This window comes from Notamacropus eugenii, chromosome 4, assembly GCF_028372415.1.
Source record: "Notamacropus eugenii isolate mMacEug1 chromosome 4, mMacEug1.pri_v2, whole genome shotgun sequence".
Classification (NCBI taxonomy): Eukaryota; Metazoa; Chordata; class Mammalia; order Diprotodontia; family Macropodidae; genus Notamacropus; species Notamacropus eugenii.
Window position 1 is genome coordinate 106,326,971 of NC_092875.1, and position 288,358 is coordinate 106,615,328.

General features: G+C 39.9%; 1 protein-coding gene and 1 long non-coding RNA gene across 4 annotated transcripts; one reads left to right on the plus strand and one right to left on the minus strand.

Annotated features, from left to right (window-relative positions):
• The first annotated feature begins 9,219 nt into the window (after positions 1 to 9,219).
• Positions 9,220 to 140,271, plus strand: ST3GAL1 (ST3 beta-galactoside alpha-2,3-sialyltransferase 1). 3 transcript variants are annotated; one of them, XM_072603004.1, is made up of 9 exons: positions 9,220 to 9,357; positions 59,065 to 59,139; positions 77,094 to 77,278; positions 108,829 to 109,693; positions 120,277 to 120,473; positions 123,251 to 123,430; positions 130,526 to 130,571; positions 133,655 to 133,774; positions 135,559 to 140,271. In XM_072603004.1, exons 4-9 carry the CDS (start codon positions 109,397 to 109,399, stop codon positions 135,730 to 135,732), a joined length of 1,014 nt encoding a protein of 337 aa, XP_072459105.1. In that variant the 5' UTR covers positions 9,220 to 9,357; positions 59,065 to 59,139; positions 77,094 to 77,278; positions 108,829 to 109,396; the 3' UTR covers positions 135,733 to 140,271. The 3 variants fall into 3 exon arrangements, with proteins under 3 accessions (XP_072459105.1, XP_072459104.1, XP_072459106.1); XM_072603003.1 differs by lacking the exon at positions 77,094 to 77,278; XM_072603005.1 differs by lacking the exons at positions 9,220 to 9,357; positions 77,094 to 77,278 and adding an exon at positions 42,298 to 43,515.
• A 69,366-nt stretch (positions 140,272 to 209,637) lies between these two features.
• Positions 209,638 to 225,072, minus strand: LOC140500434 (uncharacterized). The gene is made up of 2 exons (XR_011965737.1): positions 224,567 to 225,072; positions 209,638 to 214,869 (listed from the first exon to the last, which is right to left on the minus strand). It is a non-coding gene; the product is annotated as an uncharacterized lncRNA (long non-coding RNA).
• Positions 225,073 to 288,358: the final 63,286 nt, after the last annotated feature.

A 288,358-nucleotide genomic window follows, 5' to 3' on the forward strand; every position in this document is an offset into this window, starting at 1 on the left:
GCACTTAATTGTTGATTAATTTATTGGTCAAATCTTAAGAGGGAATACCTACATAGATGACATCATTGATGGATAGCAGATCCATCAGAAGATTAGAGAATAACATTGGGCTCAATTCTTTCATGTTCATCCCTTCATTCAATCCTTTATCTCTGTCAGTATTGGCCTCTTAAAGGTGCTGATCTTTAAATGTCAGAAAAGCAAGGTTCAGAACTTATGATTCCTGAAGAGCCCCCAGTGCAATTTCTTTTTGAGAATGGAAATACCAACCTTGGTGAATTGGCTGGAATCCAACTCAGGTAATTGAATTCTTCTCACCCTGCCTTTACTCAGAAGTGACTGGTCCCTTTCTGCTCCTGCTCTAAACATGAGTCTAAAACACAGCTGAGTGCTATCAATGAGTGACAACCTGCTCTTCCTTAGAGGAAGCTGACTGAGTCTCCTAGGTATGCTTCTTATTCTGAAAAGATTTTTTTTACAGTCTCAGGAGATTAAAGAAATTACCCTAGGAAGGAAGCAAGTGTCCATATTTAAACCAGGTTAATCTGAGGGAAGCAAAACATTATCAGATCAAAGGAATTGGGAACTGGAAGGAAGCTGAGAGATCATCCAGTGCAATCTTAGTTTAAGTTGGGGGTAAAGTGAGACTCAGGAAAGAAAGCAACTCACCTATCAAAAAGTAGTTAGTGGAAAGTGGCAGCACCAGAGTTAGAACTCAAGTCTATAGACTCTGTAGAAGGCTCATACCATTATAACACACCACAGTGGTCAAGGGCCGATGACAGCCATAAACAGAGAGGGATGAGACTCTAGGGTCTTTGTCACAGGGCCCTTTAAAGAGAAGAACGAAAGCTACTACAAGTGTGGATGACAATGAGGACTTCGCTAACTTGAGTGTGCTTCCTTTCTACCTGAGATTGCTTCCTTACATAAGTAAGAAAAGACTTTTTCCCTTGTTTGCATCATATGTATTTGGTTTAGTCAAATCTTTATGTACATCTTCGTTATCAGTGAGAAAAATTTTATGGATGAAGCTGAAAAGTTTTATTTCTCCCAAATTTCCCCAATCCATTTTTGATGCTAATTATATCCACAAAAATACATGAAAATGTTCATGAAAATCCATGAATACATGAAAAAAAATCCATGAAGGACTTTCCTACCTTTGAATTGGGATCCAAGGCATATGTAAAACTTTTGTAAAAATAAGTCCCTAATTCAGTTCATGGAAGCAGAACTGGATCGTTCTGTACGGTGGAATGAGCACCAGATTTGGAGAAGGGCTTAGTTCAGTTCCTTTCTAACCACATCACCACAGGAAATTTCCTTTATCCCCCAGGATCTTAGTTTCCTCATTTGTAAAAAGAGGAGAATGATGATCCACGAACGCTCACATACATTTCAACTTTAAAGCCTGTGATCACCTCTTTAAAAAAAATCACATAATATCAGCTAGAAGAGACCATAGAGATCACCACTTCTGATTTCATTGATTTACAGATTAGGAAACTGAGGTTCGTAGAGGAGAAGTAGCCCAAAGTTTCAGGATGAGAAATTAATTAATAGATTAAATTAATTTTTAAAAAAACACTTCCATACCTGCTATGTGCAGGGTATATAATGTGCAATTATGAAATTAAAAAGTTATAAGACCTGGTTCCAGTTCTCCCAGAGTTTTAGTCTGAAATAGTAAACAGATAACTATAATATAAATATATGTATATAAATAGAATGATATATAAATATTATTCATATTTATAATATATAATATAAAAATAAATATAAATACTATATATGAATATAATAATAAATATAATATAAATAAAAATTAAAAATACATTAGAGTGTTACAAATAAAATTCTTTATGAGAAAAGGGTCATTTATTACTTTATTATGAGAAAAGGGTCATTTATTACTTTATCAACTAGAGTCTATCAAAATGATAAGTCATGAAGATCTGGGTTCAAACCCTACCTCAGATACTTACTAGATGTATGAGCTTGGGCAAATCAGCCCTGCGTGTCAGTTACTCTTCTCAAAATGGGAGGTTTGACTTGAAAGTCTCTTTCCAGCTCTAACCCAAATCCTTCACCTTGTCCCCTCCTTCCCAGGACCCATGAGTGTAAAACAACTTTTAAATTTGGTTCAACTACACCGTCTCCAAGTATGGAAGGAAGGGAATACATTCTTTGTCCACTGGATCCAGATTTCCCTTCCTCATACCCCAATTTATTTTGTTGGGTCTTCTTTCCATACCCCAAATTCTGAAGCCATTTGGTAAAAGTTCATGTGCCACCTGAGCCTAAGCAAAGAAATATAAAACATGAATGAATGAACAAATGAATAATTGCACAGCTGAACAAAAGCAAAAAAAAAAAAAATCTGATGGCCATCAGATAATCTCTGGGATCATCTATTATCCCATAAATAAGCATTTATGAAGCATATTCATTCATACAATAAGCATTCATTCTGTGTATGTAGGGATAATAAAAATAAACAAAATTCTGTTCCAGACCTCAAGTAGCTTACAATCCAGTAGACTATAACATCCACTGTTTGTTGTTCCATGTTTCTCTACTAACTAGCAGAAGACAATGCCCAATTGAGACCCTGGGTGTTCCCAATTGTCCTAGTGTAGGTATGACTTTGAATAGGTTATTGTATCTTCTGGAGTCCATTATTAAAAGTCTATCCAATATTGCATAGACACGGACCATCAAATAGAGGTGATGTGTGGGTTGGTTTTGGCTCATATAGCCTGTTTTCTCTTTATTTTAAAAACTTTTTGCAAAGGAGGGCTCCATGGGTAGAGAAGGGGGATATAAATGCAAATGAATGTTGTATAAAAGTATACCATCAATAAAAATAAAAATAAATGTGAAAATCAATTCAATTGTATTAAGCCCTTACTGGGGGAGCTCCACACTAAGACACATTCATGATTTCACAATCTCCCCTGGTGCAGTTTACATTATGTTCTTGCTTTCTCATCCCTCTATGGTTCTTGTTTATGGGTCTTTAAATTCTTCACAGAGAATTCACCCAACATGTTGGTGACCTTACTATATGACTCATTTACTACTTTGGCCATATGAGTACCACACTTTATCTACTATCCTTTAATGTTACTTCATGATTGGCTCAGTTACTCCCTGAAATCTTTTCCACCTCTTGTCAAAAACAAACCATTATGGATAATATGAAGCAGATCAGGACATGTAGGGGACTTGTAATTTCTCCGTTCTAATCTCTCTCAGTTTTCAGATGAGAGGAAACTCCTAGATGGGTGAGGAAATCTACTTCACCAATTCACTCACACTTTCTCTTCAACTTATTGCTTTAAGGCAGTTGCCTAGAGCAGTAGTGTCAAACAAGACCACTAAACTCTATGTAGGATGGGCCATATATTCATTTAGAAAACCACATGTTAACATTTTCTATATTCCATTGTAGTTTTTTTTTATTTTGTTAAATATTTCCCAATTATAGCTTAATCTCATTGGGGAAGTTCTTGGGCCAAATGTTTGACACCTCTGGCTTAGGGAACCGAAAGATTTTGTGACTTGTCTGCTTTACAAAACATGTAGGGATCAGTGGCAGTATTGAAACTCAGACCTTCCTGACCCTGGAACCAACCCTCTATCCATTACACAAAAAGAAGATGCAAGAACAAACAAAGAAACTGTACCTGGTCTCATTAGGCTTGCCATTTATGGTGAGGATCCAATTGAACCATAAGTGACTATACTCACTTTGATGGTTTGGCAATTTCATTCTTGCAGAAACATACAACCCCTCATAATTCCAATGATCTTTCCATCCTGTATAATTTTTATACATACATTTGTCTAATTCATGCATACAGGACCTACTGAGTACACAGGAGGCTTTCTTCTGGTTATTTTAATACCTTAGGGAAGTAACTATAATGCAAAATCCAATGCAAATCCACTTAAAAGGAGTAACCTTCAACTGCAATCAGCTACTTTTTAGCCTGGATTCCAAGCATCTTCTGAAAGAATAATGGGAGTTGGTGTATTTCTTCTCAGTTTGCAAGGAAAAGATACTAAGGTAGTTAATCCTGGTCAGTCAGAGAAAAAGTTTGAGGTTTACAAGTCATCATGAGAAAAAAGAGCTTCGGAAAAGGGGGTAAGAAATAGAGAAGACAGTTGCCATGGATAAAGTGCTGAATGTGGATTCAGGAAGATATGGGTTTGAATCTTGTCTGACATTTACCTGGGTAGCCTTTATTACCCATGACTGAATCATCACTGAATCCTCTGTTCAGTGTTCAAAGCCCTTTATAACCTAGTGTTGCCTGCCCTACCCTTCCAGTCTTCTTATACCTTACCCACCCCCCCATCCCTACATAGGTACTCTTTGATCCAATGACACTGGCCTCCTGATTATGATTATTAAAGGGGCCTGATTGGCCCCTTTAGGCCAAGGTCTAATCAGGTACTCATTTAGGGTGAGGTAACACCTATTCATTGAATAGGCCTGTTTAAGAAGCAGCCAGAGGATAGCCTGGCTCTGGCCAAGGTCTCCCAGTGTATCCTGGGTCATCTCCATTCATCCTGATGTATATCTGGTCACTGGATTTGGATGGCTCTGGAGAAGAAGTGAGGCTGGTGACCTTGTACAGCCCTCCCTCACTCAAAACAAAGTCATGTCATCATTTCTCTGATGGCATGGCCTTCTTCAGCAACGAAGGATGAACACAACAACAACAATTTTCCAGTTCATCCCATATTGTTCTCATGTAGTCTCTCTCTCTCTCTCTCTCTCTCTCTCTCTCTCTCTCTCTCTCTCTCTCTCTCTCTCACACACACACACACACACACACACACACACACACACACACACACACACCCTTCTTCCCCCCTCCCACCCACAATTGTGATTGTCCAGGGCAGGGAATGTCTTTTGCCTTTGTATCCCCAGTGTTGAGAACAATGTCTGGTATATGGGAGGCTCTCTCTCTCTCTTTTTTTTCTGCAACAGTTCATTTTTTTTTCCATTTATTTATTTTATTTTTAATTTATGGAATAAAGCAAATATTTCCATAACATAATAAAAATAATATTTTACATGAAACAGCAAATGTATTACATACAACTCACGATTCCTTTTAAATACATAATAAAGTTATCCTGTAAATTTCTTACCCCCTTCCTCATAAAAGATAGCTACCATTAGACACAAATAGGTATGTATATGTAAAATCATCCTGTACAAACTTCTATCTATCAGGTCCTGGTATGCAGATAGCATCTTTCTTCATATATCTTTTATAGTTAATTTAGATATTTAAAAGTCAAAACGATTTACTCATTGTTCTTAAAACAATATTACTGCTACAATATACAATGTTTTCTTGCTTCTGTTCATTTTGTTTTTCATTCTTTTGTGCAAGTCTTTCTATGTTTTTCTAAGATCATTCAAGCTCATGGGAAGCTCTTAAATGCTTATTGACTGATAGAATCTCTCTGAGCCTTGAGTTTCATGTGCAAAATCAGGGTAATAACAGCTGTGCCACCTACCTCACAGAGATGTTGTGAGACTTAACTGAAATAACTTACATGAAGTGGTTTTGCACACTCTAAAGGGTGAGGCTAATATCAGCCATTGTTCTTAAGAAGTTCCAAATCAAGGATCCTGACTCATGGGGCACTGCCATCATGTACGGGTATCACAAACACCAAAGACCCATTCAGTTACAATGTGCTTACTTGCGACAGCTAAGAAATGAATGCTCTCCTTGCTTTTTCTGCTCTATCAAAAATATGGGATTACAGCCCATTAGGACCTTTCCATTTTTGTAAGTGCCAAGAAAGGGGGTGGGGAGAGGAGAAAGATGGTATTTGTGATAGGAATAAATTAATTTTTAAAAACTATTATTACTGAGAGTTCTTATTTCTCTGAATATGTGGGGAAAGTGAACACAATCAATTACAGGAATTTAAGGGAACTCTGTGTGCAGACAATCCCAGTAATAAGTATTACCAGTTGTTCCCTGGAAGTGTGCATTCTGAGGTATGTCCAGAAGGAACTCTATAATTAGAACCAAACATATATAATATATAACATTTTATACATATATTTAATAAACTTGCTGCCTGGAAAGGATCCATGTTCTTACTGCATCAGAACTCTTCCCTTCCTGGAATATTACAGACCAATCAAGAAGAAAGAAAGAGGATCACCCAGCAATAGAATGAAAATACCATTTTTATTAGAAATGTACTGGAATAAATAAAGACTGGTTATACTAATATACAAAGGAAGTCATATAGATTTAAAGGGAAATACTGCATGAAACTTTAATCACCTACTTAGAGGGTAATGCCAAGGTCAGAGTTACATAGTATCCAGGAGCCTTGGATTTAGAGTACATAGTCCTGGATTCTAATGCTGCCCCTCATACTTTACTACTTCTGTTACCTTAGTAAAGTCATTTCAGTTTTTTGGATCTCAATTTCCTTACCTATAAAATGAAAAGTTTGGGTCAGATGATCTTTAAGGTGCTTTATAGTATTAAGTCCAGTGATCCCTAAGATCAGAAGTAAGGTCTGGGTCAAATCCTGGTTCTGCTACTTAATCATTTGTGATTTACAAGCAAGTCATTTAAGCTCTTTTAGACTCAATTTCCTCAACAGTAAAAAGGGGTAAGAGCTGTGATACTCCTACTCCATAAGTTTGTTGTGATCAATGAGACAATGGATGTCAAGTGCTGTAGATACACCTTACTATTTAAGAGAAAGCAAATGTTTTCATGTCCTACAGCTAACGTATATAGCATATGCTGGACACACTTTACAAATATCGTCTCTCATGTGATCTTCACAACAACTCTAGTAGGTAAGTGCAAGTACTGGTAAACAGGAGTTAAATGATTTGCTCATGGTCCCACAGCTAGTAAGTGTCTGATGCCTGTATTTTGAAGTCCTATCTTCCTCATTTCTGGTCAAGCACTCTATCCACCGGACCAGTCTTTTAGAGGGATTTCCCTGAGTCTAAAAAACAAACAAAACAAACAAAAAAATTTGACCCGTCTGGAAGTCGCTGAAGGGTGAGGCTCAGAAGTGCAATATAGTCCTTGTTCCTACCAGTAACTCTCCTTAACTCATCACCCAACTACCCCATCCCCCTCTCCAAACACAATTTGGAGAGGAAGTTCTGGGAAGGGTGAAGTTAGCTTAGTCATTGGTGAAAAACCTCTCGTAACTACCCAGGAAGTTTGGAAGACTGGAAGAGGGCGCTTGGTTTTTAATCTAGCCCCTGATAAAGTAATTTCCTTGTTTTTAGGAGAAAGAATGACTTATTCAGGTCGTATCCAAGGGAGGAGCCTTAAAAGGCAAAAAAAATAAAAAAATAAAAATACTACCACTACCACAACACAAAATTCTCGGAGCTCCGAGGAGAGCTTAGTCATCGCAGAGCCACACCATTCCAGGTCTGGCTATTCAGGGAAAATGCGGTCCTACCGATTCCGGTTCTCCCCTTGGATCCATGGTCTTCTCTCCCCCTTCTCTGTTCCCGAGCTTCTATCCTTATCCTTCGCAATTCCTCCTTGCTGACACCCACCCCCATTACTGTCTTTGCGTCTCTCCACCTCGGTCTTCCTCTCCTTTCCCAGTTTTCATTACTCTCTCTTTCTCCCTCCTTCCCTCCCTCTGTCTGTCTCTCCCTTTGCCACAGAGAGGATTTTTTAAAAATTGATTTACTGAAGCAATTAAAGTCAGAAGAATTTATTACTAGCCCTGTCCTCCTCCCACCCCACCCCCACCTCCCACCCCCATCTTCACCGCACTGCTCATGCAAGGAGTGTGATCTGGAAAAGTGATGCAGCCCATCGCATAAGAGCTGGACAGGACAGGATTTTTTTTACCTTTAAATTGTTCATTTTTTAACTCATAAAGGGTTTCATAATATTTCGTAAATGAATCCTATTCTCCCCCCCTCCCCCAATACCCACCCCAACGGCCGCTTTCGGGGGTACGTCTAGAGCACCCAGGGGTGACCGTGGAAAAGACCTCGGTGCCTCAGGGCTGAGACTGGAGCGGCGGCTAGACGCTTCGGCTCCGGACAGCCCTTCAGCCTCGTCCCTTCTCCCCTTTCTCCCCGGGCCGCGCACCCTCAGCCTCTGCGCCTTCTTCGCTGTCTGGCTCTTCGTAGTGCGGGTCTGGTCCGGATACTTCCAGGAACAACTGTTTGCCTCTGCGATGTCTCCGTTCTGTCGTCTGGGTTCACGGTCCTTGGCTTCCGAATTTGTCTTTTTATTTTCTGTCCCCTGCTCTCTCTCCTTCCTTCCCTTGCTCCCTTTTCCCCTTTTCTCTCTGACCTCCGCCTCCACCCGCGGTATGTCCCCGATCTCTCTAGTCTCCCTGTCTGTCTACTTCTCAGAGGGTACTGCTATGGGCACCCTCCCTGGCATCTCCGCTCCCGGGTGGTCGGGCGCTTCTAGCCGCCTGCTCTTATCTTCGGAGGCCAACCTCAGACCCGGGCCCTCACCTCTGTCTCTGCAGGGGCCGTGTGTGTGTGTGTGTGTGGGTGTGGGTGTGGGTGTGGGTGTGGGTGTGTGGTGTGTGGTGTGTGTGTGTGATGTGTGTGCGTGCGTGCCAGTCCTGACTCCAGTCCACCTTGGCTCCTCCCGTGATGTTGTATGCGTGTGTGTGCACGCGTGTGTGCTCGTGTGTCCGTGAGTGTGCGCCCGCGTCTGCCGCCGAGGAGGAGCCGAGGGGTTCGGCTCTCTCCCTCCCATCCACGTGGCTCCGAGAGTGCTATATTAGGTTCGCAGGAAGCCGGCCCGGAGAGAAAGCCGAGCCGGGGTTCGGGGGGCGGGGGAGCGAAGCCCTGCGGACGCCGAGAGGGCGGAGAGGAAGGAGGAGGAGGAGGAGGCCTCAGCGTGTCGGTTGCACACGAGCGGCGAGCTCTAGCTCCGTCTCCCTCACTCCACTCGCCCCAGGGAGCCGGCTCCTCCCCTCCCCGCTCCTCCCCCCATGCCCCCAATCCACGAAAACCTCCTCCCCTCTCCCACTCATAGCCCAGGGAAGGTGTTCCGGGGACCCAGCCCCGCCCCTGCCTCCGCCCCCTGGCTCCCCGGGCTCCCCCACTATGCCTGACAGTTTCGACACTTGGCAAAGACAAAGAGCGAGAGACGGCGGGCAGGAGAACGAGGAGGGAGAGATGGAAGGGGTCGTGTGAAACCCGAGTGCCCAGGACCCCACTCCCCTCTGTCCGTCTCAGAGCCTCCCCCACCCCTGCCCCCCACCCCCGGCCCGGCCCGGTCCACACGCCCGTTTACCCACCCAGCGGACCAGTCCACGAAACTCTGCACGCCTCCGACCACGGTGAGTGTCGGCGCTGGGTCTGCACTGCCTGCGTCTAGGAGCGGAACGAACTGAGGGGCGGGGAGAGGGGTTCCACGGCGCAGCTGGCGGGGGCTCAGGAGAGAGGGATGGAAGAGGGGAGTGGAGGGACTCCCCCTGTGTGCAGTCCCCAGTGTTTTCTTCTCTGGGACGAGCTGGGACAGGGGGGCGCTGGGGATTCGAGGAAAGGCCAGGGGAAGTAGAGATGGCATGGGTACCGATGGGCGCAGAGAGGCGTGGGGAAGTGGAGAGAGAAGCGCTCTGGAGGGGAGCTCCCAGAAAATAGAACGGGGGGACAAGGACAGGGGGCGTGGGCCAGGGCAAAGTCCCAGAGCTGGCGAGGAGCGGACCACCAGATACCACCGTCTCTACCCACACTCTGCCCTCCTCTTGAAATAGATCCTTGAGAGAGCAGAGAAGCAGCGCCTCCTTCTTCCCGGGGTACGTGGGGGTAGAGGGAAGGCGGGGGTCACCTAGGGCCCCAAGATTCTAGATCCCGGGGTCTCTGGGACAGGACTGGAGGGAGCAAGGCGGAGAAAGCAGGGACGCCTGGGTTAATTCTGCAAAAACCAAAACAAGCAAAACCTCTTGGACGAAACAGAGTGAAAGGTCCCGGCTCCGCTCCCACTCCACTTGGGCAGAAGTGACGAGTTGCTGGAGGTGGGGGAGTGGGAGCAAGAGGGATGAGGGGTCCGTGGGTGCCCCGACCTTGGAAGGGGAAGGAGGAGAGGGAAAACGGGACGGGGGCTTCGCCCGGAGCGCTCCTTAAGCCTCTCGCGTTCAGCATCGCCTACCCTGTCACCGTTAGGTGAAGCGTCTGCTCAGAAAAGCCAGGAAAGCTTAGTAACTTAGCAACTTTCTCCGTCCTTTCTTTTTATCTGCCTTTCCCTCCCTCCCAACTCCCTCCACCTCCTTTTTCACTTTTGCCCTGGAGTTTGACTTTCTGGGGGGGGGGGGGGGGGGGGCAGGACGGGGGGTAGAATTCTCTTATCTCAGTTGGGTTGCCAGTGGACTAGATGGGACCCAGTAAAAGCAGGGGTTGGGAGCGCCCAGGAGTGGTGCAACTTTTGGAGCCTGACTCCTCTAGTCTGGCAAGACCTAGGGAGCTAGGCTAGGGGGTTGGGACTCCCTGAACTAGAAATGGGGCAGATTTTTTTTTTCCTGTTAGTGGAAAGTTGAGGGTGGACCTTGCTCAGCACAGGTAACAGCTCTGCGGTCTCTTTACCCAACTCCTCCATCTCGATCCCTGGGGAAAGAATATTTGACTCCTAAAGTCTCATTTCATCCTTGCTTTTCCCTGGCCCTTTCTTCAAGCAGTTAATCAGGGGTACCCTCTTTCCCAGCCCTGTTTTTTTTTTAAAGGAAAGCAAAGGAAAGGGAAGAAGGGAAGGAAGGAAGGAAGGAAGAGAGGGAGGGAGGAAGATAGGAAGATTACTAGAATTTATCCACCTCTTTCTCAGCACTATTTTTTAAAAGGAAAGAAAAAGAAAGAAAAAGATTACTAGAGCTAATCCAGCTCTTTCCTAGAACCATTTTTAAAAAAAGGAAGAAAGAACAGAAGAAAGCGAGAAAGGAAGGAAGAAAGAAAGAAAAGGAAGCTAATTATTGTGTTAGGAGAAGGAGCTAACTGGATGTAGACATCTCATCTCCCAGCTGAGTTAGCGCCTTGTTTGGGTGGCCTTTTTTAGGAAGACAGAGGGGAACTTCTTAAGGAAAAGAAAATTCTATGGATGTAGGTTTAAATCAAGTTTATTTGGTCTAGTTCTAGGTTCAAGTGCCAGCTGAGATGACCTTGAACAAATCACTTCTCTCTGATCTTAGTTTTTTCATCAGTAAAGGAATAGGGTGAGACTATATGACCTCTGAAGTCCCTTCCAGCTCTGAATCTCTAATCCTTCAGGGTTGCTTGACTACGTGCTTAATCTTAATCTCTCTCCTTCACAGTTTACTCTTCTGTGAAGCCCTTATAATTGCTCCCTAATGCTATCTACGTCCAAGAGTTGTTTTGAGGAAAGTGTTTTGTTTTGCTTTGCAAACATGTTTGCTTTGCAAACATGAATTACTCTTATTGGACTTTGGTAGAAATGGAATTTATTGCATCCGCCATTTCCCCAGAAATGTTTGGTCTCCAGGGCAAAAAGAATTTGGAAACATGGGTTTTGGAAAACAAGGAAACACTGAAAGAGTTTCTCCAAAGAGGTCAGTAGTAGTCCTAGATGAGAACACTTCCTTTTGACAGGTGAGAAGAGAGAAGCCCAGGAAAGTGAGAAGTGACTTGACCAAGGTTACGTTTTCATTTATTAGCCTCTTCCAATTTAGAAAATTAGGTTGTGTTGAACAGTTTTCCTATTGGCTCTTTACTTCTCTGGACTCCAGCTCCCAGCTCCCTTTCTGGAGGGACTAGTGTCTTCCCTGTCCTGGTCTGATAACCCAAGCCCGTTAGCATGCTTAGCTCCGTGGGGTCTATGATATTGGAAAGGTGCATTCCTGGGTGTGGTGTTTAATCCAAGAGAGTTCTAGCCTTTAGATTGTATAGAACTCTCTCCTTTTTCAGATCTATGGAGATATAGGAAAAGGCATGTGTGATTCCCAAGGTATGCCTGGACTGACGTGTGGAGAAGAGATGGAAAGTTGAAGAAATGTAGAAATGTCTGGATAGAGGACAGATGTGAAAGGGTTTTTATTCTGCACTTGAACCTTGACTAAAGGAAAAACTAGAATTCTGTATCCCCCTCGCCCAGTTGTACCTCTACCACACAAACATGCACACACACACACATGCACACACATGCACACACACAGACATGCGCTCGCGCACGCACACAAGCTCAGCTTGGACCTTTGGACTCACTTTGCATCCCCTGAAGTAGCAGTCTTGTACCAGACTAAGGAAAGGAGGAGAGAATGATCTGTTTGACTAAAGTGGACTGCCCCTCTGAGGTTCTTCTGGGTATTACTTTCTTTGGTATCTTCCTGTGTGTATTGACTTGAGGTGGTGGTGACATCCACTGGGTTGCAAAGCTGGAGCTGGGATGATATGAAGCAGGGCAGGAATTTTGGAGAGAGTTTGGAGAGAAGTCTGGGACAGTTTCCTAATCTCTTAATCTGTTCGGGTAGTAACTGAAATTATCTAGTTTAATCTTTCTACAAGGCAGGACCACAGCTAACAGATTAGGAGGCATAATATATTGTGATCTAGCAATTCTGGGGTGGGGGTAGGGGTACTTTGTCTGGGGTAGAACTTTGCTGGAAAAAAGCCCAAATCATACAAACCCAAAGCACATCTCTTCCTATATTTATTCCTTTGATAGATTTCAGACCCTGATCTGCCTTTTTCCTTTGGTCAGGCTGATGACTTTAACCCCTCCCCTCCCCCTCCTTCAGTTGAAATAAACAGGAAACAACTAAAAGGTAGAAAAAGGAGTTTTTTCAAAGGGGTGCTGGAAATCAGGAGGACACAATGTGATCTGTTCTTTGTTGTACATCCCCCTCCCCATTTTGGTCTACCAATAGAAATGAAGTTTTTGTTGATAAATGCAGAATTGACAGTGTTGAACCTTGTGACTGACATGACTGCTCTTTACAATGAAACCAAATTGTTCATGCTCCCTAGTCTTTTCCTTTAGCTCAGAAGAGTTTCAAAGACTTTACCCAAGATAGTAGCAGTAGTCTGCCCCCTTTTGGATGTGAAGAGATGTAACAAAGATTTTTTAGGTCCTGAGAGTTTTAGCCACTATCTCTGCTAAGTTCCACATCTTTGAGTCTCTCAGTTTTCTGGGTATATATTATTCCAGGTACACACTCTCACATACACACACACACACACACACACACACACACACACACACACACACACACGAGCGCACTCCCCTCCTACCCACACCTACAAATGCAGAAGTCTTCTGGTTAGCCCTGTTGTTAAACTAAGCTAAGTAAATTCCTAGGTCTTATAGAAAGGGTTCTGGATTTGGAATCAGAATGCCTGAATTCAGATTCCAATTCTGCTATTTACTTACATATGGGATCTCAGGCAAACTACTTCAAATCTGTGGGAATCCATTCTTCAGTAAAAAAAAAAAAAAAAAAGAGTTTGGACTATATAGTCCCTAAAGTACCTTCAAGCTCTGGATCCTGTGACTTTTTATTTACAGAATGCTAGAGAGAAACTCACACTGATCTGGGTATCTGGAGATCTGGATTCCATTCCTAGGTCTCCACTGACTAGCAATGAAATGGTGTGTTGGGCTAGAATTCAAAGATTCTTAACCTGGAGTCCATGAACTTTTAAAAATATTTTGATAACTATATTTCAATATAATTGATTTCCTTTTTTAATCCTTTGTATTTCATTTGGTGCACTTAAAAACGTGATTCTGAGAGTCCAGAGGCTTCACTAGACTGCCCAAGAAAAGTTAAAAACCTCCAAGGGGGATGATCTAGGAGTTTTTCCCAGCTGTAACAATCGTTCATCTACAACAGATTCAACAAGGAATCCAACAAGGCAGTTATCAGTCTCTCCTGTCGTCCTTGTGTTCAAAAGGGGCAATTGCAGGCTGCAGGATAATGTAGAGCTCTGTTTGAATACAACTAGTGTTAGGATTAGTAGTAAATGAATGTGCCTAGTGGAGTACCCCTATGCTTTTATCCTGCACTCTGTGCTTTTCAACATTTTTTTTATCAAGGATACATACATGAAGTCCAATGACTAGCTGTGAACCGTTAAGTCTCATTTCTGACACATGCTAGCTATTCAAGCATGGAGAGGTCACTTAACCTCTTAGGGCCCCAGGCAAATTTCTAAGACCATATGTCTAGCTCTCAATATCTTTTTTCTTCCAGATAATCTCTAAGATCTTCTCCAGTGCTAAAAGTCTATGATTTTACTTAATAGTTGTTATCCCTCAAGGGATTTGAACCTTCCCCCACCACTATGCCACAAAATTAGTCACCAGAATTATGAAATAATGGAATTAGTCAGGCCCTCAAATCCATTACATAAGTAATCTTTCCTACCTCATGACTCTCATAGCCCTTTGTATCTGTCTAACGTGCATAATGTGTTTTATTTTCTGTTGTGGTTATTTGTTGTACCTTTCTTTGATCCAATAAGATTTTAATTTCCTTGAGTATATATGGCCGACATTATTGCTATTTTATTGCTTTTATTGCAATAGGATGTTCCCTTACATAAAGCAGTACTTTTTTTTCTCTAAGATAATAATGCTATTTTTTTCACAATTCCAAACTTGACAAAGATTAAGAAACAGGAACATTTCTATAACCAAAAAGAAAAAAATTAACAATAGAGGATTACGTATGAAACCATGAATCTCTATTCTGTATATAGGTTGTCTTTTTTTTTAACAACATATATATATAATAACATATAACAAATTCAACACGTTAGCTCCAAAGCAGTTCTGTTTTGTCTTTTTCTTTCTCTGGACTTCATTATGTTCTATTTTATTCATTAAAAAATGTTTCATTCTTATTCTTAATTTCTTTATCCTTTTTTTGAGTCACTGACGTTAACTATTCCTTTTTCATACCTCAAACAAAAAGTCCTTCTTTGTAACAAACAGATATGATCAAACAAAACAAGTCAACACATTGATCGTGTCTCCAAATGAATATATCAGTCTATACTTCTCTGCCAAGAGGTAGGAAACATGGGTTCAGCACCAGTCTTCTGAAATTGAGGTTGGCGGTTGTTTTGATGAGAGTTCTTAAGCCTTTCAAGGCTATTTGGTTTTACAGCATTGTAGTCATTATATAAAGTGTTTTATTGGTTTTGTTTATTTCCCTCTGTTTGAGTTCATACTTGGCTTCCTAGGTTTGTATTTCCATTCATAAGCCATAATTTGTTCAATTATTTTCTAATTATTATTATACCCTCTTAGTTTTCACTTCTTCATTACAACAAAAAGGGCTGTTTAATATTTTTGTATACATGGGATCTTTCCATCTTTCTGTGCTCTGTTTGGGGATAGATGCATAGTAGTAGTAGTAGTAGTAGTAGTAGTAGTAGTAGTAGTAGTACTAGTAGTACTAGTACCAGTACTAGTACTAGTACTAGTACTAGTAAGTAGTACTAGTAAGTAGTACTAGTAGTAGTATCACCAGGTCAGGGTATATACGCAGTTTAGTGACTTCAGGGCATAATTCCAAATTGCTTTCCAGAATGACTGGGTCACTGCCACCAACGATAGGTTAATGTGTCCTCCAACAATTGTTATTGCCCCTTTTTGTCATCTTTGCCAATCTGATGGATACAAAGTAGGTCAGTAATAGCTTCTTAATAAAGGTGTGTTGGAAGCTGTTGAATCAATAATAGATTCTCCTACTGCCAATTTGGACCACACCTTCCTTTGTGGGGCTGGAAATCTTCCCCATTTCCGGGATGGGGATTACTATCTTGTTAGGTTTAGGGAAAGTTGTGTAATCCAGTAATCACAGTATTAATCTCATACCCTGGGTGTTCTCTTTTGGAATTAAGACCCTAGGAAATTTCTCTTGTTTTAGTGTGAGAAGCAGCTTTTGTAGTTGCTGCTGTTCAGTCTTTTCAGTCATGTCCTCACTTGGGATTTTCTTGGCACAGATAGTGGAGTGGCTGCAGCTCATTTTATAGATGAAAAACTGAGGCAAACAGGTTTAAATGACTTACTCAGGGTCACACAGCCAGTAAGTGTGTGAGGCGAGATTTGAACTCAGGAAGATAAGTCTTTGTGATATCAAGCCCGATGCTTTATCCACTGTATCACCTAGAAAAGCAGCTGGTAGAATAAAAAGATTGCTGAAGCTGGGGCCAAAAGATCTGCATTTAAATTCAGAGCAAATCACATCACTTTCCATTCCTCATCTGTAAAATGATATTAATAATCCTTGCACTACTTATATTACAGAACAGTTGTAAGGAAAGTGATTTTTATATATTCAGACATTTTTTGTGTAGTCATTTTTCAATTGTGTCTGACTATTTGTGACCCCTTTTGGAGTTTTCTTGGCAAAGATACTGGAGTGGTCTGCCATTTCCTTCTCCAGTTTGTTTTACAGATGAAGAACTGAGGCAAACACAATTAAGTGACTTGTCCAGGGTTATACAGCCAGTGTGTGAGACTGGATTTGAATTCAGGTCTTCTTGACTCCAGGCCCAGCACTCTATCCACTGTGCCACCTACCTGCTTTTATAGTACTTACTATGTGCCTGGTACCATGCTAAGATTTACAAATTTTATCTCATCTGATCCTCACAACCCTAGGAGGTAGGTGTTATTATTAACCCCTTTTTACAGTTGAGAAACTGAGGCAGATAGAAGTTAAGGGACTTATCTAGGGTCACACAGCTAGTAAGTAACTGAGGCAGAATTTTAACTCAGATCTTCCTGACTAGAGGCCCAATGCTCCATCCTCTGTACCCCCTAGTCATCACCCCCCCCCAAAAAAATAGCCCCTGCAATCAAAGAGCATACATTCTATAGTGGCTAGAAAATGTAAAAAAAAAAAAAAGCAAAAATTAAAAAATTTAGAAAGTAATGCAAATTCATTTCAAGAAGGAAAGAGTCACTGAGGGTGTGGGGTAGGAAGAGATCAGCCCACAACATGGCACCTGAGTTGTACTTTGGAGGAAGCAAGGGATTCCAGAGGTTGGAAGGGTATGCATTCCAGGCGCAGGTAGGGTGGCAGGCTGACAGAATATCACTTATGGGGAACAGTTTGCAATACAGTTTGACTGGCCCTAGAAGCATGGAGGGAAATAAGACTGGATTACCAAGATTTCTTGAAATCACCAATATTCATTGGACAACAAATTCTTAAAGCATAATTATTTGTTGTCCAGATTCTGAGAGGTCAGACTGAAGCCTCAAACCTGGAGATGTAAAGTCGCCTACTTAATTTATACCTATACTGGGAAAATTAATATGGAGATGTGAACTAAGTCATCTTAGGAGTCTATTCCCTTTACTCTGCTCCAACCTGTGTAGGATAACAAGAACAAGGATTTAGAACTAGAGAGGGCATTAGAGAAAATTTAGTCAGTATAACACACTCATTTTTCAGATGGAGAAATTGAGGCCCAGAGAAGGGGAAGTATGATTAAGATGGCTCCTGAGTCAGAGGTCCTGGGTTTGAATCTCAGCTCTCTCACCACCTATGTGGTCATGTGATCCTGCTGGGCCCCTGTTTCCTCTGTAAAATAAGGATGTTAGACATATCATCCATAAGGAAAGTAGTATTTATATACTGGCTGCTATATGCAAGGCACTGTTCTAAGGAATTTACAAATAGTACGAGGCTCACAACAAACCTGGGAGGTAGGTACTATTTTCATCTTCGTTAAGATTCTTTCCAGTTTTAAATCTGTGATTCTGTGAGCCTATGAAGTGACCTACTTCCTTGAACTGGATAGTTCATAACTGAGCCTTGGGATTAGAACTCAGGTCCTCCTGCTCCAAATAGAGTGATTTTTTTTTCCCCATGTGCATCACTGTATAAACTCACTGTGTGTTTTTTTAATTAAAATCAAAGTGGATGGCTTGAATACTACCACTGATGAAAATCTCACTACCTCATGAGGATACTCATCAGATTTTCAGACAGCTCTCTCTTATGGTTCTGAATGTGAAATCACACAGCAGGATGGCAATGACATTTTATTATGGCCATTTGTTAGGTCTTTTAGCAAGATGGCACATGGCCCAAGTGCCAGGCCCCATTTGGATTTAATTTAACTCTGTTCCTAATCAGTGGAAATATTCAACTTTGCATTTTTCTCCAGGGTATTAAAACAGTTTTGCTTAGTGCCTAGAGATCTGGCTCCTGAATTAGGAAAACCTGGCTTCCAATTCCATCTCTGACATATACTGGCTACGCAAGTCATTTGAACCAAGGCAGCCAAAATTAGAAAGACAGAAGAAAATGAGGGAGGGGGTAATTTTACAACAAACTTCTCTGATAAAGGCCTTATTTCTTAAATATAGAGGAAAATAAGTCAAACTTATAAAATAATAACCATTCCCCAATTGATATGTGGTCAAAGGATACAAACAGGCAGTTTTCAAATAGAGAAACCATAGCTATCTATAGTTATATGAAAAAATGTTCTGTCACTAGTGATTAGAAAAATGCAAATTAATACAACTTTAGGTGCCACCTTACACCTATCAGAAATGAAAAATGGTGGATGGGATATGGGAAAACATGTACATTAATAATCTGCTGGTGGAATTGTGAACTGATCCAGTCATTCTGAAGAACAACTTGAAAAATGCCCAAAGGGCTGTAAAACTATGTATACTCTTTGATCTACAGTGACCAGGTCTGTATCCCAGAGACATGAAAGAAAAAGGAAGAGGACCTATATGCACGAAATATTTATAGAAACTCTTTTTATGGTGGCAAAGAACTGCAAATTGAGGGGATACCCATTAACTAGGGAATGGCTGAACAAATTGTAGAATATGATTGTGATGGAGTATTATTGTGCTATAAGAAATGATAAGAAACATAAAAAAAGAAAGAAATCACTTCCATCAGCAATATGGGCCAGTGGATTAGAAAAGTATGCCCCACCAAAAAAAAAATAATGATGGGGGTAGGGTGAGGGTTGGTTTCAGAAAACCCTGGAAAAACCTATATGAATTGATGCATAGTGAAGTGAGCAGAACCAGGAGATCATTGTACACGAGAGCAACATTGTAATAATGAAAACATTATAACAATGAACAACTGTGAAAGACTTAAGTACTCTGATCAGTACAATGAGCCAAGTCAATTCTTAACGGCTTATGATGAAAAATACTATCTCTACCTTCAGAGAGAGAACTGATGAACTCTTAAGTATAGATGAAGAATACTTTTTCATTTTATTTTTCTTGCTTTTTTTGCAACATTGCTAATATAGAAATCTATTTTGTATGACATTCCATGTATAATTGACATATTGCTTACCATCTTAAGGGCGGGGAAAGAGGCTGGAGGGAGGGAAAGAATTTGGAAATCAATTTTTTTAAATGTTAAAAATAAACAACAGTTTTTAAAAAATCTTTCAGTGTACCAGGTCCCTTTCTAAGACTTGAAGAAAATAAGAGGTAGAGGGAGTTACTCAATGGGAGCCCCCTAGACAGATGGAATATAGGTCTGATCAAATCTATCTATCTATCTCTCCATCTCTTTATAAATCATGTGTGTTTGTTCATCCTTCATTGCTGAAGAAGACCATGCCATCAGAGAAATAATGACATGACTTGCACTTGACTTTGTTTTGAGTGAGGGAGGGCTGTGCAGGTCATCAGCCTCACTTCTCCTCCAGAGCCACCTGAATCCAATGACCAGATATTCATCAGGATAACTGGAGATGACCCAGGATGAGGCAATTGGGGTTAAGTGACTTGCCCAAGATCACACAGCTAGTGAGTGTCAAGTGTCTGAAGTGAGATTTGAACTCAGGTCCTCCTGACTCCTGCACTGGTGCTCTATCCACTGCACCCTCTCTATAAATATATATGTATAAAGATATATAAACAGATTTATAGAATATGTGTATATGTTTCTCTGTTAAATATCTGTCTTCTCAGATAGAGTCTCATTAAAAAGGACAGGGTAGTGCTTTGGTAAGAGCAGTGAGTCAGAATACCTGGATCTCAGTCCTACTTGTACAAGACTTTGAGCAAGTCATTTTCCTCCCCTGGACCTCCATTTTCTCATTTGTAAAAAGAAGGAGTTGGAGAAGATAATCTCTAAAGTTTCTCCCAATCCAGACCTTCAGTCTCTGATTTTAATTTTCAGTGTTTTAGGAAGAAAGAAAAAGTGAACATGAACCCTGAGACACTAATTGGAAATTTACTATCCTAATCTCAATGCTGCTTAAATACAGTCAGTTTGAACACATATTCAACAATTTGACCACAGTTGCCCAAATTTACTTTCAAACACATTTACTTAGAAGGAAGCAATTGAGTAGGACAAAGAATTCTGACTGCTGATACACTGGATTCAGTGGAATGGTGCCAAAGAATCATTTCTATCTGGATTGCATGAAACCGCTCTACAATAAAAATCAAACCTGTCTAATTAAACATTTACCTTCTGGGAAATTCAAGCATATTTAAAAACAACAACAAAACAGGTTTCTTTTTTATTCAGTAGACTGGACCAAAGGAAAAAAGCCTACTTTTGAATGTATAGTAATAAAGGTATCTCTTCTATAAATTGCTATTGAATCTTTGAACTAGAAGAGTCGTCCAAGGCAACTTAGTACAACTCATCTGATAGATTATTGATTCATTCATTCTTCAAGCATTTATGTACTAGGGGCTGTGCTGGCTTTCTAGTCGTCTCTATGGCATCTTCAACAAATGGTTATCCAGCCTCTGTTTTATCTCCAGTGATAGGTCCTCACTAGCTCCTGAGGTAGTATCTGTATGGATGATTCTCCAATCACTTTGTCTAGACTTAATCTCTCTCCTGACTCCCAGTCTCACATCTCCAAATGCCTATTGAACATCTCGAACTGGATGTCTCATGGGCATCTTAAATTGAACGTATACAAAACTGAACTGCCTCATCTTCCTTATATTGGTCTCTTGGCTTCCCTGACTTATTTCCTGTTTCAGCTAGCATAGATAGATAGATAGATAGATAGATAGATAGATAGATAGATAGATAGATAGATAGATAGATATAGATAGATACAGATATGTGTATATATATCTATATATACACACATACATATATATGTATGTGTGTATATACATATATATGTAAATATATGTGTGTGTATATATATGCAAGAAGCCTTCCTGAACTGTGGCACATTCCCTCTGAAACTACTCTCAGTTTACCCCTTCTGTGTCGTATTTGTACATAGTTATTTGCATGTTGTCTGCATGAGTCCATGAGCTCCTTGAGAGCAAGGACTGTTTTTTCACCTTTCTTGGGGTCCCACTTAGTGCAATGCTTGGCAGAGTACTTGGTCACTTGCTTGTTAACATTTTCTTTCAACTTTTAGATGGCTCCAATTCCTAGAATTTAATAATAAATTTAATAGATGAGAAAACTGAGGCTCAGAGATTAAGTGACTTATCCAAGATTATCTAACTAATGAGTCTTAGAGCCTGGATTCCAACCCATCTTTCTGCTGAATTCAAGTTTACCATACTTTTTAAGTTCAACTGACTGAGTTACAGGTTTTTGTTCAATTGATTTGAATTTTGGCTCTCAGGGAGGAAGATTTCAGTTCAGTGTCAGGACAAAACCACAAAAGGGCAAGTCACAGGCTTCCTAAGGAAAGGTTAGCCCTACCTCATTTACACACACACACACACACACACACACACACACACACACACACACACGCACACACACACACTCACACACATGCACCAGGATACTTCTAAAACATCGGTGAACAGGAGCTACTTCCTCCTCCATCCCATAATGCTTTCTCCCTAAATCAATCAGCATCCAGAGTAATCACTACAATCATCTCTACATTTTGATGATGGTTTCAGATGGTGGAGATACAATTGAAGGAAGGGTGGTATTGTACATTGATGTCAATGAGGACAACCGTCAGAATGAGAACAGTTTGTTCCAAAGTTTGTTCCATGGATAACCATGAGGCTGAAGAAGGTGCTGTGGAACGTTTAGAGCTTGGTCAGATGTAGAAGATGCCAAGTTATTCACTCTACCCTGGGTTGTCACCAATCAACCTGACTTTTGTCTTACCACTGAACTTCGATGATGGCAAGAGAGAGTGAAGCTGACTGTGCAGCTCTGCCTCACTTAAATCTAATTCAGGAGAAAGTCAAGACATCACCTTTATAATGTCATTGGTCATCTTGAAAATCAAATAACAATTTAGAGAACTAATGTTGACTTTGAAAACTACAAATTAACATTATCTCTGTTGTACTGCATTTTTACCTATTTTTGTTAAACACTTCACAAATACAGTTTAATTTGGTGTGACTGAGAATTTGACACCTCTGATAATGTTCACTGGAAAGGGCTTTGCAGAAGACAGGATCTAAGCTCAACTCTGTGAAATCCAGGAGAAAGACTAGACAAATCACTTCCCTGCAATGGATCTTCCTCAGTTTTTTCATATGTAAAATGGAAGTTATAGGATTGTAACCTACTAAACTAACTTAAATTACTACCAATGTCCCAGCTTTAAAGTTATTACCATTCTAATATGATAGAAATAACAATAGTAAACATTTTAAGATTTCTGAAGTATTTTAGAAATACGGTCTCATTTGATTCTCACAGCTACTCTCAGAGGTAGGTCCTATTATTATCCCCAATTTACAAATTAGCACACTGAGGCAAACAGAGGTTAAGTGACTTGCCCAGCCAGGATCACACAGCAATTAAATGTCTCAGGCTATATTCGAACTCAGGTCTGGCTCTCTACTGTGACTGAAAATGGTGTATTATTCACTCCATCAACATTTTTATTAAAAGAATTTAATCAGTATCAGTCTTGGTCCTGAAAGAGACAAAAAGTAAACAGAAATTGGTCTTCGCTGCTCCAGGATTTTTTTAAAATGCTGTTAATTCTACCACCTGGTGGAGAATTGGATGAATGCGAACTATTGCTTGGGAAAGATTTCAGTAGTAACAATGAGAATATATTTGTCTTTATGGAAAATATTTTTGGTTATTTCTAATGCATAATTCTGTGTTTCAAAATCCAACCCTTAAGGGAGAAGAAATCACCGTGTGTCAGAAACTCTATACATTGTAATATACCTTTGCTTGCTTTAGTTAATCCTTACATAAATTACCATGCAAATTAAGCCAAACATATGACCTTTGCCAGAGAGAAACTTAATGTGCTATGCATCTGGATATCAATTAGAAAATTCATCAGGTCCAGCAGGTATGCAGTCTGAAGATTTAGCTGTTCGTGAATGGGAACATTGGGCCTGCTGGCTACAGTTTTCACCTTCCTCTGGATAATTGCTATTGCATGCTCACAGACAGTGTCAGAGCCCAGGGATATTGACTTCATGCAGTGTTCACTCTAATTGGTTGATTGAGGAGAAAGGCAGGGCAACTTCTTGTTTAGATAGGCAGGACCAGGAGGAATTGTAGAATCTCAGTCAGAAGGGTGCCCTGGAGGAGACCTTCGAGGAAGAATGGTTCCAAGAAATTATTCTTTAGAGATCCTAATATATATTAAAATGCTCCAATCTTGCCCCCTCCTTTCTCTTCTCTTCCCTACTTTCCCTCCCTCCATTTTCTGCTAGTTTTACTTCCCTCTTTCTCATTAAAGGATCAGATAATTTGGCCTAGGACATTCAAAATGCTTTTATAAATTAATATAGAAACGAAGAAGAGTATTCTACTACCAAAGTTTTTTAGTGAAATTTCTCAAGATTATTGATAAATAACGACTTTTTAAAAAAATCTACAGTGAATAAGGAAATATTGGTCTTCATCCAAATCCCAGATTCCACCGTCTGGGTCTATATTCTTTGCCTCTGTTAAGAGCAGAGAACATAATGGAGTACAAAATGATCTCTAAAACTTATTCTCATTCTATCCTTCTAGGCTTTGGTCGTACAAAATGCTAGATTATACAATAAGCTTTCAGGCATGCCATTTTTTTCTATTCTAAAAAAAGTGATTGATTAAAAATCCACTTCTGCATTGTTAAGAGTCCAATGATACTGAGTAGAGAAAATGTGAGCAGGAGGTAGTAAGAAATTCATAAGTGCCTTCTGAATCGTCAAAGAACTAAAATATATTTAGAATATTTCCAGGGCTGAGAACATTTTGTGGTATTCCAATATAGTAATTTCTGATGGTTATTTGAATATGGAATAAATGGCAACTTTTGCATGATTAGAATATCCGACTAAGTGAAATGTGCTATTTCCCTTGATCATACTCCATAACAGATAAGTTACTATGTCAAGTGAACAAGCATTTATTAAACACCTACTATATTCCAGCATTGTGAAAGTGCTGGAGACACAAAGAAAGGTAAAACAGGTCCTATTTTCAAGGAACTCATGGTCCAATGGGTGAGGCAACATCCAGACAACTAGACACAAACAAGCCTTATATCCTATAGCACCACCAACATTGTGTGTAGACATACACACATACATACTACATTCTGGTGACATGGGTCTCATTGCTGTCTCTTAAAGAAGACTCTCTTTATCCAGACTCCCGGCATTTTCACTGCCTTCTTCTAATGATTACTTACAATTTATTCTCTATATAGCTTTTTTGTACAAAGTTTTCATGTTATCTCCCCCATCAGACTGTGAACTCCTTGAGAGTAAGGCTTTTCCTGTACTTTTCTTCATTTGATATAGTGCTTTGCATATCGTAGGAGCTTAATAAATGTTTGTTGACTGACTCGCTGACTAAATTGGAGTTAATCTTGGGGGGAAGACATTAGCATTAAGGGAAATCAGAAGAGGCTTCTTTCAGAAGATGGGGTTTAACTGGGACTTGAAGGAAGCCAAAGATGCCAGGAGGCAGAGAGGAGGAAAAACAGTCGCAGAAATTAGAAGCAGTCAGTGAAAATTCCTATGATTGGGAGATGAAGTATCTTGTATAAGGATCAGTAGGAAGGGCACTGTCACTGGAGCAGTATGGGGGGCCAGTAAGGAAGGTATAAGAAGACTGGAAAGGTGGAGGGGGGATAAGTCATGGAGGGCTTTCAAAGCCAAACTGTCTCTGGATTTATTTAATGAGAGTTTTGTATTCTAAGTCTCAGATTCACCAGATCATAGAACATGAGACATGGAAGGGACTTGAAAGCAGAATGGTAGGGCTGGAAGTGACTTACAGATGAGGAAACTGAGGCACAGAAAAAGTGAAGTAACTTAGAGGCAGAGCCTAGATAAGTATCCTGTCTCCTAATGCCCTTTCTCACGTACTTTTCACCTCCACCTCTACCCTACTGCTTTAGAGGGAAGATATGAATAAGGATTGAAAAATGGAAAAGAACATTAAAACACAATTTGAGGGGAAGTTTGGACTATGAAGCGTTCTTAACCTGGAGTCTGTGAACTTGTTGATAACTATTTTGATAGAATTGGTTTCCTTTGTAAGCCTATGTATTTTCTGCATTTAAAAAGATGATTGTGAACAGGGTTCCCTAGGTTTCACCAGACTTCCAAAAGTGTCCAAAAACCTTGAATGGGTAAAGGAGGGAAGGTGTTAAGAATCTCTTAACTAAATGTGCCAAAGTTCTGTCAGCCTTGGTATTTTGTGTTCTAAAGTTTCAAGTCCTAAGGCCCCTTCTAGATCCAATATTCTGTGATTAATCACGAGTAGGCCTAGCCAGTACTGATCTTTCAAGGTCTATTTCTCATTCCTTCCTTCCCTGATGTGCCCATTCTCTGTCTGATTCTAGTAGAGGGCTAAGGCACTTGCTGATATATACCTTTTAGGAAGATTTGTAGTTTAGTAGAGGACACTGGCTCGGAAGTTAGAAGACCTAGATTTCTCAGTTCTAATATTTGCTATCTGTGTGATGCTGGACAACACTTAATGTTCCTCATCCTTAGTTTTCTCAGCTGTAAAATAAGGAGATTTGTACTAAATGATGGTCTTGGAGGTCCCTTCCACCTCAGAGCTTATGATCCTGTGATCATGAAGACCCAGTAGAGTAGATCTTAAGTGATGGGATTTCAGATACATTAACAACTTAGCAGAGGAAAACTCCTTGTGTCAAGTTCCTTGCTCTTTACCGCCTCCCACTTATACCTCATAACTCTGTGAGGAAAATACTTTTATTAGTTCTATTTTATAGATGAGGAAATGATTTGATTTTTTTAGCTATTTCCCAATTTCATGTAAAATTTTTTTAGCAATCATTTTACAAAAATTTGAAGTCCAAATGATCTTTCTCTCTCCTGCCTCTCCTCCCTTCAATTTCAGTTATACATGTGAGTTTGAGCAGTTAGGTGGTGCAGTAGATAGAGGACCAGTGCAGGAGTCAGGAGGAACTGAGTTTAAATCTCACCTCAGACACTTGACACTCACTAGCTGTGTGACCTTGGGAAAGTCACTTAACCCCAACTGCATCATCTTCAGTCATTCTGATGACTATCTAGTCACTAGATTCAGATGGCTCTGGAGGAGAAGTGAGGCTGGTGACCTGCACAGCCCTCCCTTACTCAAAAACAAAGTCAAGTGCAAGTCATGTCATTATTTCTCTGATGGCATGGTCTTCTTCAGCAATGAAGGACAAACTCTCCTGATTCTCCTTACATCAAGGATGGAGATGCCCAAAGGCCATAGCAGACTATGCATGAAAGTCATCAGAGAATATGCATGTTAGGAAGGAATATTTTGAATGGAACAAGATAAAAATTATAGTTATTTGAAATATTACATGTCATAATTGGGCTCATATGTCTAAGATTTAAAACTGGAAAGAACTCATGAGGTCATATAATACAACACCTTCATCTTAGAGATGAGACAACTGAGTAACAGATGATCACCCAACCAGTACACCGCAGAGTTTAGATTTGGACACAGGTCTTCTTATTGCAAATCTGGCCTTTCCATTGTATCACACTGATGGCAGTAAGCAAGGGCAAGCTACCTGACTTCCTTTCTCATATGAGTACATTTTAGAACAAGTGGTCATCTTGACCACCATGATTCAATATGTCTATCCACATGCATCCCATTAACCATATAGTTGCCAAATTCCTACTTTATTTTGCTTTCTAGAGACTCAGATGTAGGAAGACTGATAAAATCCTCATGGGAACAAAATGAGATTCTACTTTCAGAAAGCTAAAAATAAGGGTGAATATTGGCATTCAGTGTCAAATTCTGGGCAGTACATGGTTTTATGATTGCTATTATGGTTTATAGTTCCTGCCTTCCTACTTCCTGGTTCATGATCTGTGTGCATATCAGAAAGGACCTGTTTTTCTATTTCTTTTCTCTTTTCATCCATGCTAGCTTTATATATGCATAAATATGTGTGTATAAGATGTATATACATGTATGCAATGTTTATATATACAACCACAGCTATGTATGTATGTGTATATATTTTGTTGTTCAGCAGTCTTCAGTCATGGATTAGTTTGCCATTTCCTTCTCTATGAAAGAGTGTGTGTGTACATACATATGTACATATATACATATGTACATATTATGCATATATGCATGTATTTGTAGTATGCATATGTGCATGTGTATATATACACACAGATTAATCAAATGCTTGGGCTTTGCTAAAAGAGAAATCTGAGGCCTATTCCAAGCGAAAAATCAGTCAAGTGAACTTAATTGTGAGAAGGTTTTGCAGGAAACAGAAAGGAGCTGAGAACAATATATATCTGGCCAGAAAGGAGATCTGAATATAGAATGTGTTTCTGTGACATTAAGCTCAGCTTTAAAGGCTGAGCAATTCAAACTTTGAAATACGGTAAACTCTCAGATATCCCTTGTATATTGGAAAACAGATCATATGGACTGTTAGTTTGAAAAATACTTATAATTCAATCCCTTCATTTTATAGTGGAAGAAAGGGAGAAGTAAAGAATCAGAAGAGAGCCTATTGGCTCAAGATCACTCAGGTAGATATGTAGGGAAGTGGGAATAAGCCTGTCCTTAGTGCTGAGGCACTATACTAAATTTTTTTTAGTTTTTTGTTTGCTTTAAAAATATTACTTCCTTTGCACAACAACTTTATGAGGTGTATGTTACTATCTTTATTTTACAATGAAGGAAACTGAGGCTGAGAGAGAAGTTAATTAATTAATTTCGTAAGGGTCATACAGCTAGGAAGTATCTGAAACCAGATTTGAACTCAGGTCCTCCTTACTGTAGATCCAGGGTGTTACCCATTATATCACCTAGCTGCCTCGACAGAACCAGAATTAAGACCCAAATCCAACACTCTGCCCACTATAACTTGCTACCTTACTAAGTACAGTAGCATTTTTGTTGTGCTATGCTGTATGTTTTAATTTTTTAATAGACAAGTTCATTTCTGGCTTTGAGGAAAAAAGTTATGATTTTCAAAAATTATTTATTTCATTAAATATTTCTCAATCATATGTAAAAATTTTTAACATCATTTTTTAAATTCTGTCTTCCAAATACTCTCCTCTCTCCTGTTTCTCCTCCTTCTTTGAGAAAGTGAGTAATTTTATATCGATTACATATGTGAATTCATGCAAAATATATTTCCACATTAACCATGTTACAAAAGAAAATACAAACAAAATAAAATAATAAAAGTAAAGAAAGTTTTTTAAGTATGCTTCAATCTGCAATCAAAATTCAGCAGTTCTCTTTCTGGAGGTGGATAGCAACTTTTTTATCATGGATCACTTGGAATTGCCTTGGATCAATGTCTTGATCCAAGTCAAGTCTTTCACAGTTGATAGTCTTTTACAGTATTGCTATTGCTGTGTAGTGTTCTCCTGGTTCTGATCACTTCACTCCACATCAGTTCATATAAGTTTTCCTAGGTTTCTCTGAAAGCATCCTGCTCATTGTTTCTTATAGCACAATACTATTCCATCACAATTTTGTATCACAACTTATCTTGCCATCCGTCAATTGATGGACATCCTCTTAATTTCTAATTCTTTGCCACCACAAAAAAGAGCTGCTATAAATATTTTTGTACAAATAGATCCAAAAGATTATGATATATTGAAGAGGTTATAGGAGTGGAGGCAAAGTTTTGCTTCCTAATTTTTCCCCAAAAGAAGAGAAAATTGAGATGACACATTCCCTTATTAGACTTATTGTATAACATCACAGAAAGGTGAGTCCAATACTATGACTTAGATGCATTAATAGCTAAAAAGATCTAGAATGTGATTTATAGTGTTTTAACTCTGCAAATATATAATAAATTACTATCTGTTCTACTATATTTAAAAACAACAACAGTACCTACTGTATTTTCAGTAATGTTATTGGAAAATACTTATATATACAAGACTTAGGATAATAAAATTTTCAAGCCGGAAGAGTTTGCAAAGATGGAATATTATCATTTTCCAGATGATGCAGCTGAGGTGAAGGGGTTTACCCATTGTCATGAAGGGAGTGGAAGACTGAGGATGGAGGATTGGGGGTAGGCAATGCTTCTAATGCTAAATCCGGTGTTCATTCCACTGAAAACTCCATGGTGCTTTTACTCACCATATATTAGTAATCAGTATTGTTTTGGTCCTAGATTTCTGTATCTTAATTAATACTGGTGGTAAATGCCTTTGCAGAAGGCTTCGAATCATTGAATGAAGACCTGAAAGGACCCTTACATGGCATCTAATCTAGCTCTGTTATTCAACAAAAGAGGAAGCAGAGGCTTAGTTAGAGATGAGAAGTGATCATCCTGAAGTCACTCATTGAGTTAGAAGTCAAACTTGGCTTACTAGTTAAAGTTGGGGGGGTTAAAGAGGGGTGGGTCAGAAAAGGGCAACTGGAACATTGGTGGGATGTCGACTTCTTTTTCTTCTTTTTTTTTTTAGACCTATCTCCAGAGGCTAAATTGGATGCTATTTTCAAGGGCTTAAAAAAAAAAAAAGCAGGGGAAATCGCAGTAGCTAATTAGTCTGTTCCCTGGGATCAGTAATGTAAAGACAGCAGTATAATTACTGCTCTGCATACTTAGCTCTCTAGTGCATCGGCAAAGAAACTGAGGCTGTTGTATATAAATAACATTTAAGATATTCTTTCTCCCAAACCATGGTTACATTTGGAAGACACACTTTGTGCGAACGTGCTGGAGTGCGATTGCGTGGTTCTCCATAAAACACAATTACCAATTATATCTTCTTAAAAGCCAATTCAGAGCTATTTAACCCAATAATTGAAGTTTGTTCAAAGTTGTAATTTGCTTCTATGATAATAATAATGATGATGATAGCTACCCTTTATATAGGGCTTACTATGTGCCAGGCACTGTGCTAAGCAGTTTATAATTATTATCTCATTTGGTCTTCACAATAACCCTGGAAAAGAGTTATGAGCATCTTGTTCCTCAACTTAGTAGCATTGATTGCCTTGTAATTTGAAGTAATAATAGGAATAGCTAGCATTTATACAGCACATTAGAGTTTGCAAAGCACTTTACAAATATCTCATTTGATTCTCACAACAACCAAGGGAGGTAGGAGCTATTATTAGCCCCACTTTACAGATGAGGAAACTGAGGCAGACAGAGACAGAGTGACTTGTCCAGGGTCCTCCGACAGCTAGTAAGTGTCTAGAGCCAAATTTAAATTCCCGTCCTCCTGCCTCCAGACCCAGTACTCTATCCATTGTGTGCCACCTAGATGCCTCTACTGAAGAAACTTAGAATTACTCATTAGTAAATAGAGGTAAGGTTTTTATTTAAATTAAACTCTGACTCCTTGGTGTTTGCACAGTGGCATTGCTGTATCAAATAGTTTTACTAGGTTGGTGATTGAAAATACACACCAAAGTCTTCCTTCCTCTGAATGTTCATAGAGGAATGGAGGTGACTCCCAGTTTCCTCAAGACTATGTTGGTTGAACATAAGCTTTGGCAGATATGCCCAGACTAGAAAGACTTTGAAAATGGGCACAGTGATATATTAGCTAGGTGCTTCTCTTCTAAGGTTCACCTTAGCTAAAGCTTGGAGATACTCATCACTCCATTGAATCCAGAGGGATGGATTTGGGAAGCCACAGCAACTCCCCAAGATTATCCAATAAGTCCCAGAGGGAGTCACCATACTGTTGGAGTCACATGCTAGAAGTATGGTAGTACTGATGTCATAATTAATGATAATAATAGCCAGAATTTATATAGCACTTTAAAATTTGCCAAGTGCTTTACAGATATCTTCTCATTTGAGCTTCACAAAGACCCTAGGGGGAAGGTTCTAGTATTATCCCCATTTTATAGATGAGGAAGCAGAGGCAAACAGGGGTTAAATGACTTGCCCAGGGTCACAGAGCTAAGTGTCTTCGTGATACCATGGCCCGGAACTCTATGCAATGTATCACTTAGTTGCCTCTAATATATTGACTGTAGAATATAGACGAGAGGAGAGATAGAATGTAATGGGATGAACACTGGATTGGGAATCAGATCTGGGTTCAAGTTCAATTTCTTCTTCTAACTTACTATGTGAACTTGGACAAATCACAAAACAGAAGAATAGTTTCAAGAATCTAAATCCTGAGCAGCCCCCTTCTACTTCCACAACTGAGTTGGTAGAGTGGTCAAAAAGGCAGCACAGGGGAAAACTACAGAGAGAGAGAGAGAGAGAGAGTATTTTTAGACCATTTACAAACATTAATTTAACAGATCACATGCATATATTAATACAGGCAATAATTATAAAAAGGAATTCATCCTCCACAGCAGTGTAACACAATAGGCAGGCAGTGGATTTAGAGCCAAATGGCCCTGAGTTTGAATATCACTTAATAGCTATATGACTTTAGCCAAGTCATTCACCCTCTCTGAGCCTCAGTTTTCTCATCTGTAAAATGAAGCATACCAGATGATCTCTAAGAAGAATCCTTCTAGTTCTGAGTTCTAAGATTCTCTCTTCCCTACCTTCTACCCCCATAATCAATGCTTTTGCAAGAAACCAGCTTTCCACTAACATTTATTAAGCACCAACTATCTAGCTACTGAGATAGAGAAACAAAAATTAAATAGTTCCTAACATTTGAGGAGCTTACAGTCTCATTAGGAAAAACAGCATATACAAACAAACAAACAAATAAATAAGGATATGTAGTATGACAAACGTAGGTGACTAAGAATGCCCTCATCTCTGTTCCCAAGTCGATCAGTCACCTGGGCTGATAAGACTTCATCATTTCCAACCTCTGATTATTTTGTAAATGTCCCAAACTCTCCCCCCAGGGATTCCTGAACTTTCTTTATGGATTTGTTATGTCCAACAACTTACCTGGTGAAACTGTGGGATACCTCCCACCTCCCACCTGCAGCTTGGCCATTCCCCCTGCTCTAGTACCTGTTCCCAGCCCCCTCCTGGGGTACTCCAGCACTTGCTGTGTGGCACCCCAAGCTGCAACTCACTCGCCCTGATTCAAGACCTCCATTTTGTTGTATTGACTGTTTGCATTTGAAATTCATGTAGACAGGTATATATACACAAAACAAGCAGTTAATATTTTGGGGGAGGGTCCTAACAGCTGAAGGAACCAGGAAAGGCTTCCTGTAGAAGGTGTCTCTTGTGATTTGAAGTAAATAAAAAAGGTAGTAACTGTGAGGTGGGAGTACATCCTAGACTTGGGGAGTTTTAGTTGTTCAGTCATTTCAGTCATGTCTTACTCTTCGTGACCTCATTGGGAGTTTTTTTGGCAAAGATACTGGAGCAGTTTGCCATTTCCTTCTCCAGCTCATTTTACAGATGAGGAAACCCAGGCATACAGGGTGAAGTGACTTGCTCAGGGTCACATAACTAGTAAGTATCTGGGATCAAATTTGAAAAACAGGAAGATGAGTCATCCTGACTCCAAGCCAGTGTCTTTATGCACTGTGGCACCACTTGGCAGGCCCAATAAGATAGTGCAAATTCACTAGAGATGGATACTTCATATATGAAGAACAGTGAAAACAACAATTCAGCTGGACCATCAAGTGTGGGAAGGAGAATAATACTCCATAAAGCTGGAAAGATAGATTGGTAACAGGCTGTGAAAGGCTTTCAAAACTAAGGTATCTTATATTTGAACCTAGAGGCCAAAGGGAGTCAGTGAAGTTATTTGAATGATGGTGTGGACAGACCTGGGCTTTAGGAAAATCACTTTGGCACCTGTGTGTAGGATGGATTGGAGCGGGGAGAAACTTGAGGCAGGAAGGCTAGTTCAGAGCCTAAGACAGTAACCTAGACAAGAGGTGATAAGGGCTGAAATGAGAATTGTGACTGTTTGAATAGAGAAAGGGGCGGGGGGGGGGGGGGGGGGGAGGGGGAGGATGGATGCCAGACTTAGAAGTATAGATGTAAAGCTGAAAGGAACCTCAGAGGTTGTCAAATCCCAGTGCCTCAATTTTACAGATGATGGAACTGAAGGTCATCACCAGAACCTCCTGAGCACAAAAGGCTCCATTAAAAAGGGCAGGGGATCTTATGTCCAGTCTCCCTCTGACTCCTCAGAGGAGCCTAATTTAGTGACCCATATCAGGGACAGAAGAAAAGGAACTCACAGTCTCGAACAAATTTATTGAGACACTGACTTCATTTTCCTGACATCAGAATCATGGAATTTTTGAGTTGGAAGAACATCTAGTCCAAGTCTTAATTAGACAAAGGAGGCAGCTAAAGAACAAAAAGAAATTAAGTGACTTGGAACAGAGTGGGCACTTGATTTCAGATACCCTGCCTTCCTCCTAAACCAGGGGTAGGGAACCTGTGGCTTCAAGGCCACATGTGGCTCCCTAGGTCCTCAAGTGCAGCTCTTTCAAAGGACCAAGGGAGCCACATGTGGCCTTGAGGCCGCAGGTTCTCCACCCCTATCTTAAACCATGTTGCAAGTTCTTATCATTCCAATTGCATTTTACAAGGGCCTGTGTGTATGCAAAGATACAGGTCTGCCTATGAGGCCTCTCTGTCTTAGTGCAGAGAATTTAGCTCCATACAGCAACTAGAGACACAACTCTACTGGGTGAGTTCCCCGGGCTTTTGTCAGTATTGCCTGTGTTAATTTATGTGTGTGTTCTGTTAAACTAATGTTTGTAAATGGTAAAAAATAAAAAAAAATTTAAAAAAAGTCGACTGTCTCTATTAGGGAATCATAGGGTAGTAAGACATCAAACCCCTACACTCTACACCTGCTATGTGCTGACTACCAGGAGAGATCTAGGGTTTAGCTGCCCTCCTGGAGCTTATACTCCAGCAGGAAAGCTGCCTTTCTCTCCCTCTTTCTGATATCTGAGTTTGTGCTTATATGGGCATTTTCCAACCATTTCGTAGTTCGGAGATGAAGTTCAGACTTCAAGAGTCCCATATCCTAAGTAATTAGTAGCTCCTTTTGGAACTTAAGCATTTCAGGTATTCAAAAACAAAACACAACACAATTAACTTTAGAACTCAGCATAATAAGGGAGGAAGGCTGGGGGAGGCAAGTGCTGTTAGAATGGTATTTCCTTCCGACAGAATTCCCACAGAAAATGAAGTCTCTTATCTAGTGAGAACAGTCACCATACACTGGGCAGGGCAGGGCTGGGAGCCTGCCTAATTAAGGGCCAACGCTGACTCCCCACAAGTTAAAAAAAGAAAGATCAAATGTGACTGTTGTTGGTGGTGCCCTGCTGAACTTCCTCTCCCCCCCGACCCTCTTCTTCCCCTTCCTTGCACAACCCTGGGAAACCTACCGTAGGAAAAAAGGTCCTCTCACTCAGAAGATGACAGGAATCTAGCGATCTCAAAGACTTTGAGAAACTAGGCCACAGACCCCTATGAAGAGATTTGGTTCTCACTTTTCCTGTGCCTAAAGGGAGAAGGGGAACTGGAAAGTTTTTACCTTTTTTTTGTTTTTAGTGTAAGAGGACTCCTTTTTAAAATCAAAGAATTTTGCCAAAATTCACATGTTGATTCTTGTACTTATTAGTTGCCACTGATTAAGAAAACATATCAAGAAAAGCATACTATAAATTTTATATAAATTTTAAAGGATTCTTTAAAAATATCATTGACCACAGCAGCATGTTTATGCTAATACGTATATTGTCATCAAGAGGCATATTTGTTTATTATATTGAATCTGCCTGAATCTTTTGTTTGAACTAAAATGAGGATAAAAAGTATAATGTTTGGTGTGTTTGTGGATTATTACAGCCTTTAAAATTTACAGGAGTCACTGACCTACAGGTGGAGAATCACCTGATTAGGTACTAGCTAAGATCTCTTCCAGTTGCAACAAGCTCTGATTCCTATATTCTACTTTTTGTAAATCCCTCATAACTCTAACATTTTCCCATTATTGTAAGCCTCTGTCTGACTATATCCTGTGTTCAAAAACTCCATCTTCTGAGAGCCTTTCTAGCTCTTAATTTATATGTTCTACATTCTTTCATTCTACATTCCAAGGTGCTATGCAGATCTAACATTCGATATTTTATGTACTGACGGTCTTATGTTCTAAGGCACCTTCCCATCTTACTATTATATGGTTCTATGACTATTGATGAGGGATCCCTTCATTACTGAGAGAAATTCAAAAGTACTTTTAAGACATTTGGTTTTTATTTTATCATCTTCATTTCCCCAGTATGTCCATTCTCTCACCCCCTTCCGTACCTTCACTCGGTCAATAAGCATTTAAGAGCCATCCCTTATAACGTTATCTGTAGCAAAAAAGAAATATCAGTTTAGCCAATCTAACCAATGGTTCAACCAAGTCTGACATTTATCTAGCATTCCACACCCATAATACCTACCTTTCTACCCTCCTCACCCAAAAATATAACAATAAAAGAGGGAGGTACATTTTCATTTCTTCTTTGGGATCAAGTTAGGTCATTATAATATCAGTCAAGTTTTCATTTTCTAATAAAATAAGCATTTTCAAGAAAGACAGTGTTTTATGTAGCAAGTCTCTCACTGTAGACATTAATCTCTTTAAGAGAGTTGAGGGTGCTAGAGGCTGGACCATGGAATCAATGCTTGTGTAAGGTCCTTGCTCCCATCCATCTGTAGACTGGGACTTGGAAAGACAATTGGCTGTGGAATCAGGAGACCTGAGTTCAGAGCTGAGGTCTGATACTTACCTCGACAGGTGATGTATTGTTGTAAAACATAGTCCCTGCTTTCACGAAGCTTATAGTCAAGTAAAGGCATACCTTGCTTGCTGGAAATCCAGGGACAGGAAATGATATGAAGAAAATAGGGAAAGTATCAGTATGCTAAGGGATGGATAGGCAAACAACCCATTTGGACAGAAATGGAGAACATGTGAATGGAGAGTAGATTGATATAAAGAGGGAAAGGTAGAGGGATTGGAGGACCAGTTTATAGGGGACCTTGAAGATCAGGCTAAGGTATTTGATTCCATTTGATAAGAAATAGGGAGCTTCTAAAGGGTTTTGGGCAAAGTCCCTCTGATTCTGTGTTCCCTTTGCCAAGCACAAGGTGGCATGTTGCTGTCCTCCTTCCCAGGTGTCAGATGTCTCCACTCAGCCTACCCTTCTTTTTGGTTCAGTCATTTTCAGTCACATTGGACTCTTCATGATCCCATTTGGAGCTTTCTTGGCAAAGATACTGGAGGGGACTGCTGTTTCTTTCTTCAGCTCATTTTACAGATGAGGAAACTGAAACAAACAGGGTTAAGTGACTTGCCCAGGGTCACATAGCCAGTAAGTGTCCATAGTCAGATTTGTACTGAGGAAGATGAGTCTTCCTGACTCCAGACCCAGCACTCTATCCATTGTGCCACCTAGTGCTACTGAGCCACACCTATCTCATTCCCTAGTCTTCTGTGTTTCTCAGAAACCTTCTGCATGACTGAAGATAATTCAATAAACTAATTCCTAATAAATGCCAGTGGATAATAATCTATCATCAACCAACAGCATAGTTGGAAGGAGGACAGATGGTGAGGCAAGAGACCTGGTTTCCAGAGGCAATGTATTTTAGTATAAAATGTTACTGGAGTCAATGTCAGGACACTTAGATTAGGATCCCAGCTCTGTGAATAATTTGCTGTGTGTCTAAGACAAAAAAATTTTCCCTCTCTTTGCCTCAATTTACATAATAATAATGGCATTTATTAGCTTTTTGGAAATTGAGGAGTTGCCCGTCAACTGGGAAATGGCTGAACAAATTGTGCTTTCAAGTTTGCCAAACAGCCTACATCCATTGCATCATTTGAACCTGACAAGAATTTTGTGAGGTCAGTACTCCAGGTATCATTCTCTCCATTAAATTAAGTGATCCCTAAGGTTCCTATCCCATTCTTCCATCCTGCTTCTTTGGATCTCTAACTCTCTCTTAATGCACCATTATTGTTCAGTCACTTCTAAATATATCTAAGCCTTTTTTGAACAACTTGTTCCTGTTCTTTCTCCTTCTTCTTTATCCTCCCTTTCTCTGAAGAAAGCACTTTGTGAACTGAAACTCTTTTAGAAATATGAGGCTTAATTTGGAGTATTTCATCTTGAATTTTATTAGGATGCAAATTGGAGGGTGTCCTTTGGAATTCTACAGCTTTCAGGAAGGTTGTATCTTGTAGGCAAAGATGAATGTCTTTTGCCCAAAGTCCCAATCATTGACCCCTTAACTCCATTCTCAGGAATTGAATGATAGATTTTTTTTCCTACCTCTTCTGGAAGATATTCAATCTCAATGAAAGTTGGTTAGACCTAATTTTCATTTTAAAAAAGTTTGAACAAAATTATTCGGTAAATGGATAACTTGCCCTGATTCTTATGACTCTAAGTCAATTTGTGTAATACAAGAGATAGGACATGGTGGACCTAAAATAAAAGTAACATTTTCCCCACAGCTATCTCATTTTCTGGCCAATCCCTAGAGCTGTCTCCTGAAACCTCTTGGAAGTCTGGAGTTTCATGTCACCCTGGAATTCCGTAAAACTCTGGTATTACATGAAAGCTTGGAGAGTACCAGAGTGTTCCAAGAACCATAATTTGGAAACTACGTGATTGAGCAAGGCATTCACCTCTTTGGGTCTGTTTCGTTCTCTATAACATTAGGAGGTTGGATGAAATTATCTCTAAGGTCCCTTCCAGATCTAAAATCCCATGATGTTAAGTGATATTCCTCAGCATCTTTCAGCCCTAGGATTTCATGCTTTGGGGTCTTTCCCTGCCTCTCCCTACAACGTGCGCCAATTGCACATGGACCCAAGATGATGCAATGCTGAGACTGTTCTGTTCACCAACCAATCCAACCACAGCTGCCAAAGGAAACGTTGTTTTCATAATCAAACATACCTCCCCCCATCCCCAAACACACACACACACACACACACACACACACACACACACACAATTCAGTTATTCTTTATAGCACACGTCTGCATGGACTTCAAAGACTGTAGTCAGCTACCTTAATTGTCATTGTTTTCCAGCACTCTGAAATCTAGAAAATCTACTGATCACATATAACTTTTTTTCACCATTTAAATAGTATTTTTCCAATTACATGCAAACACAATTTTAACATGTTTTTTAAATAAAATTTTGAATTTCAAATTTTTTCCCTCCCTTTCACTTCCTCCCCTCCCTCCTCCCTGAGACAGTAAACAATTTGATATAGGTTATATATATATGCAATCACGTAACATATTTCTAACATATAACTTCCTTATTCTATCTCCTCTGCCGTTTTGCACATACTATCCATATAAGTATATTCCATATACTTTCCATATACTATCACCGCTAGTGACATTTTCTTTCATCTTCTCACCTAAGTTTTATCCTTTCTCTTGAAAGAGGGAAGAAAGACAGAAAGAAGGGAGAGAAAATACAGAACACAAGAGAGACAGAGAGAAGCATCCAGCAGTCTAAGCAGACTATCAACAGGTTGCATTTCCTATAATTCAGAGGAGATTGTGTTAGAAAGAGAGCAATATGAAAGATTCAAGGAAAAAAAGGAAAATAAAACCAAATCATGTACAGAGGCATAGACTGGCATACAGACAGGCTGGGACTTCTACAATAATGACCAGTTCCTCATTGGTACTTGAAGTGTCCCTGGCTCATCCCCTCCCTCCACTCTGGTCTGCTTGCCTTTCAAAAGGAATGTTCTGTGGTGTAAGTGCTAATGGGCAATCCCTGGGTCAAGAAGGACATCTGTGCCCTTTTCGACGGATATATGAAAATGGTAGCCAGCCTGGCAGACAGACCTCTAATAGGGTCTACCTTCATGGAGATGAAAAGAGAAAAAAATTGGAACAAAGCCTTTTCTTTTCAGAAGTTATACAGTAGGAAATAACAAAAAGAACACTGGCTTGGGAGTAATGAGACCTGTGTATCTGTCCCTTACTTGATCACGCTCTATCTCACTATATGCCTTTGAGAAATAGCATGGCATAGTGGTTAAGAGAGATATATTTGTTGTCAGTAAAGATCTGTATTTAAATCTTAACCTTGAACACTCACTATCTCGGTGTGGTTTCTCTGAGCTTCAGTTGCATCATCTGTAAATTGTGTATAATAATACCTAGGTACTTACCTCATAGGGCTGCTAAGGTGGCATAGTAGATAGACCGCTGGGTATAGAGTCAGAAAGATTCATCTTCCTCAGTTCAAATATGACCTCAGACACTTAATAACTGTGTGACCCTGGTCAAGTCACTTAACCCTGTTTGCCTCAGTTTCCTCATCTATAAAAGGAGCTGAAGAAGGACATGGCAAACCACTCTTTGTATCTTTGCTAAGAAAACCCCAAATGGGATCACACAGAGTCAGACACAACTGAAAAATGACTCAATAAAAACCTTTTCAGATTATATTACACAGGATAATATATTAGAATATACTACATAGAATGTTAGAGTTAGAAGGGACCTTAGACCTAGGATATTAGAACATATAAGACAAAATGTTAGAGCTGAAAGGAATCTTAGGCCACAGAATGCTAGAACCATAGAATGTAAGTACTAAAAAGGAACTTAGAACATGGTATTAAAGCTGATAGAAATCTTAGAATGTAGAATATTGGAACATGGATTTTAGATTAGCTTGTTAAGGTTGTTGGCAGGTTTGGCCATCTTACTACACTCTCCATTTCAGATGTTTTGTCAAATATATTAACCACAAAAGTGTGTAGAAAAATGAGCAGGGCATGCTATCAGACTCTGATGCTCACCTCTTTCAACTTTCCCAACCAAATACCTCATCAAATAGTGGCAGGTTGAGTTTTGTTTTACTAAATAAAATTCATTCTCCTGGGGCCTGACCACAAACACTGGTGGTAGGCGTTGGAAGACAGGGGATAAAGCGTATGATTATTTTTGGAAAGGGCTAAGATTTGGGGTAGAAACTAGGATTGAGAAAATATAAGCAAACATTCTATATTGTATGTTCTATGAATCTTTCTAACCCTAACATTCTAGGTTCTCATCCTAACATTCAGTCTTCCAAAAATCTCTTACAGCTTCAATATTCCATGACCTCTGAGCCTGCCACTGGACTCTTTGCCAGGGCCCGTCTTCCAGGTTCTACCTGCTATGGGGCAGAAAAACAGTCTTCTTTATGCTGAGGTTTTTTCTTTTCCTTGAACCAGGACAATGATCTCCAGTGATCTGGAAATACTCAAATGCCCCCAGGCTAGATGAACCATCATTAAAATTAGCCTTTTGAAAAGAGTTCAATCTGTGGGTTTAGATTTGGGGAGATTAAAAGGAAGCTGCCATCTCTCTCTGATACTCTAATTTTGGGGCTCTTTAAACATAGTGACAAATAAAAACCAGAGTATATGGCTTCCCTTTTCTAAGGAAAGGTGATATCAGTTGAAAGCAATCACTGAGTGCCTGTGCCAAGTGTGCCCCCAGGAGGGGGCAAGGAGTGTAGGAGGAAGGGAGGGAGAAAAGATTCTTGTATAATCAGGAGTTTTGGAAATACTACAAATCTGTCACTTTGGAAGCTTCAGTTTCCTCATCTGATAAATGAAGTTTTGAGCTATGCAATTTCTCAATTTTCTAATTCTGAAATTCTGTGAACCTGTTTTGGCTCTTCCTTTTGACAGAATCTCAGCATTTGCTCCCTAACCTTTTTGCTACAAAGCCCTTTCAAGCTGAGGGCAGAATAATATGGTGAAAATAGCCTTGGACTAGCAGTGGAGAGAAGACTCGGGCTGTTTCTATGACCGCTGCTTATTCTCTTTGTGACTTTAGGGAACCCATGGACCTCTGAGAACCTCAGTTCAGAAAATCTATCTTAACTTTCTTTAATCCTCCCTTAAAACAATCGCACAGCTATTGATCAAATAAAATAAGGGAAGACACTTTATGAATCTGAATCTCTGCCCATGGGCTCAGTTATTAGCACTGTCATGGGACATGAGTCTAGTTAAAAGGAAAGGATGTACATATGAAAAACCAAACCAAACCACAAAGTAATCCTTTCCACACCATGGGGGTTAAGGGCATGGTGCCCCCACAATCTGGAAAATCAATGTTATATTTTTGGCCCTCGTTTTGTACCAGAGAAGAAGTCTGAATTCTTTTCTTTTTCTTTTATGGGGTGTTTACAGTACCTTATTGTAAAATCTGAGTTAATTATTTGACTCTATGTCATCCGCTGGCCTTTGCATGTCATCATCAGCTTCTGCAAAACTCCCAAAATATTCCCATATAATTTCTTATGCCAACCCACAATATATTATGATGCAGAAGGGATAACTGTATATGTATTAAACATAACTAAATAGTAAGCCAGTAACAGAGGGTATTTTCAGGAGCATTATCTATCCATAAATATCACTGGGTTGGTACTGCGTGCACCACCTTGAACTAGACATTGTCTGGATAAAGCATGTCCATAGGAGTGAATCCAGAGTGGGCAGAGGACTAGAAACCATGTTATTTGAGGCTTGATGGAAATGGGAATGATTATCTTAGAGGGGAAAGCTGGGAGGTGGGGGGGAGATTGGGAAAGGGAGGGACTTAATAGTTATTTTCAAGTATTTGAAAAGCTGTTGTGTGGGAAAAGGGATTATTAAACTTGTTCTGCTTGGCCCTGGAGGGCAGAATTAAGAGCATTTCTGAAAGCTGCACCAAAGCAGACCTCAGCTCAATATAACAAAGAACATCTGGACAGGGATTGCTGCATGAAAGAGGAATGGGGTACCTTGGGAGGTAATGAGCCTTGCCATCTCTTGGTGGTTGTGGTGGTGGTGGTGGTGGTGGTATTGGAGTGTTGTTGGTTTGTTGTGGATGTTCAGTCGTTCCCGACTTTCATAACCCCATTTGGGGTTTGCTTCCCAAAGACAGTTCTTCAAGTATTAAGCTGTAGGAATGTATCTCAAAGTTTTTGATTGCAGAGAAGAGTCAATGTCTGGTTCATTTTGGACTAGTATAATCTGACAATCGGGAAATATTTGCATGGGTTGATTATGAAATAAAGGGAACTTTGGAGTAAACATTCATAGTCAATAAACATTTATGAAGCACCTACTGTGTGCCAGGCACTGTGCAAAGACTGGGTATACAAAAGATTCAGACAAAAGATTCCCTGCTTTCAAGAAGCTTACCATCAAATGAAGTAGATAGCAAATAAACTAATATGCACAAAGAAGTGACATAAAGGATAAATAGGAATAATGAAAGTGGGAGGGCACTAGAATTTAGAGGCGTTGGGAGAGGCTTCCTGTAGAAGATGGAATTTTCATTGGAACTTGAAGCCAAGGAAGCCTGTAGGCTGAGATGAAGAAAGAGAGAGAGAGACAGACAGATAGACAGACTGACAGACACACAGACAGAGACACAGAAAAAGACAGAAAGAGGAGACAGAGAGACTGACATGGAGAGAGAGTATTCCTGGCCTGGGAAACAGCCGAATGACCAGAGCCAGAGATAAGTATCTAGATTGTGGAAGAGATAAGTTAATTCATTTCATCAGAAGCACTCATTTTTCCAGGTATCCTGATTCATGGAGATTTCCATGTGTTATTCTTTGGGTGTTTCTAATGTGCCAAAGCCTTTAAAAACCAGCTCCACCCAGCAAACAGAACAGGAACACCAAAAGGACAGGCAGTTAAGAGAAAGTAGTCCCTGCTGCTATCTGTGCATTCAAGCAGTCAGTCAGAAATGAACTTATTTTTTATACTGGCTTAAAGATCACAAAGGCTTTCACTTACATGATCGCTTTGGAGTCCTAATTTGCTCAACTGTCAAATGGGAATAATAATTCAGCCATTATCATTTATTAGGTATATTAGAAATTAAATGCTGTGGTATTTTCGATTTTAACCTTCATCTAACCTACAAACTCCTTGAGAGCGGAGACTTGAGTTTTATGTATCTTAATAAGTTTGCCAAGCAATACTTACCCTACCAAACTCATACTGTAAGTGAGTTATTGTATGGAAAAGTGCTTTGAAAATCCCAAGATATTCCAGAATATGAAGGCTCTATGATTTCCTCAGGGTGTGAACACCCATCATGGGAACGCGCTGCCATTTAAGGATTGCCGCCTTTGAATGAGGAGGTAAGTGACATAGTGGATAGGGTGCTGGATCTGGAGTTAGAGAGGCCTGAGTTCAAATTCAGCTTCAGACCATAACTAGCTCTGTGACACTGGGCAAACCTATTAACTTCTGCCTGAACATCCCCATCTGTGAAATGGGGTTGTTGAGGATCAAATGATACATTATTTGTAAAATGCTTTGTAAACATTAAAGTGCTTTATAATGGCTAGCTAGTATTTGTAGTTAGTGTGTATTAGTGAGCTGCTGGAAGTTTAGAAAGGATAATTGATTTGCTAGTAAGCAGGTCCAGGATTTGGATCAACCTAAGTCCTTCTGATGTCAAGTCCAGTCTTCTAAATGCTATACAAGAAACTCAGAAGTCAAGTAACTGGCTGGGAAAATGCCCAGAAAGGAGGGAAAAAATAAGACCATAGAAGGTTACTTTCTTGGGGAACAGATATCTCCTCCCATCTTTTCAGGTGAGGAAGAACAATGCTTACCATCAGGGAAAGACATAGAAGTCGAGACTTCTGTATCCTAAACATCCAAAATAAATATTCAGTGGGCTCGGGGCCATGGAAGAGCTCAAAAAGGATTTTGAAAATCAAGTTAGAGAAGTGGAGGAAAAACTGGGAAGAGAAATGAGAGAGATGCAAGAAAAGTATGAAAAGCAGGTCAACACCTTGCTAAAGGAGACCCAACAAAATGCTGAAGAAAATAACACCTTGAAAAATAGGATAACTCAGTTGGCAAAAGAGGCTCAAAAAACCAATGAGGAGAAGAATGCTTTCAAAAGCAGAATTAGCCAAATGGAAAAGGAGGTTCAAAAGCTCACTGAAGAAAATAGTTCTTTCAAAATTAGAATGGAACAGATGGAGGCTAATGACTTTATGAGAAACCAAGAAATCACAAAACAAAACCAAAAGAATGAAAAAAAATGGAAGATAATATGAAATATCTCATTGGAAAAACAACTGACCTGGAAAATAGATCCAGGAGAGACAATTTAAAAATTATGGGACTACCTGAAAGCTATGATCAAGAAAAGAGCCTAGACATCATCTTTCATGAAATTATCAAGGAAAACTGCCCTGAGATTCTAGAACCAGAGGGCAAAATAAGTATTCAAGGAACCCACCGATCACTGCCTGAAAGAGATCCAAAAAGAGAAACTCCTAGGAACATTGTGACCAAATTCCAGAGTTCCTTGGTCAAGGAGAAAATATTGCAAGCAGCTAGAAAGAAACAATTCAAGTATTGTGGAAATACAATCAGGATAACACAAGATCTAGCAGCTTCCACATTAAGGGATCGAAGGGCATGGAATAGGATATTCTAGAAGTCAAAGGAACTAAGACTAAAACCAAGAATCACCTACCCAGCAAAACTGAGTATAATACTTCAGGGGAAAATTTGGTCTTTCAATGAAATAGAGGACTTTCAAGCATTCTTGATGAAAAGACCAGAGCTGAAAAGAAAATTCTACTTTCAAACACAAGAATGAAGAGAAGCATGAAAAGGTAAACAGCAAAGAGAAGTCATAAGCGACTTTAGTAAAGTTGAACTATTTACATTCCTACATGGAAAAACAATATTTGTAACTCTTGAAACTTTTCAGTATCTGGGTAGTTGGTGGGATTACACACACACACACACACACACACACACACACACACACACACACACAGCACAGAGTGAATTGAATAGGATGGGATCATATCTTTAAAAAATGAAATTAAGCAGTGAGAGAGAAATATATTGGGAGGAGAAAGGGAGAGATGGAAAGGAGCAAATTATCTCTCATAAAAGAGGCAAGCAAGAGACTTTTTAGTGGAGGGAAAAAGAGGGGAGGTGAGAGAAAAACATGAAGTTTACTCTCATCACATTCGACTACAGGAAGGAATAAAATGCACATTCATTTTGGTTTGAAAACCTATCTTACAATACAGGAAAGTGGGGGAGAAGGGGATAATCAGGGTGGGGGGAGGATGGAAGGGAGGGCAGTGGGAGGAGGGAGCAATTTGAAGTCAACACTCTTGGGGAGGGACAGGATCAAAAGAGAGAATAAAAGCAATGGGGGGCAGGATAGGATGGAGGGAAATATAGTTAGTCTTACACAACACGACTATTATGGAAGTCATTTGCAAAACTACACAGATATGGCCTATATTGAATTGTTTACCTTCCCAAAGGAAATGGGTGGGGAGGGAGGGATAAAGACAAGTTGGAAGTCAAAGTTTTAGGAACAACTGTCGAGTACTGTTCTTGCTACTAGGAAATAAGAAATACAGCTAATGGGGTATAGAAAGTTATCTGGCCCTACAGGACAAAAGAGAAGATGGGGACAAGGGAAGGGAGGGATGATAAAAGAAAGGGCAGATTAGTGATAGGGGCAATTAGAATTCTCGGTGTTTTGGGGTGGGGGGAGGGGACAAAAGGGGAGAAAATTTGGAACCCAAAATTTTGTGAAAATGAATGTTAAAAGTTAAACAAATAAATTTTTTTTAAAAAGTAAAAAAATAAATAAATAAATGCTATACAAGTCTCTGCTACAATGCATGATAACATTATTATTATTAAAGGAAAAGTTGACTTGAGGTTTGAAATTCAAATTCATCCCACTGCTGGACCTCTTGTTTTCTGCTCCTATAAAATGAAGATAATAATCTATGGCATTCCTCATTTCTCAAGATACACTTACATGGATAAACAATGTCTTCATTACTATACACAATGTTCATGGACTCCTTGGAAGAAAATTGCAGAGGGAATTTACAAGATGTGAGATATGCCTGGAATGCTCTGAAACTGGGGGAAAAAAAACAGCTTTCACATTTTTTTTATTTTTGAGAGGAAGCTAGAATCAAAGGAAAAAGATTAGGGGTTCTCTTTTTCCATCTGCCACTAACTCACTTGGGCAATCCCTTTTAACTGGCCTTAGTTTCTCAGTCTATAAATTTCAATTCTACAAACATGTGTTAAATGTCTCTTATATGTTAGGTTCTGGTTATTGGACTAAATGACCTCTAAGGTCCTACCAGATATATTATTCAGTGAGTTTACCATTTTGGTGAATGGCTTTGATAAATACCCAGATTTACATGTGGTCTGTAATTATGGGAAAAAATTAAAAATAGGTTTAATAAAAATAAAAACCCAGATTAATATCAAATTTTCAAATAACAACATAGAGAAAGAACTATAAGGTAGAGGAAGGCAGAATTGCTATCAAAAAGTTTTAATTCTAATCGATGAAAAGTCTTATGCTTGGGCTCAACCATCAACTTAGCACATTCAAAAGGGGGAAGGCACAGTTCTAAAGCATTTTGTCTGAATGAGATCTGGGGATCTAATGGGCTGAAGTACAGTATCCACTTAGAAAGCAAAGCAGCTAATGTGAAACCGCGCTATGTTGATCTAATCTTCCTGTGTCTGCCCTGGTGAACACTCCTCTGGAGGTGTTCTGTTCAGTTCTGGTCATCATATTCATGGAAGGGATGTTGATTACTGGGATAGTATTCAGAGTGGGGCAACCAGTATGATTAGGTGACTTAAATTCATGGACTATAAGGGTTGATTGAAAGAATTGGGGATGTTGTACCTGATACAGAAAAGACTGGAAGAGAGGGGAGAGCTTTTATAACTTTCTTCATGTATTTAAAAGCTTCTTCTATGAAAAAGAGATGAGGCTCTTTCTGTTTGGCCACAGAGGACAAAGCTAGGTACAGTGGTTGCAGAAAGTAAAATTTAGGCTTGATGAAGGCATACGTGACTAACCGGGCATCTGTGAACTTAAATTTTTTTTTAACTATTTCAATACAATTGACTTCTTTTGTAAGTCTATATATGTTGTTTTATGCATTTAAAAAACATTATTTTGAGAAGGGATCTGTAGGCTTCATCAAACTGGCAAAGGGTCCATATTGCAAAAAGAATTACTGATAATGAAAAGGTTCCCAAAGATTAGAACTATCCAAAAGTAGAATGGGCTGCCTTGAGAAGGGATGTTCCCCCTTATTAGAGATCTTCAAGCACAAGCTGGATTGATGACTTGTCAGGCCATTTGTGGTGGGGTAGGAGGGGTGCGGTTTCTTTTTCACAAGCATTAGACTAGATGGTCCTGGAGGCCCCTTCCAACTGAAATTCTGTGATTCTGAGTCTATGGAATCCATATCTATAACTCTGCTCCCCCAACTTTCCATGTCTGTCTTTGGAAACAGTAATCAAATCAACATTACCAATTTCTTTATCAAAGGGCATGTCAGTTGGTTTTTTCTATGATACCAGTCACTCTATCTGTGAATTCTTATACCAAAACATTCTTCCCCGGCCACCATTCCCCTATATGCCCTCCTCCTATTAGAATGTAAACTTCTGGATCATAGTAAGCACTTGAATGTTGCTTCGTTCGTTCACCTGAATCCTCTGCCTTCTTCATGATGAAATAGGGATTTTAACTCAGTACAGTTAGCAGACTTGAACTATTTTCCAAGCTTTACCATTGACAGTACATATCCCTGGTCAAGTAGTTTTTTTTTTTTTCTGTAAACCTCAGTTTCCTCAGTAAAAACTCGGGTGTTAGATTAGGTGAACTCCATAGTCCTTCTCAGTATAAAAATTCTGTGATTCTGCCTGTGTTTTGATCTCTGGAGAGAGAGAATAAGAGTGAACTGGAGGGTACTGGTGAATTATAAAGAAAATTCAACAGAAACAGACTCAGGAGACACATAAGATCACAGTTTCATGGGATGTTAGAAGCCTTAGAACATAGAATATTAGAGCTGGAAGACCTTAGAATACAGAATGTTAAGGCTGGAAGAGATGTTAGAATCTAGAATGTTTGAACCCAGAATGTTTTAAGAGATCTTAAAGCATATGACTGCCAGAGTTGGAAGAGGCCTTAATGATTCCCTAATCTAATCCTCTCATTTTTATTGTCTCATCTTCCATAATGCAACGCAGAACCAGGCAGACCAGTTGGTATGAGCTGGAGCAAGTAGGTTTTATTGAGTGTGTTGAGTTGTGACTTAAGCCAGGCACAGACCCTTGAGGTTCATAGAATCAAACATAATAGGCTCTGCTAATGCTCAGTCACTTACCAAATGTTATTAATGAGTTCCCAAGTCATGGGCAGGGGACCAAAGCATATCATCCTGCCATCACACTGTGGTAATTCAATACGTCCCAGTGGCTTGTGGGTGTCCTACAATATGCTGTTTCTATGCAGGGCATTCTCCTGGGAAGAGTTAACAGCTTTCTGATTAGCTAAGCCTCACTGACACACTCAGAATTACAAAATCACAATATTGCAGAGTTAGAAGGGATTTTAGAGGCCAGCCAGGCCAACCTGTATCTGAACAGGAATCTCATCTATAAGCAAGTGACTGGCAAGTTGTCATCCATCTTCTGCTGAAGAAAGCAGACCATTCTTTTGTAGGATGGCTAAGATTGTTAAAAAAAAAAAAAAAAAAAAAACCAGTTTCCTCATAGCCACCTAAGTCAGTACTGTTGGCAGTCTAATTGGAAAGTCCCTCCTAATTCCCTGGAAATAAGTCCCTTTAACATTCTGTGTAAGAAAATAGGTGATAGAGATAGGGTGTTACACTTGGCCAAAACAAAGAAACAACTTTAGTTCCAAAAGAATTGGGTAGAGAAAGGAATAGACAGACAGATAGAGGGAGAGAGACAGATAAACATAGAGTATGCCTTTGCTTTCTTCTCTTGTGCATTCAAGAAAGAACAGAATGGTCAGGTGTGGTGGGGCACACCTGGAATCCCTGCTGTAAGGGGAGGCTGAGACTGATGTAGCCCCTGAATTCAGCTATGGGACGACTAAAGCTGATTGTGTGTGTGTGTGTGTGTGTGTGTGTGTGTGTGTGTGTGTGTGTGTGTGTGTGTGTGTGTGTGTGCGCTCAAAATCTGGGGGAGGTTGCCTAAAGAGGATTGAACTGGAACATGTAAATAATGCAGGTTAAAACTTAATGCTCATCTGCAGAGAGGCAGAACAATGAGTATTCACTGCCCTACCAGTCTGGATGAGGTAGGGAGACCCATTCTCACAAAAAGGGGTGGGATGGGGAACAACAGGCTAGGTTTGGGTTTTTCAGGGTTCAAAATCTCCATTTTTCCAGCAGCTGGAGAGGTTCAGAGAGGTTTCTGTATTGACCAAAAGCTATATTATACTCTCTACTTCTCTTTGACATCTAATTGTATCTCCCAGAACATGCAGCAATTAGTCCCCTGGACCACTGTGGTTTCCTTTCTTCTATCCAGACACACGTCTGGAAGGAAAGGAAATAGTGAGCTAAAGCAGTCTATTTGATTAAAGGAGCCAGGAACCTTAATGAGTCCGATCCTTCCCCTCTCCCCCAAGGATTTAGATGTTCCCATTGACTGAGAGAGCCTTAAAATTATTGATCAATGCTGCTTCCCTATGCTTTCCATAGAGCTGTGTCAGCCAGATGCTTTTACTTCCTACGTAAAACAATGCAGGTTTTGTTTTTTAAAGAATCTAACTGCTGGACCAGACAGTGAAGAGACAGAGAGACACACAGAGAGAGAAAGACAGACAGAGAGAGTTCCAAGTGGGCAGTTTCCTCCTGCTTATTAACAATCTCTCTTAAGCCATGTCTACAATTTATAATGTCAAGAAATAAAGACAAAAATCTACATAAAACAAGGGAACATGGTTTAGGTCAGGGTTTATGATTTACTTAAACAGAACAATACTACATTAAAATATTAGAATGCACAACCTAAAGAATAATTTTCTTATAATCATTTCATCTGATTGAAGGGAGAGAAAAAAGTACTGCTGCTAGGTGGGTGAATCCAAGGACTTTTCTGCTCTTAATATAGTTACTACTTTAATTAATTTCATAGAATATGAGTTGATCTGGCCTCTTTTCTTTTTTTTGTTGTTAGTCATTTTTTAATTGTGTCCAACTCTTCATGACCACATTTGGGATTTTCTTGGCAAAGATCCTGGAGTGGGTTGCCATTCCCTTTGCTAGCTCTTTTTACAGATGAGGAAACTGAGACAAACAGGGTTAAGTGACTTGCCCAGGGTCACACAGCTTGTAAGTGTCTGAGGCTGGATTTGAACTGCAGTCTTCTTGACTCCAGGCCTGGCCCTCTATCCATTGGCCATTTAGCTGCTCCCCACACACACACATTTTAGAAAGTAGCAAAAATATTTCAGTGCAGGGGATTATTTCCTTAGAGTTTGATGGAAGTATTGATAAGATTTTTCTATTCAGATGAGATCAAGGGTTTGAGACTAATATACTATACTAATATTATTTCTTAATATTTTAAAAGAAATAGGAGACCTTAAAGGATATGTTTCCTCACCAGTTTGACTGGGGTGTAGAGTCTGTGGTTTGGGAGGAATGTGTGATGTCTGGACCACCTTGAATACCATGGTGAAAAGTTTGCATATTATTTGATAGGCAATAGGAAAAAAAAGTTTAGACTTTATTTGGGTGACATCTATGCATAGTACATTAATTATCATGTATCATAATTCATGCATTTTAATTAAATATTTGATATTCCAAAAGTCTTAGTGCTTAGCTTAAAATTTCACGAAGAATTTTGAGAAATCCTGTATTTTAAGTTTAAAACTGCAGTAAAACTATTGGGACACCTTGTATGTCTGTGAAAAATTAAAAGCTACCTTTCTTATTGACTTCTCATATCTATATGACCATTTGATATAGTGGAAAGACTACTAAATACAGAATTAAGATATTTGGATTCTAGTACCAGCTCCGTGAATGACCTGTGTTATTGTGTCACTGCCCCAGGCCTCACTTTCCCTTACTGTAAAATCGGGGTTGAGGGGAAAGGAGAGGAGAGATGGATGAGATACGCTGTAACATATCTTCCAGTTCCAATGGGGTGTGTTCTAACATTCTTTGTTCTAAGATTCCTTCTAACTCTAACACCCTAGGATTCTTGACATTGTTCTAAGCTCATATCCAGAGGGAACATTGAGAGCCATGATACGTGTGGCATAAATAAAATGTTCTGTCCCATCTGTGAGACAGTGCAGACTTTGATAATTGACATGGAAACTTTTTAAACTTGGTTCAGCCTTTAGAAGAATTTAAACCAGAAGCTCATCCAGCCTTCAGCCCAACTGTGAATGTGGGAAAATTGTGTTTTCTCCCAAATCACATTCATATCCTTTTATTTTCAGTTCTGCCAATTAACTTTGAGGGCTCAACAAGGAATATAAATTTAAACATAGCTTTAAAACATGTTATCACATAACCAAAAATGTCAACTTGAATGAACAGCGTTAAGTCCCACTCTGTGCTGGGGGAGGTACACAGATTAAATCAGACATAACCCAGTCCTCAAAACATGGAATAGAATCTGGCATCACAGACTCTCAGTGCTGGGAAAACCTCAGGGTCATCTAGTCCAGTGTGAACTGAACCAGAAATTCTTTCGCTGCCATGCCAGACAAGTAGTCACTCCATCACCTCTTCCTGTGGGTTTGCTTTTGCTAAACCAGTCACTCAGGACTCATACTCTTGATTGCCTTGAGACCTCCCTGGAGCACTGGGTTCTATTATCCTATCATACCACTATTGAGCTGTGTGCCCTTTAGCTGTCTAAGCCTTAATTTCCTCATCTGTGAAATGAGGGGATTGGACTAGATCATATCCTAGGTTCCTATGAGCTGTAACATGGAGTATATATATATACAGAAAGAAAATTCTGTTCCAAAGTCTTCTTGACCCTGTATATGTCATATACATATACACACATATCGCTTATGTATATGGGCATATATATGTGTGTATAGGTGTATTTATGTGTGTATGTATATATGCATGTATGTATATATGTAGTATTTATTATGTGTGTACATATATGTATGCGTGTGTCTCTGTGTGTATATATACATCTCCTTGAGATCAGGAACTATGTTTTTCCCTCTCTTTGTATCCCCAGTCCTTAGTACAGGGCCTGGCACATAGTAGGCACTTAATATATACCAGTTGACTGCTTTTAGAATGCACTAATTGTACCTTTAAAGAAAATAATCTGAGATCATTTCCAGGTCACAGAGTGAGCCTTGGATTAGGAATTAGAAGATAACATAATACACTGAACACTTATTATGCACTTACTGTGTGCAAAATACAGTAGTTCTTGGTTCTGGCCCTGGTTATACCATCAACTCACCCACCGTATGATCCTTAGCAATTCTTTTCTACTCTCTAAGACTCAGCTTCCTTATCTGTAAAATGAAAGGGTGGGGTAGATGAACTCTGAAGTCCTTTCCAGCTCTAACATTCTGTACCCTAAAATTCTCTTACAGAATTTTCTTACACACACACACACACACACACACACACACACGGTATCCAACTCAGGTCTCATGATTGCAAGTTCGGCTTTCTTTCCATCATATCCTGTGAAAAGGGACTTCAAATTGTTCTGTTTGGTTCAGAAGACCAGAACACAACTTGGAGAAAAAGGACAGACAGGAGGCAAATTTAGGCTTGATATCTGAGAAAATATCTTAACAATTAGAGGAATCCAAGGGTGGAAATGGGCAGCCTTTCCTCACAGTTGGAGGTCTTCCAGCAGAGCCTGCATGGTCACTTGTCAAGTGGGGATTCCTGTCAATTATAGGTTGGACTGGATGGCTGCTAAGGTCCCTTTCAATTCTAAATTCTCTGATTCTGTCACCCTGCAAGGTAGGTAGTATATCAATTTTCCCATTTCACAGATGTGCCAGCAGTGCCTTGAACATACAAGGTGCTGAATAAACTTGCTGAATAGCAGTACAGAAGACTAATACATGTCCATAGTCATCCAGTTTGCAAATATGAGATAGAATTTTTCAACTTAATAGGAAAACCTAGATTTGAACCCTGCTGCAGAAACCAGGTGTGTGACCCTGAGACAGTTATTTAGTTTCTCTAAGCATGTTCCTTTATCTGCAAAATGTGGATAATAACCACATCTACTTCCATGGGGTAGTTTCTGAGGACCAAGCACCCAAAGTATTTTACAAACGCTAGCATGTTCCTTAAATGTGAGCTATTACTGTTACTGCCAAATCATAGTCTTTCCTAATCATTGTTCCTGTTGATGGAGAATTTAAAGGTCCAGTTCAGTGGGAGAAGAACAGAAAATGTCAGAAGCGGCCCAGGGCTGTAGTTGAGGATCTGTGAGAGAAGTGGTAGGAGACGCAGCAGGTTGCAATGATACCTTCCTTTTGGTGGCTTCGGGCTGGGGCTTAATGTTCTCGGCAGCTCCCACCTCTGGGGCCAGTCTTGGAAAGTACACACAGACACTAATGAGTTGAATGCTCCCCAGATCTCAATATTGTGGTCCTACAGCAGCCTTGTCAGAGTCAATACCGTGACTAATACACTGCCAGAATCCAATAAATCAAATCCCCCCCGAAGACAGAGAAAGTAGTAGCAATGCCTTCTTTTAGCATCCCTGCATGAATTACCATCAAGTTCCCAACTCGTAGTGCTCTCAATTTTAATTGGACAAACTTAACTGAACTTTGCTGTCTCCCTGTAAATGAGGTGATAGATGACATGGAAGGGAAGTACACCACTTGCCCCTCAGGAACAAAGTTGAGCTCTCTCAAGTAGATAGAAAGTCTGTCTCTACAGATCTTGTCAGGTCAAGAGAAAACATGATATTCTGACCCTGGAGTGAGAAGATGGCCCTTTCAGATATATGTTAGTTTGATGACCCTACTCAAGTAACTTCACTGTTCTGAGACTTAGTCAGTAAAATGGGAATGATATTGGTGCTGCCCGTGTCACAGATCTGTTCTTAGAAAAGTGTGTGATGAACCTTAAGTAGCTGGAAAAATGGAAATTGATGTCACTACTGTCTCTCCTTTACTCAGAACCCTCCAGTGGCTTCACATTGCCTGCCAAATAAAGTCCCAGTTGTTTAGCCTGGCATTCGAGGCTACCAGCCTACTTTTGAAGCTGTATTTCACATCACTCCCTTACTTCCTATATTGATCATATCCAAAAAAATTGTGTCTCATACTGTATCTTCATCACTGACCCTCTAGAATCACAGATGGTCCTTGTATTGATAAGAGTTCTTAAGTTTTTAAAAGTTAATTATTTTTGCAACATTATTATATAAATAGTATTATACAATATTATACTATTTTGCAATAGTATTATACAAATTATTCTCCTGAATCTGCCCACATCACTCTGTATCAGTTCATTCAAATCTTCCCCATGTTTCTCTGAAACTATGTCTTTTATCATTTCTTACAGCACAATAGTATTCAGTTCATTCAATTCATTCAGTCATTCTCCCAAATAATGGGAAATAATGGGCACCTCTTTAGTATTCAGGGGTGTTTTGCTATTAGAAAAAGAACTGCTGTAAATGTTTTTGCAGCTACAGGTCCTTTTCCTCTTTCTTTGATCTCTTTAGGGGTATAGACCTAGATCAATTTGAACTAATAAAAATTGAGAGGCCACCATTACACTCATTTTTAATTACATCTTTCTACAATAATAATTATTATTATCATGGCTAATAAAATAGTAATTTGTTCAGACAGTACTTTATAGGAAGCATAGACATTTCCTATAGCAACCTTGGGAGTTAGGGCAAATAAGAATTATTAATCACCATTTTGCTGATAAGCTTTACAAATGGTTAAGAGTCAAAATCAGAATTTCTTGGGGAAAACACCTCTGAAAGGCGTAATTTTGGACAATAAGCAAGGAACTGAAAAATCTTGCTTTTTCCTTCCTGACCTCCCCTTTATTATCTGTGTGACAACCCTCTGCGTTTCTCCTTCTAGTCTATAAAATGGGGCTCTTAGCTGACCTGAATTTCTTCCAGAGCTTTGAGACTCAGATAAGAAACTTGATATGAAAATACTTTAAACTTTGAAAGAGGTGGAGGTTGGGGAGGAAGGTCACAGTGTGGGGGAATTCTCACTTGTTTGTTTCTTTTCCTGAGATAGCTGTAGGTTGGCCTGATGTGCTTTTTATCAGGGGTAGCAGATGGAAACCCTTTCACTCCTCTGAACTGACTCTATTTTCAAAGGAGCTGAAAAGAGTCATCTAGACATGTTTCTCTGTTGTTAAAAAAAAAAAAAGGAAATAGAAGTTCCTCCAGTATGTAGTTCTGCAAAGCAAGCTGGGAGGAGGAAGACCGTCTTCTCCCACATGAAGTATTTGTGACTGATAAGGTACAATTAAACATTGACTCGACATTGCCATCAGGCATTTGAGCAGCACCTAAAAGCCCTCCTCCCCTGAGCATACGGAAATACATATTGGCATCCTCATTCCTGTGTTTGAACCCAGGAAGACCCAAGGTTAAAATAAATAGATGGTTGTTGACCTTCCTTCTCAAACAGGACCAAAATGACCCTACTGTCTTGGGGTCAAGGTACGGTGTGTCCAACTGGCTGATCAGACTAATAGCAGCTCCGAAGGCTCTTCCGAAGGTGGGATACAAATATTCAAGACAAATATTACCTTGGAGAAGAGCACATGGGTTTGGTTCCTCTCTCTCTGTCACTATCTATATGACCATGAGCAATTGCTTTATCAGTCTCTTCCTCAGCTCCCTCATCTACAAAACGATGAAGTTTGAGCAGGGTTCTCTTCCAGCTCTAAATCTTATGATCCTTCTTGGGAGAGGGTACCAATTGGAGTACATTAGAAATCATAAGATCATAGAGTATGACATACTACAAGGGGTGTTCTATCCCCCACATGTTATATATGAGAGAATAAGGCAAAGTGAGGAATAATTTTGCCCAGGACTATATGGCTAATAAATATAAAAGGGTCCTGAGATCTAAACATTTGGGTTAGAGTCTGTGTTACAGTTTGCTTTGGCTTCTTCTGTCACCCTATTTCCTCCCATCCCCATCCTCCACCCCAGTTCCTAGTTCCCATTTTCCTGTTCTTTCTTCCTTTCTTTTGTATTTGTCCCTGGGCCTCAGGAAATGAAATGTGGAAACCTGGGCTCATGCCATCCACAGTGTCACTCATTCAGATGCAGCTATCAGGAAATTAAAGGGAAAAAATGCTCCCCTCCTCAGCACTTTGGACTACTGGGGGTGTTTCTAAATGTGGCCTTCATTACAGGGTTTAAACAATTGCAGGAGGTGGCTGTAAAAGAATGCCACTTGGCATCATTGCTGGTTTTGTCATTTTAGAGATAGTCATTTTCCCACTGACCAGAAGATCCTAAGCCATCAAGCTCTGCTCTAAGCCAAGAGGAATGAATATCATTGGACTGGATTGGGACTTATCCTTTACCAGCCTTCTGCATAAGACTGGGCACCATCTGGTGTACATTTTTCCCTTGACTCAAGTAAAATTAGGCAGGCCAGAGGCGGAAAGGGATCTTTAGAGGTCATCTAGTCCAATGCTAGAAGCATTTAGATTGTGCAGTGGATAGGATGCTGGAAGACCTGAGTTCAAATCTGGTCTCAGACAATTAACTAGCTGTGTGACCCTGGGTAAATCACTTAACCCTGTTTGCCTCAGTTTCTCATCTGTAAAATGAGCAGGAGAAAGAAATAGCAAACCACTTCAGTATCTTTGCCAAGAAACATACTTAGTGTGCGTTTTGTATATACTTATGTATGTACTTCTCAAAAGTAGGGATCATTTGACTTTTGTCATTTTATCCCCAGCATTTATATGTAGTAGAATGCTGGTAGACCTAGTAGGTGCTTAATAAATGCTGTTTGATTAAAATAATTTTCAGTTATACAGTGTTTCCAAAGTTTGCAGTTTTGTATATCCATTATCTAAGTCTCACAATAACCCTGTCAGACAGCAGAATCAGAATTTGAACTCTGGTCATTTGGCTCAGTCCAGTGCTGTGTCTACACTACTACAGATTGCTTTTAGCCTCTAGTTGAATGTCAGAACCAATGTAGCAGACCAGTAGTATTGGGGAACCACTGACATTACATTAGTATTTGCCTGTCCAGCCTACATTTAAGGTCACCTTTGTTAGGGGTGCAGTGCTATGAATATCGACCACTGCTGATCACATTTTTAATTTCTATAGATAATAATTTATTACTCTTCTAAAGTCACCTGCTTGCTGTGGGATCTTGGACAAATTACATAACATCTCTAAAATTTAGTTTCCTTATCTGTAAAATAAAAGAGGGAAGCCTGGAAAGTTTAAATTGTCTCTTCTCGCCTGCCCATTTTTTGATTTTATCTGGCACTCTATATTTCCAAAGCCATTTCATTTATACAATGCATCATCAGTAAACAGTCTTCTGGGGCAGGGAGAACAGGTATTGCTACCCCTATTTTATAGCTGGGAAAACTTCATCTCACAGAACTGAAGTGATTAGTCCAACATCACAGAGTTATTGATTCCAGAAGGTCCAGTGACATGAACTAAAGGGAACCAAGGATAAATAATATAGTCCTGGAGGCACAGTCTAGTAGGAGGTTGAGAGACAAATAACAATAATACAGATGAGCTTTTTGTGTTTTACACAAATAACTGTAATATAAATGTTCTATGGGAAAAGTAGGAACCAAACATCATGGAAATATAACGGAGGGAAGGCTCACTTATGACTGAAGAGGATGAGGGAAGGTATAATGAGGAGGTTGTGTTTAAGCTGGGTCTTGAGTAATGAATAAGATGGTGAAAAGGAGGAATTCAGGAGATGAGGGTGTGTCCAGGTATAACCAACCACATCAGTTTAGTGGTGCTCAGTTATAAGCTTCACTGATAGGAGCATAGTGTCCAGACCATCTGTCTACTTTCTGTCCTGCATCACTATTATTACTTACAGTTTTAGATGCCACAGTTTAGAAAGGATGTTGAGAAGCTAAGAGCCCTATGAAAAACATTTAAAAGAATTGGGAATATTTAGCCTACAGAAGGGAAGATTGGGTAAGGAGGTTAGGGAGATCCAAAATAGCCATCTTCAGATATTTGAAGGAATGTCCTATACAAGATGCATTAGTCTTTTATTTCTTGGCTGCAGAGAGCAGAGCAATAGACAGAAGTTATAAGGACTCAGACTTTGACTTGATATAAAAAAATAACTGCCCTGATGATTAAGATTGTGCAAAAATCAAATGGACCACCTTAGGAATTATTGAGTTCCCTTTCAGTGTGTGTCATCAAGCAGAGGCTTGATGACTTTGTCAAGACTGCTTTGGGAGGGATTACTGCATTAGAGGGTAGGCTGGAATAGATGATCTCTGAAGTCCCTTCCAGTCAGTGGAGTACTGAGAAATGTTTAACCACCAGCTTTCCAGGAGAAAAATAATATACATAAAGCACACTTTTAAACTTAATCCACAGTAACATTTTCTTCATTATTTTCTAAAGTCTAGATAACCAACAAAATAATAAATCAATCCTTGATTTGTAGCATTCGCAGATTTCCAAATGTAAATTCTCATGTTGAAAATTTCACAATTAGCTTGTATCTGTGATAGGAGCTGGCTTCAGCACACTCCTGCTTCCAATTATAAGATTCCTTATGATTCTAAGGCCTCATTAACCTTTAACTTCTTTTTCTTCTTTATTTACAGTGGGGAAAGTGCCAAGCATGGAATCATGAGATCTGAATTTGAGTCCTGTCCCTATTCGCTGTCTTGTGGTCTTAAGTAAGTCACGTTAAATCTCTGGGACACAGTTTCTTTCCCTTGCAAGTGAGAGGGGTTGGATAAAATTACTTCTGATGCCTTTTTCTAGATTAAAAATTCTAAGTCCCCCTTTTTAATTTCTTTCGGTTCTCCAAGACTGACAGTTACCTTCATGTACATTCCCCAGATCTCTTTCTCTCTTGTTCAAGTTATTGAATTACTCAAGACAAACCCGACCTCTTCTTATCACTTTCCTTAATGAGGTGCCTGGCAGAGCCCGAAGCAGGACTGATCCATTACCTTTATTAAAGAGGCTTATTTTGAAGTCTGTCATAGCTAGAGCCAAGTGGGAGCTACCCTGCCATTGGCCAGTCACATTTCTGGATGGCTGAGCCTGATTCTTCATGAAAAGCAAGCCAAGAGTCATTTATGATCCTCAACCTCTGTTTCAGTGATAATGTTGTTGCTACTGTTAACCAATTCCAGTGAAAATTTGTTCTTCTTATTAGGCGGGACAGCGGCAGTAAGAGTTAAATATCCCCTTTCTGTCATTCAAAACCCCTCTGTAATCTATTCCCTTCCCTTCATCTATCCAATTTTAGCTAGCACAAGGAAATAAGAAAAGTCTGTTTCAGTAGAAAGGGCATTGGGACTTGGGAATCTGGACTCCTCGGTTCCAGGTCCAGCCCTGTTACGAACTTACTATGTGACCCTTGGCAAATCACTTCCCATCTATGGACTTCAATTACCTCACCTATAAAATGAAAAAAAGTTGTATTAGACAATCTTTACTGTCTCTAAGACAGTAAAAAGAACATGCATTTGAAGAGAGAAAACAAACTTCTCCCTTCCGAAGACCTTGGCACTGTCAAATGGTTCAACATCAGAAACAGAGTTTTGTTAGTGGAAATTATATATATTTTTAAATAACTATCTACTGGAGCAGTGTAACACCAATCACGGCAGTACACCTGAGGACTGCTGCTGTGAAGGATTTCAAGCGTCTAATTGCATAGAATAATGAACTCTGTTTATTCAGCAACAAACTAAGCATTGTTCAATAAAGCAAAGCATGACACTCATAGCAACATCCTTAAGTAAAACACATCTTTCAGTCAGTATATATCTCATAACAGTAGCAACGTAATTAAGTAAAACATATCATTCAACCAATAGCAAATATCCAAGTAAAGTCCTTTTTCAAAGTACCACACCAAACACCCCTAGGTCACTGCAAGAACAGTCTTTTTAATCATTATCAAGTGTCCAAGTAAAGTCCTCTTTCACCTTAACTGGAGGTTGGTTTTCAAGTCCCATGGCTCTTCCTCTGTGGGCTGACCACTCCCAACTCTCACTTGGATTCACATGTAGGCAGCTCTCTGCTCCTGCCCCATGTCTCAGCTCTTGGAGACTACTCCACTCTGCACCTTCAGCCTCTGGGAAAACCAAGCTCATCATGGCAACAATACTAACACACATACCATCACCATCATCTCAATTCACTCATAAAGACCAACAGACAGGACTTCTGTCTGAGAAGTCAACACAGATCAACAGACCGGACTTCTGTCTGAGAAATCAACACAGATCAACAGACAGGGCTTCCTCTAGCTATCAGAAGTCTTTCTCTCCACCCTCAGAAGTCTTCCTCTCTGCTATCAGAGGTCTCCTCTCAGATCTCTTCTTCTCAATGCTGGCTCACCCCCTTCAATGCTGACTCTCTTCATGTCAGTTTCTCTCAACCCTGACCCTCTTTATATACAGTTCTACTCAACATCTGATTGGCTAGAGCCCACATGTATCTGATTGGTTAGAGCCCACTTGCACGTATCTGATTGGTTAAAACTCTCTCTACTATATATACACTGTTTCTAGTTAAATACTCTTGATTAATCAAAGGCAAGATTCAACCAGAGGCACTTGATTGTCTCAAACAAAAACAACAAAAGACCCTACTTTGCTTGCTATTATAGGCAGCTATGTGGCACAGTGAGTAGAACACCAGCCCTGGAGTCAGGAGGACTGGAGTTCAAATTTGGCTTCAGGCCCTTGACACACTAGCTTGTGACCTTAGGCAAATCACTTAACCCCTTGCCATCTCCTTCTACATTAAAAAAAAAAATTCTACCTACTTGTTGATTTTCCTAAAGATCCCTTGGGGCCTTTCCATCTCTTGGCTGTGGCATTTTCTCTGGCTGGTCCTCATACTTGGAATGTTTTTCCTCTTCTTGGCTTCCCTGCCTTCCTTCAAGTCCCAACTAAAATCTCATCTTTCCCAACATTTCTTAATTCTAGCACCTTCCCTCTCTTCATTATTTCCTATTTTTCTGTTCTGTGCCTCATTTGTATATAGTTGGTTGTTGTCTCCTCTATTAAATTCTGAGATTCTTGAGGGCAGTGACTGCCTTTTGCCTCTTTTTAAATCTTGGCCCCTGGCCTAGTGCCTGGCATTAATAGATGTTTAGTGAATATTTTTTGACAGACTGACTTTCCCTCTGCCTTGCAGCTGAAACCTGTATACTTTCGAGGGTATAAAGAGTCTAAGACTTTTGGGATAGCCCTTTATGCATTGACTCTTCATTTTATACTGTGAAGTCCTTGAGATTTGAGACTGGTTTTTCTATGAATGTCTCCAATACGTAGCATATAGCAAGTACTCAATAGATACTTTTTTTTAATTCATTGATTCCTTTATTTACCCTATGTCTTCCAAGGAATCTCAATATATCTACTTTCCTTCATAGTACAACCAGTCTGAAGGAACAAACTTTCACTTAGGTTAAATAGCCCTTACTTTCACATGGTTCTTTTCCAGTATTCAAGACTCTTAAGCTTTATCTTTATGTAAAGCAAGCAGCTTGGTACATTTATCCTCACTATTCCCATTCCAGTCTTTTCCTAGCTCTCCAACATATTCTTCCTCTCCTCCCAGAATACCCTTATGTATTGCTTTCATCATATTCTAAGCCTTCCCCATCCGTGGCTCCCCCATTGCCTAGCCCACCAAGTCATAGACACTGAAGACAGAAATAAAGAGGCAGGAAGTCATAAGACTTTGGAACCTTTGAAATCATGTACACCAACCCCTTCATTTTAGAGATGCCAAGTAAAGGAAACAGAACCAGTAAAAATAATATACGTAAACAAAAAGGATCATACCATGAAATAGAACATTGTGTATTTAATGACCAGTCTTGGCCTTATTGAAGAGGTAAGTCCCCTTTGTTGGAGAAGTGAGAATAAGGGTATAAAAATGTTATGTACTTTTCCAGATATGGTTGATGCATCTACTGTAGTTCTGTTATTTTTTTTTTCTTTGTAAAAAGGAAGGCTTTACAGAAGGTTAAGGTTGTGTTGGACATGGAGAGGGATTTTTCTGGAAATGACTATGGCATAAAAAGAAAGAGCATCAATAGAATTCCTTAGATGATGAAAATAAAAATTCAGAGTAGGAGAACGTTTCTATGAACTCTTGCAGAATGAAGAAAGAGGAACCAAGACATGAAAACATGAAAACAGCACTAAAATTCGGGTGACTTTAGTTCAATTCAGTGGGCAGTATTGGCTGCAGAGGACACATGAGGACGTGTGCTCCCTCTTCTTGGTAGATGCGGAGGACCATAGCTGTGCAGTGTCCCATGGGCTGTCCTATGTGGAGGCTAGTTGGTTGGTTTTACTTAAACTGTTTTCCCTTGTGACAAGAGCTCATTTAGTGCTTGGAATAGGGAGGGACTTTAAAAAAAACCAAGAAGCATCTGGAAATACATAAAAATACAGTGAGTCATGGCATTATTTATTTTCTCTGATGCCAGAAGATCATGGAACCATCACGCTTTAGAACTGTAGCTGCTTTTGAGAACTTGCATTCTAATTGGAGGGATAAAATGTGTAGAAACAGAAATGCAATGTGAAGAAAAGGATGATAGGCCTACAGGAGCAGTACAGAGAGGGATGGACAGAAGAAGAAAGGAAGAAGGAAAGAGGGAGGGAGGGAAGGAAGGAAAGAAAAAGAAAGAAAAGAGGAAGGAAGGGAGGGAAAGGGAAGGAAAGAAAGAAAGGAGGTAGGAAGGAAAAAATGAAGGAAGAAAAAGAAAGGAAGAAAGAAGGAAGGAAGGGAAGGAAAAATGAAAAAGAAAGAAAAGAGTAAGGGAGGAAGGAAGGAAGAGAAGAAAGGAAGGAAGGAAGGAAGGAAGGAAGGAAGGAAGGAAGGAAGGAAGGAAGGAAGGAAGGAAGGAAGCAAGGAAGCAAGGAAGGAAGGGAGGCAGGTAGGTGAGCCAGGCAAAGTGCCTTACAAATATTACCTCATTTGGTCCTCTCAGCAATGCTGGGAGGTAGCTGCTATTATTATACTTTTTTTCCTTTTTTTTTTTTTTACTGTTGAGTAACCTTTGGTTTTCATGGACTTTATAAACAGCCTCTAAGCAGATGGTGCCCAACTGAGGCTGAGAGAGATTAAATGACTTGGCCAGAGTCTCTCGGCTAGGAAATGCCTGAGGCCAGATTTCATTTAGGCCTGCCTCCAGACCCCGAGCTCACCTGCTGCTCTGTCTCACAGCAGTAGAGTAAATCTTGGCAAGTCAGAATGTCTGAGTCCAAATTCTCCTGGCACTTCTACTTCGGTTTAAGTCAGCAAATATTTATGAAATCTACACTGTGCCCAAGACACTCTGTTAGGTAGCAGGAATGTAAAAATTCAAATGAATAGTTGCGTGGCCTTGGATAAGTCATTTACCTTCTCTGTGCCTCAGTTTCCTTAACTGCAAGATAGAAATAATATTTGCACTATCTGCCCAGAGTAAGTGTGGGAACTATACTTTGCAAACCTTAAAGTCTCTAGAAATGTGAATTGTTATTATGACTCATTGTTTTTTTGCTTATTAAGCAAAGCTGTGTTTTTCTTAGCCTTTGCAAACAACTGCCTCTGCACAGATGATGCCAGTTAAAATGACTCTAGACTTTATTTCCTTCCCTCTTTAAAAAAAACGAAACTACTGGACATCTCAAGGACCCACTTCCTGGCTTCATTTTTTTCAAAACTCTGTTTTTGCTGTCTGGAGTGGCTTCGCCCTTTCCATCCCTCATACCCTACCTCTAGGCATTGTGTATCTATCTTCAAGACCCATCGCAGATGCCCCCTAATCCATGAAACCCTTTGTGATTCTCTGGCTGAAAGTGCTGTCTTCCCGTTTTGATTGCATTACTTTGGATTGCATCATGTTCTAATTTATTTTTGTTTTACTTTTACATATATTTTTTCTCTTCTCCACTGGATTAGAAGCCCCTTGAGGGCAAGTACAAAACCTTATTAATCTCTGTATCTCTCCCTAGCACCTCCTGAAAGTGTTCTGCACATAGTAGGTGTTTTGGGTACGTTTTTGGAGAATGTTGAACAAATGAGTGCCCGTAAACCCAAATAATCTTGATACACTGTGCCCAGGATTTTAAAACTTGTTTGTAGATTTCTGAAAAACCCTTGAGAGAAGTATTTGTTGGTCCAATCCTTGAACCTATCAAAAGAATTTAACTCAGTTGATCAGTAGTAATATAATAGCTTTAGGGGGGGAAAAGTATTGTTTTCACTTCTTTGCCCTCTATCTTCTATAGCCATGAACACTTCTGTTTACTACTTAGAATTCTGTTTGTAAAGGTCACTTATTGTTTACCTGCATCATACAGTTTTAGTCACTTAGGAAAGAAAAAATGAGAAAAAGTCTCTCCTTGGACTTTCATGCCTCTCTCTCTTTCTTACATAAGTAGCCATGATTTCTAGTCTGACTGCAGCTTAGAAAAGAAAACCCTGAAGCAGGGAAATCACTGGGTCCAATCCTGTTATTCCATGCCTGTGTAGGGCTGACCTGGGACAAAAACTGTAAAGTTAGGGAAGCTTGTCTGCAGCACCCTTAGGGGAGTAGAAGGCATGAAGGACCAGGATTTGGGCCTGGCTTCATGGGAGCATAAACAGAGATGTGGAACAAGCTTTGCAGGCTGTTCAGGCGAACACTCAATTTTACAGAAGAGGAAACTGAGTCCCAAAAAGGAAAAGTAAATTGTCCAAGGTAACATAGCAAGAAAGTGGCAGAACCAGAACATGAAACTCCAGGACTAGGCGTCTTCTATTACTCTATACTGCTGCCATCTTGCTGGAAGAACCCTTTGCAATTCACACACACACACACACACACACACACACACACACACACACACACACACACACACACCACACACCCTCCTATGCCCATTCTCTTATATATCTTTCTCGGATAAACTGGTCCTTTAGTCCGATAATAATAGTAGCTTTGTGACTCTTCTGAAAGAACATTATTGCTGTTCTCTTGGTGCAAGAATCCTCTGCAATCCTCCCCGGCAAAAAATGCGCATATTACCTAACCTTCTGGAAAACAACTGTTGGTATGTCTCACTATGCACATTCGCACACACAAACTTCTTTGCACATTCTCTTACATATCTTCCTCTGATAAACTGGCACTGTAGTCCAGTAAGCCAAAGAAAGCAGAAATTTAAGAGACATTAATAATTAATAAAAATAAGAATAACTTAATGAGTTACCTTTCCCAAGGAACTTGAATTTAGTAGGGCCCTGCTGATGCTTAAATCCAGAATACTAAGCATTTTGATGATTTAGGCAACCTGGAAGGGAAGATTTTGTGTTGGGAGAGATGGTACTTTAGGGATTCCCTCAAACCACACATAATCCACCTCTGTGTGGAGGTTCTTAGCCTATTTGAGGAAATGTAGGCCCAGATGTGTGAATGGACACAGCAGATCATTGGCCTTCAGTATCCTCCCCAGAAATAAAGTACAGGGCAGATCTTTCCAGAGATTGAAATCTCAAATCCTGCCAGAGCTCAGCCCTAATTACATCCAGCGTGCTTTTTTCCTATGCCGTATTTGATGTGAGATGAAATAGATGGACGATAAAATATTTATTGGTCTTGGATTTGACTGGCGCCTTCACATTAAAGCTGCAAGAAACAACACCCAGTCTGGATCCTACATTGAAAAGGCCATTGATGGGGCCTTAATGAAATAGTCTTCAGGTTCGAAAAGGCAAAAGTAAGAGCTTAGCCTTCTTTGCCTTTCTCTCTTTCTCCTAAGCCTACCAGCCAGGGCCCCTTGAGGAAATTAACCTTTAATGATCTGAATAACTGATCTTGAGCACCTGAGTACTTTCTACAAGTTTAGCTCTTTCTGTGATGTGTTGATGAGATTTTGTGAATTTCAGACTTCTTCTAGCCTATCAGTCATATTAATGGCAAGATCATAAAGAAATAGGTGTTAGAGATGGAAAGGACCCTAGAGATCTTATAACCAGAGATTAAGAGTTGGAAGGAAATTTAGAAACTATCTGTTCCAAGTTCTTCATTTTATAGATGAGTAACTGAGAGTTAGAGAGGGGAAGGATCATTCCCAAAGTCACAAACCCACCTTTTCTTGCTCTACAACCAACACTCTTTCTTCTGCACCAGGATTTCAAAGAAAAGGAGTGAATTGCTCAGGATCATTCTGTGACTTAGTAGCAGGAACTTGAATTTTGGTCTCCCAACTTTCAAGCTAGTATGCTTTCCATGATATTGCAATGCTCAGTTGAAATTGGAGCAGAAGAAGTCAGAAACTCACTTTGACCCAGACCATATCCATTCCATTCTGGGTCATGCTTGGTATGAGAAGCAGGCTAAGTGTGGTAATAGGGACAGGTCTGAGAGATGCGGCTTCCTGTTTAGTCTAATTTGGCTATGCTACTGTGCAAAAATGTCTCCCTTCCCATCTGATGGAGAGCCTGAAGTGATCATCTCTAGAGTCATTCATTTGGAGTGTCATCATGTCTCCAGAAGGTCCCTGCTAAAGATACTTGGGTTAGATAGACAGAGCAAACAAGGAAGGGAGAACGCTGTCAGTAAAGAAGGCTGCCTAAAGTTTTGTCAGATTCTATTTCTTTAGGGCTTGTCCCTGCCCAAAGAGACTAAATCCTACTATTCCCATTCATTCTATTCCACCCAGTGATATCTCATGTGGGCAGGGATAAGGTCAGACTGACCCCAGAGAACGAAATTAACCCTTGAAATCTACCCCCTGCTGAAACTGTGCTTAACGTCACCCCGTGTAATTTGCTACCTCTGGAAAGTCTAGCGTCTCTCAGTTATCCAACTGCCACTTAGGGCTCTCATATTTCCAATATTTTCTTGTGACTAATGGGTAGAAACATGGCTTTCAAAAGAATAATTTCCTGATATAGTGAAAAAACACCTCTGAATACCTAGGTTCAGTTTCCAGGGATGCTTCTCACCGTGACGTGACTCGTAGCAAGTTCATTTATTTATTTATATTGTCATATAATGTCTTATATTAATTTATCTGAACCTCAGTTTCTTCGGCTGCACATGGAGATAACAGCCCTACTTTTCTTAGAGGACTGATGCATATGTCCAATAAGATTGTATTTATAAAGCATCTAAAAAGCCATGAGGCTATATAGATAGGTATAAGCTATTGTTATTACTTGAGATGGAAAGGAAAAAGGAATGAGAATGTTCCCTTTTTTCCTTCCCCTCACCTCATCCCCTTACACAGTGAAGTTTAAGGACACAGAAAGTAAAGCAGAGAGGAAACCAAGTCTTTCTCCCTACGTGTTAAATTGAATTAAAACTCTTCAAAGAAGAATAGGAACCTGTTCCCTCTTGTTATATGCTCCCATTCCCTGCTCCAAAGGCCCAGTCAACTGGATTCCACTTCATGGCATCTGCCTGTTCAATAATTTTATGTTATTTATATTAACTTCCATCGCTTTTCAAATAATTTAATTCAATGGACATTTATTATGTACCTACTATGTTCAAGGGACCAGACTTGGCACCAAGGGATATTTTTTTAAAGGTGAATAAGCCACTGCCTCTGTTCTCAAAAAGGTGAAAATATTGTAGGATCAGGAAAATCCCAACATTTGAGGACTCCTCAGCACAATGCCTTGCACAAAGTAGTCACTTAATAAGTGTTAGTTGAACTAAATATTAACCATTGTTCTACCCTACCATTCTGGTCATGGGAAAACATTCATTGGCATCTCTGCCCTAAATTGTGGAGAGAAATAAAATTCTACAAACTTTAATTCAGTAGCCAGGCTATACTCAATGATGGGGAAAGAGACATGAAAAAAGTCATAATCCCCCCCTTCGAGTAGTTTATAGTTACTGTATATGTGTGTGTGGTGGAGGGCATATAATATGTAGAAAAATAATAACAGTGCAAAGGAGAGAGTGGTAGAGGTAAAGGAGAAATCAAGATCAAATTTTCAAGGGAATCTGAGGAAGGAGAAATTCGTTTGGGAGAGGGATGGAGAATGGAAGGACCCAACAAAAACTGTGGTTAAACTCATTTGAATCAAGGTGATAGGTAACTGCTATTGCCTTTCAAAGTCACCTTGAAAAGTTGGCTATTGACTATTAAATAACCTTACTACTCTGGGGTGATGGTAGGGATGAGGAGACAAATGTCCGTGCAACAGATTCATAGATTCCCTGAGAATTAAGAACCTGAAATCATAGGATATTGGTACTGGAAGGGAACACAGAGATCATTTAGTCCAATCTTCCTCCTTTTTCAGGTGCAGATGAATTTATTTGTCTGCAGTCATACGGTGCCAAGTGTCTGCAGACAGTGGCAAGAGCTGAACCCATATCTCCTCATCCTCAGTCTCATAGTCTTTCCTGCTACAGCATGTTTAGAGAGGAGATAGATTTCTGATATCTTACCTTGGCCCAGGGAAGAAGGAAAATGAGCACCAGGACAAAAGTGTGGCTAAGGAATGATCCGATTATTAATGACTTTTCCTCTTAAATTTCTTCTCTTTGTCCACTCATTTTAATCAAGAACAAGGCACAAACTGGAGCAGGAATGTCTCTTCTGGATTGCATGAGGTGGAGCTTAGTTCAGATCTGAGCTCTGACATTGGGCATATCTCTTTTCCTCTCTCTCTGGGCCTCAATTTCTCCATCTGTAAAATGAGAGAATTGGCCTACACATTTTGCTCAATTCTCTTATAGCTCTCAAACTTATGATTCCTTGTTTTCTGGTCTGTAAATATAATTTATACTCACTCAAGGCAGAATGTCTATTTATAATTAACAACCTTGGCGGCTGGGTCATATCAATTATTAATTTTTTAGAAGTGAGTACATTCAGGTTGCTTCCCCCCCTCAACTCATACAAAGCACAGGGTGGAAACCCAAAAAGAAAATTCAAAGAAGAGCAAAGAGAGAAAAGGTGAAGGAGGTATTGATACCTCAGTGAAAATCTTTCTTTTTTTTTTTCTTCTTAACAGGCCTTTTGGGTGATAAGCCAGAGTATTCCAAGCTGTCCCCCAGGCCCTTTATGTTTGGCAGTCGATTCAACAAGCTGATAATCATCTCTCTCTCTCATAGCAACTGAGTCAGTGTTGGTAGCAGCTGTTAGGCACCTTAGTGGTGTGGCTCCTGTTCTCTCAGTCATGCCAAAATGACCGTCTGGGGTTTGGCTTGGCAGGGAGGGAAGCGCAAGTAAGAGAGAGCCTCTAGCTGGTTGTGTTTGCCAAGCCAGCCTCTGCCCCAGAGTTGAATGTCTCTGCTGAAGCTGCTTATAATATTCATGGCTTGTCATGAGAATAATAGAATGCAAAATTTCCATTTACCCCCAGATGTCTGGGCAATGATAAGTACAGGAATCTTCATTCATTCTTTCATCCTTTCAACAAACACGGTCAGTCCCTACTATGTGCTAGAGAAAGATAGAAGGATAAATAATAAATAAATAATAATTCTGTTGGACCAAGTCTGGGAAGACCCAATCCCTGTCCTCAGAGAGTATGGTGTGGAAGAGAATGTTCTAGTTGATCATAGAATTAAGTAGTCATAGACTATCAAGGCTGGAAGGGACCACGGAAGCCATCTGGTCCTATCTCTACATGAAGCATGAATCCCCTCTATCGCACCACCCAACAAATAGTCAAGCTGATGGAACAGAAGTTACTTGAGGACAGGGATTGTTTCATTTTCTTTCCTTGTACCCCCTTGTGCCAGAATAGTGCCTGGCACAAAGTAGGTGCTTAACCAATGCATGTTTGATTTATGGCGTGATCCAATCTCTGTTTGAAATTCTTGAGTGACAGGAAGTTTCACCTAAAGTGGTTTAAGGTTGCAGAGCAAGTTCCTAGAAGACTTATCACCGAGAATCAGATTTGCCTATATTAACTCATTGTTGTCTGTGCTGTACATAAAGAAAAAAGCAAAAAAAAAACATTGGAATTGGGGTCAACAGACCTTATCCTAGCTTGGGGTCCTCTGCTAACAAGTTGTGTGCTCTTCAGCCAAATACTTCAATTCTTTGGACCCACGTACCCTTGACAAATTCAATTACATTCAGTAAATAGTTATTAGAGCACATACTATATGCATGGAGAGAGACAGCATGACATAGTAGATAGAAGATTGGACTTGGAATTAGAAATGCCTAGTGTCAATCTGTCTCTAATATATATTTTCTTTATGATCACCGATAATTTATTTAATTTATCAGTGCCCTGGGCAACTCTCTAAAACAAGCTAGGTGCACATTTGCATTGTGGAGAGAGTTTCTGCAATGGGGGTTTTCCAGTTCTATGAACTTATAGGTCTGGGACCTTCTAAAAAATATGCAAAGTACTGTGCCTTCTTGGAAACAAGCATACAGAAATGAATAGTGCCTTAAAGAACTTATAATCAAGAGATGTGCATAAGTACTGTAATAAATAATGAAACAGATACATAGAAAATGCTGTGAGAGATCTGAACAAGAATTGATTGTTTCTAGCTGGTGGATTAAGGAATTAGGCTCCAAGGAGAATGTAGCTTTGGAAATGGGACATTAAGGATATGTAGTTTGCCAACAGGCCAGTTAACAGGATTGAGAGTTCCAGGTATAAACAAACACATGAAGGTGGGCAAAGGGCAGGATGACTTTACAAAACAATGGGTGGAGAGGATTCTGGGAAGATGGCAGAGTAGGTCAGAAAATTCCAAATTCTCCAGATTTCTCCCACAAACAAGACAAAACAGCATTTTGGGGTAAATATAGAGTGGTAAAAACAAATAAGAACTGGGGCAGAACAGTGGTCCTGTTGGGACAATCCAAAGAAAATTCCTAGGACAAAAGTTTTGTCCCTATGAAGCGTAAACACCTCTAAGCTAGTTCTACAGAAACAGGAAGCAATGAACCCTGGGACTAGCTGGGTCAGGAGGTAACCTGGCCCCAGCTGCAGGAATTTTCACCAATGTTAGGACTTGGGCATCTGGGGAAGCTGAGTGGGAAGACTGAGGACCTCTCTGCTGATAAGGGACACCAGGCCCAGCAGGGCTGCTCAAATGCTGCCCTGGGGTAGAAGGAACCAGCACTTGGCCAGTGAGTGCAGAAGCAGTGGGGCAGGGACACTACTGACTGTGGGCACTTACAGGAGGGCAGAGCTCTTGGATTTTCTCAGAGGTTACTGCTGAGAACTGAAGGAGGATCTGAGGACATCCCCCATGCCTCAGGACTAGAGGTGATTACAATAACAAATTCCTATTAAAAAAAAAAAAAGAGCAGGTGAAGAAAGAACCCAACCATAGAAAGTTACCATGAGAATAGAGAAGTCTGAGTTTTGGCTTCAGAGAAGAATACTGAAGCAAAAAAAAAAAAGCCTCTCCAACCCCAAAGAGTAACATCAAAGGGTCACTTACCCAAAAAGAATGCATTAAACTTATAAAAGACTTTAAAAATCAAATTAGTGAGACTGAGGAAAACTTAAAAAGAAAAATTAGAACAATCCAGGAAAAACAAGATTATGAAAAGAAAATCAACCAATTAGAAAAGGAGATCCAGAATCTTAAGGAAGCAAACAACTCTTGGAAAATTAGAATTGGGCAAGGGGAAGCCAACAAAGTTATAAGAGACCAAGAAATAGCAAAACAAAATATAAAGAATGAAAAAATAGAAGAGAAAATGAAACATCTCATAAGAAAAACAACTGATCTGGAGAATGGATCAAGAAGAGAAAACAAGAATAAACAGGCTACCTGAAAGCTACAATCAAAAAAAGAATCTTGATACAGTAATACAAGAAATAATTAAAGAAAATTGTCCTGAGGAGTTAGAACAAGAGAGGAAGGTAGAAAAAAGAAAAAAAAAATCCATTCATCGCCACCTGAAAGAAATCCTACAAGGAAAACCTGTAGTAATATGATAGCTAGATTCCAAAGCCAACACCTCAAGGAGAAAATATTACAAGTAACAAAATAAACCACAATTCAAATATGGCAGAGCCATAGTTAGAATCGCACAAGACCTAGCAGTGGTTATATTCAAAGACTGCAGGTTTAGAACACTACATATCAAAAATCAAAACTGGAGTTGTGGCTGAAAATATACACAGCAAAGTTAAGTATGATCCTGAACAACAGCAAAAACAGATATTCAATGAATTGTCAGACTTTCAGGATTTTTGTTGCAAAAACACCTGAAATCAATGGGAATTTGATATACAAGATCTAACAGAAATATAAAGTAAACATCAAAGACTAATTACAAGGGACTCTATAAGGATAGACTGTTCACTTTTTATAACAGAAATGTAAATTATATGTCTAAGATTGCTGTTAGTAGTTGGGTAGTTTGAAAGAAAATTTGGGGTAGAATTGAATATAATGTGATACTAAAAAGCAAACAGTCTAGGAAAAGATAAAAAGAGTAATTATCATACAAATGAGGGTGCTAGAGGAAGAATTAGATACATAGGAATTAGATGAGGGAGGAGGGCTGGTAGTTCTGGAACCCTACTCTCATCAGGAATGAGTTAAAGACAGAACAATACATATACATATATATATATATATACACATATATATATATATACATATATATGGGAATAAATTTTTTCTAAATTCAGAAAGAAATAAAAGACTAAGGGGACAGGGAAGGTGGAGAGGATAAAGGAGAGATTTTAGGATGGGAGGGAAAGGATGAAGGAGGGATCTTTGAGGGGAAAGGGGAGAGGGTAGGTTAAGTAATAGGAGGGCAAGGTAGCCAGTAGAAGTAGAGGAGTCAGGAGGGATAGGAGACACATAAAAACATAAAATAAAGATGCAAAGTAGAAAAAAAACTGAATAAAAACAAAACAGTGAGTGGTCAGTTAGGGCATTCCCACAGTGAGGAAAAGAAGGATAAAATAAAAGGTTTAGGTGACTTCTTCAATCCCTTATGACACTAACATTCTGTGATTCAATCTCTAGACCACATTTTTACGTACTCAGCCTCAATCCTCATTGAATCAGAAAGCAAGGACACTTTTAACAAAATTATCCTGAACATCTTATATTTATTTGTTGATGAAGAACTCTTATCAATTTCTTTCAGCCATCGTTGTCACCTCTTGGAATGTCAGCTGTCAGACTCATAAGGATAAGCCACTAACTTTTGTCTTAAATTCCTTGGTCTTATGAGAGGCATCTTGAACCTGGCATCAGAAAGAACTGAGCTTTAATCCTAACTATGAAATTCATTAGCTTTGTCATCATGAAATCACTTAACCTCTTTATGGCTCAGTTTCCTCTTTTGTAAAATGGAGATTATATTACCGCTAGTTCTGTTTCCTCGTAGAGGTGTTGTGAAATTCAATTGAGATAAGGTGTGCTTTGTAAGTTTTAAAGTGGGATATAAATGTTGATTGCCATGACAGTCAATTAGCATTTATTAAGCACCTACTAAGTACCAGGCCCTGTCTTAAGTGCTTATTTTGTTATTATAATTATGTCAGTACTTCAAAAAAAATCTGTGATTCATTAGTGTGGGTTCACTCTTCACCAACACTGAGCCCAGGCTCTTCATGCTTGGAGGCAGCCTTCCTGGATTGCAGGGATACCCTGGAGATATTGCAGATTCAGTGCCAGACCACCGCAATAAAATGAATATCGTAATAAAGCATCAGACTAATGTTTTGGTTTCCCAGTGCATATAAAAGTTATGTTTATACTGTCTGTTAAATGTGTAATAGTATTGTGTCTAAAAAATATACATACATACCTCAATTTTAAAATGCTTTATTGCTGTAAAAAAAAAAGTGCTGACAGTCATCTGAGAGGAGGATGGTCTTGTATTGATGTTAAAGACTGTTGATTATCACATAGTGTTACTGAAGATTGGGGTAGCTGTGGCAATTTCTTAAAATAAGACAACAATGTCGTTTGCCACAACTCTTCCCTTCATGAACATTTAGAGGCCACTGCAAGGTTATTAATTGGCCTAATTTCAATATTATTGTGTCTCAGAATGGGAGGTCTGAGGAAAGGGAGAGAGATGAGGAACAACTGGTCAGAATAGTCAGAACACATGCAACATTTATCAATTGTTTGCCGTCTTATATGGCTATGGTTTGTGGCTCCCCAAAACAGATACTACTGTAACATCAAAGATCACTGATTGCAGATTACCTAACAGACATAATAATAGTGGAAAAGTTTGAAATGTTGTGATAGCTACCAAAATGTGACAAAAAGACACAATGTGAGGACTTGCTGTTGGAAAAATGGCGCTTGCTCAACAGAGGGCTGCCGCAAACCTTTAATTTGCAAAAAAAAAAAAAAAATGCAGTCTGTAAAGTACAGTTAAAGCAAAGTGCAGTGCAATGAGATATATCTGTGTATTGGAGAAAAAAAACATACCCTTTGATGAATAGCCCTCAAGTGATGAACCTCTTCTTAATGGATAATCTCTAAATGACAGATACACACAATATGTTTCCAGCCCCATACTTGGAAAAGACTTACATTGGTAGGACTTTTCAGAGTTTGGAACTCTCCTACTGCAGAAGCCTTAAGAAAGCAAGGTCACTTCAGGCTACCATTTGGCATTGGAGGACGACTTAAGTAGAGGATCGGTTTATTCACATTTGATAATAAAAATATATTTGATATTCTACTTATGTTGGATAATACTAGCAAGTTGCCGTTGTGTGACTCAATCTCTGCAGTGAGAATTTGAAAGAGGAATGTTTAGACTTCCTGAAGAACAATCCATATATGATTGACCCACTGCTCTGTCAGATTTCTCCTCCTTTGCTTTCAGTGGCAGTTATAAGTGGCTTCATTTGCTTAGTTTATGAGTAGAAGGACACCAGAAGACTGGGGCAGAAAATTGGGTGAGAGGTGGCATCTGACAATGAAAGAAACTAATCTCCAATAATAACTACTATGTTCAGAGGAAAAGAAAAGTAGACAAGCATTAATGTCTGGCACAGTGAATGAGATCTTTTGTATTCTCACAAAGCCTACTTGTGGAAAAAAGATCCACCGCAGGGTGCGTGATCCATCCATTTCAGCTTTATGCACATTGAAAGACAAGTTACTCAAAGATCCCAGCCATTTTAAGGTTGCCTTGAAAAGTTAAGAGTGGTGATGATACTAAGATTTTTTTCATCTTCTTATATATTCTACATATTACTACAGAGCATCTGACAAACTTTTTTCCTGCTTCCAGCCACAGCTGTTGAACAGCTGTAAAAATTGGGACTTTAAAAAAAAAAATAAGAAAGAAAATCTATGCTCCAGAGATGATTTACAATGACCTGGCTTCTAGCTTTGCTTTTCAGAGCTGAGGAGTCTGGGCAGTAACAGAAAACTCTGCTCATCTCAGTGATATCCAGAGAAAACAGTAACCTTCAAACCACCCTGTTTAGAGCTTGTGACCACTCTGAATTCCAGAACTTCCTTCTGTTACTTATTGCCTGTTTATCCTGTACATAACTTTGTGTGCGTTGTTGCATACATTTGTTTATATGCTATCTCCCCCATTAGATTGTCATCTTCTTGAGGACAGGTCCTGACTCATTTTTGTGTCCCCAGTACTTAGCCCAGTACCTGTCATATAGTAGGTATTTAATAAAAGATCATTGATTGATTAAAGAGCAGAGGTTCCTTTCCTTTTGTCATGGACTTTTTAGCAGTCTGGTCTAGGTTTTGTGTGATCTCCCCTCATGAAAATGTTGTTGTTTGTTAATGTGTAATCTAAAATACATAGGATTACAAAGGAAACCAATTGAAACTCAAATCTTTTTTTTAAGTTCACAAACCTTAGGTAATTAAGCCCTGTTCTGAAGAACTCTCAGTTTTAACCATCATATCGCATTAATTTCACAATTGAAGGTTTACAAAGTGCCCTGCACAGGCTACCTTAGTTGCTCTTCATGACATTATGCAATTGGTGCTATTATTGTACTTATTTTCCACACATCAAAACTGAGCATGAATCATATAGATTAAGAGGCAGAAAGGACATAAAAGTCATCAAATTTGACCTCCTAATTTTACAGATGAAGAGCCTAAGACCCAAAGAGTTAAAAAGACTTGCCCATGGTCTCATAGCTAATAAATGCTACAAGTGGGATTTGAACTCAGGTTCTGTGACCTGAAACCCGTGCTATGTCCATAGTACCATCCTACTTCCTATATAAAAACCTCAGAGGATTGTTGTTATTCACTTCTTCTCAGTTGTATCTGACTTTTGGTGGACCCATTTGGGGTTTTCTTGGCAGAGATACTGTAGTAGTTTGCCATTTTCTTCTCCAGCTTATTTTACAGATGAGGAAATTGAGGCAGACAGGGTTAAGTGACTTGCTTAGGGTCACACAGTTAGTAATTGTCTAAGGCCAGATTTGAACTCAGGAAGATGAGTTTTCCTGACTTCAGACCTGGCACTCTATCCTCTGCACCACCTAGCTGACCCATGGACTTCTTATTGCTTAAAAGTTTTAAGACAACCATGCATTAGGTCCTCCAACCCAAAATAATCAACCTTCCCTTCCCTGTCCCTCCCAAGCTTGGGATTATTTGCTTTGTGGGAAATGCCACCAACGGGCTTGTGAAATCCCTAGGAAAGAGCAGGGCTGATTCACTACACTTTGAGTATGGCTTTTTCCTCAGGCCCTGCTCTTTGGATGGCCCCACTGTTGGTGATTGAGCAGCAGTCCAAGGAACCAGTCATCCAGAGAAGAGGTGCCTGCCACAATCTGGTGCTAAGTGAAAAAGATTAACAGGAAGAAGAGATTAGACTTGTTCTTTGAAGTTCCCCAAGGAATATCTAACAACAATGAGGAAGTCACAGGGAGGTAAATTGTGGTGCAACATGGCCAAGAAATTCCTAACTATTAAAGCTGTTGCAAAACTCGAATGGGTAGAATTACTAATTGCTAGCATTTGTATAACACTTTTACTTTACATGTTATCTCATTTGATCCTCATAGCAACCCTGGGAGGAACATTCTATTATTAGCCCCATTTTATAGATGAGAAAACTGATTTACTGTTTACCGATAGAAGACAGATTTACCAACTTATCCATACTCACATAGCTAGTGAATGTCTGAGTCAGGGTTTGAACTATGGTTCAAATTCCAGCTGCATTATGAACTCTGCCACTAGAGATCAGCTAATTGATCAACAACATTGATTAAATGTTTTCTCTATGCCAGGCACTGTTCAGGCAGAAGCTAGTAGCCCTCTGTTAAGGCTGTTTTAGAAAATATTCCTACAGGTGTTGGGGTTGGTCTAGTTGACCTCTCTTTTCTTTTATAACTCAAAGATAATGTTGTTGTTTAGTCATTTCAGTTGCATCTGACTCTTCATGACCCCCTTTGGGGTTTTCTTGGCAAAGATACTGGAGTGGTTTGACATGTCCAGCTCATTTTTCAGATGAGGAAACTGAGGCATACAAGATTAAGTGACTTGCCTAGGGTCACACAGCTAGGAAGTGTCTCAGGCTATATTTGAACTCAGGTCTTCCTGACTCTAGGCCCAGCACTTTATCCACTGTATCATTTAGCTGCCCCTAAAGATAATATAAGCTCATTGATATTTCTGTGTCACTATGAGGTATTTAAAGTACTTTCCCCACATTAATACGGTGAGATAGGTAGAGGGGGAATGATTTTTCCCATTTTACAAACGAAGAATTAAGCTATTAACTTACTGTGTGACTTGAGAAAAGTCACTCTTTCTCTTTGAACCTCAATTTTTCTTATTCACCAAATGAGGGAATGGAATTAGTTTCTTTTCTAAGGTCTCTCTCAGCTTTAGCATTCTGTTTTGTCATTCAGTTCTCTTGGAGGACTAACATTCTGTGTTCTCGAACCACTTCTGCCACAAGCACTTTTATGTTCTCTCTTCTAACAATCTGTGTTCCCAGATCCATTTATTTCAGCCCCAACATTTGATATCCTAAAATGCTTTGTACTTAAGACCCACCATCTCTGACATTCTGTGTTCTAAAACCCCTTCGGGCTCTTTCATTCTCTGTCTGGGGTTCTTACATTCTGTGTTCTCATGTTCACTTCATGGGGCTTGGGGGGTGGGGAGAGAGTTTATTTTGAGTCACCTGAAGATAGTGTAGGCGGCTTCTGAAAGAAGTGACAGCCAGGTCCCTGTCACAACCTTGGCAGTTCTTGGGATGGATAGGCATCTCTCAAACAGAAAAGCCACAGGGATTCATATAATTTTAGAAGTTCTGCAGTGGAACCCCAAATAGTTTCATATTCCTTGCTTTGTATTTACCCTCAGAATATTTTTCCTCTTGGTCACTGTAATTTCTTTACAGCCCTTTGTCATCAACTCTTTCAGAACTCATCTGCGCAAATGAGGCTGGAGGTCTGATTTCCTACCAGAGCAATTCATTTCTTTAATAGGGGTGGAGGGTGGGGTCCATCCCTTATGATGATCCCTTGAGAAGACATTTATTGGAAGATGTCCTGGACCTAGGAGTCAGCTTTAGCCCTAACTTTGTCATTAACCATTTGTGTACGATCTTCACCAAATTATATTAACCTCTATGGACCTCAGCATCCTTATCTATAAAAATGAGAGAGTTAGATTAGAGACAGTCTGATGGAGTGGAAAAATAACCTGCACAACTGAGATGAAGGAGACCTGGATGCTGACTCCAGCTGTATCATTAATTGGTTCTTTGACCTTGGGGGCAAGAGGAAAGAACAAACGCTTATTAAGCACCTGCTGTAAGAAAGAAACTTTACAAAGATCATTTCATTTGATCCTCACACCAACCCTAGGAGGTAAGAGCTATTACTGTGCCCGTTTTACAGGTGAGTATATTGAGGCTAACAAATGACTTACTTAGGTTCACATAGCTGGTATATACCAGAAGTTGGATTGAACGCCAGTTGTCCTGACTCCAGGCTTTGGAGTTCAGCATGTTATCTATCATCTCTGAGTCTCAGTTTCTCCTCTATAAGGGATAATACACTCCTTTCAGATCCTTGAGAATCACAAGTCAGGAGGCCCTCCCTGTTCCCTATCACACACACACACACACACACACACACACACACACACACACACACTGTATTTCACAGTGTTATTATTAGGAAAGCATTATAGCTATTATTATTGCACATAGTGGGTGCTTAGGATGAACAAATGGATGGATGAATTACAGACAATGCTTTAGGGAGTCAGGAAGATGAGATTATGGCAAGCTAAGGTAATCAAAAGCTTTCATGGAAGCGATGGAACTTGAGTGAGACCTTGAAAGCTTATTATGATCAATTAATCCTCAAGAATATATTAAGCACCAATTACATGCTAGGCATGGAGCTAGGCACTCAGGAATGCAGACACCAATGAAATATCCCCTGCCATCAAAGGAATGACATTCTATAGGTGGAGACAACATGTATACACATTAGTATATGCCAAATATCAGCCAAATAAACACAAGGTAATTTAGGGAGTTAGGAACTGTTACTTAGACTGATAGAGACAGGGAGAGAGACAGAGAGAGGGAGAGATACAGAGACAAATGAGAGATGGGTAGATAGATGACAGAGAGATAAACAGAGACAGGGATAATTGATACAGATAGAGACAGACAGATGCATACATACATACATGCACACATAGAAACAGATGATAGGCAGAAACAGATTAAGTACAGATAGAGACATAGACAATAGAGCATTTGTTAAGCACTTACTGGATGCCAGGCATTATGTTAAGCACTTGAGATAAAAATACAAGCAAACAAGACAGTCATTACCCTCAAGGAGTTTATAGTCTAATGGAGGAAGACAGTTCATAAAGGGGAACTAGAAAACAGCAAGAGGTTCTGGGGGAAGAAAAGGTGCTCATAGTAATGCAGGTGAGAAAGAGGAAGAGGACTATGGAGATTCTAGGCATGGGAGTAGAAGCATGGTTGGAGTCCTTCCTAAAACTGTGATCCCAAGAAGAGAGGCATGGACACCAGGGTGGCAATGAGGTTATGAAGGGTTCCATGAATAAGGTGGCATTTAAAGTGAACTTTGAAGGAAACTAAAAATTCTTTTTTGTTTTTAAATAATGTTTTATTCTTTTCCCAATTACATCTAAAGACAATTTTAACTTTCACTTTTTTAAAAATGTTGACGTCCAAATTCTCTCCTCTCCCCTCCCCCTTTCCTGAGACAGTAAGCAATTTGGTATGTTATACATGTGCAGTCATGCAAAATATATTTCCATGTCCATCATGTTGTGAAAGGAGACAACAGACCAAGAAATAAAAAAACATGAAAAAAATAGAGAAAGTGAAAAATAGTATGCTTTGATCCACATTCAGACTTGAAGCAGACCTTTTTCTGGATGTGGATAGCATTTTCCATCGTGAGTCCTTTGGAATGGTCTTGGATCATTAAAACTCAGAATTCAAAGAGGTAGAAATGAGGAAGGAGTACATTCCAGGCATGGAGAGGAGGGCAGGGGATATAGCTTGTGTAAAAGCACTTCAAGAATTTGGCTAGATTGTAGAATAATTAAAGAAGAGTCCTGTATAAGAGTCCTGGAAAAGTAGTTTGAAATGCCAACAGAGGATTTCACATTTGATACCAGTGGCAATAGGGAGCCACCAGAGTTTATTGAGTAGGGGAGTGCCATGGCCAGACCTGTGCTCTAACACTTTTGCTTTGGCAGGTGTGGTGATTGGATTGCAGAGAGGAGAGACCTGAGACAGGGACATTTAAAAGCTCTCTCAAGATTTCAATGAGAGGTGACGAGGGCCTGAATTCTGGTGCCTATGTGAGCAGGGAAAGGGATGGATGTAAGAGATATTGTAGAGATAGATGAGCAGGACTGATTAGGACATGTAGGGTGAGGAAAAGCAAGGAGTCAAGGGCGTTCCAAAGGATGGGAACCTGGGTGTCCAAAAACATGGTGATGCCCTCAACAGACATTTTTGATGTTCATTAATTTCAGGCATGTCCAACTCTGTGTGACCCCATTTGGGATTTTCTTGGCCAAGATAAGATACTGGAGTGGTTGGCCATTTCCTTCTCCAGCTCATTTTATAAAGGAGGAAACTGAGGCAAGCAGGGTTAAGTGACTTGCCCAGGGTCACACAGCTAAGTAAGCATCTGAGGCTAGATTTGAACTCAGGAAGATGAGTCTTTCTGACTCCAGGCCCAGCACTGTATCCGCTGCTCTACCTAGCTGCCCTAACAGAAATAGGAAAGTTCAAAAATGGGGTTGGTTTGGAGGGAAAGAAAATGAGTTCTTTTTTGGACATGATGAATTTGAGGTGTCTATAGGATCTCCAGAAATGCCCTATAGACAGTTGGTGCCAGGGGAAGAGTACTTACATGATTGAGTCAGGAACAGAAGTCATAGATGAAGGAAAAGCTAGGGTTTATTTTTGTTAACAAGATTCTGTTACCCATCCTTTCAGTAGCAATGCTGAATCTCATACTTTCCTATTTTCAAATCATATTCAACTACTGAACTTGATTGGCCTAGACTTCTTTGTATAGGCATCATTCCTGGGTGGATAAAAATGACACTCATTTGTTTAAAAACAAGCCAACTGGAACAAGATGTTTTTTAAGCATTGCATTGATGAAGGGAAAGAATCTTACAAGTGCAACCAGAACCTTTCATTAAAGACAAACAGCTCTCCCTCTTGTTGCCCTCCACAGACTCTGCCCCACAAAAAAGGATCTCTGAATTCCCAGGGGGCAAAAACAGAACCTTCCTAGTGGTTGTATCATCATAGAGTTTCTTAGGGGCTGAAACAGAAAACCACATTCTTGCAACAGCTAAGGAAGAGATGTATAGTGGGAAGCTCCCTAGACTAAAGGCAGACATCCTCTGTTTTCAATTATACCAGAAGGAAACCAAAAAACAGACAGATATTTGGAGCTGCTGTTTTCTTCCCTCACACGTCACTTTCTTTGGTCAAGGTCCACCTGGGTCATCAAAACATTTTAAGGAGTTGGTGATCCATGGCTGTGTGATGGAATGAAAACAACATTAGCCCAGGAGTCAGGAGACTAGGATCCAAGTCTCATCTCTGCTATTTATTAGTTATATGACTTTGGGCAAGTACTTGAAGCTCTCTGGACCTCAGTTTCCTCATCTGTAAAGTTCTTTCTGCTAGCTATTCTTATGGGCTGGTTATGTACAAAAGGGCTATGCATCCACATGAGTTAGTGTTATGACTGTGCTTTCTTGTTTTTATTGGCTTTTGGGGATAAGTGGAGCCAGCTGAAACATTTCCTCCCCCATCCCTATTCTCAAGTGTGTCCTTAGTTAGAGCCTTCCTGTGGTCCCTTGTTGTGATGTGAAGAGAACTTGGGTTCCCAAAGTCTATGCCAGCAGAATATGAGCTGGAAAGGCTTCAAGTTCAGGTTCAGCAGTTGCCTGGGTCTGTCTAGCACTAACCTAGCTAAGTTGATGGAGGCTCCTCACCACCAAGCTGGGTATCAAGTGACTCCTCTTTTCTGACCAAGGCAATTCAAAAAAAAGCATTTGGTAAGGCAAGGAGGGGTTCTGATCAACATCAAGGGAGGAGGCATTTACTCCCAATGAAATCACAGCTCATTGAAGTTATTAAAGTCAGTGGAGCTGTGTGCAGGTGTGTCAAGCCTGTAACCCAGAGCCGGCCTCATATCCTCAGATCCCTTGTGAGTCTGGAGTCAGGCCTCTTCTAAGATGCTTTGATATACTCAAATCCTTTTTGTGGATAGCTTTTCTCCTAGCTCGAAAAAATGAAAATATGCCAAGCTCTTTCCCGTGTGTTTCTAATAAATGCTAATCTTGTTTCTATAAAACACTTATCTGAACTCCCAATTCAAATCCCCATCCATGCTTCAATGAAATCTTTCTTCTTTGCAATTCCTGCCCTCCCCACTCCCCCATCCCCCTCCCACCACCCTCCTTCCTCCTCCTCTTTGTGTTCCACTATCACCTTAGCAAACTCTTCCACGCTAAGAATGTCTACTGGGGAGCCAGTGCAGTGATATCACAGCTGTTTCTGCCTCTCTTGTTAAAGCCCATCCCTTCCCATCTCAAATGCCTCCTTTCTGCTTTTCCAACTCCTTCCCATTCTTCAAAACAAATCAAACTCCTCCTCCATGAAGCCTTCCAGTAGAAGTTATCTATTAACACTGACCACTTGACCACAACATAGTTTGGGGAGTGGGGGGAGGGGGGTAGGAGAGAGAAAGGAAGGTAAATACAGATCCAGTGTAATATAGTAGAAAGAGTGTTGGCTCTGAAGACCAAAAACCCAAGCTAAAATCATCTGTCTCTGTGTACCCTTGGGCATTGATGTTCCCCAGGCCTCAGTTTCCTCATTTATAAAATGGATTTATTTGGTCTAGATGGTCTAGATGAGGACCCTTCCATTTCTAGATCTCTGATCCTCAGCTGAAGGTTTTAGGTTTCCCTCCCTCTCTCCTCATCTAGAGCAACCTCAAGAAATAATACAAGATAGGAGAATTTCTTCTCTTTCCCAGTTATCTTCTTTTGATGGTAGAAACAGGGGACATGCCAGAAAATACAGTTGCACACAGATTAGTCTAGACTGAGGTCTTCCTCATTCAGCAGCAACACCACACCCCTCCATCACCACCACCACCATCATAAAGAATCTGATCAGTTGAGGACAGTTTTGTGAGGACAATATACAAGAGTTGAGTGATTTTTTTCAATTTTTTCTGACTTTTTGTGATCCCATTTAAGGTTTTCTTGGCAAAAATGCTAGTGGTTTGCCATTTCCTTTTCTAGCTCATTTTACAGATGAGGAAACTGAGTCAAACAGGATTAAGTGACTTGCCCAGGGTCACACAGCCAGAAAGTGTCTGAGGCCAGATTGGAAGTCACAAAGATGAGTCTTTCCAGCTTCAGGCCTGGCGCTCTATCCACCTTACCACCTACCTGCCTTGGGACAATTTTACAGTTACTTCATCCCCTCCTCATAGACTCCCACTTGGACAGAGGAGCAGCCGAGAAAAACCCCACACTCTGCAAGATGAGAGGTCCCTTAAATACAGCTCCATACAACTTCCCATCCTACAAGGAGTTCTTTGGGTGAGCCTAGAAAAGCAGCCAATGAGAGCACCAGTAGCAGAGGCTTTGGCATGCATATAATGAAAGCACAGTTCTGTGCATGGTCTCTTTCCCTTGCCGCACTCCCATTCCCTCAACTTCTCCCTAGGCAAAACTTCAGCCCAGAATCTTCTATGATTTTTGTCATCCTCTCAGCTAGGTGACTTAGTAGACAGACCACTGCGCCTGGAGTCACATAGAAAAACCTGGGCTCAAATCCAGCCTCAGGCACATACTAGATGAATGGCAATGGGCATGTTGCATCACCAGTATCTGCCTCAGTTTCATCAACTGCAAAATGGGATAATAATAAATACCTCCCAGAGCTGTTGTGAGAACCAAATCAGATAATTTTTACTTGTAAAGCACTTAGCACAGTTCCTGGGATTTAGTAAGTGCTTAATAAATGCCTATTTCCTTCCTTTCTTCCATTGTGCACTAGTGCCCCAAGATACTTTCCTCTTCTTGACAAAAAAAAAAAAAAAAGCCTGAAGGTGGAGGATATAACACATCTCCCTAATCTATGGGTAAATAAATGAGTACACCAGGAAAATTACTTCATCCAATAGAATGAGGGCATTCTATGCCCTCTTAGCTATGTGACCCTGGTCAAGTCACTTAACCCTATCTGCCTCAGCTTCCTTGTCTGTAAAGTGAGCTGGAGAAGGAAATATCCAACCACTCCGGTGTCTTTGCCAAGAAAGAACCCCAAATGGGGTCATGAAGAGTCAGAAATGACTGAACAACTAAGGTTAAGAAAACTATCTTTTAAAAAATGTTTTATTGATGCTCTTATTATGAGTATCAGATGAGATACTTGTAAAACACTTAGCACAATACCTGGGTACATAGTAGGTGCTCCCTACATGCTAGATATTCTCTTTTTTTCTCATTTTTAATTTATGGTATAAAACATTTTCATAATAGTACAATAAAAAAGATCATTGTATGCGAAACAACAAATCTACTACGTACAACTTGTTATTCCTTTCAACTATACAACAAAATTATCAGGCAGTTTTTTCTCCCTCCCCCACCCTGCGCCCTAGAGATGTCTATTGTTAGACACAAATAGACATGTGTATGTGTATGTCTGTGTGTATCCATATATACATACACATACACATACATACATACATACATATGTTTAATTTTTCTATACGTACTTCTGTTTGCTAGTTTCTTTCTGGCCAGATAGCATCTTTCTCCATACGCCCTCTATAGTGAATTTGAGTAGTTATAATAGTCATATTTTTTAGTTTATTTTTAGTTTTCAACATTCACTTCCAAAAGTTTTAAATTTTCTCCCCCTCCCCCCTCCCTGCCACTTCCCTTAGTATCTCCCTCCGATGTCACTTTCCAGGGATGCCCCAAGACTAGAACTTTCCCTTTTAACAAATAAGTCCAATTAAGCCAAACACGTCAGCACATTGCCCATTTCTGGAAATGCTGGTCCCATTCGTAATCTTTAATCCAATCCTGCTTCCCCATCAGTCCATCAGAAGGCACCATAGTCTCTGTCCTGGCCACAAAAAGTCAATGTGTGTGTAAGTACTGGGATGCTCTCTTTAAAGGTACCAGGCCCAGCCCAAGTAGGTGATTTACTCATGGCTCCCTGACATAGGTATAGGGGTGGGGGTGGGAGAAAAGACAGAAATGTGTCCTCACTGGGCAGCTTTGGGAACTGCAGGTGATGCCTCATCCCTAGGCCTGGGTCTCACTTGTTAAAGGGGAGGACTGGACGAGTGACCTCTTCCAGCTCAGAAATATTCTGAGATTGCCTGGTTCTCGGTCCAGGTCCAGGTGACCTTGGGGTCACTCACCAGAAATGGTCCAGGCTTTGTGCTGGGACGTCCCCAGGGGGACAACTCTCTTGTTGGCTGGGATCCTGTGGCTAGTGCGGGTCAGACACTCCGGCTGTGGCTCATTTAGCCATGTGGCAGTGACATTTCACATACCAGGAAGTGGAGGAGGAAGAGGAGGAAGAGGAGGGAGAAGTGGAGGAAGGAGAGGAGAAAAGAGGAAGGAAGGGAAGGGAAAGGAAGAAGAGGAGGAAGAGGAGGGAGAAGTGGAGGAAGAAGAGGAAGAAGAGGAGAAAAGAGGAAGGAAGGGAAGGGAAAGGAAGAAGAGGAGGAAGAGGAGGGAGAAGTGGAGGAAGAGGAGGAGAAAAGAGGAAGGGGAGGGAAAGGAAGAAGAGGAGGAAGAGGAGGGAGAAGTGGAGGAAGAAGAGGAGAAAAGAGGAAGGAAGGGAAGGGAAAGGAAGAAGAGGAGGAAGAGGAGGGAGAAGTGGAGGAAGAAGAGGAAGAAGAGGAGAAAAGAGGAAGGGGAGGGAAAGGAAGAAGAAGATGGGTAACTTGTACATAAACCAGATGGTGTCCTGATAACAATAATTAATTAAATTCGTGTTGTAGATCATGTTATATTCTATGTAAGCAATCATATTAATAGCAATGACCCCAGCCTGATCCCAGAATCAGCCCCAGATTCAGCCGAGGTGCTCTGCCCACAGCAGCCCCCCTGCTGCGCTCTGGGGCCAAGCCGCTCCCAGGCTGAGCTGGAAGCGTTCACTCAGTGGCAGGCCCTGCCGCTCGGGTCCGTCCAGCAGGGGGCGCTGCGGCCTCGGAGTGGCAGGCCCTGCCTCTCGGGTCCGTCCAGCAGGGGGCGCTGCGGCCTCGGAGTGGCAGGCCCTGCCGCTCGGGTCCGTCCAGCAGGGGGCGCTGCGGCCTCGGAGTGGCAGGCCCTGCCTCTCGGGTCCGTCCAGCAGGGGGCGCTGCGGCCTCGGAGTGGCAGGCCCTGCCGCTCGGGTCCGTCCAGCAGGGGGCGCTGCGGCCTCGGAGTGGCAGGCCCTGCCTCTCGGGTCCGTCCAGCAGGGGGCGCTGCGGCCTCGGAGTGGCAGGCCCTGCAGCTCGGGTCCGTCCAGCAGGGGGCGCTAGAGCTGAGTCTGGAGGGGAACCAGGGTGTCCTGCGGGAGGAGGCGCGGCGGCAGCTAGGCCAAAACCTCGGACTCGGCGACGAGGTCAGTTGGGCCGAGCCTGAGGGAGGCCAGGGCAGTAATGGAAGCCGCTTGGGAAAGAAGGGCGGGGCCTTAAATTCCAAACGAGCAATTCCCCCTTGGTCTCGGAAGTAATAGGGAGCCAGGGAAGTTTCATGAGGGAGGGAGTCAGACCAGAGCTCCGGGAAACTCCCCAGCGGCCCGGTGGAGGGTGGCCTGGGGCGGCCGCGGCGCCGGACACCACTGCGGTAGTGCGGCCGGAGGGGGAGCGAGGACCGCGGCCATAACCGGGGCGGAGAGAGTGATGGCCGTAACGGAGGCAGTGATGATAATGTCATAGACACGAGAGGAGACAGAGCCATGGAGCCGGGGAGCCAGTCATAGGGCTTGGGATGCTATTAATAACTGGGGTACAGGTAATACTTGGGGTGGTGCCCATTGCAGTGGAAGTAGCAGTCGTTGGGCATAGGTAATACTTGGGGTGTCAGTAATAACGGGGAGGCTATTAATAATTGGGGTGTCAGTAATAGTAACTGGGTGTCGATAATACATGGGGTATCAATAATAATAATTGGGGCAGACATGATCATTCTACTTGGGGTGGAAATAATGGTGATAATGGGAGTGGTGATGGTAATAATTAGGGGGACATCGTAATGGTAGTGGGGTGGAGATGATGATGGGGATGGCAATAATCATTGAAAGTAGTGAGACAAATGGGGAATCAAGAGAGTAATAGAGTGGTGGTAATAATTGGTTATAGATAATAAGATTTAGGGGTATCTGTTAAAATCGGGGGGGGGGGAGTTAATAACGGGTGAGGACCATGGTCATTGGGGTGGCAATGATTAGAGGGTAGAGGTAATAGTCATTGGAGTGAAGATAATAAGAATTGGGTCTATCAATAATAACAATAATTGGGGTGGGGTGATAATAATGGGGTAGAAATAGTCATGATAGTTGGGGTAGAGACAGTCATAACTGGGTTGGAGATAGCAATGATGAGGGTAGTAGCTACAGCCAGCACTTCTGTAGCTCTTTAAGACCTTGAAAAGATTTACAAATATAATCGTCTTCCGTCTTCTCCACATACCTGGGAGGTAGATGCACAGATGAGGAAGCAGGTTAAGTGACTTACCTAGGGTCACACAGCTAGTAATGTCTGAGGTTAGATTTGTTGACTCCAGGTCAATCCAGTGTTGTGTCAGCACACCAAACTGCCTAGCCACCTCTAAAATGAGGGGGTTGGACTTGGTGCTCTCCCTGTCAGGCCTTTTCCAGCTCCAGGATTCCATTTGATTAGTTTAAAGGGATGGATAAGTAAGGTTTCAAATACTCAGAGTCCTTCCTTCTCCATTTTTCACTGTTTTCTTCCCCATGATCTTCTCCTCTTAATTTTTGCAAATAAATTTTTCCATCCTTCAGGGCTATTCTATTTAGAATTTATTCTACTTATTCTCTTCAGTGTTGTATTTGAAATCTGGAATCACCCACATGTCCCCTTCCCCCCTTCTTCCCTGCCCCCCCAGGCTGAAGAAAACACCAACTCAGTCATTTTAGGATGGGCGCTGGATTCAGAGTAGGCCACTCCATCTTATGATTTCTCTACTTGCGTTTTTTTTAGGAATCATGGTCCCTGAAATTCTTTCTAGGATGACTTTGGGCCTGACACTCATTTGACAAGGTCCTGCGCTTAGCTGGGGATTCATTTTCCTCACTTAAAAAGTTCAGAGTCTAGGATTTCAAGGAATAAATCATGTCTAACATAGAGCCTGCCATATTGGAGTAAGTGACTAATAAATTTTGTGGAATAAGATTTCATTTTTGTGGTCACAGGAGAGTTGGTGTTTGTTCTTTTAAAAGAAACTTTTCATCTTATATGTCAGACCACATCCAAAGCTTTCTGTTCCATTCTGGGCATATTAACCCAAGCTGCGGAGGATTGGGAGGTGGGCATTGAGGATGGTGACCAACCAGAAGATCAGGTCACTTGAAAATCAGTTGAAAGACCTAGGAAATGAAAGCCGAGAAGAAAAAGGAGCAGGACAACTTGTCTTGGTGTGGAAGAGGTGCTAGTTCTCTCCAGAGGGGAAAGTCTGTGTGTCATTGGTCAGGTCAGTTCACTACAGGCCTCAGTTTCCTCCTCTGTAAAATGAGGGGAGGGAAGATGTTGGATTTTGACCTGCAGATCACTAACAGCTCAAATGCCTATGATCCCAAGTTAAAAGAGTTAAAACCCCACATCAACATCATGAAAAGCTTCCTGTTAGTTAGAGTGTCATATTGACATGGATTGATTTCTGAGGTGGTGAGTTCCCTGTTATCAGAGGTCGCCTGGATGAACTGAATGACTTGCTTTTGTCTGCTAGATTTTAGAGGGGATTGATGCATCATCCATAAGGCTGGATTCGCTGACTTCCAAAATCCCATCCAACTCTGGGATTCTATCATTGAAAAGCAAATATACTTACCAAATATAAAATTAAATTAAAATAAATTTGAAAATATTTTAAGTATATAGATGTAAGCAATAAAATAAATATGCTTACTAAATATAAAATAAATATAAAAATTAAAAATATTTATTTTACATATATAAATAATCAAATAAAAATAATTATGTTTACTCTAGTGTGCTAACAATGGCTGAGAGCCATTATTATAATTTGACCCAATGCATTGTCTTACCGCAAACACGATTCAGAACAAGAAAACACATGAAGGGAGGAAGAACCCGGTGAAATGTAAGAAAATGTATCAAGGTAATCTTTTGATTAATTAGCTGGTGCCAAGATATGGTTTACTACCAATCCAAGGTTTATTGTGAAGGACTGTGGCATTTGTGCCAGGCCTGAGGGCCTTCTGGGTACAGCAGTTCGCAGCAAAGACAAGGATCACTGGTTTGGGGCCATAGCATGAAATCCTGGCACGAATTCCTCTCTTCCTCTTTGACTACTCTGTGGTACCCTGTGACCCAGACAACTGTGCTCTCTGGAGCGCTCAACTTCTGAATTTGGCGGCTGGTTGTATCACTACCCCCTTGAAAGGGCTTGGTTGCCTAAAAAAAAGTTCACCAAAGGGAAGTACCTGCTTTTCTTCATCTCTTATTAAAACACTCACCAGATCTGGCATCTGTAGCATGTGTCTGCAGAGAAGCATCTCCATGCTTTCACCAGGTCCTAAACAATTTAGCCGCCATGGGCCTCCAGGGAAAGATTGCTTGTTTTATTACTGTTTGCTATTTTATGAGGCCAGTCCCAGGGGTAAGCTGGCACTAATGTTCTGGGTAGTCTTGGGCAAGTTCACTGGCCCTCTCTTTCTGCAAAGTTGGATTATTATTTTTTTTTCTTTTCTAATTCCTTCCAGATTTCAGCCAGAGGAAGTAAGGTGGAAAATGGCCTAGACCAAAGGTGAGGAGCCTGCAGCCTTGAGGCCATATGGCCACATTTCACCCTCTAGGTCCTCAAGTGTGGCCTTTTGAATGAATAATCCAACATATGACCTCAAAGTCACAGGTTCCCCACCCCTGGCCTAGACCTTGGCCATTTCTGTTTCTGTATTCTTGATGGCAGAAAAGGATGTGAATCCCATCTATGTTTATGCACTCTGGAACCTTGGGAGTCAAAACATCTGGGTTCCAGATTCAGTTGCACCATCAGCTAGTTCTATGATCAAAGGATAGTAACATGGTAGAAGGAAACCCTCTGTGGCCTTCTATTTACTTACCAGAGTTGGACTAAATGAATGTCATGGTCTTTACCCACTCTAACATTTTTTGGAATTCTGTTATTGCCTCCTACTGTCCTGTCTTCCTCAAGATCCCTGGGACAGCAAAGGAGGACTAGGCTCATCTGGCAAGGGTCAGTCTTATGCTAGCCAAGGAGAGAGAACTAGATTGAATGGAGTTAACGCTCTCTAATTTATCCTGTGTGACCTTAGGCAAGTCACTTAACTTGTTTGTCTCAGTTTCTTCCACTATAAATTAAGGATAATAATAGTACCTACCTCTCAGGATTGTTATGAAGCTAAAAATGAGATATTATTTGTAAAGAGCTTAACACAGTGCCTGCCACATAGTATGAAGTCATTTTTTAGTTATGTCTCACTCTTCATGACACCATTAGAGGTTTTCTTGGCAACAGATGCTGGAGTGGTTTGCCATGTCCTTTGCCAACTCATTTTACCAAAGAGGGAACTGAGGTAAACAGGGTGGAGTGACTTGCCCAAGGTCATATAGCTTGTAAGTGTCTGAAGCCACATTTAAATTCGAGAGTGAGTCTTCCTGACTCCAGACCCTGCACTGTATTCACCATATCACCTGGCTGCCCTTCTGGTCTGTACGAAAGGTGAGGCATTGGCATTATTATCATTATCATCACTTCAACTCACTTACTAAGCACCTACTGTGTGCCAAGCACTGTGCTAGGTAATACAGATAAAAGGGGAAAAAATATGAAACAATACCTGCTCTCAAAAGATTTACAAGGGAGGGATAGAGAATAAATAAATAGACAATAAATAAATAACTAGGTATGTTCAAAGTGTTCGAAAGTGATGGCATGCTAATTATGGGGGAGGGTGAAGGTTGGGGGATTAGAAAAGCCTTGTGTGAGGATGGCACCTGAGTAGTGCTCTCAAAAGGAAGCACTGATAGGGTGGAGGTGAGAAGGGCCTGGTCCTTAAGCCCTTTGGTTCTTAGTTTCTTTCTCTGCATATGATCCCTCTGAGCTGGGATTAAATCTAGAAGACTAATTAGAACAGAGAGGAGCTGACTTGGGACAGATACTGGCAAGTCAGGAACCCAAGGGCCCACTGGGAATGCCCTGGGCAGTTTTCTAATCCAGTGACTTAACCAGAAAATTTCAGTAGAAATGTGGGAGGGCTAGAGGTAGGTAGACATAGTTTGGATTGGAAGGTATTTCACATCCTGAATTTGTTGAATTTAGAGCTAGGCTGAACTTTAAGAATCCTTTGCTCCAGAGGTTTTCAAGCTTTCTGGTGTCAGGCTCCATTTATGCACTCTAAAATTATTGAGGACCCCAAAATGCTTCTGTATATGTGGATTATATCTGTTCAAATTTACTATATTTGAAATTAAAATGTCAGTATTATTATGAAAATAATTTGGAGTCTATAGACCCTCTCAAAGAGTCTGGGGGACACACTTTGAGAATCCCTGATCTAGAGTTCAACCCTCTAATTTTACAGATAAGGAAACTGAGGCTCAGATTAAATGACTTGCCCAAAGGCACCTAGCTATTTAATGGAGGAGCAGAATGGAGTCTTGAATCTCCTTATAGTGCAATAATTTCAGAGCTACAAATCCACTCATCCTAGGCATACACATAGCTAACCTGTTCCTCAGACCTCACCTTGTATACTTGTAACAACTCATCCGTATAGAATGTTCTGTTGAGGTAAAGACTGGAATTGATGACCCTCTCCCCATCCCAGGTACTTTGCAACCCAAAGTGTATTTCTATGAACCTGAGCCCTAGATTTAAGTTAATGTCCTCAAATGCCAGAATTCCCCTCCTGCCTCATCATCCTGCTAGATTGTAAGTTCACAATCTACTTCAAAGGTGGTTTTCAGTTCATAGAGGTTAAGATAAAGTGGTAAGGTGGGTCCTCACTTCTACCACCAAAGTGATACCACAGAAAGTCACAGAGAATTTGGAGTCTGAAAATCAAGGTTTCCTTCTGGCTCTATCACCAGCCAACTTCCTCTGCCCAAGTTTCAGGTGCTTATCCATCATATGGGATTTAGGAGACCTGTTCTGCCTACCTTATAGAGGTGTTATGAGGATGAACTAAAAGTGACCTGCGTGAAAGAACTTGAAGAGTGTGGAGCACAACCCAAGGCAAGATGTGATGGGTTGACAGCTGGAGAATAGTAGCCAGCTTTTCTATTGCCTCTTATTACACTCCCCAAAGTTGGCATTTACATGGCATTGTCTATAGAAAGGCATCTCCAATGCTAGGTCATTTTCACCAGGCCCTAAACAATTCATCAGTCAAATATTTTGAGATAAAAAATTGTTGTTACTGAGAGTTTGTTCATCCTTTCCACTGAGGATCACTGAGAAAGTATTTTTGAGGGGATTCATCACATCAACTCCATGTGGGCTCCATCTGTGGCCCACAGTGCCCAGGCAGACATGCATTTAATGAAGATGGAAACTCACCATCTGACTTACTCAGCAAATGGCATCTAAACCAAGAACACTCTGGTGAAGCCTATGGACTCCTTTAAAAGCACAAATAAAAATATGTAGGATTGCAAGGAAAACCAATTGTGTTGAAATACAGCTGTCAAAATGTGTTTTGTTTTGTTTTTTGTAAACAAATTCACAGTCCCAAGGTTAAAAATTCCTGATCTGGAACCTGAGAATAAGCCAAGTCACTCACTGAAGCAACTGAAATTTGAGCTATCAAAAAGATATCTAGTATCCCAGAACCCAACACAAACTTTAGTAAAATTAAAGATGCATAAAATAATACTGAACCTGACTTTGGAGCAAAGAATGTTAGAGTTGGAAGGAATTTATAACTTAGAATGTTAGAAACAAGAAGTTAGAGGTAAAAGGAATGTTAGAACCTAGAATGTTAGAACACAGGGTGTTAGAAGGAAATATAGAACCTAGAATGTGAGAACACTGAATGTTAGAGCTAAAAGGAACTTTAAGAACCTAGAGTGTTAGAACATATGATGGTAGAACTGAAAGGAACTTCAGAATTTAGAACACTAGAATACAGGATATTAGAACTGAAAGGAAATTTAGAACCTAGAATGTGAGAACACTGTTAGAGCTGAAAGGAACTTTAGAATTTAAAACGTTGGAATACAGGATGTTAGAACTGAAAGGAAATTTAGAACCTAGAATGTGAGAACACAGGATGTTAGAGCTGAAAGGAACTTTAGAACCTAGAATGTGAGAATATAGGATGTTAAAACTGGAAAGTGACTTTAGAGACCATCTTGTCCAGCCCCTTCACAAGATGAGTAAAATGATCTTGTTATCCTTGATTTGGGGAGGAACCAGCTAGAGGGTGATAGTTTCAAGCTCAAATATTTGGGCAGTTTCCCTACTGAAACGTTGTCGTAGGATGTTTTCCTCTGTGCTGAATGAATGAGAGGAGTCTGGCATTATAATCTCCAAATACCCACCCAGTGGTGTAGAGAGCAGGTGAAAGGGAAGGGCTACCTGTACCCTGTCTACAGTGACTGATGAATGGGAAGCTTTCCATCCAATCTACTCAACTGTCTTCTCACTCCAGGCACTGACTTCCAATGGAAAGAGTGCTGGACTGGAGGTTAGGACAGCTACGTTCCGTTCCTGCTCCTTCTGCTCAATATTATGCATCTTTAGCCAAATCTCTTAGATTCTCTAGGCATTAGTGGAGGTAGCAGAAAAGTGAGCTATTGATTTGAAGTCTGAAAACCTTGGTTTGAATACTGAGTCTGCCTACTGGCCACTAACTAACCTATGTGTTATTCAATCAATTGACCAACAAGCACTTATTAAGCACCTACTATGTGCCAGGTACTATAGTGGGTGCTGGAGATCTGCAGACAGGAGTGAAACAGTTTCTTATCCTTAAGGAACTTATGCTTTACTGGGTAAGTGAAAATATAGAAAAATAGATAGACAGGTAGATAATAGAGTTAGATAGATTATGGAGATAGACATAGATAAATAGCTTATAGAGACAGAATTAAATAAGTGTTTATACTTATATATAGATATGTAAATGTAGCTAAGCAAAATCTATATCAAATAAATGCAAGCAAATCACTTCATTTCTTGGGGCCTCTTTAAAGGGAGGGGGTCAGACCAGGTGATCAGTATGGTCTCTTCCAGCTCCAAAATGTTACGCTTCAATGATGCCTGTGTCACCTGAATCATCTCACGACAGGATTGGACTAATAGTAACAATTACTATTATAGTCAGTATTTATACCATACTTCAAAGTTCACAAAGCACTTTGCAAATATTATTTCACAGCATCTCTGGGACGTAAGTGCTGTTATTATCCTCATTTTATATATGAGGAAACTGAGGCTGGGAGAAGTTATATGACTTGGTTAGGATCACATAGCTAGGAATCTTCTGAGGCAGAATTTGAATTCAGGCCTTCCAGATTTCAAGTCCACTATTATATCTCATGCACCATGTAGCTCCATCATTTCTAGTGCCCCACCCTTCAAGGTTGCCTTCCATCTACGCCAGGGATGGGGAACCTGTACCTTTAAGGTGGCCTCAAGGTTGAGGGTTTCCCAACCCTGGTTCACACTGTATATATTGTATGTGTGCTGCTGCTGTTCAGTCATTTCAGTCGTGTTTGACTCTTCATGACCCCCATTTGGGATTTTCTTGGCAGAGACACTAGAGTGTTTTGCCATTTCCTTCTCTAGCTCATTTTACAGATGAGAAAACTGAGGCAAACAGGGTTGGGTGACTTGCCCACTACCAGCTGGGAAGTGTCCTGATTCCAAGCCCAATGCTTTGTCCACTGCACCACCTAGCTGCCCATTATCCACACACACACACACACACACACACACACACACACACACACACATAAATGTACGTATATGTTATTTTCCCCATTGGAACATGAGCTCCTTAAGGACAAGCATCTGATACTTATTAAGCCCTTCAAAATTGCTTATCAATTCATTGATTATTGTGAAGAACAAAGCGTTTAAGACAGTGTTAGTGATAATGTCATGAAAAGAATAAACTGTGCTATGTGAATGTCAGTGTGAATGCCACATTGTACATAGGACCATTCTAGAAACTAGAGGGGTGTCTATAGAAGGTGGAAAGGTCCCTGGCCCTAGGGATCAGATCATCTCAAGGTGAGGGACTAGTCTAACCTAGCTCTCTCCCCCATGCTCCCACAGTACTGAGAAGGGGGAGAATTGATACCCAAAGTGATCAAGGCCCAGAGCAAAGTCAAGGATTCAGCCACTCTTTGGGGGTGAGATGAGGAATAAAGTATCACTGAATTACACCCCAATCTGTAGGCCCCAGAATGTGCTCACCTATCCCACTACCAGGGGTTGAAAGGGCCAGTGTAAACATAAAAGGATTAAGTCCTCAGAGCATAGTTTCTGGTCCAGGCAACAAAGCAGCCATTGAGAAGATGGCTGAGGAGTGGTGTTATTATATATGTGTGTGTGTGTGTGTGTGTGAATATATGTGTATATATATATATGTATATGTATACACATATGTATATGTATAATATGAGAGAAGTTGATCTTCCAGCTAAACCTCCCAGGCAGGTAAGGCATCCCATCTACAGCATCCCTGACTAATTTTTTTTAAACCCTTAAATGATGGGGTACTCCTACCTGACCAAACAACCTATTACTAATTGTTAGCAATTATTTCCTTGTGTTAACCCAAAGTCTGTCTCTCCATAACTTTCCTCCGATGGCTCCCTCTGGAGTCACAGAGACTTAGCCTGTTTTGTAGGCAGTTGAATCTCCACATTGCTGGAATATATGCCAGAGTAAAGGGGACAATAAGGGAGAAGGACAGAACAGGTCATCCTTCATACTCAAGGCATATAACACCAGGGGTTGTGGATTGGATGGGTACTCATAGAATTTGAGCCTTGTAAAGGACTATGAAAGCATAAAATACTAAAATATAGTATATCAGAGCTATGTAGGAACTCAAAAACATGGAGTTTGAAGACTAGATGTGTCCTTGGAGATAATATTATTCAGCCCCCTGTTTCATAGAATAAGGAAACTGAGGCCTGGAGAGAGGAAATAACTTGTCCTCATTGTCCTGGGACCATTTCTCTGTCTTCCATAGCAATCATGTCAAAGAAAGGGGCTGAATGAAATGATCTGTAAAGACCTTTCCAACTCTAAGACCTAATTATTTTATATGATGTTTGTAGTAAGCAAGGGCTATCATATCTAGCCTCTGATTGAGGCGGAAGACTGAGGAGGAGCTACCCTCCGGTGTCATGGTGTTGTAGTTTAGTCTCTGACCACCTAGGAACCCCCAAAACTATGGGACTTCAAGAAGTGGTGGAGCAGTCTAAAAGAATTCAGAGTCAAACCACCTCTAATCCAAGTATAGGCATTTATTGAGATGGACACCTCTCATGAAGTGCGCTAAGTTCCAAGAGGAACCAGCAACTTCAGAGAAAGTGAGATGTGTTTTTATAAGGTAAAGATGCAATTACTTAACAAAAATTATGAATATTAAAAAGGCAAGAGAGGTTTGTTAAGGGATTAGGTAATAGGGAAGGGGTCCCAGCCACAGTGGAACTGTGCATGCAATTACCCACAATGCATACAGAAAAACCCATTTAGGGGCTATGTATGTATGAAGATGATATTATAATAAGCCTCTCTTCATCATAAGTTCACCCTAGGTAAGTTTTTTACTATTACTGGGCAGGTGTCTACTTAGGGAAAGTCCCTTCTATTGTTGTGGGGTACACATCCTGCCTGCTCTGGCAGTCCTGGTGCTGCTGCTTTCTGATCGGCTGAGTATTATGGTCCTGAATGAGACTAGATGGATGTGGTTGTAGTTGAGTGCATGGACACACCTGCTATTTCTGTGGGAAATATGAAGAATGGGTCTAGGGGCAGTGGCTAGCTTGAGGCAGTGGCTGGGATCCCAGCACATGAACACGTCTGCTGTTCTGTGAGAAATATGAATTCATGGATACATCTGTTGTTCTCATGAGCAGTAAGGCATATATGAAAAAGTCAGGGTATGGGGGTGAGTGACTAGGTAGGGACAGTGGGCTTGCTGTTCAGTTGGGGCCTCCTGAATGTTGCTTATTCATACATGCTTATCTCCCCCATTAAATTGTGAGCTCCTCGAGGTATGGCATTTAAAAACGTCTGAGACATGATTTCTGGGTAACTTAATCATTTTTTAAATAATGACAGCATTTTAATGAAAGGATGGTCATTTGGCCATCTCTTTCTTAAACCATGTCAGCAGGCTCACAGCTTATATGCCCATTGGAAACCGGTGTTCCCAAGGGTGGCTGTCAGCTCTGATTGACTTACAGTTAGAGAATGAATATTATAATGAGGGGCTGGACCTGAATTTTGATTATGTCATTTACTTATAAGTTAGCCCCAGTCTTGTGCAGTGTATTCAAAGAATTTATCCCTACCCAGCTCTGAGTAGAGCACAATGGCTACCCTACCTGCGTGGGGGTCTAGATAGAAGAGCCTTCAGAGAAGGAGGTCTTGAAATGAGGTTAAAAGAAAAAAAGGAGGCAATCTGAATCTCCCCAAATCATTGGTTATTAATAATCATTTCTCTTAGAGATTAGGGATTGTGTTTTGCCTCTTTTGTTATTCCTAGTATTTAGTGCATTATTTGTATGGCACACATATGTGTAAGTGCTTATTGATTGACTGTTCTGGGCTGGACTGACTCAGGTCAGTCTTCCGGTAGTTTAGGTTCAATCCTGGAACTGACTGAGATATTAATAGGTTATTCAACAGCTGACCAAAGATTTACTTAGCCTGGGCAGTAAGATAATCAACAAGGATGGGCCCTGTGATTGAGTTGATTCAGCCAAGTGAAGCTCCATTGCCTGGGAGACCAGTGTTACCCCAGCCAAGCATCAGAGAGAGCACCTAAGATGCCTCTTGGTTGTCTTCTCCTTGCCAGTCAGGAAGTGATGGCAACAGCCTGACTCTTTAGTCTCCTGAGCCAACCAAGTCTTGAGAACAATTTCAATACCTTTTAAAGAAAAAGTAACTTAATTTATACATGGAAAAGGGTTAGGCTATTCTTACTGCAGCATCTAAATGAGTATCTTGATATAAGCAGTAGATCTCTTCATTAACTTACTTGCTGAGTGATTAGTAAATACTAAAATAGTAACTGTTTCTCTTTTACCCAGGAACCTTGAGGGTCTTCCCCTCCCAGTTTGGTATTTTTTAAAGGAAAATCCCTTGAGTAACCACTTAAAGAGGCCTATTTATTTTATGTGTGTCTCACTCAGTGAGAATGTGATAAACCTTAGGCTAAAATGGCCAGGGTCTCCCATTGCATCCTGGGCCATCTCCAGTTGTCCTAATGAATATCAGGCCACTGGACCCAGATGGCTCAGGAGAAGAAAGTGAGGTGGGTGACTTTGCACAGCCCTCCCTCATTCAAATCAAAGTCAGCTGCAAGTCATGTCATCATCTTGATGTCATGGTTCTCTTCAAGAATGAAGGACAAACACACACACACACACACACACACACACACACACACACACACAAATAAGGAAGTTAGAATATTGGGGCTGGAGGCAGCTTTATTGGGATTCTACTAATAGAATGTTAGAACTGGAAGGGAAACTAGAGGTGATCCATCATCTTCATTTTACGGATGGAGAAACTGAAGCCCAAATAGGGGAAGTCATTTGCCCAAGATCATGCAGCTGGCGTATATCAGTACCCAGAACTTGGCCACCACTCTCCTGGCTCCCAGTGCAGGCAGGTTTTGTTTTTTGTTTTTGTTGTATTTCAAATGCAGTTCAACTCTAAAGTAGGAATCATCTACCAAAGAGGTAGTGTGGTATAATAGATATATCACTGACTCTGGAGTTCTAGGAACCAGGTTCAGATTCCACCTCTTAAGTATCAGAAGCATACAAAACACCAGGGAATGTGAATTGAATGGGTAGGCCTACAATCTGACACTTGGAAGGTTCCTTAAAAACATAAAATAATAGACTACCAGAGCCAGGTTATATGAGTTAGCTATGTGAGCTTGATCAAATCACGTCATTAACCTTCCTCTACCTCAGTTTCCTTATCTGTAAAATAAAGAGGGCTGAATAAACTCCTAGGTTCCCTCCAGCTCCAACAGTAGCAACAACTATATGTAAAACACCATACCACACCCTTGGGATACTGAGACTTAAAAAAAATACTCTCCATTCTCAAAAAGCTCACACGCTCCTGGAGGAATTCTCACTACAAAATGCAGCCTCTCACTTTGGAGCTTTGCACCGTGACAGGACTCCAGTACATCTGTGCCTGACACTCAGGGTGACCAGGCAGTGAGTGTTAAACACTGGGAAGGCTAGGTCAGGGTCACTTGTTTTCAAACACCCAAGAGCACTTCGTGCCCTTAGCATGGTTGGTGACTGGGCACCAAGGCATGGGGCAGGCCACACCTCAGAGGCGTGGGGCTGGCAGAAAGCTCAGATGCTCACCGTGCCCTACCTTGTGGTTTTCTGCAAAGCGTTTTCATCCTCTTCCCAGAAATCAGTGAGTACTATAGAGAACACTGGTCCAAGAGCCAGTCATGTCTATGAGCCATGATAATGGTAGCTTCCTGCTCTGCTATGAGTGACCTTGGGCAGGTCCTATCCCCTCTCTTAGCCTCACTTTCTTCATCTGACCAGGTGCTGTCTAAAGTCTCTTCCAGCTCTAAATCCTATAATCGCCTATGAAACCCACACTTGGATTAAGTGCTTATGTGCTAATTGAGGAACCAAAAGAGAATACAGAGTCATACTGCTAGGCTTCAGAAGGAGTTCAGAGGGCTTCCAGTCCAAGTGGCGTGTTGTACAGATGAGGAAACTGAGCCCCAAAGATGGGCAATGACTAGCTGAATGTATAGAGAATTAGGAGTAAAGCCCAGAATGGGATCCTTCTGCCTCTGACTCCTCCCTCCAGGGCTCTTTCCTATACTCTAAACTCTGCTACCCTTTACACTACAACATACAGCTTTTCAGAGCTGGGAAAGGTGGGAGAGTTCTTTACCCAGGTAAGTTTGGCCCTAGGTCATGAAGGGTGGTTGGGATTCGAATGGGCAAGGGGAAAGATATGGAGGACATTTCAGGAAGAGAGAACAGTTTTAACAGTCCCAAAGGTGGGTGTGAGCATCAGAGTGTTCAAGAGACTAGGAGGAGAGCAGTCTGAATCAAGGCTGCATAGTGAGGAGAGATGCTTTAAATAGGATGAGTGGGGGTCTTGTCTTTGTGTCATTGATTGGCTTGGTTCACTTATGTGTTCAGGCATTAGAGCGCTTACTCTCAGCCCAAGCTGACAATCTCTTCTCCTTATGAAGGTTTGTGTGTAAATGTCAGCTTGTGTTTCTTTGTTCCTGTGTGTACTTGTATACTTGTATACTTGTCTTTACATAGTTTTGTATAGTTCTGTATGAAAGAGGTTGTGTTTCTGTGTGGTTTTTTTAATGCTGCTTCATTCATCCACACAAATCTATGTGCATTTCTCTATTTTCATGTGTATTTATGAATGCGTAGACTCACTCTATGTAAGTCTTTGTTTGAATGGCTGTTTCTGTCTTAGGTTTTTGTATATGTTTATATCTCTGCATTTGTATCTGTATATTTGGGTGTTATATGTTTGTGAATTATGTCTGTGTTTATTTTTGTGTTACTGTATGTTTTGAATATGTCAATACATATTTTTATATATTTATGTATATCTGAATATTATATATGAATATGTATATCTGAATCTGTGTCTGTTCCTTTGTGTGTATTTCAGTGAGTTTTCTGTATCTACTTTTGTAGTTGTACTCCTGTGGGTTTGTCCCTGTGTATATGTTGTGAGTATATGCATTTGTGTTTGTGGGAGTATGTGTTTATAAAGAACATTCTTGGAAGGCACGGAGCCCTGATTCAACAGAATTTGCATCTGTGTGGAAGAAGATTGATTTATACTCCTTTTATTAACTGAATCAAATGAGTATCTCAAAATTACTTTGGGTAATTGAGCATCCAGAGAAGCAAATGTATTTGCAGTAATTGAAATAGAAATAAGCCTGCCATTTTCTTCAGATCTTTGAGATCTGATAGCAGGCTGACTCAGTGAATGAAATTGGAGTCAATGTCCCTGCTACGTACTGTCCATTGGTCCCACTGGCCAGCCACCATTGGGGGTGGGGCCCCAAATCACAAATTTTTTTTGGACGATACCATCACTTGACCCTCTGATTCAGGGTGCCTATGTACATTATTAACACTTGGGTGGTCATTCTCCTAGGATACCAAAGAGTGTGGCAAATATCCCTTATGGTTTCTTCTCATCAGAAACACTAATAAAAGCTAAATGACTGGAAACATTCATCATGTGCTCAGAAAAGACTTAGCTGGAAAATAGGTTTCTGTGTTCTATTGCAAGTCAATAGAATGAAGAGTATGTAGAAACAGGTTCAAAGTGAAAGCAGATGGAACAGATCGCCTGCCATTACTAGAGGATGGAGGGGAAGGCAAAGGGGAAGGAGGGCAAAACCTATTCACCTCTTTCTTTGGTTTTCTTTAGAGGATTATAGGCTCTAGAGTTGGTAGAGACCTTAAAAATCATCTATTTCAGCCCCCATGTTTTATAGATGAGAAAAGTGAGGCCCAGAAAAGGACAGGCACTTGCCCAAATTCACAAAGGTCATTAGATGGAAAAGTTAGAATTCAAACTCAGGGCCTCCGCATCCAAATCCAGTGGTCGTTCCATTGTACCCCATTGCCTATCACCATTACCACTAGCACCACCACTACCACCAAACATTTGTTGTGTTCTTCATGCTGAAGCGCTGAGGCTGCAAAAAGCTATAAAGAGAGGCCTTGTGCTGTCACAGAAAGCACATGGAACTTAGACCAGGGAAACTTGGTTAGAGTCCTGGATCTTTTGTCCATTTACCATGTGAATTTGGACCTTCCAAAGCTCTGGCTCTTGATCTGTAAAATGGGGGCCTTAATTCCTGTCATGCCTACCTTCCATTGTGGTTTTGAGGTTCAAATGAGACAATACACATGAAAGGGTCTTGGAAGAGTGAAAAGAACCCAGGGGTCATAGTGTTTTGGTATTAAGGTACTCAAAGGGAGAGAGGGTGAGTGTTAAACTCACCAGTGAAGAATATAGCCCTTTCACCATCTTTTCATCCTGTGTGTGAGGCTTGTAAATATTTTCCAGTAAAACTTTTGTAGTCATTCTGTTCTGGATTGGATGCTAATATGCCACGCTGGATATCTAGGAATTATCTCTTATTTACACTATTTGACTTCCCCCTCATACTCTGTGCCCTCAATAATATCATTTTTGTTAATACTATCATATCACCTCTAAAGCAAGTCTCCGGGACTCAGGAGACTTCAAATCTAGTTGGGAGACAAAGGGAGGAAGGGCACATACATTTTTTAAAATGACAGTGAAATACAAGATTAGTAAATGACATCAGGCATTGTATTTTTAGTGCAACGTAAGAGATATGTATAGGCTTTCAGAGGCAAGGAAGATATCATACTTGTCTGAGGCAGTAAGAATTACCCTCATATCATAATAGTGATATTAATAATAACCACAGTCATTATCTTTTCACTTCTGCCTTTGTCATTCTACACACAAAGTGTATTTATACATAAATATATTATTTTCAAACTCCTACAGATCTCCATTACTTACCAAGTAAAGTTCAGACTTCTTTGCCTGCTATTTAAGTCCCTCCAGAACCTGTTGCCACTCTACCTGTGCACATTTATCTCATATCCTTCCCATCTACCTACTCTGTTCTCTAGCCAAACTGGACAGGTGGTCATCGCCCATGAGAGTTCTGTGGTTTCCCACCTCTATGCTACTCCCTCTGCCTGGAATCAGCCTTTTTCTCCTTTCTCCTTTCTTTCCCTCATGCATCATCTCCATTTGTTGAATTCTTACCCTTTTAAAAGCTCAATTCAGTTGTTACTTCCTTCGTGAAGTCTTTCCTGATACTCTGATAGAAAATAACACTCCCTTTCCCTTCTTCCCACACCCAGAACCCCTCTACCACTTCCTTTCCTCTCTTGTATTATTTTATATTATGATTGTCTTTGTGTTTTCTCTCTCTAATATACAGTAAGCATCAGGAGGACACAGAATAGGTCATATCTAAATTTTATATCTCTCCTAAACAAGCATTAATTATCATTGCTATATATCAGGCACTCTCCTAGGGGCTAGTAACACAAAGACTGGCCCCCAAAGACTGCCTCCCTACCTTGAGCTCCCGAAAAAGCTTGCAGTTTACTGGGATGATCTGAAAAATGTTTCAGAGAGCCCTCCTATTTCTGGAGGAAGGGAAAGACTTGGAAGGAGATTCTGAGTTTCTTCTCTACTCACTGTCTGGAAACATTCCATTTCTCTAGATCAAAAGGGAAATTGAGGTTTATGAAAGCTACCACCCCCTCCCCTTTTTTAGTGAAATCTATACTTTGATAAAGTTCACTGATTGTTTGAGCTGGAAGGATCCTACCCCCTCATACTCTAAATAAGGGAGGGAAGTACCAAGAAAAGTGACATGAGTGATGTTCCCCAACAGTGAACCCATCACAGAACTAGGCCTAGACACAGGATCCTGCCTTTGCTGGACTTGAGGAGGAGCAGAGCTGGGGGACAGAGAAGGAAAGCAGCTGTTTCCACAATCACACTCTTCTCAGGGATGTGGCACGTTTCCAGGAGCCCAGATCTCTCCAGCTTCTCATAGCTCCATGGCCATCCCCTCTGCTCTTTAGATTCTTTGGGCACTTCCTCCTATGTTGATAGGAAAGGAACTTCCATGGATCTCTGAAGTCCTTGGGTCAGATCTTTTAGAAACCCTAAGCAAGAACAGCTGTGCCCTCGTTGCATTGACTTTGGTGCTCAGACTCAATTCCTTTAAATCACTGCTTTGTTGTGTTGTTCATTTCCCCACCTTTCCTTTCCTACCCTTAGCCTTCCCTTTGCCCATCCCTCACCTCCCCTTCTTACTCTCATTTCTCATCATCTGTAATTGTGGCTGAACATTCTTTAGGTCAGTGACAAACAATGGGGGCCTCACCTGTGGGGAGTGGTTGGAATTTAAAAGTGCACCCCCAAAAATCATTCTTATTTTATTTGTAGGGTGTTGTGCCTTAGCACACATTCCCACACTCACACCTCACCTCCCAAATACTTCTATAACTGCTTCTAGATCTTAAGAGCTGATTAAAACCAGCACAGAACCAAACATTTGGGCAGGGCTAACTGGGACAAGCACTCAAGCTAATCATTGACTTATTGACCAAAATGCACAGGATTGGAAATGAAGGGATTAAGTCCAGGCTGTGTCATCAGCTGTTACCATTTGTCCTCCAAAAGGAGCAGAGCATGACTGTCCAGAGGATATCCTATGCCCTCCCACCGCTCCCCCCTTCCTGTGGCTCTGACATGTTCTGTTGCCAGTCTTTTATTTCATAGAAGGTTCATGCTGAAAGGAACTATAAGAGATCATTTAGTTCAGTCCCACACTATCCACAAAGAGTGAACATTCCCACTTATCATTTATGGAGAATGTAGTATAGCATAGTAAAGTAAAAGTTTGCAAGAGGGTGTCACGTGTCATGAGTTCAGAAGGACCAAACATTGGCAAATATCAGCAGGTGACAGAGGGTTTGAGTTCCGTTGCCGCAGAGATGCAGGGGGCTGAGACGGAAACTCTCAGTTGAGGAAGTGATCTAGATGTTTCCAGATCTGAGTAAGGCAAGTGGAGATGGGGTGGGGACAGGAGAGCAAGATGGGACAGGATGTTTGTCAGCATGAAAAGAGAGGACCAGAGCAGCGCGTTAAAGTGAACATCTTGGGAAAAACCAACGTGATGCCTCTGAGACCAGGTCCTGCCACATGCAAGCTGCTTCCGGTGGGGTGAGGCCCCGGTTATTACATTACTTTCAACATTTTCTCTTCTACCCTCCTCTCATTCTTCACTGCAAGGAGGAAGGTTTGCAGCACCAGATGCAGAGGATAACGGGACTTCCAGGTCTCCTATCACCAACGCTGGGGTTGAATGCAAGTCCAGCTGAGACTAAACAGCATGACCTGGGATGGAGAAGGCTGAAGGGAAGCAGAATTAACACACATTTGCAAGGGTTAACCTGGAGACAGTGGCTTTGTTTGTGAAGCTGCTTCCCATTTTAGTCCCTTTCTCCTGCTTTGATAAGGAGAGCCAGTCCCTTCTTACCCCAAACCTATGATTCTCCGATTAAATACTAGAAGAAAAGAGCAGAGCACGTTCTGGGGGAGGCTCTGAGGGGAGAGGTCACAGCTGGCGGGTGAGTGAGGACCTTAATGGGGCCACAAGTGTGAGTATTAGTTCTCCTTTTCTAGGACTAGAGATGTAAATGAAGATTTACGTGAATGGGTCCGTAGGTAGGATGTCCCTTCCCTGGGCATTTTTTTTGTTAACCTTTTGTGTCCTTGAGCTGTGCCTCAGTCTTCCAAAAAGGGGGTACCCTCCCCCAAAAAAAATTCAGAGAAAGGAACAGTTTAAATTTTAATTATGTTCTGATTAATCGAAGAGCCACCATGCCCTGTAGCGTACTGCTTTTGGATGCTGTTTAGTAAAAAAGAGAGAGCTTGTCTAGCAGACAGTGAAGTGAATCATAGTATGTCAGGTTGGCAGAGGAACTAACTTTAAGCTGTTCCTGAAATGTGGGGGGAGTACATCCTACCCAAATAAATGTGGAGCTCCCTTCCCAGAGTCTCTATGTGCTGTCCTAACTTCTTTCCCATTCGCCATCATTCCATCATTTAGATCAAAAAGAGAAGGGAAGAAGGGCCTTTATGGAAGAAGGATTCCTTACCTGAAAGACCGCCATTATGGCCACCATCTTAGGAAGACCCCCAGGTGTCATGAAGGTGCTTAAACATGGGGTCAGTTTGGGTGTACTAGAAAAACCCATGTGTTCAGTGCTGGAAGATCTGAGTTCTCATACTGCCTCTGGCCTTTTTGAGCCTCTGTTTCTTCACCTCTAAAATGGAATAGCAATGTATTCCTCAGGATTGCTGTAGGAAGAAGCCTTTTTTTAAAGCATGACTAGGTATAATAAGTACTTCTGATTTCCTTGGAGTCTTTGATTTAAAAGGCACAGAACTGAAGGTGAAAAACTAATCAGAGTAAAACAGAGCCTGAACTTCTTGATAGAACACAAGATGTAGACTCAGTAATATCTCAGTTTGGATCCTCTCTCTGATATTTAACTGTATGACCCTGGACAAATGATTTTTAAAGTTGTCGTTATCATTATCATCATTATCAGTGATGATGAAGATGATGATCCTAGCATGGCACCATAGGGTTTGCAAAGCACTTTAATATGTTGTCTCATCAAATATTCTCAGCAACCTTGGTAATTAAGTACCATTATTATCCCCATTTTACAGATGAGGAAACTCAAGACTGGGCAATATTAAGTAACTTGCCCAGGATCACACAGCTACTAAGTATCTGAATCAGGATTCCTACTTAGTTCTAACTGATTCCCAGTGTAATAGAGCTCTATGTCCTCTGTCACCTAGCTGCCTCAGTTTCCTCATGTGTAAAATGGGACTGACAATAAGCTTCTACCTCACAGAGTTGTTACAAGTATCAGATAAGAAGATGTAATATAAAGTGTTCTGCAGATCTCCAAGTTCTATGTAAATATGAGCTGTTAACACTATTAAGATCAGTCGGGGGTTGGGGGCAACCCCAGCCAAGAGTGTCTTCTCTAATAAAAACAGCTAATTAATTGATAACCTATAATGCAGAATGGAAGACCTAGGTGCAACTGCCCTTTTTGCCATTCCATGGAAGGGTGAGAAGCAGGGGGAAAAGCACTGACCCTAAAGCATAGGGACCTGTGTTCAAATCCAGACTTCAAATATACTTAGCCATATGACTGTATATTTAGCTGTAGGCACTATGGTTTGATGTAAAAACCATGGCATTTGGGGTCAGAAAATCATAGATCTGGAACTGAAAGGAACCTCAGATTCTGTTCTAGCTTAACCCCAACATTTCACAAATGAGGGAACTGAGGCCCATGATTGGCATTAAGTTCCCAGCCTTGCCACTTACTCTGTAACCTTAAACATCATTTAACTTTTCTCTCCTTTAATTTCCTCATCTGCAAATGAGTGGGTTGGGTCAGATAGTCTTGGAGGTCCCTTCCAGTTCCAGATTTGTGCCTACCAGGGCCTTTCCAGCCCTGTCTGTGATCTGATGTGCAAATCACTTTCTTCCTCTAAACCTCAGTTTCATTATTTATAAAATGCAGATAACAATACAGGCCTACCTCTGTAAACCCTGAAGGTTGGAGCCATTGTTCTGTTGACCCCACCTTTACCTGGAAATCTCTACTTAGCAGTTTAAACTAAAACAGATTTTTTCTTCTAATCAGAAATTGGGGAGGAGGAGAAAGAGGGGAGGGGGGATTGAAAGGAAAGCTAGGGATGTGAAAGTAAGTGGGAGATTTTTTTTTTTCCAAGTACTCAACACAGTTTCATTCTGTTTTCTTTTTTTGTGCAGATGACAGCCAGGTCCCTGTGATTCAAGTGAGTCCTGGCCCTTTCACCTGCTCCTCTGATTGGCACCTAGGATTCAATCCCAGGGAGGACAAACTTTTCAGAGGTGGTGAGGGAAAGAATCTCTCATCTTTCAGCGAGACCCCTTCATTGATATTCTCTACCTGAAGGCTAGCCAGACTCTGACACGGATATTAATTGCCTCTCAGTCTGTTTGAACAGGGAAAGGAAATTACTGGTATTTGTTTTGATTAAAGCCTCAAAGAGAGAAATCACTCGCTATTTAGGAGGACTGAAGACACAGAACCAGGATTATTTTATTTTAAACAATAAATGATAGGATAAACAGTCCAGAAACTCCTCACATGATGCAGTTACCGTCTCCAGATTACAGAAGTTTCAGGAAATCATGGAAGACTTCTCAGAGATGAATTCGTTGTTGACCTTGCCCCTCCAGTAGAGATAACCTCTCTCTTCCTCTTCTGACCAGATAAAGCCTCGTCTCAATTTCTCAGCCCCCTTGGAACCTGTTGATCCATTCCTGCCTGCTAAGACTCCCCCAGGGGGAAAAGATGGCAGCGATCAGGAAGAGAAGCCTGAAAGTGTTTACCTTCATCGTCCTTTTGGTTTTTCTCACATCCTTCTTCTTGAACTATGCTCACACCACAACTGCCTACACCTGGTTCCCCAATTTCTCAGAGCATTTCAAAAGATTCCTGATGCACCCCAAAAGACCCTGTAGTTGCTCCCAGTGCATCTCAGAGACTGGGTTTGTGCCCTGGTTTGATGAGAGGTTTAATCATACAATACAGCCATTGCTGAATGCCCAGAATGCTCTCTTGGAGAATGACACCTATAAGTGGTGGATGGTAAGTAGTTGGGGCAGAACTTGGGTGTCTGAACCTACAGGGTCCACTAATGAGTGTTAACTGTGTGCTGATTGCGTGCCAAGTGGTGCTGGTTGTACAGTGTGGGAGGGGATGTGGGAGAGAAGGCCAGGGATGTGCAAGTCAATCTGACTGATTGCTAAACTTTCAGTGTGAGCATTTACACCTCAGCAATGGCAGGATACAGATTAGGGATTGGTCTGTTTCCTTGCTTGCCTAAAACTTGAGAAAGAATGTATTCATAGTTCCCATTAAACTTAAATGCCTATTCTGGGCATTTTTTTTTCAGTCAGTTGCTAAACATTTACCAGCCCACCCCTGGAAAAGATATATAGAACACAGTCCCTGCCTTCAAAAAGCTTTATATTCCAGGAGACATAGATCAGCTGCAAATAATATAAAGCATACAGTGTTATGGTTCAGAGGAGAAAGTTAAGGGACTGTTATGAAAAGATGAACTAGGTCAAGACATGAGGCCTGGGTGCTAGTACTGACCGTGCTTCTCCTACTTGTTAATTCTACAAATTTTGCAAATCACTTGATCTCTCAGTGCTTGCCTTTTCTCCTTGATAAAATAGACAATATCAGCGCTAGCTAACAATAATAATAATAGTTAACTTACCAAGTGCCAGGCAAATGTTATCTTACTTGATCCTCACAACAACCCTGGGAGATAGGTACTGTTATTATCCACATTTTATAGATGGGGAAACAGAGGTTAAGTGACTTGCCCAGGCTCACACAACTAGTAAATGAATGAGGCCAGATTGGAACTCAGATCATAGCCTAAACATAGATGACAGACATGTCATCTTCAAGTCAGCCTGGCTAAATTTGGAGAGTGGCATCACCAAATTTCCTGGAGGATGATACATTTTTTTTAGCAACTTTTGAAAGGCATAAAAGAGGTAGAGAGTGGGTGATCATCTTAGTACCTACACCAATACACCTATAGCTTCACCACCATCATGGTTACTCTGAATTAATAACCTTCATCACAGGTACCTTATCCAGGGTAACACAGCCATAGATAGTGGGACTGAGTATGGAGATAGAGAGAGAGACAGAAAGATGGAGAGTGGGGTGGATAGATAGAAGGGATAGAAAGATGATAGAATGCATGGATAGGTGATAGCTGGAAAGATGGATAAGCAGATGGATAGATAAATGAAAGAATGAATAGATGATAGAAAGCTGGATCAGTAGATAAATAGATTGATAAGTAGGTGGATAGACAAATAGATGGATAGATGGTGATAGCATGGATGGATGATAGATATAAAGAATTTATTAAGTACTTTTTATGTACTAAGCATTGTGCTATGTGCTAGGAATACAAACACAGGCATTTGGCTTCATTCTCTCCTACCACACTTGCTAACTGCAGTGGCCTGACACCACCTCCCTCTTCTCCCTCCTCTTGGCTTTACCTCCTTCTCCATTATCTCTCTCCCATTTGATCTCTGGCCAACCAGGAACCTCTGCCCCAAGAGCCCCTGTGGGAGTCTCCTCTTTTTCGAACTCTGCTCACATTCTAAGATAAGCGCCTGACATGGCCAGTCCCATTCCCTTCCCACACACATGCCCCTTACAGAAAGCAGCCAAGTCTACAGATAATCAGTCCAGGAGTCCCATGTGGATATTGTGAAAGAGTTAGGAAAGGCTCATGACCTGTAGCGTTGAGCTCATTACTCATTCTCAAAATCACTAAGTACAGTGACAGTTCAAAAGATGGAGGCCTTGCTCAGCCATTTCTTATACTTTGTTTCCCAAACTATTTTCACATCTCATTTGGCCCTTCAGATAATCTGGAGGGTTAATCAGGAAAGTAGTTGTTTATTTTCCTTAATTACAGATAAAGAAATTGAGGTGGAGAGGGTTTGAGTCAGGACTGAGGCCACCGTGGTAGCCCAGATACATTTAGAGCTTGTGTGTCCTCATTTCCTACCTCTATATTTATTTTCCTGAATTACAGGTGTCTGTGTTTGTGTCCTGGTCCCCCTGCCTCAAGTCTCCCCTACCTCAACGTATCCTCCATTCAGCTGCAAAAGTGATGGAAAGTCTGAGTCTGATGGTGTTATCCTCCCTGCTCACTGAGCTCCAGTGACTCCCTGTTATAATAGTCCAGGATCAAATAGAAAGCTCCTGTTTGGAATGGAAATATCTTGATAACAAGGCCCCTTTCAGTCATTGTAGTCTTCTCTCACTCTGTGACCCAGCTACACTGCTCTGCTGGCTTTTCCATCACTCCTCTCCATGCCTTTGTCCTAGCTCGTCCCCTTTCCTGGAATGCTCTCCCTCCTCACTTCTGCCTCCTGCTTTCTCTGACTTGATTCAGCTCAGATCACATTGTCTACTAGGGGCCTTTCCCAGCCACACCCCAAACACCTACTAGCACCTTCTCTCCTACAACTACCTTTCATCTTTTCTGAGTATATTCTTTTTTAAAAAATGTATTTTTAACATTCGTTATTTTGAAATTTTCAATTCAAAATTATCTTCCTCCGTCCTCTCCCTCCCCCACCCACTGAGAAGGCAAACAATATGATATAAATTATAAACATGAAGTCATGCAAAATATTTCTGTATTAGCTATGTTGCAAAAAAAAAAGTAAATCAAAAATAAAAAGCAGGAAACAAAGAGAGTGAAAAAAATATGCTTCAATTCCTACTGTCCTCTGAGTAGATCTTGTTTCTCCCCAATTATTTATAATGCTGTGTCCTTCATTAGAATGTGAGCCCCTTAAGGGCAGGGACTGCATCCTTTCTTTATCCTCCTAGATCTTGGCATAGTGTCCAGCACATTGCAAACATTTAATAAATACTTCTTGAATGATTGACTATCCCTCTACTAGACCAAAAGCTCCCTGAAGGCAGAGATTGCCTAACTTTGTATCTCCCCGGAGCCTAACATAATATCCTGCCCTTTTCTTGTTGTTCAGTCATTTTTCAGTCATTTCCTGCTCTTTGTAACCCCATTTGGGTTCTTTGTTTTGACAAAGATATTGGAGTTGTTTGCCATTTCCTTCTTCAGCTCATTTGACAGATGACGAAACTGAGGCAAACAGTGAAGTGACTTATCCAGGGTCACTCAGCCAGTAAGTGTTTGAGGCCAGATTTGAACTCAGGTCTTCCTGACTCCAGGCCCCATGCTGTATCTGCTGCACCACCTAGCCACCCAGAATTAAATTCTTAATTATTTTTCTGCTATACTCTTATACCTGCATATTAACCACAATATCTCAGAGATGCTCTAGTCCAACCTGCCAACCCTTATGTGAATCCCTTTTGCCCACTGACCCCAGTCCACTGTTCACCCAGTTCTTCCTAAAATATATTTATGGATAAGTGATTCACTGTAGCTTGAGAAAATCTATTTTGTTGTTGGATAATTCCAATAGTTAGGAAGTTTTTCCTTGTATTGAGCCAAATTTGGCCTTCCTGTGACCTTAACCATCTCTCCTAATTCTGCCCTCTGAATTAACTATAATCCTTCTGCCACATGAAAACCCTTTAGCTATTTCTGTAAGGAGCCTCCATCCTCACCCAAGTTTATTTTTCTCCAGGTTTAAAAAAAAAAAAAAAGGATCACAGAATTAAAGCTGGAAGAGGTCTTAAAAGCCATTTAGTCCAACTCTGATTTTGCAGATGAGGAAATGGAAGCCCCAGGGAGGTCAAATAAATTGCCCCAAAACACTTATGTACTTTAGAGCTTCATGGCATAGGACCCTGGACTTGTAATCAGGAAGATTTGGATTCAAATTCTGCCTCAGACACTCAATAGCCATGTGACCCTGGATACAGCTTCAGTTTCTTCACCTGTAAAAATTAATGCTTGGACTGGATAGCTTCTAAGGTCCCTTCTGTCTCTAAATTACATTATGATAAGTATAGAATTTAGATTTGTATTCAGATTCTCTGGCTCCCACCCTTGTTCTCTCTCCTGTGTACAACAGAATTCTGAATTTCTTAAATCAATCCTCATATAACGTAGTTTTAGTCCCCTCATGAGAGAGAGATATCGGATGGATGGATGGATGGATGGAAGGAAGGAAGGAAGGAAGGAAGGAAGGAAGGAAGGAAGGAAGGAAGGAAGGATGGATAGAAGAAGGGAAGGACAAAGAGAGATAGACAAACAGATAAATTTACTAAGCACTTACTATGTGTCAGGCATTGTGCCAAGTGCTGGGAATACCAGTATGAGTAAGCAAGACAGTCCCTACCCTCCAGGAATTTATATTCTAATGGGGAAGATAGCCCATAAAGAGGGGGTGATACACACTATGAGATGTTTTGAAGATGACTGGAGAAGTGACAGGAAGGTGTGAATGCATGATTCCAGTCAGGAGAAGATGGCAGTCTCATCTCTCGGAGGAACCCGCCCCCCCTCCTTGCCCTCCTCCAGTATCCTTACCATATGTCAGTATCCTTCCTACAGTATGGCCCCCAGAATTGAACAGAATTGAATTTTATCCAGATGTGGTCTGACCAGGGCAGAGTGTAGTGAGCCTGTCACATCCCCCATTCTGACCATCATCCATCTTCTGATACTACTCAAGATTACATCTGCTTTTTTGGTAGCCACAACTAACATCTGTCTTATATTATACTGAGTTTGCAGTCAGCTTATGGTTTCCAGGGTTTTGGAAGAGATCCCGAACCACGAAACGTGAACGAGGGAGGAGGATAACTGTACCCTCCCACAGCAGGCTGCTTATGTTTAGTCCATGTCTAACGTGGTGCCCCTTGTTAGAGGCAGACTCCTGGACTGGAACAGCCCTGGGTAACAGAACAGATCCCAATGTCAGAAAAAAACACCCTGAAATTTTCATCTGTCCAAAAATGTCATGAGTTACCTTGGGAAGGAGGGAATTGCTTGTCACTAGAAATCTTCAGACATGAAGCAGTTGGATGGTCTCTTAGAAGGGATTCGATAAAGAGGAGTGCTGATTGGGGCAAGAGTTGGTCTGGATGCCTTCTGAGCCCTGTTCCATTTCTCTAAGTCTTTTATTTGGTGATTCTGTGGTGTTTCTGGTGTTCTCATGTTTCTCTTCTGTTCAAGTCTTCAGGGCATGATTCGAGAGCCAACTATATAGTCAGACGGTTAGAAAACTGGCGAGGAAACAAGAAAGATGAGCTCACGTAATGATTTCCTGGTTCAAGCTGGGGGTTCAGTTGAGAGCAATAGCAGTAGCATTGGGTATGGAGTCAGAACCCTGGCTCTGTCCTTTGTGGCTACGTGTATTTGAGCAAATAACCTAATTCCTTGAAGCCTCAGTTTCATCATCTTCAAAATGAGTCAGATAATACTCACTCTGCCCACTTCCCAGAGTTGTGGTGAGAGTGGATGAAGTTGAAAAGGTGTGAAAGTGTTTTAAAACCTACAGAGTGCTGTGTAAATCTAAAGGGTTACCGTCTCCCCACCTTCTTCAAGAGGTCTTTCTCATTCTTCCCCCTCTGCCAGCTTCTAGTTCCTTACCTCTGAAATTACCTTCCGTTTATGGTCCCAGACAAAGACCATGTTTTTGTCTTCCCTTATATCCCCAGCCCTTAGTACGTACAGTACCTGGTACTTTTTTTTTTAGTTTACTTGTTTCTCAATTGTGTCCAACTCTTTATGACCCTATATTGAGTTTTCTTGGTAAAGATACAGGGATGATTTGCCATTTCCTTCTCCAGCTCATTTTACAGGTGAGGAAACTGAGGCAAACAGTGTTAAGTGACTTGCCCAGAGTCAACACAGCTAGTGAGTGTCTGATGCTGGATTTGAACTTAGATCTTCTTGACTCTAAGCCCAGTAATCTATTCATTATACCTCCTAGCTGCCCACTTGATGCATGGTAAACATTTAATAATGCCTGTTGACTCACTAACTGATTCCAGAGTGGGTTGTGTAGTAGTAAGTGGATTTTAAATCTGGTTGTCCCATTTTCTAGCTTGTGTGATCTTTTAGGAATCACTCCCCCTCTGTAGCTTCTCTGTAAAAATGAGGAGTTTCACTGAAGTCTCTCCCAGCATTTACAGACTGACTTCTGTGATCTGAGCTCCTGTGGATAATCTTATACTTATGGCTGGATGCTTTCTATCTCTACCATGACTAGAGTAGTCTGTTACCTGACATGAGGAGGGGAAGACTGATAATAATAATAATAAATAGCTAACAATTTAGATTACTTTAAGGTTTGCCAAGTGCTTTACAAATATTAATTTAATATTTAAATAATTTAATAATTTAAGCCTTGCAACAACTCCAGCAGGTCAGTGCTATTATTATCCCCAATTTTTGATGTTCAGTTATTTCAGTCATGGCTTACTCTTAGTGACCCTATTTGGGGTTTTCTCAGCAAAGATACTGGAATGGTTTGCCATTTCCTTCTCCAGCTCATTTTACAGATGAGAAAACTGAGGCAAAGTTAAGTGACTTGCCTACTCTAGCTAGTAAGTGTCTGAAGCCAGATTTGAATCCAGGAAAATGAGTCTTCCTGACTCTAGTCCTGGCACTCTATCCATTGTACCACCTAGATGCCCCATCCCCAATTTACAGTTAAGGAAACTAAGGCAGACAGCGTTCATACTACTAGTAAGTGAGGCTAGATTTGAACTCAGGTCTTCCTGACTCCATGGTCCAGAGCTCTATCCATTGTACCACCTAGTCACCCCTAACACTTGCTACAGAGGCTTCTGTAGACATTCAGTCAGTCAACAAGTATTAAGCAATCACTGTGTGTCAGGCACTGTGTTAGGCGCAGGGGATACAAGAACAAAAACCAATGGTTTTAGAAAGGTCTAATTTTCTAATGGGAGATACAACATGCCAATAACTGTATGTGTTTACAGGCTAGACAGAAGGTAATTTTAGAGGAAAGCCACCGTGATTAAACTGACTAATAAAGAACCATGTTCCCACCCTTGCCCATTGGAAGTTCCACCTGGGTGGGGGCTTGTTCTCATATCCTGCCCATGACTGTCTTACCCTTGTGGACCGTTGGCTTCCTTTGGAACCTGCCTCAGCCCAGCCAATAGAAAGCCCAAATTTCAGATGCCTTCTGTCTCTCGTTAGCAATAATTACACAACCTCCCCCTGAGTGACACAGCCTTCTAGTATGAAATGAAGGGTAGGAAAGATTGTTTGCTTTTGGGGTTGCTATGAGAGGACTTTATAGTCTCTGGGAATAAGCCAGGATTGGGTTTGTTTTGCATCAAATAGCCTGGCTTCACACTACAGCCAACATTCAGGTGGGGAATTGGAAACCTGAATCCTTGTGATCACTGAGCTTGTAGTGACTCAGCCAGACCCCCGCCCATCCCCCTCCTCCACCAAAGGAAACATGTTGAAAGAGAATTCCCTCCCAACAGGTGCATTCAGTCCTACTGAGGGCAAAAACATCCTCAAAGGAGAATGTTATTGCTGTTACAAAGGAAAACTAGGCTGCTTTGGAGCAAACCCTAACCTGTGAGGAGGACCACAACCTCCCAGAATCATAGGACCATAGAACCTCAGAATTGGGAGGGTCCCCAGAAGTCGTCCAGTCAAGCCTAAACAACAATCCCTTCTTGAGTATCACTGAAAGTCACTTAAAAGTCTTCAGTGACTGGGCCTGAGGCATCCTAAAACAGCCTATCCCACTCTTGGACAGTCTGCAGTGATCAGGCTTGAGGGGTCCTAAGATAGCCCATCCCACTTTTGGATTTTTCTATTTGTTGAAAAGGTTTTTATTTTGGTTTTTCCCTTAGTTCCACTAGAAAGGCTTGCTCATTGACTGACACATTACACTCTTGTGTATCACTTTCAGGCCTTATTGGCCTAGAAAGGATGAAAAAAAGTCCCAAGTCTTCTTCTGGACTTTCATATTCAGATATGGCTACCATAGTACATCAGTGAGTCAGTCAGTCAGCAAGGGTTTCTCTATGCCAGGCACTGGAGATACAAAGAAAGGCAAAACAAATCTCTGTATCCAAGAAATTCTTTTTTTTATATTCTTATTGGCTTCATTTGTTTTTTTTTTACATTGCCTAAACTTCCCCCTTTCGTCCCTCCCCCTTGCCACAGAGCCATCCTTTAGAACAAAGAAAACTTTTAAGGGGGAAAAATGGAGAAAGAGAAATCCAGTCAGCAAACCGATGAATGTGTCCAAAAGCAAAGCCTCCAAGCAGGCAAGCCTTATGGTATGTGAAACGTGCCACATCCACTGCCCCCGGCCACCCCGTGCTCTTCTGTTCCGCAGCAGGGGCAGGGAACTGTCCTCACATGTCTCTTCTTTGAGGCCAGATTTGTTCTTTATAATTCTGCAACGTCCAATGTCCTTTGTATTTGCATTATTATAACAGTCAAGAGTTCACATTCTAATAAACCTGAAAACATCTCTGGGTAAATCAAAGGTAAACACAGAATAAATGGAAGGTAATCTTAAAGGAGAAGGTTCTAGCTAGCCTCCAGGAGGGCTGTGAAAGATTTCCTTTTATTTTAATGTATTTTATATTTTCCTCAACTACATGTTAAAACATTTTTTGTTTTAACATTTTTTTTAAGTTTTGGATTTCTCCTTTTATTTTAAAATACCTATCTATGTCGTCCCTTCAGGCCAACTATGCCAATGTATGTGGGGACTCCAAGAATATTAGTTTCTAATGCATTTAAAAATTGTAGAAATATAGTCATCCAATTAATTCTGGAAGAGACCTTAGAGATCATTTAATCTAACCTCCTTATTTTACAGATGAGGAAACTGAAGCCATTGTGGGGAAATGACTTGCTCATTTTCACTGAGCAGGTTATTATCGGGGCCAGGACCAAGAACCCTGGTGTCCTGCTGGTCGAATGGTCATTTCATTACTGGACTAGAGATTTTTAATTTCTCCCACTAATGCAGCCCTATTCCACTTGAATAGGAATCATGGTGGAGTTTTTTGTTTGTTTGTTTTTACATCTCATAGATCTAGACAGTTGGGAAACCCCATAGATGCAGTAGGGTCTTATTGATGTGACTTGACTTTTTTTTAAAGCTATTCTTGCTGACTCAACAACTCTCAAAAGCAGTCTACCAAATTTGGGAGGGGCTGTGATTTTTTTTCTGTGAAGGGACAGTGAAATCACTGAACTTAGGAAGGGTGAAATACTTTTGCTGACTTAGAATTTGCAGTTGAAAATTTCCGTCTAATTATAACTTACAAACTCCAAAAGCAGATGATTCTATTTCAGGGGTATCTCTAATTGTAAGGTGGTGCCCCTTTTTGAGCTGAAATATGCCTCCCTGGTAACTCCCTCTTACCTCTAGGACCAAATATAAAGTTCTGTCTTTGGTACAGGAAGCTCTTTACAGCCTGGTCCTTTGGATGTTTCCACTCCTTAAAAACATCACTATTGCCCACATTCTCAGCCTCCAGCATCCTCACACACAATGGTTCAAATTCTGTCTCCATCTTTGTACTGCCAGTTCTCCAAACCTGGAATGCTCCCCCTCCTAATCTCTGCCTCAGAATCCCCAGCCACCTTGAAGCTCCAATTCCTGAAGGAGGCTTTTTCTGGAGCCCTCTGTGGATAGTATCTTCCCTAAGGCTACTTTTCATCTCTTCTGTAGTTATCTTGTGTGTATCAATTTGGGTAGTTGTGCTCTGCCCCATTACAGTGGAAGTTCCTTGAGGGCGGGGGCTGGGTTTTTTTTTTATTTATTTATGTATTTTTATTTCACACTTCACACAGGTCATGGTACTTAATAAACCTGTCATAAACGTTTGTTGACTGAGGGAGTCTTAGTCCAATCCAATTCAATAAGCATTTATTAAGCACGAACTATGTACCACTATGCCAAGTTCTGGGGATACAATTAATAAAAAGAAAAATAGTCCCTGCTCTTAAGGAGCTTACAGCCTAATGGAGGGAGAGAACACATATAAAACTGGGGGGGAGGGGGCGGGGCGTGGTGAGGAGGAGATAAAGACCAGGGGCTAACTGGCCAAGGGCATCTTTTCTGTGGAGCTGAACCCGGGCATGACAGCAGATGCAAAGTGGGAGAGACTGAGTCCAGTTTCTGCTCTCTATAAAGGAAGACATTAGGAGTTTGGTATTCTGCCCTCCAGCCAGAAGGGAAAGGAGTCCGAGGGAGGTGGTGTCAGGTGAGATTAGAAGTGATGAGCTTATCCTGGGAAGATCATTTTATGCCATGGAGTTGAAACCAGGCAGAGCAGCAGACACAAAGTGGAGTGAGTCTCAGAGTTGGAGAGGATATCAGAGGCCATTTAGACTAACAGTACGTAAAAAAGTTTGTATCTAGAAAGGTGGGAATCACTGTTCTTTCCCTCGGGTCTCCTGTCTGTCTGTTTGTAGCAATTTTATTCTGTTATTTCTCCCATGATAGTATAACAGATACCTCCTGTAGAACTCAGAGGCCAGGTTACACTTCCCAAATGAGCCATTCCACAAAGAAGCATCTCTGCCTTCTCCCCCAGCCCAGCTTAGTCATTAGGATGGTAGTGCCAGGAGCAACCAACAGCAGATGGGCTGTCTTGCTGAGAATGCCCGTGGCATTTATGTTGAATCCGTGTCTCCTCTGGCCATTTGCTCACAGAAACTCCAGAGGGAAAGGCTGCCCAGCAGACTAAATGACACCTTGAAGGAGCTGTTCCGAATTGTTCGCAGCGACGTCGACCCATTCCTGGGGAAAGGGCCTCTAGTCTGCCGGCGTTGTGCTGTTGTGGGCAACTCAGGAAACCTGAAGCAGTCCCAGTATGGGAGAGACATTGACAGCCATGACTTTGTGCTGCGGTGAGTCCTCTGAGAGTCTCCTGGTTCCCAGGAGTCTACCCACTAGGGCCTTCTCACCCTCCCTGAGAGAGACAGCTGCAGTGGGTTCCAGAAAGGTCACTGGGATGGAAATCAGGACACTCAGGTCCTAGTCTGTGTTCAGCCTCTGATGAGCTGTATTACCTTAAGCTAATCATTTTATCTACCCACACTTCAGTTTTTTCATCAGCCAAATAGGAATATTAATACCATTCATACCTACTTCATAGGGATTATTGGGAGCATCAAATGATAATAATATTGATGATGAGAACCATTTATTTATATTGCACTTTAAAAGCTTTGCAAACAAATTACATATATTATCTTTGACCCTAATAACAACTATGATTGAGGTGTTACTATCCCCATTTTACAGATAAAGAAACTGAGATTGAAAGAAATGAAGCCCTGTACCCAGGGTCACACTAGTGTCTGGGGCTGGATTTGAACTTAGGTCTTTTTGATGCCAAGTTCAACAATCTAGATCTTTGAAAAACTTAAAAGTGCTACACAAATAATAATGTCAAATATTTATCTGACACATACTGCATGCACTGAGGAAGATGCAAAGTTTGAGTAAGAAATATTCTTTAGCCACAGAGACCTTACATTCTAGTTGGTAGCTGGGCTTATAAGATACCAGGTAATTATCTTCATATGTTGATTCACCTGTTGTGCACCAGGCCCTCTATTAAAATATTCCTTGCCTTCAAGAGCCTTAATTCTAATGTAGCTTTTATTCTGTAACATTACATGGTAAGGACATTAGACTGTCATGTGAAGTGTTACATGACTTCCAAAGGAATTAGACCGATACAGCTTCAGAAATGTAGAGTGACATTAGTAAAATACATTCTGTAGCCTTACTATTCTAACACCATTCACTGTGTGGTGTAATTTATATCACAATTTCCCTTCCTTTGGGCAGAACACCCTCAGGTAAGGAGAGACAGGACAGGACGGACTGAGTTGCTCATCTGGAACTGGCCAGCTGTGTCCCCATTCAGGCAGCTCAGAATACTTACAAGTTGTGGTTTGTCCTTCGTTCTCAAAGAGGACCGTGACATCAGGGAGATGATGACGTGACTTTGATTTGAGCGAGGGAGGGCTGTGCAGAGTCACCAGCCTCACTCTAGATCCATCTGGGTCCAGTGACCAGATATCGGTCAGGATGACTGGAGACGGCCCAGGATGCAGTGAGAGACCTTGGCCCTTTTAAGCTAAGATCTTGCCAGGTTCTCACCTTGAGTGAGGCAATACCCATTCAGTGAATAGGCCTCTTTAATAAGTGAGGCAAGGGATAGCCCCTTTAATTAAAAAAAAAAAAAGTCAAGCTGGGAGAGAAAGACCTTTAGGTCTTTGCTGGCCAAAAGAGAAACACTTACTATTTACATTCACTCTGAGTCAGGAGGGCCCAAAAAGTAAGTATTAAATGGTGCTTGGGCAGAGACCTATTGTCCAGTCCATGAGATCCCTCCTGGGCTGTCTCCAGTCATCCTAATCGATATCTGGCCACTGCACCCAGATGGTTCTCAAGGAGAAAATGAGGCTGGTGACCTTGCACAGCCCTCGTTCCCTCAAATGAAAGTCAATTGCAAGTTATGTCCTCACCTCCCTGATGTCATGGCCTTTTTTGAGAAAGAAGGACAAACTGCAACGACAGCCACAAATTTATATAAGGATGATTCATCTTGGATCCCATCCAAGGGATTTCAGTTACCAAGTTTTGAAAAGGATCTCATCATAATAGCACTCCTACCTATAGAAAGCATTGTATAATGGGGGGAAAGGGAACCCCAATATAATGGAAATCAGAAGACTTAAAATGAAGTTCCAACTCTTCCTCTTTCAAGCTGTGTGACTCCAAGTAAATCACTTAAACTTTCTGAGCCTCAGTTTCCTCATCTGAAAAATGAAAACAATAATAGTTGCACCATCTCAAGGTGCTGTGAGAATCAAATCGGATACTCTACTTAAAGTACTTTCTAAACTGTCAAGATATAAAAATGGAAATTGTTATGAGTGTAGCCTTTCTCAGTGCTCCACTCTAGTGACTTCCCTCTATTCATTATTCCCATCTTATCTTGTTAGCTTAGCTTGATTGTATGTAGTTGTTTACATGACGTTGCCCCCATTTGGTTATAAGCTTCTTGAGTCAAGAACTGTGTTTTGCCTTTTTTGTATCCCCAGCATTTAGCGCAGTGCCTGGCACAGAGTAGGTACTTAATAAATGTGTAGCGATTGATTGATTGATTGATTGCATCATGATTACTTTTAAAACCAGGATGTTCTAGCATCTCAGATGGCACGGTTTATTTAAGATGCCTTGGGTTAGGTCAGCACAGAGCTTTAGATGAAGCTCCATTCTCCCCTCTCCCCCTGACCCTCTAGTCTCTTCAGCCCTATGTTTTTGTACCTTCAGAGCTAATTGTCACTTCAGGTCAAGTTACCGTCCAGAGACTCATGTTCTACTCACCAACCTCCTGTGTGATTTGCCAAACTGATGCTGAGACTGAGCTAAATGGTGTTAAGCAAAAAAAAAAAAAAAAAATCCCTCCTAGGATCACAGAATGTTAATACTGAAAGGGACCTTCAAGGTCATTTAGTCCAGCTCCTCCATCTGACAGACAAAAAAAACGAACCCCAAGAGAAGTGACTTACCCAAAGTAACCCAGTGAATGAAGCAAAATTAAATCTGAGAAATAATGTCTAATGACAGTTTATCTTACCTCCCTGCTTGTCCTTTCTGTTTTCAGGATGAATCGGGCCCCCACAGCAGGGTTTGAAGTCGACGTCGGGAGGAAGACCACTCACCATTTGGTATACCCTGAGAGCTTCCGGGAGCTGGCAGAAAACGTCACCATGATCCTGATTCCCTTTAAGACCTTGGACTTGCAGTGGGTGATCAGTGCTATGACCAAAGGCACCATCAACTTGTAAGTCAGCTTGAAGCCCCAAGGCATACTCTGCTTAAATGAAGCATGCATTTGTGGGCTTTTAGAACTGAGAGTGTCCTTCACATATAGAAGGTTGGAGCAAAGAATGTAAAATGTTAGATCTGGAAGAGATCTTAGTAGAATATAGAATGCCAGGGGTGAAAAGTTCCTAAATGTAGGAGGGTGGAGGACCATCAGAACATAGAATGTAGGGCTGGAAGGGACACATGGAATTGTCAACTCCTGGAAGACAGGACCTACCACCAAACATAGTGCTTGGTACACAATAGGTACTAAATAAATTTGTGTTGAGTAAAGTAACATAAACTCTAGAATATCATATGTGCAGCTCCATCAACTTCTAAGTCAGCTTAAGGCACCAAGGTATAATCGTCTCAAAAAAAAAAAAGCATACATTGTGAGTCCTTCGAAATGAAAAGGTCCTTCAAATAAAGAAGGTTGGAAAAAAGAATGTAGAACATTAGATCCAGAGAGATATGGAATGACAGGGGTGGAACCTGGGGTTTGGGAGGATAACTAAGGCAATAAAAGCTTATAAGTGAATTCCTATCACAGGGTTTGGGAGTCTTGAAGTAAAAGAAAGAAAGTCCCCTCATTTGTGTAGCCTGCCATTGTATAAAAGGGGCTAATTACAGGAATTGGTATGCAGCCAAAACCAGAGAGTATTCTTGGTAACCAAACCATTCATGTGAACCAGTTCTTCCCCTCTGAGAAAATGACCCTCCAAATCCCCAGGACAAGGCCAGTAGGGGAAGTTGGACTTAGTAGTAAATTAAAGTCTAACACCAAATGACCTTCCAGAAAGACCTGAACTATGTTAGAGGCAATTCACCTTTGAGAGGACTCACTTGTTTTCTGATGTCCCAGTTCACACTTGTGACTTTGGGATAAGTTAGGTTCAGTCCTGTTAAATGGCCAGACTTAGTCAAATACAGTAAGAAGTTAATTGAGTCCCAGAGCCCTGGAGAGTCACTTGTCCAGAGTCACATAGCAAGATTGTTGTGAACACCTCACTCTGGGGCTGCACTTCATCAGCTGAGGAAAGCATGTGGAATTTGTTAATAAATCAACAAGCTATTGTTTGGCACCTACTGTGTTCTAGACCTAGAGTCAGGAGATCTGGGTTTAGTTTCTAGTTTCACAGATTACTAACTGTGTGACCCAAAATAAGTCACTTCACTTCATCTATGGTTTGGCAGCTCTTTTAACCCTTGTCTTCCTGTTCTGAAGCCTTTCCCCCAAGTTCCTAGTCCCTTCAAATTATTCTTGCTGCCCAAAGACAGCTGATAAATTGAGGTAGCCAGGTAGCACAGTGGATAGAGTGATGGGCCTGGAATGAGGCAGACCTGATTTCAAAATCTGCCTCAGATACTTGCTAGCTGTGTGACCCCAGGCAAGTCACTTCCTTTGCCTTGGTTATCTCAGTTGTAAAATGAGGATAATAATAGCCTCTTCCTCTCAGGGTTGTTGCAAGGATAAAATGAGATATTCTTTGTAATGGATTTTGCAAACCTTAAAATGCTATATAAATACCAGCTCTTGTTATTATCCATAAAGTGGAGGTCTTGGACAACTGATCTCTAAAGTTTACATCTCTTCTAAATCTGAAAGTCCTTAATTACTACCTGAAACCTTGGACAAGTTCTAACCTCTCTAGGCCTCCTTTTTCTCATCTGTAAAATGACTGGGTGAGACAATATTGCTTTTGAGGTCTCTCCTAGCCTATGATTTCAAATAGGAATAGGTATTGGACCTGAGATTCCATTGATATAGGGAACTGCCAAGTGAAGAAACTCCCCTGCCAATGCAAGTCACCACCATCTCTGCAACTTAAAGTCTTAGAGAGATAGCTAGACCAGAGGCAGCCCCAAAGCCTACCACACTCCCCAGAGAGGTCTGAACCAGATTAAAATGTCATTGGGAAATACTTAACAAAATAACAATATGAAAAAACGTAGATAACATTTCATTTTAAAACTGAGTCAGGATACTGCCCATAGGGATCCTTCTGAACAGTCTCCCCTTTCTGTTTGAATTTCCTGCCACTGGTCTAAACCATTGAAAGTCTAAGGGATCTGACCCAGATTACACAACCAGTATATGTCAAAGGTCCTCTTTGTCTCAAGGCCAGTTCTTTATCCCAGCTGCTTCTCTTCATTTCACATGCCCAGCATGATATAGAAAACATGCTAAGAGAGCTATAAACCAAGTAATCTACAGACCTATAGACTCAGAAAATCCCTTCCAACCCAAAAGTTAAGGATGACAAAGTGGGGGGAATGAAGCTCATGGAGAATGTGCCATTTGAATTGAGTGTAGACAAAGGGGCATTTGCAATTCTTCTAGCCCACCATGCTCTCCATACCATGGAGGATTCTACACTCAGCATCGGCAAAGGAAACAGCAAGTGTTGCCCGATATTGAAAATACTTTCTGAGATCTAGTCTGAAGAATGAGACCCATAAAAAATCACAGCCCGACCAGCAGCAGAGATTCTGCTTGTCATCAGGTGACATTCATTGACAGCCCTACTCTCCAGAGTTAATACTCACAGTGGCTACCTAGCTGTATCCGTATAATTTTTCAATTCAGCAAACATGGCTTGACTAATTACTTGCTTGTAACTAATTACAAGGCTCTCTATACTTGCCATCTTATTAATAAACCATTTCTAATAAGTGAATGAATAAAGAACTTTAAGGGGAAAGAGGGGAAAATGATGCACAAATACAGACAAGTGTAAGTTAAGGTAGTGTATAATAGTGAAGTTATATTAGAAAATTTGAATGACAGGAGAGCCCTTTTGACCAATGAAGAAAGTGAAGTCTAGAGAGAAGCAACTTGTCTGAGGTCACTCAGTGTGTGAAGCACAAATAAATCAGATACATCATTTCCAGTGACAGTGTTTTTGCCCTTTTCCTTCTCCCTCCTCTCCCTCCACCTCACCATGCAGTTATGAAGTCTAATCCTCGGGACCTCCTTGAGCACTGGCCTCACCCTGGCTCCTCCAGGCTTCTAGCTGGCATCTGTCCATGGACTCAGCCACCACCAAGCTTTGCAAAGCCCTGCCTTTTATCTGATGTTAAATAGTCTCCAGGTTCAGCCAGAGGGAGCTGGAGGAAGGAGAGAGGCAGCAGCCCGGTGTACATGCAGGATTTAGAGTTACATGACCTGGATTCAAATTCCAGCTTACAAGCTGTCTCACTGCATAACATATATCACTTTCAACTCTTATTCACTCTCCTGTTAGTGGCAGCTGAGTGATTGAGTGGAGAAAAAGAGTTTGAGGAGCCAAAGATGGTTAACAGGGAGAGGCATAATAGTTGTCTTCAAGTATGTGAAGGGTTATATATATATACATATATCTCCATATATAGAGAGAGATATAGAGATATAGATATATAGATATATGGTAAAAGGGATTTGATTTGTTTTGCTTGTTCTCAGAGGGCCCAATTTAGAGAGGCAGCATGCTGTAGTGGATAGGGTGCTGGGTCTAGAGTCAGGAAGACCTGAATTCAAATCCTGCCTCAGAAACTGACCAGCTGGATGGCCCTAGGCAAGTCACTTAACTTCTTTCTGACTCAGTTTCCTCATCTGTAAAATGAGGATAACAATAGCATCTATCCCCCAGAGTTATTGTGAGAATCAAGTAATATAAATAGAAAGCTCTTTGCAAACTTTAGTGTTATATCAGTGCTAGCTATTATTATCTGTAAAATGGGGATAGTACTTTCTCCATCTCCCTCATAAATTTATTATGAAGAAAATAATTGTAAACCTTGCCAAACCATGTGTGTGTGTGCATGTGTGCGTGGCAAAAAGATAAAAGTAACCTCCCAGAATTCCAAAGCTGAGAGGGAATCCTCATGATCACATAGGCTAACCTTTTATTACAAAGCAATGGTTCTTTGGACAGAGCCCTGGCTCAGGAGTCAGCAGACCTAGGTTCAGATCTCTCCTGGAATGCTTACTCTGTGTGGGATCCTCAGTGAGTCTTTTAAACTCTGGGAGCTTCCATTTCCTCATCTGTAAAATGAGAGACTTCGACAAGATGATCTTGGAGGTCCCCTCTAGTTCTACAGCTATCATCCAATTAAATGGAGGCCTAGAGACAGGAATGATAGGTACAAGAGTGAGTAGCAACTTGGTCTTAAAAGCCAGAGATCCAGATGCTTCTTCTCCCCGTACACTCTGCCTCCCAGATTGGTGGCCAGCAAGTTAAGGCTGCCCTCGTAACAAGGTCCTGAGGGGGAGAAGGTGGGGGAGGGCGGGACAAATACTACACTCTCTTGATGGTGAAGGAAGTCAAAAGGCAGCATGATCCTCTACTGGATTCTATTGTACAGCTTCCACAAAGGCCTGAGATATGTTAGAGGCAATTCACCTTTTAGGGCCCACTTACCTTTTGACATCAGTATGCTCAATATTTGTGAAAGGAAATCGAAAAACTGCTTTCTGCAATTAAAATTCCAAGACACAGTTCAGTTAGCGTCAGAGGAGCTCTGTGGTTGGTAGTCTGTCTCTGGAGCTCCCACATCCCCTTCTGCACCCCACCCTTCCTCTCTCCAGTTGTCTATTGCTCACAGTCTTGTGATTCTCTAGATAGCAGGAAGCTTTGCAAAATTAGAGTAAGATAGCACAGAAAGGGAGCCTGTGTTATGTCCTTGTAATAGTGTAGAGCTGAGGCCAAGGTTCTTGTCCTTGTTTTTTTACCACTGCCCCCCTAAGTCTTCAGCTTCCTCATCTGTGCAGTTGCAGGCTTATATTAGAAATTTATCATCATCATTATTATTAACCACAATAGTAATCATTTGATAATTATTAAATTAAATTATTATTAAATTAAAACATTAAAATATTGAATTCAATGGTAAATAATAATAAATTAACTAGTTTTAATTGAATTCTAATTAGTCTTAAATTTAATTCATTTAATTTTAATTTAATCATTTTTGTGCAAGATTTAATTTCTTAAAAAACACAGATTAGGAATGCTCAGTTTCAACAGGTCCGTTATAGTACTTGCCACAATATTCTGTGGTTCTAAGCTGCATTAGTAGGAGTACCAAATGCCATCACTTCTACTTCCCCCTTCCCCTATGCCCCATAAAATCCTTTATCAGAGTTGAGATCTAGGGTGGCAGAATCAGGGTTACAAACTACTTCTACTCTCCAATGCCACCTCTAATTTCTCTCCAATAGGTCAGTGCTATAAGTCTATGCAGAAGCAGAATTATTATTAATATTACTACTGCTCCTACTGCTTCTCCCTCCTATTTATGCAGTCCTGGGGCTCCTTCTTCACAGTAACCCTGTGAAGTAAGACAGATTATTATTCCCATTTTATAGAATAAGAAGAAATGAAGCTGGCCATGAAGCGCAGATCATTGGCCTCCAGTTCCTTCACTTATCCCACTAATACAAACTACCTCTCCATGGTCACTAAAGTCTCTTTAAACTCTGACATTTGATGATTCCAGGGATGAGAAGCCTCCCCCTCCGTGTGAGGCAGTGAGCTCATTTTGGTCATCTTTTTATCTGTTGGAGTTGTAGTACAGTGTTCCAAAGGTGTGAGACCAAGGGGAAGAATATCTCTTTAGCCCCAGTTTCCTCAACTGTAAAATGAAAAGATTAGAATACATCTTCCAGCTGTATTTTGGTGGAAGGCAAGGAGCACAGGATTTCGAATCAGAGGACCTGGGTTCAAATCCTGTCTCTGTGTATGTATGACTTAAGGCAAGTCATTTTCTCATTCTAGGTCTTAGTTTCCTCACTGCAAAATGAGTTTGGGCTAAATGAACTCCTAAGTACCTTCCCTGCTCTAAATCTAATCTCGGTTCATTTACAGCCTGTGTTACCTTGGGCAAAGCACTTCATTTTTCAGCGTCTCAGTTATCTCATCTGCAAAGTGAAGTATTTTCTGATTGATTAGGGCAGCTAGGTGGCACAGTGGATAGAGCTCCAGGTCTGAAGTCAGGACGACTCATCTTCCTGAGTTCAAATCCAGTCTCTGACCTGTACTAGCTGTGTGATCCTGGGCAAGTCGCTTAACTGTTTGCCTCCGTTTCATCATCTATAAAATGAGCTGGAGAAGGAAATGGTAATGTATCTTTGCCAAGAAAAGCCCAGATGGGGTCAGGAAAAATCAGATATGTCTGAAACGACTGAACAAAAACAACACTGATTGATTGATTCCACCTCTACTTTTCCGCTCCTATTTTAAAATGTCATTGCTGTAAATCTGTGCAGAAACATAATTGTTGTTATTATTTGTAAAAATAATAATAATACCTCTTATTTCTGCAGTCCTTTAAAATTTGCAGAGCTCCTTTCTCACGTAATCCTGTGAAGTAAAATGAGTATTATCATGCCCATTTTTCAGATGAGGAAACGGTGTCTCAAAGACTTGCTTTAAAGTGCAGTAGTTACTGAATCATTCCAACTCTCAATCTGTGTTCTTATTCAAAAAAATAAAAACTAAAACTAAAAAATTTCTTAAAAGGTTAGTCAAACACTAGTCACCAGTGCCCCCTGGCGGCCATAACATGGCAGGCTCCGGTTGTGTGATTACCCAAAGGGTTATAGATCTCAGGATTGTAGATCTCTGGCTGGACGGGACCTTAGAGATCACCTGACCTGTGCTCCCACCTTGTGCTGCAGATGAGGAAACGAAGAGACTAAACTAAGAGATCAAGTCACTTACCAAAGGCCACCCAGGTAGGACCATCCAAGGCAAGATTGGAGGCCCAGCCCAGGTCTGCATTCTTTCCTTTCTCCTGACGCTGCTGGGTCCTGACCATTTCTCTTGTTTGCCTCTAGGAAATGCTTCCCCAGATCAATGTAGTCACTTATTCGGAAGTATTTTGGGGGAAACATCCAGGTGGCTCAGTGCCTAGAGTATTGGGGTGGGGTTCAGTGAGACTTTCAACAGCTGTGTATTCCTGAGTAAAATCGAGATAAGATTGTTGTGAGGATCAAATATGTATGTAAAATGTTTGGTAAGCTTTAAGGTGCCCTAGAAATGCTGTTATTATTACTAACTCAACTCTTTTCCTTCTCTTTCCTTCCCAGCACCTATGTCCCTGTTCCCCGAAAAATACATGTGAAGAGAGAAAAGGTGAGTCAGAGAAATAGGGATTTTCCTAAAAACACTTTCCAATCACCAGGGCCCTTCACATACAGGGCCTTCTTTAATCCACATGACAACCCCATAAGTAGCTAAGCCAAATGTTGTTATAACCATTTTCACAGGTGAGGGATCCGTATCTCAGAGAGGACATATGCCTTCCCCAAGGCTGCATATTTTGTGAGTGATGCGGCTTGGGCTCAAGCCCAGGCCTTCTGATAACAAGCCTACCACTGACTTCACTCCCTTCTCATCACACCAAGAACATTGCCATACCTTTTCTCCCCTCCTCCAGCTCACTAACATAGAACTAGATTGTTCTATATTGAAAGACAGTAAGGTACAGAAGAGTTAGGAACACCTGGGTTTGAATTCAGCCTTGTATACCTTCTGATTGTGTGACCCTTGCAAGTTATTGAACCTGCCTCCCTTTCCTCATCTATAAAATGAGAAGGTTTGGACTCAGTAACCTCTGAAATCCCTTCCAGCCCTAAATCTGTGGTCCTATAGGCCGTGGGATATTAGGGACATTTCTTGTCTTCCAAGTTTGACACTTGTAAATTCTAGTTTACTTTTATACTGAGAGACAGACAGATGAGTGGAAAGATTAGTGCCTATAACCCCCAAAAGAGCATCAGGATACCTAGAGCATAGGTGTTATTCAGCCTTTCAGACCAGTTTTTTATAACCTGGGCCAACAAAAGTTTGCACATCCCTTGAGGCCAGGGAATACCTCTCCTATTCTTTTGTATCTCCCCCTTCCCACCTCAGCATCTAAGTTCAGTATTTAACACCTACCCATGAGTCCTTCAGTCAATATCTATTGGCCTTCTAGTAGGTAGAGGGCAGGGTTGGGAGTAAGGATACCTATATCCAGGACCCATAATATTCACAGAGTAATAGTCATAGAGCTAGAAGGGATCTTAGAAATCATCTAATTCAACTGTTTCATTTTACAGAGGAAGAAATTGAGCCTAATAGTGGGCAAGTGACTTGTCCAGGATCACCTAGCCAGCTTACTTAAAGCCAAGACTAGAACCCAAATTTCATGTTTACTGTTATGTCTACTAAACCAAGATGCCTGTTTTCTGTAGCAGAAAAATGACCTGAAATACTCCTCCCTGCTCCCTCCCTCCATCCCAAAGAGGAGTTGACTGGCATTCTGAGAAAAAGGGCACATCCTGGTGCCCTTCCAGGGCCCCCCATCCCCAGTCTGGGCCCTCTTTGTAATACAGAGTCACTTGTATCTTACCAGGAGTGATAGAAGACACAGAAATCTCACCAATTAACCTCCAAATCCCCTGAGAAGAGAGTCCTGTGAGTTTTCTAAGCACTTCCCTGTCACTATAATTACAAACTCAGTAGGAGATCTCAAGGCAGTAAGGGAATCTGAAATCCCCCAAATAGGCAGGATTTTTAAAGAGAAATGGGGGAAAGGGGAGGCAGAAAAATCCGATCTGTAATCTCCGTGCCTCCTTCTGCCTAGCACCCAGAAAAATTTGGAGGGATCAGACCAGTGCCACAGTCAGTCCAGGCAAGGGATTCTCAAGTCAACTGAGCTCCCAGGGGAAGGGGCGGGGAGAGATTTCGTACTTGCAGTACTAGAACTGGAAAGGACCTCAGTGTATTAGAGCCAGGAGACATGCTCATCGTAATAGCTGACGTATCGAGTATTTGGAAGGTCTCATCTGATCCCTGAAAGTGCCTTCTAAGAAGGGCATTGCAGGTCTTACTGTCATTCACACTTTACAGATGAAGAAGCTAAAGCATGGAGATTAGGGCAGACACCTGTAATCACACATGTTTGTGAACTCAGCCAAGCACAGTGATGACAGGGCCTCGCTGCTACAAAAAGACATGTTTTAGACAATCCTTTTTGTGTGTAGGCCAAAAAAAAAAAAAGCCCAAACAAACAAAATGCTAGAAATGTATTTATGACTAATTGTATAACAGTTTATATTAATGTGTGTTCTGTGGAATGTGTGAGGCATCCCAACAAAGGATACGAATGTAGTAAATGTCAGGAGCTAGATTTTGAAACCAAGTCTTTCTTGAATGCAAATCATTCTTTCCACTACACCAGAGGCTTTCACAGGGCGATGAGGTAGCCCAGTGGATAGAGCACCAGGCCAGGAATCAGGAAGACTCATCATCCTGAGTTCAAATCTGGCCTCAGGCACTTACTGTGTGACCCTGGGCAAGTCACTTAACCCCTGTTTGCCTTAGTTTCCTTATCTGTAGAATGGGCTTGAGAAGGAAATGACAAACCAGTCCTGTATCTCTACCAAGAAAACCCCAGATGGGTCAGAAACATCAGAAACAGCTGAACAACACAAAAGAAATTGTCAAACATGGGACCCCATGTGGCCTGCAACATTCCAAGTTTGGTTGGAACCAGATTAAAATTCAGTTGGGAAATATTTAACAAAGTAAATAAAGATAATAAAACATAGATAACACAATATTTTAAGACTCACATGTGGCCCACAGGGTTCCTTATGTTTGCATTGGTGGCCCCTGTTTCTGTTTGCATTAGATGCTATTGTTCTAAATCATGCCACTTCTCTCCTTAGACTGAAAACTGAGTCTCACAGCTGGATGAGCTCGAATGCAGAATAGGATGAATTCTGCATGCAGATTGAAGTAGAATTTCTTTTACTTTATTTTCTTGGGTTTTTTTGGGCAGTGTGGCTAATATGGAAATATGTTTTGCATGATTTCACATGTATGATTGATATCACATTGTCTGCCTTTTCAGTGGGCAAAGGAGGACTGGGAGGTAGGGAGAAAGAATTTAGTATGCCAAATTTTTTTAATGAATTTTTAAAATAAATAACTATTTTTTTAAAATTAATATTAACGCTAAAAAAAGACCTTAGAATACAGTAGGTTAGCAGTGGAAAGGGACTCAGAGAGAACATCCAGCCCTATTCTATCATTCTAGCCAGAGCAAACAATTCCATAGCTTGGTAGCCAGCATATGGGACTAGGGCTAGAAGCCAGGCCTCACGACTCTGTTCTTCCCACGTTGCCTGTTATTTTGCTGACCAATGGGCTATTCTTCTATCACCCAGATTCTAATCTACCACCCAGCATTCATGAAATACGTCTTTAACAGCTGGCTCCAGAACCATGGAAGATACCCATCCACTGGAATTCTCTCTGTGATTCTTTCCCTACACATATGTGATGAGGTAAAACATTTTACTTCTCAATCTGCAGAAGATTCTCTCTTCCTTTTTTTTAATTAAAAAGAATATTTACTAAGTGTCTCCTCTATCTCTGGCCCTCTGCTAAGTGTTGGGGATATAAACAAAGGCCAAAAATAAATGCTTCCTGATCTCATGGAGTCCACAGTCAAATGAAAGAGACAAGTTGGAAATAACTATGCACAGATAAGAGCCATACAGGTCCAATTGGATTCCTTCCCAGGGGAAGGCACTGAGATTAAGAAGGACTGGGAAAGGCTTCTTGCAGATGTTGGACTTGAGTTGACTTGAATCTAGGAGGCAGTGATGAGAAGGGAAAGGGGTCCAGGTAGGGAGGAGGACCAGGGTTTTCCCAAGAGTTGGATGTTTGTTGACTTAATGACTTAAGAAAGGATAGGAATTTCATTAGTCTTCTTGAATGTTGTTTTAAATATCATTATTTAAAAAGCATATCTTTAGGAATGATGAGAGTCCTGGTTTAACTTTCAGGATCTGGGATAGGTAGCTTTGAGGGAAGCTTCTCAACCAGAAGAGCTAGCAAAAAGGAGGGGAGGTGGGGGAGATGCTCTTTATTCTGAATGAATCTGCCAGCTGGAGTTGTGGAAAACTAGGGAGATGCTGATCTCACCCCCTCTGCCCCGAAACCCCCCAAACCAACCATTACTCCCATTGTGTTCTCCTCTCTATTTCCCATCCAGCCCTTACCAAGAGCTCCACCCTTATCCCCATCCCCATCCCCTACTTCTCCCTGCTATTTCCAATCCGAGGACTCCCAGCCCCATGCACAGACCCTACACTCACCTCACCTACTTTCTGGCCCTTTAGCAATGTATCTGAAAACATGGAGGACCATGGAATCACTGAATCTGAATCAGAAGGGACCTTGGGGGTTGTTTAGTTCAGCCATTCAGGAATGTCCTCTATACTCGCCCCCACAAGTGGTATCTAACTTCTGCCTGACCATTTTCAGTGACTGACAGCATGAAGCAACCCAAGCTGTCTTTGAGTAGCCCTACTTATCATGTGATTCTTCTTGACAGTGAGCTTAAATGTTCTTCTCTTCCACTTCTACCCATCATTCCTAATTCATAGGATCATAGGTTAAGGAGTGAGAAGGGCCCTTAAAGGCTCCAGAGTCCAGTGCCCTAATTCTTCAGAGGATGACAGTGAGTGACTCACAGAGAGGTTACTTCCCCAAGGTCACACAACCAACAAGTGTCTGGCACAGGCCATACTGTACGCCCTCCTCTAGGTGTGCCCCAGCTTGTTGCTGTACTTCCTCAAATATGCCCCCCAAAATGGAATCCAGTATTCATACATGGGGTCAGAGGGCACTTGTATCTTCACCTCCTTTGTCCTGAATATGGTGTCCTCTCTTCATGCCCTCTCAGAACTAATTCTCCTGTTGGCTGAAGGGCCACAGTGATGACTCAGAGTATACTTATAGCCCATAACTTGTCCCACTTGCCCCAAACCCAACCAGGAATCTTTTCCAGGAAGAGTCAAAGAACAGTGCCCCTGGAAGAGGGGGGCAGTTATTGAGAGAGAACAGGTGGAATGGGTGATCTTGACCTTCTCTCCTGAAACTGCTTTGTATTTGTGTATAAATTTTCTCTTTACTTATGTTTGTATGTTTGCCCTCCATAGGGCAAGGGCTGGTTTGTTTTTGTCTTCATATCCTCTGTCTTCTTCCACAGTGCCTAACAGAGAGCAGAAGCTTAATAAATGCATGTTCCCTTGAATTATATATTTTTCTTGTATTCTATCAGGTGGATCTCTACGGTTTTGGGGCTGACAGTAAAGGCAACTGGCATCACTATTGGGAGAACAACCCATCTGCTGGAGCTTTCCGAAAAACAGGTGTTCATGATGGTGACTTTGAATCTAATGTGACCACCACTCTAGCATCCCTTAACAAAATACGGATCTTCAAAGGGAGATGACCCCAGGACAGGACAAAACCTGCAATGGATCTCTCTCTGCAATTTCATCCCCTGGCTCCTTTCTGCCTCCTTCTTCGGGGTCTGGGAGCCAGAAGAATGTGATGGGCATCTGGGGCCGTGAATGGCAGCTAGACCAATAGGCTGTACCTGTTTCACACTTTCTTTGATTTCCTTTGGGACTACAAGACAATCCTTGAGAATCAGTAACGGATGGAGACTCTCAGTGCTTGTGATGGGGTGGGTGGGAAGTGGGGAGAAGTGGGCAGATGCCAGGTGGGACTCAAAGGGGTGCACACGATGGTAACACCTGCTTCTGGCAGAAAACATGGGCCTTGTTTAGAGACATGACCACAGGCACTACATTCTTGCTTTCCTGAAGCAGAGCAAGGATTTTCCAATGAAGGAGAGAAGAGACTTTCTAGAAAGATTCCAGATGGACCAGGATTGAGAAAAAAAAATACAACTATCATTATTATCATAATTTCTTAAAATTTTAATGATTACCTCATTGGTCTGCTTCAGCATTCATGGGAGAAGACTGGTTTCTTTTAAGTATCTCACCGGCAGGCCCGGTGTCTGGCTTCTTGCTTGCTAAGATCAAAAGGTCTTCACTGTCCACTCATACACTGGCCCTCAAAGGGAAAAAGCTTTTATCAAAACCATTATCAGATGCTTCTTACATCAGCATGAGAAAGAAAGAGAGGATATAAAAGTCTTTGGTGAAGACTTGGTTCCTCTTCCACCATGTTCTCTCCATTTGTTTTTTTAAAGCAAATATTATTTTGGAAGGTTGGTGTTAAAGCAAATATTGTTTTGGAAAAATAGGTGTTGGTTGAAATCCTTCTCAACTTGGAGCAGACTGGACATTTAATTATTCCACGTGCCTTTCTATTTTGGAAAGCAACCTACATTACTTTGCTAAAATGAGGCAAGAGCCCCATATTGAACTCTTTGGGTCAAAAAAAGACTCAGACCATGGAAAGGTGACCCTCACTGTGGCAATGTTTGCCCTGTATCCTCAAAACAAGTCACCCATTCCCTCCCAGGGGAGGAAGAAGTGGTGAGGAGAACAAACGAGTTCTACCCCTCACTGGACCCAGGGCTATTCTGAATATCTTTTATGTCTCAAAAGCCAGTTCCCAAATTAGAGAGAAGAAAGTAAGTCTTATGATTACAAAATGTGTTGGCCATTAAAAGTTTAATTTTAAAAACTATCTGGCATGGGGTACACATGCCTTTTGAGGGAGTATATAATGCTTCAAGACAGTCCAGGTGTTTGGGATACAACCACAGGATGTGATTGTTTGAATGGGGACATGACACCTGGTTCCAACCATGGTCTGGGCCACCTGAGGAGATGTGACTGACAGGGGAAGTGTTTGACAATGTGGGAGAAGTCATGCTTATCCTTCATTTCTGCTGCCCACTTCCTTCCTTCCTTCCCCATTTGTGTTCTTTCTCAATTATTTATTGATTCTTAGAAAAATGAACTGATGCTGTACATTTCAATGTCTCATCTTGGGCTTTAATTATCCCCACTGCAGCTTCACCAGGATGCTCAGGCTTCTCGCAACTTCCAAAACTGCTTATTTGATTTGTAGACACGGTGCTTTGGGGCATTAGTGGTTTTGCAAGGAATTGTCCAGAGAAATCACCTACTGAGTTGTTCAGTGCTTTTAGATTGGTTTAGGCAAAGCTCTTTAGTCTACATGAAAGCATTCCTCTTGGTTGACTAGGGCTTTGTTTCAGGTTGGGCATATGAATACATGTTACATTGGGACGTGATACCCTAGAGTTAGACCTTACCCTGTAAGATTCCATTCCTAAGATTCCTACCATGAAGTCTCATGCCTCTGCCTCAGTTGAGCGTGATTCCAACAAGCATTTCAGCATTCATGGTGCACAACCCCGTGCTAGGAGTCACAAGTACAAAAATGAAATAATCCCTTCCCTGAAGGAGCTTACATTCTACTGCAAGACTCCATATGGAGTAAAAATATTAGGTACAGGAATGCTTGAGGGCATTACAGGGGACAAGAGTGTTTTATGAGTTTAATCTTCTAGTTAAATGAGAATCAATAAACTTTTGCTGAGTTCCTTCTGTGTGCAGAGACAACATTGTACTAAGTGTTAGAAGAAATAAAGAAACCTTAACCCCTGCCTCCATGGGGTTTTGGTTTAGTAGGGGGAATGAGTACTAAGACAGATGGCTGTAATACACAGTATTATATAAGTGTATCAGAAAGTTGCAAAACAAAGATCTCTTGTGTTTCAGCCTTTGTGGAGAATCCTAGAATCTTGAAACCAGAAGTCTTCAAAATCCTGGGACCTCAGAGTTCATCTAGTTCTAGGACATTTCTGAGCAGTGATCATTCAGGCCCTGTTTGAAAACCAGTTCCTTCTACAGTGGATGAGTTTACTTTCTGGTCTTGGTGGATAGAGTCTTGAAGTAGGCAAAAATAGTGTTCCCTTGGAGGGGTGTAGGGGCAGTGAGCTGCCCAGCACAGGAGGTCTTTATGTAGTCTATAAGTGAAATGCATGGAAAATTTCTCTCCAAATTAAGGATCACACCTGTGGGTCATCCATGTGATAACCCTTCTCTTGCATCCAAAACCATAGGTAGAGATTCTTCTTAGAGCACACTCAGCATAATGCCCTGCACACAAATGGTGCTCAATATTTCTTCACTGATCTAGGTAGGAAATTGTGCAAAATAGGTCACAATGCAAGGAGGATACACTTTTTAAAAAAAAAGACTAAACTAAACATTGGAAACCAGCTGTTTTGTGCTTGGAGGGGATCCTGGAACAAAGCATATTAGAGCCAAAGGAATGGACCTTCTTCCTCCCCCCCCCCTTTTTTTTTTAATAAAGAAACTGAAACTTTCCAAGAGGTGAATTAATTCATTCAAGGTCACACAGCTATTAAGTGTTACAGAGAGGCCTAGAACCTAGGAGTCTGTTCATTCCTGATTGATTGTGTTTTATACTCCTTGAATTTGCTTGTATTTCCTAAATTCGGAGTGCATCCCATCCACTCACCTCCCAAAATAAGACCTCAGTATATTCACTGGCCTTCTGGTCATTGGCATTCTAATTAAGGTTTTCTTATATTTGAAAATCCAGTTGGTACAAAGCAGGCTCAGAACCCTTCCTATAGAGGTGAGATTCCCTGGCACCTTTCTGTCAATCAGGGAGACCATTTCAACTTTGATCTTGCTAGATGGGGGCCCCTTCTAACAAATTGGTCCAAACAAGGGAAAGATTCCTTTAGGTAGGAATTAGATAACCAATAACATCTCAAGTAAGTGGACAAGTAATTCTAATTAATTATATTTGGAATTTAAAAAGAATAGATTCAAGTGTTATGAACTTAGGGTTCCACTGATAAGCTGGTGACCCTGGTCAGGATTACTAATAGCACCACCTCATTTGGCATCAGCTCCTGTAATGCCATGTGATGTCCAGAGGGATGTCTTAGAGGAAACAGCTCATTGTCTGCCTTTTGAGAGGCTGTTCAGAAGGTGAGAAAAGTTAGAAACTGACTGTGACCTGCTGTTGTACAATTTAACACTATTTGTTGGCTTTTAAAGGGGGAAAGGAGGAATTCTGACATTCAAGAAGGGTTGAGGGGAACATTGGATTTGGAGTCAGAGAACCTTTGTTCAAATCCTGGCTGACCTTAATTGAGTTACATCATCTCTGGTCTTCAGCTTCCTTCCCCATAAAGTGGTTAGAATAGATAATCTCTAAGGTCCCTTCTAGTGGTAACCTCATTCACTGTACAGGCTTTCAGTCATTAGAGAAATGACTGGAACATGTTAAACGCACTGAAGGTTGTAATTTGTCTACCTTTAACAAAGGTTGGACACCTTCCCCTTCCAGAAGCCACCCCTCAGGGACTTGGACCTTCTGGTCAATGATAGCCCCACATGTATTTGTGTGAAAGAAAAAAGCAAACTTGCCCCACCCCCACAGCATTTATTAAGTGCCTAATGTGTTTGAGGCACTGTGTTAAGTGCTGAAGGTGCAAAGAAAGGCAAAATACAGCCCCTGTTGATAAACTGAAACCCCACCCCTACTGCTCAAGCTGGAGGCTGAGTTGTTCACATCTGAGTCAAGACTGATGGGTGTGGGGGATGGTACTGGGCCAGTGACCTGTAGGCCAGAAACTCTTGCTTCTTAGCCCTGCCCAGGAAGCACCTGGACCAGCAGGAACCGAACTGTGCACTATTCTCCTGTGACACAGTAGCTTAAGCACTTCTGGACAGGATTCACTCTCAAAGCCAAAGTTTCTTAAGCACTTTTTACACACACACACACACACACACACACACACACACACACGTTTGCTGCACCTCTGGTTTTGTTTCAACTTTGTCTTTATCTTTTCTCGCTATGCATTAGCAGTTGATAAACATTTTGAATGAAGAGAGAGGAGTCTGAACAGCTCAGATCTCAGCAATATTTTATTTATTGTTAAACATTTTCAGTGATTCAATCAGAATTAATAATAAAGAACTATTTTACTGCCTTTTAACTGTACTTTTGGTTTTTTCTGGAATGACCAAGTTTCTTTTCTTTTTTTTTTCAATTAACAAAAATTTATTTTCTCCCTTCTGCTTCCTCAAGGAAGATAAATAAAGAAAAGAAATACTTGGAAAAAGGAAGTCAAGCCAAACAAATTCGCATATTTGCTATGACCAAAGTGTGTATGTCTTGATCTGCATCCTGGTTCTTCTGCTCCCCCTCCTCACCCTCCATCCCCATTTTTGGAAATGTTTGTATTTACCAGTTGGATCAAAAGCAAAAGTTGGATTTCTCTTCCAGAGAAACTAGAAGAAAGGAGGATCCCTCAAGCCTTCTGAGGTCTACTTCAGCAGCATAATACTCTGCAGCCTGTCTCTCAGTGCCTTTGTCAGAGATAGACTCATGAGTGTTGTGGGCTCAGCAGAGAGAGTCCAGCATTGGGAGTCAAAGGACCCCAGGTCAGTCTAGTTTTATCTCAGATATTCTCTGTGGGACGGTCACCAAGTCACCTCCTTCACGGATTTCAGTGTCCCCCAGTTATCAAACGAGGGGTTTGAACTAGAGAATCTCAGAGGTTCCTTCTAGCTCCGAACCTGTGATCCTATGCTAAAAGCTATAAGAGACCCACAAGCCAGGTGCTCCCGAAGGTTCAAAGGGAGAGGTCACAACTGCTTGGTGAATGAGTACTTCCAAGGCTACCAGTGAATTTCAATTCTTGTCTGAGACTGGAGCTAGAGGCGAGGAAGATGGAGGAGATGGGGGCTAAATTGGTGCTAAACCCAGAATATCCCATCAGATGGCTAAGGTCTTTTCCAGCTCTAAACTATACACTTAAGATTTCATTGATAATAATGATGATACTTTTTATACATTTATAATGATAGAATTTTACACATTCATACATTGACATCTATACATTTATAATGATGATGATGATACCTTTCCATGACTGTTTGTAGCTTGCAAATTGCTTTATCAACTCATGTTAACTCATTTGATCCTCACAGCCTCTCTGAGTTCGGGGCTTTTATTATCTCCATTTTACAAGTAAAGAAGCTGAGACTGAGAGGTTAAGTGATTTGCCCAGAGTCACACAGTTAAATGAAACAGGGTTTGAACTCAGGTCCTAGTCCAACACTCTATCCATTTTGACAATTGGCTGACAAGTTTAATTTTAACTTGGCAATTTAATTTAATTATCATTTATTAAACACCTAATATGGTAATGTATGGTGCCTGCCTCTCTGATTTAATGATTACATGTATTAACTTTTGTTGATTACCTGATTAGTTGTGTCCCGCTCATCATGACGCCATTTGGAGTTTTCTTGACAAAGATACTGGAGCGCTTTGCCATTTCCTTCTCCAGCTCGTTTGCTTATCTTCCTGTTAAAAAACAGCTTACAGAAAAAGACCGCATATTTAAGACATCTCAGTCACAACATAGAGGTTCAGTCATGCTAAATTCCCACACTAACTTGAGGTAATAGAATTTATTCCTACCACATTAGCAGTTATCTGAAATTCACAAACATATTCCTGCTGTCTTATTGAGATACTGAAATTTATTCTCACAACACATATGTGCTTGAAACTATAATAGGCACTGCCCACAAGGTACTTACGTTCTACTGGAGGAAAACAACTTATAAACAGGTATGCAAAACTTCTTCAAATCTATGAAGTGGGACAAATATGTGGTACAGTGGATAGAGTTCTGACCCTGGAGTCCAGAGGACCTGAGTTCAAATGCTGCCCCAGACACTTACTGCTATGTGACCCTGGACAAATCTCTTAACCCCTATTGCTGTGTATGTTTGTGTGTGTGTGTGTGTGTGTGTGTGTGTGTGTGTGACACACAAAATAAGGGGGAAATGTGGGGAGAGAGCAACTACAATTTGGCAGAAATGTGGGGAGAGAGCAGCCACAACTTGGGGTTCTGAAGGTCATTGTATACATATAGCAGAGATGTTTCTTAGGCATTGTCAGGACAATAAGAAGACTTTGGATACTTAGAGTGGTTTGCTGTTAAATGTTTAATAAATGCTTCTGTGAAAAAAAAATTCTACCCAAGACACACTTCTATGTTCAATCTGCATTATTACCATTTTTGCATCACTTTCTTAAGTCTAGATCATCAATAAAGCAATAATTCAAGGTCTGAAGCATAAATGCTCATAATTGAAAATTTAACAATTGACTTTCACAAGTCTGTACCAGCTGGCTCCATCACACCCCTGCCTGAGGGTAAGGGGGAAGAGACATTGAGGGCAGAAAAATGTCCAGGCAATTAATCAACAATTGGGTAGCTGTTAAGTGCTAAGCATCAAAAACAGTGGTCCCTGCCCTGGGAGGAGGAGGGGGTTCAGGGCATCAGTTTATAAATAAATAGGTTCACACCAAATGGGAGAGATCTCAGTAAAAGGAAGATAACCTTAGAGGGAAAGGGTCAAATGACTCTTGGGAACAAGTCACCAGGAAGGCCTCAGGAAATCCATTTTGAGTCTGCCTGAGGACACTAACCCAGAGGACAAAAGAATTTCAGAAGCCATGGACTCTTAACCTCTCCCGGAGCAGGAGATCCCTCGACAGCCTCCCTAAGAAAGCCTCACCTGGCCTCTGCTTCCAGCCCTCTACTGAGGGGCAACCTGAACCTGGCGTTAGGAAGACCTGAGTTTAACCTTGACCTCAGACACTTACTCCCTGGCCAAGTCACTGTAGCTCTGGCAGTCTCCATTTCCTCAACAGTAAAACAGGAATAATAAGAGCACTTACCTCCCAGAGTTGTGGTAAGGATCAAAGGACATGCTATTTGTAAAGCACTTTATAGTTACTTGTTCCATTCCTTCCTCTTCATTGCCGTCCAAGACTGCAGCTTCCACCCAGACTTGGAAGGACGGGTATTTTGAGCCTTGGTCAGGCAGGGAGGGACGCTCAGAAGGCAGAAACATGTCGAGTTTCTAGATGCATAGAGGCTGACCAGGTAGGTTCCACATTTAAAATCTCTCTGATTGAGATGTAAATACAACTCTCTGGCAACTGCCTCGTTTCCTGCTTTGGTTCCTTTTATAATGATCTCTTACGTATCCCCCGTCCAGTCTCAGGGGAGCAGTTAAGACTTTTTTTTCTGGGCCTGTTTTTGGTGCCTGGTGGATTAATAACCCCTTTAAACAACTTGGCAGGCATAGAGAAGCTCAGCTTCTGTCTCTGGGGCAGGCTCCATCCCCAGCCCTGGCTTCCTGAGCATCATTAGAGACATTTGCTGCTTACAGGAGCTGCTTGGACCTCCACTCTGTCCCGCTGGCGTTAATTAAGGCGTGATTTACCTGGGCTGTTCCTCTTCCCCAAGGCTTTGAGACTGAGCATTTTCATCAACCAGAATGGCCATTCTATGGCATAAATCCAAGAACAGCTGCTCATGCCAAGCCTGGGACCCGGAGGGGAGGCTGACAAGGCCTTTCCCATAATGCAGTCGAGCCAGGGTGGCTCAGCAGTACAGAACACAGACAGGTCTGGTCTACCCAGGCAGAATGACTTTTTTAGAACTAAGGCTTTGAGGAAAAACAAGTTTTAAAATAATGATAGCTATTGTTATGGTTTATACAGTGTTTTAAGATTTGCAAAATACTTAACAATTATTTCATTTTATGCTTACAACAACCCTGGGAGATAGGTGCTATTGCTAGTGCCATCTAACAGATAAAGAAACTGAGGCAGAGAGAGGTCAAGTGACATACAGGATTCTCCCAACTGGTAAGTTTCTGAAGCCAGAGTTAGAGTCAGGTCTTCCTGATGCCAAGCCCCCCACTCTATCCACTGAAGAACCACTCAGCTGCCTCAATCTGACAGAGTCCCAGCAGTAGAATTCCTCCTGTCTTCAAAGTGCTTTCAGACTTATGAACCATTTTCCACATCCCAGTGAGGTGGGTAACACAAGGGTTTTCCCAGATGAATAAACAAGCCTAGAGAGGTAAATAGTCATACAGCTGGTACATGGGTAGGGGCTGGCAAAGATGTCTTAAATATTTCCCTGTGACTGTATGACCTGACAAGTCACTTCCACTTTCAGATCCTCAGCTCCCCCTTTTGTAAAATGGCAATGGGGTAGGCTTTGAACTAGGTGGCTTCCAACCCTGTTTTGTTTCTGTGATATCTTGCTACAGGGAGGGAGAGAAAAGTTTGCACATTCATTTTTTAAAGTCAATTCTCCTTTAAAATGCCTAAAAGTTCATAACTGATCAAACATGTTTGGATTTCCACAGGTATGCTCAAGTTGTACAGTCATTGGTTTTCTCAACAGAGACCAGCTCCAGTCAGTATTTTCATGTATGAACACCGCTGTAACCATAACAAATGCTTTATCTCCACAGCAGAATTAAAAGGGAACATACTAAAAAATGAAAGAATTTTTAAAAACTCCACATTTATGAGGCACTTATTATGTACCAAGCACTATGCTAAGTGCTAGAGGTATAGAGAAACAGTATTTGCTCTCAAGAAGCTCATGTTTTATATGGGGAGATGATAAATAACAGAAGGTCAGCTACAGGGCCGATGGCAGGTCCCAGAGGTGGCTGGGTAATATCGGTGGTTCAGAGGACAGTGCTGGGTGTCTTCAGGGTGTAGAGGCAGAGGAAGAAGTAGAGTTGGTGGCTCTGAGCCATGGGAGCAACCACGAAGCTGGGATGGATTCTGGGTAGCCTGGGGCAGGGGGCCTTCCCACTGCCTGGCCAGCAGAATGGGTTCTGAGGTATCCAAGGGCAGTTGGTGATGAGAAGAGAATGCCACTGCCTCTCTGCTTGGACCTGTTAGTCCCTATGAGTATTTACACAGAAAAATCCAATTATTCTGAACCCAACTGTAGGTATTTTTAACTCTCTCACAGGTTGCATTCCAAATATGTCTTTATGAGATGGTCTTTTGAAATTCAAGGCCTCATTTTCTCATAGAAACAGAGTTTTCTCCATTTGTTGTGCTTCTCAGCCAGCCCACAGCATTCTGTTCAATTTAAACAACAAACCTGAAATATACTACTCAAGAGTATCAGCCTGAATCCTGGGTCCTAGGAGCTGAGGACTAGTTGGGAAGGGTGAGGAGGGAAAGGTGCATTCCTTCCTTTGAGGGTACAGGGCTGAATCCCAAGTAAAATTTTAAAATGAAAGAGTGGCCACTCTCCACACTCTGTAATTCTATCCTTCCCAGACTTATAGTGTGAATTTACTAATCCTTATGGGAAGGAAGGAAGGGAGGGAGAGGGAGACAGGGAGGAAGGAAGAAAGGAAGGAAGGAAGGAAGGAAGGAAGGAAGGAAGGAAGGAAGGAAGGAAGGAAGGAAGGAAGGAAGGAAGGAGGGAGGGAGAGAGAAGCAAGGGAAGGAGAGAGAAGCAAGGAAGGGAGGGAGGGAGAAGGAAGGAAGGGAAAGAAGGAAAGCAGAAAAGAAAGGAAAAAAGAAAGGAGAGAGGGAAGGAAGGAGGGAGGGAAGGAGGAAAGAAAGTAGAGAAGGAGGGAAGCTAGGAAGGAGGGATGGAAATGGAGAAGGAAGAAGAGAGGAAAAGAAGGAAGGAAAGGAGGGAGGGAGGAAGGGAGGAAAGAAGAAAACAAGAATTTATTAAATTCCTACTATGTGCTGCTAAGCACTTTACAAATGCCATATCATTCAATCCCCATAACAACCCTAGAAGGTAGGTACTATTACTCATCCCACTTCACAGATGATGAAACTAAGTCAGACAGAGCTTAAGTGACTTCCCATTTCCCAGCTGCTGCTATTATCTCTTGAACTGCTAACATTCATTCTCAAATCTCTGAGATGTTCTCAGAAAGGGAAACAGAAAATCACTAGGTGACTGGGAACTTGAGGGGTAAGAACCCCCCTTTTAGGCTACCTGAAGGCCCTTTCCAACTCCCACCCTAACCCCAGCTATACTCTGGAAAAAAGGGGTGCTGGGTGATTTCTGCAGATCTATTCCATTTTTCTTGTTTGCCATCCTTCTTCCAGTTTCCTCCTTGAATAACTTTGGAATGATTGACAGACTAGATATTATGACAAACTTTCTTTAAACCAGTTTCCCCTTCTACCGTTTATCTCTGCTTTATGAGAAAATGTTTCTTCTAATCCTTCTTCATGATATTATGTTATATAAAAACTTATATTTTATATTATAAAGTTATATTATAAGCCAGTGTAAACTTTGGAAGCCATCTTCTCTCTTTGGCAAATAAGTCCCATGCTTACTGACTTTTTCTAGGATCTCTTGGTCTCCATGGTCTGAAAATTAATTTACATTAATTAAACTTTTAAATAAAAATTTTATTGTTGGTTTCTATTATTCTTTATTTTTTTCAATAATTTTTTGAGTAGTTGATTTTTATTATATATCATATCTTTTTCTCGTTGTTATTCTTTCTTCTTGTGTTTTACTATTTCTGATCTGAGCTGTGATGAATCTGATTGAACACACACTACCAATCAAGTAGTTAGCAAGGAGAACGACCACATCAAAAAAAGTCTCTCTTAAAATACAACCAATATTGCTTTTTATCATTTGGTGCTTACCAATTCTTCTTCCAAAAAAAGTGTTTGTGATATAGAAAGGAGAGGCTTCTCTATAAAATCTACAAGTCTTTGGCTTCTTTTATTACCTTCTCATGCTTTCTCATGTATTTCTTCCCACCATCTTCCTACCTTTTCACAGAATTCGTGCAGTATCAAATGACATATACTGATTTAACCGGGAGGGTCCTATCCAATTCCTTGTAAAATCTCTCTATCAGTTTAACCTCTAACCAACGCTGCTACGCAAGCTGCCATTATTTTCATCACAATCTTTTTTTGCCAATATTGATAACTAGCACTGCAATATGAGATGACCAAATATCCTATTATATGGTTCTTGTTGCCTTTGCTGTTTAGTTGTTTCCATTATGTCCCACTCTTCATGATCCCATTTGGGATTTTCTTGGGAAAGATACTGGAGGGGTTTGCCATTTCCTTCCGCAGCTCATTTTATAGCTGAGGAAACTGAGGCATGATCACACGGCTAATAAGTATCTGAGGCTGGATTTGAACTCTCCAGACCCAGTACATTATCCACTATACCACCTAGCTGCCCTTTGTTGCCTTTGGGTATATGATAAATACTACTCCTCCAACTCTTTTGTTTGCCTTTCCAAGGGATACTTATGAATTATCCTTCCATTTGGCTACAACTTCCTTCTTCCTTCCAATTTTATTTATGACAAGAATATAAAGATGAATATAATTCACTTCCTTCAGCAATATACCCACTCAGTGATCACTGGAAAAGGATTTCCCATTTAGAGTATCAACAGTTAAAAGTTTTTTTAATGGTCTAAAAATTGTGTGATTCTCACCATTCTCTGCTTCTTTTCCTGCTATTACTGCACGATTAGAAAGGGAATACCCAGGATCTAGTGACATTTTGTGTGTTTCAATGGGATATGGTCCACAACTTCCTTGTTAGTTGTCTTAGTGACATACCTCTCCTTATTTATCCTGTTTAGCCTTCAGAATACACACTTGATATACTTCTGGGGTCATGCCTAAAGCTTTTTCATCATGGCATCACACCTGCTCAGCACCCCTGCCCCCTGGGTGGCCTCCATCCCTCTGGTTGGAGAGGGTGGAGGTGGACTTTAGGGGTTCCTCTCTGATTCTCCAGCATTTGAGAAGAGCATCCAAGGAATTATCCTGATGAGATACTGCTCAACTGCTTTCCTGGATTTCACCCTCTCCAGAAACTCATTGTTCTGCAAGATGGCATCAACTCTGAGACTCATACCTCTTCAGATCCTTTCCCACCCCCTCATGACTTCCTCATCCAGGATCCCTTTGCAGTGTAACCTCCCCCTCCAATCCCCACCTCTGCTTTTCAGCTTTTCTTTTTTTTTATGTAGGTTCTCCCTCATTGGATTGTGAGGGAGGGAATGATCTTATGCCTTTCTTTGTGACCTTGATGCTTAGCGCACATAGTAGGGGTTTAACAAATGTTTATTAACTCTAACTTTGGTAGAACCTGGCAGAGGTCAAGCCCCATAGGCATAGTCTTTTAGCACCCAGGGTCATGTCTAGAAGCTTTGCAGTATGACTTTGTGGAGGATGTCTCATAACCTTCTCTCACTCTGCCAGCCATCATCTTAGTTCAGGCCATCCTAACCTCTTGGCCTGGACAATAAGCAATGGCCTATTAGAGTCTATTATCAGACAAGAGCCTTCCTGATGGTCTTCTTGCAGCAAGTTTCTCCTCTCTCCAACACATCCTCTAATCAATCAACCAATTTATTTCAGAATCTCATCTCTGACCTTGTCATTCTCTTACTCAAGAAGCTCTAGTATTTCCCTTTGGTATCTAAGATAAAATAGGAGTTCCTCCATTTAACTTCTAAATCCCTTCACAAACCAATTCTAGCTTTTTGTGCATTATTGTCTTTTACTGGGGCACTTGCTATGTCTCATACATAACATTCCACCCACATGCCTTTGTATAGGCTTTCCCATATGTCTGCAAGATGTGATACATAATTTTTTAAAAACTTAACCCCCAACTACTTCAACAAGTTATTGAAAAAAAAATAAAGAGAAATAATAGAAACCAAGAATAAAATTTTTATTCAAAAGTTTAATTAATGTAAATTAATTTTCAGACCATGGAGACTAAGAGAGCCTAGAAAAAAATCAGCAAGCATGGGACTTATTTGTCAAATAGAGAAGATGGTTTACTTCCTTAACTCCTTCCTTACCTCTCCTCAAATGCCTCGAAAGCTTACCTCAGCACCACCTCTAACAGGAAGTCCCCATCCTCCCCTGCAAGGGCTAGTGATCCTGCCCCTGGGAATTTTTTTACATCTATTTTCTAAATAGTTTGCATTTATCCCTCTCTGATCTCAAGAACAGAAACTTTTTTAAAATTTTTAGTCTTCTGTTCTCAGTGCTTTACGGAGTACCTGGCACACAGTAGGCATTTTAGTCAATGCTTATTAGAATGCTCATAAGAATGTTGGTTTTGAGTATGATGAGGTTGATAATCCAACCTGTGGGTCACTGTCCCCTTTCTGCCACAAGAGGGCAAACAGTACCCACGTGTGGAGTTTGAAGCCTTTTAGCATGTCAGAAGGAGAAGGGACCAGATCACCTTGGCCAGCCCCTTCATGTTGCCAAGGGGCAGACTAGAGTGCAGGATGGGAAGCGATTTGTTCAAAGTCACACAGCTAGAGAGTGTCAAAGTGAGGAGGTGACCTCGGGTCTTCTGACCCCAAAGCCACTGTTCTTCCTGCCCAACCTCTGGAACTAATCAGTAAATAGCAGAATAACAAACAGATGTTGGGGTGAGAAGAGGAGGGAATTTGGGGTTTGGGATGGGGATACCTCAAATAACATCACTACATAACGTCCTGCTCATAGGAGTAACTGTTTTACTTGACCCCAAAACCTGAGACCTCCCTGATGCATCATTCAAGTTATATCAAGTGAATCAGCATTTATTAAGTACCTACTATGTGCTAAATTCTGGGGATACAAAGAAAGGCAAAAAAGTAATCCCTTCTTTTGTGGAGTCACTGGCTACTGGAGTCAATACATAAGGAACTAAGTATAAACAAGATAGGGACAGAATAAATTAGAGATAATGGGAATGTATTAGCATTAAAGGGGACTGGGAAAAGCTTCTTTGCAGAAGTTAAGATTTTGGGTGGCACCTTTAAAAAGGGAAGCCAGGGAGATGGAAATGAGGAAGGAACAAAGCCAGGACCACCCAATGAAAGAATAAAGAGGGAGGGGGAGATAAGGTTTAAAAAGATGAGAAAGGGATCAGGTCATAAAAGGATTTAAAAGCCAAACTGAGGATTTTATATTTGATCCTGGAAGTAATAGGGAGCCACTAGAATATATTGACTTGGGTGGGAGGGAGGATGACATGGTTAGACATATACATTAGGAAGATCAGTTTGACAGCTGAGTGGTGGCAATGTCAGGGGTCAAAAGGAGACATAAGAGAGATCACTTACCAAGACTGGGTCATGGAGTTAGATGTGGAAAGTAAGAAGAATGAGGAGTCACAGATGACGCAGTCATCTTTGTCATAAACACTGGACATTTTGAGCACCAAGTGGCAAGGAACAAGATGACCCAGTCTGGGTCACTGTTAGGATGGTGGTGCCCTTAACGGTAACAGGAAAGTAATAGGGAAGTCAAAAGGAAGGGAGGTTTTAGGGGGAAAGATAATGCGATAAAAATAGTCTTTCTATCCCCAGTACCTAATATAGTATGCAGTAGGTATTTAATAAATGTTTATTAATTAAATCTCATTATTGAACCTTTTGCAGGATTCTGCTGGAGAAGATTGTCAGGTTAACTGGATAAAGAATCTCAGAATTTTAGAGCTAGCCTGGAGCTCAGTCTCAGAATCCTCCAATAACATCCTTACCAGTGATTCATCCAGTGTTATCTTAAGCTGACATCTTTTCCAGTTCTTAAAAATCCATTATTCTACTCGCTGAGTTATTCCATTTATGTCATTACCATTGCCATCATGGTAGCTAGCAAGGACATCATGCTTTAAAGTTGGCGAAATGCCTTATACAGATTATCTCACTTAATTCTCACAGTAACTCTGATTTTGCAGATGAGGAAATGGGCAAGGAAAGTTTATGTGATTTGTCAAGGTCATATAGCTAGTTAGGTGTCTGATGGTCCATTGTACCACCCAACTGAAGTCAGTTGTCTCTACCTCTGTCTCTTTGTTCTTCTCTGCCATAGTCTCCCTATTCCTCTGTCTCCTCTTCTCTGTCCCTCCTTCACCCTCTCCTTTCTCTTTCTTCCATCCTTATCCTCTTTCTCTCTTTGTGCATCTTGAGGCAAACTGATTCCCTTCCTCCTCTAGTTCCTAATCCCACCTATACAAGCTGAAGGCTCTCTACTCCCTCCTTCCCTTCCTCTCTCTACTTCTCAAAACCCTGGACCTTGTCATTGGACACTTGACATTATCTAATTCCCCCTTCTATAGGTCATCTGCCCCACGTGGCTCCACTCTCCTCTCTCTCATCCCCTATATCATTTCTCTGCTCTTTTCAAGATAAGGTTTTCAGCGTTGTCCCAAGGTCCTGGATTGAGCTCAGGGAAGGAAATTAACAATACAACATAGATAGGGTTAATTTGTGGTTTTCTAAGCCAATATGCTGATGCAGGATCTGTTTCTATGTAAGTTTGACAAAACTGAATTAGATGATCTCCAAGGCCCTCCCCAGGTACCCATCAGTTGGGATATGGCTAAAAACTATAAATGTGGGTGGCACTAGATAGCACTCTAGACTGGAGTGAAGAAGATCTAAGTTCAGATTTGACCTGAGACATCTCCCCAGCTGTGTGAACCTGGAAAAGTCACTTTACCCTGTTTGCTTCAGTTTCCTCATCTGTAAAATGAACTAGAGAAGAAAGTGGCAAACTACTTCCATATCTTTTCCAAGAAAACCCCAAATGGGGTCATGAAGAGTCAGACATGGCTGAAAAAACTGAACAATAATAAATATGAATATAATGGAATACTATTGTGACCACAGTAATGATAATAAATGATCAAAGAGACAATTTCAGTGAAACCTGGGAATATTTATATGAATTGATACAGAATGAAATAAGCAGAACCAAATGAGTAATTTATATTATAGCAAAGAAACTTTAAAAACAAGTAAACTTTAAAGACTTAAGAACTCTGATCAAAGAAATGAGTAACCATGCTTTGAAAGGAATGATGAGGCATGCTACCTGCTTCCAGATAGAAAGGTAATGGATGAACTTTGGTTGCTGAATGAAACATGGTTTTTTGGACCAAGGTATATGTGAGAATTTCTTTGATTTGACTATGTATATTTGTTTATAAAGGTTTTAGTTTTCTTTTTTTTATTAGGAAAGTGGAAAGAAGAAAAAAAATGTATTTCTGTACATTGAAAAAATAAAATTCAATTAAAAAAAAATATAAAGGCCCACCCAGATCTAAAATTCTAAGATCTATTTTGTCTCAGTCTATATGTCAAGGTCCCTTTCATCTCTATCATTCTGTGTTCTGAGACATAACAGAATCTGTATTTCAGGGATCCTTTCCACTTCTGCCATTCTACGTCCCATGTTCTAAATTCTATGTTCTATGGTTGGTCCCTTCTAGCTCTGACATTCTATATAATTCTCCCAACTGAATAGAATAGAAATGAGGATTAATCCATCTTATGCTAAGGGTTCCAACCTGGGATGTGACACGTGATGACTGTTGGCTCAGCCAAGGTTGATATTTCTCCTGCCAAGGTCTCTGCAGTAACATACAAATGACTCTTCCTCCAGTTGACCTTTTCCTACAGCTTTATTTACCATCTCTGCTTCTATACACAAGGACACCCAGGGTCTGTTTGGGGAGCTCTAGCCTGCACCTGTATTGGGTTTGTTTAGTGTATTTATACCCCACTGAAAGAGAGAAAAAAACTATTATGATAATTCAAGTAGGAAGTTAAGACGGTTTCTGGGGGATGTGTAAACAAAGAAACCATAAATGTTTACAAGTACTTTCATATCTATAATTATTTCTTATGATCTTCTCAACAATTTTTGTTTCTGTCACTCTCTTTAGTCATAAAGATAACCATTATGTAACTGTCAGCTATGACCAACCAAAATTATAGATAAAGAACAGGATAATAAAACATGATTTTTGAAGGTTCCCCTCCAACTGGGCCTGGAGTCAGAAAGACTCATCTTTCTGAGTTCAAAGCTGGCCTCAGATACTTGTAAGCTATGTGACCCTGGGCAAGTCACTTAACCCTGTTTGCCTTAGTTTCCTCATCTGTAAAATGGTGAAGGAAATGCAAACCACTCCAATATCTCTGCCAAGAAAACCCCAACTGGGGTCATCAAGATTAGGACATAACTGAAAATGACTGAATTCACACTGGGCTATGGGGTGTTACCTTAGAACTTTCCTCCTATCCCCATAATTACACTTTGGCTATGCTTTCTTGTCTAGGGTCAGTCTTATGCAAAGGAATAATAGATGGTTACTGCCATATTTCAAGTGGTTGAAAGCCTTTTGTTTAAAACTATCTCCCCCACAGGCCTGTCATCAATGCCTAAAATTCCACCATTAGCATTTCGTTATTTTGAGTTAAAGATTACCCTTTTGCTTGGGTCTAGCAGTGTGCTGGTAAATATTTAACAACCTCTCTCTGAAAAAAAAAACTGTCCACAACATGTTTTTATGTTTAATATGAATTATTGACATTTTCCCCATTCTTTTCTTAAGTCTATGCAATCAACAAAATGATAAATCAACCCCTTATTTGTAATGTTTGCAAATCTCCACAGTGTAAAAGTTCACATTGAAAATTTAGCAATCATCTCTTGAGAGCTGCTTTGAGCTGCCCTAACACACTCCTGCTAGGACCCCACTTTAAAATACGGGTACTCTTGAGACGAATTACCTGATAAGCAGCTCACACTTTAGTATAAATGAATAAGAACCATCCTTCTGAGAAAGGACCTCAATGGACTAAGGCACCTAACAGAAAGTGGGGAGAGGGCTGGAAAGACAATTGACCAACTTTACAATCAGTGCTCTCATTAGACAAATGAGCAAGTCAAGGTTAAGAGGTGTTTTGCACCAAGTCCTGTAGTAATTTAGGAACAGAGTAAACCAGAACCCCAGTCCTCAATTTCAAGGCCTTTTTTTTTTAAAGCATGGTACACAAACACTTCTGTCGTGCTCTTAAATCTTTGCAGTAGCTATTTAGTACCCAGCCTGTGGGGATAGAGTGTTGGGCCTAAAGTCAAAAAGATCTTCCTGAATTCAAATCTGGCTTCAGACACTTACTAGCTGTATGACCCTGGGCAAGTCACTTAATCCTGTTTGCCTCAGTTTCTTCATCTGTAAAATATAAGAAGGAAATGGCAAATCACTCCAGTATCTTTGCCAAGAAAACCCCAAATAGGGGTCATGAAGAATCAGACACAATTAAAAAATGACTGAATGTGCCCAGCCTTTGGCAAGTCAGTCATCTGCAGAGTACAGTAATTTGAGGGTAAGGGACAAAGATCATAGAATAACTTGATCAAAACAACCCAAGACACAATGAAGAGGCCCCAGGAAATGTTTGCTGTCCTTCTCTTGAAATGGAAATAAGACAGATGATTCACTCCAATCCAAACCCTTGGAAAGTAGTGACCTGGATTTAGCCAATCAGTGGTCCATGAGATAGGTCAATTGGTTATCATAGCAGAAGGAAGACTCTGCTGAACCTAGAGTTAGGATGCTCAGGTTTGATTCCTAACCTAGAAATTTACCTGCTTACGTGATCCTTGGGCAAATCACCCAGCTTCCCTGAAACTCAGCATCTCCATCCATAAAATGGAGTTGATAATAATACCTACGTTACATCCTTCATAGGGTGGTTGTGAGCAAAGTGCTTTGTAAACCTGAAAACCTTACAGAAATGTGCCATTACTATTGTTAATAATAATGATGATGATAGCTAGCATTTTATCTAGTAAAATACTTTGCAAGTATTATAGCAACCTTAGAAGGTAGGTGGTATATAATTATCCACATTTTACAGATGAGAAAACTGAGACTGAAAAAGATTAAGTGACTTGCCCAGTGTTACAGAGCTAGCAGATATCTGAGGCAGGATTTGAATTCAAGTCTTCCTGACTCTAAGTCCAACACTCTATTCACTGAACCACTTAATTAAGTCTCAAGTCATTCATTTAAATTGCTATTCATGGCAGGGTGGGGAGAGAGAAAAATTTCAAGCTCAAAATCTTGTAAAAATGCATGCTTAAATTTTTTCTTGATGTGTGATTGGGGAAAAAATACTATTTAAATAAAAAAATAAAAATAAATTGTTATTCATAGAATCACAGAATCTTAACATTAGAAGGAACTTTCAGGACCACCTACATCAAGCCATACTTATAAAAGAACCTTCTCCATCATGCCCCTGATCAATAACTCTCTGTGGGCAATGAGATGTAACCCTCTACCTCCAGTCAGACCATCCATTTTCAGATAGCTCTTATTTTTAGAAGCGTTTACTGACATTAAATAAAAATTTTTGCAACTTCCATCTGTTTCTTCTTGTTCTGCTTTCTGGAGACATAAGAAAAAAAATCTAATTTCTCTTCTGCATGACAGTCTTCCAGATGCTTCAAGACATCTATCAATTATTAAATACCTATTAGGTAGGAAACAAACCCTTCATTAATTACCTACTGCATGTCAGGCACTATGCTAAACCCTTGTGATTCTCTCAACAACCCTAGGAAATAAGTGCTATTATTAGGGCAGACAAGGATTGAATCAACTTGTCCAGGGTCACAGATTTAGTATCTGAGCTAATAGTGGACTTGGGTCTTCCTGATTCCAGGACCAACACTCTACCTACTGGATGACCTAACTGCCTCAGTACAACCCCTCTTAGGTACTGGGGAATAAAAATTGTTGCTATCCTCAAGAAAATCAGCTCTCACTTTTATTCCTGCACTGAAGGAATAGTCAAGTGTAGTAACAATTACAGCCAAATCATATTTAGAGGGCATCATAGAAAGAGCACTAGCCTGGGAGTCAGTGGCCCGGGCTTGGTTCCTGGCTCTGCATTCATAATAAGAAGCGTGGCTACCCAAGTTTGCTCTGGTAAATGTTTAATCACTAGCTCTCAAAAAAGAAAGAAAGAAAGAAAGAAAGAAAGAAAGAAAGAAAGAAAGAAAGAAAGAAAGGAAGGAAGGAAGGAAGGAAGGAAGGAAGGAAGGAAGGAAGGAAGGAAGGAAGGAAGGAAGGAAGGAAGGAAGGAAGAAAGAAAGAAAGAAAGAAAGAAAGAAAGAAAGAAAGAAAGAAAGAAAGAAAGAAAGAAAGAAAGAAAGAAAGAAAGAAAGAAAGAAAGAAAAGTGTATCCATGACACACTTTTACGTTTAGTATACATCAGGCCTACACAACCTGTCGCCTCTACACTTTCTGTACATTTTTCAAGGGTTGCCCAAACTCCTTTGGCAGCCTGCAGGTTGTACATTAACGATGTATACATCGTTAATATTTTCTCCATCACTTTCTTAGGTCTAAACAATCAACAATAAAACAACAAATAAGCCCCCAATGTATTGTGTCTGATGATTTCCAAGGTGTAAATGCTTGCCCTAAAAATTTAGCAATTGTCTTATCACAGCCAGCTCTAACACATTCCTGACTACAACCCTTCTGGTCTAACATTCTGTGACTCTAATCGGATGCTTTACTGCCTTTGTGTCCTTGGGAAAATCAATTCATATCTAAGTTTCCTCATCTGTAAAATGGGAATAATAAATATTACTGGGTTGTTGTGAAGATTAAATGTGATGATCATAGTTATAAAACTGTACATAATTGTAAAATTTATAAGAAAAATGGTTTATTTTATTTATATAAAATTTATTTATTATATATTACATTATAATATAATATACATTGTATAACATTATATATTACGTATTATATGTATATATACATATATAATATAGTATAAAATATATATTACATATTATATAAATTTATTTATATATTATATTATATATATCATAGCTATAAAATTGCACACTACATGGCTGCCTCATGTCCCAGTTGTTCTCAGAAACAGAAAAGTGTTCAGAGAATCCTGGTGATTCTATCACAAAGAATAGGAAGAAAAGAATGTGGAGCTGTATGTTGGCCATACACTTGAGTGAAATGAGGAGATTGTGAAGACTTTTCACAATAAAAATATGGGGAATATTGAATTTTCTAAATAAAAATTTATTTTCTGTAAGGCCTCTCTTCCTGGATACCTGAATTTAATGAATCCAAGGGTGTGAGCAGTCAGTTACCTGCCCCCCCCCCTTCTTCCCCTCCTTCTTTCTTTGTGAAAGTGTTGCTAAAAAAACTTGGATGTTACTCAGATCTCCACTTTTGTTTGTTATACCGTTGCCACCAGCTCCCTCTTGTCCTCCTCCCCTCCTTTCTACTTCAGTTATAGAAAAGCCACATCAGCAGTTAATTAGGTAATTGTGTTGGGATAGGTGAATATTTCCCGGGGTTTGTCTAGTTTTTCCACGCTTAGATTGTAACCCCTCTCCCAGTCAGTGGAGAGGTGGGATAGTGGGGAGGTGGGATTCTCTGCATTAGGGTATATAATGGTGTTTCATCCTTTGTAAATTGCCTCCTTTCATCAGATTAGCCTCGTCCTGGTGGAGAGACACCCCTTTCTCATGAGAATTGTGATAAATCATTTTCTGTTTTTATAGAGAAGCCTCTTCGTTTATTTAAAATTTTGTGCAAGGGTCTTTTATCCCATACACGCTGATGTCAATGGAGGTCTAACATTATGGGAATTGGAGCTCCAAGAATCTTTGGATAAAGTGAGTTAGAGTCCAGGCAGAGGACTCAGAGGGCAGGGAAGAAGGGAAAAACAAAACGAATTGGAATCTACTGACATTGCCCAACTGAATACTTACCCTACCACACTAGTGAGGATCCCATGAGAAAATGTGCATCGTGGGAATTGGGTGTTAAGTATCTGGGTAGGGTAATGACAAAGCACAATATGAATGTTAGTGCTCCTGCTGGTACCCTCTATCACTCTTATCAAACCACTTTCTAGGAAGAATTCAGCTTCTGGTTGATAGGAAGGAGTGCTTCTCCTCTCTGATTTGAAGAGCCTAGAGCCATGAACTCCTCCCCAGGCCACCCTTTAGACAGGGCTCAGAATTTTCCAGCTAAATTTTCATTTTCTGTCAGCTACTCTGCTTGGTTTCGAATTCAGGAATATCATGTCCCACTTTGAGACATCATCTGGGAGACATCCAAAGCCTCCCTTTGGGGTATTGTTAATTCTCATTAGTTTGAAAACTCCCTGAGTTCAGGGGCTATCTTTCTATTTGTATCTCAGTATAGTGACTGGCACATAGTGGGCACTTACTGTTTACTGACTGACTATTGACTAGAGGGATGATGTAGGGGAGTGAGTGGTGTGCTACACCTGGAGTCAGAAAAAGCTTTGTCAGGATGCCGCCAACAAGTCACAATTTCTAGGAACCTTTGTTTCCTTAACTGTAAAATGGGAATAGTAATGGTGCCTAATTCAAAGTTTTATTTTAAGAAGAAAAAGAGATTGTAAATAAAGGATTTGCAAATCTTAGTCTATATCTTATCTCTTCTACCATATTCAGAAATTCCTTGAGGGTAAGGAACAAGGTCTGGTATCTTAATTACCTTTGTCACTTCTATTTCTCCTTGAGAAGCTGAACTGAAAATAAAGGCAAGGTGCGAAGGTTGGATTCAAAATCTATAAGGTATTTGCCCTCCCTCATGCTAGCCAAACTGCATAGCCAAGGTCAAGGAGCATGAAGCCATTAGATAGCACTACACAGCAAGACACAAACCCTTTAGCCTTTAAAAGGGCTTTACCGTAGTACTGTACTGATCTGCTTTACATAGATCATCTCACTTGTGGAAGGAATACTGACCTTGGAATCAAGAAAGACCCAGGACCCTTGGATATTAACAGACCATAAACAAGCCCTGTGCTGTCTCTGAACTTCAAGTTCTTCATCTCTAAAACAGTTGGTGTAGTAATGCCTAGAGTTTTTAACTCATAGCCTTGTAGTACAGATCAAACAAGACTGTGTATGTAAATCACTGGGCAAACCTTAAAGTGTCATATAAAGAGTCTATTATATGTGTGTTCAACCTTCGTTGCAGAAGAAGACCATGCTATCAGAGAAATAATGACATGATTTGCACTTGCCTTTGTTTTGAGTGAGGGAGGGCTGTGCAGGTCACCAGCCTCACTTCTCCTCCAGAATCATCTGAATCCAGTGACCAGATATTCATCAGGATGACTGGAAATGAGCCAGGATGAGGTAATTGGGGTGAAGTGACTTGCCCAAGGTCACACAGCTAGTGAGTGTTAAGTGTCTGAGGTGAGATTTGAACTCAGGTCCTCCCGACTCGTGCACTGGTGTTCTATTCACTTCACCACCAGTGTCTATTATTATTGGTATAACCATCCTTACAAAGCCCTATGTCTTTGTGTTTCCATCCCTTAGCATAATGTCTGGCATATAGTAAATATTCAGTAAATGGCTATGGAATTGAATTTTTTCCAATAAACAAAATTTCTCTCCCTTCTACCTCTCCACACTGTAAAAACTGGAGAAAGAAAAGGAAAGAAAAACAAAATCCTTATTACAAATATACATAGTCAAGCAAAACAAATCATCCCATAGTGGCCAAATCTCAAAAACATATACCTCATTCTACATTCTGAATCCATTACCTTTCTCGCAGGAGTTAAGTAGTATCACACTTCATTATTGGCTTCCTGTAAGCAGCAATGTAGGGCAGTGGATAGAGCCCCAGACCTGGGGCCAACAAGACCTAACTTCAAATCTGGTCTCAGATACTCATTAGCTGTGTGACCCTGGGCAAGTCACTTAATAATCTTGTTTGCCTCAGTTTCCTCATCTGTAAAATTAGCTGGAGAAGGAAATGGCAAACCACTCCAGTATCTCTGCCACGAAAACTCCAAACAGGGTCACAAAAGAATCAGACATGACTGAAAATTAATTGAACAAAAACAGCCACCAAAGTTGGTCATCAGGATTCTTAAGTCTTCCAGAGTTATTTTGTCTTTATGCTGGTTTTCTCTTTGTATGAATTGTTCTTCTGACCCTGCTTACTTCTTTCTGAATCATTCTATAAAGGTCTTCTCAGGTTTCTCTGAAACTGTCCCTTTTGTCATTTCTTACTGAACAGTACTCTGTTCCCTTCCTTTCATTCATCCATCTGTTTAGGCATTCCTCATTTGATGGACACCTTCCCTTCACTTTAAGTTACTTGTCTTTTACAAAAAAGAGCTGGTATTGATATTTTTTGTATATAGGGGTGAGTTGACCTGAATTAATCTGGATTTTAATTACTTGGTCCAACATCCTTCAGCTAATAAGGGGCAGAATTGAAGTTTGGAATGAGGTGTCCTGATTCAGAGTCCAGTGATCTGTCCTCTAATCCATGATAATCCCAATGAGATCATAGAAAGTTTTTCACAAACTTTAATGCCCAATATAAAAGTCACTTGTTATTCCTATCTTTTAAGGAAAACCAACTGCAAAGCTTCTTTGTAGCTGGCCTGTCAGCCAGGATACAGGAAGAGAAGCACATCTCCAGAACTTTCCTGTCAGGGAGCAGGAGGCAGACATCCAAATGTCTTCCCTGCAGCCCTGCTGAAGTGGGGAAGCTGTAGGGCAGGTTTGGTGGGGAGAGCCTTGGGAAGGATTGGAGGAGGAGCCAGAGCTGGCTGAGCTGCCGTCTCCTCTCTTCTTTGGTGTGAGGGAGGAGGGCAGAAGCTATTGTCTTCCTCCTGCCACTCTGATTTCATGCAGCTTCTAAGGAAATTGGAGCCTACCAGATTGTTCCCAAAATAAAGGGTGTTGAACATAAGAGATTGATTTGCACATCCTGGAAATGGGGTTTCCCATCAGGCCAAAGCTTTTTCCCTTCAAAAGCCAAACCTTGCCAAGCAAGAGTTGGGCCAGATCCCACTGAAGGATGATTACAAGCTGATTCATTCTTTTGTCCTCAGCCACACGTAGACATTACTCCCAAGGGCTGCGAGCATAGGATGCCAGAAGAGCCACCAAAGGCAAGAAGGCTTAGGGAAACAGGAATTCCTGAATACTTTCTCCTCTGGCTTGACACTGAAACAGAGTAGGAGGTCCCCAGGGTGGTATTAATTATAACTCTGACTCACTTAATCCCAATTCATACATAAACCAAGACACACTGTGAGGTTATTGGACCTCTTCAAAAACAAAGGTTGAACAACAGCTTTCATCATAATAAAGTTCCATGATTCTGTTGGTATAGGTGCTTGAGATCAACATGGGTACCTGAGGCAAAGCAGGAAATGGAAAGAAGGCTGGATTTGAAGTCAGAGGAGCTAGGTTTGATTCGCACTTCTACTGCTGGGCAAGTCCCTATGTGGCCTAAAGTCCTCCCATGCATCATCCATGACAAGGAGGTATTCTTGGGTCTTTAACAATGATGCTAACTGAGAGTAAGTTCTGGCAGGTCCTAGCAAGTTGTAAAGACTTCAAGAATGGGCCCAATGACAGAGTGTATATCATTCTATTTTGGAAGACCAGCTCAGTTAAGTTTTTCATATCAGAATATTAGTTACCAGGTGAATATCTTTCCCCCCTGCCTCAAAAGGATCTGTATTCTGACATTTGCTACATTTGAAACTCATGACAATTTACTCAGGGCCTCCATTTCTTCTTCTGTAAAATAATAGAACTGAACTAGATGTTCTTTAAGATCTCTTTGAGCTCTAAATCTATGCTCCTTCCACAAGAGCAGATCTCATCTCCACACCTAGAGGGCTTCATGAATTCATTGAATCACTGGACCATAAATCTGAGCTAAAGCAAGAGAGGCCTTCAGAGGTCATTGAATTCTTCCAACTCCCTTATTTTAGAGATAATGTAACTAAGGTTCAAAAAAATAAAGTGAATGATACCCAAGGTCATAGGTAATATGTGTCAAAGGCAAAATTTGAACTGATCACTTTTGATCACCAATGGATCACCAGTTGCTATGGAAGGAAAGGAAAAAACCAACCAGGTGACCAGACCCTTGGTAGTGACTATCTTCAAACTTCTCTAGACTGGTCATCAGTTATAGACGCAACACACAATCTGTCACTGGGTCCTTTACTGAGTAACCTTTTCACTCTGGCTGAACCTATCACAACTTACTTTCTGTTGGCACAGCTTTTAAGGACCCAGAATTACCTTCATGAAACCCATGAGGCAAGGGAGGAGGATATTAATGGAGAAATAATAGTACATTTCTATAGAGCTTTGAGAGTTATACAATGTTTGTTACCCTTCTGAATTCCAATTTCCTTAGGTAAGGGGTGTGTGTGTGTGTGTGTGTGTGTGTGTGTGTGTGTGTGTGTGTGTGTGTGTGTGTGTGTGTGAGAGAGAGAGAGAGAGAGAGATTCAATCAATTAATCACCCCACTCCCTTAAATTAACTAGAAACATATTCTGTATCCCAATAACTTTAAAGGGAGAATGTCTCAACTGAATCAGTTAACCAAAGGATTAAATTAGGTTGGTGAAAGGGGAATTTCCAGTGTTATTGTCCCACTACAGCTGCAGGGAGAAAGTATGAATATTTTTATTGCCATTTCATATACTAGGTGACTGAGATTCAGAGAAGTTCTCACTTCTCTAGATGTTAACTGAGAATCAAATTGAAGTCCTCTGAGGCCAAAACCAGGAGGCTTTTCCCTAATATATCACATTTTGAAGCCCCCAAAGCAGCCCCATTCCACCCTTCCAAATATCTTCCTTCCTGACTCCCCTTGTGTGTTATTAAGACATTTAAATTCTCTACTAAAATACACAATTTCCCTGCTAGACATTAATAGCTAAAAATAGCTTAATGTATTACAATTCAATAAATTCCCATTGAATTTAGCTTCAATAAATCAGTCAAGTTCATATAGTGAAAAGAAAACACAGTCCAGAACTCGGCAGACTTGGGTTCTGGTCTTATCCCTGACTAGTCCTTGTGAGCTTGAACTATTTACCCTCCATGAATCATTTGCCAATTCAATTTGTATTTATTGAAGTCCTCTGACCCCAGTCCCATCTCTGGCATAATTAAATGTGTCACCATGGGCAAATCACTTAATCTTTCTGAGTCTTTGCAATCAGAGGGATGGAGATGGAATAGGGAAGAGAGAGGTGGAGAGAGGATCTAAAATGTAAGGTTAAGGTGTTGATGCCAGGCTACCACCTACTAAAGACCTTAGGGCAAGAGAGGAAGCCCGGAACAGGAATCCTTCTCTGAAGAGACTCTAGAGTCAGTCCTTTAAGAATGCCTTTCTTAGTTGGCAACAAAATCAAGTGGCTCTTTACCAATCACTAATTGAGAAGATTCCTGCTGAGTCCAGCCAAGAAAACAAACCCAAGGTTTGGTCTTTGGCCTCGTTGGCTGAGACAACTGTTTTGGTTTCCTCTATAACTGCTTTCCCCACTGGTGTTCGGTTAATTAGTAAGTCAGGTGTTTGTCACATGGTCTTTTAGTAATGTAACCTCCAAAGGCCTATTTATGGCTGTTTGCATTGTCAGCATTTAATGAAATGTAATAAGTAATCACATGAAGCAAACACACACACACACACACACACACACACACACACACACACACACACACACACACACACCCTCAGCACATAGCATCCATAGTCTTTCTGCTGTTGGGGTTGGGGGAGGGGCCAGAAGAGTCATCTTCAATTTAACTAAGAACTTCAAATCTACTACAAACTACTTGGATTTTGGAGTGGGGGTGTGGATGGGGAGTTGAGGCTAGTTTTTCCATTGGTAGCAGTACAGAAGCCCATGATTCCATAGAAAGTTATTCACGGGCCTCCTTTAATGGGAAGACAGCAATGGTGGGCACATACCAGCAGTGTTTGGGGATATCCATGAAGTTTCTCTCTGTCTCTCTCTGTCTCTGTCTCTCTGTCTCTCTCTGTCTCTCTCTGTCTCTCTCTCTCTCTCTCTCTCTCCCTCAGAGAGGCAGAAAAGAATCCTGGAATAGGCCTCAGGGCACCTGGATTTGACCTAGTTCTGCCCTAAATTAGCCACATGGTTCCTGGCAAGTGAAATTCCTAATAATAACTGACATTTATATAACACTCTAAGGTTTGGAATGTGCTTTACATCTATTATCTCATTTGAGCCTCCAAACAACCCATTAAACAGGTACTAAAGATATTATGATTATCATCTTATAGATAAGAAAACTGAGACTCATACAGGAATGTCCATTTAGAGCTGGGATATCAGATGTCATCTAGACCAAACCTCTGACTTTACAGAGAACAGAAGTGATACAATAAAAGGTCAATGGATTCACCCAAGGTCATGTAAAAAGTTAGTGGAAGAGATTTGAATATAGTTCCTCTGACTGAAAAAAAAATCTATGATTCTTTTTGCTCAGAGGCTCACAGAAAAACTTCATTGGAGGTGTTGAATGTAGAATTCTCCCCATTAAAAGTCCAATAATCTGTCTACAACTCCATACTATCTCACTCAGAAAATACCAAAAGTGCCATGGCTTGGCTTGCCTCAGTGGTCTGTTTTCCGATTTCATCCCTCTCCAAAGTTTCCAATGATTTCTTAATTGCCACATCTGACAAGGTCTTTTCAGTCCTCATTCTTCTTGACCTTCTCTGTTGCTTTGGCACTATTAGACTCTTCTCCTCTTCAGAGTTTCATCCCAGTGCTTCTTGTTTCATTCACTTGTTGGATAATCCTTGGTCTCCTCTGCTGGACCTTCATCAATGTTCCTTTTACTAACTGTGGGTGCTGGCCTATAACCATCCATTCATCTTGACTTTTATCTTGTTGCTGGATTCTAATGACTCTGGAGGAGAGAGTGAGGTGATGACTTGGTGTGACTCTGCCCCACTCTATCTAATTCACGTGCAAGTCAAGACATCACCTTCTTGACCAGCATGGTCTCTTCAAGAATGAAGGATGAACAACCCTAACTATGGGTGTACTTCTAAGGCTCTGCCCTAGTTTCTCATTTTTTTTTCCCTCCACTCTTTGGTCTTTATAACCCCACTGTTTGGAAAACAATAAGTATGTTATAAATAAGTGCTCATTATTGATGCCCATGGTGAGAAATTAGCTCCCCATTACTGAAGATCTTCAGATAAGAGCTGAAAGGTGGAATGCTTTAAAGAGAAGTCATGATTTGGGTAGTAGTTGGATTAAAGGACCTCTGAGTCTCTGATTTAGAAAGGGGAACAAAAATAGTAAGTCTGTGATTCTACAAGACAGACCTGTATCTAGATACTCATAGGATCACAGACATAGAGCTAGAAGGAACCTGAGAGGTCACCTAGGCCAACCCCTACATTCTATAGTGGAGGAAGTGGAGGCCCAAAGAGGTTAAACAAGGTCACAAAGGTATTCAGTGAGAGAGCTGGGAGCTGAACCCAGGACCTCTGACCAGGGCTCTTATTTCTGTGCCATAACAGTTCTCTCTAAGAGCTCTACCTGTTGAAATCCTTACCCTTTCTTTATGGAGTTTTGCTGCTCTCTCTGAATAAAAGAGATTCATCCTTTCTATCCAGTCTCATGTTTCTTTTATACCTCCTATCATGTTCTAACTTTGAGTTCATCCTTCATTTTCGAAGAAGACCACGCCATCAGAGAAATGATGACATGACTTGTACTTGACTTTGTTGTGAGTGAGGGAGGGCTGTGCAGGTCACCAGCCTCACTTCTCCTCCAGAGCCATCTGAATCCAGTGACCAGATATTCATCAGGATGACTGGAGATGACCCAGGATGCACTTTAGGCCAAGGTCTTTGTAGGTACTCACTTAGGGTGAGGTAATGCCCATTCATCAAATAGGCCTGTTTAAGAAGTAGCCAGGGCATGGCCCCTTTAATGAGGCCAAGAAAAAGAAAGACATCAGGCTGGGTGGGAAACAGCAGCAGTTACTATTAATAATCACATACTTAATTCATATATACCTTATCACTCCATTAGTTTATAAGTTCCTGGAAGGAGGACAGGGATTGTATAGATTTTCTTATTTGTGAATTCCATTGTGCCTAGGACAGTGTTTTGCATATTGTTCAATACTTCAATGAATCTTTGATGCCATCCATATGGCTTCTTGGGGCAGCTAGGTGGCACAGTGGGTAGAGTGTGGAGCCTGGAGTCAGGAAGACTTGAATTTAAATCTGACTTCATGTCTTGACCACTTTAACTTGAATGTAAGCTTCTTTAGGGAGCCAATGGAGGTAGGGTGTACAAAACAGTAGATTTAGAAACTGGGTTCCAAGCCCAATCCCGACACCAATTAATTGTGCCACCTTAAATATGTGATTCAGTTTCTCTAAACCTCAGTTTTCTCATCTGTGATGAAAAAATGGATGAATGAAGTAGTGTTTATTAATACTTACTTTGTGCCAAGTACTGGAGGAAAAAAATTAAAACAGTCCCTGTTCTCAAGGGGCTTATATATGAATAAGGGGTAATACTTCCTACAAAGGGTTATGATGAGGCTGCAAAGCCAATATGTGTAAACCACCATGGTATTAATTTTATAATGAAAACCTGTATCATCTCTTGTATTTCAGCAAACAGCACACATTCAATCAATATTTTCATGTGCTGAACTTAACCTATCTAGCCTTGCCTTTAATGCTTGACTTTCAATACTACTCCTCGATTGAAAGTTGGAGGATCTCCCCTGTGGGCCATTAGTTAATAAATAAATCAACAAGAATTTATCAAACATCTATTATACACCCAGCACAGTGATGATAGGTGTTAGGAACAGAATGACAAAAATGAACCAGTAGCTGCCCTCAAGAAATTTATAGTCTAAGGGGCAGGATCTCAAGTCACTAAACCTTCCCTTTAGCTTCTCAAAGAAAGTCAGCCTGAGAGTCTGTGTGACCTAGACCATACTTTACAAAAGGTAGTGAGAGGCAGCTAGGTGGCACAGAGGATAGAGTGCCAGGCCTGAAGTCAAAAAGATTCATCCTCCTGGGTTCAAATCCAGCCTTAGACACTTATTAGTTGTGTGACCCTAGGGAAATAATTTGACCCTGTTTGCCTCAGTTTCCTCATCTGTAAAATGGGCTGAAGAAGGAATGGCAAATCACTCCTGTATCTTTGCTAAGAAAACCCCAAATGATGAGTGAGAGGTGACTGAAAAACAGCAAGGACATAGGGAGTGAAGACAGTGGGGAAACATGACCTCTAGGAAAGGAATACAGGACTATAGGTGAGCTACAGATAGTTTGGAGACAAGATCATCCATGAGCTCTTGATGTGTTTACCTTCATTGTAACAAAATAATCCAGAGACAAAGTGGGATAGACATATATAGTGGAATAGAAAACTAGTCTCTGAATCAGAAAGACCTGAGTTTGTCATGCCTCCATTCCCTCAAGGAGCTTCTATCCTAATAGGGAAAGACAACACATGGGAGTTGAAAAGGTGAGGGTAGGAAAAGCTATCTAGACCAAGGACTGGTAGAGAAAATCTTGTGGCGATGAGTCAGCAGGGCAGCCTAGAGAAGAGTAAAGAAACTTTGGCCTGGGCCTTTTCTTTGAATCGGATGTTCTAGGAGGAACCAGCCAATCGGCAGGTGAGACCTCAGGAGCAAAAGGGTCCTTCCAAAAGTAATCCAGGGGTGGAGTGAGCTTCCAAGGAGAGGAGGTTTTTATGGTATCATAGAGATGGTCCTGGTTCTTGCTATTTGTCATCACGAAAGTGATGCCATGACTTGCAAATGAATTGGATTTAAGTGAGAGAAGGCTGTGCAAAGTCACCAGCCTCACTTTCTCCTCTGGAGCCATGCTGGAGCATGACTGAAGATGGTTGTGATAGAGAAAGTCCTAGTAGAGAGGAGTCAGCGGTACAGCCTAGGGAGGGATATTCCTTTATCCAAACCTCATATGGCCATGAACCACTTCTCAGTGTTACTGTAGAAGAGATTTCTGTTTAGGTAGATGTTGGACTCTACAACCTATCAAAATCCACTTCTACTGTTATAATAAAAACAAGTCAAAGTACATAACCTAGTAACTAGGGATGGGGGAGAGGAGCAGGGGATACAGATAATGGTGGTTTCATCCTGGGGTACAAAGTATTTCATCAAGTGCGCAAGACTCTGGCTCTAAACCTCCTGAATTCTCCATTTCTATTTCCTAGTGGCACTTGAAGTTTTTTGTTTATTTTCCAATATCTGTTCATCATATATAGCTTCATGAGGTGCTTTCTGCACCCACCTTTATTGACAACCTGTTAGGCCTAAGTTGGTGGGGGAGGATTGTCATGAGGCATGGGAACTTTGGATTTAGTCTTTAGACCCACAAAGGGCAGAGGGAGAAAACACATTCAAAAATACACGGTCTCTCTCTTCATCACTTAACTCCTTAGCCAGGCCAAGTTCTACTGTATGGATGGAAGAATGTCAATCCACAATCTTCCCTTTAATTCAATAGTGTCTTAGTGCTACACTTGGCATCAAGAAGATAATGAATTTGAATGCCACCTCAGACACTTAGTAGCTGCGTGATCATGGACAAATCATTTCGCCTCTCCGAAGCTCAGCGTCTTCATCTGTAAAATGAGGATAACAATCCCTATTGGATATGGTTTTAGTAAGGTTCTAAGGAAATAACAGATGTAAAGTGCCTTGCGTATTTTAAAGCCCCATAAAAACATCCATTGCTGCTATTTTAATTATTTATTATTACTATTTATTTTATTTTTATCTGTTATATATTTTACAACTTCATTTTTAAATTCATAATTAGTTTATCACCATTACTTTATCATTGTAGAAATACTATTACTATTACATAGTTATTGTAGAAAAATTATTCTCCTCTTCTTTTTTGATGGAGTTCAGATAGAAAGGGTCCTGGGACAATAGCCAATAGCTATCATTTTAATAGAGCTTACCACGTGCCAGGCACTGTGCTAAGCACTTTATAATAATATCTCACAAAAACTCTGGGAGGTAGGTGCTATGATCACCTCATTGACAAATGAGGAAACTGAGGCAAATGAAGATTAAATGACCCACTTAAGGTCACACAGCAAGTGTGTGAGGTTGAATTTGAACTCAGGTCATCCTGACTCCAAAGCAGTGTTCCATTCCCTGTGCCACCTAGAGCTGCCACTGTCACTATATTCTTTTGTGTTTAATGTTTTTCGGTGGCGCCATAGAGTTTCATGTCTCCATGTGCGCCAAGTGATTAATGAGGTGTTTGAGCTCAACTCCTTTTATTTTGAAAACATACTTAGTTCTGCTTGGGAGAGGTAATAATAAATTTAAGACTGGGCAGAACCAAGATTGGGTTCCACTGGCTCCTTGAAAAACTTCATATTTTATATCAACAGTCTTGATATTAGGTAGCATGCTTTAAATAGAAAATAAATAGTTTTCCATATAGACATATGGACATCCACTTTATGTATCTGAAGTTCATAAATAAGCTATAAATTAGTACAGAACAGAATCAGTAGAGTCAGTATAAACATTACGGAGCAACTTGTTTGGTTATCAAATCATTAATAATTTGATCATCATACCTCTGTGACTTTTTGCTGTATCCTTTTGGTTCCTTAATCGATATGCTGGGTTTCTTTTTTCCCTTTAAGGGTTTACAGGTGTGTGTGCATATATGCATGTGTGTATGTGTGTGCGAGAGAGAGAAGAGAAAAGCTGTGACTGTTTTGTATACAGTACATGTAATTCACTTATATTTGGATGAAGCACTGGTAATCTCTTCTTTTGGTGGTAGATATATGATGCCTTCCTTTAGGAAAGATGAGAACCCAGTTTATGTCTGAAAGGAAACTGACCAAGTGCTTTGCTAGGAATTCATGCTATAACTAGGAAGCCTTTGCGTCAATGATCTTCTGACCCTGATAAATTGCAATTTACAAAAAAGGTAGATTTCCCTTCACTTTCTGTGACATAACTACTCTGTCATGTATTATATTAACAGTGCATAAACTTTTTGTTTCTCATTTGATTCATTTTGCATTTTTTATAGCATTATATATTTCTTGCATATTTCTTCATATCCTCCAGTTATCTCTTCAAATCTCTTTACTTCTCAAGTCACTATAGTCATTTTAAAATTGATATTAAATTGTTTTGTTCTTTTTGTTACTTTGACTCCTCGGATCACCTTATTCTCTTGATTTTCACTCTCAAGAGCTAATTAAGGAAACCTAGAATTTCTGATATATTTTTGTTTTCTGGGTTCCATTTCCCATCTTTCTCTTCTGTTGCCTTTATTGGGACAACATGGGGTTCAGATTGTCTACTGCAGGAATCATCTAGATGTCAATGGAATCATCTGGTGCATTTCCAAAAATCTTCAATAGCTATCTCAAGTCAGTTCTACCATGGTGGTGTTTGCTGCCTTTCTACCTTTCCATCAATGGTTTTTACTATCTCTATTTTATGGCTACCATATATACTATTGTGTTGGTACTGAATTACATTCACCCTTTATGTCAAATACTGTGGGAGATTCTATATATTCATGATAACTACAGCAAATTTGAGCTTTGTGAAAATTACTGTTTTGGTGTAGTTGTTCTGTTAGTTGAATTCATGACATCAAACCGTAACAGGACTTTTTGAAATTTCAGTCTAAGTGTTCATCTTCTTTTTAAATTAATTTGAAACTTTTTCAATATTTATTTTTAGGTATGATTTCTGCAGCTTGGTTTGAATGAAGATTCTCATTGAACTCAGTATCTTCTACTTGATGTATTTCCTGTTTCTGAAGAGACCCTGTTTGATACAGGCATATGTGTACATGTTCCTTCCCCAAGTATCTAATGTCTCACGGGTGTGTATGGGTGTTCCATACCAATGGGTGTCCCACACCTCTGGTGTGAGAGTTTGTTGAGCCTTTTTCAGGGCTTCTCATCCACCTATGGTGTCTACCTTTCACTTTCACCCAACTCTCACCTGTGGCTCCAAGAAGCTGCAGCATACACAGGTGCCATGATTGTAGCTAACAGACCTCCAACCTATCAGTGAGTTAGGGGAGTATCGACCCCAAGGATGTGAAGACTTCTCCTAGCAGAATGGACAGATGAGAACAATTTGTTCCACTGGACATGAAGGCAGCTGAGGCAGGTACTGTGGAGTCTCTAGAGCTTGGTCAGACATCAAAGATGCCAAGATCATCCACTGCATCCTGGGCCATCACCAGTCATCTTGACTTTTGTCCTGCCACTGGACTCAATGACTCAGGAGGAAAGAGTGAGGTTGATGATTTTGTGTAATTTTGTCTCACTTAAATCCAATTTACCCACACAAGTCAAGACATCACCTGTGATGTCGTTGATCCTCTTTGACAATGAATAACAACATCTTACAGCAGTGCTTGGGAAAAAATCCTATTTCACAAGTGTTATAAAAAGGTCTGAGTCTGCTATGAGAGGTCTTTCAGAGACAGCTTGAGTTGTTCCACCATTTGACTCCCGTAACTGCCTCCAAGATTGAATACAAAAAATATCCTGTGAGCATTCAAAGCTCTTCATAACCTAGCCCCCTTCTACCTTTCCAGTCTTCTTATACCTTAATTCTTGACACACACTCTTTGATCCAATGACACTGGCCTTCTGGTTATTCCACAAACATACTCTATCGCTCAACTGCAGGGATTTTCTTTGGCTGTCTCCCATGACCAGAATATGCTCCCTCCTCTGGTAAAACTACTAATCTCTCTGGCTTCCTGTGAGTCTCAATAAAATTCTACATTCTGCAGGAAACCTTTCCCAACCCCTCCTGATTCTAGTGCCTTCCCTCTGTTAACTGTTTCCTGTGTACCTATTATATAGCTTGCTTTGTATGTATCTGTTTGAATGTTGTTCCCCTAGTAGACTGTGACCTTCTTTAGGGCAGGGACTGTCTTTTGACTCTTTTTGTATCTCCAGTGCTTAGCATAGTATCCAGCACATAGGAGTATAAGTAGTGACTTTTTAAATGTTTATTGATTAATCTTTCTGTTATGATAATTGTTCTGAGACTCTATCACATAGCAATCCATAGTCGTTTGACATTATGTTCTTTGTATAAACTACATTCCTTTTAAATCTTGTATGCATAGCTCTACAGCATGGTGTCATATCTTTATAAACTATAATAGTTTCACAGAGTCTAGCAAAGAGCAAAGATTTGGGGGATGTTGCCAGAATATGGAGGAGATGTGACCAGATAGTAGTATCTGTGGCAGTAGAAAGGAAAGGTGTCCAGAGTCTGGAAACTGAGTGACATAGGTAGAGATGAATTAATTTCCCACAACTGAGAACAGTCACATAATGTATCCATAATACAGCTGTCAGAATTCATGGAGTTTTCTACAATAGTACAAGGCTTCCATGGGCCACCAACCTTCTTCTTCTCCCCTCTTACTGTATAGAGGAATCAGAAAGGTTATTTGGGAGGTGACAAAACTGCCTGCATCTTTCTCTAGTTATGCTGAAGATGGTAAATGGGAGGTGGGGAGGAAATTCAGAGTACAAAGACTTAGCCTCCAACCCTGAAAGTTTGAAAGGTGGTAGCTTTGAGAAAGGAGCTCATGAGGAGTGTTTTTGATGACATGATGGACCCAAATGAGAGCCAGGAACCTACATGTGTCAGTAGAGTACAACCACAGCAACCTCTCTCTTCCCTCATCTGCCTTCTTCCATAATGGAAGGGTATAATGAAACTGGGTGTGTTCCAGCTGTTTCTAATTATGCTACTCAGGATGTTTTTGAGTAATAGACTCAGCATGACTCAGTAACCTAATTTTTCCACCTGAAAGGATCCCAAATCTTTCACAACACAGCCAGGAAACCAAGTTAACTTTATGTAACATTCTAAGACAAGTATTTCTTCAATATAGGGCATATTTTCAGGTTAGCAAAGGAAATTTTGTCCTATTGACTTACTTTAATGAGGATATCTGGCATTTTCTTTTGTTGTCCTTCATGCCTAGAATGCTCTACCTCCCCAACTCCTCCAATTTGTGCCTTAGATCTCTGCTGGATGCAATATGTCCCCTGAGGAAAGCCTTCAATGGACAGGGACAAGTGTCTTTCATCTGCCCAAAAGCGACCACTTTTATCTGTGCCAGCACAAGACACCTCCTGTTGCCAGTCCAATCTCCCAACTGGGATGTGGAGAAGTTCAGCGTAAAGAAAAGTAACACTCCCTTCACCTTCAGGCTTCCTACCTCCTGTGGTACCTGTTCTTTGAAGGCACCCTCCACTCAATGATGAATATTCTCACACCTGTTTATATATATATATTTATATACTTAACATCCTAGTAACTCTAAGTTCCATACACATGTGCACACACACACACACACACACACACACACACACACACACACACACACACACATATATATACACACACACAAACTCCATTACCCAACCCCTACCACTCAAATTCTAATTTCCATCCCCTTTAACCTTCTCACCCCAAAGTTTCATCTTAACTCCACATAGCCCTTCTAATATGCCCTATGGAATACCTGTTCCATAGACAACAAACTTCCCTTCGTCTTAAATCTATTCCTCTCCTGCTCTACCCATCTACTAGCTCTTACTGAAACCTGGCTCCCACTGATGGTACAGCTTTCCTGGTGACCCTTTCCAACCCTGGCTGCTCCTCCCCACTCATTCTTGGCTCACTTGACTCATTTGGGGTGGTGAAATGGGAATACCCCTTGCTCTCCATTGATGATTTCAGCTTCTCTCCTTCCTCCATCATTCAGTACTCTCTCTTCCTTTGGGGTTCACATTTTTCATATTAACCACCCAATCAAAATCCAGTCAACTCTTGTCTACAGGCCCCAAGATCACTCCCCTTCCTTCCTCAATGAGTTCAATACCTGGATTACCTCCTCCCTGACCTCATAGTAGGGGACTTTAATATACATATTGACTTTTCCCTCAAACACCTTAACCACTCAGTTCCTCAACTTACTTCCCATGAACTTCCCTTTACCCTACTTCAGCCAAACACAAAGATGGTCATACTCTTGATCTAGCCATCACCCACAAATGTACCTCTATGTTCAAGAATTCTGAGATTCCCTTATCTGACCATAATCTATTGGATTTCCACTTCTCCCTCTGCCTTCCTTACAAAACTTTACTCTTTATTTGAACTATGACCTCCAATCCTTTGACCTCTCAATTCTTTACAAAGTCATCTCCATTATACTAGTTATTCACTCTTCTTCTCCCCACCTTGACCCTTTGGTGAACCAATTCAACTCTATACTGCTCTCCTTCCTTGAGTCCCTATCCCAATTTTTACCCAGCCAAAACTCAGCCTTGGATCACCTTTGTCACCTTTTGTCACTTTTGCTCCTACCCATGTGCTGCTGAATGAAGGTAGAGAAAGTCATACAACTGTTTTGAGTTCATTAAAAATTTATGTTACACCACCCCAACTCACTATCCCACTCTCCACAGTAGCTGTTCAAAAACCTTTTCATCCCTCTTCAAGCTACCCATGACTCTTCATCTCCTTACTCTCTTAGCTGAAAACTTTGCCTCATTATATAGGGGGAAAATATGAAGTCATTTACTATGAACTCCCCCTCCTCCCCTGTTTCTCATCTCTCAGATGCCTTATGCCACTTTCTCCTTCTTCATCCCTATCTCACATGAAGAACTGGCCTCACTCGTTACCAAGGCTAACCTTTTTACTTGTTTGAGTGATCTCATGTCATCCCATCTCCTCCAACAGATTGTCCCCATTGTCCCATCCATTCTTTCATTTATTTTCAATCTCTCCCTTTCTCGTGGTTCATTTCCCACTGTCTACAGACATGCACGTCTCCCTTACCCTGAAAAAATTCCTCATTTGATCCTCCTATCCCTGCTAACTATCATCCTATATCTTTTCTGCCTTTGTAGCTAAACTCCTTCAAAAGACTGTCTACGATAGCTGCCTTCATTTTCTCTCTTCTCACTCTTTTTTTAACCCCTTATGACCTAACTTCCAACTTTGTTGTTCCACTGAAGCTATTACCCCCAAAGTTACCAATAATCTCTTAGTTGCCAAATCCACTTTCAAAGCTCATGTCCCTAGCCTCTCTACAGTCTTTGACACTGCTGATCACTCTCTGCTCTCTGATACTCTCTTCTCTCTGGGCTTTCCAGACACGACTTTCTCATGGTTCTTATCCTACCTATCTGACCATTCCTCTTCTGTCTCCTTTGCTTGATCCTCTTTCACATCACACCCTCTAACTATAGATATCCCTCAGGGCTCTGTCATGAGACTTCTTTTCCTCTCTATACTACTTCACTTGGTGATCTGATCAGCTCCCATGGATTTAATTCTCATTTCTGTGCTTATGATTCTCAAATCTGCTTATTCTGGTCCAAACACTCTGCTAACTTCTAATACCTCATCTCAAATTGCCTTTCAGAAATCTCAAACTGAATGTCCAGTAGAATTTTTAACCTCAATGTTTCCAAAACATATCTCATTAGCTTTCTTCTTAAACCCTCTCCCACTCCTACCTTCCCAGTTATGGCAGAGGGCAACACCATCCTCCCAGTCCCTCAGACTCACTACCTAGGGGTCCTCTTGGATTCATCACTATTTCTTACCCTATCCAAGCCATGGCCAAGGTCTATCAGTTTCACCTTTGTAACATCTCTCAAATATGCTCCCTTCTCTCCCCCAACACTGCTAGATCTCTGGGAAGGCCCTCCTCACCTCTTGTCTTGATTTTTGTGAAAGCCTACTACTAGTGGACTTTGAATCTCCCACTCTAATCCATCCTTCATTCAGCCACCAAAGTGATTTCCCAAAGTATAAGTGTGATCATATCATCAAAACTTCAAGAAGTTTACCAATTAATAGAGGAGGGAAGACATATAGGGACTGCAAGGACCCATTTCTATTTGACTTTGACACCTATCCTATACCATAAACCACATCAAAACCATGCTTTACTAAAATATTCACAGTTTACCATTGAAGCAGGCTCATAGGTAGTGTTTTTGAGTGGAAAGAATATTGGATCAGGAGTCAGAAGACCCAAGATCAAGTATTGATTCTGTTATTTATTATCTACATGACCTAGGACAAGTCACTTGACCTCTATGGGCCTCATTTCCTCCTCTGTAAAATCTTTTGGTCTCATTGGCCACTCAAGCAAAAGATGCTGAATTGAATTTTTGTGGAGCAGTTGTTAGCTTGTAGTTTAGACTAGTTAAACTAATTTTACTAGATAAGATGTTTTGTATCCCATCAAGCAATCTACTACTGCTGTTGTCTTGCTATCTGACCTGCTATAGTACCTTTCCCTGATATCCAGCACCCATCCTCTGGGGGATTTAATATACTTATGAGAGTTCTGGAACTCCCTCACTGGGGCCAAGCTATACTGGTTGGTAAGTAAGTACATACACATAACCCCCGCTATCTTAACAGGCTTCATGCCAACCAGTCCATGCTTCACCTTCCATCTTGTCATCTACTCTGGTCCTCCTTTTGCCATCAATTAGACCACCCATATCTATAGCCCAGGCCCATTCCATCTCTTGTTCTAGGAATTGTAATAAAATCAATTCTACTATCACTTCTGGAAAAGGTGTATCAATTGATGCCCCTATGGCTCTACTTAGCATCCCTGTTACTTCCCAGGCCAGGCCAAAGTATCCTTTCCTGGCTATGACTACTTCATGTATTGTCTGCATCTAATATGATGTATGCTCATTGAAGAATAGACTAACCTAATTTTGCATTTTCATCCCCAACCCTTAGCACAGTGCTTGGCACATAGAATTGCTTAAGAAATGCTTTTCATTCATTCATTAGATAATTCAGTTGTGTCTCTGGTGAAGAGATATTGGCATCTTATGACATAGTCCTAAGAGACCATGACCTACAAGGGAACCAGAGATCATTTATCTACCTTCATCACTTCACAGGTGAAGAGACTAAGCCCAGATGGATGAAGTGACTTTGTATTATAGATCATAGATCTATAATACAAATATAAATTATAGATCATAGATTTATAATACAAATAATATAATACAAATCTATGACTATAGATGTAGTTAGAAGGGAACTTAGAGGTCAGTTAATCTCCTCTTTCTACATAGAAGATAAGTGACTTACCCAATATCACACAGGTAGTAAAAGATAGAACTTGGATTCAAATCTTGGTCCTCTGTCACCAAATCCAATTGTCTTTCCACTGTATTATACTGACTCTTGCCCAAGAGTCAAATTAATTTTCAAAAGCATAACACAAACTTCCTGACACTCCACCCCACAGTCTTTCCAACTACACTAGGCTATCTCAAACTTGCTAAAATCAAATGGACAGTGGCCTACTTGGTGTTGCTCAAGGCTTCTGGGAAATCCACACTAATTTCAAAGATGCATCACTTAGGATGCAGAAGTATATTGCTGTCCATGGTACTGACATGGCCAAGTCAGAATTACAGATTACTAGCAGTGCAAGTTATCTCCCATATAAAAAAATTAAAAGGTCTCAAAGTCAGAAAAAGTTTCTGTGCCTTTTTAGACCAATTCATGTCCTCCAAAGAATCTCCAGTTCAATATAACAACCTTTGCTTGATAACTTCAAGTCATGAGGATCTCATCATCATTCAAGACAGCCCGCTATCCAAAGGAAATAACTGTTTTTAAAAAGTGCATTTTTCCCTTATTTATCAATCAATAAATTGATCAAAATGTGTTTATTATGTGCCAGATACTCTATTCAGGAGATATAAAGAAAAACATTAAACACTCCCTGTCTGTTAAGGATCTTACATTCTGTTGGAGAAAACAATCATAAATGTGCCTTTTCAATTTCCAACTATTGCTCTTCGTATTATCATCTGGGTCCAAATAGAGCAAGTTTAACTCCTTTTCTATTTGGTAATTCTTCAGATAATTGGAGGTCTGAGACCCCAAATCAAGAGTTTTTTTTCTTAAAGTTAAGTATTCCCAGTTCCTTCAACCAGTCTTCATAAGGAAGGCCACTCATTATGCTTGTTGCTCTCTTTTCTGTACTCTCTATCATATCAATGCCATTATTAGGATGTAGTGAGTTGAACTGAACACAAAAATTCTATATGTGGTCTGACTGAGGGTAGAATACAGGACAACTCTCACCTTGCTAGTCCTTGACAATAGGCATCTATCATTACATTAGCTTTCTTAGCAGTTGGGTCATGTAGTCAATAAAGCACTGATCTTGGAATTAAGGAATTCCTGAGTTCAAATCCTTCTGATATTTGCTAGCTCTGCAAGTGACTTAACTTCTCTCAGCCTCAGTTTCCTCAGTTGTAAATGAGGATGAAAACTTCACCTAAGTCACAGGATTATGGAGATCAAATGAAATAATATTTGTAAAGAGTTTTGCAAAGCTTAAAGTGCTATAGAAGTATAAACTATGATAATAACAATTATTATTATTGACCACTATACTAAAATGTTGCCTCATATTGAACTTGCAGTAGACTAAAACCAAAAGAGCTTTTTCAAATACAGTGTTATCTAGCTATGTCTTCCACATCTAGAATTTGTGAATGGCTTTTTCAGTTTCAATGTAAGGCTTTACACCTCCTTAAATCAATGTTATTAGAACTGATCTGATGTACTATTGCAGCTTCTGAGCACCTCTTTGGATTTTGGTTCTGTCAATCAGTGTGTTAGCTATATTTCTCAGCTTTATGTCTCATGTAAATTTGACAAGACTATCATCTGTGGGTTTTTCCCCCTACAGTTACTGATTTTTGGAAAAGTTAAACAACACAGAATGAAGCATAGATTCCTGGTACCCAACATTGGACATCTTGTTCCAAGTTCACATTGAATCATTAATAACTATCTCAACCACTTCCAAGTCAATCACATTTTACTACCTTTTAGTACACATTTCTCTGTATTTTTCCTAATTCTTTAGAATATAGTTCATTTGGACTAAGTGAATTGAACTCATCAAAACCAACTAAATGACTATACTTAAGCTGAGGATCAATTCTTTTTAACAATATTTCTTCTGTCCTTTTGGTTCCACTTTAGCAAAGAAAATACAAGCAAAAGAAGAGCAAAGAAGCTCTTCTATCTTTCAGTTGTTAGTTATTATTCCATTTCCCCAGATCAGAGGTCCTGTCCTTTCTTTGAGACTAGGGTTTTTTGTACTGTATGTTTTCCCCCACTAGTGAATGTAGAGGTACACATGTTGTAAGATGTGAATACAGCTTCAAAAACTACCATTTTTGTTGTCCTTAGTTTCCTTCACCAGCCAAGTCTTATTTTTAGTTTTAACGTTCATGATACTTATTTATAGTACTATGCCACTCCTTTGCATTGATCTTCCATCATCTAACCTTATCTTCAGTAGATATCTTTTCCCTCTTGCTCTCAGTTTGTTGGTGAGTTCCCCTTGTACCTAGTTCAACCTCTTTAGATACACCTCTCCCTTTTCATGCTCATTGAAGTTATTTTTGTATATTTTGAGTTTCATTCTTGAGAGTTCCTAATCTATTCTGGCTTACTCCACAGGAGTTTAGTTTATGGGATACTAACTATACCTTCTCTGATCTCTGTGAAATCTAGGGTGTGTATCAGACTTGACTTTATTTTCTTCATAAATTCCAAGATGTAATAGTTACTTTCTTGTAGTATATCAATCATTTTTACCCTAGTAACCAGTTCCTTCTTGTTGATGAAAATCGTATCTGAAGAGGAATGTCCTCTTCTTGTATCCTCCACCTTTTAAAGACGAAACTTTCACTACATCACATCAAAAAATTATCAGTTGTTCTGATTTTGACAGACAATGAGCTCCATTAGATATCTAGGTCATTGAAGTCCCTCATCCCTACTATACCATGTCTCTGTGCTACACTGGTGATCTGTTTCTTGAATTCCTTATCTATTTCCTCTTTCTTTCTAAATGGTCTACAGCATATACCAATGGTAATATTCCTTCTGATTTTGTCTCCTCAGTGATTTTTACCAAAAGGCTTTCAACAATGCTTTCTACTTTTTATTCCTGCATTTCCTTACATGAATATCACTTTTTTTTTGTCAGTGAATAAACCTTTATTAAGCATCCACTATGTGCTAGGAACTGTACTAAGCTCAGGGGATATAAAGGCAAAGGTAGTTCTTGCTTTCAAAGAACTCTAATGGAGGAGAGAACATGCAAACACTTATTTAAAAACAAGCTAGAAACTGGATAAATTGGAGATAATCAAAATGGAAGTCTTTTGAATGAAGAAGGACTAAGAAAAGTGGGATTTTAGCTGAAACTTGAAGGAAGTCAGGGAAGCTAGGAGTCAGAGATGAGGGAGAGCATTCCAAATATGAGGACAACTAGAAAAAAATGCTCGAAGTCAAGAGATGAAGTATCGTTTGTAAGAAGCAGCAAAGAGTCCATTGTCATGGTATTGCAAAGTATATGCACAGACTATATGTATTGCAGGGCTATAAGGCACAAGAAGACTGGAAGGATAGTAGATTTTGAATACCAAACAGAATATTAGATATTTGATCCTGAAGGTGATAGGGAGTTGCTGGAGTTTACTGAGTAGGGAGGTGATATAATCAGACCTGCACTTTAGGCAGACCACTTTGACAGCTAAGTGTAGGATAGAATGGACTGGCAGACAGGCCAACCAGCAGGCTCTTTTAATAATCTAGGCATAAAGTGATAAGCCTCTGCACCAGGGTGGTGCAAGTGTCAGAGGGGAAGAAGGGGAATGTGTATGAAAGATGTTAGGAAGATAAAATTGATAGGCCTTGACAACAGATTGGATGTGGGGATGGGGTGAGAAAGAATGAAGAATTGAGGGTGACACCTAACTTTTCAGCCTGGGGGATTGGGAGGATCATGGCACCCTTAAGAGCCAAAGGGAATTTAAGAAGGGGGGAACGTATTGGGGAAAACAATGAGTTCAGTTTTGAACATGTTGAGTTTCAGATATCTATGGGACATCCAGCTCAATATTTGCAATAGGTTTCTAAAGATGAGAGACTGGAGGTCAGCCAAGGTTAGGGCTGGGTAAGGAGATTTGAAAATCCTAAGCATTGAGATGATAGCTGGGTCCATGGGAGCTGATCAAATCACCAAGTGCAACAATATAGAGAAAGAAGAGAAGAGGGCCCAGAAAAGAGCTCTATGGGACACACATGTTTAGCAGGTGTAACCTGGATAAAGATTCAGTGAAGGATACTGAGAAGTAGAAGCAGTCAGAGAGGTAGAAGGAGAACCTAGAGAGAAGAGAGTATCAAGGAAAAGAGGTTGATTGACAGTGTCAAAGGATGCAGGGAAGTCAAAAAGGATAAAGATTGAGAAAAGACTATTAGATATGCCAATTAAGAGATCATTAGTAACTTTGGAGAGAGTAGTTTAAGTTAAATGATTATTTCAAAAGTCAGACTATGGAGAATTAAGAAGCCAGTGAGAGGAAAGGAAATGGAGGCACCTATTGAAAATGACTTTCTAAAGGAGAACTTCTTAATTTAAATTATCATAAAGATATTCTTACTGAGAGATCACTGCTTGATTAGATATAGTGTACCATCCCCATCTGTAACAGTAAGGACCCCAACATACACAGGGGGACCTGCTATCACAGGTTCTTAGATCTGCATTCATAATAGGAAAAGCAACTTTTGAGGGGTTAACAATCATTTTAATCAAGCACATGTATCAATCCTTTAACCAAGCACATATATCATTCACCTGTTTTGGGGGAGTAAGCACACTAAACTTCAAAGAAAATACAGAGAAATTAAAAGTCAACAGACATGCTTCCAAAATGTCTGACCATTAACATACATACCATACCAGACAGGAAACATCTGGGTTTCTCAAAGCAGGGGGAGCTCCTTAGCAGCTTCCCAGAGTCCTCTTCTGGCCAAAAAAATTACTTCCAGTCAGCAAGTTCCGAAGTAAAACCTTACCCTCAGAGTATTTATACATGTTTCAGAGACAGAGGACATGACCCTCTGACCCATCACTTCAATAGATAAAACAAAAGGTACTTGGGACCTTCCTACAAAACAACTCCCTTAATCAAGTTTCCCACAATGGGCAGTTCCATTAATGGGTGGAAAAGATCCTCCTCAGTCACATTCAAATAACGGCATTATACTTCTTGATTATACTAAAGTGAAAACAGCGAAAGATTCTATTTTACTTGCCATTATACCATCTAATCATAGAAATTAATTTTAATTGTAAGATTTTGAGAATCATTCATTTATTTATTTATTCAGTAAGCATTCATTTACAAAATCATAGAATTACTGAATTTGTGAGTTTGAAGGGTCCTTAGCTGTCACCAAGTCTGACTCATACACAAAAGAAATCCTCAGATCAGTGGAACAGAGTAGACACACAATTTACAGCAGCAAATGAATAGAATAGCCTCGTGTTTGATAAGTGTAAAGACTTAAAGTTTGGGGATAAGAATTCATTATTTGGTAAAAAAAAAATTATGAGGAAAAGTGGAAACCACTGTAGCAGAAATTGGGCGTACATCAATATCTTACACCATTTATCAAGATAAGGCCAAAATGGATACATTATCTAGATGTAAAGAGAGATATTACAAGAAAATGTGAAGAACATGGAATATATTACCTATCAGGCTTATGGATAGGTGAACAATTTATGAATAAACAAAAGACAGATAACAGAGTGAGGTATAAAATGGATAATTTCTATTATATTACAATAAAAAGATTTTATACAAATAAAACAAATGTAGCCAAGATCAGAAGGAAATCAGAAAATTGGGGGGAAATTTTTATAGAGAATTTCTCCAATAAAGGTCTGTATCTCAAATATATAAAGAATTTTGTCAAATCTATAATATGAGTCATTCTTCAATTGACAAATATTCAATGAATACGAACAGTTTTCAGATGAAGAAATCAGAACAATTTATAGTCATATGAAAAATATCCAACCTCTTCTTGAAGACCTCCAACAAAGGGGAAACCCCTCTTCTTCTTAAGGCAGCCCATTCTACTTTGAAACAGATTTAATATTTAAGAAGTTTTTCCTAACATTGAACCTAAATTTTCCTTTTGCACTTTTTTACTCATTGTTCCTGGTTCAACCTTCTAAATTCAAGCAGAGCTTGTCAAATCCCTCTTATCCATAAGAGTTCAAATATCTGAAATCAGCTATCAGACCATACCTCTCCACCCCCTAATCTTGAGTAATCTCTTTTCTTTTTCTTCGATTAAACCCAGAAATGTGCATCATGGAATTTTAGGCACCATGGGAGACAAAGAAAGAAAAGACACTCTCCCTGCCCACAAGGAGTTTACTGTCTAGAGAGAAAAATAAGATATGTATACTGATAAGTATAATAATTTTTCTGGACAACAGCAAGATAAAGGAATAGACCTTTCCTCTAATATCCACAACCTCTCAAACCTCTCCAAAACAAATCATGCACCAAAGACAAAGTAGTTTCAGTCTCCATAGTCTAGGATATCCACAATCCCAAAGAAAGTTCTTTTTTTTAAAAAGACCATAAAATTATGCTTAGCAGTCCTGAGCCCACTCAGCATCCATTCTTTACCTCCCACACTTCCAGTAGTGAGGTTGCACTAGCAAACTCAAGAATATAACAATAAAACTCATCCCTAAATCCTTGTCCCCTCTCCCTCTTCTCAGTTAAGACTATAGCTCCAGACTACAAAAATTTTCACTGGCTTTGATAGTTAGCCTGGCTGCTATGGCCCCTCAGAACAAAAGTCTGCCAGGGGCCACAACCCTTTAGCATCAGTGCTGTAAAACTCTGAACTTCTGGGGCCAGGGCAAATAACTTTGTAGCTCCAGAAGAGTTTGGAGCCAGGGCAGACAATCCTGTAGTTCTAGCTCTAAAAAGTTCCAAACTGCCAGTTCCAAGGCAAAGAGCTAAGGAATAGAGAGAGCAAGACAGAATACTAGGACAGGATACTGTTTATGTCCAGGGGCTGTGGAGCACTCTACCAAGCCTAAAGTAAAGATCACAGAATCCAACTGAGACAGTTGGTCAGCCAATTGTAACCACCAAAATATCAGTTGGGACAGAGATATAGCCTAGATAATTGCAAATTGCTGCGTGTGTGAAAAAGCTAAGATCCAGTGGTGAAATTTAACAATTCAATTCAGAAAGAATGAGTTTTGCAAATGGTCAGGAGAAAGACCTTCAAATACAAAGGAAAGAACATAAAAATGATACAAGACTATCATCTACCAACTAGAAAACACAAGACTGTTCTCTACCCACCAGAAAATATAAGAAAACAAAACTAATATAGTCAATATTATAAGAAAAGCAAGAAACTGGAGGGAGGCAGGATTTACAACAAGTTTCTCTGATAAAGGTCTTATTTCTCAAATATATAGAAAACAGACAAATTTATAAAAATAAGAACCATTCCCCAATTGACAAATAGTCAAAGGATATTAACAAGAAGTTTTCAGGGGAAGAAATCAACTATATTAATGATCATATTAAAATGCTCTGAATCACTAATAAATAGAGAAATGAACATTTAAAAAAATTTAGAAGTACTACCTTATATCCATCATATTGACTAAGATGTCAGAAAAAGGAAAATGACAAATGATGGAGTGAATGTTGGAAGATAGGTACACTAATCCACTGTGATTGGAGCTGTGAACTAGTCTGACTACTCTGGAGAATAATTTGTGACTAGGGCTATAAAACCTTCAACCCAGCAATACCACTACTAGATCTACACCCCAAAGAGATCAATGGAAGGGAAATCATATGTACAAAAATACTTGGAGCAGCTCTTTTTCTTGAAACTTACAGGATGTCCATTAATTGGGGAATGACTGAACAAGTTATGGTGTATGAATGTGATGAAACACTATTGTGCTGTAAGAAATGAAGAGGATTGTTTCAGGAAAAAACCAGAAAGACTTATATGAACTGATACAAAGTTAAATGAGGAGAACCAGGAGAATAATGTATATAGTAATAGCAATACTATAAAGAAAATCAACTGTAATAGACTTAGTAAATTTTTCAATATACATCAATACAATGATCCACAGCAATTTCAAAGGACTCATAATGAAAAATGATACACCTCCAGATAGATAAGTGATGATCTCAGAGTACAGATTAGAAGTATTTTTCTCTTTATTTTTCTTGCTCCCTCTCCCCAGAACATGACTAATGTGGAAATGTTTTGCTCAACTTGATGCGTTGATGATTTGTGTGCATGTGTGTGTATCTGTATATATATATATATATATATATATATATATATATATATATATATATATATATATATATATATATATATATATATATACACACATACACATACACATATATGCATGTATACATATATACATATATATGTACACACACATATATGCATATATGCATATATATATATGTACACACACACACACATACACACACACTTTTTTTTTTTTTTTTGCTTTCTAAATGGGTGGCCAAAAAAAGTAGAGGGAGGAAGAGAATTTAGAACTGGAAATAAAATTAATTTTAAAAAACACTAAAATATAACAAAGAAAAAGAAAGAAAATGTAGGAGGAAATGTAATAATGTGTTCTAAAGAGCAATGGAGATTAGGATGCAGCCCAGTGTTAACTATCCTGAAAATCTAAGATTAAACCATACATGCAAAAAGATGGATATTCAATAATAAAGATGAGTTTGAAACCTTTTTAGAAAGAAAACTAGAATTGAGATTATTTACTTCTTGAACACCCCAAGCAACATAAATGTAGGAGTGAATAAATGCAACAGGCAAGGACAGCAATGGCAACAGAGTGACAACACAAAGATCAATAAGAGACTTCTTTCTAATGTACAAAGGTGATCGAGGGAAGACAGCAATTTGGTAGAGGCAACAGTGGTAGACAGAGAGTATTATAGAAAGAACCTGGTGACACATTGCGTATAAGGGAATCAATTTTTACCTTATGAGAGGGTATGTGAAAGTGGGAATAGAAGTAGGAAGGGATAGAGAGAGATGCATGATGTGCTGGGGTCAAATCAAGGACAAGTGATGAGGGAAAGGAGACCTCTGTTCTCAAAAAGAAAAGAGTTTACAGAAGAGTAGGTGAGGAGGAGAAGGAAAACATTGAAGGATGGGGTAGAAAGGAAGGAATCCTTACTTTGGTAGTGGGAGTGGTTCCCACTGATGAATGCCCCTATGGGTAAAGAGAGATGATGTCTAACAGGAGATGGGGACCTTACACTGAGTATGGCCTGGGGGATTTGGATTACTAGTTCTGCTTTGGGAAGAAGAGAGGTGATACCCCTGAGAGTGCTGGTACCTGGTGGAGTGGAAAAGCATAGACATAGGGAGGAGATTTTGAGGTAAATGGGGGGTGGTTAAGTGGGAGAAAGTAATCAGAGGAGTGTATAGATCTGTGGTGAGCTGCACAATCAGGGACATGGTCAGGGAAGGGCCCTACCATGGGGCATTGTCCTCTCTGACACCTGAAATAATTGTTCTGGCAGTGAGTCGCAATGAAAAAGGCAATCCATGAAGCAAAAATCCCACAAGGCAGGACAGAAAACACCCAGAGAGGAGTTTATGTATACCTTAGAAATTTTGATTACATAAGGAATACAGGAGTCATGAATCAGAGAATGAGAGTCTAGAATAGATAGAAAAAAGGATAGATAATGAAGAAATTGAAAGAAATCCTTTTTAGAAAGGCAGACAAAAATAAAATGAGAAAAACTGACAAAGAGTATAAGTTGAAAAGAAGAAGAAGGGGGAATTAACTTGATTAATGGAAAGGAAAAAAGGAGGAAGGAAGGCGGATGGGAGGTAATTATATAACCAGATAAGAGCAAGAGAGAAAAGAGAAATAATAAACAAAACCCCTAAGGAAAAGGGACAACAAAAGAGATGAGAGGATGAAGAGTGACAAGAAGAGAGAATGGGAGAATAGAGTCACCTTAAGAAAAGACTAAAAGGGGGGGGGGGGGCAGAGCCAAGATAGCAGGGTAAAAGCATGGACTTCCCTGAGCTCTCCCCCAAATCCCTCCAAATACCTGTAAAAATGACTCTAAATAAATTCTAGAGCTACAGAACCCACAAAATGACAGAGAGAAACAAATTCCCAGCCCAAGACAATGTGGAAAGTCAACAGGAAAGGTCTTTCTCATTGAGGAGGGAGTGGATCACAGTCTGACACGGGTTGCATCAACAAAGATGGCTGGAGCAGGCCACAGGGAACTGAATCACTGGCAGCTGTGGAAGTTTACAGACTTCTCAACCCACAAACACTAAAAAGGTCAGACGGAAAACTCTAGGGACCTGGGTGAAAGAGGAGCACAAGGACTGGCTAGTCCCAGTCCAACCCCAGCTCAAGGGTGGTGCAGGTGGTGGTGGCTGGCAGCAGCAGCAGTGGCTACTTCCAGAGCTCTGGGCCAACATGCTGTGGGAGATAAAGTGACTGATACAAAATCTCTGAAGTCTGTGACAGTACACCCACACCTACACCCACACCCACTAGAAGTAGAGTTCTACCTTGACAAAGAGTTAGAAACTCAAGCGTTTGGTCGGGAAGATGAGTAAACATCATAAAAGAACTCAGACTATAGAATCTTACTTTGGTGACAAGAAAGATCAGAACATATAACCAGAGGACAGCAGAGTCAAAGCTCCTACATCAAAAACCTCCAAGAGGAGTATGAATTGGTCACAGACCATGGAGAAACTCATAAAGAATTTTGAAGATAAAGTAAGTGAAGTACAGAAAAAATTTGGAAGAGAAATGAAAGTGATGGGATAAAATCATGAAACTCTAGTGAACAGCTTGCTAAAGGAAACCCAAAAAAATACTGAAGAAAATAACACCTTAAAAAACAGACTAACCCAAAAGGCAAAAGAAGTCCAAAAAGTCAACAAGGAAAAGAATGCTTTAAAAAGCAGAATTGGCCAAATAGAAAAGGAGGTCCAAAAGCTCACTGAAGAAAATAATTCCTTAAAAGTTAGAATAGAGCAAATGGAAGCTAATGACTTTATGAGAAATCAAGAAATTATAAAACAAAACTAAAAGAATGAAAAAAATAGAAGACAGTGTGAAAAATCTCATTGGCAAAACAACTGACCTGGAAAAAGGATCCAGGAGAGATCATTTAAAAATGATTGGACTATCTGAAAGCCATGATCAAAAAAAAGAGCCTACACATCATCTTTCAAGATGAAATCTTGAATAGGAATTGATATTCTAGAACCAGAGGGTAAAATAGAAATTAAAAGAATCCACCAATCACCTATGGAAAGAGATCCTAAAAGGAAAATTCCTAGGAATATTATAGCTAAATTCCAGAGTTCCCAGGTCAAGGAGAAAATATTGCAAGCATGCAGAAAGAAACAATTCGAGTATTGTGGAAATACAATCAGGATAACACAAGATCTAGCAGCTTCTACATTAAGAGATTGAAGGACTAGGATTTTGATATTCCAAAGGCCAAAGGACCTAGGATTAAAACCAAGAATCACCTATCCAGCAAAACTGAGAATAATCCTTCTGGGGAAAAAATGGATATTCAATGAAATAGAGGACTTTCAAGCATTTTTGGTGAAAACACCGGAAATGAATAGAAAATTTGACTTTCAAATACAAGAATCAAGAGAAGCATGAAAAAGTAAACAAGAAAGAGAAATCATAAGAGACTTATTAAAGTTGAACTGTTTTCATTCCTACACAGAAAGATCATTTCTCAGTATTAGGGTAGACCTTACTCAGTATTAGGGTAGACCTTTCTCAGTATTAGGGTAATTAGAGGAAATAGATTAGATAGATAGATAGACAGACAGAGAGACAGACAGATAGGTAGATATATTGATGACACAGTGTAAGTTGAATATGAAGGGATGATATCTAAAAAATAAAATTAAGGGGTGAGAGAGGAATATATTGGGAGAAGAAGAAAGTGAAAGATAGAATCGGGTAAATTATCTCACATAAAAGAGGCAAGAAAAAGCTTTTACAATGGAGGGGAAGAGGCAGGAGGTAAGAAGGAATGAGTGAACTTTGCTCTCATAAAATTTGGTTTAAGGAGGGAGTAACATACACAGTCAATGAGATATCTTACTCTACAGGAAAGTGGGGGAAAGGGGATAAGAAGGGAATAATGGAAGGCAGGGCAGATTGGCAGAAAGGGTAGTCAGAAGCAAACACTTTAGAAAAGGGACAGGATCAAAGGAGAAAATAGAATAATTGGGGGGAGATAGGATGGAGGGAAATATAGTTAGTCTTTCACAATATGATTATTATGGAGGTGTTTTGCATAACTACACATACATAACCTATATTGAATTGCTTGTTTTCTCAGTGGGCATGGGTGGAGAAGGAAGAAGGAAGATAATTTGGAACTAAAAATTTTAAAAGCAAATGTTAAAAAATTGTTTTCACATGCAATTGGGAAATAAGATATGTAGACAATGGGGTATAGAAACCTATTTTGCCCTTCAAGAAAGTAAAGGGGAAGGGAATGGGGACAGTTTATGATAAGAGAGAGGGCAGAGTGGGGAAAGGAGTAATAAGAATGCATGCCATTTTGGGGTGTGGGGGAGGGGAAAGACAGGGAGAAAATTTGGAACTCAAAATCTTATGAAAATGAATGTTAAAACATAAATTTATATCTTATATTAAAATTATATTATTTATATATATTATATTAATATATAATTGTATTTTATATTTAAAATTATTTTAAAACATAAATATATATCTTTAAAAAATAAATGTATATCTTTTAAAAAAGAGAAAAGATTAAAAGTAAAGTAACTGAAAACTTCTGTTTTCAACAGAAGAAGGAAAACAATGACTTGAAAAAAATCCAACATTAGAGATAGATGGAAAAAAATACAAACCTAACTTGTAACTTTAACTGTGAATGGATAAAACAATCCAGTAAAATGAGAAAGAGTGACAGATTGGATAAAAAACAAAATTCTATAATCTATTACTTACAAGAAGCATTAAAAAAACAAATACATGCACAAAATAATACTGGAAGGATAGAAGAAAAAAAATAATTCATCAAGTTCATCCAAAAAAGCAGAAATTGGAATCCTGTTATCAAACGAAGCAAAAACAAGCACCCAAAAAATTAAAAAGTGATAAACAAGCAAACTATATTATGCTGAAAGGAACCACAGAGAGCAAACCAATATCCATAGTAAATTTATATGCTCCAAATGCCTTAGCATCCAAATTAATGAAGGAAACATCTGTGCTTCAAGAACATGACAGTAGTACAATAATGACCAGAGACTTCAATATCCCTCTCTCAGTTTTGGATAAGTCCAACAGAAAGATAAACAAAAGGGAAAATATGGAACTAAACAAATTACTGGAGCAACTAGAGTTAAAAGACAATGCATCTTCTAAGTAAGACAGCAAAAGAATATAAATATTTTCACCGCATGAAACTAACAAAAATTGACTGTTACTAGGGCATAGAGATATTGTAAATAAATGTAAAAAAAAAGTAGAAAGAGTTAATATGTTTTACAGACCACAACAAAATTAAAATTGGTTTAGGGACTACAAACAAAAGATATAGACTCAAATAGAGACTTAACAATGAAATCTTAAGTGAGTAGGTCAAAGAGCAAGTCAGAAATCATAGAAAGAAAATTATAATGATGAAACAATGTAACAAAAACTTCTGGATTTCAGGTAAAGCAGTCCTCAGAGGAAAAAATCACATTCCTACAAACATTAATGAACAAAATATATCATTTCCAAAAACTAATAACTACAATATAAGAGAGTATTAGATAAATTCCCCAAGATAATATTAAGAAAAAGAAATTACAAAGAAAGATAAGAAGATGAAGAGATCTGGCCTGCCCAATAAGGAAAAGTGTATGAAGAACATAGAATCTGAGCCTTTATGGATAAACTTTAACAGACAGGATGCAAGAGAACATTTCAGGTGAGAAACAAGATAAATAATGGCATATAGGCAAAAGAAGAGGAGGTATGATGATGTTTGACTAAGTGGTAGAAGTAAGAAAAGAACTTATAGGTTCAAGGCAGAAAAACAGATTAAGGCCATTAGAATTTAAGCTTCCCTTTAAAATGTAAATTTTTTGTGAGTAGAGATTGTGTAATTCTCTGAACTTTTAACACCCAGGGTCTAGAATAGTACCTGGCACATAGTTGCTCAATAAATGCCTATTGATTAACTGTGGGTGGCCTCAAGCACAAGACTAAGGAGTTGAAACTTTATTTGGTAGTAAGTGGAGAGCCACTGAAGAATTTTGAGGAGGGAGATGACATTATGGGGATCAGGTCATTAAAAAATGAAAAAAACAAGGATATTTCTTGATTTATCAAAATAACGTTTATAGGTATCTATTGACTCTACATATGAGTATGTCTTATTAGCATTATTTAGCATTAGTAATTAAATTAATTTAATTAAATTAGCAAATCAAAACATTAGCAATATTTAGGTTAGATTATCTGGCAAGAGAGGTTGGGAGACCAATAACTTAGATGGTTATAATTGTGGGGTAAGAGATGGCTTTTAGTTTGGGTCAAGAGATTAAAGTAATTTGGATAAAAATCAACAAATAGGTTAAAGGATAGAATTTTTTCCCAACTCCATCTTTATTTGTTAGACCTAACTTTTCAGCACACAAAGGATTTGACATTATGTTCTTGCCTGGGGCACTCCTTCAACTATAAGGTACATCTTGTTCATAGGACTCAAGTTGTTTAATACCTCTGGGGATGTTTTTTAGGAGGAATCATGTTGATGGAGAAAAGATAACACTTATTTATCAAAGCAAAGGCCTTGATCACCCCAGCATGTACAAACTCTAAAGTACTGAAAATTGCTGCTACTCAGAGGACTAATTCAAATGGTCATTTGATATCAGTGGGAAAGACTACCATGGAGACCTGGCCCATCCAACAGTAACCACCAGCACAAACTAGCACTCAGCTGTTGTGAATATCACAGTTGTCATTCATGGGTACATTTTTAGCACTGTTTTACCAAGACCTACTGAACCCTATCCAGAAGTAAATAGTATGAAGGTTTAGAAACAAAAATATCTTTTTTGACTAAGAAGGTTGTTTTCCAAGCAATGGGTGATAGGAGATGAAAGTAAAGAAGAAAATGAGCATTTATTAATATGGCAGGCACAATGCTAAGTGCTTGACAAATATTACCTAATTTAATACTTAAAACAACCCTGGAAGGTAGATGCTATGATTATTCTCATTTTACAGTTGAGGAAACTGACAGCAAACAGAGGTTAAGTGACTTGCTCACTTATTTATAAAGTAAGGAATAAAGTATGGAATTTGGTACATAATAGGTATTTAACAAATGCTTGTTTCCCTCATTCCTCTTAATTGCCATCCAAAGCTCCAGGACTTCTACCCAGACTTGACAGGATACCCATTTTGAACTGAATAAATGGTTATTTCCTTCCTCCCTTCTTGATTTCAGATCCAGAGTTCCATTCACACTATAGACCTATGAGCTTGACATTAATTTCTGGAGTGTCTTTTAAAGGGATTGCCTATGAACACTCAGAAAGGGAAGCAGTGATTACAAAAATCCCCTCCCTCCTCTTACAATAGGAGACTGAATCGTACACACTGACTTTCCCTCAAAACCCTGGTCTCTCAATTTCTCAATCTCCTCAACCTTTCTTACCTATTTCTTCACTTTACCTCAGTTACACATTATCCATGACTGTTCCACTTCTAAATTCTGATGTGCATTGCATAGTAAATAAAGTTTTGGGGCCCGGAGTTAGATAGGCCTGATTTCAAATATGTAAAATTGAAAATTGATTTTAATTCTATTTCAGTAGGACTTGTTAGATTTAATATTCCTTTCCTAGTTTCTTCCCTGCTAAACTTCACCCACCACTTACATACCAGAGAAACTAGCCTAAAGGTCAAGCTTTTGTCTTGTAATTAATTCCACTTTTGTCACCCCACCCATCACCCACTTTCCAGAAGAACTTGATTAACCTAAAAGGTCAAATCTCATGAATTTAAACTACTGCAGCAACTTCCATGAACTACAGACTAATCCCATCCCTTGAAGACTATTCACCTCACCTAGGAACCTATGTCTTGTGATTGGAATCTTTTCTCTTGGCTATGATTGAGGGGATTTCAGAAGAGGAGATCCAAATGGTGTAATTTCAATTCTGACTATTTCATCAATAGCCTATCAGAAGAAGACACACCTGTGTTACTTAAGATTTTGCTGTGTCATTTTGCCTCATCCTGGGTCATCTCCAGTCATCCTGATGCATATCTGGTCAGATGGCTCTGGAGGAGAAGTGAGGCTGGTGACCTGCTCAACCCTCCCTCACTCAAAACAAAGTCAAGTGCAAGTCATGTCATCATTTCTCTGATGGCATGTTCTTCTTCAGCAATGAAGGATGGACACACATATTATAAAAGACTCTGTGATCCCTCACTCAAGATCTTTGGTCATTGAGAGAAGTCATTGACCCCACTTATTGGCAATTGCTAATATTACTAATAGCAGCAAGGGGATATAGTGAATAGTGTGCCAAGCCTGGCATTGGGAAGACTGATCTTTCTGAGTTAAAATCCAGTCTCAGACACTTACTAGCTGTGTGAACCTAGGCAAGTCACTTAACCCTGTTTGCCTCAGTTTCCTCATCTGTAAAATAACCTGGAGAAGAAAATGGCTAACCATGCCAGTATCTTTGCCAAGAAAACCCCAAAAGGAGTCACAGGGTCAGCTACAACCAAGAAACAACTGAACAACAATAAACTTTCCTAATAAATGAATTGTGCTTGAAATGTTGTACCTCAGTTTGCTTTAATTAGTATTAGAACAAATCTCGAGTCAGATGCTTACTAGCTTTGTAACTCTGGGTAAGTATTTGAATCTCTCCAGTTCTTCTATATGCAATATAAGAGGGTTGGACTCAATGACCGTGGAAGTCCTTTCTTGCTCTAAATCTACGGGTTTATGATTATCCTTTATCTGACCCTAAATTCCTAACTTTCTATTTTTTCCTTGCTCTGCTGAGATCTATTCTTTTTATTTATTTTTTTTAAAGATTCTGAACCTAAGAAACATCAAGAAATATTTCCACTTATAAAGTAGAACAGAAAAAGATTATACCAGAAGTTGTGAATTTCTGTAACGTATAGTTCACTTTTTACTGTTTAAGTATACAAGATATCCTAAAAGTCTTAGTCTTGTCTTAAAAGACTAGAGATTCCTGTAAGATAAATTCTGTGTGTGACTTCAAAGCTGTCCTGCTATGCTTATATCCTTCTGGCTTTCTGTTTTGTTTTGTTTTTTTCTGTGTATTTTTTTTAAGTGCTTCAATTACCCTTTTTTCTTTCTTTTCATTTTCCTTTTTTTTTTGGCAACCTGTATTCAGACTGGGGTAAGTATCAATAGACCCAGACACGAAGGTCTGCCATGAATGGACATTTTGTTACTAGACAGCCTTGCCTCATTGTTGCTACACTTCGCCATTTGATTCTTTGTCTAGTCACAAGTATATAAATCAGGATATAGCCCCACTGCCTTGGGTCTCCTATGAGAGGAGGTCCCTACACATGTGTCTAATTTCTCTCCCCTAGCAGAACAAAAAAAAGTTGTTTCTTTTAACCTGTGTGAGGTATTTGGTATTTTTTGGAGTCAACAGTGGTTAAAAAATCTCTGAGATTCTTTAAGTCATTTGTTAGTAGAATTGACAGTCATGATATTAATCAGAGTTCTTAAGTCTTCCAAAGTTGTTTTTGTTTTTTAAAACAATATTATTTTTCTACTGGTTTTGCTAACTTTGCTCTCAACAAGTTTATACAAGCCTTTCAGATTTGTCTGAAACTATCCCCTTCATGTTTTCTTACACTGAAATTATATAGTCTGTTAATAACCTATTTGTTCAATCATTTCCCAGCTGTTACATGCACTCAGTTTTAAATACTTTGCTGTAACAAAAAGAACTGCTACAAATATTTTTATACCCATGAGTCCCTTTGGCCTTTTTCTGATCTCTTTGGGGCATAAGTCTCTGTCTGTCTCTCCTTCTTTGCCTCTTTCGCTTTCTCCTTCCTCCCTTCTCATCAATTATCATGGGTCCCTTTATAATCTCTATGGAGATGACTCCAATATTCTCATATCTAACACATCACATGCTGCCCTCACCAACCTTCTGTTCAACACCTCTACCTGGATATACTATATGGCATTTCTCAAACTCAATACATTCAGAAAAAGAACTGATTAATTTCATCCTAAACCCATATCTCTTTCCAACTTCTCTGTTTCAATTAAGCTTTCAGTCAACAAGGATTTATTGTTGAATGGACATTTCGTTCATGTCAAACTCTTCAAGATACTCATCTTTGCCAAGAAAACTCCAAATGGGGTCATGAAGAGTCTGATGCAATTGAAAATACTTAACTCAAAGTTTCCCCTTAGCTGTAGCCTTTTAGAATCAAGGGGATTCTGGATGAAAGTGCTTAATATCAGGAGGAGAAAAAAAAGTCCTACTCTTGTTTATATTTTTGCTTGTTCTCTAAGAGGACAGTGACATCAGGAAGGTGCTGTCATGACTTGGAAGTGGGTTGGATTTAAGTGAGGCAGGGCAAAATCACCAGCCTCACTCTCTCCCCCTGAGTCATATGGGTAAAGTGGCCAGATGTAGATCAGGATAACTAGAGATAGCCCCCACTTATATTTATAACCTTAAATCAATCTGTGAGCTTTGTAAGTTTTAGGACTAGTGTCTTTCTCAGGGCCAAGCAATAAATGTTTAATGTATTATTAGGCCCTCAAAACAATTCTGTAAGGTAAGTAGGCTTGGACTTAATCTCTCCATTTTGAAGATAAAGGAACTGAGTCTTAAGGAGGTCAAGTGTCTTAGAATCACAGAATGTTGAGTTGGAAGGGATCTTTGAAGATAGAAAGCTAGAGTCAGAGGTACACTGGTAAGAGTTTAAACTGACCCTCTGAAAAAGTATGATAAACTTTAAAGTTTAATCTGCATTATTAACATTTTCTCCATCTTTGCCATAAGTCTAGGTAATCAACCAAAGAATAAATCAAATTGTATCATTTGTTGTTTTCTGATCATAAATACAAACACTGAAAATTTAACAATCAGCTCTAGAAATGGCATGAGCTACCTCCAGGACATCCTTGGCAGAACATGGAATGTTAGACCTGAGAACGCAAAAGATTAGAACCTAGAATGTTGGTGCTAAAAGGAACTTTAGAAAAAAGAAAGGATACACTAACCCTGGAGTCAGCTGACCATTGTTCAGATCCTAGTCCCTGATGTTTACTGTTGGTTTGACCTAGGGCAAGTCACTTAACTTGCCTGGGTCTCAGTTTCTTTATCTGCATAATGAAGGGAGAGAGGAGGACTACATGGCATCCCTTCTAGCTCTGAGTCTATGATATGATGATAGAAGATTGAAACACAGACTGTCCAAGCTGACAGTGACCTTGAGATTTCTAGTCTAGCACCCTCACTTTACAGATGGCCTCCCAAAAAGATGAAGTGACTTGCCCACAGTCACCCAGAAAACCACCACCTGGTTTACTAAAGTTCAGGGCTCTTTGCACCAGACCACAGCTGCCAGGAAGAGTTCCCACAGGCAACCTATTTTCCCCTTGCCTCACATGATCTTTTAAGAGCTACTTTTTCTGCATTTCTGGTTATGTCACACCAGCAGGGGCTCCTAATCCTGTAGCTTCAGATTTCTCCACCCTATTGCTGCCCAACCTAGTCTCTCATCCAAGAGTTCTGATTTAGTGGGGGAACTATTCTCTACAGCAACCCTATGGTGAACCCTTTTGTAAAGTGAAGAATGCTTTTGTGAGGTGAATCATCACTCCCCAGTGTGCCTGAGTACTCATTTCAACTTTTTAGGTTTTCCTTAAAGTGGGCCACCCTTGAATAGTTCTCCTCTGACCTGCTTTTATTGACTGAAACTTTAGTTTATACCTCAGAAAATTAGCAAACAAATATCTAAGAAAGTCAAGTCAACAGGCATTTATTAAGCACCTACTATGTGCCAAACACTGTACCAAGCCCTGAAGGTACACAGAAAGGCAGATAAAGTAGTTCCTGTTGTCCAGAAGCTCACAGTCTAATTCAGAAGAAAACATGCAAACATCTGCAAAGATAATATACATTCAGTTAGTTAGTAAGCACTTATTAAGCACTCACTATGTGCCTGGATCTTTGCTAAGAGCTGGACTTATAAATGCAGATGTTGTTGTGTTCATCCTTCGTTGCCAAAGAAGACCATGCCATCAGAGAAATGATGACATGACTTGCACTTGACTTTGTTTTGAGTGAGAGAGGGCCATGCAAGTCACCAGCCTCACTTCTCCTCCAAAGCCATCTGAATTGAGTGACCAGATATTCTTCAGGATGCCTGGAGATGACCCAGGAAGCAATAGGAGACCTTGGCCCCTTTAGGCCAAGGTTTTCTTCAAGAACTCACTTAGGGTGAAGTAATGCCCATTCAGTGAATAGGCCTCTTTAAGAAGTAACCAGAGAATGGCCCCTTTGGTGAGACATGGAAATGGAAAGGGAAGTGAAGGGAAGGGAAGGGAAGGGAAGGGAAGGGAAGGGAAGGGAAGGGAAGGGAAGGGAAGGGAAGGGAAGGGAAGGGAAGGAATGCAAACATAAAGCAAGACAGTCACCTAGTTCCTCATCAATAAAATTGTTCAAGCAAGGGCTCATCGTACATTTGTCAGGACTGTTGTGGATGGGAGTCATGCTTCCAGTAGCAGTCCATTCATTCATTCAACAAGTAATTATTAAACACCAACCAGGTTCAGACTATATCCAATGACCAACCAATTATTGCACTACTGGAAAAACTGAGCCATAAAAACACTAGCATCTTTGCTATAAATGAAAGAAGAAAAGAAAGTTGCAACTAAATGGAAAGTTGACTTACAGATTCTCCATGGAGAGGGACATAAAAGGGTTACCTTCATCTCACACTCATACACACCCTGAGTCAACAAGAAACATGATTTCATAGGATGCTAGTTGTTCCATCTTGTAGTGCTCATTACCAATATGACCAACCAATCATGACTAGGTAGAGAGGCCATTCTGTGTCTCAAGTCTTATTAAGCCTTAATCGCTGAATGGGCATTGCTTTAGTCAAATTGAGACCTATGAATGACTTTAGCTTGAAAAGACCAAGGTCCCTCACTGGATCCTGGACCATCTCCAGTTATCCTGACCCATATTTTGCCACTGACCCAGCTGACTCCAGAGAAGAACATGAGGCTGGTGGCTTGCATAGCTCTGCCTCACTTAAATCCAATTCACTTGCATGTCATGGTGTCACCTCACTGATATCATGTAACAAAGGACAAACAACAATAATCAACATGAGCAAAAAGAATATAAAGATAACTGCAGCTTACACAACAAAATCAGTGACTAGGCATGAGTAGGCATGGTAGCAAAATTCTTTGAAGAATTCGTAAGATCCTCCTAACTAAGTCAACATATACCTGAACACTTGAGGACTTCAGTGAAAAGATAGAGTTAAGAGAGTATGCAAAAAAAAAAAAAGGAAAATATGATTCCATCTACTCAGAAGCCTAAAGAATATGTGTGACTTTTTTTCCTTAAAAAAAAAAAATGTGAGTCCCAGTCCAGAATATCAAGGGAATTAATAAAAAGAAATACTAGGGAAGGTAGCCTAGCCATACCAGATCTGAAATTGTATTCTAAAGTAGCAATCATCAAAACTACTTGGTACTGGCTAAGAAACAGAGGGGTAGATCAGTAGAATAGAATAGGTACACAAGACACAGTAGTCAATGATTATAGCAATCAACTGTTTGATGAACCCAAAGATCCCAGCTTCTGGGATCAGAACTAATTATTTAACAAAAACTGCTGGGAAAACTGGAAAATAGTATGGCAGAAACTGGGCATAGACCAGTGTCTGACACCATATACCAAAGTAAAGCTCAAATGGGTACACAATTTAGATATAAAGGCTGATACCATAAACAAATTAGGAGAGCAAGGAATAGTTTATCTGTAAGATTTATGGAGAATGGAGAAATTTATGACCAAATGAGAGACAGAATACATTATAAAATGCAAAATGGATAATTTTGATTACATTAAATTGAAAAATTTTTGCACAAACAATACTAATGCAAGCAAGGTTAAGAGGGAAGCAGAAAACTGGAAAAGAATTTTTACAACTAGTATCTCTGGTAAAGTTCTCATTTCTAAAATACATAGAGAACTGAGTCAAATTTATGAGAATATGTCATTCCCCAGTTGATAAATGGTCAAAGAATATGAACAGGAAGTTTTCAGAGGAAGGAATTAAAGTTATCTATAGTCATACAAAAAAATGTTCTAAATCATTATTGATTAGAGAGATGCAAATCAAAACAACTCTGAGGTACCACATCATACCTATCAGATTGGCTAACATGACAAAAAAGGAAGATGATAAAGAGATGTGGGAAAGTTGGGACACTAATTCATTGTTGGTGGAGCTGTGAGCTGATCAAACCATTTTGGAGAGCAATTTGAAACTATGTCCAAAGGTCTGTAAAAATGTGTATACCTTTGACCCAGCAATACTGCTTCTAAGGTTGTATCCCAAAAAGATCATAAAAATGGGAAAAGGTCCTACATTCACAAAAATATTTATAGCAGCTCTTCTTGTGGTGGCTAAGAACTGGAAATAGAGAGGATGCTCATCAATTGGGGAATGGCTGAACAAGTTGTGGTATATGAATGTAATGGAATACTATTGTGATATAAGAAAATGAAGAACAGGAAGACTTCAGAAAGGCCTGGAAGGACTTATATGAACTGATGCTGAGTTAAGTAAGCAGAACCTGGACAACATTGTACACAGTAATAGCCACATTGTGCAATGACTGATTTTAATAGACTTAGCCCTTCTCAGCAATACAAGGACCTAAAACAATTCCAAAGGACTCATGACAGAAAATACCATCCACATCCAGAGAAAGAACTATGGAGTCGGAATGCAGAGTGAAGCAGACTATTTTCTTTGTTTTGTTTTTTCTTTCTCTTGGTTTCTCCCATTCATTATAATTCTTCTATACAATATAACTAATGTGAAAATATATTTAATAGTAATGTACATGTAGCGCCTATATCAGATTGCATGCTGACTTGGGGAAGGAGGGAGGAGAAAGGAGGAGAAACTTTAAAACTTATGGAAATGGATGTTGAAAACTAAAAATAAATAAATTAAATTTAAAAAGAGGGAAAAAGACCTCTGTTGCATATTCAATAAATATAAAACAAATAATTCAATGGATATAAAATAAAATAAAAAATAAATATAGGGAGCACTAAATATCATCTTTCACTCCATCCCCTCTTCTGCCACCACCCCTCAATGCAATTGACTATATGTCTTAAATAGGGAACAAGCAGTTACCTATTCGAGGGTTATTTCTTTTTTCTTCTTTTTTTTAGAGTTGTGAGAATGTCTAATTTAGGACTTTTAGCCACAAAACATGAATGAAGTCATTTAAAATAATAGGATTGTAGAATTCCAGTTGGCTATATAGAGGTCATCGTCCAGTCTCCTCACCCTTCAAAGGAGTAAATCAGGGCCCAGAAAAAAAAGAAAATGACTTGCCCAAGGTCATATAGGTAATAAGTATTCAGTGGGGATTTTGAACCTCAGGCTTTGACTCCAGAATATGTGTTCTTTCCTCTATGCTACCTGAGGCTTGGTTTTGTACTCCATGTAAGGATAGGGTTGGACTAGAAAGCCCCTTAAGTCTCTTCTCACAAAATATATGATTTTATGTTAACAATGATTTAAAATTTCATATTTTATTTTTTTCCATGGGAGTTCTTTCTGAACCACGTATCTCTCTGCAGCAAGAAAACAGACTTTGTTAGTGTAAAAAAAATAAAAATATCAAATATAGAATACAGGATGAAGATTAAAAATATCTAACTAGACATATTCAAACTTCTGTTTTGTTTTTTTTTTTAATGAGAAATGGAACAAGGACAAAACATTGACATGAGCTATCATTATTTCCTATAGAAATTAAAATGATATAAAATAACTCAAGTAGGAATCCAAGTGAGCCCAGAAGTTCAATTCAATTCAGTTTTACAGTCATTTATTAAGCATCTTTTAAGTACAAGACACTGCAGTTGAAACTGGGGATTAAAAGTCAAAAATGAGACAGTCCTTAACCTGAAGGAGACTATATACTACTAGAAAAGTATAATATTGACATATGTGATATACACAATGCAATTAAGAAAGAAGACAGGATTAACAAATAGAGGATAAGGAAAGGGTTCTCATGGTGGGCAGCCCCTGAGATGAGTCTTGATGGAAGTTATGGATTCTAGGAAGCAGTAGTGAGGAGGGAGTTCATTCCTTCCAGGCATGTTAGGAATAGATATCCCTTGTAAAAACAACACAGGAGTAGGAGAGAGACACAGCAAACAAACTGGTCTGGCCAGAATGTATAAATCATGTAAAGGGGTGTAATGTGAAATAAGTTTGTAAAAGTAGGAAGGAGTCAGTCTGTGAGGGGCTTTAAATGACAAGTTGAGAAGCTCCCATTTTTTCCTAGAGTCAGTGGAAACCTGCTACAGCTTGAGCAAGAAATGGGACGGTTAGATCTGTGCTTTAAGATTATTTTGGCCTCTAGGTAAAAGATGGATATTAATGGAGGACAAGGCCCAGAAGTAAGGTCTGGAAATAGCAGTATGGAGCAGTGTCCCCATTCCTTCTGGCTGGATGTGTTCTTTTTTGTTCAATCACATCCAGCTCTTAGTGACTCCATGGACCATAGCCCACCAGTGCTGTTCATGGAGTTTTCTTGGCAAAGACACTGGAATGGTCTGCCATTTTCTTGTCCAGGCATTAAGGCAAACAAAGATTAAGTGCCTTGCCCAGGGTGACACAGTTAATAAGTATCTGACACCAGATTTGAACTCAGGTCTCCCTAACTCCAGACCCAAGGCTTTATCCATTGAGTCATCTGACTGCCTCCTAGGCAAATAAAAATTAAGTGACTTGCCCAAGGTTACGCAGTTAGCAAGTGTTTGAGGCTGGATTTTCCTGATTCTCAGTCCAGTGTTTTATCTAATATGTCACCTACTACACCTAATCCCTAATTATATTGCCTCTCCACCCTTCTTCCTCCTCCTTCTGCTGTTAGCCATGGATATCTTGGTAACCAGTATGCCTTAATCAAGCATCTTCTCCCTCTTTCCCTTATAATCTCCCCTCCACCCTGCTTACTACTATACATACTGTAGACCACAAAAGTACAGTTGTTGGAGCTTATTAGCTAGAGAAAAAATATAGAAATTCAGAAATCATTGTCAACATAAGACATTTAGTAGCACAAAGGAAAAAAAATCCTGGTCTCAGAATAGACGGCATTTAGTGTCCAACCTATTCTATCTAGGGACATTTTTCTGAGCTGACATTTCCCATGATTCCTTTCAGCCATTAAATATTTGACTCAGAGGCATCAGTTAAAAATGGATGGTTTTAGCCCTAAACCAAGCAATTACACCAGTTTACACTGGTCTGTTGAATTGAGTACATTGGTCCATTCTGTAATCTCAGGCTCACTTCCAGCTAATCAGAAGCTTTCCTGATTGCATTCGATCCTCAATCTCAGGCCTACCTATAATGAACCAATTCCCTCTCCTATTCAACTGAGAAGAAAATAAGGAAATATGAGCAGTTCTATAGAATGTTCCCAGCAAGGAACAAAAACAGATAATACCACTGCTTGGGAAGTAGCCAATGACAAGCCCTCCTATCACCATGCCCGATGCTGCTTACCTCATCAGGTTATTGCAATAACCAAATGAAATAATGGGGTGGAAAGCACATTGTAAGCTCTAAATTAATGTAAGAGATCAGGACTATTATTCTCTGAATTAGGAGGGCTCTTTTGTCTAAGCACTTTAATGAAGTCCCAGAATCAGATTCCTGTTTCTGTAATGCTTGGCCTCCTCTCCCCTCTTCCAGGCCCAACAAATAACTCAGATCTCATTAGTGTCTTTCTCCTTCCTACCTTGGCAGACAGGAGTAAGCCTAAGCAGTGGGTAGGCTGTGTTCAATGGGAGAGTGTTTCAGGTCCAATTCATACATGCTCTCCTTGTACTAATCTGATTTCAGATTCCTATGACTTTGGGAGGACCTTTACTTGGTCTGCTTTCTATCCTCCGAAAAAAATGAGATAGAAGAGGAAGAAGGTGATAAACCTTCTCTGTTCTGCCTCCTGGTTTCATCTGCTGCAAATATTAACTGGATTTTCCTAAGACATTTTAAAAATTCTGACATTTCTTGATTTTGTCATTTAAAAACAAAGGTGATAGAATCTAAGAATAAGGTTTCAAATCCCAGTGATTTCAGTTTATGATATGCATAACCTTGAGCAAGAGATTTCATATCTATGGGCCTCAGTTTCCCTATCTGCAAAATGAGACGATTGGACTTGATGACTCCCAAAGTAACTTCCAACTATAAATGTGAGATCCTATGAAAATAGGCAATAGAGTCAGGGCAGGCCTTGCCTTTATGAAAAGTAATATAAGTAAGTATGTATGTATATGTGTATATAGGTGTGCTATGTATAATTTACAGGTCATTGGAAAAGTTTTAGTGCAGCTTTAATTCTTTTGGGACACCCCGTATATCATATCATATGTGTGTGTGCACATACACACATACATACATATATGCATGTATACATATATATCTCACATATATGTATATTCTTGAACTTGGAATTGACAGCTCCCAGTATAGCATATGGAACCCTACAAGAAGACTAGATAATCCGTATGGAGAAGTTTTTGAGAGCTGCCCAAGGACCTACGAGGTTAAGGGTCTCAGTGAGAGGCAGTATGGTAGGTACAGTGGAAAGATCACTGGTTCTAGAGACAGTATTTTTCTTGTTGTTCAGTTGTTTCAGTCATGTCTGACTTTTTGTGACCCCCATTTGGGATTTCATTGGCAAAGATACTGGAATGGTTTGCCATTTTCTTCTCCAGCTCATTTTACAGATGAAGAAATTGAGGCAAAGTTAAGTGACTTGCTCAGGATCACACGTAAGTGTCTGAGGCTGGATTTTGACTCAGATCTTCCTTACTGCAATCCCAATGCTCTAGCCCAGGGGTGGGGAACCTGTGGCCTCAAGGTCACATGTGACCCTCTAGTGTGGGCCTCAAGTGTGGCCCTTTGAATCCAAACTTCACAGAACTTCTCCTTTTATTAAGGAGAGTCTAACCACTGCACCACCCAGCTGCCCTTAGTGTCAGAGTATGTGTTTTCAAATTCCATCTCTGATAATTAACTACCTACGAGACTTTGACTAAGTCACTTAACTTCATTGAGACTCAGTTTCCTCATTTGTAAAATGAGGCTTAAGGGCTGGACTAGATGGGTCCTGACATCTTTCTAGCTCTAGACCTATGATCCTATAACTTGCCCCTGGTCAAGTATGTAGAATATGTTAGAGGTAGTACCTGAACTCTGGTCTTCCTGAGTCCAAGGCTAGACCTCTATTCATAATGCCATGCTCCATCACAATATGATATACTTCCACAGTCTTCAGTTTCATTGCTGTGGGTTTTTCCTCCGCCAACACAGATTAAAACTATTGAATTTACTAGTTGGTTTTTGAGATTTGTGATTGAAAGAAAAAAAAATTAATCAGCCTCCAGACAACCTATTGCTCAACTTCTGTGAACTTCGCCAGGATAACCTTTGAATAGGCTTGAAAAGATACATTTTGTCACCAGACTCATAATCAATAAGTTATCAGTCAAAAAGTATTTAAGTACTTACTATGTGCTAAGCAGGCAGCCAGGTGGCACAGTGAATGGAGTGCTCAAGCCTGCAGTCAGGAAGAACTGATTTGAAATCCAGCCTCAGATATTTATTAGCTGTGTGACCCTGGGCTAGTCACTTCACCGTTTGTCTCAGTTTCCTCATTTGTAAAATGAGCTGGAGAAGGAAATGGCCAATCACTTTGGCAAATCCTTGCCAAGAAAACACCAGATGAGGTCACAGAAAGTAGACAGGAAATGACTCAAAAACAAATATGTGCTAAGCACTGAGCATACAAAGAAAGGCAAACACCATCCCTGCCTCTAGGAGCTGGCACTGGAGAATACAACATGCAAACAGCTATGTAATCACTTGTACCTAAGTGATTACTACAGGATAAATGGAAGATAATCCTCAAAGCTTGGGCACTAGCAGCAGGTGAGAGAACAAGGAGAGGCCTTTTGGAGAAGATGGGATTTAAGAATACGGTCTGGGTGTTGAAGGAGCCCAGAGAAGTCAGGTGGCAGAGGTGAGGAGGGGGAGCATTCTGGGCATCTCGTAGAAAAGACAAGAGGGGAAAAACTCCCAAAGACTCATGATGGAAGCTGCCATCCACATCCTGAGAAAGAGATATGGAGTCTGAATGCAGGTCAAAGCATACTATTTGCTCTCTTTGTTTTGTTTTGTTTTTTCTTTCTTGTGGTTCCTAATTCTTCTATGGGGGCAGCTAGGTGGTGCAGTGGATAGAGCACCAGTGCAGGAGTAAAATCTCACCTCAGACACTTGACACTCACTAGCTGTATGACCTTGGGCAAGTCACTTAACCCCAACTGCCTCATCCTGGGTCATCTCCAGTCATCCTGATGAATATCTGGTCACTGGATTCAGATGGCTCTGGAGGGCAAGTGAGGCTGGTGACCTGCACAGCCCTTCCTCATTCACAACAAAGTCAAGTGCAAGTCATGTCATCATTTCTCTGACAGCATGGTCTTCTTTGGCAACGAAGGATGAACACACACAATTCTTCTATGAAACATGACTAATGTGAAAATATGTTTAATGGGAATGTATATGTAGAGTCTATTTCAGATTGCTCACTGTTTGGGAGAGGGGGAGTGGAGGGGTAGAAAATGTAAAACTTATGTAAGTGAATATTGAAAACTAAAACTAAATCAATTTAAAGAAGAGAAAAGAGGCAGAAAGATGGAATGTCTTTAGAAAGATCCCGGGTTTGACAAATAGACCAGTGTAGCTAACTCACAGAGTGTGTGTCAAGGAGCAAATTATGAGAAGATTGGAAAGATAGGAAGGGACCAGACAATAAAAGCTTCTAAAAACCTAACTGACTATTTTATATTAGATCCTAGAGGTAATAGGGAGCCACTGGAGTTTACTGAGTAGGACGTGATATGTTTTATGTTTTAGGGATATCATGTTGGCATCTGAATGGAGGATGAACTGGAGTGGGGAGAAATTTGAGGCAGGGAGACCACCCAAAAGGTTATTGCAGTAATTCAGGTGATGAGAACTTTAAGGTGGCCACTGTGTCAGAGAAGAGAGGAGGACAATGTAAGAGAGATATTGCCAAGGTAAAACCAATAGGCCTTGACAACAGATTGGATATGGCAGGTAAGTGTGAGCAAGGAGTCCGGTATAATGCCTACATTTCTATCCTGGGTGACCCCTCCCCTATTAGTAATAAATTATAATAATTTATATTACATATAAAATATATAATACATATTTCTATATACTATATATTATTATATAGTACATATAGTAATATATGTAATATAAAACATATATTAGGAAGGATGGGAAGCAGGCAGAGTTTTCTCTTCTAGTTATAGGAATTGCCACTGATAGGACTTGTAAGATTCCAAGATAGGGCAAAGAAAAGACTAACAGCAACTAATATTTGATATGTAATATTTACGTGAGAAACATTGTGGTTTAACAGTGGATAGAGAACTGACCGAGTCATGAAGACTTTTTCAAGTTCTGCCTCTGACATATCCTGGTTGGTGACCAAGTCACTTGAATTCTCTCTGCTCTCAATTTCCTCATCTGTAAAATGGGTCCAATAATAGCACCTACCTCACAGGGTTGCTATGAGGCTCTAATCAAATAAGATAACATGTATAAAGTGCTCTATAAATATTGGTTATTATTATCATAATTTGAGAGGTGTTGTGTTACAGTAGGAGATAAAAAGCCAGCCTCTGGGGCAGGAAGACCTTGTTTCAAGTTCTCACTGTGACTTTGAGATAAGCTCCTTAGCTTGTCAAAGCCCCAGGCAACTCTCTCCTAAAACACCAGTCTGCAGAACCTGTTGCAATCTGCTTGGGTAGAGTCAGACTGTTTCCTCTCTCTCACACCCACAGGTCCCTAACACCATGGAAATCACAGGTCCTGATGTCATTTATATAGAATACTTCATTGTTTACAAAGTTACCCATTTTCTTCATAAAAGACCCATAGTGTAGGAAACCCAAACATTATAATCCCCATTTAATATAGGTAAGGAAACAAATTTGGAGAAATTGATCAAAAATCTCCCAGCTCATTAATCAGCAGGACTTAAAACATAGCTCTTCTTCAGTCAGTCATTGAATGGGTGTATCTCACTCAAAGTGAGAATGCTATAAGACTGTATCCTGAAAGAGCCAGGGTCTCCCACTGCATCCTGAGCCATCTCCAATCATCCTGATGAATATCAAGCCCCTGGACCCAGAAGGCTCAGAAGAAGAAAGTGAGGTTGGTGACCTTGCACAACCCTCCCTCACTCAACTCAAAGTCAACTAGAAATCATGTCATCATCTTGATGTCATGGCCTCTTCCAGAATGAAGGACAAACTTAACAACAATTAATAAGCATTTATTAAGTACCTACTGTGTGCCAAGCACTGTATTCAGTACTGGGATACAAAAATAAGCAAAATACAGTCTCTTACCTCAACGAGGAAGTCAATATTCAAACAACCAAGTACAAACAAGTTGTACACAGGATATAAGGTGAGTGGGGATGGGTTTTCTTAGTCCAACTCTAGTTGTCCATTCCCTATCTGTAAAATGACAATGTTGAGGTCGATGATTTTGAACCAAGATGATGTTAAGGTCCTTTTCAGTTCCAATATCCTATAATTATGAAGTCAGAGAATATTTCTGAAAGCTCTTTATAAATCTGAAAGTGACATGTATTTGTAAAATACTGCTGCTATTCTTTATTAATACCATTATCATTAATGAATCCTCTACTTCAGCCATCCTAGGTGGCTTCAAACCATTATTACTCATAAAGGCCTTCATAAAGTGGGCTGTACATGTGTACTACCTTGAGGCAGGGCTTGTTGAGCTGAGCACCCTTGGTGTCTCTTTAAATGCTCCCAGAAGGTCATTTAAGCTTTAATGTCAACTCAATCATTGCACCAAATTAAGCCTTTTGCTTCATAGGAAGAAAACAAGACTGGTTCTCTTTGTCCAATTTTTCTTTTCTCTAATCAAATCAAAATCCCATCCCATTCCCTCCTAGCCCAGCCCAGTCCATCCCCAAAGAGAAGATGATTTAACAACCCTACAACTAAGCTCAACTCTAGGCAGGAAGACTAGATAAGGCATTCTGGACCAGTAACTCAGCTATTCTAATCTAATCAGTCTTGCTGCTAGGACCAAGATTACCTTGATACCCCAAGTACTCAGTAACTGGATTCCTAAGGAACTCTTCTGTGACCAATTCTCTGATCCAGAGAAAATGGATTTTCATGCCAGTCAACGTTTGATCTTGAACTTTTTCTTTGACATTTTTGTGATCATTCCCATTGTTCCACCCCTCTTCTAGGATATTGAAGTAAGCTCCTATCTAATCTGATCCCTTAGCAGTTTTTTATGCTAATTATTATGCTTTATTTTGTTACATAAATTGTCTCTTCCTTTAAGACTTTGAGATTCCTGAGGACTGGCAAGGACTCTTTCATTTTTTTTTTGTATCCTCAGACTAGAACAGGACCTTGTACACAGAGTAGGGGCTTAATAAATGTTGGATTTAATTCTCTTCCCAAAGTCTCTAAAATAAAGGCCAAGCAAATTTGGTGATAAAAGATGTCATTTCTCTATAAAGGTGAGGGCATGAACACTGCTTCATTTGTATCTGACTGGGTACCCACCATTGGGGTCTGTGCTTAGTAGACAATAAAATTTGGACTCTTTAATATGGTCTTCTATCATTATTTCTGCCTCCTCCCCATTAGTAACCAGGTACAATTCTGGGTCCCTTGCTCTAATAAGAGAGCTTGTGCCTTAACTTTCCAGGGGCCAAAACCTCGTTGCCATTTCCTTGCCTGCTCCATCCCATGCCTCTATGTGTCCCCTTCTTTCCAATTCCCTTTATGTGATGTCTTCTCCCTTTAGAACTGACAAAAATTGTCTAAGGGTTTATTGATTGGGTACTACTGCCAGTTATACAATCGATGATACAGACATAGGGACTGCAGAGTATTATCCTCAGAGCACAGGCTCTACTGATCATATACAAAACGGGTCAATGAGCCCTGAGCATCAGTTTTAAGTTGCATTATATAGGTTTTGGTTACATAACCTGGGTGTGTAAATGGAATTTCAAAGACAAATAAGGGAAGATAACAAACTATAGACCAAAGAATAGATGGCAGAAGGGGAAGATCTTTATCAGGTACAACAGGAAACTAGCAGGTGAACATCAGAGCTACACTTGATATTTCAAACTGGATTTTGCAGACAGGTAAAGAAAGAACTAGCCAGTTATGTGGCTTGTTTGTCCTAAGTAAATGGCAGTAAGAAAATTAAGCCAGAAATTCTCTTATTACAAAATGGAAGGTCTTGCTTGCTTTATTTGTGTCTCTAGTGTTTAGCACAGTGCCTGGCACTTAGAATACATTTAAATTATGTTCCATCAAAACATATTGACCTTGAGGTCAGAATCCACAAAAGCAACTTAAGGATTATAGGTCTTTCAGAATACACCACATAAAAACAAAAACAAACAACAACAAAAAAATTAAATTCCATAATGCAAAAAATTATACAAGAAATCTGCCCAGAACCTTAGTACATAAAAAACAAAGTGCCAATCAAAAGTCCATAGATTACTTCTAGGGAAAAAAAAACCTGTTCTGCAAACTCTAAGCCATAGTGACTGAATTTCACAATTTCATGAATAAACACATTCTTCAAATGAATAGAAGGCAGATCTTTAAGTATAAAGAAAAGGAAATTTAAAGAATACAAAACTATTCTGTATTCACCTGAAACTATGGGAGAAAATGGAATCACTCATTCTAAAGCACAAAGGAGGAAAAGCTATTAGCCAAGGTGACTTACCCTGAAAATCTGAGCCTAACCATCAAGTGAAAAAAAAGATGGACATTCAATCTTTAAAAGTATTCAAAAGATCCCTAGAAAGAAAGCCAGACCAGAAGAAAATGTTTGCTTTTCAAATACCTCAGGCAACAGGTACACAAGAAAGGTAACCAAATATCAAGAAACATAATCAAAGACAGTGACAACAAAAAAGCAGCAGTAATATCATTAAGAAATTTATTTCTAAATACTTACAAGGAGACAAGGGTAACAGCAGAAGTCAGATAGGAAAAATAGAGAAACAGGCCTGAAATATCACAGACAACACCTCATAGCACTCTACTTACAGGTAAATAAACATTTTTTGTGTGGGTTTAAATTACAGAATAGCAGACCACTTAAAAGAAGAGAAGGCAGGAAAGAAGATAGTGTCGAATATAAAAGGCTAACAATGAAAGGAAAAGGAAAATAACTCTTGTCATCTCTGGGGAGGTAGACAGCCTATAGGAGAATGGGCAAGGAGGCAGATGGAAGGATAGAAAAGAGAAAGAAGTGGCTAATTCTTGTTTCCATGTTGGGAATGCCATTGATAAACACTCCCATGGAAGAATACAGATATTCTATAAAGTTGGAAAATATATAAAGAACAGCGATATTCTATAAAAGGAGATTTGAATCTTATAATAGGTATAATCTGCAAAAATTAGATACTTAAAAAAACCATTCAGGAGAAGGTGAATCAGAACTCGTTGGAGGAACTTATACCCAGAAGAAGGGAAGGACATGGACTCAGGAAAGAGACTTCAAGATAAATTCAGGGGAAGGGAGAAATTGACCATGGAGTGGGCAAAGGTTGATAATGAACTGTATAATCAGAACTATAAGAAAATTCCTACCTGGGGCAATATCCTTCCTATCGCCTGCAGGAACTGGTATTTCTAAAAGCAAGACAAAGAGAAAAAAGGGGCCAGAAAATAATTTCAGTCTTAGTTGGAATTATAGGAGTGGAAGAGGGTGCAGAGAGTACCAATTCAACTATTTTACAACTCTCATTTTATAAAAGAGGAAACTGAGGCACAGAGAGATGAAATGATTTGCATAAAGTCACATACAACAAAGGTGGTATTTGAATCCAGGACCTCTGATTTCAGAGCCAATGCTATTTCCACTGTGACGGTCTCATAGGTCATCCATCTAGCTCAGTCATCACCTGAGTACAAATCTCCAATAACATACCTGACAAATGGTCACCCAGCCTTTGCTTGAAGCCCTCCCATGAGTCGCTGCCCTTTCTACTTTTATGTAGCTTTAAACAAGAAGGGTTTTATTTGGGTTTGTTTGTTTGTTTTCTCTTACATTGATCAGAAACACTTGTGGATTAATTGATTGATTTTCCTCAATTGAGAATGACCTCCAGGTCTGCTGACCCAGAAGGGATCAATAAAGTTTCACATCACCCTTAGCTAAACTATGTCAGTCACAAACACACAGTTATTGGCAAGACAAAATTCATTATATGACCTCTGGGTTAGACTCTGGAATTCCTGGACCCAGGACAGACTATTGTCAAGTACCGAATTTCAGTTTTAAAGAAAAACTTTCTAACCATAATGAGTTTCTCATTATTAGGGGTCTTCAAGTATAACCTGGATGACTACTTGTCAGAAATGTTGTAGAAGATATTTTTGTTCAGGTATAGGCTAGACAACTGGCTTCTAAATGATGACTGGAAATTTTGCAAGAAAGATCAGTCATTGCCACTGGTTTCTGCCACTAGAAATCCCACATCTCATATGTCAGGGCAGAGGGGTTTGAATAATGTATAAATTACATTGGGAAAAAAAAAAATAAGGGTAACAGGCTGGAAAAGAACATAATGAATCTTCCCAGGTGAAAGATCTGATTCCTGACTCATTGTGACTGCCCATCCTTCCCTTCCAAGCTATGCCTATGGAGAAATTCAGGAGTCACATGCTCCCTTGTCCTCTCTTTCTCCTCCTTTTAAATGTCCTCTGAGTGCAATATCCATTTTCAAATCCCCCGTCAAAGGGTTCATAAAGCACCCTGCTGCCACAGAATGCTTCTCTACTCACAATTAAAACCAAAAATAATGTAGTCCCTTGGCATCAAGATGATGCTTCCTGGTGAAACAAGGCATCTGTAATGTTCCTGAAAAAGGAGACTGGCAGAGAAAAATAGGGGTGGTTATGGCCCAAGGGAAGAAGAGCGAAAGAAGAAAAAAGAGACAGCTCATATTTACAAAGTCCCTCACAGCTTCCAAAACACTTCTCTCACAATGAGGAAAGACAGAGACAGAGACAGAATGGTGTGATGGAGGCAACTGTAATTTGGAGGGCCCTGGACTTTTCTCTCTTCTGAATTCATTGTAGTGAGCACAGAGTAATGTACTGGTGAGGGTCTAGGGCAAGGTTGGGAAACCTGTGGACTCCAAGCCACACGTGGCCTTCTAAGTCCCCAAGTGCAGCCGTTTGACTAAGTCCAAGTTTTACAGAACAAATCTTTTTATTATGGGGATTTATTCTGTGAAGTTTGGATTCAAATCAAAGGGCCACACTTGAGGACCTAGAGGGCCATATGTGGCCTTGAGGCCACAGGTTCACCACCCTTGGCCTGGGTCATGGTCTGTGCTGCTCTATAGCCCTGAGGTACACTTAGATTGGAAGCAAAGAGGTCCAGGCTCAGCTTAGAGATGCCTGTCTCTAAGCTCATTTATTCCTCTGTCACTGTGCCCAGATCTGTTACATGGTATTTGGAGAGTAGTTTCCCAGGCATGGGGGATTGAGTAAAAGGAAAAGAAGGTTAGTAGTAAGGACCTTGGCCTAAATGAAGCCAGATACTTGTGCTGGAAAGAAGCTGAAGTGGCTGCTTGGGCTACCCAGAACATTTCCCTCAGTGTAGCCTCCTCCTAGAGCAAAGGAACAAGGCCAAAGTGAGGGAATTGCAAACAAAGCCCCCAAACACTAAAACAGAAGGTTTGCTTAAGAAAAATATAATTATGCTGTGCCAAAGAGAAGGATCTGGGATGGAAAGTCAAGGCCAAGGACTCTGTAGCCTGATTAAGTCTGCAATCAGAACCATATATATTGATTTCAAGTAACTTGAAATTCTATATCCACGGACAATTAAAATAGGGTGCCTGCAAGTGTCTGGTGTTTGTAACAGTTTTATTATTTTGTAATTTGTTTTTCTTCTACTTCTACTTCCTGGTTGGGAAGTACTTCCCTATGGCCAATATCCACCCAGCAACCATTTATTAAGGACTTATTGTGTGACATAGTAATTTCAGCAGGAGATACAATGGCTCCTCAGTGCTTACCAAATATAGTTCAAACCCTTCAGTCTTTTTCAAGGCCATCCACAATTAAGGGCTACATTATACTTCCAACTTTCTCACAGCTACCCTCCCCACACTTTATCTTTCAGACAAATTGAATTCATTCAACTATCCCCTGAATATGTCTCAAGTTTTCCAACCCTTGCACCTTTACAAGTGACATCCCATAAAGAATGTCCTTCCTTCCAAACTTGTTCATATCCTAACCATTCTTAAAGGAAGGCTGAGCTCAAATAATGTGCTGGGAGAAAGTCTTCCCCCAATGCTCTCAGCAGGAGTAACCCCTTGACCTGTGAATCTCTCTCCAATCTTGGTTGTACTTCTCTTATGGTACTTGCTATGTGTTCCTTTGACTTACAGTTCTTTGTGCATGAACATTATCTCTTCCACCAGCAGCCCCTCTGGGGCAGATAGGCTACTTGATTCTTCTTTGTATCCTTAGTGCAATGATATATTGTTGTGGCTTGTTTAGGTTTTCCAGTCGTGTCCTACTTTTTGTGACCCACTTTTGGGCTTTTCTTGGCAAAGATACTGGAGTGGTTTGCCATTTCCTTCTCCAGCTCACTTTACTGATGAGGAAACTGGGGCATTATGTGGCATGCCCACAGGCACATGGGCAATAAGTGTCTGAGGCCAGATTTGAATTCAGGAAGATGACTCTCCCTAACCCCAGGCCCAGCCCTCTATCCACTGGGTTACCTATCTGCCCCACAGTGACATGTAGTGAATTTTTAATGAATTTTGGCTGAATTTTCTTGACATTGATAACAAGAGAGACATTTCCTGCCTTTGAGAAACTTACAATCTCTGAAGGCTCCTGGCATAAAGGAACAGAAATGGAGTTATATACCCTGGGGCTCCTTGTTAAATTTTGGGGGCTTTGAGCTCAAATGGCCCCAGTGGTTCAATCTTGTTGGGGGGGGGGGGGCGTTAATGCCAAAGAATCTCCAGGGGAATCTCCAAAAGTCATATTTAAATATGGTTCAGGTCTAGGGTCTTCCCAAAAGCAGACATTAGGGTCCCTTTCCACAAAAGTACTAATGTACAATGTGGGTATTTTTATATCTTTCACCATAGAAACTACATAAGATGGGAAATATTCAGTGGCATCCATGAACAAATACAGAAGACAAAATACACTCAAATAGCCTTATCTGAGCAACTCTCAAAGTTTGGTTCCCTAAGTCAGACAAGATACGACTTCCTTTAGTCCTCCAGCTGTGGGATGCTTCTGCTACTGGTCTTCTCCAAGAAGTATGCCATTGAGGAAGCCATCTTCTTCTGGAACCTTCTACCATCTGGAATCCAGGCATTCCCAAATTCAGGGTTAGCAGGGAGATAACCTCCAAGGCTGGAAATATCCATTTCTTAGGAGAGTATTCTCAGGAATCTGTGTTCAGAGAAAGAAAACAGAAAGGCAGGTAAAGGCACCAGCAACTGAGAAGTCTAAGAACTTCCAATCTTGGACTATGTGAAGGCATGTCTCCCATAGCTCTATGTTTCGGTTCTAAGTAGCTATTTTCTACTGAGGGCACTTTTTCTTGAAATACAAGGGAGAAAAGGTACTTGAGAAGCATCCAAAATGATTGGGTGGAACTATTTCTCTTAAAAGCTCTTCTAGATCACAGAGGGGAAATTCCTTTGAAAAGACTCCATTCTCCTGAGCCTCATACAATCAACTAAAAATAGATAATTCCACTCACTGGGTCCAAATTAGAGGGCCTGTGTGCAAGGGATCAACTGTACGTGTCCAATTCCATAGGAAGAACTTCAGTATAACAAAGGTCTACAACCTGTAATATCATCCAATGGATGGAGTATCCCATTCTTTTGGGGAATGGGAGATTCACCAAATCCATCTCCCCTGATACAAAGATAAGGATAAATTTGTGATAAAGGAGAAGGTCAAGAATAGTCTGGCATGCACTGTAGAATTAAGGAAAACAGAGGGAGAATAGTTAAGGCCCCATGTCCTAAAATAATACAGGAGCAGTCAGCTAAAGAAGGATAAGAAATTTTCAGTAATGAAGTTCTGAAATCTCAAAATGGAACAACTCCAATGAAGAGGAAAAGGGAAATCTGTGTAAAGAAACTGAAGTGGATGCACAGGGATACATCAACTAACCCAGATTTTTTTTAAAGTCATGTACAGAAGATGGAAGCAAGGATATATGACAGAAGGTAGATACAAAGGGATGACGGTCCAGTAAGCATAGTGTCAGAAAAGCTAAAGGTCAGAATTAGCTAAGACTGCAAATAAATGCTAAGCACAAAAAAGGACCATTTTAATTATTTTTGAAAAAAATGGAAAACCAAAAGAGGAATGAGACTGCTGCTCAGGACAGACAAAAAGACAATGGCTGATAGAGGGAAAGCAGAATTCCTTAATTTGTTTTCTTTTTCTTTGCCGATCTTTGGAAGGGAAAAAAGAACAAAAATGATGGGTTGTAAATTGACTGAAGAATTGAACTGAAACCCAAGATAAGGAAGGATATAATAAGAGAGCACCTAGCTACCCCTTAGTGTGTTTAAGTCCCTAAGCTTGAGCTAAAACCGCACAATAGGATACTAAGGAAGCCTACAGGTCTATTGACTGAGCCCCTTTCCATGATCTCTATAAAATCATGGAGGATAGGAGAAGAGCTGCAGAATTTAGAGACAAGCAGATGTGATATGTCTTTTTTTTTTAAGGAAAAAGAGTTTTCAGACTATGGGCTAATGAGCTTGACTCCCCCTTCCTCCCCAGAAAATCATAGAACACATGAATAAAGGGATGGTTTATGAGCATTTAGAAAGGGAAGCAATGATCACTAGGTAAACACAGCTTTATCAAGAACAGACTAAATGATACCTAAGTTCATGCCAAGCTAACTTCAGTTGCTTTTCACTAGTACAAATAGATGGGTAGATTTAGGGTAGGCTATAGCTAGAGAATACCCAGATCTTGGCCAAGCCTTAGACAAAGTTTGTCTTGCCATCTTCACAGAAAAGGTGGAGAGGTATAGAATAGATATTAGATAGATTCAGAACTGGTTGAAAGATTAGACCCCCAAAAAAGGAATTCATGAAGCAGCATAACCTTGGAGGGAAATCTCTGGCAGGAGGTTCAAGATATCTGTCTTCAGCCCAGTGCTATTTAACATTTTTTACCAGTAACTTCAGTGAAAGCATAGTGTTCTCTTTCACCTCTAGAAATGTCTTGAAGTGTATATATTTTGCATTTATGTTTCTGTGTTCGTATTGTTGTCCTCCCATTTTTTCCCCGTCCCCCTCAGCAGCAGACCTTGTCCTATGAAGCTTAACCGAAAGAACTAATTCTCATCTGACCCAGAGAAACGTCGTGTAACAATGCAAAGAGATGGATTTGGAGTCAAGTGGCCTGGTTGTGATTCCCAGCTCTACTTCTTTTTATCTGTGTAACCTTGAGCAAGTCAAGGAATTTTAAGAATATCTTGAAGGACTAAGCTATATCCTTAAAGGATACAGTGCATTTGAACATACTATAGAGATAGTGAAAACTTTTATTTCAAAGTAAAATTATATATCTGCTTGTAATTATTTGTATCTAAAGTGTTTCAGAGAAGAAATTATAATAAATTTTAATAAAATTATAAAAAATTATTTTTAAATTCTTGCATCAATTGACACATCTGGTCCTTCAAATATTAATGTCTCTAAGCCTCAATGTCCACTTTGAAATCAGGATGTTCAATTACATGCTGCCTAAGGAGTCTTCTAGGGTTCAGTGGATAGAGCACCAGCCCACGAGTCCAGAGAACTTGAATTCAAATCTAGTCTCAGACACTTATTAGCTGAGTGACCTTGGGAAAGTCACTTAACCTCAATTCCTACCCCCCAAAAAACTAAAATGCTTTCTCCCTTTAAATATACAATTTTATGCTTCATTGTATTAGGGATGCTTTACCTAGAAACAAGACTTAAGGAAGACGTGTCTTTGAGAACATCATGTGGAAGAAGATTTGAGGACTGTCTTGTAGAAGAAGGTCTAGATTTGTGCTTGACTCCAGAGTGGGAGGGAAGAGCAGAACTAGGAGCAGTGGGTACAAGGTGGAAAGTCACATTTCTTTGACTGACGGTAAGGAATACCTTCCTAATCATTAGTATTACTCCTAGAAGAAATCAGCTACTTTGGGAGGGAGTGGGTTTCCCTATAATGAGGTCTCCTAAAGAGATGGTTAGATAATAACTTTATGGAAGTAAGTTGTAGATGACTCATGAGAAGGCTGGGTGGCCATTCTGGGGAGATGCTGTGGTGATGATTCAGATACAGTTGGGATTTCTAGGATCTTTTGAAGTTGCTTCCATCTTTAAGATTCTGTGAGTCAGTAAAGGGAAGAACTGAAAAATCTATTTATTTAAAGTCATAGTATATCCAGGAAGTCTGTCCCAGCTCTCATATTATATGCTGTAACATTTAACATCATGTGATCATTAATGCATATTTACTGAGCAACTTCCTTTGTAACCATTTACATAAATAATATGTAGGAGCTATCAGGATACAAATTCTATTCAACAAGAGTTTTTATGGTACTTAAGTTACAAACCATGTTCTTGTACGTGGTGAATACTTAAATGTTTGTGAAATTGAATCAAAATATAAAGCACTGCCCTTATTATTCCATTTGAACTTCACATGTCCATTTTGCTCTCCCCTCACTACTATTCCAGAAGTCTGAATATGTAAATATGTTAAGTATATTATTTTGTCAGTAAAGTAATGCTAGGTGTAGAAATTCCTTCCAAAAATACAAATCATTACCATCACTATAATAGTAGTAGTAGTAGTAGTGGTAGTAGTAGTAGTAGTAGTAGTAGTAGTAAGTAAGAGTGGTTAGTAATCATATAGCACATACTAAGCACCAAGCACAGTGCTGTGTTTACAAATATTATCTCATTTTGATCCTCACAATAAACTTGGGAAATAAGTGCTTTTATTGTATTCATCTTACAGTTAAGGAAACTGAGTTTAAATGACTTGCCCAAGGGTCACACAGCTCTTTGCCTTCTGGGCAATTCTTGCACACAGTCTCTCTAGGGATTCCACTCCGTGTGCCTGGGGGTCTTTGTATCTTGTATCTTGTCTTGCACTTGGTGCTGTTGCTGGTGAGTTGTTTTCCAGGCATGTCCAACTCTTCATGGCCCCATTTGGGGTTTTCTTGGCAAAGATACTGGAATGGTTTGCCATTTCCTTCTCTAGCTCATTTTACAGATGAAGGAAGTGATGCAAACAGGGTTATTAAGTGACTTGCCCAGGATCATACAGCTAGTAAGTGTCTGAGGCTGGATTTGAACTCAGGTCTTCTTGACTCCAGGCCTGGGTGCTGTATTTGTAGCTACCTACTTGCATACTGTAAACCATGTAAATGGTAGAAAAGTACTGGACGTGGTATCAGGGGACCTTGGTTTTGAAACTGGTTAATATTTCTGTAAAAGAGGGCGAGAAGGAGGCAGGTGAAGCCTTTCCCCATACCCCTCTCAGCCTAGTAAAAAGGTATCATTTCCTGACTTCCTAAAATCTTTGATACAAACTCCTAGTCACAGAGACAAAGGAACCAACGAGGAGTTGATGAATCTGGAATGCCCTATAGCAAGGTGTCAGAGCCTAAGCCCAGCTTGAGCACAAGTCCAGATCAGGTTCTACTTGCCAGCAGGGTTACTGCTTTGCAAATCATTTAACCTCTCTGAACTTGATTACCTCATTTGTGAACGAGGGATGATAAAAGTTACATAATCCACTTGCAAGCGAGGTTTGGAGAAAGTAGTTTGTAAACCTAAAAGTGCTACTGCAATTGAGTTTTTTGTTGAATTTAATTATCCAAGGTCTTGGCAACACTAAAAAACAGCTAGGCAGTGCAGTGGTGAGAGCCGCTTCCCCACCACCCAAGATCTGAGTTTGCAGCAGTCCTCAAGACAACTGCAACCTGAGCGAGCCATCTAACCTCAATTTCCTCATTTGTAAAATGTGGATAATGATAGTTGAGGACTAAATAAGTATAAAGTGCTTAATATCATGTGTCTAGAACGTAGTAAGTGCTATGTAAATGTTGGCTATAATAAATAATTATAATATAATGTTATAGTATAATAATTGTCGTTATTTTTGTTATCTGGCTAAACTGAGATTCCGCCCAGGTCTTGTGCTCCCAAGTCCTTTGTTGTGTTTACCCCAAAATGAAGGAAGGATGCATAAGAATATACAAAGAAATATTTACAGCTATTTGTGAGGTGGCAGAGAATGGGAATTGGAGGAATTCCACATCAGTTCGGAGAATGGTTGAACAAGTATAAAACATCGTCATTATTGCCCAGGAGTTTCCAGTCTAGTTGAAGAGACAAGACTGAGAGTTTAAGGGATTTGCCTAGGGTCACACAGAGAGGATATGTGACAGCCAGAATTTGAGCCCAGGTCTTCTTGGCTTTGAGACCAGCTCTCTCTTTTCTCTCTGTCTCTGTCTCTGCCTCTCTGTCTTTGTCTCCCTCTCTCCGTCTTCCTCTCTTCATCCCTGCCTCTATCTGTCTTTGTCTCTCTCCCTCTCTGTCTCTTTCTCCCTCTCCGCCTCCCTCTTTCCATCTTTGTCTCTGTCTCTCTCAGACCCAAATGATACAGACATTAAGTACTGTGGGAGTGTTTCCCGCTGAAGGGGAAGATGGAGTTAATTAAATGGGGCCCTAGTGAACTGTATTCCATTTAAATGAGATTTGGCTGCATAACCAAGATCCTAAATTACAGAACAATATACCTTGTATATTGTGGGACAAATTACTAAGAAGAGCTGGACATGGGTGTTAGACCAGCCTTTTCTTGTCTGTTTTCTATGAAATGCAGGGATGGGTGGGTAGTGAAAGGAATTTGATAAACTTGCTCAGACCTGGAGCCTTTCCCAGAGTCCAACAGGCCACACCTCATTCACCAGATCTACTTCATCCAGAATCTTTTCCTTCCCAGTGTCCTTCTACAGACTTCACTCTTCTCGGCATTTTCACCCTGACATGTTATTTTCCAGTAGTCTTGAGTTACCACATACATTTAATATCCAAACATGGAGGAGCTTGAGGGATTTCATGCACTTTTATGAAAGTGGTCTTGGCTCCCTCCACTCCTTCTGCTCCTTCCCCACCCCACACACCTTTAATATCTCCCAGTCCTGATTTACTAATGTCTGAAATTCCTTAATTAGGGTTACATGTACAGAATAATTGAAACCTGTTATTGGAAGAATCTTTATAATATAGGACTTTAGGCCAGAGAACATAGAATGCTGAAGTGGGGGAAGATCCCTAAAACAAAGAATATTAGAACATAAAACGCTAGAACTGGAATAACCCTAATCCCATCTCTCTTGCCATAAAGGGATCCCTCCCACAACACCCTGAACAACTTTTGAAAGCAAACATATCTGCATGAGGCAAACATGGTGCAGTGAGAAGAAAGTTAAAATTGGAAACAAGTGACCACGACTCAACTCCCAGCTCTGACAATTACTTGTCCAAGTAACCATGGGCAAGACACATCATTTCTCTGGGCCTGTAAAATGAAGGGGTTAGAGGAGAGGCCCTCTACAGTTCTAAGTCTAGGACTCCATTCTTGGCTCTCACTGCCAGCCCCACTGCCAGGGAAGATGTTTGCCTTATCTAGCTAAGAATCAGACCACCAAGCCACTTCCTTAAGTTTCTACAGAGCCCTTATGGGTAACTGTTCTCTGCTCCTCTCTCCAGCTATCTTTGCCAGGAGAATATAAAATCTTGGAAGGCAAAGACTTGTTTGTCTTCAAGTTTTCCCAACACTTAGCACAATCCCTGGAACAGGGTAAGGATTATTTATCCATCCATCTACCTATCTGTCTATCTCTAGCTACCTGCGAACCTAAATTTAATCGTTCACGTTATTGTGTGAATTATTTTAGCTGAATCTTTCCTGAAAGCAAGTTTTGAAGAGAGGAATGAAAGCCAGATCCTAAGCGTTGGGCAGCAGAAAGGTGGCAGGGGGAAAAATTGGTGGAAAGAAAATGAAGATAAAAAGTATTGAAAAAATTGGAGACTACTTCATAATTTTCCTAAGAACTAGGGTTGACATGGAGGGAAACAGAGGGAGAGTTCTGCTCCTGTTCTTTTAGTGAATTTACTTAGATGCTCTTGTTTGGGGGAAATTAGGGCAAAGTTACAAGAAGCCCTTCTCCTTCTGATTTGATTCAGTTAGATTAAATTAAATCCAACAAAAATTTATGAAGAATCATATGCTTGCAAAGCTACACTGGACCCAAAGGGGATACACAAATACTTTTAAAAGAAGGTTTCTTCCTTGTGGAGGTGGTTTATAAAGGAGAACAGGGTTGGCTGGTTGTGGTCTTTCATGCTCAAAGAGAACCAAAATGGCACCACTATGTTGGAGTCAAGGTACAGTGTGTCTAACTGTGGCTGAGCAGACCAATACGAGCATGGAAGGCTCTACCACAGGCAGGCACAAATAGTCTGTCCAAACATTTGAAGTGCAGATGGCTGTACATTTGCACATCTCATGTTTCTGTTGAGCTACCGTAATTCTGCTTTGCTCATGAAGCACAGCACCTTCTTTGAGGCAGATACACCATAGTGCGAGGTCCTGTGCCAGTGGCTCCCATGTCTCACAGTTGATCCCACAGTCCTTCAGTTCTTTAGAGACCTTGAGAGCGAGAGACCTTCAGACCTGTGAGCAAGTGTCTTGTATGAATTCTCTGTTTTTTAGGCATAAGCACATTTGGCATTTGAACAACATGGTCAGCCCATTAGAGTTGCACTCTCAGCTGCAGTTTCAGTAGAATAGGGTATTAGGTAAGCAGACAAACCATAGAATCTCACAGATGGAAAAGACCTCATGAATTCATCTAGTCCTAGCAAGGTGTGAGTAAGAGTCCCTTCCATAATAAAACTGACAAGTGTTCATCCAGCTTGTGCTCAGAGACCTTCAGTGAGAGACAGCCTGCTCCCTTTAGAAAAAGAATGCAATGGTGGATAGAGGCTTAGACCAGGAGACAAGGAAACAGGATTCAAATCCCACTTTCGACACTAATTAGTTATGCGATCAGGGTAAGTCACTGAATCTCTCTAAACCTCAGATTACTCATCTGAAAGTGGAGACAATCAATAATAATAGGTAACACTTATATAGCACTCACTATGTGCCAGGCACTGGGCTAAGCCCTTTACAATATACTCATATTAATGATAATAATACTTGGAAAAACTGTCTCAAGTAGTTGTTATGAGGTTCTAATGAGATTATATTTTAAAACCATTACATAAATGTTAGACTAGTACTTATTGTTAGTATTATTACCACCTCTCAGTTCAATCCATTCTGATTTTGGGTAGTGCTAATTGTTTGTTTGTTTGTTTGTTTTGGTTTGGTTTGGTCTTTTCTTATAATAAGCCTAAATTTCTCCCCATCACTAATACATCTGTCTTCTGAGGCCCAGGAGAGTAAATCAAATCCCTTTTCTACATGACATTCCTTCAGATACTTGAAGATAGATATTCTGTTCCTACTAAGTCTACCTTTTCTATGTTAAACAGCCCCACTGTCTTCATGGAGAAAAAGAAAATAAGTTTTGGTTCAGCCAGACAGAATCCAGGGTAATTAAAAAAACAAACAATGATCATCAGTAGATCTTCTGGGTTCTCAGAGCCAGGAGGATCATGCCTGATGATGACGATGGTGATAATGATGATGATGATGACATCAGTGATGACGATTTGCATTCTCATCTTGTTTATTGGAGTTCTGATAGAAAGAGTCTTGGAACCAGTTGAGATTCTGTTGATCTTTTACAGCTAAAGTTCTGTGGACTACTGTATAGGTGGATAAAGTAAATGCTTTTTACAGTTGAGCAAAAGGGCTGTGACATAAGTCTGTCTTCTTCACGTTCATTTAAAGCATTTTCCAAACAACTTCAGGACTGGGAAACAAGGATGACATACGTGCTTCATAGTGCTCCTATTTTTTTTTTCATTTCTTCAGTTAAGTCTCTATTATTTTGAAAGCTTTCCATTCCATGCACTCTGGAAATTGACTATTTGGCATGGTGAAATTAACTTTATATATTGTTTCTAAATTTTTATGGATCAATTTTATGTCTCAGTGATGCAGATAACTGTTTTGCCTGTAATATTGCTCCAGTTCTTGAATATTTTGTAGAATCGTCAATTATATTGTGAAGCCTGTATTGTGAGTACTGGAATTTGCCATCTGTTCATTTATGAAAGATAATAGTCAAAGGATTTGAAATGGTAGTTTTCAAAAAAAAGAAATAGCTATCAATAACTATATGAAAAATATTCCAAATCATTGACAGGAAAAAAAAGGAAATTATAACAGCTCTGAGGTTCCACTTCACACCCATCAGATTGAACAAGTTGACAACAAAGGAAAATTACTATCTGTAGAAAGGCAATCTACTCTGTATATAACTTTTATGTTCCTAGGGCAAGGACTGTCTTTTGCCTCTTTTTGTATCCGCAGAGCTTATCCCAGTGCCTGACACATAGAAGGCTTTAATAAATGTATTGATTGTTATCTCTTCCATTATAATGCAAATTCCTTAGGGATCACTTGTTGGTTATATTACAGAATGGACTCTTCTTAACCTTTCTTTGTATCCCCAGCACTTACAACAGCACCTAGAATATTAAAATTGCTTAAATACTTGTTTAGCAAGTCACACTAATAGAGATGAATGCACTTTGGGGGAAACTATGAATTGATCCAACCATTTTGGAAAGAAATTTTGAACTATTATCCTTCTTTCTGCACCCCTCCCCATCTTCTGACTAAAGCAAGCTAAAGGAACCAGTGATATCAACACCAGGTACAGACCTCAAAAAGATCAAAGAAAGATGAGAAGGATCAATATGTACAAAAATATCTATAGAAGCACTTTTTGGAGTGGCTATGAATTGGAAACAAAATGAATGCCCATCAATTAGAGAACGACTGAACAACTGATGATACACAAATATAATGGAAAATTATTATATTGCAAAAATCAAAAAATTAATCAATTAACATTTATTAAGCACATACCACTTACCATGTGTCAGGCACTATAGTAGGTCCTAAGAGAGGGAAGTGGAGATGAATGAGGTATCAATCTTCTGAACAAGAACACATGTAGAGAGGCTGAACTTCTTAAGGAAAATGGCCCCTTCACTGATACCAACAAGGAGAAAGAAAGAGTAGGTGATGATGTCAAAGAGTTTTAAAATGAAGAGAAGGAAGGGGGAACTCACAAATGACCTGATTTTCTCAGAAAAGTAAGAGGCTGAGAGAAGGAGGAAACGGAGAAATGTGGAGGAAAGAAAAGCTTTGGAATAATTTCATAAGGGAGTGAGATAGAGAGTCCACTAGGGACGAATAAAAGGACTACATTGCTGCAGTGAGAGGCCAGATGAAGTTGGAGAACACAAATTTGTAATATATCCAGTCAGTTGTCCAAGGTATGCTTAGTAGCAAGTGAATAGAAGCAGAGAGAAAAGTGATCAAAGGCAAGGGTTGAGCAGTTTTACAAGGGAGTGAAGGATTTGAGGTCAGCATGGAATTGAATCGGCTGATTTTAGAATCAAAACTAGAAAGAGAAAACTATAAATCAGAGCAGGGGTAAAGATCTGAGAAACTAGTGAGACGTAGATGGGTTGGAGGTCATGATGAAGGTGAAGGATAAGTTTAAGAGGAAAGAGGCATGGGGAGGGAGAAATGGGATGATAGGAGGTTATGGTCAGAGAGAGAAATAGAGTTCTTGATTTCGAGAAATGGTGAGATAACTCCTATGTGTGACTAAATTGAAGTGAAGGAATTGGGGAAATGCGTTTAAAGAGACTGAAGAACTGGAAGGTTAGAGAATCTGAGAAAACATCAATATGGAATGGTGAAACCTTCTAGTACAAGGGTAAAAGTTGGGGAGAAGATGAAATGGCAAAAGAGACAGTTTCAGAGAAACTTGGGAAGACCTGTGTAGAGTGTTGAGAAGTGAAGTATGCAAAACCAAGAGAACAGTGTATACAAAGACCATAATGCAAGAAAGAAAGCTGAAAGAATTAAGAACTCTGATCAATGGGGGCAGTGAGGTGGCACAGTTGATAGAGCATGGCCCTGGAGTTAGAAGGATCTGAATTCAAATCTGACCTCAGACATTCACTAGCTGTGTGACCCTGGTCAAGTCACTTAACCCAGAATGCCTAAAAAAAAGAAAAAAGAACAACTCTGATCAATGAAATGACTAGCCATGACTCCAGAAGTTGATGATAAATCAGTCAATTAATCAACAAGCCACTATGAGCCAGATATCATGCTAAGCATTGGGGATGAAAAGAAAGGGCAAAAAAACAATTCCTACCCTCAAAAAATTTACATTCTAATAAGAAAGACAATGAACATAAATCAGAACTTAGAAAATAAGTACAGAATGGAAGGGGAGGATGGCACTAGTATCTGAGGGGTCTGTACTTGAAGTTCAGAGGCACAGGAGGGAAGAGAGGAAGAAGCGGGGTGAGTAAAGCAATGAGGAGGGAAAAGGAATGGCTTTCTTCTTGGGGTTTTGTTCCTTTGAGCTTTAGCAGAAGACAAGACAGGGTTCCCTCTGCTTCTCTCTCTCCTCTGCCCTTCCCAGAATCATAGACTGGTTAAGCTAGAAAGAACCTGAGACTTATTTTACTGACGGGAAAATTAAGGCCCAAAGAGGGGAAGAGGCTTGCCTAAGGATCAAAGCCAGGATTTTGACTTAAGCCCTAGAATTCCATATATAATCATGCTTTCTACCTCCTGGCAGAGAGATGACAGACTAGAATAGAAGGAGACATGCACTTTCAAACACAGCCAATATGTAGATTTATCTTGGTTAGTTCTACCTATTTGTGACAAGCAAGAGTTTTCATTTATTTATTTATTTGCTACAAGAGTTATGAGGAAAGGAGAAGGATAATGACAGTGATACCAAAAAAGGAAGAAAAGGAAAAGAGCACCATCAAGAAGAGAAAAAAAGGAGTCTCACAATGAGACACAGACTAGCAGGGCAATGTCAGAACCTATTATGTTGAATTTAACATACACTTTTGAAAGACAGATTGTATGTAATAGAGTTTCACATTTTTATATACAGTCCTCTTTTTTTCTGTTCTTTGTGAAAATATTCCCATTTGTTAAGTTCATTTTAATAAAATTCATTTTCAACTTTAAAATGAAAGATAGTGAGGTTCTGATGTGTTATTCTAGCCATTTGTGTCTTGTTAGGTAAAGCTGGTAGACACTATATGTTTGCAACTAGGAGTAATATTGCTTCCTTGCATAATCTCCCCTAATTACTATGTCTAAGCTCCTTAAGATAACCCTTTAAAAATTTCTGGTGGTGATGATCTATAATTCTTATTATAAACCCCTCCATTTTTAATAAATAAAAATTCAGGACACAACCATTTCTTTGACCCCTCTTTGCTGACATATAATTGGCTGAATTGCATCATCAGGGAGACCCAGAGGGAGCAAGGCCCTATGTGAATTAAGGGCTATCTCCCAATGTATCATAGGGGTATCATGTGGCTTGAAAGAAGGCTGAACAGACTCTACAACCCCAACCCTTCTTCTTAATTATTGCCAGGAAGGGAAGCAAGAAGTTGGAGCAAGAGGCCTTCACTCTGTCCTCCTCAGAGAGATGGAGTACAAGCCTAGAATTATATCTATCGCTTCCGTAATTATTATTGGCCTAAGTGAATGTGGTTTTCAGTTTCAGTCTAACTTCTTATCTCTTTTTATTATTGATGGGAAGCAAGATCCTAGACTTTGTATCCAAGGCTTGATTCCCTTCCCGCTAGATACTAGCCCCACAATGAAGACAGTAAATAGCAAAGAAAACTCATTTACACAAATCAGTAACCAAAATCAGGGAAGGTATACATGGGAAAATATATACCAGATAATATAGAGTTAAAGGAACTCTTCCATTAGGAGAAAGGTAATTCAGCTCAACCAAGAGAGAGCCCTAGATCTCACCTAAGGGAAATATTTCCATAATTTCCAACTGTGTCATGATCCTTCTTGCAATTACAACCAAGAGAGAGCCCTAGATCTCACCTAAGGGAAAGTTCCTCAAAGTAGTGTAGCAAGTTGAGGATAAGAGCGTGATGGAGATTTCCAGCTCCTCTCATGTCTTAACCAGAGTCTTTTCCTGAAACGGAGTTGGCTTTGCCCATCTTCTCTCTTAAAGCTGAAAGCCAGAAGTGGCCCCAAAGACTTGAAGGTTGAATAGGACTTGAAGAAGATTGGAGAGCTTTCCTCTCTCCAGCTCTCAACAATTCCAGCCCTCTTTCACACAGGCTTAAGACATTGATCTCCACCAAGAAGGAGAGAGTCCCACAGGGACAGACTTGGAGACTGGGTTACCTATCTTAGCCATTTCAAAGGTAAGCCACTTTCTGTTCATTCAACAAGTCCAATGGCATGCATTCACTGTCAATCTTTACTATTGCTTTGTAAAGTGATGACCACTTACTTTGAAAGGATTTCTGTAAGTTTTTAACCTGTTTATTATGTGCTCTGAGAATATCTTTCAGTCCTCTTCCTTCATTTTGATGAAGTATGAAAATATTTATAGCTGTTGTAGGATAGGTCTTGTGCTTTATTAATATAATATAGTTTTTGTTAAGTTGTGAGTCCTCCTGATCTATACCTTGCCACTGGACCCAGACGGCTCTGAAGAAGAGAAAGAGGCTGGTGACTTTGCACAGTCCTTCCTCACTTAAATCTTAAATCCAATTCACCTGCAAGTCATGGCATTAGCTTCCCATGGCCCTCTTCTAGAAGGACAAACAATAGTTTTTTTGTTAGATAATTTTCACCTGTGTCATAATCCTTCTTGCAATTACAAAACCATATACCAAGACTGGTATTTCATAATCATTAAATGCTTTAAATATGTTCTTCCTACTGAGTTATGGTTTCAGGATGCCAATAAGTCCCTTGACATACCACAACTTTCTCCTAGTGAGTTTTATGCTCAATATGTCTTACTTGGAAGAAACTAAGTCTCGTGTTACCTTTGTCCATTGGCTGTACTTGACCTTTGCATTCAAACTCAAAGCTTTCAATTTATTGCTTTCCTTGATGTATGTTAAGAAGTTTACACTAATTGAATCAAAAAAGCATTTTGGTATTCTTAGAAAAAGAATCCATGAAAAGGAGAATCTGTTTAATGTATTTTTCTCTAGAATCATATAATTCAATACCATCTAGGCATATACCGAGGGATTAATAAAATGTTTTGATATGTTGCCATCTTTAACCCAGAAGCCATATTCAGTTTTATCTAGAAAAGATGAGGTAACGAGGTGGCATGCTGGACAGAGGGCACTCTGTGTCTTGAACACTCACTAGCTTTATGATCCTAAGCAAGCCATTTATTCTCTTTAAGCCTCAGTAACCCCATCTAAAAACCAGAGACAGTAATGGCACTTAACTCACAGGATTGTTGTCAAAGATCAAATGATAATAAGTATGAAATGTTTTGCAAACTCTAAAGCATTATAACACCCTAGCTATTGCAAAGTTAAAAGAAAAAACAAAACCATAAAGCTTTAATCTATCATCCAGAAAAAAATGCCACATTTTAGATGAGTCTTTAAAAAATATTGGGACTGGATCTGTGATTTCATTGGGTTAAGAAAATTCTCTCTGCTAATGAAGATCAATACATCCATCCATCAGTTAAGATGTATTCAGTGCCTACTATGTGCCAGGCATTTTGCTTTGTGTTGGATGATTAATGTCAGGAAGGATAAGGAAGATCAGAAGCAACTTGGCAATATAGCAGCTGCTAGGTGGTGTAGTGGATAGAGTACTGGATCCATAGTTAAAAACTCCTGAGTTCAAACCCAGTCTCTGCCATTACTTGCCTTGATTTCTTCATAAAGATGGAGATAATAAGAGCACTTACCTCTGGGTGGTGATGAATATCCAATGAGGTAATATTTGTAAAGTGTTTAGTGTAGTAAGCATTTGATAAATGCTTATTCCCTCCCCTAAACTATATTGCCTTTCATAGAATTATATAATTCTAAATATTGCTTCTGTTTTATATATGAGGAAACTACTGCTCAAAGATGTTAAGGGACTTGCCTAAGGTCATACAGTTAAGTAAAAGACAAAATCAGGAATCCAATAAAGATCTTCCAACTCCAACTTCAGCATTCTTTCCATAATATACTACTTCTCAGTAAGAGGTTGATGGTTCCTCCAACATGACTGGGGTGGGTTGTTTTGTTTAGAGTTTGGGGTTTGTTTGGAGTCTTTTGGCTTTTTTTTCTTTGGAGAGAAGGTGAAGGAAAAAAATGTGGAATATAACAAAGAAGCTGAAATGGCTACCTCCCTATTTCTATATCTGTAAAAAACATCTATTAATTCCTGTCCTGCCTACCTATTAGTGATTTGGGGGGGTGGGGCACGGAGGGCAGGGAAACATCATGATTATGTATCCAGGTGTGAAAGCACTTAAAATAAGTTCTTGTTGACACAATAGAGAGGAGATAGGAGGGGAAAAAGAGAGGGAAAATGAGGGGAGAGGGAAAGGAGGTGGGGCGAGAGAGGGAAAGGGAAAGCAATGAGGGGGATGGGAAAGACCATTAGGGAATTGAGAAGGAAATGATGGGGGGAGGGTAGAAGGAAGGGAAAAGAGAAAAGGAAGGAATGGAGGGGGAGGAAGAGAATGAGAAAAGGGAAGAAGATGAGGGAGGGGAGAGGGAAAGAGAAGTAGGAGAAAGAGGGAGAAAGGAGTACAAGGGCGAAGTAGGGGAGGGGAGAAGGGAAGCTGTGTGCCTTCTAAGCAGCTGGAGCAACATCAGAGCTGAAGAGTTTGATTTAAAATCCTGGTTCTGTGACTAGACCAAGTCACTTTATTTCTCTAGCCTCAGTTTCCTCCTCTGTAAAATAAGGGACTTCTTGGTATCTAAGGACTTCCCCAGGTCTAACAGTCTGATTCTAGGAAGGGCAGAGGCGAGGGAGAAGCAGAACAGGCTTCGTTTAGCGATGGGTCCCCGCTTTGGATGACAGACACCCCAAGAAGAAGGCCAAGTCCTGCTCCCTCCACCTCCCTTCCTCCCTCACCATCCTGCCTTCTCTTCTCTCCAGTGCCTCCCTCCATAACATGCCAGCCCCAGCCAGAGACAAAGGCCCACTGACATGGCCCTGATCCACGAGTGGCAGAGCCCGGTTCCAGGAACAACCCAAAGGCAGCAATGGTGCCTATTGTTCTCTCCAGGCTGAGGTTTTCTTCTAAAGCCTGGCTCCCCTCCATGCTCTGCCCCACCCCCTCCTGTCCCAGCCCGAGTCCTTCCTCCCCCATGCAGGCTTCCAAACTGCTCATGGCCCAGCCAGCCCTGGCCTGGTCTGGCCTGCAGGGACCAGGGGCAGGTTCAGCCCCTCTAGAAAAAAAGGCAGCCTCCCCAGCCTGGGGGGTCGGGGATTATAATAAAAACAAGGCTTGGGGAGCAGTGGCGGTGGCCCAGGGCCCTCGTGACTAGCTCTCACCCACTGGTGCTGCCCAGTCCAAAGAGGAATAGAATGTTTATTGTGCTAGGTTAAAAATACCAGGGGGGAAGTCAGACTTCCCCTGAGCTGAGACAGCCCGAGGGCGGCTTAATTTCCAAAGGAAGGCAGGCCAGGGCCCTGGGGGGCTGGGGATGCGAGAGTGTGTTGGGAGGAGGAGGGGGTCCTGCCTTTAAAACCAAGCCACCAAGGGGAGGAGAGGTCAAAGTCAAAGGAAAGCTCCCAGGGTCTCTGGAGAATTGGACTGCTGACTGGCTCAGGGCTAGGGGTCAGGTCTGCAAACCTGGCCAAACCCTAGGACCTTACCCGTGGGAGCTGAGAGTTACAGAAAAAACCGTGGAGTCGGGACTCAGGAGTTTGGAATCCCAGCTCTCATGTTTACTGGCTGGGTGGCAGTGGGCAGATCATTTTTGTCTCAGTTTTGTCATCTCTAAAATGAGAAAAATAATGCTTGAACTGCTTCCTCTCTCTCATACAGCTGTTGTGAGGAAAGTGCATTGTAAATCTCAAAGGGATACGTGTATGTGTGTACATATATGTATACACACATAATACATACATTACTACGTGTGTACATGTATATATAGTTATGGTGACGTATTATGCTATATAACACATACATTAGAATGTATTAATAATGTGCATATTATATACATTATAGGTGTGTGTGAGCAGGCAATACAGAAATGCTTTTTACTTTCCTCACTTACCATGTGCCAGTTACTGTGCTGAGGCTTTACAGATTTTACCTCATTTGATCCTCACAACAATCTTAGGACATAGGTGCTAATATCATCTTACAGATGGGTAAACTGAGGCAAACAACTTAAGTGACTTGCCTAGGGTCACACAAATGGTAAGTGTCTGAGGGCATATTTGAACTCAGGTTTTGTCTAGCTCCAGCCTGGGTGCTCTCTCCACTGGGCCACCTAGTTGCCTTATGTCAAATCACAGAAACTGGCTTTTTAGCTGTGACATTCTAGGTCAGGGAGGGGAACCTTCTGCCTCAAGGCAGGGCTTAAATGGAAATTCTCTTAAGAGGATCCAAATAACTGAACACTTGAGTTTCTAATTGGCATTAATAAATAACACAATAATGTGGCTGTATTACATTCACAATTTAAATGCATAATAATTATTTTACTACTATAAACTCACACAGATATGTCACTTTGTCTTTCAAATTCTTTTTGTCATGGTTGTTTTTTACAAACACCTTCTGAAGTAGATGAAACAAGTATTATCATCCTCATTTTCTAGATGAGGGAACCAAAGCTTAGAGTGTTTGATTGACTTGCCCAGGAGCACAAACTAATAAATTCCAGATTGCAACTTGAGTCTTCTGACTCAAAGACCACAGTTCTAATCTCTCCTCCTTCCTCTCTCCAAATCTCATGAATTATCCTCCAAGAAGAGAGAAATCTTGTAGCAGAAGATAAACAAGGAGTCAGCAACATTATCATTTATTACCAGCTTGTACACAGTCCAGATCACAGGCCCTGAGAATCTTTGGCCAACTAAGAATGCAAAGGCAGTGCAGTTGGCTGGAGGTGACACAGGGGTTAAATTGTTACACACTGCCCATGTACGATGGCTAATGGAGGCTGCCTCACCCCTAGTAAATGAATCACTTCACTAACAGGGAACATGGCCATAAAAACATTCAGATGGTCACATGATGTGTTCTAGACCTTCAAACTTCAAAGGACATTACAGATCAGCAAGTGCATCACCATCATTTTATGGACTGGTAAAATTAGACCCAAAAGGTTAAGAGATGTGTCCAAGATCACCAGTGAGTTGGCTTCGGAACCAGGATTAGAAGAACGCAGTTCTCCTGACACCTGGTCTAACACTTTGCTGTCTCCATCTTCAGTTTAACTCCTTCCATGATCACAAAACTACAAGGAAGATTCAAGAGCTGCACTAAGATTAATTTTAATTTCAACCTGCCAAGATGCTTTTTATAGACCAATTCCGTCAAAGGACATTTTAGCTATCCTTCCCCTTGTAGTTTCAAATTTAATGAGTATCTCATCTATGCCTGCACCCAAGTTCTTAACAAAAGGGTTGTATAGCGCAAAGCTGGGGACAGAGCTCTGTGACAAGCCTCACCCCTCTGTGTTGCAATCTATTATTAATGAGTGTTTACGTCAAGTTATTCAAAATGCTACAAACCTACCTAATCCTATTAGCATCTGCCTTACATTTTTCCATCTAGCCTAAAAAAAATGTGCTAGAGGCTTTGTTAGAAGCCTTGCTGGAGGAGATATACTATGGAGAAGACATTGCTCTGATTTCACTTCTCTAATAGCCAGATTAAAAAAGGAAAGAAAGTTAATCTGCCATGATTTGTCTTTATTGAACTCATATTGGTTGATATGGTCAGCTAGATGGTGCAGTGGATAGAGCACTGGACCTAGGGTCACAGAAGATCTGTGTTCAAATCTGACTTCAGACACACAAAAAAATTCTTTATTTTATTCTGAACTGAAGAAATAAAACAAGCATTTCCATAATATAGTGGAATGGGGGAGGGGGAAGATAACTGCACGTGAAACCACAAATCTTTATGTACAACTTGCTATTCCTTTTAAATATGTAAGAAAGTTATCATGTGACTTTCTTTTTTCCCTTTTTTCCTCCCTCCCCCAACCCTAGAGAATGATACCATTAGATACAAATATGTATATGTGTGTGTATGTATATATACATATGTAAAAATATATCCATAAATATGTATACATATACACATACATATTTGTGTATTTATATACATATTTATGCAAAAATCATTCCATACATACTTCTATTTATCAGTTCTCTCTTTGGATGCAGGCAGCATCTCCCTTCATAGGTCTTTTATAGTTAATTTGGGTATTTATAATAGTCAAAACAACTTACTCACTCAAAGTTGTTCTTAAAACAATATTGTTGCTTACTTGAACTTTTGGGAGCCAAGATGGTGGAGTGATCTATAAATGCCTTCCCCTTCCCCTTGTTGACTTTGAAAAACTCAGACAATATTTCCTCAGGAAAAATCTTGGAATAGTGGTATCAACTGAAGGGCTAAACAATCTCCTAGCCCATGAGGCTAGGAGGTCCCTCTTGCTGAAGCTGAAGGGGACAAATATAGGACTGAAGCTGTCCCAGACAGCCCCACCTCACCAAATCAGGAAGAGATCCTGAACCCCAGTGGGGTAGAGTCCATAATCACCAACACCAGGACCCCAGGCATGCCTCAGCACAGCCAGGGGAATCAGGAAGACACCAGTGCAGACAGAGTTCACCAGCTGCTGGGCCTGCCTGTGCTCTAGCTCAGGAGAGGAGACCTCCTGTGGCCAGACCACCACTCCCCCACACCTCAAGCGGTGAGCTCCAGGGTAACTTCGAGGAAACTCAGAAAGACTTTCGTGGCCTCTACTTTGGCACACCAGCCAGATCAGTACCAGGTAAGCTGCAGCATTTTAGCATTTAGCTGAAAGAACCAGAGGCCGCAATACACAAAGTCTCAAGTTCCAAGCACAAGAACTATGGGACGGAGCTCCCTGTGCTCCAGAAGCAAAGATCCACTTTAAAAGTCAGGAAAAAGGCAATCATCATGAGCAGGAAGCAAAATAGAAAAGTACAGACCATAGAATCTTACTATGGGGACAAAGATCAAAACATGAATACTGAAAAGGTCTGCATTGAGACCGTACTCCTCTCTGAAATTTCAGAAGGGAATATGAACTGATCTCAAGCCCAAAGGGCATTTTTGGAAAGGCTCAAGAAGGATTTTAAAAGCCAAATTAGAAAAGTAGAAGAAAAACTGGCCAATGGTTTTAAAAGATATGAAAAAAGAATTAACTGAAGAGAACAACTCCTTAAAAAGGAAAATTGGACAAAGGGAAAAGGAAGAGCAAAACCTAACTGGAAAAAATTATTCCTTAAAAGGAACAATTGCACAAATGGAAAAAGAGATGCAAAAGTTAACTGAAGAAAACAATCTATTAAAAATTAGAATTGGGCAAGTAGAAGCTAATGACTCTACGAGACATCAAGAATCAGTAAAACAGAATCTGAAGAATGAAAAAATAGAAGAAAATGTAAAATATCTCATTGGAAAAGCAACTGACCAGGAAAACAGATCCAGGTGAGAAAATCTAAGAATTACTGGTCTATAAGAAAGCCATGATAAAAATTTTAAAAAAGCAATATCTTCCAAGAAATTATCAAGAAAAACTGTGCAGAGGTCCTAGATCCAGAGGGTAAAATAGTCATTGAAAGAATCCACAGTTCACCTCCTGAAAGAGATCCCAAACTGAAAACACCAAGGAATATCATTGCCAAATTCCAGAACAATCAAGTGAAGGAAAAAATACAGCAAGCAGCTAGAAAGAAACAATTAAAATATCATGGAACTACAGTCAGGATCATGAAGGACCTTGCAGCTTCTACATTAAAATATTGTAGGAATTGTAATATGATATTCCATAAGCAAAGGAGCTGGGACTATAACCACGGATCAATTACCCAGCAAAATTTAGCATAATATTTCAGGCAAGGAGATAGGCATTCAATGAAATAAGGGACTTCTAGACCTTCCTGATGAAAAGGTCAGAGCTCAATAGAAAACTTGATCTTCAAACACAAGTCTCAGGAGAGGCATAAAAAGGTAAATGGGGGGAAAAATTGTTATTCAATGTGGGTAAACTGTTTATATCCTTATAAGGGAAGGTGATACTTGTTAATCTTGAGAATTGTACATGTATTATGATATTTCAAAGGAATATACATAGATAGAGGGAGTGGGTATAAATTAAATGATGTGTGAAAAAATGTGATTTAAGAGTGCAAAATAATTGTGACAGGAAATGTGAAAAGGAGGAGGCAAAAAAAGGGTAAATTACATCACACCAAGAGGCACAAAAACATATTACAGTAGAGGGAAAGAGGGGAGGGAGATGAGCACTCCTTGAGATTGCTCTCATCTGATTTGGTTCAAGGAGGGAACAACAAACTCAGTTAAGTATAGAAATCTAACTAACTCTATTGGCAGTAGAAGGGGAAAGGGGAAATAAAAGGGAGGGTTGGCCAAAAGGGAAGGAAGAAGTAGTAAGAGAAAAGGGGAGTAAAGGGGAAGGGGGCTGAAAGAAGGGGCTGAGGGAGGTGGTAGTTAAAAATTAAAACTCTATTGTGAAGGGTAAGGGTAAGGGGAGAACTAAAAGCATAAATGGGGGGGAAAGAGGATGGAGAGAAAGACACAGATAGTAATCATAACTGTGAATGTGAATGAGATGAACCCTCCCATAAAATGGAGGCAGATAGCAGAATGGATTAAAAACCATAATCCAACAATATGTTGTTTACAAGAAACACATTTGAAACAGGGGATACACACAGGGTAAAGGTAAAAGGTTGGAGCAAAATATATTATGGTTCAACTGACATAAAAAAAAGCAGGGATAGCAATCCTAATCTCAGACAAGGCAAAAGCAGAAATATATCTAATCAAAAGAGATAAGGAAGGAAACCATATGCTGCTAAAAGGTACCACAGACAACAAAGCAATACCATTACTAAACATATATGCACCAAGTAGCATAGCATCCAGATTCTTAGAAGAGAAGTTAAGGGAGTTACAGGAAGAAATAGACAGCAAAACTATACTAGTGGGGGACCTCAACCTCCCTCTTTCTGAACTTGATAAATCTAACCTAAAAATAAACAAGAAAGAAGTTAAGGAGGTGAATAAAAGTCTGAATAAGGTACATGTAACAGATTGCTAGAGAAAATTGAAGGGGTATAGAAAGGAACAGACCTTTTTTTTTCAGCAGTACATGGCATATATGTAAAAATTGTCCATGTACTAGGGCATAAAAACCTTACAGTCCAGTGCAGAAATGCGGAGATAATCAAGGCATCTTTCTCAGATCATAATGCAACAAAAATCATACGTAATAAAAGGCTATGGAAAGATAGACCAAAAAAAAGGAAACTGAATACGCTAATCCTAAAGAATGAGTGAATTAAACAGCAAATCATAGAAATAATCAACAACTTCATTCAAGAGAATGACAATAATGAGACAACCTACCAAAACTTATGGGATACTGAAAAAGCACTCTTAGAGGAAGTTTTATATCCCTGAATGCCTACATGAATAAAATAGAGAAAAAGGAGATCAATGAATATGAATTGGGCAGGCAGCTGAAAAAACTAGAAAAAGAACAAATTGAAAGTAAATACCAAATTAGAAATACTGAAAACTAAAGGAGAGATTAATAAAATTGAAATTAAGAAAACTATTGAACTAATAAACAAAAGACTTGGTTTTATGAAAAAAACAATAAAATTGATAAAACTTTGGTCAATTTGATTTTAAAAAAGAAGAAAACCAAATTATCAATATCAAAAATGAGAAGGGTGAACTCACCTCCAATGAGGAAGAAATTAAAACAATAATCAGAAATTACTTTGTCCAACTGTATGCTCATAAATTTGACAATCTAAGTGAGATGGATGAATAATTTAAAAAATATAAATTGCCCAGATTAATAGAAGAGGAAGTTGAATGCTTAAATAACCCCATCTCACAAAAAGTGATTAAACAAGTCATCAATGAACTTCCCAGCAAAAAAATCTCCAGGGCCAGATGGATTTACAAGTGAATTCTATCAAACATTTAAAGAACAGTTAATTCCAACACTTTATAGACTATTTTGGGAAAATTGGTGAAGGAGTCCTAACAAGTTCTTTTTATGATACAAATATGGTTCTGATACTTAAACCAAGAAGAGCCAAAACAGAGAAAGAAAATTGTAGATGGATTTCTGTAATGAGTATAGATGCAAAAATTTTAAATAAGATATTAGCAAAAAGAATACAGCAACTTATCATGAGAATAATACAGTATGATCAGGTAGGATTTATTCCAGGAATTCAGGACTGGTTCAATTTTAGAAAATCTGTCAGCATTATTGATCATATCAACAACAAAACTAACAGAAACCATTGACTATCTCAATAGATACAGAATAAGCTTTTGACAAAACACAACACCCATTCCTACTGAAAACACTGGAGAGCACAGGAGCAAATGGAACCTTCCAGAAAATAATAAGCAGTGTCTACCTAAAATCATCAGCAAGCATTATATGTAATGGGGATAAGCTAGATGCATTTTACAATAATATCAGGGGTGAAACATGGATGTCCATTATCACCACTGTTATTCAATAAGGTATGAGAAATGTCAGCTTTACCAATAAGAGAAGAAAAAGAAATTGAAGGAATTAGAATAGGCAAAGAAGAATCTAAGTTATCACTCTTTACAGATGATATGATGATGTACTTAGAGAATTCCAGAAAATCAAGTGAAAAACTACTTGAAATAATGAAGACCTTTGGCAAAGTTGCAAGTTACAAAATAAATCCACATAAAGCATCTGCATTTCTACATATTACTAATAAAGCCCAAGAGCAGGAGATAGAGAAATCCCATTTAAAGCTAAGGTAGACACTATAAAATATCTGGGAGTCTACCTGCCAAAACAAACCCAGGGACTATATGAACACAATTATAAAACACTTTTTCCACAAATAAATTCAGATCTAAGTGAGTGAAAGACCATCAGTTGCTCATGGGTAGGCCGAGCCAATATAATAAAAATGACAATTCTACCTAAATTAATTTACTTATTCAGTGCCATACCAATCAAATTACCAGATAATTATTTTCTAGAGCTAGAAAAAATAATATCAAAACTCACCTGGAAGAACCAAAAGTCCAGAATATCAAGGGAACTAATTAAAAGAAATGCTAAGGAAGGTAGCCTAGCCCTACCAGATCTCAAATTGCATTATAAAGTAGGAATCATCAAAACCACTTGGTACTGGCTAAGAAATAGAGGGGTAGACCAGGGGAATAAGTTAGGTACTCAAGACACAGTAGTCAATGAATATGCAATCTACTGTTTGATAAACCCAAGGATCCTAGCTTCTGGGAAAAGAACTCACTGTTTGACAAAACTACTGGGAAAACTGGATAACAGTGTGGTGGAAACTGGGCACAGACCAATGACTGACACAGTACACAAGAATAAAGTCCAAATGGATACATGATCTAGGTATAAACATTGATACTATAAACAAATTAGGGGAGCAAGGAATAATGTAGTTGTCAGATTTATGGAAAATGGAGACATTTTTGACCAAACAAGAGATAGAGAACATTATGAAGTGCAAAATGGATAATGTGGATTACATTAAATTGAAAAGGTTTTTGCACAAACAAACCCAATGTAACCAAGATTAGGAAGGAAGCAGAAAACCAGGAAAGAATTTTTGCAACTAGCGTCTGTGATAAAAGTCTCATTTCTAAAATATATAGAGAACTAGTCAAATTTATAAGAATACAAGTTGTTCCCCAATTGATAAATGGTCAAAGGATATGAAAAGGCAGTTTTCAGAGGAAGAAATTTAAGTTATCTATAGTCATACGAAAAAATGCTCTAAATCACTATTGATTAGAGAGATGCAAATCAAAACAACTCTGAGGTACCACATCACACCTATCAGACTGGCTAACATGACAAAACAGGAAGATGATAAGTGTTGGAGAAGATGTGGAGAGTCGGAACACTAATTCATTGTTGGTGGAGCTGTGAGTTGATCCAGTCATTGTGGAGAGTAATTTGGAACTATGCCCAAAAGGCTACAAAAATGTGCATACTCTTTGACCCAACAATATGGCTTCTAGGACTGTATCCCTAAGAGATCATAAAAATGAGAAAAGGTCCCACATGCACAAAAATATTTATAGCAGCTGTCTTTGTGGTGGCCAAGAACTGGAAATAGAGGGGATGCTCATCAATTGGGGGATGACTGGACAAGTTGTGGTATATGAATGTAATGGAATACTATTGTGCTACAAGAAATGATGGACAGGAAGACTTCAGAAAGGCCTGGAAAGACTTATATCATCTTATGCTGAGTGAAAGGAGCAGAACCAGGAGAACATTGTACACAGCAACAACCACAGTGTGCTAGGAATTTTTCTGATAGACTTAGTCCTTCCCAGCTATACAAGGACCTAAAAAATTCACAATGAATTGTTGAGGCAAAATGTCTTCCACATCCAGAGAAAGAACTATGGAATTGGATCACAGAATGAAGCAGACCATTTTCTCTTGTGCTTTGTTTTGGTTTGGTTTTTCTCATGGTTTCTTTCATTCATTTTAATTCTTTCATGCAACTTGACTAAGGTGAAAATGTATTTAGTAAGAATGTATGTGTAGAACCCATATAAGATTGTACACCGTCTCAAGGAGGGCGGGGGAGGGAGGGGGTAAGGGAGTTGGAGAAAATTTAAGATCTATGGAAGTGATTGCAGAAAACTGAAAACAAATAAATTAATTTTAGAAAGCAATACTGCTGTTACTATATATAGTGTTCTCTTGGTTCTGCCCATTTTGCTCTTTATTTTGTACAAGTGTTTCCATGCTTTTCAAAGATCACTGAGCTCATGATTTCCTATAGTACAGTAGTATTCCATCATATACCACAACTTGTTTAGCCATTCCCCAGTTGAGGAGAACTCCTGAAATTTACAGTTCTTTGCCACTACAAAGAGAGATGCCATAAATATTTAGGAATATATATAAGAAAACCCCAAATGGTGTTACAACAAGTTGGGCCAGGGCCTTGGGCTTGCAGGCTCCCCACCCCTGACTTGGACACTTCGGAACCACAGGTTCTTCTACCCCTAAATTAGACACTACTGGAAAACAATTGACCTAAACTCACTGGACCATAAATAGTGCTGCTACAAATATTTTGATATGTATGGGAGCTTTCTTTTTATCAATGACCTCCTTAGGATATACAACTAATAGCAGAATCTCTTGGTTAATTGGAATGAACAATTTAGCCACTTTATTTGCATAATTCCAACTCACTTTCCAAAATGATTGTGCTAATTCACAACTCTACCAACCATGCACTGGTGTTCCTGTCTTACCACAGCCCCTCCAAACATCTTTCATCATCTTTCTCAGTTTGCTATGTGTGAGGTTAAAGCTCAGGTTTGTTTAGACTTATATTTGATTTGGATCATTCATCTGCTTGTTAATAATTCAATTCTTCTTTTGAGAACCGTTTACTCATGTGCATTGGTCATTTGTCTATTTGAGGAACGGCTTTTGGCTGTTTAGACTTCTTTAGTCTTTCTATTGCAGAATCATCCCAACCATGGTTTACTTCTCTGAGTAACCTACTCTTACAAAAATCCCCTTAATTTGAGGAGTCAGCACCTAGTTAGAGTTGAGAACTCCTGGAATAGACACTAAAGCTGGAAACATCCATTTATCAACATATCATTTATCTGCCATCCATTTGTTTCTACTATCCCAAACGTGGTGGAGGGGCGGGGTTGAGGAGGAAGGGGGAGAGAATGACCCTCCCTGTACTAGAGAGAGAGCAGGGACAAAGAGTCCCAAAAGAGAAGAGCCCCAAAATAGAAACGTCTAAAGGGTGGAGTCTCACTATTATAGATACCTGGAAAAGAACTTTATAGGCTCTTCATCTTAGAGAATCAGAGTTGAGAAGAAATCTTTTAGCCCAACCCCCTTGATGTACAACAATGTCTATTAGGATCTCTGTGACAGATGGTAGTGATGTGGATAGCTAGTTAGCTCAGTAGATAAAGTGATTGACCATGAGTCAGAAAGACTGGTCTTTGTGAGTTCAAGTCTAGCTTCAGAAACTTACTGGCTATGTGACCCTAGGCAAGTCATTTAACCTATTTACCTCAGTTTCCTCAACTGTAAAATAAGCTGAAGGAGGACACAGCAAACCAGTCCATTTCAAATTGAAGAATTTGCCATCAGTATGATAGATGACTTTGATGCTGTGTGCATCCTCATTGAAAGCATTTGACAACATGGTTGAAAACATCATGCTAAAAAGCATGGGAGCAAGCATACATCTCTGTTTCACTTCACTGGTGATTGGGAAGGCACGAGAGCATTGTGCACTATTCAGAACCCAGGCAAACATGCCATCATGCAATTGATGTGCAGTACTGATGAACTTCTCTGGGCAACCAAATTTTGATATAATTTTCCATAAGCTCTCATGACTAATAGTGTCAAAGACCTTGGTCAGATCTACAAAAGTTGCGTACAGACCTCTGTTCTCTTCCTGGCATTTCTCCTGGAGTTGTCAGGCAGCAAATACCATATCAATTGTTCCTTGGCCCTTTCTAAAGCCACACTGGCTCTCAAGTAGTATGACCATCTTCCAGGTGAAGGATCAGCCTTTTGAGGAGGACTCTAGCAAGAATTTTGCCAGCAATGACTAAGAGAGAGATCCCCCTATGATTGTGGCAAAACAATCTATTCCCTTTACCTTTACAGAGATGGAAAATGGAGACATCCTTGAACTCCAAGGGGATAACCTCCTCTTGCCATATAATCTGGAAAATTTTAGTCAGTTTTTGTATGAGCAATGCCCCCCCTACCTTGTAAATCTCAGCTGGAATAGAATCAGCACCAGGTGCTTTGCCACATGAAAGGAGTCTAATGACCCTCAAAAACTTTTTTCAGTTGGAAGTTCAGCTAAGGAGGGATTGACTTCAACCTGAGGTAAATGGTCAGTGGCCTCAGCATTGACTGATGATGGTCTGTTGAGAACACTATGGAAGTGTTCAGTCTATCTCTGTAGGATCACGTCCTTATCAATAATCAATGTGACGCGAATAAAAAACTACTGAACAATGATATAGGCTATTTTTTCTTCTCTAAAAGGTAGAATGCATGGTATGTGAATATAATGGAACATTATTAAGCCAAAAAAAATGACAAAATGGTTGCCTTCAGAAGAAACCAGGAAGACTTCTACAAACTGATTCAGAGTGAATAAGTAGAAATAGAACAATTTACACAATGACAAGAAGATTATAACAAAAACTTTAAAAGACTTTAGAAGTCCCTAACATCTTCAGGACAAATATAAAATATTCTGTGGTTCAGATCCCTCCATAATCCACTCCTCCCTACCTTTATAATCTTCTTACACCTTATGTTCCTTCATTACACCCCCATTCCCTCCATATACTCTGCAATTCAGTAACACTAGGTTCCTTACTATTCCTGAAACAAGATATTCCATCATTCAACTCTGGCATTTTCACTGGATATCCCCCCTACCTGGAAAGCTCTCCCTTTTCATCTCTGACTCCTTGCATCCCTGGTTTCTACCAAGCCTCCATTAAAATCCTATCTTCTACATGAAGGCTTTCATGATCCCCCTTAATACCACTACCCTTCCTTTCTTGATTATCTCAAATTTGCACTCTATATGTCTTGTTTATATGCAATTATTTACATTTTGTTTCCCCCATTCAATTGTAAGCTCAAGAGCTGGAGGTGTTTTTTGCTTTTCTTTGTATCACCAGTACTTAGCACAGTGTCTGAAACATAGTGAGTCTTTAATAAATATTTATTAATATTGATATTAATCAGTGCAATGATAAACTATGACAGAGGAGTAAAAATGAAGCATGTAGGTCAGAGAAGTGATGGACTTAAAATGCAGAATGAGAAATAAATTTTTGGATATGGTCAATATGGAAATTTGTTTTATTGGACTATACATACTTGCTATAAAGATTATACTTTTCCTTTAAAATTTTTATTTTCCTTTGGGAGCAGGTGGTAGGAGGAAGAAAAGAAAATATATACTTATAAAAATTATTCAATAACATATAAATAAAAGGCAGAGTACATATCACTGAGACTTGATTGGTCCATAGGACATAAGCAACTAATGAGGTTTCCCAGTTGTCTAGAGCATAAAAAGGTTAGCCTATAAAAAGTAAGCTTCTCTAAAATTGGATGGATGTCCCACTGGCATGCCAATGAACACATCCTTTTGATCCAACACACTCTTCTGATCAGTCATATTCCATATACAAATGAAAAGGAAATGCAGGAAGAAGTACAGTGAGCTATACCTTCCCCTGTAAACTCTAGAAAATGTTCCAAATAGAATCATTATGAAGAAATCCAAGAAAAAGTCATAGTGAATCATTTTTCCAGCCCAGGTCAGTAAAGTGAGACAGAGAGATTTGTGGGAAGAGTCTGTCCAGGAGTCATCTCACAAAGAACACTGTAGCTCAGGCAGAACTTGTGATTGAGGACAAGAATTCTCAGACCCATACTGGACCATTGAGACTTCCTGCAGGCTGGTGGAATGTATACCAAGTGACAGCTTTGTCACTCGCTACCCAGTTATGAGTCATGGAACCAGAGTGGACTGAGGAGAGGACCTGCACTTAAAGGTAGCAGGACAAGGCAGGACAGTCTTGGGTCCTGGCAATTAATGGAAAGAAGAGCAAGGTCATAAGCAAGTAACAGCTATGTGACACGGACCACAGTAGTGGAGCAGTGTTTCAATTTCAGCTTCTAACCCAGTCTGAAGACATCAGAAGAAAATTAAGTTAGAAATTCTAGACCAAAAGGAAACTCTTACTTTCATTTCTGGCCTTAGGACAAGATCTTCCCTCCAAAAGTATACAGAACCCAGCCTTAATATCAAGTCTGAAAGTAACTGGAAGAGCAAATAATAAAGAATCCCACCATAAAAAACTATTGTGGTAATAGGGATGGCCAAGGCACAAACTCAGAAGAAAAGAGTGTCTCCACAGTATCAACCATTTAATCCACAAAGAAAAACACAGCTTAGACACAAATTCAACTAAAATTGCTGGAAGAGAGGAAGGACATTTGCCATTTTTTTTTTTTTTTTGCTTTAAAACATGCTGCTATTACCTAAAGTTGTTGGATTGAGTTTATTGAATTGTCATGATTTTTTTTGCTTTAAAAGAATTCTGCCATCACTCAAACTTGATGAATTGAATTTATCGAAGTGTCATAAATTTTGCAAGAATTTTTAAAAAGAGGATTTTTTTAACTTAATAAATGAAATGGGATCAGTAAAGGAAAAAATGAAAACAGGAGCTATGGAAGAAAGAACAGGGAAAGGAATTAACAACTTGGCATAAGAGGTACAAAATTTTGCCAAAAAAACAAACTTTCTGAAAATTAAAATGAACCAAATTGAAGTCAATGACTTTATGAGACAATAAGAAATATCAAAACAAGTCAAATGATTGCATAAATGAAGAAAATGTAAGATATTTCATATCAAAAACAACTTGCCTGGAAAAACAGATTGAGGAGAAAAAAGTTAAGGATCATTGGGCTACCTGAAAGCCACAACTAAAAAAAAGAAAGAAAAGAAAAAGAACCTAGACAACATATTTCAAGAAATCTTAAGTGAAAACTTCTTAGATCTCTTAGAAACTTAGGGCAAAATGGACATAGAAAGAATATACCTGTCACTTCCTGAAAGAAAGAAAAAGACTCCAAGATAAAAATGTCCAAGAACAGTTTTTAGGTCAATAATAACAACAAAAAAATATGACAAGAACTAGAAATAAAGAATTAAAGTACCAAGAAGTCACAATTGGCACAATATGGCTACCTCCATAAAAGAGAGGAGAGCTTGGTATGCAGCATGCCAGAAAACCAAGGCTATGGGCTTACAGAAAGAATAACTTACTCAGAAAAATTAGCATTATCCTACAGGGGGAAAGTTGATATTTAATGAAATAGAGGACTTCTAAGCATTCATGATGAAAAGATCAAAGGTGTGAAGAAACTCTGAAGTTCAAACACAAGAATGAAGAAAAACACAAAATGGTAAACATGAATAAACAATTATAAAAGACTAAACAAGAATAAAGTGGCTACATTCTAATGTGAGGATATAATACATGCATCCCCTCTGAACCCTATTCTCTTCAGGGGTCATAGAGGGAGTCTATTTAGACAAGGGCTGGGATCTTGGGAGTGGTTCTGTTATGTCTTGGTGATCTTAAGAGAAGAATGGAAAAAAAAAAGAGAAAAATACACTGGGGAAGGATGGCAAAGCAAAGAAAGGTAAGGAAAAATGATCTCACAGTGTAGACAAGCAGATAGCTATACAAATAAGGAGTAGAGGTGGGAGGAGAGACTGACACATGAGTATCACTCCCATCTTAACTGGTCAAACACACACACACAGTTGGATACATAAATATATGTTAGAGATGTGCTTGGCACACAAAACGATGTCAAGGAAAATTTATTAGAGTTCAGAGGAATTAAACACTTTGGCCAAAGGTGACTCTACCCCTCTTCAGGAGGAGGAAGTGCCTTCTATATTCATTCCCCTTGAATGAACGGGTAGCTTCCAAGTGAGGTTACAGGAAGACTACAACTTTTTCAGACCAATAGAAGCTTCTTATACTGTTCCAAATTTTGGATTCTACATCCCACAGTCTCCTGGCCACATGACTTCATGTTCTCCTCTTTGATTGACTTTCCCTCAAACAGTTCGTCAAGCCTGCACACAAGTTTCTGACATTTACCTGACTATGCTAGGTCATAAATCTGATTGCCCCAAACTGTGGAAACAGAACTTCTGCCTTGTTCTCCACTATATATATATATATATATATATATATATATATACATATACATATATATATATATATACATATATATATATATACACATATATATGTGTATATATATGTATGTGTGTGTATATGTATATGTATATATATACACATATATATGTATGTGTGTGTATATGTATATGTATATATATGAATATGCATTATTATATATATATATATATCATTCAACAGGGAAATCAGAGGGAAAGGAGAGAAGTGAGGCAGGGAGAAGTAGGAGAGTAGATTAAGAGAGGGATTAATTGTAAGCAAAACAAACTCTAAGGATGCACATAAGTATTTTTAAGTATTTTTGAGGTGGTAGAGAATGGGAAACTAATGGCACATCCATCAACTGGGGAACAGCTGAAGGAATTATGATCTATAAATGTAGTAAAATACTGTCATCTTATAGGAACTGATGACAGGGATGGTTTCAGAGAAACCTGGACAGACTCTTATGAACTGAAAGGTGTGAAGAAAATAGAACAAAAAGAACAATTTATGCAATGACAACAATAAGGTAAAAATAAGCAACTTTGACATGATTAGGAACTCTGATCAGTTTAATGACCAACCAAGATTCCAAAGGACTAATTTTGAAACGTTTCCCACTTCCTAGTATAGAGGTGAAAGACCCAGAAGGTAGAACAAGACATCTTTGTTGGACATGGAAAAGACGGAAATTTGTTTTGCTATACAACATATGTTTATAACAGGATTATTTTTTTCTTTCTTGATGGGGGCAGGGAAGAGGTAGGGTATGTTAGTGTGGGAGGGAGAGAAAGCAGACTTTTGCTGACTGAAAAAATAAAAGAAATTAAAAAAAAATTTGAGCATCATCTATGCACAAGGAATTCTATATTAAGTACTAAGGCAGCTACAAAAATGCTGCATTCCATGCCTTGAGAAGCTAAAAATCTAGAAGGATAGATAAAATGTGTATTCAAGTACCTATAATACAAGTTAGAAGAGAAAATAAAATGAAGCAAAAATCTGAAGTTCAAAAAGGGAGATATCTTTCCCAATGGGTAATCAGAGAAGCCATGATATGGTAGAAAAGGCACTGGATTTGGAGTCAGAAGACTCGAGTTTGATTCCTTGCTCTGTTACTTCCTGCCAGTAATCTTTGGTTAGTCACTTAACCACTATGGGCTTCAGATTTCTGATCAGTAATATCAAGCTAAGCCTTGAAAGCAAGGTAGGAATTGGATTGCTAGAATTGGGGTGCTGTGGAGCAAGGGTATTTTGGCTGGAAAAAAATAGCATGAACAAATGCAAAGAGGCAAAACCTATACAGAGAATGCTTGATAAACAGGTAGTATATCTTCATGGCAAGATATGTATGTATATATATACATATATATATATATTTATGTGTGTGTATGTATATGTATAAAGTACACAAAAGGCAGTGGCAAAAGATAATTTCATTTGCCATCAGCTACATTCCTCAAAGTGACTCCACCATCATCATGTCCCTCCCCTACTATAATCCCCTCCCCCCCAGGAATCACCAAGAAACATCATCACAGATTCTGCCTCAGTTTTATTACTCATGCCTCATCAGTAACCTTAGTTGTCTTTGCCCCTCTGATTGAAGGGCAGAACAAAAATCTCTTCCCAAAGGCGCCATGTTAAGAGGGCTCAGAAACTCAACCAGCTCTTCCTTTACACCAGCTGCTCTACTTGGATTTGAACCCACTGTCATCATAACCCTGTGCAGCATACCTTTCCCTTCCACACCCTTTTCAACTTTTTTTTATGTGTTTTCTTCTCCCATTAGATTGTAATCCCACAGGTAAACACTGTTCTTTTTCTTATTTATACCCCAGTGCCTTGGTGCAAGGTCGGCACTCAATAAATGTATATTGTATTGTATTGTGTTGTGCTGTGTTGCACTGTATTGCATTGTGTTGTATAGATAAAGCTAGAAAGGTAGGATCTTGGGAAAGTGATGCAAATGCCCAGTTCAGTCATATAGTTTTCTGTTTGAGACCTAATCAGAGATCCTCAAATGAAACGATTTTTTTTAATTTTTATTATGAACTTATTATGAACATGCTCTCCACCTCCAAAGAAAGAACTGATGGAATCTGAATGCAGGTTGAAGCATTCTTTTTTTTTAACTTTCTTTACCTTTTCTTGGGTTTGTTTGGTATTTTTGGTCTGTATTTTCTTTCACAACACAACCCATGTGGGAATGTTTCGCATGACTGCACATGTATAACCTATATAAAAGTGTTTGCCTTGTCAATGAGGGGACATGGGTGGGAGGGAGGGAATGAGAGAGGAGAGAATTTGGAACTAATTTTCTTTTAAATGAATGTTAAAAATGTTTATATGTATTTGGAAAAAACAAAATATTTCAAAAATACCCCCAAGAAAATAAAACACAAATATTTAATACACAAAGAAGCTAAAAAAAAAAAAAAAGATTGTATATAAAGCCATGAACTTTCATTAGTGCAGTTTACTTTTTAAAGAATATATTAAATTTAACAAGTTACTACTAAAATTACTTTGCTATTATCCCTCTCTGAATTTCATTTTGCTCTATTCTGTGTATTTTATTAACATTTTCTTGATACAATTTTTTTTCTTTTTCTTTGCATCTCTGCCACAAATTCCTTAACTCACTCTGCCCCTGCTATTAGAAGCCATTTGTTGCAACAAGTACAGACAATTAAAATAAAACCCCACATTGTCCATATCTGAAAACATATGCAATCATTCTGCACTTCTGGTTCATCATCTCTCTACCAAGAAGCAAAGGAATGTTTCATTGTCAGTCTTCTGAAGTCATAACTGGTCACCACATTGATGACTTCAAAATTGTTAATTTTTTTTTACATCAGAGATTCCTAGCCTGACATCTATGAACTTTGAGAAAATATTTTGACAGATTTATTTCAACATTGTCAATCTTCTCTGTAACCCGTTGTATTTTATTTTATTTTGTTTATTTAAAAACCTTATTATGAGAAGTCTTCACCAGACTACCAAAGGGATCACTGATATAGAAAGGGTTAAAGACCTATGCTTTACATCATTATGGATATTGTGTAATGACCACCGTTCTCTTCATTTCATTGTTTATTAACTCATACAAGTCTTGCCAAGTTTCTCTGAATCCACATGAATGGTTTTTAAAGGAGTTTGGATTTTGTTCAATAGGCCAATAATGAGCCAAGAAAGGTTTTTGAATTTAGCAATGTCATGAGCAGGTTTGAATCAGGAATTCATATATTGCGCATGTGAATCCTTACCTCCCTCGCCATCCCACTTCCCAACCATTTGGTTTTGCATTAAAACAAAGACTTCGATATCATCTACCCCAAAATTTGACCATGGATTTTTCAGAAGATTATTTCTTAGATTTCTCTATTCTAAACCTGGGTGATGAGACTCTACTTCCTGTGGTGCATTGATGGAGATTATTTCCCTGTTGCTTTGTCAATTGCTTCTATTCCGGATTAAATATTTACTTCTACAATGCATGTTCCTTACCTGGTCTCCTAGTCAGGTGCAAATTGAGTTCAGATATTTTAAAGCATTTTGGAGGCACTGGGATGGAGGACTGAGCCAAATGAAGCATCTTTTTTTTTTTTTTAATATCCCCTTAGTGAACCAATAGTTTGTTTGAGTGTAGAGAAGACCCACAGACTACATGCAGAAAAATATTAAAGAGCCCAGTAATCATCACTGTGGGGTATTTTCCACTCTCCCTAGTTCTTTCCCAAGTGCAAACTTATCCCTTCTATCTTGGACCCAGAAAAAACACAATCAGTTTTTCAGAGGGAGAGGACATCCTCTGACCAAAATTCAGGTTTGGCTCTTGACCAAAGTCTCAAACTTGGCAACTTCATTACACATTTTCCCATTCCTGGATTTGAACACAATCTGATGAGGAAATCTTTGGATCCTTCTGATGGGAAACTTTTGGGTCCATGAGATACATGAGGAACTTCTCCTTGAATCATTTTAAAAAAAGAAAAAACCTTCAGATCTGATTGTTAAGAAACCTCAAAAACAGAAGAACGTATTCTTAGTTTCTTTTTAGCTTTCCTAACAAAGTAACATACATGGTGACTTCCCACTTCCCGGATTCCCTGTTCTGTAGGTGCTGAAACATTTGCTGGTAGGTACAAAGACCTATATAAGATGCCACCTTTATGCTAACAGTTCCTTCTGATATTGTCTTCCTAGATTGATGATAAAGGTATAATCCTCATCAATCAATCAGCAGTTATTTGTTAAGTGCTACTTTATTCTAGACATTGTACTAGGCTCTGAGGATGAAAAGACAAAAAATAAATTGTTATCTTTGCCTTTAAGGACCTTACATTCTTTTCAAGGACATTACATACAATGTCGGTGAATCAATCAATATTTATTAAGTGTCTACTATGTGCCAGTCACTATGCTAAGCACTGATAACCAAAAGAAGGCAGAAGGGCCGAAGACGGTACCTGCTGTCAGAGAGTTTATAATCTAATGGGAAAGACATTATGAAGATAAATACATACGAAACAAGCTACATACAGGAAAAATGGGAAATAATTAACAGAGGGAAGGCACTAGAATTAAGAGGGGCTGGGGAAGGCTTCCTGTAGAAGGTGGGATTTTAAGTTAGGACTTAGAAGAAAGCCAAGGTTGTCAATAGCCAGAGCAGAGGAAGGAGTATGTTTCAGACGTGGGGGATAGTAACCAAGAGGAATGTCTTGTTTGGCCAGTGTCACTGTATTGTATTGAGGAGTAAGGTGTAAGAATACTGGAAAGGTAAGAGGGGGCTAGACTGTGGAGGAATTTGAATGCCAAACAGCATTTTGATCCTGAGACAATAAGGAGCCAATGAGTTTACTGAGTAGGAGAGGTAATATGAGTGGACCTGCACTTTAGGGAAATCACTTTAGTGACTGAATGAAGGATAGATTAGAGTGGGAAGACACTAGATCTATAGCAGTGTAAGAGGAGAGAAGGGGGAGAATTTGAGAGGTGTTGAAAAATTGAAATCCACAGTCCTTGGCCATAGCTTAGATGGGGGGTGGCGGTGGTGAAAAAGAGGGAGGAATCCAGGATGACTCCTGGGTTGTGATCTTGAGGGACTGGGAGGATGGTGTTGTCCTCTATGGCAATAGGGAAGATAGAAGGGGGCAGGAGGAAAGAAAATGGGCTCTATTTGTGATACGGTGAGTTTAAGATGTCTACTGCACATCCAGCTGCAGATGTTTGAAAGATCACTGAAGATAGGAAATCAGTAGAGAGTTTGGGGCAGGATAGAAAGATATGAGAATCTTTGAGCATAGGAATAGTAATTAAGTTTATGGGAGCTAATGAGGTCATCAAGTGAAGTAATAGAGAGGAAGAAAAGAAAAGGGTCCAGTGCAGAACCCTGAGGGTCACCTATGGTTAGAGGATGTGATTGGGAGGAGGATCAAGCAAAGGAGACAGAGAAAAAGAGGTCAGATAGATAGGAAGAGAACCAAGACAGAGGGGTGTACTGAATTTTGCACACAATATTACTGAGAGATGGATTGTACAAGTACTATTATCTACATTTTGTAGGGAAGAGAAGTGAGACACAGGCCAAATGACTTTTCCACAACACATGGCCAATCAGTCTATAAGCTGGGATTCTAATCCAATTCTTCTGACTCTGGGTCCAACACTCTTTCTACACTGTCATATTGTCTAATGTTCATCAAAGGTCACTTCCTAAATGCCTCTCATTAATGTCCTCACTTCTTAGTCTGGAATTCAAGGCCTCTACAATCTGACCCAACCCTCTCTAGCTAAACTCATTTGCCATAACTTTCCTTCAATCAACATATCTCCAATACGTTCCCTTCTCTCCTCTGACATTGCTTAGGAATAAAGTTTGTGAGTTGGGAAGACCCAAGTTCAAATTTAGCCTCAGATACTTACTAGCTGTGTGACCCTGGGCAAGTCACTTTGCCCTGTTTGCCTCAATTTCTTCATCTGTGAAATAAGTTGGAGAAGGAAATGGCAAACCACTCCAGTATCTTTGGCAAGAAAACCCCAAATGGGATCACAAAGTGTCAGACACAATTGAAAAACAACATTTCCATAGCATTTTAAAATTTACAAGACCATTTCCTCACAACAGTCCTGTGAAGTGGCTAATGCATCTATTATTATACCTGTTAACAGATGACAAAAGTGAAACTAATAGACATGGATGACATGTTGAAGTTCACACAGCTAGTTAGTGGCAAGGGTGAAGCTCAGATCGACATTTTCTAACTCCAAGTCCAGTGGTCTTCTCCCAAAACTTAAAGGGGAAAGTATGTTTGGGAATCCAAACTAAGCCAATAAATTAAAGAGTAATGATTCAACTAACCAAAGGCAATTTTATGTCATGTCTACTAATTTGATCCTTGACTCATAAAGTGGTTTCACAAAAAACAGCAATGGATTTACTATCTAAACAGAATTATCTTTGATGGGATTTGGTAAGATCATTAGTCAAACTTTTTCTTTCTCCTTTATGTTTTCTACAGACCAGAGTTAATTGAAGGTCAGAATTAGCCTTTAAAAGCACAGTAGGTATGACAAGTCAGCATGGTTGACTTGAAGGAAGAGAAGGAAATAAAAAAGTGATTCTTCCCCATATATATGTGTGTGTGTGTGTGTGTGTGTGTGTGTGTGTGTGTGTGTGTGTGTGTGTGTACATATACACATGTCTATGCATATATAAACATATAAATATGTATGCATGTGTATGTCAGTTATCATTATGGAACACTTCCATTAGAGACTCATCCTTTTGACTACTGTCCCAAAAGAATTCTCTTTTTAAAATTACCTTGAACTAATAACATTGAATCACCAACATGAAATTGGAATTAGTTTATCAAATGTTTTCCCCTCTGACAGAAGTAAGAACACTATAAGAGTCCTAAGGATCTGGGGAGAACATTGAAAGTGTTAAAAGGAAGGGCAAGGATAGAGAGAAAAGAGACTTCCAGAATTTTTGACATGGAAAGTACTTTAGGACACCAACTGTTTATAAAATAAAATGTCACAGAGTGGCCTTAGAATAGACAAAATTAGAACATAGAATATCACAGCTGGAAGGGACTTTAAAGGTCCTCTAGGCTAAGCCCCTCATTTTACAAACAAGGAAACTGAGTCTCTTCCATCCCCCCAAAACTCTCACTTAACCCAGCTGTTCTTACTATTACAATTCTCATTATTCTGTTATCGTTATCATTATTCTCACCTCCTTTTTGTGGCTAAACTCCTTGACAAGGCCAGGTACTTCTATTTCCTTCCTCTTTCTACAATCTTATTCTAATCTCTTCATTCAACCGAATGAAGATGCTAACATTGGAGTTGAGAGACTAGAAGTCAGCAGAGAAGTTAGATTTAAGTGAAGATCATCAGCATAGAGATGATAACTGAATCCACATTCAATGATCTCTTTTCAGAGTTACCAATGATTATTTTTAGAGGCAATCAGGGTTAAGTGACTTGCCCAGGGCTAGTAAGTTTCTGAGGCTGGATTTGAACTCAGATCCTCCTAACTCCAGGGCTAGGGCTCTATCCACTGCACTACCCAAGTGCTCCTCCTAATGATCTCTTCATTGCCAAATATAAAGATCTTTTCTCCATCCTCATATTTCTTGACCTCTCTGAAATCTTTGACACTTTTAATCACTTTCTTCTCCTTTTTCTTTCTCTTCTCTCTCAGTTTCCATCACACTACATTCTGCTGGTTATCCTCCTCAAAGTCCTCTACTAGATCTTCATCTAGGTCACTTCTGCTAACTGTTGGTGCCCCAAAGGATTCTGTCCTGGGGACTCTTCTCTTTTCCCACTACACCATTTCACTTAGTAATTTCATCAGTTTCCATGGACTCTGTTACCATTTCTATGCTGATGATGCCTAACTTAAATGTATTTATCCAGCCCTAACCTCTCTGCAGACTTCCAATCTCTCATCTACAATTCTCTATTAGACATTTTGAGCTGGATAAATTGTAGATATCAAACTTGGCAAATCCACAACCAAAACTCATTATCTTTCCTCAAAACCTCCCCCACTTCCAAACTTCCTTAGTATCAAGAGTTACATTATCCTTTCAGTCGCCCATCCTCAACTGGTCACTCTCTCCCCCTCTGTATCTACCCCATGTCCATCGCTAAGGCCTGTCAATTTTGCCTTTGTAACATTTCTCAACTATGCTGCCTTCTCTCCTCTGATACTACTACCACGCTGGTAAAGGCCCTCACCACATCACACACATCTGGATTGTTGAAATAGCCTGCCCATGGGTCTGCCTGCCTAAGTCTCTCCCATTCCAATCCATCTGTCAAAGTGGTCTTCCACTTTGCACAGGTCTAACCAGTTCACATACCACTCATACCCCCCCACTTTCCCACTCCCAAAACTTCAGTGACTCTCTGTCACCTCCAGAGTCAAATATAAAATCATCTATTGTTAAGAGTACTGCATAACCTGACCCACTGTATTAGCAAGGACCCTGACATACACAGGAGGGTCTGCTGTACAGGTTATTAGATCTGCTTTTCTAAAAGGAAAGCAACTTTTGAGAGGTCAACCATCACTTTAATCAAGCACATTCACCTAGTTCAGGGGAAAAAGTCAACACCGTGAACTTCAGAGAAAATACAAACAGAGAAACAAAAATCAACCAACAGGCAGGGCTTCCAACTGTCTGACGATAAGCAATACATACAGCACAGATCAACAGACAGATCCAACTGTCTGACCATTACATACATACACAGTTACCAGAGAGAGAAGCACCAGCATCTGGGTTTTCAAAACCAGGTCTCATCTGGTCAAACAAATACTTCCAATGAGTAAGCCTCAAAGTAAAACCTCACCTCAGAGTATTTATACACTTTGCAGAGTCAGAGCCCATCACAACCCTTGAGAACCAGTGCCTCATTAGAAAATTAACAAAAGGTATGGGCATCCCCTAATCAAGCTTCCCTTAATGGGTAAGCCCATTGATGGGTGGGGAAGATCTTTAACTCTTTTAATTACCATTACACCCCCCCCCAATCTTTCCCGTTTTCTTATACCTTCTACCCCACATACACACACTCACACTTACTCAATGATTGACCTCCTCACTATTCCTCAAATAAGATGCTGTATCTCCAACTCTGGAGATTTTCTCTGTCAGAAATGCCTGGAATGCTCTCCTTCTTCATCTCTACCTTCTGACTTCCTTCAAGCCCCACTTAAAGTCTCACCTTCTACAGGAAGCCTTTCCTGATTCTAGTGCCTTCCCTCTGCTAATTATTTCAAATTTATCTTGTACATAACTTGTTTGTACCTGGCTGTTTGCACATTGACTCCCCCAAGTCACACTCAAGGAGTGTGAGCTCCTTGAGGATAGAGACTAGCTTTTGCCCTCTTTGTAGCTCTAGTGCCTGGCACATAGTCGGTACTTATTAAACGTTTATTGACTGACTGACTTTTTCCAATTCACATAACTGATTAATGATAGCCACTACTAGAATCTCATTAGGGATTTGCCTAAAAATAGCTAACAGTTGTAATAATACACTTCTAAGTTTTACACAATGCTTTTTAAACATATTTTGACTTGATTTGATCAGTCATTTCAGTCAAGTCCAACCCTTCATCAGATCCCATTTGGGGTTTTCTTGGCAAAGATATTGGACTGGTCTGCCGTTTCTCTCTCCAGCTCATTTTACAGAAGAGAAAACTAATGCAAACAGATCAAAGTGATTTGCCCAGGGTCACATAGCTAGAAAGTATCTGAGGTTGAATTTGAACTCAAGATGAGTCTTCCTGATTCTAAGCCATTGCACCATGTGTGTGTGATCTCATTAACCAAGGCTGAATGAGACACTGGAGAGTTCCATTTTTGATATGAGCAATTATAGGAAAGAAAAATTTGGGGACAAAAGGTAGTAGATGTCTCCTGTTGATTTGTTGATCTTTAATGTATATTAGCTAGTTGCCAGACTTCACAAAGAGTTGGACACAACTGAACAACACCAACAATGTATTCATCAGTCTGTCTCTCTCCAACCTGAAGCTTACATTTAAAAACAGAAGAAAGACTCAGACTGGATTATTTCATAAACATTGGGTTTATTTCTTCTTTTCATCCATGTGAATTAATGAGGCCCTCAGAGACAGACACCTACAGAATAATATTTTTCTAACCAAGTTGAAGGCTGTTACCTACTGTGAGGGAAAACATGATCTGATAGAGTCCTAGAGTCAAGAGTCTGAGGAAGGCATCCAGTCCAACCCTGTCCCTGAACAGGAATCCCCTCCACAGCATCTCTGACAAGTCATCAGCTAGCCAGTTCTTTAACACTTTATGGGCAGGGAGCTCACCACCTGTCAAGGCAATCTAAACCACTTTTTAACAACAATAACTATAGGAAGTATTTCCTTACATCAAGCTGAAATCAGCCTCTTTACAACTTTCACTCCATTTCTGCTATTTCTTTCCTCTACAGCTAAACAGAATTAATTCCTCTTCCACACAATCCATCGAGACCTGAAGGCAATCACCAAGTTTCCTTTACATCTTCTCTGTCAGCTAGTCAATAAACATTTATTAAGTGCCTACTATGTACCAGGTATTGTGTTAAGTGTTAGGAATACAGATGTGAAAAAGGAAACCAGTGCCTGCCCTTGGGAAATGTACAATCTAATGGAAGGAGACAACACACAAAAGGGATGGGGGAGGAAGGAAGGAGAGTGAGGGGCATGATGGACAATTCCTGAGGATTGCAGCTAGGTAGGAAATGAAGAGATGACTGACCATCTTTTGTCTCAATTTTAACCAAGCACTTAGTCATTGAAAAGGCATTTCTTCAGAGAAACTGAGTCCTGGGAAAGACTTTGGTTTAGAAAGACCAAGTCACCCACTCCATCTCCAGTTATCTTGATTTATATCTTACTACTCGACTTCAGTAACTCTGGAAGAAAGAGTAAGCCTAATGACTTTGTGCGACTCTGTCTCACCAATCCAATTCATGAGCAAGTCAAGACATCACTCTCCTGACGTCATTGGTCCTCCTCAAAAATGAAGGATGAAGAAGGAGGACAATGGGGAGAAGAGGGAGAAGAGGAGGAGGGGTAGGAGGAGGAGGAGAAGAGTATGATAAAGAGGAAGAAAATGAAGAAGAGGGAAAAGAGAAAGATGGAAAAAAGGAGGAAGAGGAAGAAGGAGGAGAAGAAGGACAAGAAGAAGGAGGAGGAGGATGAGAAAGAAGAACAACAGTAACAACAATGCCCTGGGCCTCCTCATCCTTAATAAAGCTTTTGGGAGGAGCTCTCCCCATTCATTCAGAGGGTGCAGCCCCAGGGGCAGAGGGTCCTCAGGAGGGGTGGTTTCCAGAATGTAAGCGATCTTACAGGATGAAGAAGTTCCCAGGAATGATGGATGAGTCCAGAGGGGCCTGACAGCTGCTCAAACGTGACTCCTCAAGTAGTTCCCTCCATGTGTAATATTGTCCTTCCCCCCTGGGCCTGTCAAAATTCTACCCATCCTTCAAAGCCCAGGTGAAATATTACCTCCTCCATGAAGGAAATCTTGATTCCTTTTGGCCCAAAGTAATCTCTTCCACCTCTAAATTTTCATAGCCATGTTTACACTTGTATCATTCATGGCATTTATCTTTTGTGCAGGTACTATTAATAAAATGAACTCTGTGGCAAGCTTTCCACACATCCACATCAGTCTTTTTTAGCCAACTGTCCCTTTTTTTCTTCGTTACAACCGTCATCAACTAGGTCTTCAAAGTTTCACGTCACTCTCATATAGGTTCCCTTCTGGAGTCTCAGGGCATGGAATCCTACCTGTCCTTTCTCTGAACTCTTTGAAATCCACTCTTTAAAGTCTAAGGTACAACAACTATACTCATCAGTCCCCTCATTAGTTACCATGAGGCAGCCTCATCTATAAAATGGGGATAATAATAGCACCTACCTACCATGGGTTGTTTTGAGGATAAAATGATATAACATAGATAAGAGCACTTTTTAAATATCAAGTGACATATAAATGCTAGCTACTGGAATTAGTTACCATGGATTCTAAGATAGTATTGTTACTTCCTCCCAAAGTTCTGTACAGTAGGTGGCACAGTGCTTCAGGCACCAGGCCTGGAGTCAGGAAGACCTGAAATCAAATCTGGCCTCAGACACCTGCTAGCAAGTCAGCTCACCCTGTTTACCTCAGTTTCTTTACCTGTAAAATGAGCTGGGGAAAAAAATGGCAAATCACTCCAGGATCTTTGACAAGAAAAACCCCAAATATAGTCACAAAGATTCGACCCAACTGCAAAATGGCTAAACAAACAGTGGATAGAACAATGAATACAATTGTGTTCAAATTTGGCCTCAGATACTTACTATGTGAGCCTGGGCAAAATTCTACCTCAGTTTTCTCAACTGCCTCAGTCTGCCTCAGTTTCTTCAACTGTAAAATGAGGAGGATAACAGCATTTACCTCCCAGAATTGCCATGAAGAAACAAATGAGATGCTATTTGTAAAGTGCTTACCACAGTGCCCAGCACATAGTAAGTGCTTAACAAATGCTTGTTTCCTTCCTTATCAGGCAGAATCAGATTTCCCTCATCAACTGGCCATGTTACTTCCTTACTCACTAAACTCCAGTAGCTCCCTATCTTCTTTATGAAATATTAACTTCTATTTGACTTAAAGTCCATCACAGCCTTTCTCCAACCTATTGCCCAGCCTCATTAGGCATTATTCCACCTCTAGTACTTTGCAATCCAACCGAACAGGGCTTCTTTCTGGTTTTCACATGGGACATCCCATCTCCAGGCTCCAAGTTTTCCCTGGGCCATGTCTCCTATCTTACCTGCTTTGAGACTTAGGAGACACTTGTGTAGTTTCCTCACCTGTAAAATGCGGATGATAGTGCCTGGTCAATCAACCTCACAAGCTTCTCATAAACCTCAAAGCAAGATAGATAAAATGCCTTGGAAACTGGAAAGCCCTTATACAAATGTCATTATTATGGAAATTTACAAAGTGCTTTCTTCCCTCAAACCCTGGTAATACTGCATATATTTGTGTGTATATGTATAGGTATGTATATATGTATATGTATATATGCACATTGTGTAAGTACACATTCATAAATGTGTATATTTACATATATGTACCATATAAATACATAAATATATATTTTGTTCAGTTGTTTAGGTATGTCTGACTCTTTCTGACTATGTATGGAGTATTCTTGACAAAAGATACTGAAATGATTTGTCATTTCCTTCCCTAGTGGATTAAGACACACATAGGTTAAGTGACTTGCCCTCAGTTACCCTACTAATGAGTGGCTGAGGTCGAATTTGAACTCAGATCTTCCTGACTCCAGATCTAGTAGCATTCTATCTACTGAACCACCTAGCTGCCTAGAGGGAAGGGGAGAGGAGGGGATAGGAAGAAAGGGGGCACATCTCTTGGTCCCAGCTCCACCAGTAGCTATCCACTATGCTGCTCTGTCTATCCACAGTCCCTTATAGTTTTACTATCCACTGCTCTATATTCCAAGGTCTCTTCTGGATCTAACAGTCTGTGATTTAGGTGCTCTCTCTGGACCTTCCACTGTTACCCAGTGGCTCCAGATCTCTCCAGGTGGCTAAAACCAAATGGAGACTCAGGGACAGTTCCCTCCCACAGCATCAAATATTTAGATGTAGAAGTGACTTTAGAGGAAATTTTCTCCACCCACCCCCTCCCCCACCACACACACACTTTACAAGGAGTAAACTGAGGCATAGACAGTTGAGTATAACCCGGATTTGTGCAGGTACAAGTATCAGGGCTTGGATATCAATGCAGTCTGGGTAATTAATTCCACATATAGCGCTTCCCTGCACCCCCAGAAGGTGCTCCATTGTGGGAGTCCATAGATGCTGCCTTGGGACAAATTATAGGGGAGGAAGAAAAGGGTAAAGGGTTGGCTCTGGGGAAGGAGAAGAATAATACGTTTGTTACTGAACAAAAAGAGGCCCATTTAGCTCCTTTCCCCACGTGTACTTCCTCCCGCTAGGCAGGGGGGCCTGCAGCTTTGCAGACACAGCTCTGACATTTGCTAGTGGCCTTTCTCTAACAGCCGCCTCGGGATGGCTCCCAAGCAAGGGATTGTGCTTAGCCTAAGGAACTTAAGGAATCCCCACGGCTTCTCTGGTCCTGCTTCTCACTAACTGTTGACACAGAGTCCCTCTTGTCTCTTCAGTTGTAAAATGAGAGACTAGAGGTTCTTGGAGGGGGGTCTCTGATTTTATGAAACTATTCTTAACCTTTACTCAGTAAACTCCATTGACTTTCTAAGGCCCTCAGGATCAAATACAAAATCCTCTGCTTGGCATTTAAAGCCCTTCATTCCCTAGCCTCCTCCTATCTTTCCAGTCTCCTTACACCTTATTCCCTAACTCATACTTTTCAATTCAGTGACTGGGGCCTTCTGGGTGTTCTATGAAGAAAACACTCCATCTCTCCACTCCAAGTATTTTCTCTGGCTTCCCCCATACCTAGAATGTTCTCCCTTGCCCCTGACTGCTCACTTCCTCTCAACTAAAATCCTTCTTTTACTGGAAACCCTTCTTAATTCCAGTGCCTTTCCTCTGTGGAATATCTTCTGTTTATCCAATATATAGTCTGTTTCATAAATATGTGTCTATATTTGTTTTCATGTTGTCTCCCCCATTAAACAGTGAGCTCCTTGAGGGCAGGCACTGTCTTTTGCCTCTTTTTGTATTGCAGTGCTTAGCACGGTGCCTGCTGCATACGTTGTAGGAGTTTAATAAATATGTCATGATTGATTGTCTGACCTCCGACATGACAATCAATCATGATTGATTATTTGACCTCTCAATAACTGGAGCTGGTAGCTGCAGCAGTTGACCCCAGTGGAGAGCCAGCCTCGAGGAGGGGCATGCTTGACTCAGCCCAGCAGTGAGATGTCACACCCTGCAAGCCAAAGATTGACTCATCCATCAGCTGTGCCAGGCGCATTAGTGAATTTGACCTTGACTGCTTGCCTTCCAGTGAGATCTTACATACTTCAGGTCACTGACCTAGACACCCTGAGTAATCAATCCTAAGAGATTATTCTGGGATACTTGCAAGTATTTGGGGCTTACTTAATCCTGTTGTCTTTCCTCCTGAGGTTAGCTTGTTTGTCCTATGGTAGAGGGTGGCGGGGAGGGAATTATTTTTAGTCTAGAAAGGACAGAATTAAAAAAAAACAAAACCTAGAAAGTTGACTGCCCTCCTCACTCATGAAACACTTTCTCTCCTCACCTCTCTCTCATAGCTTCCTTGGCCTCCTTCAAGATCTAGCTCAAATCCTACCTTATGTAGAAAGGCTTTTCCAGTTCTTTCCTCTTCCTCCCATATGCCACTGCTAATGTCTTCCTCTTACACATGACCTTCATGTATTCTTTATCTACCTTTACATACTTTCATGTGGCTCTGCATTAGAATGTGAACTCCTTAAAGACAGGGACTATGTTTGCATTTCTTTGTATCCCCAAAGCTTAGCACAGTGCCTGGCACAAAGTAAAAGCTTAATAAATGCTTGTTGACTGATTACCAACTAGTAACCCCCATTCTTTACTCATCAAAAAGTAAAGGGAGATCTAGTGCCTGGAAGGAAAAGAGTGATTCTTCCTCTGGTGGCTTTGGATTTATTCCCCTTCTGCTTCCCCCCTACCCAGAGGAACAAAAGAGTTTATTTACTTTTCTGCTATCATGGTTCCCCCTCCTCTTCCTCTTTTTTTCAATCTGTCACATAGCCCAAAGTGGCAAATGTGGGGGACATGCTGATGCCACATCAAGGACACACTATGCCACTTCCTCTGCCAGTTTTTGCAAATTCTGGTTTGGGAGAAGGGTGCCAAAAAATCTCTAGTCAGAACAGAAGTAGACTTGAGCTGAGTTCTCATTATTTTTCTCCCAGTGACTATCTCTATGACCTTAGGCAAATCAACCTTTCTGGCCTTCAGGGTCACAGGGATAATAGGATCTCAGAGCTGAAAGGAACCTTCAAGATGATCTTGTCTAACACCTCATTTTACAGAGGAGAAAACTGAGCCCCAATTTGGTCCAGTCCAGCTTTATTTCATTTTAATCCTATTCATATATTTAACCTTCTGGCCCAAATGGCCTACTAGAGGTAGCTCGTACTGTACATTCTATTTCCCATCTCACTGCTTTTATATAAGCTTCACTCCCAGGTCTGCAATGCATCTCCTCCTCACCTACCCCTCTGAGAATCTCTTGCTTCCTCTAGGCCTCAGGTCAAGTGAGACCAATGTCAGGGATGCCCAGCTCTCCTGTCACTACACATCCTGGCTTTTCAGTAAACCTTCTCATACTCCCTCTTCAATAACAAAGGAAATAAATTCTAGGGTTTAACATGCATATGCACATAAGAAATGAAATTTTAAAAATTAGTTAATTTCAAAAGGATAATATAGTCATTTATCAAATATTGCCCATAACTCCCTGATAAGATTCTCACACCCTCTGGAGGTATGTGTTCCCCCAATTGGAAGTTCTATGTGAAGCCTTTCTTGATCCATTCCCATCCCCATTTCCTCTTCTCTGTATCCTCAAATTAGCTCATAACTACTTATCTATGTAAATCCTATATGTCTACCTCCTAAAATGTAAATTCCTTGAGATCAGAGATAGATTGAGGTTTCTTGTCTTTATATACTCAGATACGCCAGTGCCTTACATTCTTAATAAATGCTTTGTGAATTGATTAAATTTTTAAAAAATGTTTTATGATTGAGAATAGAACTGTAATTTTCTCTTCTTCTTTCCTCAAGTAATCCTCTTGGAAGTATCAATATCTTAGAATCATATTATATAATGACTTTTTTTGTTTTTTTAAAAAAATCAAGTTTAAGGGGGCGGAGCCAGGATGGCAGAGTAATAGCAACGACTTTCTAGCAATCTCCCCCAAACTTAGCCAAATACCTGTAAAAATGATTCTAAACACATTCTGGAGCTGCAGAACCCATGGAATGATGGAGTGAAACAAATCTCCAGTCCAAGAAAGGCTGAAAGGTCACAGGTAAGGGTCTATCGAGCCATACTGGGAGCAGACCACAGTCCAGCACAGACAGGACCTTAGCAGGCTTTGGGGGGACTGAATCTCGGGTACCTGTGGCAGTTTCCAGACTTCACAACCCTAAAACACCAAGAACAAATTGCAAAGACAATGTGGTACCTATGTGAGAGAATAGAGTAGTGGGTTCCCAGCCCCAGGGCCGCAGAGGCCCCATGGCAACATCAGCAGGGGCAGCAGCAGCAGTGACTGTTTCTGGAGCTCTAGGTCCACAGGTTGAGGGGGGATCGAGCACACTGACGGTATATTCCTCATCCCCACCAGAAGCAGAGAACTACTTTGACAAAGAGCTCAAAAGTCAAATAAATAGCTGGGAAAATGAGCAAAAACCATAAAAAAGAATCAGACTATAGAATCTTACTTTAATAACAAGGAGGACCAAAGTATACAAACAGAAGAAAACAAAGTCAAAGCTCCTACATTCAAAGACTCCAAGAAAAAATATGAATTGGTCTCAGTCTACGGAAGTGCTCAAAAAGGATTTTGAAAATCAAGTAAGAGAAGCAGAGCAAAAATTGGGAAGAGAAAAGAGAGTAATAAAAGAAAATCATGAAAAATAAGTCAACTGTTTGCTAAAGGAGACCCCCAAAAATGTTAAAGAAAATAACACTTTAAAAATAGACTAACCCAAATGGCAAAAGAGATCCGAAAAGCCAATGAGGAGAAGAACGCCCTAAAAAAGTCGAATTGGCCAGATGGAAAAGGAGGTCCAAAAGCTCAATGAAGAAAATAATTCCTTAAAGATTAGAATGGAGCTGATAGAAGCTAAAGACTTTATGAAAAATAAAAAAATTATAAAACAAAGCCAAAGAAATGAAAAAATAGCAGAAAATGCAAAAGTGGAAAAACAGGTGAACTAGAAAACAGATCCAGAAGAGACAACTTAAAAATTACTGGACTACCTGAGAAACATGATCAAAAAAAGAGCTTAGACATCATCTTTCAAGAAATTATCAAGGAAAACTGTCCTGATATTGTAGAACCAGAGGATAAAATAGATATTGAAAGAATCTACCAATTGCCTTCTGAAAGAGATCCTAAAAGGAAAACTCCTAGGAATATTGTAGCCAAATTCCAGAGCTCCCAGGTCAAGGAGAAAATATTGCAAGCAGTCAGAAAAAAACCATTCTAGTAATATGGAAATATAATAAGGACAACACAAAATCTAGCAGCTTCTACATTAAGGGATCATAGATCCTGGAGATATTCCAAAGGTCACAGGAGCTAGGATTAAAACCAAGAATCACCTACCTAGAAAAACTGAGTATAATACTTCAGGGGAAAAAAAATGGTCTTTCAATGAAATAGAGGACTTTCAAGCATTATTATTGAAAGGACCAGAGCTGAATAAAAAATTTGACTTTCAAAAAAAGAACCAAATGAAGCATGAAAAGGTAAACAGGAAAGAGAAATCATAAGGGACTTAATAAAATTGAACAGTTTACAATCCTACATGAAAAGATCATATTTGTAACTCTTGAGACTTTTCTAAGTATTTGGGTAGTTGGAGAGATTATATACATATAGACAGAGGGCACAGGGTGAGTTGAATAGGTAAGGATGATATCTAAAAAAATAAAATTAAGGGGTGAGAGAGGAACATATTGGGAGGAGAAAGGGAGAAATAGAATGGGGCAAATTATCTTATATAAAAAAGAGGCAAGAAAAAGCTTTTTCAATGGAGAGGAAAATGGGAGAGGTGAGAGGAAAAGAGTGAACCTCACTCTCATTGCATTTGGCTCAAGGAGGGAATAACATGCACACTCAATTTGGTATGAAAAATCTATCTTACACTAAAGAAAAGTAGGGGGAAGGAGATAAGCATGGGGGTGGGGTGGAGGGGATAACAGAAGGGAAGGCAAATGGGAGGAGGAGGTAATTAGAAGTAAACATTTAAGAAGGATAGGGTCAAAAGAGAGAATAGAATAAATGCGGAACAGGATAGAATGGAGGGAAATATAGTTAGTCTTTCATAATATGACTGTTATAGAAATGTTTTGCATAGCTACATATGTATAACCTATATTGATTTGCTTGCCTTTTCAGTGGGGATGGGTGGAGAGGGAGGAAGAGAGAGAAGTTGAAGCTCAAAGTTTTAAAAACGAATGTTAAAAATTGTTTTTACATGCATCTGGGTAATAATATATAAAGGCAATGGAGTATAGAAATCTATCTTGTCCTACAAGAAAATAGAGGGGATGAGGATAAGAGAAGGGAGGGGTATGATAGAAAGGAGGGCAAATTGAGGGAAGTGGTAATCAGAATGCGGTTGCTTCACCCTCAGTCAGTACCTGCAAAGACCTTGGCCTAAAGGACCCAAGATCTCCCAGTGCAGCCTGGGTTATCTCTAGTCATCCTGATGAATATCTGGTCACTGAATTCAGATGGCTCTGGAGGAGAAGTGAGGCTGGTGACCTGTACAGCCCTCGCTCACTCAAAACAAAGTCAAGTGCAAGTCATGTCATTATTTCTCTGATGGCATGGTCTTCTTTGGCAATGAAGGATGAACATAATAATCAGAATGCATGCTATCTTGGGGTAGGGAGAGGGGGGATAAAATTTGGAACTCAAAATCTTGTGGAAATGTCTGTTAAAAACTAGAAATAAATAAATAAATTTTTAAAAAATCAAGTTAAATTCACAGAGGTGGTTCTTGGTTTGTTTGTTTTTCTCCCAAAACACCTTTGCTATTTTGCCTAAACCATAGAATTGTTTTTTTAAAATTTGGTAACATCATAAGTCTGTGCACTAGTATCACCTCTTTAATGGAGTTTTATCACCATAGCTAGCTCATTGAGCTCTAGACCTGGAGTCAAGAAGACCTGAATTCAAATCCAGCCTCAGACATTTACTTAAACCTTTGTCTCTGGGCAAGTCATTAAACCTTGGTTTGCCTTAATTCTGTCATCTGTAAAATGGGATAGCATCTACTTCACACAATTATTGTGAGGATCAACGGAAAATAATTATAAAGCACTTAGCAGAGTGCCTGCTATGTATGTAAATATAAATTATAAAAATATTATATTATATATATTATAATAATATATTATATACATTATAAGCATGCATATTTATAAATATATAAACATTAGCTATTATTCTGTATTTTGTATAAATATATCAATATTAGCTTTTATTCAGATCACTGGTTATTCACTTTTACCTTGTTTCTTCAAGTTTTCCCATATTATCTAGTTGTCCGTGACTTTCAGGATCTATGGAGAGTCCCTGCACCAAGGCAAACTCAACCTCTTCATAGCTTAGTAGATAATCATAGCAGAAAGATGACTGAAGTTTAGATCTTCAGTTTACAAATGGTCACACGGTTATTCAATTCCAGATGTAAGATCTGAACCCAGGCTTCTTGGTTCCAAGTTCAACCTCCTGTCTACTTATTAAATCACAGTGCCATCTCATCCACGATATAGGATAATATTATATTATCACATACATATGTATAGTATATAATATATATAGTAAAAAAATAAAACAAAATAAGAAAGGCTATAAATGGACAAAAATAATTTTGCATGTCTTTTTCTGAACAACAATTTATCTAAGGAGCATTAATTAAGCCTCTGTGACAGAAGCGATGATAAGTCCTAGGAATACAAAGAAAGGCAGAAAGGCAAATTCCACTCAAAGAGTTTGTAGTCTCAATGGAGGAGACAATATGCAAAGGACTGTGTATAAACAAGCCTTTGGAGACACTCACAGTTAGCTGGTGTGACCTGGATGAATTTCCAACAAAGGAAACTGAGAAGGAAAGATCAGACAGATAGAAGGAAAAGCAGAAGAGAGCATTGCCATGAAATCCTAGACAGGAGAGATGTTGCTGTTCATCCTTCTTTCTCAAAGAGGACCAGTGACATCAAGAGGGTGATGTCTCAGCTTGAGGGTGATGTCTCGACTTGTGCATGAATTGGACTTAAGTGAGACAGAACCTCGTGAAGTTGTCAGCCTCTCTCTGCTCCTAGGTCATCGAAGTCCAGTGGCAAGACAAAAGTCAAACTTGAAATGCAGTGGATGACTTTGGGAGAAGACGTTGACCAATAGTGTCAAAGATTGCATAAAGGTAAAGAGCGATTGCAATTGAGAAAAGAATATTAGCTTCAGAAATTAAGAGATCACTGGTAACATTGGAAAGAACAGTTTCATTTAAATAATGAAGTTGGAGGACAAACTGCAGAGAATTAAGAAGAGAGTGAGAAGAAAGGAGGAATCAACTGTAGATGGCCATTTCAAGGAGTTTAGCAATTAAAGGGAGGAGATATAGAAGACAAAAACTAACAGGCATAATCAAGTGAAGATTTGGGGGAAATAGGAGAGAAATGGTCATGTTGGTAGGTAGTCAAAACAAACAAAGAGAGATTGAAGAATAGAGAGACTGGACGTCATAGGGGGAAAACGCACTAGCGAAGATGAGATATGCATGTATTGTGGTTTGCCTTGGCAAGGCAGGGAAGGTCTCTGTCAGACAGGGAAGAAGGAGGAGGTAGTAGCAGAAGGCATCTGAGTGATGTGAGATGAGGGGAAGGAGAGATGAAGGAGGTCTCAGAGCATGGCCTGTTTTTTTTAATGAAATAAAAGGCAAAATTTTCAGTTGAAAGCTGAAATTTCAATTGAAAGTTGGGGGAAGTAGAGTCATTAGAGATTTAAAGAGGATTGAAAAGGTCTGGAAAGTTACTCTGACTTAAGCACAAAACTGACCATTGAACTTCCCTCTTCAACCACTCTAGGATATAGTATATGAATTTCTCCGTTTAGCTTTTAAAGTCCTATTCAAACTGGCCCTGGCCTATCTTTCCAGACTCACTGCAAATCACTCCCTTCTCACACTCTGCAATCCAACAAAACTCACACATAGCACTCTGTCTCTGGTCTCTGTACCTTTTCACTAGCCACTCCCTTCTTCACTTCATGTCATTGAGTACCTCTCTTCCTTAAGACGAAGCTTTCCTGAACCCCCCTCCCCTCCCCCAAGCTACCTTGTATTTAGTTACTTAATTTAAATTATTTACATGTTATATAATATATAATTTAATACAACATATAAAATACTTTAAATTTAATTAAATATTTAATTTGTATATATCTGCATTTAACTATATATATTCATGTATATATTTTATATGTACTTGTTTCCCCCTTAGAAAGTAAATTTATTGTGAGTAGAGGTTGTTTTATTCTTTGTACTGGTTTCTTTGGTATCTCCCACAGTGCTGGGCTGGGCACAGAGCTGCTGTTCAGCTTTTTTTCAGTCATATCTGACTCTTTGTGACCCCACTTGGGATTTTTTGGCAAAGATACTAGAGTGGCTTGCCATTTCCTTCTCCAGTTCATTTTACAGATGAGGAAACTGAGGCCAACAGAGTTAAGTGACTTGCCCAGAGTCACCTAGCTAAGTAAGTATCTGAGGTCAGACTTGAACTCAGGAGGAGGAGTACTCTAGGTCCAGCACTCTATCCATTACACCACCTGGCTGCCTCTAGGCTTATAGTAAGGGCTAAATAAAGACTTGTTGATTGATTGATATTAATTCCAAATCCAGTGGTTTTTCCACTATTACACTATACTGCCTAATCTTTACTAAATGCAAGTTAGAGACAGGTAATAGCTCACATTTGTACAAAACTCCATGGTTTTGAAGTATGTATATATATATATACACACAAGTATGAATATATATACATACATATATACAATATATGTATTCATGTATATGTATATACACACATATATACAGTATATGAATAATGTATGTATATGTATGCATAGGCATATATGTATACACACACATAGATATACATATATATACATATTATCTCATATGTTTCTCAAAATCATCCTATTTGGGAAGAAAGTTAACTCTTATTAGCTTAGTTTTATGGTGGTGAGGAAATAGATCTAAAGAGATAAGGCGATTTGCTCAGGGTCACATAAAAAGGAAAAGATAGAGCCAGGATTAAGATCCAAATTTTTCAATCCCAGAGTCCATTGCTTATTCCACTACTCCCATGCTGCCTCATTCTTAACATCTTGAATTTGACATTTTGGGATCTCAGATTTTTTTCAAGTAGGAAGGGAGTTTAGAAACTCTGAAATTCAAATCCTGAATTTTATAGTTAAGGCACGTCAATAAGCATCCCTTAAGCACATAGCATGTGCCAGGTACCATGCTAAGGTCTAAAAAGAAAAACAATTCCTGCACCCCCCAAGGAACTTACATTCTAATGAGAGAAGCAATATGAAAAGAAGAGGAAAAGTCTTACTATGAAGTGATGATGGAGAAGTCTGCAGAACGAAGGACAGTTGATTTAGGTCTCTTCTCAAGTTACGGCTGAAGAAATTGTGTCCTAGAGAAGAAAGGTGCTTTACTCCAAATCACACATTCAGTCAATGACAGAGATAAGCTAGAATCTCAGTTTTCTAGTTTCCCAGTCCAATGGGACATAATATGTCCCATGACATTTTCCCTGGGGGAGGTGTCCAAGATAGGAGAGTGGTCCACCTATGCTGTTCCTGTTGTTGCCAATTCAATTAACCTATTATTTTAGCATATTCCGTATTATTTTTGGTTCTGACAATAACCAGGATGGTGAAGGGCTTCAAGATTTAGCTCAAGAAACTGGCAATATTTAATATGGAGAAAAGAAGACCCGAGGGAGGTGAGGATTAGGGGGGACCATAGGAGCTATCTCTGTCTCCAGGGATTTGAAGGACTGTCATATAGAAGCAGGATTAGCCTTATCTTGCTTGGCCACAGAAATCAGGGCTAGAAGCAATGGGCAGAAGATACAAAGAGATCAATTAGGCTTGATGAAAGAGGGGGAACCTTCCTAATAATTAGGAAGTGGAATAAACTGCCTGAAAAAGTGGTAGATTACCCTTTGACTGTGCTCTGTGAGGAAGGAATAAGGTAACTGGAAGATCACTTGTCTGATAAGGCTGCCAAGGGGATTGTCATGGACCATAGCGCACTAATATTGTCCATGAGGTTTCCTTGGCAAAAATACTGGAGTGGTTTGTCTTTTCCTTCTCCAGTAGATGAAGGCAAACAGAAATTAAGTGACTTATCCAGGGTCACACAGCTAGTAAGTGTCTGAGGCTAGATTTTAACTCTGATCTTACTGACTCTAGGTCTAACATTCTATCTAGTGAGCCACCTAGCTGCCCCACTTCAGCCATACTTGGACCAGATGGTTGCTGAGCCCACTTACAGCTCTGAGATACTGCACTTCTCTGATAAAGAATAATATATACAGTAATAACAACATTGCACTGATGACCAATTGTGAAAGACTCAGCTATTCTGATCAACATAATGATCAAAGACAATTGTGAGGAACTCATGATGAAAAATGCTATTTATCTCCAGAGACAGAAGGCATGAACCCTAAGTGCAGATTGAAGTATAATTTTCTCACTTTTTTCTTTCTTTTTTTTTAAAATATAGCTAATATATCAATATGCTTTCTATGGTTTCACATGTATAATAGATATCATACTGCTTGCCTTCCCAGTGGGTATAGGAGGGGTGGATGGGACGAAGAGATTTTGGAACTCAAATTTTAAAAGAAAAAAAATATTAAAAATAAATAAACAATAAGCTTCTTTTAGAAAAAAAGATACTTTAGCTGCATCCCAAAAGTTTTGGTATATGTTCTTATTGCTGTCATTTTCTTGTTGAAATTATCTATTGTTTGACATAGTTTATATATGTGCTATCCTTAAAAATTCATATTAGTCACAGTTGTAAAAGAAGAAACAGATCAAAAGAAAAAAAAGCACAAGAAAGATTTAAGTGAAAAAAATATGCTATAATCTGCATTGAGAGTCCATCAGTCCTTGATCTGGATGTGGACAGCATCTTCCTTCATGAGTACTTTGTACTTGTCTTAAACAATTGTGTTGCTGAGAACTGCGTCATTCATAGTTGAAAATCACACAATGTGACTGATACTGTGTACAATGCTTTCCTGGTTCTGCTCATTTCACTTTGCATCAGTTTGTACAAATCTTTCCAAGATTTTCTAAAATCTGCACAATAGTATTTCATTATATTTATATACAACAAATTGTTCAGCCATTCCCCAATTGATGGGCATCCCCTCAGTTTCCATGAAAAAAGCTGCTATAAATATTTTTTGCACATTTAGGTCCTTTCCCCTTTTTAATGATCTCTTTGGGATACAGCCCTAGTAGTGGTATTGCTGGATCAAAGGGTATATACACTGGTTGGTTGCACTTTGGACATAGTGCCAAATTGCACTCCAGAATGGTTGGATTCATCTTTCATTTTCAAAGAAGACAAATGACATCACAAGATGATGTCTTGATTTGTGGGAGAATTGGATTTAAGTGAAGCAGAGTTACACAGCTGTCAGCCTCACTCTCTCCCAGAGTCATCAAAATCCAGTGGCAAGACAAATGTCAGGATGTCTGGCAATGCTCCAGGATGTAGTGGATGACCTTGATGTCTTCAATGTCTGACCAAACTCTAAGTGTTCCACAGAGTTGCTTCAACTGCCTTCATGGCTATTGGAACAAATATGTTCTTTTTTAAATATGTTTTTTATAAAAAACATCACTGTGTTCTGTTTTCTAATTATGTTGCTACTTTCCTCCATTTTTTGGGTGAGTTCATCCCATTCATCTTAATAGCTTTAATACTTAATTGTGTATTTCCCTCCATTCTATCATCTGGTTTTTTTTTTGTCTTTATCCTTCATCCTCCTTCCCCCTGTTACTAAAAAGAGGGTGGTAAGGATATGTGCTCAATTCTAGTGACCTAAAATGCTTTTTGAAGTTAGAGATTGTGTCTAGTTTCGTAAGTTACTAATACCAAGGATCTAGAGTTGGAAGGAATCTTAAAAGATAACTGTTCATTCTATAAATGGTATAAATGATGTCCTGAGAGGGGAAGTGAGTTGCCAAAGATCACATAATAAGTAAAATGTGGGTCCAGGATTTGGACCCTGATCTTCTCCCACTAAATCCAATGATTTTTCAATTGAAACTAGCTTTGTACTCTTGGGTCTAGAACAATGCATTTTACATACAAAATGCTAAATGAACATTGAATTAAATTGAATACAATCACAGGCTCTAAAAAAACTCAAATTTTTCTCTTCCTTTCTCTTGTTTCTCCCTCCTTTCTTCTAAAAGCTGTTTTTCTCTTTTGTTCCACTACTCTCTAGAGTACCTATCATGATTCTGGGCATTAGAGAGTCTGCTGCTACAGAAAATCGGTATCACTAAAATTCTGAGTCTTTGTTCTCCTTTCTGCTTTTCAGTTTGTGATCCCTTTTCCTTGTAGCTACAATGCACCTACCTCAAAATCTCTTTCCTTCCTCTATAATCTCTGCCAATTAAACTCAGAAGCCTTGATCTTGCAATGACCACCCTTTCACCCTAACCAAACAAATTCCTTTCTCTCTTTAAAATCAACAGAAAGCTCAATTCTCCAAGGAGATCTTTCAAGGCCAGGAAGAATTTTATTTGGATGCAAAATTGGTGTTCCCCATGAATGAAACAGAAAGATCCAAGTCCCTTACAGATGGTACATTGTGTACTGTATATCTTCTTGTATTTAGAATCAGAATCAGATGAACAGGACTTTTTATCCAACCACCCCTATGGTATTCTCACCCTATACAATCCCTACACTGGCCTCTTCTTCCATCGGTCCTTTCTTTCTCAAGCTTCCATTTTGTGGAGTGACCTTAGTCAATCACACTTCAAACCATCACTCCAAGATGGATATTTTAATCTCTGTCTCTCCTCCCTCCCTTTTAATTCCTCTTTTTTTGTTTTGTTTTCTCCCATTAGAAGGTAAGCTTCCTGATGGCAGGGACAGTGTCCTTTTTGCTTGCATTTGTATCCTCAGGACTTATCATGGTACCTGGTATGTAGACTACATTTAAATGCTTGTTTCTTTGCCTTTTCTTCTTTCTTTCATTTACATATAATAATTAATAAATTTTGAATGAATTGAAGTTGTTAGAATTGTTATGAATCACAGAGTTGAGAAGCATCTTGGAGGATGGTTGGTTGACCATGCCACCCCCAACAAACCCAAATGAAGAATGAGTCTCCTCTTTTCCCTCTACAACATCCATAACAAGTGTTTATTGGATCTGTACTAAATAATAACCACCTACTTCCTATTCTATTTTATTCTGAGCACTGTATCTTACTGTCTAGAAATTCCATATATGACATCCATCCATGGCTCTTAATTTTGGTCTCTAGGATCAAACAGAAACAATCTAATCTCTCTTCTGTCATCCTTTTTTTTTGTCCATTCCAGGAATTTTATAGGTACAGGTAATTTTCTTGGATAGAAACTCCCTCCACTGATGTAGTCATGCCTTTGCCTATAGCCTGTGCATTCTAGAGAGTTACCTAGAGGCACCAAGAGGGTTAGGTGACATGGCAGGTCATGCAGCTACTATGTTAGGGGGAGTATTTGAGTCTAAGTTTTCTAATTCAAAGGCCTGTCCTCCATGCACTGAACTTCCCCTTAAATACTTTAAAATAAGCTCTTATGATTTCCTTGGACCAAAAGTATATTCATGTAAGTTAGTCAGCCAACAAATATTTATTAAGCTAAGTGCTAGAAATACAAGTACAAAGAAATATGAATTCTAAATTTTCTCCCCCCTCTCCCCTTCCCCCTCTTCAAGACAGCATGCAACACATGTACAATCATATCAAACATATTTCCATATTAGGGACATTAACTTTTTAAAAAATAAATTTATATTGATATATTTTGTTCTGACACTGCCTAAATTTCCCTTTCCATCCTGTCTCGTCCCCACTCCCAAAAAGTCATCTCACATAGGAAATAACATTTTTAAAGGAAAAAAAGAGGAATAACAAGAAATTAGAAAAATCAACAAATACATTGAAAAATAATGTTCCATATTTGTGGACCTCTCATCTCTGCAAAGAAGTGGGAGGAGATATCTTCTCCTATGTCTTCTTTGTGGCTATGCTTATTCTTGAAATTTTGCAACATTTACTTCCAGTTGTTTTGTGTTGATTCTTTCCATTTAAATTGTTGTCGTCACTGTGTATGTTGTTTTCCTAGTTCTGCTCACTTCACTCTGCATCGGTTCCTTTCTGTGCTTTTATTATAAAATTTATAATAATTTAATTAATTAATTAATTTATAATTAATTAAATTAATTTTTCTGTGCTTTTAAATTAACTTTTTATGTAGGATGAATGGAAAGAATTAGGCTAATCCAGTGATTTTTTATCAGTTATTTATAGTTTAACATGAATTCCTCAACCACATATTTTTCTTCCCTACCGCTAAAATCAGTTTTGTAGACGTTGAAATTTGTCTTGGTTTGTTTGGATGGGACAAAGAAGGGATGTATTTGACTGATGGAGTATTCTGGAGGCAATGAGTCTGAGTTGGAGGTCATGGGGACATTGTGGGAACCCCAGAAACTTAATGAACTGAAGCCCTCAATCAATAAATAAACATGTATTAATCTGCCTACTATGGTGCCTGATACTGTGCTAAGTGCAGGACTATGGATTCAGTCATTTTCAATTGTTTCTGACTCTTTATGATCCCATTTGGGTTGCTGGGTTTGTTTGGTTTTTTTTTTTGAGCGGGGGTTGTTTTCTTTTTTGACAAAGATACTAAAGTGGTTTGCCATTTCCTTCTCCAGCTCATTTTACAGATAAGGACATTCAGGCAAACAGAATCACAGGCCCAGGGTCACAGAACTAGTAAGTATCTGAAGACAAATTTGAACTCTGGAAGACAAGTCTTTCCTGACTCCAGGCCCAGCATTCTATGCACTCTGCCACCTAACTGCCCCTAAGCCCAGGAAGGGGAAAAAAACCCAAGATGGAAGGTGGTGAGCCCAAAACAAACATCAGTGATTTCACAGATTGGCACAAGCCTGGCAGCATTTTGGGAAAAATCAGATTTATCACTGTCACTGGCCTAACTAGAGTCCTTCCTGTGATCCTTAGCCTCTGAAATATTAGTGCCAGATATTAAGGCAAAGACAGCTCAATGGAGTGCCCCTGTCTTCTCCCACTAGCATAGATTTCTTTGATCACACCTTTTATTCCTGCTGTTCTTTGAAGCTGTTGATGAGTTATGTGTTGCAACCTGCTCCCACCCACCATAAGCCTCTCTGTTCTCTGTGTAATACTCATTTTTAATTCTTTGAGAGATTATTGTATTCTGTGCTTGTCTTGTCATACAACAATACTGGTGGACAACATTGGCATGAAAAAGATGGGCATCTGTTTCTACGGGAAGTTTAGGATCATAAAATGAGCTTTGCAATTTTCCAGAGGTGATTTATTACCATCACATGGTGTGGGTGGTGCCTAAAAAGAGTCTCTGTGTGTGTGCGTGTGTGTGTGTGTGAGAGAGAGAGAGTTAATCAACCTCATCTTGCTACAACAATTCTCTTGCTTTTACCCCTAAGGGCAATATAATACCCCTCAGGACCATGTGTTCCCTTTCTCTTCTATTTTATGGAGTTTGTATCAAATATAATGTGATTAAGATACTCACAACAGCTTGGTTAACAAAATTCCTAACATTTAGACAAAGGTTTGGCTTTCTTCCCTGATTTAAATTTTGTTTTTTTCCAGTTAGTGCCTGGATTCTTTATACTTGAGACAAAATCAGGATACAGGAAATATTTTAGGTGAAATTACAGTTCCTGTTACTGAATAGTTATGGGGAGGGGAAACAAAGGAAAGAGTAGACCTTTTGGAACTTTCAGTCTCGAAGAGTGAGTACAACTGGTACTAAGTCTTCTGTTTTGAGATGCCTGATATCAGGTCCAGGATATTGAAATCCCCCTTCTCTAACATGGTTTAGCTCGCCTTGCTTTGCTTCTTGTCTCCATGTTCCCAGTTCTTTACAGATCAGCTTGCTAAGTTGTAGGTGGGGTTGGGGAAGCCATCTCCCCTTTCCTTCTTCTCAATCATGTCCTTTTTTAGTACTCATGAACGTGATCAAGATTTCTTGTAGGGCTCCAAAATCCTTAGGGTCCACACCACAAAAGGAATGTTTGCCCTGATGAAATTCAGGTCCTAGAATTCCAGTCAATTCTCAAATTCCTATTACATCCTTGATGAGAATATCCATATGAAACAGGCAGGTTTTCTCAAGTGATATTTGACTGTGGGTCATTCCTTATCATTTCTTGATTGGCTGAAAGATGTAGAAAATATAACATACGACTGTGGCTATTGTTTGTTACAAAAAAAGTTATGATACAAAAGATCAAAATACCATTTTAGATCTATTTTAAAATAAAATGTTTCCCACCCATGCATCATAATCATTCAAGATTCCTTGAAAGATATAACAACAGAAGTTACATAGTGCAACAACTCTGATGATAAATGTCTGGTTTGGCATAAAACTGGGCAGCAAGGTGGTACACTGCATAGAGTGCTGGGCCTGGAGTCAGGAAGACTCATCCAGTCTCAGACATTTACTGGATGTGCAACTTTGGGCAAATCACTTAACCCTGTCTGCCTCAGTTTCCTTGTCTGTAAAATGAGCTAGAGAAGGAAATGACAAACCACTCCATTATCTTTGCCAATAAAACCCCAAATGAAGAGTTGGACTGAAAAAAAATGACTGAATAAGGTATAAAACAGGGAAATATATGTTTACCATTGTAATGAAGGAGATCCAGGGAGTAGTCTAAATCGAGGAGGAATTCCCAATAGAGGGTGAAGTTCTCTGGATGCTCCTGTCCACAGGTGACATTGTACTGGTCTCAGTGAGCCTAGAATATTGCAAAACCCTCTGACCGCACAAGAGAGAGCTTGCCCAGAAACCACATGAATTTGAGCACACAACCTGAAGAGCTAGTCCCTCAGGATGCCTAAGTAGGTCCCACAGTACAGACAGACAATGAATTTGACCCAGAGTTGAAGATGAAAGGGAGGACAGGCTGAATTACCTTTAGGAAATTGCAAGTATGAAATAGTAAGAGTGAAAAAAGAGAAGAGAACAAGAGACTAAAATATACGACTATAAATAATAATGTAAAACAATAACGACACTTAAAAGTAGCTGAGCTAAGGTGAAGTATAATGAATAACTTCCTGGAGAGCCAACACAAAAACATGCCTTTCTTGGTCAGTAGCGAAGGATGGTCTACACTGTCAGATGTGGTTGCTCTGTCTGTTGGTTTTGCTTAAATGTTTTTCTTTGTTTTAAGAAAGTATTTAATGAAGGGTGGGGAGGTTAAATGGAAAAGACTGGAGTGTGAAAAAAAAAGGCAATGATAAAGATTTTTTTTTTTAATGATTTGACAGAAGCAAAAATCCCATGCCATCTCCTCCAGAGGCTTCAGCTAGTGGTTCTCAGGAATCTTTGGTCTGTGAATCTCTTGGGCAAAGAGAACGCTCCCAATCACTACTGTTTGCCACCAAAAAAAAAATTCCTGGGGGATGTGGAAAATTTGGAAGGTGGGCAGAAGGAGGTGATGAAGCACCATTTACCCCACTTGCTTTCGGTTACCTAACCTCTGTCTTCCTGCCTTGTTGTTCCAGGATGGAGATTATTTACCTTTTGGGGAATTGTCATTACTATGTGCCAGGCATTGTAAGGAAAATGTAATTTCCAGAAATGAGTCATGTCTACCGTAGTCGTATCACCTTTGGGTTACCATGTTGGTTGAAGGAGTCGGCTCCAAAGCTGATGGTTAAATTTTCAGTGTGAAAATTTAAATTCAGAGTACTTACACTTCAGAAACTGGCAAATGATACAAATCAGGGAGTACTTTTATTGATCATTCAGGAGTAAGAAAGTTAAGACATTGATCATAGAGATTAAACTTTAAAATGTGTCAAACATTTTTTAGAGAGCTGGCTGTTAAATGTTTACCAGCACACACCTGGTTCTGATACTGAATTTTAAGAAGGATTTTGAAAAGAGAGAGAGTTCCTGGAGGTGATCACCAGATTGGGAAAGGATCACAAGTTTATGCCACATGAAATGCTTAATCTTCGTTCTGAACTAACTAGCTTGCCATGAGAATTTAGATGGATGATTTCACCTCTTAGTGATTCAGTCCTCTTATTTACATCAAAAAACATGCTTTACCTCCTAGGTTTCTTCCTTAGCAACTTCTCATCTATTTTAGCCATAAGCCTCTTTTAAATCCAGATAAAATGCACCTGCCTTTGTCATTTGAGACAACCCCCACTCAACTCTCTCCTTCCCCCACCTTAAAGCACCTCATAATTCACAATTTGAGTACTGGAGTTGAAGGGTGGGAAGGGACCTTGCCAGGATTGTACTGTTTGTTTGGGGACATAATAAATGAAAAGTAGAAAGATATGGGGAGGAAAACATAAAAGGAGTTGCCTGGGGAGAACCATACTTCTCTGCTCCCTAGGGGAAAGGTACCTGGGTGAGGAGAAAGGCTAGGCTACCTAGGTGCAAGAAGGCACGTTTCAGGTACAACCTGGAAGCCAAGGCCCCTCCCACTTTCCAAGCCCCATTCCTTGTCACCCTTACTCAGAACCCAAGAGCTGGAGGGGGACTGAGAGAATGAGTCACCTCTGCCAGTATTGTCTCTTGTCTTTGGGAATCTCAGCTTTCTTTCCAGGTGATTTATCCTGAGCTGTGATCTCTGGGGTCCCAGAAATCAAGATTCTCAGAACTACAAAAGGGATCTAACCACTCAGGTTTCAATTTCCACTTCCTATTCTGTCTACATGTTTGGGATTTTCAGATTTCAGCCTGTGTGATTTACCCCACTCCAGAGAATCTCAGAGCTGAAAATGATCTTAGAGACCACAGAATCACAGAATTGCAATGTTTAAAAGAACCTCAGAAATCAAGGGTTCAAATATTTATTTAGAGCTAGAAAGGGCCTTAGAATCAACCTGGTCAAACCCCTCATTTTACAGATGAGGAAGCTGAGACACAGAGTGGTTAAGTAACTTGCCTGGGATCACCCAGGTACTAAAAGACTGAGGTGGGATTTGAATTTTCTAAATTAAAATTCAGTGCCCATGATATCACTCAAGATCTAGTTCAACCAATATGGGAAGGGGGGGAAGGAGGGAGGAATGTCTCCTATAAAGCCCCAGAGAAGTAGCCATATAGCCTTTCCTTAAAGACTATGAAACTTCATTGTAAAAACTTACTTGACATCAGTAAATATCCTAAACCCTCTCTTCCAGGGGTTTAGGTGAAACTTCAACCACCTGACATAGCACCTACTATGTATTAGGCACTGTTATGCTCTGAGAAAAGATATACAAACAAAAATGAAACTTCCATATACTGGGCTCCCTCACTCTTCCCCACAAGAGAACAATAACAACTTGATCATCAGGTTAAATTCTCATCACCTCCCACCTAGAGTCTTAACAAGAGAAGAACTGAGTTTCTTGTGGTGTTGTTCAGTTACTTCCAACTCTTTGTAACCCTATTTGGGGTTTTCTTGCCAGAACTACTAAAGTGGTTTGTCATTTCCTTCTCCAGTTCATTTTACAGATGAGGAAACTAAGGCAAACACGAGTAAGTTACTTGCTCAAGGTTATACAGCTAGTAAGTATCTGAGGTCAGAGTTGATCTTCCTGACTTCAGGCCCTAGATAGAGGGAAAGAAAGGAGCTAGTAACTATGATTGGTGGCTATCTCCATGGAAAAACTAGGTTTTCTCCACTCAAGAAATTCTAGTCAAATGACAACATCATGGTACAGAAAATAATTTCCTGATTAGTGATGCAAACTCCAGAAAGGCAGCACAGATCATGTGAACTGCTGAAACATTTTCTCAGAGTAATGGAATTTCTAACAGATTAGGGAAGGGAACAGAGCAAATACTATTCTTTTGTGGCTCATTGTTTTGCTCGTTTTTTTTAAAGTGCAGTATAATCATGTGTGAGTGGGCAGGAGTCCTTCCTATCTGATTAAGATATAAATGACTCAGATTTAGAGGTCTAAGACAGAGATTTATTCCATGTTTAGGTTGGTGATTGGTCACAGTGGATAGAGTGCCGGATCTAGATTCAGGAAGACTTGAGTTCAAATCCAGCCTCAGACATTTACCAGCTGTGTGATCCTGGGCAACTCATTTAACCTCTGTCTCCCTCAGTTCCCAGACCTGTAAAATTGGAATGATAATAATGCTGTATGAAAATACGGTACTTTGCAAACCTTAACAAGTTATATAAATGCCACTTCTTATATGAAAGGTGAGGTTTTTGTAGGAATAATAATAATGCCTTACTGGATTGTGATTTCCTCTCTGTGGGCACGCCCTTCAGCAGCTCAGATTGCAGCCTATTCATACCTTCTCACTCCTATTTGCATTTGAGTTCATCACAACTTGATCCTTTATTTCCAGTCTTCTAATACATTACTCTCTACTACACAGTCAACTACTAGTCAGACCTACTTACTGTTTCTCACACAGGACACTTTATTCTGTGCCAGAGAAAATATTCAGAAAATGCCTATTAGACATCTTGAACTGGATGCCGCATTGTTGTTATGTTGCTTCAGCTGTGTCCAACTTTTTGAGACCCATTTGGGGTTTTCTTGGCAGAGATACTGCAGTGGTTTGCCATTACTTTCTCATTTTACAGATGAGGAAACTGAGGCAAACAGAGTTAAATGACTTGTTCAGGGACACAAAACTACGAAGTGTCTGAGGCCAGATCTGAACTCAGGAAGATGAGTCTTCCTGACTCCGAGCATGGTGATCTATACACTAGGTCACCTAACTGCCCCAGATGTTGCATAGACATTCTAAATTCAACTCAATTCAAAATTTTTCTCATTATTTTTCCTCTAAATGCTCCCCTTCTCTAACTTTCTCATTATTATTGAGGGTAACACTGTCCTTCCAAGTCACTCAGGCTCACAACGTTGGTGTCACCCTTGATTCCTCAAAAACAGTCCATCAGTCAATAAACATTTATTGTGTCTCAGACACTGTTTTAAGAGCTGGGGATGCAAACACAAAAAAGACACAGCCCTGCCCTCAAGAAGTTTACTGTCAACTGAAGGAAGATCACATAAAAAAAAAAACTCAAATTGGGGAGGGATAAGGAAAAGCTGGAAAAATTTCTTGTGGAAGACAGAATTTTAGCTGAGACTTGAAGGAAGTCAAGGAAGTCAGGAGGCAGACTGACCAGAATGGAAGGAATGGCTCCATTCCCAATCAGATAATGAAAATGCTATGTCAGGAGCTACAATGTCTTGTTGTAGGAATAGCAAAGAGGTCAGTGTCACTGGATGTGATAGTATGCGGAGGGGACTAAGGTGTAAGAAAGCTGAAAAGGTAGGAAGGAATCCTGCTCGGAAGAGCTTTAAAAGCCAAACCAGAAATTTTATATTTGATCCTGGAAAAATAGGGAGCCACTGGAGTTTGTTGACTAAAATGGATGCATAAGATCTACAATTTAGGAAGATCACTTTGGTAGCTGAGTAGGGGATAGACTACAGTGGGGAGAAATTTGAGACAGGAAAATCAACCAGCAGGCTATTGCAATAGTCCAGGTGTGAGGTAATGAGGTCTACAGCAGGGGTAACATTACCAGAGGTGAGAAAGGGGCAAAAGATTCTGGGAAACTAGAATCAATAAAACTTGACAACAGATTGGATCAAGCAAAATAATGAACCACAAATAGATGGTAAGTTTGCTCTGCCCCTTCTCACCAGCTGAATTCCTTTGGATTGGACTCCATCATGGCCCCAGGAAATTTCATCCTTAGGAAACTCATCATCCTGAAAGAATGTACCAACCTTGGTACTCATACCTCATTAGCTTCCTTGACACCCTCTGCCTCATTTAAAGAGGTTTCCCAGGCCAGTTATCTCTTCATTTCCCAATCTCCCATAAGCTTTACTCTTTTGTACCCCATCTTTCCTCTGACTCCACTATTCCAGGATTTCTCCTGGGATAATATTCTCTGGGTTTTTCAAAGTGTATAAGGGAGGGGGAGAGTGACTTACTGCTTATTCTGCCATCTTGGCTCCCAGCAGTTTAAGTAGGTGATTTTCAAACTTTCAGCCTATGGGATGATAGTCTCAGGAGCAGATGATGCTGCCTCTACAAAGCCTGCAATGGACTGTGCTTCTTTCTCATCCAACTCTGACAGATGCCCCTCCTGAGCTGACAGGTCTGGGAATCACTGCTGCTGCCAGTGATTCAGTCCCTTGGGGTCAGCTCCAGTTTTCCTACGCAGCTTCACTCTTTTGGACTGAATTCCATCATACCCTGTACCAGATCCCTTCCTTTCCCCAAACCCCAAACCCAATGTAATTTCCTTTTCTGTGTGCTTCTTTCATTTTGTTGTAAACTTCTTGAGAGCAAGACTGTTTCTTTTTTGTATTTGCATCCCTGGCACTTAGAACAGTGTCTGACACATAATAGGTATTTGAGAAATGTTTATGGATTGATTGAGAGTTTTTGAGGAGTCAAGGATGACACGAAGCTTGTGAGCTTTAGTGCTGAAAAAGGAATTCTTAGAAGTAATAGGAAAGTTAGGAAGAGGGGAAACTTTAGAGGGAAAGATAAATGACATAATCTTTGAGTGGGCTGAGTTTAAGATGTCTATGCAACACCCAGTCCAATATTTCCAACAGGCAATTGGAGATGTGAGCTAGAACAAGGAATAGTTTACCCTGTCAGACCTGTAGAGAGTGGGAAGAGTGTAGGACCAAACAAGAGATAGAGAACATTATGAAATGCAAAATGGATGATTTAATTACATTAAACTGAAAAGGTTTTGCACAAAAAAAGTGAATGTAACCATGATTAGAAGGGAAGCAGAAAGCTGGGAAACAATTTTTACAACCAGTATCTCTGATAAAGGCCTCATTTCTAAAATATATAGAGAACTGAGTCAAATTTATAAGAATACAAGTCATTCCCCAATTGATAAATGGTCAAAAGATATGAATGGGCAGTTTTCAGATGAAGAAATTAAAGCTACCTATAAGTAACATAAAAAAATGCTCTAAATCACTATTGAATAAGGAAATGCAAATCAAAACAACTCTGAGGTACCTCATCACACCTATCACATTGGTTAACATGACAAAACAGGAAAGTTATAAATGTTGGAGATGTGGGAAAGTTGGAATACTTGGAATTATTGGTGGAGTTGTGAGCTAATCCAACCATTCTGGAGAGTAATTTGGAACTACGCCCAAAGGGCTATAAAAATGTACATACCCTTTGACCCAGTAATACTGCTTCTAGGTCTGTATCACAAAGAGATCATAAAAATTGCAAAATGACCCACATGCACAAAAATATTTATAGCAGCTCTTTTTGTAGTGGCAAAGAATTGGAAATTGAGGAGATTCCCATCAATTGGGGAATGGCTGAACAAGTTGTGGTATATGAATGTAATGGATGAGCAGGCAGCCTCCAGAAAAAACCTGAAAAGGTTTATATGAACTGAAGCTGAGTGAAGCAAGCAGAACCAGGAGAACATTGTACACAGTAAAAGCCGCATTGTGAGATGACTGACGTTGATGGCCTTAGTTCTTAGCAATGCAAGGATCAAAGAGAACTCCAAAAGAATAATGATGGAAAATGCTATTCTCATCCAGGGAAAGAACTACAGGGTTTGAAAACATGTGAAAGAATACTATTTGCTTTCCTTTTTTTTTTTTTTTTTTTTTAGTGTTTTGTTTTCTTTCTTCTTTCTCATAGTTCCTCCCATTGGTTCTAATTCTTCTTTATACCATGACCAATGTGAAAATATGTTGAATATAAAAAAAAAAAAAAAGAAAAGTAGTGTAGATAAAGGTGAGAAGGTCCTCATTGGGGGACCACTACAATTAGTGGTCATTATCTAGATGAAAATTCAGCAAAAGATACTTACATATAGTATCACAAAAATATAGAAAAGAATATCAAGGAGAAGAAAATGATTGATGGTGTCAAAGACTGCAGAAATATCAAGAAAGATAAGGATTAAGAAAAGGCCATTAGATTTATCAGTTAAGAGATCATTGGTAACTGCATGGACTAGTTTCAGTTGTATGATTAGTTGAAAACCAGACCACAGAGTTTAGAAGAGAATGAAAGGAGAAGTGGAAGCAGGAGTATAGATGGCTTTCTGGAGAAGTTTAAAAATGAAAGGGTAGAGAGATACAGAATAAGAACAGAGATGGAAGATTAAGTGAGAATATTTTTAAGAACAGAGAGACATAGACATATTTGTAGGAACAAGGAATCAATCAGTAGATAGGGATGGACTGAAGACTACTGAAAGAGTGTAGATGAGAGAAGGAATAAACTAGAAGAGTAGACATAATGAATAGATCAAGGGTACATGTAGAAAGGCTTACTTATAAGGGCCACCTCTACATGTGAAAAAGGTATGAAAGAAGAGAAAGTAGGGAAAGACACCTGATTGATATGAAAAGAGAAAGGGAAAAGAAAGAGCTCTCAGCAAATGGCTTCAGCTTTTTCAATGAAATACGAGGCAAGATTTTCAGCTCAGAAGGGGTGGGGAGAGAAAATACCATGGAAGATTTAAAAAGGGGTAAAAAATTTTGAAAAAAGTGCCATGGTGGATAGGATAGTGAGTCAATGGAGGGATTGCCTTGCTGCAGTGAGGACCCAGTTGAGATAATGTGACATAAAATTGTAGTGCACCCAGTAGGCACAGTTTTATGATTTTCAGATTTTCCTGATTTTAGGATTTTCTCCAGCTTTATTCAACAGTAGGTGAGTAGGAGTGAAGGCAGAAGATAGTGGGAGTATTCCAAAGTCTGAGTTTGTCAAAGCACGAAATTGTATAGGGTAAGGAAACAAGAGACTTGAGTATGGAGAATAGTATAGAGTTGAATTGCTTAGCACAATGTCTGCTACATTGCAAATACTTGTTGATTATTAATAAATATTTGATGATACTGTGAGATTTCTGTCCATGTTTTATGGAAATAAGTCCTCTATAGAGGATCTAAGCAGTGTTCCTGAGTTGTCCTTCTGGGTCTTTTAACATTCCTTGGCTACCAGTACAGTACTTGACTGCCAGTCTCATTGCACATATGGTTTCTATTGAATAACAATAATAAATAATTCAGACTTTTGTGGTCTCACAAAGCTCTTCCCTGACCAAAGTTCAGAGTTAGGAAGTACACATATCATGAAGTCAAAGAGTCTTAGCATCATAAGGTACTTGAAAGGACATATACTCCAATCTTTACTGGTATACAGTTCCCTCTGTAACATCTTTGACCTGTAGTCCTCCAGTCTCAATTTAAAGACCTTCAAAGATTAGCAACCCACAGACTCCTGGGTCAGCCAATTCCACTCATGGGTAGCTCTAAGTTTTAGGAAGTTTTTTCTTCCATCAAGTCTACGTCTGACCCTCTGAAACATCCATGTATTGTTCCCAGTTCTATGCTCTGAAGCCAAACAAATCAAACTTAATCCCTCTTCCATATGATAGACCTTAAAGGATCATTACCTCTGAGGCTCTGAGGCTCAGAGTACACGTGAAGAAACTTGCCCTAGTTCTACCCACTGGACCAAGTAGCACAAGGCTAATCCTTATTGCAGAGAACAATTCGTCAAATATTTTAAGACACATAACATGTTATTTCTAAGCTATCTTGTCACCAACATGGACATTTGGTTGATCTTCATGGCATAGTCTCTGATTCTAGCTGCCCCAGTCTGGAAATACTCCTTCCTAAATTGTGGTGTCCAGAATTGACTCCAGCTGTCATCTGGCCAGAACAGATCTTCATCCTTTTGGACACTGCTTCTTTTTATGCAGCCAAGTATTACATTTGCCTTTTTCATACCATGTATCACACTGTTGACTCATTCTGAATTTGTACTCCCCTAAAACTTTAAGATGTTTTTCAAATAAGTAGCATTTAGTCACATCTCCACCACTCTGCATTTGTAGTGTATATGTGTGTGTGTGTGTTTGTGCTTGTGTGTGTGTGTCTGTTTCAAACCTAGTTGTAGGGTTTATTTTTTGTCTATTCCTGTGATTTCATTTATGTATTGATCTTTCACTGAGGAAACTCCCTCTATCAGTGCAGACCCACAACTATTCTGAGAGTTGCCTAGGGTCCTGAATGGTCAGTATATGCAATAGTTGGGACTCAAATTTAGGTATTCCTGAATCCAAGGCCAGCCCTCTATCCACCTAGACATACTACACAATTCTTTATTCCTTTTAAATTCAATTTTCCTCCTTTATAAATCCTATATAGATACTTAATTATGACACGGTCAAGGTCAAAATTCTTGAAAGTTGTGTCAATGAAGGAAAAAGGTCTGAAGAGTCCCACCAAATTGGAAAGATTTTGAATGCATGGTTGGTGATGGTGTATCTGTTGTCTAAAGACCAACGTTACTAATTTCAGAGAAGATTGTCACCAGCTTAGTGAAGGTGGTTAGTTTTTTGGCCAGAGAAACTCTTAAAGACCATCTGCCAAGTCTTGGATCCATTACAATTTATTACAGTGGTGGAAATACCTACACTGATCAAATTACAAATCCTTATGGGATTGGAGTATTAACAGATTTCATCTCTCTAAAGTCAACCCCTAATTCTAGCCTATAGAAACCTCTTCAGATTTTGACTCTCTTCTAAACATGTCAGTCAAAGTGTCCCAGCTTCATGGCATCCTGTCTCTGACACTTTTCTACCTATGTGATCTTAGGTAAGTCACTTAATCTCTCTGGGTCTGAATTTCCTCATATTTAGAATGAGGGGGTTGAACTAGATGGCCAATGTGCCTCCTAGTTCTAAATCTATGATCCTATGATCTACGAATTTGATAAGCATTCCATCCATCTCTCCCTTCAATGAAGTCACATGATAAAAATGCTGAAGGCAGCACAAAACCAAGAATAGATTCATGGGATACTCCTTCAAAGACATCCCTTTAGGCTGACATCAATTCATTACTTGGCTCCTCTTTAGTAAGTTAAGATAAATGCAAAGAAGAGATCTGGGTAAAGTTCAAATTCAAATAATTTACATCCACCTAACTTGATTGTCATCTAGCCCACATCTCTCCATCTTGTGTATAAGGAAAAACTAATAGTCCAGAGAAGACTTCATGGAGAAATTGAATGAGAGACAGTTTAGGGTAGTGGAAGGTGACCTGAGTTACCCTAAGACTAAACATTTCATTTCCCTTAATCCGTTTCCTCTTCTCAGTTCAGAATGGATTACGTATAAATGCTTGCTGACTCCCATGATTCTAGGTGGGGCTTGAAGGAGAATAAGATTTGGATAGGCAATGAGGAAGGTGGGGGATATTTTATATGTTTAAGAGTCAGCCAAAGTCTAAAGACCAGAATGACTCTAGTATGTACAGTGGACGATGAGAAGATGAAATCTATTAGCAAAGTATTATATTAGGATATACAAAAGATGAAAGATCACTTGGCATTGTGGCCTTGGAATTAAGAAGTCTGAATTCAAGTCTTTCCTCTGACATGACCAAGCTGTGTGACCCTGGGTAAGTCATCTACTCTCTGTTTCTCCAGACCACCTTCTGAGATCATGTTACAGATACGTTTCTGATCTGTATTGGTTGGGGGAATTTCTACAC

Bases quoted from the DNA above. Each gene is read 5' to 3' on its own strand.
- ST3GAL1 (XM_072603004.1), top strand. From the start codon at position 109,397: ATGGCAGCGATCAGGAAGAGAAGCCTGAAAGTGTTTACCTTCATCGTC. The intron at 109,694-120,276 runs GTAAGTAGTTGG...ATTTGCTCACAG, and splicing joins ACACCTATAAGTGGTGGATG to AAACTCCAGAGGGAAAGGCT. The intron at 130,572-133,654 runs GTGAGTCAGAGA...TCTATCACCCAG, and splicing joins TACATGTGAAGAGAGAAAAG to ATTCTAATCTACCACCCAGC.